Here is a 288,358-nt window from a genome sequence, read left to right as displayed (position 1 = left end):
GCGCGCGCGCGCCCTAGGGAGCGGGGCCGCGCGCGCCGGGACAGGACAGACGGAGAGCGAGTCAGGTACGGGAGCCGGGATGCGCATCGCGAGCGGGCGCTACCCGCATCGCGAATCGCATCCCGGCTGGAGACGGTATCGCAGCGCACCGGGTCAGTGGAGCTGCCCGGAGCGCTGCGGTAGCGAGAGAGAAGCGAGCGCTCCGGGGAGGAGCGGGGACCCGGAGCGCTCGGCGTAACACTTACCTTGTACCATCTCTACATTAAGCCAGTTCAGTACATTACATGATGTGTTACCAGCACTGACCTGGCCAATGTCAGCTCCTTCTTCCATAGTGTATACAGAACTAAAGAACCCATTCAGTAGCTCCGCCTTCTCTTGATCGCCTGTGACAACCTCCCCATTATCATTATTAAGGGGTCCTACATGCTCTGTCCTAGGTTTTTTTGCATTTATATATCTAAAAAAATATTTAGGATTAGTTTTGCTTTCTTTGGCCACCTGTCTCTCATTTTGAATTTTTGCTGTTTTTATTACATTTTTACAGATTTTATTAAGCTCCTTGTACTGTTTAAATGTTATAGCTGACCCATCAGATTTGTATTTTTTGAAGGCTATTTTTTTGTTGTTTATTGCTCTTTTAACATCATGTGTCAGCCATGTAGGATTTAGTTTTAATCGTTTATATTTGTTCCCCTTTGGTATATATTTAGATGTATAGTTATTTAGAGTTGATTTAAAGATGTCCCATTGACCTTCTGTATCAGTATTTGACAACACCTCCCCCCAGTATATGTCCTGTAGTGCAGCCCTCAGCCCAGGGAAGTTTGCCTTTTTAAAGTTATATGTTTTTGCCTTCCCCGACTGTCTTTGTTTTCTACATTTTAAGTCAAAAGTAACTATATTGTGGTCGCTATTACCAAGGTTTTCCCGCACAGTTACATTACCAACCAGCTCTGCGTTGTTGGAAATGATCAGATCCAACAAGGCATCACTTCTTGTTGGGTCCTCCACAAACTGGCCCATAAAATTATCCTGCAATAAATTTAGGAATTGTCGCCCCTTTGTAGTTTTAGCCAACCCCGGACCCCAATCTATATCTGGATAGTTAAAATATCCCATTATTACAACTGTACCTGCCCGGGCGGCCCTCTCTATTTGTTTATGAAGCCGAACTTCTATCTCTTCAGTGATATTAGGGGGTCTGTAGATTACCCCAAATATAATTTTTTCAGTATTTCCCTCCTTTTGTAATTCTACCCACAGTGATTCCACCTCCTCAAAATCATCACACACTATGGCATCGTTCACACTGACTTTCATACCACTTCTTACATACAGACAGACTCCACCACCATTTCTGTTCATTCTATCCTTGCAAAACAATGTAAACCCCTGCAGATTGACAGCCCAGTCATGCGAGGAGCCATGTCTCAGTGACCCCAACTATATCAATATGTTCCTCCAGTATCAAGGCCTCAAGCTCCCCCATTTTATTTGCTAGGCTTCTGGCATTTGTGAACATACATGTTACGCCGAGCGCTCCGGGTCCCCGCTCCTCCCCGGAGCGCTCGCTTCACTCTCTCCGCTGCAGCGCTCCGGTCACGTCCTCTGACCCGGGGCGCTGCGATCCCGCTGCCAGCCGGGATGCGATTCGCGATGCGGGTAGCGCCCGCTCGCGATGCGCACCCCGGCTCCCCTACCTGACTCGCTCCCCGTCTGTTCTGTCCCGGCGCGCGCGGCCCCGCTCCCTAGGGCGCGCGCGCGCCGGGTCTCTGCGATTTAAAGGGCCACTGCGCCGCTGATTGGCGCAGTGGTTCCAATTAGGGTAATCACCTGTGCACTTCCCTATATTACCTCACTTCCCTTGCACTCCCTTGCCGGATCTTGTTGCCTTAGTGCCAGTGAAAGCGTTCCTTGTGTGTTCCTTGCCTGTGTTTCCAGACCTTCTGCCGTTGCCCCTGACTACGATCCTTGCTGCCTGCCCCGACCTTCTGCTACGTCCGACCTTGCTTCTGCCTACTCCCTTGTACCGCGCCTATCTTCAGCAGCCAGAGAGGTGAGCCTTTGCTAGTGGATACGACCTGGTCACTACCGCCGCAGCAAGACCATCCCGCTTTGCGGCGGGCTCTGGTGAATACCAGTAGTGGCTTAGAACCGGTCCACTAGCACGGTCCACGCCAATCCCTCTCTGGCACAGAGGATCCACTACCTGCCAGCCGGCATCGTGACAGTAGATCCGGCCATGGATCCCGCTGAAGTTCCTCTGCCAGTTGTCGCTGACCTCACCACGGTGGTCGCCCAGCAGTCACAACAGATAGCGCAACAAGGCCAACAGCTGTCTCAACTGACCGTTATGCTACAACAGTTACTACCACAGCTTCAGCAGTCATCTCCTCCGCCAGCTCCTGCACCTCCTCCGCAGCGAGTGGCCGCTCCTGGGATACGCTTATCCTTGCCGGATAAATTTGATGGGGACTCTAAGTTTTGCCGTGGCTTTCTTTCCCAATGTTCCCTGCATCTGGAGATGATGTCGGACCTGTTTCCCACTGAAAGGTCTAAGGTGGCTTTCGTAGTCAGTCTTCTGTCCGGAAAAGCCCTGTCATGGGCCACACCGCTCTGGGACCGCAATGACCCCGTCACTGCCTCTGTACACTCCTTCTTCTCGGAAATCCGAAGTGTCTTTGAGGAACCTGCCCGAGCCTCTTCTGCTGAGACTGCCCTGTTGAACCTGGTCCAGGGTAATTCTTCCGTTGGCGAGTATGCCGTACAGTTCCGTACACTTGCTTCAGAATTGTCCTGGAATAATGAGGCCCTCTGCGCGACCTTCAAAAAAGGCCTATCCAGCAACATTAAAGATGTTCTGGCCGCACGAGAAATTCCTGCTAATCTACATGAACTTATTCACCTAGCCACTCGCATTGACATGCGTTTTTCTGAAAGGCGTCAGGAACTCCGCCAAGATATGGACTCTGTTCGCACGAGGCGTTTCGTCTCCTCGGCTCCTCTCTCCTCTGGTCCCCTGCAATCTGTTCCTGTGCCTCCCGCCGTGGAGGCTATGCAGGTCGACCGGTCTCGCCTGACACCTCAAGAGAGGACACGACGCCGTATGGAGAACCTCTGCCTGTACTGTGCTAGTACCGAACACTTCTGTTACGCCGAGCGCTCCGGGTCCCCGTTCCTCCCCGGAGCGCTCGCCTCATCTTCGTTGTTGCAGCGCCCCGGTCAGATCCACTGACCGGGTGCGCTGCGGTCCCGCCTTCAGCCGGGGTGCGATTCGCGATGCGGGTAGCGCCCGCTCGCGATGCGCACCCCGGTCCCCGTACCTGACTCGCTCTCCCTCGGTCCTGTCCCGGCGCGCGCGGCCCCGCTCCCTAGGGCGCGCGCGCGCCGGGTCTCTGCGATTTAAAGGGCCAGTGCACCAATGATGGTGCCTGGCCCAATCTTCCCAATTAGCTTAATTGGCTCCCTCCTGTGCACTTCCCTATATCTAGTCACTTCCCTTGCACTTCCTGGCCGGATCTTGTTGCACTTGTGCCTAGTGAAAGCGTTCCCTTGTCTGTTCCTAGTCCGTGTTCCTGACCTCCTGCCGTTGCCCCTGACTACGATCCTTGCCGCCTGCCCCCGACCTTCTGCTACGTCCGACCTTGCTTCTGCCTACTCCCTTGTACCGCGCCTATCTTCAGCATCTTCAGCAGCCAGAGAGGTGAGCCGTTGCTAGTGGATACGACCTGGTCACTACCGCCGCAGCAAGACCATCCCGCTTTGCGGCGGGCTCTGGTGAAAACCTGTAGTGGCTTAGAACCGGTCCACTAGCGCGGTCCTCGCCATCCCTCTCTGGCACAGAGGATCCACTACCTGCCAGCCGGCATCGTGACAGTAGATCCGGCCCTGGATCCCGCTGAAGTTCCTCTGTCAGTTGTCGCTGACCTCACCACGGTGGCCGCCCAGCAAGCCCGACTGATCGCCCTTCTAACCCGTCAGCTGTCGGAAATGTCCACCATTTCGCACCAACTTCAGTCGCAACTTCTCCAGCAATCTTCTCCTCCGCCAGCTCCTGCACCTCCTCCGCAGCGAGTGGCCACTCCTAGCCTCTGCCTGTCCTTGCCGGACAAATTTAATGGGGACTCTAAGTATTGCCGTGGCTTTCTTTCGCAATGTTCCCAGCACTTGGAGATGATGTCGGACCAGTTTCCTACTGAAAGGTCTAAGGTGGCTTTCGTAGTCAGCCTTCTGTCTGGAAAAGCCCTGTCATGGGCCGCACCGCTCTGGGACCGCAATGACCCCGTCACTGCCTCTGTACACTCCTTCTTCTCGGAAATTCGAAGTGTCTTTGAGGAACCTGCCCGAGCTTCTTCAGCCGAGATTGCCCTGCTGAACCTGGCCCAGGGTGTTTCTTCCGTTGGCGAGTACGCCATTCAGTTCCGTACTCTTGCTTACGAGTTGTCTTGGAATAGTGAGGTTCTCTGCGCGACCTTTAAAAAAGGCCTATCCAGCAACATTAAAGATGTTCTGGCCGCACGAGAGACTCCTGCTGACCTACATGAACTCATTCACCTTGCCACTCGCATTGACATGCGTTCTTCCGGATGGCGTCTGGAGCTCCGCCTGGATATGGACTTTGTTCGCACGAAGCGTTTTTTCTCTCCGGCTCCTCTCCCCTCTGGTCCTCTGCAATCTGTTCCTGTGCTTCCCGCCGCGGAGGCTATGCAAGTTGACCGGTCTTGCTTGACACCTCAAGAGAGGACACTACGCCGCATGGAGAATCTTTGCCTGTACTATGCCGGTACCGAACTCTTCCTGAAGGATTGTCCTATCCGTCCTCCCCGCCTGGAAAGACGTACGCTGACTCCGCACAAAGGTGACACAGTTCTTGATGTCAACTCTGCTTCTCCACGCCTTACTGTGCCTGTGCGGATATCTGCCTCTACCTTCTCCTTCTCTACTATGCTCTTCTTGGATTCCGGATCTGCAGGAAAATTTTTTTTGGCCTCTCTCATCAACAGGTTCTACGTTCCTGTGACCAGTCTCGCCAGACCCCTCTACATCTATTGTTTTTACAATAAAAGATTGGACTGTCTCGTACGTTTCCACACAGAACCCCTCCTAATTTGCATCGGACCTCATCACGAAAAAATTGAGTTTTTCTTTCTCAGGTTCTTTGGCCCCAAGAAGAGGGGGAGACCCAAGGGGGGGGGTACTGTTACGCCGAGCGCTCCGGGTCCCCGTTCCTCCCCGGAGCGCTCGCCTCATCTTCGTTGTTGCAGCGCCCCGGTCAGATCCACTGACCGGGTGCGCTGCGGTCCCGCCTTCAGCCGGGGTGCGATTCGCGATGCGGGTAGCGCCCGCTCGCGATGCGCACCCCGGTCCCCGTACCTGACTCGCTCTCCCTCGGTCCTGTCCCGGCGCGCGCGGCCCCGCTCCCTAGGGCGCGCGCGCGCCGGGTCTCTGCGATTTAAAGGGCCAGTGCACCAATGATGGTGCCTGGCCCAATCTTCCCAATTAGCTTAATTGGCTCCCTCCTGTGCACTTCCCTATATCTAGTCACTTCCCTTGCACTTCCTGGCCGGATCTTGTTGCACTTGTGCCTAGTGAAAGCGTTCCCTTGTCTGTTCCTAGTCCGTGTTCCTGACCTCCTGCCGTTGCCCCTGACTACGATCCTTGCCGCCTGCCCCCGACCTTCTGCTACGTCCGACCTTGCTTCTGCCTACTCCCTTGTACCGCGCCTATCTTCAGCATCTTCAGCAGCCAGAGAGGTGAGCCGTTGCTAGTGGATACGACCTGGTCACTACCGCCGCAGCAAGACCATCCCGCTTTGCGGCGGGCTCTGGTGAAAACCTGTAGTGGCTTAGAACCGGTCCACTAGCGCGGTCCTCGCCATCCCTCTCTGGCACAGAGGATCCACTACCTGCCAGCCGGCATCGTGACAACTTCCTGAGGGATTGTCCTATCCGTCCTCCCCGCCTGGAAAGACGTACGTTGACTCCGCACAAAGGTGAGACAGTCCTTGATGTCTACTCTGCTTCTCCACGTCTTACTGTGCCTGTGCGGATGTCTGCCTCTGCCTTCTCCTTCTCTACGGTGGCCTTCTTGGACTCTGGATCTGCAGGAAATTTTATTTTGGCCTCTCTCGTCTACAGGTTCAACATCCCGGTGACCAGTCTCGCCAGACCCCTCTACATCAATTGTGTAAATAATGAAAGATTGGACTGTACCATACGTTTCCGCACGGAGCCCCTTCTTATGAGCATCGGATCTCATCATGAGAGGATTGAACTTTTGGTCCTCCCCAATTGCACCTCAGAAATTCTCCTTGGACTTCCCTGGCTTCAACTTCATTCCCCAACCCTGGATTGGTCCACTGGGGAGATCAAGAGTTGGGGGTCCTCTTGTTCCAAGAACTGTCTAAAACCGGTTCCCAGTAACCCTTGCCGTAACTCTGTGGTTCCTCCAGTAACCGGTCTCCCTAAGGCCTATATGGACTTCGCGGATGTTTTCTGCAAAAAACAAGCTGAGACTCTACCTCCTCATAGGCCTTATGATTGCCCTATCGACCTCCTCCCGGGCACTACTCCACCCCGGGGCAGAATTTATCCTCTCTCTGCCCCAGAGACTCTTGCCATGTCCGAATACGTCCAGGAGAATCTAAAAAAGGGCTTTATCCGTAAATCCTCCTCTCCTGCCGGAGCCGGATTTTTCTTTGTGTCCAAAAAAGATGGCTCCCTACGTCCTTGCATTGACTACCGCGGTCTTAATAAAATCACGGTTAAGAACCGCTACCCCTTACCCCTCATCTCTGAACTCTTTGATCGCCTCCAAGGTGCCCACATCTTCACTAATTTGGACTTAAGAGGCGCCTATAACCTCATCCGCATCAGAGAGGGGGACGAGTGGAAAACGGCATTTAACACCAGAGATGGACACTTTGAGTATCTGGTCATGCCCTTTGGACTGTGCAATGCCCCTGCCGTCTTCCAAGACTTTGTCAATGAAATTTTTCGTGATCTGTTATACTCCTGTGTTGTTGTATATCTGGACGATATCCTAATTTTTTCTGCCAATCTAGAAGAACACCGCCAGCATGTCCGTATGGTTCTTCAGAGACTTCGTGACAACCAACTCTATGCCAAAATTGAGAAATGTCTGTTTGAATGCCAATCTCTTCCTTTTCTAGGATATTTGGTCTCTGGCCAGGGACTACAGATGGATCCAGACAAACTCTCTGCCGTCTTAGATTGGCCACGCCCCTCTGGACTCCGTGCTATCCAACGCTTTTTGGGGTTCGCCAATTATTACAGGCAATTTATTCCACATTTTTCTACCATTGTGGCTCCTATCGTGGCTTTAACCAAAAAAAATGCTGATCCCAAGTCCTGGCCTCCTCAAGCAGAAGACGCCTTTAAACGACTCAAGTCTGCCTTTTCTTCGGCTCCCGTGCTCTCCAGACCTGACCCTTCCAAACCCTTCCTATTGGAGGTTGATGCCTCCTCAGTGGGAGCTGGAGCTGTTCTTCTACAAAAAAATTCTTCCGGGCATGCTGTCACTTGTGGTTTTTTCTCTAGGACCTTCTCTCCAGCGGAGAGGAACTACTCCATCGGGGATCGAGAGCTTCTAGCCATTAAATTAGCACTTGAGGAATGGAGGCATCTGCTGGAGGGATCAAGATTTCCTGTTATTATCTACACCGACCACAAGAACCTCTCCTACCTCCAGTCTGCCCAACGGCTGAATCCTCGCCAGGCCCGGTGGTCTCTGTTCTTTGCCCGATTTAATTTTGAGATTCACTTTCGTCCTGCCGATAAGAACATTAGGGCCGATGCTCTCTCTCGTTCCTCGGATGCCTCAGAAGTTGATCTCCCTCCGCAACACATCATTCCACCTGACTGCCTGATCTCCACTTCTCCTGCCTCCATCAGGCAGACTCCTCCAGGAAAGACCTTTGTTTCTCCACGCCAACGCCTCGGAATCCTCAAATGGGGTCACTCCTCCCATCTCGCAGGTCATGCGGGCATCAAGAAATCTGTGCAACTCATCTCCCGCTTCTATTGGTGGCCGACTCTGGAGACGGATGTTGGGGACTTTGTGCGAGCCTGCACTATCTGTGCCCGGGATAAGACTCCTCGCCAGAAGCCCGCTGGTTTTCTTCATCCTCTGCCTGTCCCCGAACAGCCTTGGTCTCTGATTGGTATGGATTTTATTACTGATTTACCCCCTTCCCGTGGCAACACTGTTATTTGGGTGGTCGTTGATCGATTCTCCAAAATGGCACATTTCATCCCTCTTCCTGGTCTTCCTTCTGCGCCTCAGTTGGCGAAACAATTTTTTGTACACATTTTTCGTCTTCACGGGTTGCCTACGCAGATTGTCTCGGATAGAGGTGTCCAATTCGTGTCTAAATTCTGGAGGGCTCTCTGTAAACAACTAAAGATTAAATTAAATTTTTCCTCTGCATATCATCCCCAGTCCAATGGACAAGTAGAAAGAATTAACCAGATCTTGGGTGATTATTTGCGACATTTTGTTTCCTCCCGCCAGGATGACTGGGCAGATCTCCTTCCATGGGCCGAATTCTCGTATAACTTCAGGGTCTCTGAATCTTCCTCCAAATCCCCATTTTTCGTGGTGTACGGCCGTCACCCTCTTCCCCCCCTCCCTACCCCCTTGCCCTCTGGTCTGCCTGCTGTGGATGAAATTTCTCGTGACCTTTCCATTATATGGAGAGAGACCCAAAATTCTCTCTTACAGGCTTCTTCACGCATGAAGAGGTTCGCGGATAAGAAAAGAAGAGCTCCCCCCGTTTTTTCCCCTGGAGACAAGGTATGGCTCTCCGCTAAATATGTCCGCTTCCGTGTCCCTAGCTACAAGTTGGGACCACGCTATCTTGGTCCTTTCAAAATTTTGTGTCAAATTAATCCTGTCTCTTATAAACTTCTTCTTCCTCCTTCTCTTCGTATCCCTAATGCCTTTCACGTCTCTCTTCTCAAACCACTCATCCTCAACCGTTTTTCTCCCAAATCTGTTCCTCCCACTCCTGTTTCCGGCTCCTCGGACGTCTTCTCGGTCAAGGAAATTTTGGCTGCCAAAAAGGTCAGAGGGAAAAATTTTTTTTTAGTAGACTGGGAGGGTTGTGGTCCTGAAGAGAGATCCTGGGAACCTGAGGACAACATCCTTGACAAAAGTCTGCTCCTCAGGTTCTCAGGCTCCAAGAAGAGGGGGAGACCCAAGGGGGGGGTACTGTTACGCCGAGCGCTCCGGGTCCCCGCTCCTCCCCGGAGCGCTCGCTTCACTCTCTCCGCTGCAGCGCTCCGGTCACGTCCTCTGACCCGGGGCGCTGCGATCCCGCTGCCAGCCGGGATGCGATTCGCGATGCGGGTAGCGCCCGCTCGCGATGCGCACCCCGGCTCCCCTACCTGACTCGCTCCCCGTCTGTTCTGTCCCGGCGCGCGCGGCCCCGCTCCCTAGGGCGCGCGCGCGCCGGGTCTCTGCGATTTAAAGGGCCACTGCGCCGCTGATTGGCGCAGTGGTTCCAATTAGGGTAATCACCTGTGCACTTCCCTATATTACCTCACTTCCCTTGCACTCCCTTGCCGGATCTTGTTGCCTTAGTGCCAGTGAAAGCGTTCCTTGTGTGTTCCTTGCCTGTGTTTCCAGACCTTCTGCCGTTGCCCCTGACTACGATCCTTGCTGCCTGCCCCGACCTTCTGCTACGTCCGACCTTGCTTCTGCCTACTCCCTTGTACCGCGCCTATCTTCAGCAGCCAGAGAGGTGAGCCGTTGCTAGTGGATACGACCTGGTCACTACCGCCGCAGCAAGACCATCCCGCTTTGCGGCGGGCTCTGGTGAATACCAGTAGTGGCTTAGAACCGGTCCACTAGCACGGTCCACGCCAATCCCTCTCTGGCACAGAGGATCCACTACCTGCCAGCCGGCATCGTGACAATACACTTTACATTTCCATCCTTTATTTTATTGGGGTTAATGGGATTCAAGGGTGTAAGTTTTATTTTCCTATGAAGCCTATTCCTATTAACTATTCTAACCCCTCCCTCCGCTCCTCCCCCAGGTACATTTATAATTCCCACCTCTCTATCTACACTATCTTCCCCCTCTTTGCTGTAGGTTCCCTCCCCCCAAGTCCCTAGTTTAAACACTCCTCCACCCTTCTAGCTATCTTCTCCCCAAGCAAAGCTGCACCCTCCCCATTGAGGTGCAGCCCGTCCCTACGGTAGAGCCGGTAACCGACAGCGAAGTCAGCCCAGTTCTCCATGAACCCAAACCCTTCCTTCCTACACCAGCTTCTGAGCCACTTGTTTACCTCCCTGATCTCCCGCTGCCTCTCTGGTGTGGCTCGTGGTACTGGTAGTATTTCAGAAAATACTACCTTGGAGGTCCTTGCCTTAAGCTTGCGGCCTAAGTCCCTGAAATCATTTTTAAGGACACTCCACCTACCTCTTACTTTGTCATTGGTGCCAATATGCACCATGACTGCTGGGTCCTCTCCAGCCCCGCCCAGCAACCCGATCCGCGATATGCCGAACTCGTGCGCCAGGCAGACAACACACTGTTCGGCGATCCCGGTCTTTGTGACAGATTGCCCTGTCTGTCCCCCTAATAATTGAGTCCCCCACCACTAGTACCTGTCTGGCCTGCCCTGTACTCCTCCCTCCCTCCTTACTGGAGCAGACACCCCCCTGGCGGTCAGAGGCGGTATCCTGCTGCAGTTCTGCTAGCTCTGTAATGGCATCCCCCTCATCTGCCAAGCGGGCAAACTTGTTGGGGTGTGCCAGTTCAGGACTAGCCTCCCTGACACTTTTTCCCCTACCCCTCTTTCTAACTGTAACCCAGCTAACTGCCTGACTGTCCTGCAACTCCGTCCCACTGTCCTCCCCCACCTCTATTCCCGAGAGTGCCTGCTCAGTGAGCAGGAGACTCCTCTCCATGTTGTTAATGCTTCTCATTGTTGCCAGTCGCCCCTCTAGATGCAGGATCTGGGCTTCCAAACGGACAACTAGCACACATCTCGCACAACAATATGCACCCTCAAACTGTTGTTCAAGGATTGCATACATTGAACAGGATGTACATTGGACTGCATTTTCCAACATGGAGGCCATCTAGTTATGGGGATTTCACAAATGTATAGGCAAAAACAGACAGTCAAAATTACACTTAAAATTTTTTGTAGACCTTGTGGGTTCAGAAATGAACACTCACAGCGATCTCAACCTCCTGCTTTCAAACTCCTGTTTTTGAAACTCCTCTTTCACGCCCCCTGTTACACAGCAACACTCAGAAGAGCAAGCTCTCAATAAGAGTCCCAAGCTAAGATTTATACACCTGTGCCCAATCTACTCCTTCTCCCCCTAGAGGTGGAACAGAGAAAAAAAAAAATGAAAAAGGGTGTTTAAACTCTAACAGTTATCCCACTATGTGCAATAGAGAAAAACTTACCCAAAATATGAATGTGGGCTATAGGCAGTCGCACCCACTCCACAGATTCACTCCGCACAACAGATAATCACAGTTTTTGAAACTCCTCTTTCACGCCCCCTCTTACACAGCAACACTCAGAAGAGCAAGCTGTTAAAAGCAGGGGTTGAGTCAGCAGGCTCTGCTAGAGGTTACAGTAGGACTTAGCCCTATGCCTGTCCCCTGGTTTTGATATAAGTGTATCGTTATATTATTTGTGTAGTGTTTTTGGCAGTGCAACCTCTCATGGCGTTTGGGAGGTGCATGCTTGTAGCATTTTTGCTGTTCACATGCTTGTAGCTTTATTCTGTTCAAGATGCTCATTGCTATTGTTTATATGCTTGTAGCATTATTTTTCATTGCATTCATATCGTACATATGCTCTTAGTCTACTGGCAGGCAGTCTAGCATTTATAGTGTTTACACACTTGTAGGGTTTACCGTACATACGATCGTACCAGTTTTGAAGTACATACACTTGTAGCATAGTTTAACGGCCATACATAACATTTCACTGTACATGTAGGTTCTTCATACTGTTTATATGTAGCATTTCACTGTACATAGCTTTTATGCTGTACATGCACTCACAGCATATTGTACATGCATAGAATTCTTTACATTAACATTGTACATATGTTCAGCACTTATACTGTACATGCACTAGTTCACAGCATTGATCATGCATACGGTTGTAGTATTTTATTCCATGAATTCGTTCATTGCTTTACTCGGTGCATAGGTGCATAGCCTTCATGTATGTATATGTTCATCATGTGCATACATTTCCTAGCATTCACACGGTTAGGATGTTGTGCCTTCAATTGGCTGTATTCTGTGTTTACGGTTAGCATGTTTTATTCTGTGCATTTTATTGTGGGCATATGGTTAGCATGTTTTACTCTTTATATACAGTTACCTGGCTGTGCGTTACACATCTTGCAATACAAATATTATTATACATGATTACAGCATTTCATATTATGCGTACATTTCATAGCAGCTATATCGAGCGTAACTTTCTTATTCCTGCCACATCGGCAGAAGGGGTGCAGTACATTGTTGTTGACATTAGACATTAGAGCTTTAATATCTTGATGCATAGGTAGTTTGTGCCTGCTATGTCTGCAGGTGGATGCACCAAATAGGTTATTGTTACTGACACATCTTCAGAGCGATAACATCTCGATTAGCATGTTTTACATTTTGCATACTGTTAGCAAGGTTATTCTGTGCATGATTAGCAAGTTTATTCGGTACATACGGTTAGCATATTTTATACTGTGCATAAGGTTGGCTTATTCTGTGCTTACGGTTAGCATGTTTTATTTGTGCATACGGTTAGCAAGTGTTCGTGCATTCCGTTAGCGTGTTTATTCAGTACACACGTCTAGCATGTTTGGTTTGGTTAAGCAGGTTTTATTCTGTGCATATGGTTAGAATGTTTTATTATGTGCATATGGTTAGCGCGTTTCAATGTGGGCATACGGTTAATGTGTTTTTTATTTCGTGCATACATTTAGCATGTTTGTCATGTGGATATGTTTGTCCTGTGTGTACGGTTAGCATGTTTAGCCTGTTTACGGCTAGTATGTTTTATTCTGTGCATACGGTTAGCATGTTATGGAGTGCATCATTTATCAGTTTATTCGGTTATGTAGCAATCGTTTGGGTGTGATTTCCAGCCTCTTACTGTACATTCAGTTAATATTCGTTCACAGCATTCATACTGTGCATGTGTTCAAAGCAGCTATATAAAGCATATGTTTCTTATGACTGCCACGTCTGCAGGGGCATGTAGTACATAGGTTGTTGTTACTGACACGTTTTCAGAGTAATAACATCTGGATTCCTTGGTGGTTGTTACCCATTGAGCCTGCCACATCTGCAGGGGATGAACCACATAGGTTGTGGTTACTGATACATTTTCAGAGCAATAATGTCATGAGGGTAGGTGGTTGTATACCCGTTATGCCTGTCAGGTCTGCAGGGGGATGCACTACACAAGTTGTTGTTACTGACACACCTTCAGAGCAATAACATCTCGACTCATAGGATGTTGTTTACCCGTTGGTGCCTGCCACGTCTGCAGGGGATGCACAACATAAGTTATTTTAATGGGACATGTCTTCAGAGCAATAAGATCTTGTTTTATTTTGTGTATACTCTTAGCAGGTTTATTCTGTATATACGGTTAGCATGTTTCATGCTGTACATACAGTTGACTTATTCTGTGATTATGGTTAGCATGTTTATTAGCATGTGGTATTAGCATGTTTACTCAGTACATACGTTTTAGCCATACGGTTAGGGGGTATTTTATCCTGTGCTTACTATTAGTGGGTTTTGTTATATGTATATGGTTAGCATTTTTTATTCTGTCCATTCAGTGAGCATGTTTTTATTGTGTGTACATGGTTAGCGTGTTTTATTTTGTGTGTACGGTTAGCGGCTTATTCTGGGTATACAGTTAGTGGGTTAATTCTATGTATTGGTTAGGGGATTTTTTTATTTTTTTTTAGTCTGCGTATACGCTTAGCAGGCTTTATCATGTTTATAATGTATTACAGGTGGTATGTTTTATTCACGTCTACAGGCATGATGGTGTCAAGGATCGACCGATGAGAGGCATTAAAATGTGAGTGACGCTGCTGCATATGGCTGAGGGCTGGCGCAAGAGAATCACACCATTCTCTCAGCATACTCACTAAGGAGCTGCCCCAAGGAGCTCTGATTTAATCCAGAAAGTACAGTTGGTTTTTACATTGTACAAAGAAGGAGGTTTAGTTATGACATCAAAATTAGCATGTTACATTTTGATTAGTTGTTCGATTATTGTCTCACTCTAATACTGGAAAATTCTGGGTCTTTGCCCTTCTTATAGAATCTGCACATTCCTCAAACGTTTTGACTTCCAAAGTCTCATCTTGGGCCTTCTGGCGTTGTTCCAAGGTTACTTAGTCACAAGCAGATTGCAAACTCAGGAACATGGTGCATAGTTTAAGAGTGGGTAACAGATATCTTTTTTTCCGCATTAGAAATGACAAATAAATATATAAGTATTAATATATATATTGATCGGCAGTCAGAATCATTTTAATCAACTTGACAATTACCCCCTAAAAAGATATTTGTTAAGCGTACACAACATAAAGTAGTTAAAAAGGAAACCATTATGCAAAACAGAAATTGTGACTTAATAGTATATGTGAGAAAAAACAAAACACAGAAAAATAAGGAGTTTAGCTGCAGCTGTGTATGTGGGCTGCTATTCCCCAACCCCCCCCATCCCCCCCCCCCCCCCCCCCCACCGGTACATCTCCTTAAAAATAACACAATAACACAAGCCTTTTTTTATGTATTACTGCAAACTACCATGAAATTATATATATATATATATATATATATATATATATATACGAAAAAGAGTAGAAGCGGCACACCAAAATTCCAGTGAATGCTCTATTGTCGAGCCGAAACGTAGCTTTTCTGCACAGATGTGTGAATAAACCCACGCTTTCACTGGAATTCTGGTGTGCCGCTTCTACTTGGTTTTGTACATTATTTGGGAATTGGTCGGTTCCCGAAGCTTGGCACCCGGGTGGATCTAGAATCCTTGTGCACGGTGCTCCCCTTGATCTACTATTGCTACTAGATATATATATGTCACTTATTAAACCATGATTTATTTACAAAGGATAGAATCCATGGACATCAAGTGGTTAAATTTTGCTTCAACAGAATATAGGACAACTAACACCATATTGTTTATAGCTAATGTCTGACTATGAAGGGCATTGTAGCTAGGACAAGTGATATCCCAAACAAAGCTGATGTTACGCCTAGCGCTCCGGGTCCCCGCTCCTCCTCGGAGCGCTCACGGCGTCTCTCTCCCTGCAGCGCCCCGGTCAGTCCCGCTGACCGGGAGCGCTGCACTGTCATGGCCGTCGGGGATGCGATTCGCACAGCGGGACGCGCCCGCTCGCGAATCGCATCCCAGGTCACTTACCCATCCCGGTCCCCTGCTGTCATGTGCTGGCGCGCGCGGCTCCGCTCTCTAGGGCGCGCGCCAGCTCTCTGAGACTTAAAGGGCCAGTGCACCAATGATTGGTGCCTGGCCCAATTAGCTTAATTGGCTTCCACCTGCTCCCAGACTATATCTGCTCACTGCCCCTGCACTCCCTTGCCGGATCTTGTTGCCTTGTGCCAGTGAAAGCGTTTAGTGTGTCCAAAGCCTGTGTTACCTGAACTTCTGCTATCCACCTTGACTACGAACCTTGCCGCCTGCCCCGACCTTCTGCTACGTCTGACCTTGCCTCTGCCTAGTCCTTCTGTCCCACGCCTTCTCAGCAGTCAGCGAGGTTGAGCCGTTGCTAGTGGATACGACCTGGTTGCTACTGCCGCAGCAAGACCATCCCGCTTTGCGGCGGGCTCTGGTGAACACCAGTAGCCTCTTAGAACCGGTCCACTAGCACGGTCCACGCCAATCCCTCGCTGACACAGAGGATCCACTACCTGTAAGCCGAATCGTGATAGTAGATCCGGCCATGGATCCCGCTGAGGTGCCGCTGCCAAGTCTCGCTGACCTTCCCACGGTGGTCGCTCAGCAATCGCAGCAGATTGCCCAACAAGGACAGCAGCTGTCGCAGTTGACCGCCATGTTACAGCAACTTCTGCCTCTGCTACAGCAGCAACCATCTCCTCCGCCAGCTCCTGCACCTCCTCCGCAGCGAGTGGCCGCTCCTAGCCTCCGCTTGTCCCTGCCGGACAAATTTGATGGGGACTCTAGACTCTGCCGTGGATTTCTGTCTCAGTGTTCCCTGCATATGGAGATGTTGTCGGACTTGTTTCCTACAGAACGGTCTAAGGTGGCGTTCGTAGTGAGCCTTCTTTCAGGAAAGGCCTTGTCTTGGGCCACACCGCTCTGGGACCGCAATGATCCTGCCACAGCCACAGTCCAGTCCTTCTTCGCTGAAGTCCGGAGTGTCTTCGAGGAACCAGCCCGAGCTTCTTCTGCCGAGACTGCCCTGCTGAACCTGGTCCAGGGTAATTCTTCAGTGGGCGAGTACGCCATCCAATTTCGTACTCTTGCTTCTGAATTATCATGGAATAATGAGGCTCTCTGCGCGACCTTTAAAAAAGGCCTATCCAGTCGCATCAAGGATGTGCTGGCCGCACGAGAGATTCCTGCCAACCTGCAAGAACTTATCCATTTGGCCACCCGCATTGACATGCGCTTTTCTGAGAGACATCAAGAGCTCCGCCAGGAAAAAGACTTAGATCTCTGGGCACCTCTCCCACAGTCTCCGTTGCAACCTACGCCTGGGCCTCCCGCCGAGGAGGCCATGCAAGTGGATCGGTCTCGCCTGACCCAGGAAGAGAGGAATCGCCGTAGGGAAGAAAATCTTTGTCTGTACTGTGCCAGTACCGAGCATTTCCTGGTGGATTGCCCTATTCGTCCTCCACGTCTGGGAAACGCACGCACGCACCCAGCTCACGTGGGTGTGGCGTCTCTTGGTTCGAAGTCTGCTTCTCCACGTCTCACGGTGCCCGTGCGGATTTCTCCTTCAGCCAACTCCTCCCTCTCAGCCGTGGCCTGCTTGGACTCTGGTGCCTCTGGGAATTTTATTCTGGATTCTCTGGTGAATAAATTCCGCATCCCGGTGACCCGTCTCGTCAAGCCGCTCTACATTTCCGCGGTCAACGGAGTCAGATTGGATTGCACCGTGCGTTACCGCACAGAACCCCTCCTGATGTGTATTGGACCCCATCGCGAAGTGATTGAGCTCTTCGTCCTCCCCAACTGTACCTCTGAGGTCCTCCTCGGTCTGCCATGGCTCCGGCTTCATTCCCCCACCCTTGATTGGACCACCGGGGAGATCAAGAACTGGGACTCTGCCTGCCATAGGAAGTGCCTCTCCCCCCCTCCCAGTCCCGTCAGGCAAGCCTCAGTGCCTCCTCATGGCCCCCGTCCTGGTGACACACTGCCCCGTGCCAGGCTTCGCCCTCTGCCCTCCCTCCCCATTCCCACTCCTGCTGTACTGCCTGCCGTTGAGGAAACCCTCCATTCTTTCCCGGTGTCCTCATCTCAGGGGAGGCAGTTACCGGACAAAGAAAAGGGGAGATCTAAGGGGGGGGGTACTGTTACGCCTAGCGCTCCGGGTCCCCGCTCCTCCCCGGAGCGCTCACGGCGTCTCTCTCCCTGCAGCGCCCCGGTCAGTCCCGCTGACCGGGAGCGCTGCACTGTCATGGCCGTCGGGGATGCGATTCGCACAGCGGGACGCGCCCGCTCGCGAATCGCATCCCAGGTCACTTACCCGTCCCGGTCCTCTGCTGTCATGTGCTGGCGCGCGCGGCTCCGCTCTCTAGGGCGCGCGCGCGCCAGCTCTCTGAGACTTAAAGGGCCAGTGCACCAATGATTGGTGCCTGGCCCAATTAGCTTAATTGGCTTCCACCTGCACCCAGACTATATCTGCTCACTGCCCCTGCACTCCCTTGCCGGATCTTGTTGCCTTGTGCCAGTGAAAGCGTTTAGTGTGTCCAAAGCCTGTGTTACCTGAACTTCTGCTATCCACCTTGACTACGAACCTTGCCGCCTGCCCCGACCTTCTGCTACGTCTGACCTTGCCTCTGCCTAGTCCTTCTGTCCCACGCCTTCTCAGCAGTCAGCGAGGTTGAGCCGTTGCTAGTGGATACGACCTGGTTGCTACTGCCGCAGCAAGACCATCCCGCTTTGCGGCGGGCTCTGGTGAACACCAGTAGCCTCTTAGAACCGGTCCACTAGCACGGTCCACGCCAATCCCTCGCTGACACAGAGGATCCACTACCTGTAAGCCGAATCGTGACAGCTGATATGGTGCTTGAAAACATTATGTTGTTTTGAAAAAATGTCCATGAGAACAGAGGTTAGTATGTGCATCTTAAAAAAAGCTCTATAAAATGTTAAAATCACGTGTCATGGGTAATACAGTGTACAGCTTATATACAGAAGGTGAATATATATGGCTGTCAGGATCAAAATGGAGACTCATGTCTCCCCACTTCATTCTGATCCAATCAAAATACACAACATATTTAAAACACCCACCCTTCATTTCCGTGAGTCACCAGGAAATTGACTCACCCGAAATGAAGAGGTAAAGTGCTCTCCACTATCACATATTGGAGAACATACCTTTAATTTAAAATAAATGGACTACAAATTGTGTGTACTTTTACAATGTGCAAATATAACTATGCAACTTCACTTCCAGTGTATTAATGTGTCAATATAAGTTGTAAACCATTAGTGAATATGTGTACTAATGATAGCCACAATTATTTAGATGACTACGGTAGGAAAAAATGTCTCCATTATTGATTTAAGAAATTCAGCTGCTAGTCCAGCACTGTCTTAAAGGGGTTGTGCGCTGCCCTGGCTTTCGGAGCTCAGCAAGCAGTGCCCGGAAGTTCATTACTCCGAACGCTGTGTGCGGGCTTCCGTGTTCGCGGACGCCTGGCGTGACGTCACGCCCAGCCCCCTCGTGACGTCACGCCCGCCCCCTCAACGAAAGTCTATGGGAAGGGGGTGCAACCGCTGTCACGCCCCCTTCCCATAGACATTGGTAGAGGGGGCGAGCGTGACGTCACGAGGGGGCTGGGCGTGACGTCACGCCCGGCGTCCGCAAACACGGAAGCCCGCACACAGCGTTCGTAGTAACGAACTTCCGGACGCTCCGTGCGGAGCTCCGAAAGCCAGGGCAGCGCACAACCCCTTTAAGCTTCTAATTTTTCTTTAGTTACAGTTATTACTTAGAATTACATTCTGGCCTTGGATTGGTACAAACTGCTATGTGATATTGATAATAAACTTTCACAGTGAGCTGAAAAGGAAAATATTTACATAAGCCTGCAGATATGTGACAAGCAAGCTCTCCCCCTTGCTTTCTAGATTATAAAGGGTTTTTAAAGTGTTAAAGTATACAGCTCTGCTTCCTTTATCAGAAATTATTTAGGGAAAATATATATTAAAATGCACATCTATGTTTGCCTCACACTCTCATTTCCATTGTGTCCACGGTACAGTACAGTTTTAACAGTCTGCTGACCCCGGACAAAGGTCATCAGACCGAAACACGTGTAGGGTGGCGGCATCCTGGGACCTGTAGTACCTTCCATATATACTGTGGTCCGTATATGTTTATATGGCAATGCCATTTGGCTGTGGTTTAGACTTTATCCTGTACTTTAGATGTACTTGCACTTTAGATATATTCTCTAGACATACCACTATTAGTAGTTTGCTCTCATCTGCAGCTATGTGATTCAGCAGTTATATGTGTTAACTTAATGTGTGTTAGCATCCTTTGCACATTTATTGTTTAATGTCCCAGGTATGCCGCCTGTCTGTGCCGTATTCCTCCTTTTTAATTTGCACTGTGTGTTTTTAAATATTATGAAATAAAGATTATAAATATAACAATACACATATTACAATACAAAATATATATGAGGAGAATTCTACATCATGATGGCAGTACACAAATTATAAATATACAATATGCATGAACATTGAACATGCATGGCTAAAACCTAAATATGCACAATTAAATGCGAAAATCTGCATACCCTACATCAGTTACCTCAGTGAGTGACGAGGGATACATTCATAACTGACTAATCATGTCAAATTGTCCTTCAGCATGGCGGACATGTGTGGAATGCATGCATCCCAATAGCATCTAGAATACTAAAAAGCAATCTAACAAGGAAAATTAAAAAGTGAAGGTGTAGTCAACTGCAAGAATTAATGTATAAAGAGCTGCAGGGCTGAAAGAGAGAAAAACAACTGGTAGCATTGCATGGCTAAGTTAGACTGCACAATAGGCAGGACAGCTCGGGCATGTCTGGGTATATAGTGTTAGGTGCAATAATTGCCTAAAGTGAAGAATTATATATAAGAAAATATGGGTGAACAAAAAGTCACAGCAAAATCACACGTGCAAGTGCTCAGGTGACAAGTGAGAGGTGAGTTGATGTGCAAGTGAATAATTACATTACATGCAAACAAGGTTTCAAAAAGGAACTTTTGCTATATCCTAGCCAAAAATATTGGTTAGACAGGAACCGATCTCAGTGCTGTAAACAGATAAATCATGTAAACATACAATACAGATATTATATTGCCATCATGGTACAAAAAAAGGAAAGTTGCTCTCCTGGATGCCTCATACCCACCAACTTAGATATTAATGATGGATATTAAAGATATCTATATATATAAAACTCAACGTGTGTATGTTCCAGCATCACGTCCAAACGGCTAAAGATCTTAACTTGAAACTTGGCACACATGTTACTTATATAACAACAAACATAGGATAGGTGATTTAACCCTTACTCACCCCCATTTGCCATGTTTAAAGTCCCATACAAGTCAATGGGAAATATATGTTACTGCATAACTTCCAAACGGCTGGAGATATTTCGATAATACTTGACCACTGTTACGCCGAGCGCTCCGGGTCCCTGCTCCTCCCCGGAGCGCTCGCGGCGTTCTCCTCTCTGCAGCGCCCCGGTCAGACCCGCTGACCGGGAGCGCTGCACTGACATTCACGATTGGGATGCGATTCGCATAGCGGGACTCGCCCGCTCGCAAATCGCATCCCAAGCCACTTACCCGTCCCGGTCCCCGGCTGTCACGTTCTGGCGCGCTCGGCTCCGCTATATAGGGCGCGCGCGCGCAAGCTCTCTGAGATTTAAAGGGCCAGTGCACCAATGATTGGTGCCTGGCCCAATCTGTCTGATTAGCTTCCACCTGTGCACCTGTCCATATAACCTCACTTCCCCTTTCCTTCCTTGCCGGATCTTGTTGCCTTGTGCCAGAGAAAGCGTTTAGTGTTGTCCAAAGCCTGTGTTCCAGACCTTCTGCTATTGCTATTGACTACGACCCTTGCTGCCTGCCCTGACCTTCTGCTACGTCCGACCTTGCTCTTGCCTTGTCCTTCTGTCCCACGCCTTCTCAGCAGTCAGCGAGGTTGAGCCGTTGCCGGTGGATACGACCTGGTTGCTACCGCCGCAGCAAGACCATCCCGCTTTGCGGCGGGCTCTGGTGAAAACCAGTAGCAACCTAGAACCGGTCCACTGACACGGTCCACGCCAATCCCTCGCTGACACAGAGGATCCACATCCAGCTAGCCGAATCATAACAGTCACATGTTACTTATATGTCCACTTAAAATATATAGATAATTAATTTAACCCTTAACTACCCTCATTTGTGAGGGTCGAGGTTTTTGTTTAACCCCTTAAGGACCCAGCCATTTTACACCTTAGGACCCGGCCATTTGTTGCACATCTGACCACTGTCACTTTAAACATTAATAACTCTGGAATGCTTTTAGTTATCATTCTGATTCTGAGAATGTTTTTTGTGACATATTCTACTTTAACATAGTGGTAAAATTTTGTGGTAACTTGCATCATTTCTTGGTGAAAAAGCCCAAAATGTGATGAAAAATTTGAAAATTTTGCAATTTTCTAACTTTGAAGTTCTCTGCTTGTAAGGAAAATGGATATTCCCAATAAAAACATTTTTTATTCACATATACAATATGTCTACTTTATGTTTGCATCATAAAATTGATGAGTTTTTACTTTTGGAAGACACCAGAGGGCTTCAAAGTGGATTTGAAGGGTCTTCATCTTAGAAATACCCCACAAATGACCCCATTATAAAAACTGCACCCCCCAAAGTATTCAAAATGACATTCAGTCAGCATTTTAACCCTTTAGGTGTTTCACAGGAATAGCAGCAAAGTCAAGGAGAAAATTCACTATCTTCATTTTTTACACTTGCATGTTCTTGTAGACCCAATTTTTGAATTTTTACAAGGGGTAAAAGGAGAAAATGTATACTTATATTTGTAGCCCAATTTCTCTCGAGTAAGCACATACCTCATATGTCTATGTAAAGTGTTCGGCGGGCGCAGTAGAGGGCTCAGAAGGGAAGGAGCGACAAGGGGATTTTGGAGAGAAATGGTTTTTGGGGGGCATGTTGCATTTAGGAAGCCCCTATGGTGTCAGAACAGCAAAAAAAACACATGGCATACCATTTTGGAAACAAGACCCCTTGAGGAACGTAACAAGGAATTAAGTGAGCCTTAATACCCCACAGTTGTTTCACGACTTTTGCATATGTAAAAAAAAAAATGTGTGTTTCCCCCCAAATTTCATATTTTTGCAAGGGTTAATAGCAGAAAATGCCCCCCAAAATTTGTAACCTCATCTCTTCTGAGTATGGAGGTACCCCATAAGTGGACCTGAAGTGCACAACGGGCGAACTACAATGCTCAGAAGAGAAGGAGTCATATTTGGCTTTTTGAGAGCAAATTTTGCTCGGGGGCGTGTCGCATTTAGGAAGCCCCTATGGTGCCAGGACAGCAAAAAAAAAAACACATGGCATACCATTTTGGAAACTAGACCCCTTGAGGAACGTAACAAGGAATAAAGTGAGCCTTAATACCCCACAGGGGTTTCACGACTTTTGCATACGTAAAAAAAAACACAACAAAAAATAAAACACAACAAGGCCCAGAAGGGAGAGTGCACCATGTACATTTGAGGTGATTTGCACAGGGGTGGCTGATTGTTACAGCGGTTTTGACAAACGCAAAAAAAAAAATCCAGATGTGACCCCATTTCGGAAACTACACCCCTTGAGGAACGTAACAAGGGGTACAGTGAGCATTTATCCCCCACTGGTGTCTGTCAGATCTTTGGAACAGTGGGCTGTACAAAATTTTTAATTTGCACAGCCCACTGTTCCAAAGATCTGTCAGACACCAGTGGGGTGTAAATTTTCACTGCACCCCTCATTACATTCCGTGAGGGGTGTAGTTTCCGAAATGGGGTCACATCTGGATATTTTTTTTTGCGTTTGTCAAAACCGCTGTAACAATCAGCCACCCCTGTGCAAATCACCTCAAATGTACATGGTGCACTCTCCCTTCTGGGCCTTGTTGTGCGCCCCCAGAGCACTTTGCGCCCACATATGGGGTATCTCCATAGTCGGGAGAAATTGCATTTCAAATTTTGGGGGGCTTTTTTCCCTTTTACCTCCTGTCAAAATGAAAAGTATAGGGCAACACCAGCATGTTAGTGTAAAAAATTTATTTTTTTACACTAACATGCTGGTGTAGACCCCAATTTCACCTTTTCATAAGGGATGAAAGGAGAAAAAGCCCCCCAAAATTTGTTAGGCAATTTCTCCCGAGTAAGGCGATACCCCTTATGTGGCCCTAAACGGTTGCCTTGAAATCCGACAGGGCTCCAAAGAGAGAGAGCGCCATGAGCATTTGAGGCCTGAATTAGGGATTTGCATAGGGGTGGACATAGGGGTATTCTACCCAAGTGATTCCCAAACAGGGTGCCTCCAGCTGTTGTAGAACTCCCAGTATGCTTGAACAGTCAACGGCTGTCCGGCAATACTGGGAGTTGTTGTTTTGCAACAGCTGGAGGCTCCATTTTGGAAACAGTGGCGTACCAGACGTTTTTCATTTTTATTGGGGAGGGGGGCTATGTAGGGGTATGTGTATATGTAGTGTTTTTTACTTTTTATTTTATTTTATTTTGTGTTAGTGTAGTGTAGTGTTTTTAGGGTACAGTCACACGGGCGGGGGATTACAGCGAGTTTCCCGCTGCGAGTTTGAGCTGCTGCGCAAAATTTGCTGCATCGCAAACTTGCAGCCTGATACTCACTGTAAGACCCCTGCCCATGTGACTTCCAGCTGGGGGACTTCCAGCTGTTGCAAAACTACAACTCCCAGCATGCACGGTCTATCAGTGCATGCTGGTAGTTATAGTTTTGCAACAGCTGGAGGCACACGGGTTGGGAAACACTGAGTTAGGAAACAGACAATGTTTCCCAACCAGTGTGCCTCCAGTTGTTGCAAAACCACAACTCCCGGCATGCCCAGACAGCCGAAGGGCATATTGGGAGTAGTGGTTACGCAACAGCTGGAGGAGGATAGTTTGGGGACCACTGTGTAGTGGTGTGCTGTAGCCCTCCAGATGTTGCAAAACTACAACTCCCAGTATGCCAAAACTGTCCAGGCATGCTGGGAGTTGTAGTTCTGCAACATCTGAAGGGCCAGATGTTACAGAACTACAACTCCCAGCATGCCTGGACAGTAAGGTCATGCTGAGGATGTGTAGTTTTGCAACATCTGGAAGAGCATAGTGGTCTACAAACTGTGGACCTCCAGATGTTGCAAAACTGCAACTCCCAGCATGCCCAGACGCCAAGGGCTGTCTGGGCATGCTGGGAGTTGTAGTATACAGGGTCCCATTACAGCAATGCATGTCGCTTTACGGCGACGTGCATTGCTGTAAAGGGCCCGACCGCGGCTGAAGAGGAACTCACCTGTTGCCGCTGCCGTCTTCATCACTGGGATCCGGGTCCCCAGCACTCCCCCATCCCCCGCCGCGTCCTCCGGTCTTCCTCCCATCCTCTCCGGACATCCAGGGGCCGGGCAGGGCGGGAGGAAGTAACCGCCCCCCCCCCCCCCTGCGATTGGTCGGTTAGCTAACCGACGGATCGCAGGGGATAGGAGGAGGTGGCAGGCTTGCCACCACGCTCCTATACTTTAGCATGTTCCTGGCTGGCTGTGACAACCGGGATCATGCAAAATTACCGGGCGGTCGGGTCCCAGAGACCCGATCAGCCCGGTATCGCCGCAGATCGCAGGGGCGATTACCCTAGCGATTTGCGGCGATCGCCGTCATGGGGGGCCTCCATGGCCCCCCTCGGCGTTTGCCCTGTATGCCTGCTGAAGCATTTCAGCAGGCATCCGCTTCCGATCTCTGCCCGGAGCGCGGCAGAGACCGGAGAAACACCAGGACGTACTAGTACGTCCTGGGTCCTTAAAGCCCAGGGTGCCAGGACGTTCTAGTACGTCCTGGGTCCTTAAGGGGTTAAAGTCCCATGCAAATCAATGGGTAATGTATGTTCCCACATAACTTCCGTACAGCTGGAGATATTTCAATACCTGGTACACATATTACGGGTCGGGAAAGAAGGTCTGGATAGGAGGTCGGGATATGAGGACGGGATAGAATGATGGGATAGGAGGACTGGGATAGGAGGACCGGGATAGGAGGACCAGGATAGGAGAACCGGGATAGGAGGTTGGGATAGGAGGACGGGATAGGAGGTCGGGATAGGAGGTCGAGATAGGAGGCTGGGATATATGGACAGCATAGGAGGATGAGATAGGAGGTCGGGATAGGAGGTCGAGATAGGAGGACAGGATAGGAGGACGGGATAGGAGGTCGAGATAGGAGGACGGGATAGGAGGTCAGGATAGGAGGTCGAGATAAGAGGTCAAGATAGGAGGACGAGATCGAGATAGGAGGACGGGATTGGAGGTCGAGATAGAAGGAAGGTATAGGAGGTTGAGATAGGAGGACGGGATAGGAGGTCGGGATAGGAGGTCGGGACAGGAGGTCGAGATAGGAGGTCGAGATAGGAGGTCGAGATAGGAGGTTGAGATAGGAGGTCGGGATAGGAGGTCGGGATATGAGGATGGGATATTGGGTTGGGATATGACAACAATATATGAGAACAGGTTATGAAGTGAAAAGCTTCCTCCTTCGTTTATTTTCCTCCCCAACAAGGATCAGGAAGGAAAAAGCGGGCAACGCCGGGTACTCCGCTAGTATAGTGATAAAGATAAAAATAAAGGAGAGTTATAAAATTAGATAGGGACTGTAGTCCAACTGGAACCCACTCATCTGGGATCCTGCCATGTACAAGATGCTCCCCAGAAAGGAAAAAAGAGTTCCAGAGATGAGGGAGGAATGTACAGTGAAAAAATTTAATCCATCCGAAGTATGACCATCTGGGATCATCCAGATATCAAGATGTTACATAATTCCCTGAGGTAGACCAGAAGACAACTATATTCAAATGAAACCAGACCTATAAAGATAACAAGGTAAATAATAGGTGATTTAAGGAACATCTATCCAAAACTAATATTCATAATGTAATTAAAGGCTCCAATCAGGAGTAGTGGAATATCTGGATGGAGCAGAGCGATGGATACCACTTTACAGATAATTGATGAAACATAAGATGGAGTATACATATTAATTATTAAAATTTCAACTGTACAGACAGTACATAAAACACAAATATTTATTCCCTGATTGTCCACATACTTCCTCAAAAGTTGAAATGGAACTTTACTATGTACAAAGATATTTATGCCCCTTGAATAATTGGTGAAGGTGGCATGATATGTGGCCTTTATCCATGGTTTCTGGAAAGCATGACGATGGACAGTGGTTATATGGGTCACTTGGGTTCCAGTAACAATATGCAAAAAAAAGGAACCAGACAAAAGCCCAGCAATGCCGTTATTCCTAAAAATCCTAAATAGGGGTAATGGAGGTATGCTCACCTTGTGGTGTTGTCCCACTGTCAGTGGCAATTAGACCGGGGTGCTGCCTCCATCCATCCCGTCACTGGAATTCAATCCTGGAAGTTCTGTACAGCTGAATAGAGACCTGTCAACATAGGTGCAAAAAAGATGGTGTTGCGGCGCACACCCGTATATTGTATAGTATTGGACAGACCTAAGCGGACAGTGAAAGTAATAAACAAAGAGGTAGTTGTTACGCCTAGCGCTCCGGGTCCCCGCTCCTCCCCGGAGCGCTCACGGCGTCTTTCTCCCTGCAGCTCCCCGGTCAGTCCCGCTGACCGGGAGCGCTGCACTGTCATGGCCGTTGGGGACGCGATTCGCACAGCGGGACGCGCCCGCTCGCGAGTCGCATCCCAGGTCACTTACCCGTTCCCGTCCCCTGCTGTCATGTGCTGGCGCGCGCGGCTCCGCTCTCTAGGGCGCGCGCGCGCCAGCTCCCTGAGACTTAAAGGGCCAGTGCACCAATGATTGGTGCCTGGCCCAATTAGCTTAATTGGCTTCCACCTGGTCCCTGACTATATCTAACCTCCTCCCATGCACTCCCTTGCCGGATCTTGTTGCCCTTGTGCCTAGTGAAAGCGTATTGTGTGTCTAAAGCCTGTGTACCAGAACTTCTGCTATCCACCCTGACTACGAACCTTGCCGCCTGCCCCCGACCTTCTGCTACGTCCGACCTTGCTTCTGTCTACTCCCTTATACCTCGCCTATCATCAGCAGTCAGAGAGGTGACCCGTTGCTAGTGGATACGACCTGGTCACTACCGCCGCAGCAAGACCATCCCGCTTTGCGGCGGGCTCTGGTGAAAACCAGTAGTGACTTAGAACCGGTCCACTAGCGCGGTCCTCGCCAATCCCTCTCTGGCACAGAGGATCCACTACCTGCCAGCCGGCATCGTGACAGTAGTTTAATATAAAAATATATATTTGCTACAGGACTACGCGTTTCAAGTTGTGGGACCCCCTCATCCATGCATACCGCATACGTACATCCAAGTAGTGTACCATTTTGTACTAGTTAATCTGTCAAGGGCCTACATACTGTGAAAGTCCAAACAATAGTACTCACCGGCTGGTGTTTTACAAAAATACAGAGTTTATCTGCATATTATTGCACATTTTTCTGCCTCATCAGTGCATACCGCATACGTATATCCAAGTAGTGTACCATTTTGTACCTGTTGATCTGTCAAGGGCCTACATACTGTGAAAGTCCACATTATAGTACTCCCCGGCTGGTGTTTTACAAAAATTACAGAGTTTTTAGGCTCATTGTAGCGCTTTTTTCTGCCCTCATCAGTGCATACTGCATACGTATGTAACAACAACCTTTAGGGGTCGCCGCCCAAGGGGTTAACCCTAAACTAGAAACCCCCCTTAAAACTAAATTTTATTAAGTCATTTAAAATGTATGAGCTCCGGTGTTGTGATTAAAAACACAGCTAGTAGTTGCTTAAATAGTATGCTTGCATCCTATAACTTCTTTAGTAGTGATATTGTGCTCTAATGGCACTAATCTGCGGATGCCGCTGTACTAACAGAAAAGCACTGATAGCTGCTAGTTAAAATATGAATAGCCCTCCGCTTCACGACGTTTCGTTGGATAGACCAACTTTATCAAGGTACAGAGGCTAATGGCCGTTCGTTTGGTCCGCTCTCAATTTTATATCCTCTGTTAGTGATGTCAAAACCACTGCATCATTGTGCGCCGATTGTTCAGCCTATCTGAACTCAAATGACGTGACTGACCAATCCGGTCACACCACGTCACTGTGTGTTGATATCATCCCTACCAATCATCACACTTCATTCCCCGTTATTCTCACTACGTGTATATGGTGCGCGGCACATGTCTCCGCACTTAGCAATAATCAGTCACAGTTACGGACAGTTGCGCATGTCTGCTCCACGGCGATCTGACGTCTGTCGCGCATGTCAGTGGACTTAGATTCAATCTTAGATTCTGTCAGTGACTGCGCCTGCGTCCAACTCAAAGTGTTCCGATAGCAGACTCCGCGCATGTCTGCGGATTTAATTGTTTTGCACCAGTGATGGTGAGTATAAAATGCATTTAGTTGTTCTAAAAATGCTGTTGGTGACTTCCGCACATTTAATATATGCGGATTTAGTCCTTTCCACCAATATAGGTAGTGAGTTCCATAAGTACATCACATATTTGTAGGATTTGTTATTCTAATAAATATTGTGGTCGTTGCTACATGACTGAAATGCGTACAACCCTAATACTAACCTAACAACCAATTGTAACCAATAATCTATCAACCTCAACTAAGCAGTCTGAAGTGTGCCATAACTGCGGCGTAAAGAATATGCCTGGAAAAGAGGGCAAAACCCGGATTTAAACAAACATTTGTTTATTGCAGATTACAACACAAGAGACTGGAATGCGCTAGCCATTTCTTTGCGAGGGTTAGGGAAATACTGCACGTAGCATCCGCATTTCCAACATCCTAATTTCATGATTACGTGGGTTGGGACCCCGTGCTTAGAATTGGCTGTAGCTGCGCCAATACGGAAGGAGTGACCGGATAATGAAGTCGGGACTCCTCCCAGCGACCCGACCGAAATGCGTAAATGTTTGATGAATTGAGAAGTAGTTAGCGGGTTTGGACCTAAAATGGAGTAAAGGTTCGTCAGCTGATAGGTTACCACAGGCATTCAACAATTCACGGAGGACTGTGGCAGGACACCCTTTGTGCACGGTGGGGAAAACCGGACAATCACAGTTTGACCCGGAGACGAGGTCTTGGTCTGACTGAGGGACAGCTGGAAATGATCAGAGACATGTGACAGCTGACTGACCTTAGGAAAGGGCGCGATAACGGTCCGAGTAGTACACTCATCCGGTCTGAGAAACCCATAACAGGCAAGGTACATGGCCGCTTTTAATGTGAGGCTATCACGAATACCCAATGGTGTGGAGTCTAACAAGTCGGACAACTGCCTGAACATGTTGCCTGAGATTGGTTGTCTGACTGGGCTGTGAGGGACTTCCTTCTCAAGGATGCCCTTCAGAGCGGACTTCACCAAGCGAGAAGAGAGTAAAGAGTAACTACGGGTATTGGTCAAGGATAAATGGTGTTGGATACCGGCTAGATAACTCTTATTAGTATTGTGGGATAAATGCAGTGTGGTATGGCAAAACCCGACATATGCTAATAGGAAGGGAACTGAAATCTTGTCGCCCTCGGCGTGCTTGGATCTGGATTTGGAAAATGAGTTCCATGCCGTACCATAAATTTTTTTTTTTGCGTATTTGCGGACAAGGCATCTGCTGCAATATTCTGGACTCCTTCAACGTGAGCACATGTGAAAGTAAATGTATGTAGTAGGGACAGCCAAACTAACCGACTAGCCAAGCTCATTTATGTATAACATAGCTGACCGTCTAACACCAGGACAGAGAGAGAGTATCCGAAGACGTGACGGATGAGAATTGTATACGTGACTGGACCTGGACAAGTATGTGCCCGGTGACAAGTGCGAAACGTTATACAAGTACCTTAACAACCTAGAACACCCTGAAGAGCATCTTTAGGAACGAGACTACGCAGAGAAAGGAATGCACCGACAACGCAAGCAATCACAACCTGAAAACGTGTCAGGTTCATGAGGTGATTACTTGGACAACAATAAACAACTCTTTAAACCAGGACAGAGGGAAAGTATCCGAAGACGTGTTGGACGAGAATCGTATGCGTAACCGGGCCTAGACGAGTATGCGCCCGGAGACAAGTGCGAAACGTTATACGAGTATCATATCAACCTAGAACACCAAGAAGTACATTTTTTGGGACATGACTACACAGAGAAAGGAGCGCATCGACAACGTAAGCAATCACAACCTGAAAGCGTGTCAGGTTCATGAGGTGATTACTTGGAGAACAATGTACGACACTTTAAACCAGAACAGAGGGAAAGTATCCGAAGACGTGTCGGACGAGAATCGTATGCGTAACCGGGTCTAAACGAGTATGCGCCCGGTGACAAGTGCGAAACGTTATACGAGTACCATATCAACCTAGAACACCATGGAGTACATTTTTTGGGACATGACTACACAGAGAAAGGAGCGCATCGACAACGCAAGCAGTCACAACCTGAAAGCGTGTCAGGTTCATGAGGTGATTACTTGGACAACAATAAATAACTCTTTAAACCAGGAGAGAGGGAAAGTATCCGAAGACGTGTCTGACGAGAATTATATGCGTAACTGAGACTAGATAAGTGTGTGTCCAGTGGTAAGTGCGAAGGTTTATACGAGTACCATGACAACCCAAAACATCGTGAATTCCGTTTTTTGAGAACGTGACTATATCGTAAAAGAGGTGCACCGACGACACAAGTAAACACAACCTGAAGACGTGTCAGGTTCATGAGGTGATTACTTGGATAATAAAACAAATCTTATCACCTATGTGTGGCGTTATTGCTGTTCTGAAGGTGTGTCAGTAACAACCGTGCAACGTACTCCCTGCAGGCGTGGCAGGCATGATGGGTATACATCACCTATGTGTGGCGTGTCAGTCATAACAATTATGCGACATACCCTTTCTGCAACATGACAGGCCTAACAGGTAAATACCACCCATGCGTAGTGTCAGTGTCGTTCAGAAGGCATGTCAGTACCAACGATAATGAGACATACCCCGTCTGCAACGGTTTACTGGGTCTGCCCCGCCTGTGCGTCGTGTAATTGTCGTTGTGAATATGTGTCAGCAGCGACAACTGCTATATATCACCCCGCCTATATAAAGATGCGTGCAGAACGACTACGTGTGAAACTGTCGTGAACCGCTAAGCATGGCTATACCACCAACTTGATGAACCTATACTCGGGCCAACCATATACGCGTATAGACCACCAGTGAATGCCTGAAGCTAACCACGACCTGATGGCAGAGAATATGCCGGCAAGTAGTAACTATTATAACCACATACCTGCGTACAGGGCCACACCCCATGTGCTGTATGAGCATGTGCGCTGCACAAAACTGCGGGCGTACGAACTTCACAAATAGCGCAAGTGCATGTACAGAACACATGCCACGAGTGCACACGCAGCCTGATTGCCGCGTGCACCCGAGTAATATAACCCTACAAACACGCGTGATACAGGTCCTGCGAGTGGGTGTGCAGCACAAACCTTATGAGTGCATATTCAGTAGTAATCCTACGAGCGTGGGCCATGTAATACTATAAACGTGCGTACAGTGTGACTCGTATGAGCGTGTACAAAGTATGAATCCTATGAGTGTGTACAACATGACTCCTACAAGAGTGTGTGTAGTATGAACCCTGCAAGCGAGTACAAGCGTGTATACCACGTAACCTACGAGCAAGTGTACAGTATGGATGCTACATTGGTATGCACCGCATGAACTTTATGAATTATGCGAGCAAGTGAACCGTATAAATGCTACCGGCGAATGTGCTGGATAATCCTAACGCGTGTAAGTAAGAATCCAACAAGCGTGTGTACAGGATATCCTACCAGTGTGAACTGTGTACAGCATGAATGTTATAAGAGTGTACGCAGCATAATGCTACAAGTATGTACAAGCGTGTGTATAGAGTAAATGCTACAAGCATGCACCCCACAAATATGCGCAAGCGTGAGTGCAGTATGAATGCTACAAGCAAGCGTACAGCATGAATCCTAAGGGTGAATGTACGATACAATCCTACAAGCGAGTGTACAGTATGAAACCTGTAGGCAAGTAAACGGCATAAACTCTACAAGTGTGTACTGTATGAATCTTACAAGCGTGTGTGCAGTATAAACCTTACAAAGGGGGTGTACAGTATGACCCTAAAAGCGTGTGTACGGTATAAAACTACAAGCGCGTAGAGAACGAATGAACCCTAAAAGCGTGTGTGGCGTATAAATGTTACCGGCATGAATCCTACCAACGTGTATGGGTACCAGGATGTGTACAGCATGAACCCTACGGCATGATTCCTATAAGTGAGAATCGTAGCTCCACAACAGCTGGAGGCACACCGCCCAGAAACACAGAAGTATAAATATAAAATAAATGAAAAGAAAACTGTGAGGAAGATGGTTAAGAGACAAAGGTTGGAGGTGAGCGCAGCTGTTGGTGTAGCGTGCCTTAGACTGACCAGATTGGCAGCTGTGGGGGTGAAGCATAAGGCCACAGGGTGGGGCGGAGCGGTGAGTCCGAATGAGTGTAAAGGTGTGCGAGTCTCAGTATACCGGAGACACATATAGATCCTCCCCGCAGCACAGAACTACAAAATGTGATAATGATATATATGTGCAGGAGGCTGTTCACATAGAGCGGTAATGTTATACATGTGCAGGAGACTGATCACATAGTGCAGTAATGATATACATGCGCAGGAGACTGTTCACGTGGTGCGGAAATGATAAAATATGCAGGAGACTGTTCACATAGTGCGGTAATGATATACATGTGCAAGAAGCCTAACACATAGTGCGGTAATGATATGCATGTGCAGGAGACTGTTCACATAGTGCGGTAATGATATACATGAGCAAGAAGCCTATCACATAGTGCGGTAATGATATGCATGTGCAAGAAGCCTATCACGTAGTGCGGTAATGATATGCATGTGCAAGAAGCCTATCACGTAGTGCGGTAATGATATGCATGAGCGAGAAGCCTATCACATAGTGCGGTAATGATATACATGTGCAGGAGACTGTTCACATAGTGCGGTAATGATATACATGTGCAAGAAGCCTATCACATAGTGCGGTAATGATATGCCTGTGCAGGAGACTGTTCACACAATGCAGCAATCAAATACATGTGCAAGAGGCCTAACACATAATGCGGTAATGATATGCGTGCGCAGGAGACTGTTCACACAATGCAGTAATCATATACATGCGCAGCAAGCCGTTCACATGGTGCGGCAATGATATGCACGTGCAGGAGGCTGTTCACATAACAAAGTAATGGTATACATGCGCAGCAAGCCGTTCTCATAGTGCGGTAATGATATGCACGTGCTGGAGACTGTTCACATAGTGTGGTAATGATATGCACGTGCAGGAGACTGTTCACATAGTGCGGTAATGATATGCACGTGCAGGAGGCTGTTCACATAACGTAATGGTATACATGCGCAGCAAGCCTTTCACATAGTGCGGTAATGATATGCACGTGCAGGAGGCTGTTCACATAACAAAGTAAACATCACATAATAAAGCAAGCCATAAGTAAATACATACATGCGCAGCAAGCCGTTCACCTAGTGCGGTAATGATATGCTCGTGCAGGAGGCTGTTCGCATAACAAAGTAGCCATATACATGCGCAGCAAGCCGCAAGCAAACATATACAGCCGAAGACCGTATAAATGCTACCGGCGAATGCCGAATGCCAATATGTAATACAATAACCTGGGGCCGGGCTGACCAAGGGTTTCCCTGAACTCCGGCTCACCTCCGGAGTCCGGGAACTGCCAGCGTTACCCCCGGTCAGCCACGGCCACTTACCACCACCATGCCGGCTGAAGCGACCTTCCTGTCAGCTGACTCGTGCAGTCAGCTGACCGGTGGGAACGTGACTCCACCTCCTGCCGACATCACGTGACACCCTCAAGCGAAGAACCCACGGCGTCATTGAAGGGGGGGAGAGCCGTGGGTTTTATGGTCATCCCGCTCCTCCCACAATTACAGGCCAGCTGCGCAGGCCTTTCCATTTATTCTGTATGTGTGGACTTAGTTATGCCGGGGATCATAGTGATGAAAGTTATTAGTCCTGGATTTAAATATGTGAATATTGACAGTGGGTGTTGGTGTTGCTGGAGATTGACTATATACATCTATTGACAGTGGGTGTTGGTGATGTTGGAAACTAGCTATATACATCAAGTGAATGTTTTCTTATACTTTCATATGGAGGTGTGTTTGTTCCTACTAATGATGAATATTATTCATCCCATAACTCTAAACATTAGAGTATAGATGCCAATAGTGGATATTTAAAGAGATACTGTAGACTGATACTAAGATCTAGTCTTTTTAGGAGGACCATATACAAGGCACCCCGAATAGAAGCCAAACACCACCACAGACTTCAGCCACCACGTCTGATTCAACCCCCTCCCCCCCAGCACCAAAGACGGGCCCGATCAGGCAGACCACGACACGCATTTCACAAACAGGTAAGTATAGCTCTAGATGTATCTCAATGGATCTAACTGGTTTCTACACTTGAAATAAATGTGTCCTGGTACTTTGTGGTAGTTTTTTAAAAAGAGGGACAGTCTATCAGGTAATTCGAACAGGTGTTGGAAATCATAATAAAAAATGTTAATGGTTAATTCACTCTATCTGATTTCTTTCTAGTCTCCAAAGTGGGGCCCAATATACAAACCCAACATCAGCAGACCATCAACATAGCCAACAGATCCAGGTAGGTATATCTCGATGGGTACAAATAGATTCTTTAACCACTAATTGGGCACATCCTGGAACTGTATGATGGACCCTATCTCCATGATTGTATATGGTACTAAAAGGATCATTGTCAGTTAGTGGGTCATAGACCTCTATTCATGATGTACCCACCCGCCCCAACAGAAATGGACATGAGCTGTTCGGGGACACCACTCGACTTCCCCCATATCACTACAGGTGAATATCTATAAGATGTGTTCGTTTTCTTATTAGCTTTTTTAACTTTTAGTTCCTAAATCCAGAGTATGATTAAGGGATATGGGTCAAATTGTAATTTAGGTTAGAATCATCCAGTCGTTTTGATTAGTGACACAGAGTGTGAGGGAGAGAAATTATCTATCCAGTGCTCAATTCTATAAGTCTATTTTATTCTAAAGAGTAGTAAATCATAATATTCGCTAGTTCTCCATACGTACACCTGAAAAGTGTACCATATTGTACCTGTTAATCTGTAAAGGGCCTACATACTGTGAAAGTCCAAACAATAGTACTCACCGGCTGGTATTTTATAAAAATACAGAGTTTTTCTGCATATTATTGCATATTTTTCTGCCCATTTTTCGCTACCGTCCCAGAATGGGGGCCTTTTTTACACCCACTGAGAGGGAGGACAAACTGACCTACTACAGAGAGATTCTATGTAGTCAGTTGGCCGATTCCTATCAGCCACATGGGCCAGCCACTAGCAGGTCTGACTCGGGGGGCACTCTACACTCACCTTCCACTGCCATGGCTGATGGGGAGGGGAGGGGTGGCAGGAGCAGTACCAGCTCAATCAGCAGCAGCCTGAGTCTACAGTCGCTGATGAGTAGCTTTCTTCACCCGCATAGTGAAGCAACTCATCAGCAGCAGGTAGACATGGAGCAGGACCTGAACCAGCAGGTGGTGGTGGCATACCTTGACATGTGAAATGTGGAGAGACTGACGTTTGTCAAGATGAATCAGGGATGGATCAGCCAGAATTTCCAGCCACCAATGCCAGATGCCTCAGAGTAGATTGACCATGCTGCTACACCAACACTTCCCAATTATGGTTAGTTATGAAACCCTCTTGGGTTATCAATTAGGGTTATGAAAACCTCTTTGGTACTGCAATTGCCTGCTACTGGCTCATCCTGTGTCTTTCAGGAACCACTTGCCTCACTGATGCTTCTGGCCTTGGGCCTTTAATTTTTGGAAGTTTAGCAGTAGCTAAATACACGCTTAATGCAAATTTCAACATTGATCTTTAAATGTAAGGGGTTATGACACCCTCTTGGGTACTGCTCCTGACTGCTCCTGACTCATCCTGTGTCTTTCAGGAACTACTTGCCTCCCTGATGCCTTGGGCCTTTAATTTTTGGATGTTTAGCAGTAGCTAAATACATGCTTAACCCCTTCAGGACCAAGCCCATTTTGGCCTAAAGGACCGGAGCGTTTTTTGCACATCTGACCACTGTCACTTTAAACATTAATAACTCTGGGATGCTTTTAGTTATCATTCTGATTCCAAGATTGTTTTTTCGTGACATATTCTACTTTAACATAGTGGTAAATTTTTGTCGATACTTGCATCCTTTCTTGGTGAAAAATTTGTAAATTTGATGAAAAATTTGAAAATTTTGCATTTTTCTAACTTTGAAGCTTTCTGCTTGTAAGGAAAATGGATATTACAAATACATTTTTTTTGTTCACATATACAATATGTCTACTTTATGTTTTCATCATAAAATTGATGAGTTTTTACTTTTGGACGACACTAGAGGGCTTCAAAGTTCAGCAGCAATTTTCCGATTTTTCACAAAATTTTCAAACTAGATATTTTTCAGGGACCAGTTCAGGTTTGAAGTGGATTTGAAGGGTCTCCATATTAGAAATACCCCATAAATGACCCCATTATAAAAACTACACCCCCCAAAGTATTCAAAATGACATTCAGTCAGCGTTTTAACCCTTTAGGTGTTTTACACAAATAGCAGCAAAGTGAAGGAGAAAATTCACAATCTTCATTTTTTACACTCACATGTTCTTGTAGACCCAATTTTTGAATTTTTACAAGGGGTAAAAGGAGAACATTTTTACTTGTATTTGTAGCCCAATTTCTCTCGAGTAAGCACATACCTCATATGTCTATGTATAGTGTTCGGCGGGCGCAGTAGAGGGCTCAGAAGGGAAGGAGCGACAAGGGGATTTTGGAGAGTACGTTTTTCTGAAATGGTTTTTGGGGGGCATGTTGCATTTAGGAAGCCCTTATGGTGCCAGAACAGCTAAAACCCCCCACATGGCATACCATTTTGGAAACTAGACCCCTCGGGGAATGTAACATGGGATAAAGTGAGCTGTTACGCCGAGCGCTCCGCGTCCCCACTCCTCCCCGGAGCGCTCGCAGCGTTCTCCTGTTCGCAGCTCCCCGGTCAGACCCGCTGACCGGGTGCGCTGCCATAATGTCCCCAGCCGGGATGCGATTCGCGACGCGGGACGCGCCCGCTCGCGGTGCGCATCCCGACCCGCTTACCAGACTCGTTCCCCGTCTGTGCTGTCCCGGCGCGCGCGGCCCCGCTCCCTAGGGCGCGCGCGCCGGCTCTTTGCGATTTAAAGGGCCAGTGCGCCACTGATTGTCGCATGGTTTTAATTAGTGTGTTCACCTGTGCACTTCCTTATATTACCTCACTTCCCCTTCCCTTCCTTGCCAGATCTTGTTGCCATTGTGCCAGTGAAAGCGTTCCTTGTGTATCCCAAGCCAGTGTTCCAGACCTCTTGCCGTTGCCCCTGACTACGATCCTTGCTGCCTGCCCTGACCTTCTGCTACGTCCGACCTTGCTCTTGTCTAATCCCTTGTACCGCGCCTATCTCAGCAGTCAGAGAGGTTGAGCCGTTGCCGGTGGATACGACCTGGTTGCTACCGCCGCTGCAAGACCATCCCGCTTTGCGGCGGGCTCTGGTGAAAACCAGTAGCAACCCTAGAACCGGTCCACCGACACGGTCCACGCCAATCCCTCGCTGACACAGAGGATCCACATCCAGCTAGCCGAATCCAGACAGTAGATCCGGCCATGAATCCCGCTGAGGTCCCGCTGCCAGTTGTCGCTGACCTTACCACGGTGGTCGCCCAGCAGTCGCAACAGATAGCGCAACAAGGCCATCAGCTGTCTCAACTGACTGTTATGCTACAGCAGCTTCTACCACAGCTTCAGCAACCATCTCCTCCGCCAACTCCTGCACCTCCTCCGCAGCGAGTGGCCGCATCCAGCCTCCGTTTATCATTGCCGGACAAGTTTGATGGGGATTCTAAACTTTGCCGTGATTTTCTCTCGCAATGTTCCCTGCATTTGGAGATGATGTCGGACCAATTTCCAATTGAAAGGTCAAAGGTGGCTTTCGTGGTTAGTCTCCTGTCTGGGAGGGCCCTGTCATGGGCCACACCGCTCTGGGACCTCAATGATCCTGTCATTGCCTCTGTACACTCTTTCTTCACGGAGATTCGAAGTGTCTTCGAGGAACCAGCCCGAGCCTCTTCTGCCGAGACTGCCCTGCTGAACCTGGTCCAGGGTAATTCTTCAGTAGGCGAGTACGCCATCCAATTCCCTACTCTCGCCTCCGAATTATCCTGGAATAACGAGGCCCTCTGCGCGACCTTCAAAAAAGGCCTATCCAGTAACATCAAATATGTGTCGGCCGCACGAGAAATCCCTGCCAACCTGCATGAACTTATTCATTTGGCCACCCGCATTGACCGAGTTTTTCCGAAAGACGCCAGGAGATCCGCCAGGATATGGACTTTGTTCGCACTAGGCGGTTTCTCTCCCCGGCTCCTCTCTTCTCTGGTCCGCTGCAATCTGTTCCTGTGCCTTCCGCCGTGGAGGCTATGCAAGTAGACCGGTCTCGCCTGACACCTGAAGAGAGGACACGCCGCCGCAATGAGAACCTATGCCTGTATGTGCCATTACGAACACTTCTTGAAGGATTGTCCTATCCGACCTCCTCGGGTTGCTACCTCCGCTGCAAGACCATCCCGCTTTGAGGCGGGCTTTGGTGAAAACCAGTAGCAACCCTAGAACTGGTCCACCGACACGGTCCACGCCAATCCCTCGCTGACACAGAGGATACACATCCAGCTAGCCGAATCCTAACATGAGCCTTTATACCCCACAGGTGTTTCACGACTTTTGCAAATGTAAAAAAATAATAATAATTTTTACCTAAAATGCTTGTTTTCCCAAAAATTTTACATTTTTAAAAAGGGTAATAGCAGAAAATACCCCTAAAAATTTGAAGCACAATTTCTCCCGATTCAGAAAACACCCCATATGGAGGTAAAAAGTGCTCTGCTGGCGCACTACAGGTCTCAGAAGAGGAGTAGTCACATTTGGCTTTTTGAAAGCAAATTTTGCTCTGGGGGCATGCCGCATTTAGGAAGCCCCTATGGTGCCAGGACAGCAAAAAAAAACACATGGCATACCATTTTGGAAATTAGACCCCTTGGGGAACGTAACAAGGGGTTAAGTGAACCTTTATACCCCACAGGTGTTTCAAGACTTTTGCATATGTCACTCACCTCCAACAATCCTCGCCGCGCAGGTCAGTCCCTCGTCGTCGCCGCTGCTCCTGGGGCCCCGATCCCAACATTAACGCCAGGGATCGGGGTCCCCAGCACCCGGGGTGCACGTCCCGCACCCGCTCACGTCCTCCGGAAGAGGGGCGGAGCGGGTTGCGGGAGTGACACCCGCAGCAGGCGCCCTGATTGGTCGGCCAGTAATCCGGCCGACGAATCAGGGCGATCGTGAGGTGGCACCAGTGCCACCTCACCCCTGCTTGCTCTGGCTGTTCGGGGCCGTCAGAGACGGCCCCGATCAGCCAGTAATTCCGGGTCACTGGAGACCCGATTGACCCGGAATCGCCACAGATCGCTGGACTGAATTGTCCAGCGATCTGCGGCCATCGCCGACATGGGGGGGGGGGGCATAATGACCCCCCTGGGCGATATGCCGGGATGCCTGCTGAACGATTTCAGCAGGCATCCGGCTCCGGTCCCCAACCGGCTAACGGTGGGGACCGGAATTCCCATGGGCGTATGGATACGCCCTCGGTCCTTAAGGACTCGGAATGCAGGGCGTATCCATACGCCCTATGTCCTGAAGAGTTTAATGCAAATGTCAACATTGATCTTGGGTACAGAGAATGCCTGCTCCTGACTCATCCTGTGTCTTTCAGGAACTTCTTGCCTCACTGATGCTTCTGGCCTTGGTCCTTTAATTTTTGAAAGTTTAGCAGTAGCTAATATATGCTTAATGCAAATTTCAACAATGATCTTTAAACTCTTGGCGCTCTGCCAGGGCCTTCTCCTACCCCGCCAGGGCCAATCCGAGGACCTCACTAAACCATCAAATCGGTAGTAGAGACATGCGGTGTGTACAAAGGGCAGGGACTTAATGAACCCGAGCTTATGACCCGCACTTAGTTGGGATTCTTCTTTCCTGGCAAATAATTGCAATCCCTGATCCCTATCATGAATGGGGTTCAGCGGGTTACCCGCACCTGTCGGTGAAGGATAGACACACGCTGGTCCGTTCAGTGTAGCGCGCGTGCAGCCATCTGATGGCATCACACACCTGTTATTGCTCGATCTCACGATTGATCATGCAATGTAAGGGGTTATGAAAGCCTCTTGGGTACTGCTGATGCCTACTCCTGACTGCTCCTGTGTCTTTCAGGAACTACTTGACTTCATGATGCTTCTGGGCTTGGGCCTTTAATTTTAGGATTTTTGAAATACATACATACATGCTTAATTAAAATTTCAACATTTATGGTGCAATGTATGGGGTTATTAAACACTCTTGGGTAGTGTTTTTTTTCAAATTTTCTGATAATTTTCACAGTAATAAACTTGAATTTTCCAGAATAATAACCATCACACTATTGAACGCTTGTTGCGTGTGATTTTTTAATAAAAACATTTTTTTAAAATACGAAGAGGGATGAACTCTGCTTCTTTATTTCAAAAAAATTATTTTAGAGAAGAATGTCTTTCGGTGGTCCACCGTCCTGCATTATAGAGTCTTCTGGACACTTGGATATGCGCTTGTTCTTAAACAAAGGTACAAAAACAAAAATGGCCGGTCAGGGCTATGGAGACGTTTTGCCTACATCTTACGGCCACATGAGCCCTGTGGGTGCTTGTGAGATTAGGTCCTTTGTACCCACACGGCGGGGTCCGGGACACAAATTTTGATTTAAATTTCAAATAAAAAAATCAGACATTTCAATGGTCTCCAACTCCAGGCTGCGTCATTCAGGTAATATATAGAGAGCACCAGCTGTCCTAAACTTTTGTCAAAATTTTTCGTCAAAATGTTTTTTCTTTTTTATTAGGGATTGTGAAGCTTCCAACTCCAGGCTGTGTCATTCAGGCAATATATGGTTTACTGATGGTGCTGCTGGGCCTGGGTCTGGGAATTTCAAATTTTCTCATAGGTAGCACCCGCTATCCAAAAGTCTTCTTCATAAATTTCTACAATTGTTGTGTTTTTTGGGTGGGATTGTGAAGCCCTGGTGTGTACTCATGCATCAGCCAAATCCAGGCTGTGTCATTCAGGCAATATATGGTTTACTGATGCCGCTGCTGGGCCTGGGTCTGGGAATTTCAAATTTTCTCATAGGTAGCACCCGCTATCCAAAAGTCTTCTTCATAAATTTCTACAATTGTTGTGTTTTTTGGGTGGGATTGTGAAGCCCTGGTGTGTACTCATGCATCAGCCAAATCCAGGCTGTGTCATTCAGGCAATATATGGTTTACTGATGCCGCTGCTGGGCCTGGGTCTGGGAATTTCAAATTTTCTCATAGGTAGCACCCGCTATCCAAAAGTCTTCTTCATAAATTTCTACAATTGTTGTGCTTTTTTGGGGGGATTGTGAAGCCCTGCTGTGTACTCATGCATCAGCCAACTCCAAGCTGTGTCATTCAGGCAATATATAGGTAGCACCCGCTGTCCTAAATCTTCTTCAAAAATTTTTAAAATGGTTGTTTTTTCTTTGGGATTCTGAATCCCTGGATTGGTACTCAATGCTGCTTCCTGCTACACTCTGTCAGCCCGTTGGTCCTGTGACAGTGTGCTACTCCGCCTCTTGTAAAACGGCTAGTTTGGCTATAGATTTTCTCTGTGATTCCGCCCCTCAGCAGCTTAAGCTGGCCTCTAAGACTATGGCCCTCTCCTAAGCGGGGCGTCGCCCCTTATGTCTCAAACCCTGGAGGTCTGAAACCTCCTCTAAGCACACTTTGTGTGCCATGACCTATGAGCCTGGCATTCTTTTTGGGGCTTAACTCGACCGCATTATGGAAGGACTCTCTGATCGTAAAGGGAAATCTCTTCATCATGTTGGGGTATAAAGCAAAGAGCTTTATACACAAAATAAGGATCAAAGAAAAATTATAAATATGATTGATCCTACGAGCTGGACATAAAACACCTCAAAAAGTTCTAGGATAGGTAATTATGCTGTGCAATTAATAAAACAGGGTACAAACATCTATGCAAAATATATATAACTGGTTTAATATACAATAAATTAAAATACAATCAAACTAATCAATACAAAACCTAATAATACACAGTAGCATGCAATACACAAATTCAGCCACGAGATGGGTCTACCACAACAAAACTGTCTCTATAACCTTAAAACACAAGGGGGCAGCAGAGCCACGCTGAATACGGCAGGAAAAATATAATTAATATCATTGGCAATCAAATATACCCAAGGAAATAGTAATGATATTATACACACAACTCTTTGCTCTACTCAAACTATGACCAGTTTCAAATATCTGGTAATATAGTATGCCAAATTACTTGTCTTGATATTAACTCCCCAGAATATGGATTCCAGGGCAGAGATTTTCCTCTGAGTCAAATTAGATACAATTATTCGGTAATATGCATCTTTACCGAATAGCACTAAAATAATGACTTAGCACCTTAGCACTATACCACCGCAATAAGGCAGGGATGACTAAATATCAAGTCAGTTAATTATAACCATTACTACAGGTAATCAAACTTATACTTTACCGGATATCTGGGCCTAGTAGGTTCAGGAATGCAGGCAATATGCAGGGTCTCTTGGAAGGTAAGTTCATTGGATCAAGTTTGGTCCCTCTATTGTGGTGTCTGATTGATAGAGAGACCCGTGGGTATAAATAGATCATGGGAGAGATCTCTGTACTGTCCCCTGATATATTTATACATAGTTATTAGGTCTCCCTAAGCCTTCTTTTTTCTAAACTAAATAACCCTAATTCTGATAATTTTTCTGGGTACTGTAGTCCTCCCATTCCCGGTATTACTCTGGTTGCCCGTCTTTGAACCCTCTCCAGCTCCACTATATATTTCTTGTACACTGGTGCCCAGTTGTTACGCCTAGCGCTCCGGGTCCCCGCTCCTCCCCGGAGAGCTCACGGCGTCTTTCTCCCTGCAGCGCCCCGGTCAGTCCCGCTGACCGGGAGCGCTGCACTGTCATGGCCGTTGGGGATGCGATTCGCACAGCGGGACGCGCCCGCTCGCGAATCGCATCCCAGGTCACTTACCCGTCCCGGTCCCCTGCTGTCATGTGCTGGCGCGCGCGGCTCCGCTCTCTAGGGCGCGCGCGCGCCAGCTCTCTGAGACTTAAAGGGCCAGTGCACCAATGATTGGTGCCTGGCCCAATTAGCTTAATTGGCTTCCACCTGGTCCCTGACTATATCTGACCTCCTCTCATGCACTCCCTTGCCGGATCTTGTTGCCATTGTGCCAGTGAAAGCGTTTCCTTGTGTGTTCCTAGCCTGTGTTCCAGACCTCCTGCCGTTGCTCCCGACTACGATCCTTGCTGCCTGCCCCGACCTTCTGCTACGTCCGACCTTGCTTCTGTCTACTCCCTTGTACCGCGCCTATCTTCAGCAGTCAGAGAGGTTGTGAAAGCGTTTCCTTGTGTGTTCCTAGCCTGTGTTCCAGACCTCCTGCCGTTGCCCCCGACTACGATCCTTGCTGCCTGCCCCGACCTTCTGCTACGTCCGACCTTGCTTCTGTCTACTCCCTTGTACCGCGCCTATCTTCAGCAGTCAGAGAGGTTGAGCCGTTGCTAGTGGATACGACCTGGTCACTACCGCCGCAGCAAGACCATCCCGCTTTGCGGCGGGCTCTGGTGAAAACCCGTAGTGACTTAGAACCGATCCACTAGCACGGTCCACGCCAATCCCTCTCTGGCACAGAGGATCCACTACCTGCCAGCCGGCATCGTGACAGTAGATCCGGCCATGGATCCCGCTGAGGTGCCGCTACCAAGTCTCGCTGATCTTCCCACGGTGGTCGCTCAGCAATCGCAGCAGATTGCCCAACAAGGACAGCAGCTGTCGCAGTTGACCGCCATGTTACAGCAACTTCTGCCTCTGCTACAGCAGCAACCATCTCCTCCGCCAGCTCCTGCACCTCCTCCGCAGCGAGTGGCCGCTCCTAACCTCCGCTTGTCCCTGCCGGACAAATTTGATGGGGACTCTAAACTCTGCCGTGGATTTTTGTCTCAGTGTTCCCTGCATATGGAGATGTTGTCGGACTTGTTTCCTTCAGAACGGTCTAAGGTGGCGTTCGTAGTAAGCCTTCTTTCAGGAAAGGCCTTGTCGTGGGCCACACCGCTCTGGGACCGCAATGATCCTGCCACAGCCACAGTCCAGGCCTTCTTCGCTGAACTCCGGAGTGTCTTCGAGGAGCCAGCCCGAGCTTCTTCTGCCGAGACTGCCCTGTTGAACCTGGTCCAGGGTAATTCTTCAGTGGGCGAGTACGCCATCCAATTTCGTACTCTTGCTTCCGAGTTATCATGGAATAACGAGGCTCTCTGCGCGACCTTTAAAAAAGGCCTATCCAGTCGCATCAAGGATGTGCTGGCCGCACGAGAGATTCCTGCCAATCTGCAAGAACTCATCCATCTAGCTACCCGCATTGACATGCGTTTTTCTGAGCGACACCAAGAGCTCCGCCAGGAAAAAGACTTAGATCTCTGGGCACCTCTCCCACAGTATCCGTTGCAATCTACGCCTGGGCCTCCCGCCGAGGAGGCCATGCAAGTGGATAAGTCTCGCCTGACCCAGGAAGAGAGGAATCGCCGTAGGGAAGAAAATCTCTGTCTTTACTGTGCCAGTACCGAGCATTTCTTGGTGGATTGCCCTATCCGTCCTCCACGCCTGGGAAACGCACGCACGCACCCAGCTCACGTGGGTGTGGCGTCTCTTGGTTCCAAGTCTGCTTCTCCACGTCTCACGGTACCCGTGCGGATTTCTTCTTCAGCCAACTCCTCCCTCTCAGCCGTGGCCTGCTTGGACTCCGGTGCCTCTGGAAATTTTATTTTGGAGTCGTTTGTTAATAAATTCAGCATCCCGGTGACCCGTCTCGTCAAGCCGCTCTACATTTCCGCGGTCAACGGAGCCAGATTGGACTGCACCGTGCGTTACCGCACAGAGCCCCTCCTCATGTCTATTGGACCCCACCTTGAGAGGATTGAGTTCTTCATTCTCCCCAACTGTACCTCTGAGGTCCTCCTCGGTCTGCCTTGGCTCCGGCTTCATTCCCCCACCATTGATTGGACCACCGGGGAGATCAGGAACTGGGACTCTGCCTGCCACAGGAAGTGCCTCTCCCCCCCTCCCAGTCCCGTCAGGCAAGCCTCTGTGCCTCCCCATGGCCCCCGTCCTGGTGTCACACTGCCCCGTGCCAGGCCTCGCCCTCTGCCCTCCCTCCCCATTCCCACTCCTGCTGTACTGCCTGCCGTTGAGGAAACCCTCCATTCTTTCCCGGTGTCCTCATCCCAGGGGAGGCAGTTACCGGACAAAGAGAAGGGGAGACCTAAGGGGGGGGGTACTGTTACGCCTAGCGCTTCGGGTCCCCGCTCCTCCCCGGAGCGCTCACGGCGTCTTTCTCCCTGCAGCGCCCCGGTCAGTCCCGCTGACCGGGAGCGCTGCACTGTCATGGCCGTTGGGGATGCGATTCGCACAGCGGGACGCGCCCGCTCGCGAATCGCATCCCAGGTCACTTACCCGTCCCGGTCCCCTGCTGTCATGTGCTGGCGCGCGCGGCTCCGCTCTCTAGGGCGCGCGCGCGCCAGCTCTCTGACACTTAAAGGGCCAGTGCACCAATGATTGGTGCCTGGCCCAATTAGCTTAATTGGCTTCCACCTGGTCCCTGACTATATCTGACCTCCTCCCATGCACTCCCTTGCCGGATCTTGTTGCCATTGTGCCAGTGAAAGCGTTTCCTTGTGTGTTCCTAGCCTGTGTTCCAGACCTCCTGCCGTTGCCCCCGACTACGATCCTTGCTGCCTGCCCCGACCTTCTGCTACGTCCGACCTTGCTTCTGTCTACTCCCTTGTACCGCGCCTATCTTCAGCAGTCAGAGAGGTTGAGCCGTTGCTAGTGGATACGACCTGGTCACTACCGCCGCAGCAAGACCATCCCGCTTTGCGGCGGGCTCTGGTGAAAACCAGTAGTGACTTAGAACCGATCCACTAGCACGGTCCACGCCAATCCCTCTCTGGCACAGAGGATCCACTACCTGCCAGCCGGCATCGTGACACCAGTACTGTACACAGTATTCTATGTGTGGTCTGACTAGTGATTTGTACAGCGGTAGAATTATTTCCTTGTTGTGGGCATCTATGCCCCATTTATGCACCCCATGATTTTATTTGCCTTGGCAGCAGCTGCCCGACACTGGTCACTACAGCTAAATTTACTGTTAACTAAGACTCCTAAGTCCTTTTCCATGTCAGTTGTCTCAAGTGTGCTCCCATTTAATACATAATCCCAGCCCTGATTTTTCTTCCCCATGTGCATTAACTTACATTTATCAGTGTTGAACTTCATCTGCCACTTCCCAGCCCAAACCTCCAACCTATCCAGATCCATTTGTAACAGTTCACTGTCCTCTATAGTGTTTACCGCTTTACAGAGTTTAGTGTCATCTGCAAAGAATGCTACTTTACTATTCAACCCCTCTGCAAGGTCGTTAATGAATATATGAAATAGGACAGGACCCAAGACGGACCCCTGTGGTATCCCACTAGTAACAGTCACCCAATCAGAATAAGTACCATTAATAACCACCCTCTGTTTCCTATCATTGATATTTTGGAATATCTTGATAATAATAAATGTATGACCCCGTATCAGCATGGATTTATGAGGGATCGGTCCTGTCAAACTAACCTGATCAGTTTTTACAAGGAGGTGAGCTCTAGACTGGACCAGGGGCAATCGCTGGATGTCGCATATCTAGATTTTTCCAAAGCATTTGATACGGTTCCACATAAAAGGTTGGTGCACACATTCTCCCCCAGCCCAAACTTTCTAATTTTTTGCACCAACCTTTTATGTGGAACCGTATCAAATGCTTTGGAAAAATCTAGATATGCGACATCCAGCGATTGCCCCTGGTCCAGTCTGGAGCTCACCTCCTTGTAAAAGCTGATAAGGTTAGTTTGACAGGACCGATCCCTCATAAATCCATGCTGATACGGGGTCATACATTTATTATTATAAAGATATTCCAAAATAGCATCTCTTAGGAAACCCTCAAACAATTTACATACAACCAAGGTTAAGCTAACAGGTCTATAATTCCCGGGGTCACCTTTTGACCCCTTCTTAAATATTGGCACCACATTTTCCATGTGCCAGTCCTTGCAAACAGTGCCTGTCACTATAGATTTCCTGAATATTAAAAATAGGGGTCTGTCTATCACATTACTTAATTCCTTTAGAACACGGGGGTGAATGCCATCTGGACCTGGTGATTTGTCTATTTTGATTTTTTGCAGGCGGCACTGTACTTCTTCCTGGGTTAGACAGGTGACCTGTACAGTAGAGTTTACCTTATCACACTATATTTCACCTGGCATTTCATTTTCCTCAGTGAATACAGTGGAGAAGAATTTGTTTAATATATTTGCTTTTTCCTGATCCCCGTTTATAATTTCTTCCTCATCATTTTTTAAAGGGCCTACACTTTCATATTTGACCTTTTTGCTATTTATATAGTTAAAGAACATTTTGGGGTTAGTTTTACTTTCTTTGGCAATGAGTCGTTCTGTCTCTATTTTTGCGGCTTTTATCTGTTTTTTACATATTTTACATTTTTCCCTATAGCTTTTTAATACTTCCTCACTGCTGTCCTGTTTTAGTAATTTAAATGCTTTATTTTTGTCATTTATTGCCCCCTTAACATTTTTATTCATCCATATTGGTTTATTTTATTTCTGACCCTTATACCATAAGGTATACACATCTTACAGTGAAAATGTAAGATATTTTTAAGTCTCCAATTTAGTGTCAGTATTGCTTTTTTTGAGGACATTATCCCATTTTATATTGTTAAGGGCTTCTCTGAGTTGATCGAACTTTGCCTTCCTAAAGTTCATTGTTTTAGTGGCCCCTCGAGAAATTCCATTATTGAAGAACAAGTTATAATGTATTATATTATGATCACTATTTCCTAGGTGTCCATCTACTTGCACATTAATTACTTGTCAGGTACATTGGTTAATATTAAGTCTAGTAGGGCACCCCCTCTGGTAGGGCCCTGCACCATTTTGGACAGATAATTGTCTTTAGCTATAGTCAGAAACCTGTTTCCTTTATGAGATTCACAGGTCTCAGTCTCCCAGTTTATATCAGGATAGTTAAAGTCCCCCATTATTATCACAACATTTTGATTTGCTGCCTTGTTTATTTGCCTCAATAATTGTTCTTCTGCCTCTTCCATTATGTTTGGTGGCTTATAGCAAACCCCTATCAGAATTTTTTATTTTTATCTCCATATATTTCTACCCATAATGACTCAACATTATCGTTTACCCCCCAAATATCCTCCAGCAGTGCGGCCTTCAAATTGGACTTTACATAAAGACAGACTCCTTCCCCTTTCCGTTTTGTCAGATCCTTCCTAAATAGACTATAACCCTGTATGTTGACCGCCCAGTCACAGGTATCGTCCAACCAAGTCTCTGTTATACCTACTAAGTCATAATCCTCCTCAGAAATGTTGTACTCCAGTTCGTCAGTTTTATTGGACAGAATTCTGGCATCAGTCAACATGCACTTCAACATGGTGTATGTTTTTTTTTTCCTATGATGCCTATCCCTATTAACTATTCAACCCCTCCCCCCGCTCCACCCCCAGGTACATTATTAAGTCCCACCCCTCTATCTACACTATCTTCCCCCTCTATGTTGTAGGTTCCCTCCCCCCAGTCCCTAGTTTAAACACTCCATCTTCTCCCCAAGCACAGCTGCACCCTCCCCATTGAGGTGCAGCCTGTTCCTACGGTAGAGCTGGTAACAGACAGCGAAATCGGCCCAGTTCTCCATGAACCCAAACTCCTCCTTTCTACACCAGCTTCTGAGCCACTTGTTTTCCTCCCTAATCTCCCGCTGCCTCTCTGGTGTGGCTCGTGGTACAGGTAATATTTCAGAAAATACTACCTTGGAGGTCCTTGCCTTAAGCTTGCAGCCTGAAATCATTTTTAAGGACACTCCACCTACCTCTTACTTTGTCATTGGTGCCCATATGTACCATGACTGCTGGGTCTTCTCCAGCCCCACCCAACAACCTGTCAACCTGATCCGCGATGTGCCGAACTCGAGCGCCAGGAAGACAACACACTGTTAGGCGATCCCGGTCTTTGTGACAGATCACCCTGTCTGTCCCCCTAATAATTGAGTCCCCCACTACCAGTACCTGTCTGGCCTGCCCTCCTCCCTCCCTTCTTACTGGAGCAGACACCCCCCAGAGTCAGAGCTCTGTAAATCTATAAATTCTATAAGAAACTGCAATATTCTTGATTTATAATCATACACATTATTAATATGCCCGACAATCAGCAGTCCTTTCGCGGTCGAGGTAAAAGGTATGGAGCCAGGTCAGGCTCCCAAGCCAAATCTCAGAAAGATTGGGGGTCCCAAAAACAAAGGGGCGGTAGACGCTCCAGGGGCTCCAAGGTTGGAGGATCCTCGGCGCCCTGACTACGGGCCTCTTCGAGGCTCTTGGAGCCAGTGCTCCAACTCTGTCATAACTTCCCTATCATTCTCTTCCTGTAGGAGGTCATCTCCTCCATTTACTAGATTCCTGGAGGACCCATATCCAAGATCCCGGGGTCCTTGGGATCATTTCAGAAGGGTACAGAGTGGATTTGGAGGATACTCCTCCGGTCAAATTGGTAAGAACCAGACTTTTACCTTCCAGCAAACAAAAGATTTTGGAAGCCTATATTCTGGAATATCTCCAGAAGGGTGCCTTGGAGGAAGTTCCCTCTCAAGAGCAGTGGTTGGACATCTATTCTCCAGTGTTTCTGGTTCCCAAAGTCACAGGAGATTTGAGGATGATCATAGACCTAAGGTTCTTCAACCAGTCTATCAGACTGAATGGAAACAATTCAGTCAGTTATCAATATTCTTATGCCAGGGGATTTCCTGGCAACATTTCAAGGATGCTTATCTTCATATCCCCATCCATCCTGGGTCCAGAAGATTCTTAAGGATCGCTGTTCAAATTCAGGTAGTTCTAAGGCACTATCAGTTTGTCTCCCTCCTGTTCGGAATTTCTTCAGCCCCACATACTTTTACCAAGGGGGTAGTTTCCTTGGAGGCCGCTCTGAGACTTCAGGGACTGTGTATAGTCCCTTACCTAGACGATTGGCTTCTCAAAGCCAAGCGATCCTTTCCCAACATTTTTAGATTGCTGTGTCCATTCTTCAACTAGGCTGGATAATCAATTGGAACAAATCCAATCTTCAACCAGCCACGTCCGTGAAATTCCTAGGATTCATGATAGATTCCGTAGCGATGACTATTCATCTAACTCCTGAAAGAAAGTACAGGGCACAGCCCCGTCTCTCTTAGTTCCCAAGCGGGTAACTCTCCGCTATCTAATGAAGATGTTGGGACTGATGTCTGCCACCGCGGAAGTGGTAGCTTGGGCTTCATGGCACCGACGTTTGCTTCAGTCGTAAGTATTAGCCAAGTGGGATCACAGTCCGAAGGGACTAAATTCCGTGCACTCCCTGTCTCCTCAAGTCCGGTCCTCTCTGTATTGGTGGGCTCACCTTCAGGACATAAAATCTCTGATCCAACCTGTTTGGATCATACTTTCCACAGACGCATCCCTTGTAGGTTGGGGTGCGCATCTTTTGGAAAAAACAGTCCAAGGGACTTGGTCTCCCAGGAAAAGACATCCTCGAATCTCTTAGAGAGATTTGGGCCATCAGAATGACTCTTTTCCACTTTGCCCCTTGTATTCAGGGCAAAGCGGTGAGAGTTCAGACAGACAGCATGACAGCTGACCTATATATCAACAAACAGGGAGGGAAAAAGTCACAAAGTCTCCTGAGAGAGATAGGTGTGATTCTTGATTGGGCAGAATTGAACCTCACCCACTTATCGGCCGTTCATATCCGTGGTACTCACAATGTAAAGCAGATCGCCTGAGCAGAGGCCTTCCAACCGGAGAGTGGTCTCTCCATCCAGACATCTTTCATCAGATCACGCTCAGGTGGGGTAAGCCAGAGATCGATCTCATGGCAACGAGGTTCAACGCCAAGGTGGACAAATTCTGTTCCCTCTACAGAGAGGACAACCCCTTGGAGGTTCAGGCTGGCCTACATCTTCCCTCCTATTTCCTTGATTCTGAGGGTATTGATGAAAATCAGGCAGGACCAAGCCTCTGTGATAGACATCATTCCATATTGGCCCAAAAGAGCTTGGTTCACTCAACTCATTCAGATGAGTTAGGGTCAGTTTTGGAGGCTTTCCCTAGAGCAACGAATAGTGTCAGGGGACACTCACAGCTTCTCCAACATACAGATGTTCAAACTGACAGCCTGGAGGTTGATCGGTCCCTTCCAATGGTAAAACGGCTTTCAGGGTCGGTCTTGAGAACTTTGTCGCACTCCAGATCTGAAGCTACAACTAGATCCTACGGACAACCATGGAACACATTTTCATCTTTGTGTTGCTATGCCAACTGTCTCCAAAGAATCCTACCTGCAAGATGGATTGGACAAGGGGCTATCTCCTTCCACCCAGTGAGTGCAAGTATCAGCTATCGTGGCTTTACTTAAAAAGTATCTTTCTCATGACCCCCTAATTAGAAGGTTCCTGAAAGGAGCCTCTAGAATTGAACCTACAATCATTCGACCTATCCCTGCTTGGGATTTATCGGTCGTGCTGAGGGGGGTTATCATCTCCCCTCTTTGAGCCTTTAGAGGAGGTGGATTTAGGATTCCTTACACTCAAGGTTACCTTTCTGTTGGCCATCACTTCTGCAAAACAAGTCGGAGAACTACAGGCTTTTTTCTGCCTTTGAGCCTTCTATTCAGTTCCTTCTGGATAGGGTGGTTAAGTTTTTGCCTACTTTTATTCCCAAAGTGCCAACATTTACTAATATCAGCCAGGTTATTTTCTTCCTGTGTTAGCTCCGCTACCCTCCTCGGAAGATACAAGGAGCCTCGTCGGACTTGTCGAGATGTCTCAGGATCTACCTGGATCGATCCAAGGAATTCCGTAAGGATGAAAACCTTCTTATCCTTTTTTCTAGTGCCCGTAAGGGACACAGGGCTTCCAAACCAACTATTAGTCGCTGGATTAAGGAAGCCATTCATGAGTCTCATGTTTCTCAGGGTCTGGAGCCCCCTGAATTTGTTAAAGCTCACTCTACTAGAGCAGTAGCTACTTCTTCTGCAGAAAGAAGCTCAATTCCTCTAGAACTCATCTGTTAATAAGCTTCTTGGAGTTCTCACTCCACTTTCATTTCTTACTATAGAGTAGATCCTAGAATGGGGGGTTGAGAACAAAAAAAAAAGAAAGTGGATTCATATATAAGGGCTGGCTGGGGCCCCTATCCACATGGGGGTCCCCGCTACACCACTGGATGAAACATATACATACTACAAGCAGGGAGGAGGTGCGCATCGGCTCTGCATGACTGTCATGGAGTCACTAGGGTGGGTGCGCCTGTGCAAGAGCGTACAGAGGCGCCGCTGAACACATGATCACATGAGCACCTGACCCGTCTCCCCGGAAACAACCAACGCAACTATCGGTAGTGTCTGGGGAAACAGATTAGGGAAGTGCTGAGCCACATCCTAACACATGTAACAGAGCCTGACAGGCTGTGGGCGCACAAGCATATTATTCAAAAAGACAAGAGGCATAGATCATCTATCTCAAATATACACTATATATAACTTGTCAAACTTGTTTTAATCAGTTGATTACTTCTGAGGTTCCGGTCTTAGACCAGTCACTTCTGGCACAGATGCAGAATCTTATTAGCAAAGAGATCCAGGCATCTATTCAGAATCTAACAGCAGCTACTAATCCTGTAGCTGTTGATTCTGCTCCTCTTGCCACTGCTACAAACATTATTGCAACTTCAGTTGTTTTAACTCAGTCTGAGATAGAAGGTATTACTGTACCAGATGTGTCGCACTCAGGAGTCAGAGGAAGACTCTTCAGGAAAAGCATTATTTTCCTTTGAGGACACTGATTAGTAAATGAAGGCTGTACGTTCTGCTTTGAATATGAAAGAACCCAGGGAACTAAGGTCAATTCAAGACATTGGCCCTCATTTACTATTCTGAACCCGACTCCATTTGTCGGGGTTTTTTTTTAGTCGCATGATGACTGCGACATTATGCGACCATATTTCCCTAAGTAACCGAGTCAGCTTTTTGAAAATCCGAAAAAGGGGCGTTTCCTGACAAATTTGTGTAAATTCCACTTATTTACCAAAGAATCAGACAACATTTGTCGGGTTTAGGGTCTTTCATTTACCCACAGCTCTAAGCAGTTGCAAAAGCTTAGGGGAAATAAGAAATATGTGTAATTCTTCAAACAGATGTGTTTTGAAACTTAATTAGCATAAATATAATCAAGTAATGGAAAAAAAATGCATTACACCCAAAGCATTATAATTTTTCTTTGATAGCTTGGAGGTAAAAATTTTTTTTAATGGTTTAGTTAATTTTAATTGAAAAAATGTATTTCAATTTAAACATTCGCACATTTCATATATTAAAGGAGTACTCCGGTGCGCACTTTTTTCATTTTATCCAGTCCGGGCTGCAAAATAAAAGAAAACACACTTTATCTTACCTGCCAACGAGCCCCCGGAGCTCTGGTACAGGTGTTTGGTCCCCGGGCTGTATTCTTCTTACTTCCTGTTAGCCCGGCACGTCACACGGAGCTTCAGCCTATCACTGGCCAAGGCGGGACATCGCTGCCAGGCTGCTGCTTCCAAAGCTGGCAGGATATTGTCATGTATCAAAAGAGGCATGGACTCAAGGGACAGGGACATAATACTCCCCCTTTATAAAGCATTGGTACGGCCTCACCTGGAATATGCTGTTCAGTTTTGGTCGCCTGTTCATAGGAGGGACACTGCGGAGTTGGAAAGGGTGCAGAGACGCGCGACTAAACTAATATGGGGCATGGAACATCTTAGCTATGAGGAGCGATTAAAGGAGTTACAATTGTTTAGTCTTGAGAAGAGACGTTTAAGGGGGGATATGATAAACGTATATAAGTATATAAATGGCCCATACAAAAAATATGGAGAAAAACTGTTCCAGGTTAAACCCCCCAAAGGACGAGGGGGCACTCCCTCCGTCTGGAGAAGAAAAAGTTTAGTCTAAAGGGGCGACACGCCTTCTTTACCATGAGGACTGTGAATTCATGGAACGGTCTACCTCAGGAACTGGTCACAGCAGGAACAATTAACAGCTTTAAAACAGGGTTAGATACATTCCTGGAACAAAATAACATTAATGCTTATGCAGAATTATAAAACTACATCCCTTTCCCTTATCCCCTTACACCATTCCCTTCAATTCCCTGGTTGGACTCGATGGACGTATGTCTTTTTTCAACCATACTAACTATGTAACTATGTAACTTTATATTTGCAAAATTTTTAACAAACTAAGGTTTCCAAAACTTCTGCTTACAGATACAATCTATACCTATACCAAATATATTATGTATATTTTAATTTGTTTAACGATTTCCTAAAAAAAATTCAGTTAGCTGTAGCCTAATTGCCTGCCCAATATTATCGGCAGGTTGGTTTGCTTCCAAATTCCCTCGGATCTCCTCTCTTAAGTCCTCAGCAATAGGAGTTTTGAGATTATGGGAATTTGCTATGTTATGAAGCATAGCACATGCTATGATTATTTTGCAGACAGTTTTGGGGTCATATAGAGCTCCTCCAGTGACATCCAAGCATCTGAATCTGCTTTTCCAGATTCCAAATGTTCACTCCACAATGCATCTGTTTTTTTTGTGTGCATAATTCAATGTTCTGCTGAGGTTGATGGTGTAAGGTATGGTGTCATGAGCCATCTACTGAGCCTGTATCCATGGTCACCTGTTTTTAAATAATAGAAATATTAGTAAATATGTTACATTACTAACGTTCAAGGTAGATAGTAAATATGCCATTTCACTATTAAAAAAAAATTTTAGAATGCATTTATGGATCAAATTTCATTTTAAAATACACATTGGTTTGATTAGTTATCAATAATTCATTCAAATACTCAAATGTTCGAACACTTTTCCGTAATTATATACATTTTGTGATGAATTACATCTTCTCACTTAATATGAGGCCGTCTCCACGTTGAAATCTACGAAAAAGTTCAGTGCCCTAAAATATAAAAGAATCATGACACGATCCCGGAAAATTTGGTACAATTTCAAAGAATTGGAACTGATGACCTACAACCACCTGAACATTGATTGATCGGTACATTTTTCGATTGCGATATGTTCTGAGTCCGCAGGTGGCACAAGTGCAACATGTGTGCAGTCTATTGCTCCCTCACATTTGGAAATCCGGCTATGTTTAATAAATTTTCCTTTACCACTTGAATTTCTTCATTGGTGTTTGGAAATTTAATGTAATCTTTACTAACATGCATCATTGCTTTCAGCACATTTTTTTGTAAATGACAAAAGGTGGGTTGGCTGAATCCGAAACGCGCTGCTGCAACATGTTGGAAAAGTCCTGAAGCCATGAAATATAAAACCCTAAGGAGTTTGGTGAGTCCAAAAACTGCATTTGATCTTTTTGTTTTGCTGCGTAACTAAATTTCAATTTTATCATAAAGTTCAAGTATGGCGGATTTGTTTAACCTCTTAAGGACCCATGACGTATGCGTACGTCATGAGTCCCGGTCCTGCGATATAACGCGGGGTCACACGGTGGCCCTGCATCATATCGCGGCGGGCCCGGCGTCATAGTGAAGCCGGGACCCGCCTCTAATAGCGCTATTAACCCTTTAGCCGCGCGCTCAAAGCTGAGCCGCGCGGCTAAAAACGAAAGTAAAAGTGCCCGGCTAGCTCAGGGAGCTGTTCGGGATCGCCGCGGTATAATCGCGGCATCCCGAACAGTTGTAGCACAGGAGGAGGTCTTCTTACCTTCTCCTGTGCTGTCCGATCGCCGAATGAATGCTTCAAGCCTGAGATCCAGGCTTGAGCATTCAATGGCCGAAAACACTGATTGATCCATTCCTATTGAGATGGATCAATCAGTGTAAAAGATCAGTACATGCAATGTTATAGCCCGCTATAGGAGCTATAATATTGCATAAGAAAAGTGTAAAAAAATCATTAACCCTTTCAATTATCCCTTCCCCTAATAAAAGTTTGAATCACCCGGCATTTCCAAAAATAAAAAAAACATTATGTAAATAATAATAAAAATAAACATATGTGGTATCACCGCGTGCGGAAATGTCCGAATTATAAAAATATACCACTTTTTAAACCGCTCGTTCAATGGCGTATGCGCAAAAAAATTCCAAAGTCCAAAATAGCGCATTTTTGATCACTTTTTATACCACAAAAAAGTTTATAAAAAGTGATCAAAAACTCTGATCAGAACAAAAATGGTACTGCTAAAAACTTCAGATGACGGCGCAAGAAATGAGTCCTCAAAGCGCCCTGAACACAGAAAAATAAGAAAGTTATAGGGGTCAAAAGATTAACATTTTAAACGTATTAATTTTCCTGCATGTATTCATGATTTTTTTCGGAAGTGATACAAATTCAAACCTATACAAGTAGGGTATCATTTTAACCGTATGGACCTACAGAATAAAGAGAAGGTATCATTTTTGACAAAAAAAATGTACTGCGTAAAAACAGAAGCCCCCAAAACTTACAAAATAGTGTTTTTTCATCAATTTTGTCGCACATTGATTTTTTTTCCCCTTTCACCGTAGATTTTTGGGTAAAATGACTAATGTCATTACAAAGTAGAATTAGTGACGCAAAAATTAAGCCATTATATATAATTTTAGGTGAAAATTTTTAAGAGTTATGATTTTTTTAAAGTTAAGGAGGAAAAATTGAAAATGAAAAAACGGAAAAAGCCTGGGTCCTTAAGGGGTTAAGCGAAAATGCTGTTGTACTTCTTCCTCTAGCATATTACCCAATCCTAGACGAGCTCTAAAGATACGTGGTTTTCTCCTATGTCTTGGATTGCCCCTCTTTCTCTGCTGTCGTATTTGGACAACTGCATTGACTAGACTAGGAATAATGTCCAATGTTAAAATGTTATATTAATATAAAGTGTTACATTTTTAAAATTCACCATGCTTGTATACTATAATATTACTGCATGTATTCAAATTCGAAATGAGTGTCCACTTTTATTTTTTTGGTGTGTAACATTTTTGGAAAAATTTACTTTTATTACAGATATAGGTAATTTGTATTTGTTATTCAAAGTCAGATCACATCGGTTGTCACTCCTCATGTCACCCTCTTTAATACTCCTGTAGATACTATGGGACGCTTAAGTTCTGGCGGGTTCATATGCGCTATAACATCAGATGATGAGCATTAGGTATACATTTGTATAAATGTATATGCACAGCAATAAATGACTAAGTCTGCAGTGGGTATACATTATACACAGTGCAGCCTCACTTAACCCCTTGTTGCGCTGTGTGCTATGTTCCAGCCTACAAAGGAAAGAGTTAACGTACGCAACTGGACTATGGAGCTTAAACCTTTTTGTCACTACATTTAATGTTAGGATATCTTTACAAAACAGAATTTTGGATACAGTGCATAACTGTCTGGCAATTATGTCTGCAAGGCTATTGTAGCTCTCCCCCTTGAGATGACGTCATTATAGCCGGAGCACCAGACGGGAGTCACAGTGGTCAATAGGAGGCTTTCTTCTCATGCGTTTTCAAAAATGTGAACATACACTTCTGCCATTGACTTTCCAGACAGACTGATTCCAGCATGTGCCAAACTCAAACTTAAAGCAAGGCCAGGATCCAGAAGGATGTCTTGGCATGCTGGGAGTGGAAGTTTTTCACGTTTGTGTGTCTCCCAGTTTGTTAAAACAATGCATTAGGGGCGTTCTCAACAGTTGAGAATTTCTTTAGATTTAAAATATTGTTAAACTAATTTAGAATTCAGTATTCATAAATTTACGGGGGGGAAATGCATTGAGTATTGTTGAATGATAACATTTTATTGTTTTAAAAAAAAAAAAATTTTGTTTAAAAAAAAAAAATTTAACATGAATAATCTAATTAAAAAAAAGTCAAAATACATTTTAAAAAAATCCACACGCTTTTTAAATACGGGTGTCTGATCGGGCGTGGGGAAGGGAAAAGCTTGCGCTGTCTTACCCAAGCTGGACCTTGCCATCAAGTAATTTACTTTATTAAGCCGACCGCAGTCAAATGGGGACTCTGGTCGGCTCATTTTTTACCCATATCGGTTTATAATATCGGATCTTAAACCATAGTATTCAAAGCTTTATTCTACTTTTGTGAAACCATTTAAGGTTCCAAAATGAGTCAACCACAGGCAGCGTTTGACTATGGTCAAATCAGTGAAGTAAATTAATTTACGGCCCGGTCTGGTTGGCCAACGCTGAGCACACGTTCCTCTCCGCAACCCCCCCCCCCCCGCCCGCCTTTGCGATCTTTGCGATCTTTGCATATTTGTTATCTTATTGTTGTTGTTTTTTTCGCATTCGATATGCGAAAATGCGCGAAAATTGAGTCCTCCTTTCTTTAATGGTATCGGGAACAAATGGGCTTGTGAAGTCGTTGCAGACCTGCAGATGTTTCTAAACTACAACTTCCAGCATGGCCAGACAGCCATTGGCATTGCTGCTGGAAAAATATCTGTTCCCTTACCCTTTAACCCAGATACATCACAATGCTAAATGCAAAACATTTCATCTTATCGCTTTGCCTGTAGCTAAGACTGGAGCCTTGAGATGGAGACAATGGATACAAGACGTCTAAACATTGGACTTTGTGGAAAGATGCTGAAAGCTAAGAGGACTTACAAGATAATGATTTATGCTATGCCACGCTCAAATGACCAATCAGCATATAGAACGATGCATAATTTTACCTTTCACCCTCCCCTTTTCCTCAGTTTGTAAAAACCAAATTTACTTCCTGTAATAAACAGAACTCCCTGGGGTACCGAGGAGAGAACCCATACCAACCTGGCCTGGTGTAAATTTTCTTACGTCGGAAATTAGTACAGCGGTAGTCACTCACAGATTAAGGCTGCACATTAATCCATCCCTAACAGTTGGTGATAGCACAGGATGGCGGAACCATGCTAGATGGAAGATACGAATCCAGTGGAGCGACAATTTGGGCCGCCCGAGGCAACCCATTACTACCCAAACTAGGGGAGCGATCAACCCCACGGAAAGCACGGTAAGTCTGCTGATTTTATAAATCTGTAGTCTTGCTTGTGTTTTTTTTTTGGGGGGGGGGGGGGGGGGTGGTTTTAGGTGGTCTGGATGGCCCAGGTCGACCCTCTGCATTTAACTCTTAGCGACAGAGATTTTCCCGCTGTGTTGTTCTCTTGGTCTCTGTACTTTAGGCGCTTGTGAATGACTGCTGCGTAGGTTTTGATATTCTGTAATGATGAGGATGATGCCGTTAATGATGATATTAATGATGATGATTGTACTGCAGTAACGTATGGCTCGTAACTTGTATGATATTAGTTCTATGTACGAGTTCCATATCTGTATCAGAGAATATCTGGTAGCTTTCTTATTGATTATTGTACTGCAGTATAGTGTTGCTCGCGAACATTCACAATGCAAATTTTATTCGCGAATATCGCATATTCGTGAATTCGCGAATATTCGAGAATTTGCGAATATAGCACTATATATTCGCAATTACGAATATTCGTTTTTTTATATATATTTTTTTCACAGTACACATCACAGTGATCATCCCTCTCTGCTTCCAGCTTGTGTGGTGTAAAGAAGGCTCTAATACTACTGTGTGAGACTGGCTTGTGAATTTTCGCATATTCAAATTTTCGAATATGCTAGTTTTTGTATATAGGCAAATTTTCCCATATGCGATTTTTTGCATATGCAAATTTTCAGAAATGCAAATTTTCGCATATGCGAAAATATACCGCGAATATTATGAATATGCGAATTTAGCGAACATATGATGAATATTCATCCATATATTCGTGAAATATCACGAATTTGAATATGGCCTATGCCGCTCAACACTACTGCAGTAACGTATGGCCCGTAACCTTGTGTAATAAAATTGTATGATATCAGTTGTATGTACGAGTGCCATATCTGTATCAGAGCATATCTGATAGCTTTTTTTATTGCACCAGTCCTGTATATATATTTTTTTTTTCCGTATTTAAGAACCAGATTTAGATGAAAAATTTAGAACTGTATTTAAATGTGTCATGTGTTAATTGAGCTCTAATGTCTTATCTTCGAAGAAATGGGTGACTGAACTGTGTCAAGGAAAGGATGTATGGCTGTGTGAGAAGTGTGTCTGTGTTGTCAATTAGGTTGTTGAGTAGGATTAATTGCCTTAGTGTCCCCTAAAGAATGTTCCTTGGTGGTTTTGTTAAATGGTGGCTTGAGTGCAATGGCTGTGTGCATGTGTGTTGAGGAAATTGATGTTTTTGGTCCGGTGTGTGCAAGTGGTAGGAGCAGATTTTTGTAAATCGCTTGATAGGATTAGAGAGAGATTGTTGTGAGAAATAGAGATTCAACGTGTTGGTGGAAAAGCAGGTGATTTGTGAAGGGAAAAGCATGTGAAAATTAAGTTAGTTGAAAGTTTGGAATATACTGATGGTTAATGGTATGGATATACAGCAGTGTTATATACAATATTTGTATACAGTCATGTGCTGAAAAGCAAAGGGAAACTAAAAAGGTGACTTCTTCTGTTTAGGAGGATGATGCTGCTGAAGACGCAGACTAGAGGAGCCGGACTAGCAGAGCTGGAAGTGTTTGTGCAAGTGTTATCATGGTTGAGGAATGTAAAAAAGTCCAATAAATTTGTTGGAGTGATGAAACAGTGTTAATCCTTTAGTCCTTTGTTCAGGAAAGTACTAAAGGTGTTAGGGGGGAAACTTGGGGGACCCCTGGAGAAATGAGGGAGATGAGTGAATGGAATGCAGAAAATGTGTTAGGTCTCTGGGAAAGTTGGGTGCATGTAGTCACGCAATGACGTTCATAAAGGATTCTTGTGATAGAAAGTATGTTGTACATGTGTGATGTGTATTGATGAATCAGGAATGTATGGGAAATGACCAGTGAATGTTTCCACTATGAAGTTGTTTGTGTTGTAATGAATTTTGGTGTTGGAGGAGGAGGATATCTGCATGGTATTGATTGAACCGTTTGATTTCCTTGTCTTCACAGTTACACGGATGGATGGATACCATGCCAAAAAATGAAATGTATCAGAAAATGCGATTAATTGTCTGATTATATTACAGGAGTAACAAGGGAAGAAGTTTGGAGAAGAAAAATAAAATGAGACAAAAGGAGAAAAGTGATCACTATTCAATTGATAAATGTTTAAAATCAGCTATTTTTTCCTTCTTCCCCCAAAAGAGCTCTACATAATTTTTTCTTTTGCATTTTTTTGGTGTGAATGTAGGCCATGTGTGTTATGTGGGCCCTGTGTGTTCTGTATGTCGGTATTGTTTCATGTTACATGTGTCTTGTGTGTCTCTTGTTGTAAAGTAGCGCAGAAATCCAGTGACATTCAAAGGACACTCAAAGGTTTTTGAGAAATGAGCTAGTTTTAGGGAAAGCAGAGGGCCAGGCTCAAAGCGGTGGTGACTGGTGACATAGAGGTTTGGGAGGAGTAATGTGGGGTTTACAGGGAGGATGACAGCCTCCTCTTCTGAAAAACAAAAATCACACTTGAAGGAAATGTTTTTATATATATATATATATATATATATATATATATAAACTGAATATGTTTATAGGACCTGCATACACAATGTGATATACTTATACTTTCTACGTTGCATTTATTTGAATAATACCAATTTTGAATGGATAACCTTATAATCATGTATATATGAAAGTCAGTGTGAACGATGCCATAGTGTGTGATGATTCTGAGGATGTGGAATCACTGTGGGTAGAATTACAAAAGGAGGGAAATACTGAAAAAATAATACTTAATAATAATAATGTAATCTACAGACCCCCTAGTATCACTGAAGAGATAGAAGTTCGGCTGCATAAACAAATAGAGAGGGCCGCCCGGGCAGGTACAGTGGTAATAATGGGAGATTTTAACTATCCAGATATAGATTGGGGTCGGGGGCTGGCTAAAACTACAAAGGGGCGACAATTCCTACATTTATTGCAGGATAATTTTATGGGCCAGTTTGTGGAGGATCCAACAAGAAGTGATGCCTTGTTGGATCTGATCATTTCCAACAACGCAGAGCTGGTTGGTAATGTAACTGTGAGGGAAAACCTTGGTAATAGCGACCACAATATAGTTACTTTTTACTTAAAATGTAGAATTCAAAGACAGGCGGGGAAGGCAAAAACATATAACTTTAAAAAGGCAAACTTCCCTGGGCTGAGGGCTGCACTACAGGACATAGACTGGGGGGAGGTGTTGTCAAATACTGATACAGAAGGTAAATGGGACATCTTTAAATCAACTCTAAATAACTATACAGCTGAATATATACCAAAGGAGAACCAATAGAAACGATTAAAACTAAATCCTACATGGCTGACAAATAATGTTAAAAGAGCAATAAACAACAAAAAAATAGCTTTCAAAAAAAAAAATCTGATGGGTCAGCTATAACATTTAAACAGTACAAGGAGCTTAATAAAATCTGTAAACATGTAATAAAAACAGCAAAAATTCAAAATGAGAGACAGGTGGCCAAAGAAAGCAAAACTAATCCTAAATATTTTTTTAGATATATAAATGCAAAAAAAACAAGGACAGAGCATGTAGGACCCCTTAATAATGATAATGGGGAGGTTATCACAGGCGATAAAGAGAAAGCAGAGCTACTGAATGGGTTCTTTAGTTCTGTATATACTAAGGAAGAAGGAGCTGACATTGGTCAGGTCAGTGCTGGTAACACATCATGTAATGTACTAAACTGGCTTAATGTAGAGATGGTACAAGGTAAGTTAAGTAATTTAAATGTAAACAAATCTCCAGGGCCAGATGGACTACACCCAAGAGTTCTTAGAGAGGTAAGTTCAGTAATATCTGTACCCTTGTTCATGATATTTAGAGATTCACTGGTGTCTGGTGCCAAGGGACTGGCACAAGGCGAATGTGGTGCCAATCTTCAAAAAGGGCTCTTGGTCTTCCCCAGAAAACTATAGGCCGATAAGTTTAACGTGCATTGTGGGTAAATTGTTTGAAGGACTTATAAGGGATTACATACAGGAATACATAGGGGATAATAGTATTATAAGTGATAACCAGCATGGGTTTACTAAGGATAGAAGTTGTCAAACCAATCTAATTTTCTTTTATGAAGATGTGAGTAGAAGCCTTGACAGAGGAATGGCTGTGGATATAGTGTTTCTGGATTTTGCTAAAGCATTTGATACTGTCCCTCATAGATGTCTGACAGGTAAGTTAAGGTCTTTGGGTTTAGAAATTTTAGTTTGTAACTGGATTGAACACTGGCTCATGGATCGTACCCAGAGAGTGGTGGTCAATGATTCGTACTCTGATTGGTCCCCGGTTATTAGTGGTGTACCCCAAGGTTCTGTACTGGGCCCGCTGTTGTTTAATTTATTTATCAATGATATAGAGGATGGCATTAACAGCTCTGTTTCTATCTTTGCAGATGACACCAAGCTTTGTGGCACAGTACACTCTATAGAGGATGTGTATAGGTTACAAGATGACTTGGATAGACTAAGTGTCTGGGCATCCACTTGACAAATGAGGTTCAATGTGGATAAATGTAAAGTTATGCATCTGGGTACTAATAACATGCATGCATCGTATGTCTTAGGGGGTGTTAAACTTGCAGAGTCACGGGTAGAGAAGGATCTGGGTGTACTTGTAGATCACAGACTACAGAATAGCATGCAATGTCAGGCTGCTGCTTCCAAGGCCGGCAGGATATTGTCATGTATAAAAAGAGGCATGGACTCGAGGGACAGGGACATAATACTCCCCCTTTATAAAGCATTGGTACGGCCTCACCTGGAATATGCTGTTCAATTTTGGTCACTAGTCCATAAAAGGGACACTGTGGAACTGGAAAGGGTGCAGAGACGTGCAACTAAACTAATATGGAGCATGGAACATCTTAGCTATGAATAGCGATTAAAGGAGTTACAATTGTTTAGTCTTGAGAAGAGACGTTTAAGGGGGGATATGATAAATGTATATAAGTATATTAATGGTCCATACAAAAAATATGGAGAAAAGCTGTCCAGGTTAAACCCCCCCAAAGGACGAGGGGGCACTCCCTCCGTCTGGAGAAGAAAAAGTTTAGTCTCAAGTCTTCTTTACCATGAGAACTGTGAACTTATGGAACAGTCTACCTCAGGAACTGGTAATAGCAGGAAAAATTAACAGCTTTAAAACAGGATTAGATGCATTCCTGGAACAAAGTAACATTAATGCTTATGAAGAAATATAAAATCCCATCCCTTCCCCAATATCGCGCCACACCCCTACCCTTCAATTCCCTGGTTGAACTTGATGGACGTATGTCTTTTTTCAACCATACTAACTATGTAACTATGTATATATAATATGTTTTCCTCTCTTTCTCCTTCCCCTTTTGTCAGCTTTGCTACTCTCAGATTATGATTAAAATTGTTTTGAATTTATAAGGTTAAGAATTCAAGAGCTATGAAAAAGCTATGAAAAAAAGCTATGAAAAAAAAAATCAGGGAATCCATGGTTAATGCAAGTTTGTTCCAAGTAATGTAAAGATGTAATACATAAGACAGGATATATGGTGACCACACGCAGAATGAAGTTCTACTATAATAAACCACTCAATCTGAGCAGGGGTTCAGGAAGTAGAGTTGAAGATATTCACTGATATAGGTAAGATATTTGAAGGTGAGACAATGAGTATGGGTACACTTTTATTATCGCCCACAAGTATGGGCCTATTAAAGTTAGGGAAGTTTTTTTAATCCTGGGGCGAACCAATGTGTAGTTGGCGATTCAAGTGTTCAAATCCGAGAGTGGCCTGAGGAAGTGGCCATCGTAAAGATAAACCAACATGAAGAAAGTAGCCCCAAAAGCCAAGGGGACTGAATGGTAATGGAGGCTGCCATCTCCCCACAACTCCCCACAACTATGATACAAAGTGTACAGGTGGATGGGGAGTGTGGATTTTTCTAGTTAGGTCTCCTGCAGGAACCGAGAGAGACCAATGGAAGAAGAAGAGAGGTGGTACAGGACAAAGACGGCATCTGAAAAGTTGGTAAGAAACTGTGTATGCCAGCAGTCTCGTACGCCATGTCAACATACGTGGCCTCATATGCTAAACAGAAGGAATGTGTGTAGGCATGTCCATATATTGGGTCGCCTCAGGATTCAACAAGGCAAAAAGAGAGTTTATACAGACTTCATTATTTGCATTTGTTATGACTTAGGTAAAAATAACACACTCCAAAACATCTTGCCTGTCTCAGACAATATGAGTAGACTTCATCTGACTGCCTAAGGTGGGCCTCTATAAGTATATTCTTTGTCTGACTGTACTAAACTGTGCTGTCCCGTGGACAATGGAAATAAGTGTGTGAGGGAAAAATAGAGGTACATTGTAATATATATTTTCCCTAATTAATTTCTGATGAAGGAGCTGTGTACTTTAAAAAAAAAAAAAAAAGGGGGGAGAACTTGATTCTCATACATCTGCAGGCTTATGTAAATATTTTCTCATAGCAGTTTGTACCAATCCAAGTTCAAAATGTAATTCTAAGTAATAATAACTGAATTGTAACTAAAGTGAAAATTAGACATTACATCTGAGTGCTGGACTAGAGGTTACGGACTAGCAGCTGAATTTCTTAATTCAATAGTCGAGACATTTTTTCCTGCCGTGGTCATCTAAATAATTGTGACATATTCATTAATGGTTTACAACCAGTATTGACACATCAACACACTGGAAGTGAAATTGCATAATTATATTTGCACAATGTTTATGTGTCGTAAAAGTTCACACAATTTGTCTATTTATTTTAAATTAAAGGTATGTTCTCCAGAATGTGATAGTGGAGAGCACTTTACCTATTCTTCATTTTGGGTGAGTCAGTTTCCTGGTGACTCACGGAAATGAAGGGGTGGGGGGGGGGGGGGGGGTTTAAATATGTTGCATATTTTGATTGGATCAGAATGAAGTGGGGAGGCATGAGTCTCCATTTTGATCCTGGCAGCCATGTTTAAAGATAACCCTAAAATACCAAATGATTGAAATGAAATGCATTACACAAACATGTAGGAGGCTTTTTTGGCTGAATTGGCACCTACAGGCGGGGCCATGCAGGAGGCACCGCTATAAAACACCCCCGCAACTTACAATGCGGGGCGTACGTGGTTTTCAGAATGGAGCGGCGTTGCGGTAGGCCCGGGTCACCTCGGTATATTATACTCTATTTGTGCCGGCGATAGTCGGTCCCCCTTCCCCTGTTACCTGAGTCCTCCCGTGAGGCGCTCCGGGAGCCGCCCGGGTGAGGTCACTCACCCTTGCCGACAGGACATTCGGCCGAGCTCGCTCCCAACAGCAGCGCTCTAGGCTGAGCGCCAGCCCAGTTCCGTGCATCAGCATGCGGCACGAACTCTGCCAGCATCCCATGGCTCTTGCGGTGTGTCCTGCGCTTCTGTATGCCGGGATGCTGTCGCCGAGTCACTTGATGCGCACGGGGCAGAGCTCAGCCTGCTGGCAGAAGTTAAGCTGGTCAGACAGGCTGATATGTTGCCACCATAGTCGTAAGCCCAGGTTGGTGTGTTTCAGCTGGGGGTCCCTGATTGCCTGCCACCAGGGGTGCAATCGGAGACCAGTCCAGCACGACAACCCCCCCCCCCCCCGCACGTGCAGTACATGTTTCTTTCACCCTGGTCCTGACACACTGCAACAAGCTCCCCAGTTGTGGTCAGACCGTCTCTGAGGTGCATGCTCGGCCTACAGCTGTTTCTTACACACAGTACAAAGTTAAGCTTATTCGGTTTATTGTAATTCCACGTGTCCACTCAGAACATTCATGTTATATATCTTATTCATGACTTCATTATACAGTGACCCCTCGACTTATGATGGCCCCGACATATGATCATTTCAGCATATGATGGCCTCTCAGAGCCCATCGTATGTTGAAGGCAGCCTCGACATATGATGCTGCTGTGTGTCGGGGCCATCGTACAAACAGCTATCTGACAGCGCTGACAACTTCAGCAACTGACAGACAGTTGTTTAATGTCCCCGTGTGCCCAGTTCTGCCTCCTGTTACTCACATGCTGTCCTGCTAACTCACGCAGGCTTCCACTGTGAGCTCTGTGTAAGCCCCGCCCCCCAGTGCAGCCATAGCCATCTTGCTGCAGGCATCCAATGAGCTGCTGTCTGCCCTTCCCTTCCTTTCCTATAGAGCTGTAGTCGGCAGGATGGTAATGGAGGACATTCTGTCCCCCCTGAAGGTATTTAAAGAACTGTACAGTACTGTATGCGATGTCACACATCACATACAATACATATACACACAATACACCCCATACATCAATGTTTCCCTATCAGTGTGCCTCCAGCTGTTGCAAAACTATAACTCCCAGCATGCCCAGACAGTCAATGGCTGTACATGCATGCTGGGAGTTGTAGTTGGGCAACAGCTGGAGGCACCCTGGTTTGTTAAACACTCCCCATACACTCCACATACAATGGTCATCCCAGAACCAATTAGCAGTTTCCCATAGAGATATGTATTCAACATACAATGGTTCCGAGGCCCCAGAACCAATTACCATTTTTAAATAGACATATGTACTCGACATATGATGGTTTCAACATAAGATGGTTCTCCTGGAACCAATTAATATCATATGTTGAGGGACCACTGTAGTCCGTACAGTCACCAGTAGCATTTATACTGTGCAGTCGCTCGTAGCATTCATACCGTACAGTCACTCATAGCTTTTCCATGGAGTTATACTGTGCAGTCACTCATAACTTTCATACCGTGCAGTCACCCATAGTTTCATACCGTACAGTTACTCATAGCTTTGGTACTGTGCAGTCTCTCACAGCTTTCATACCGTACTGTCACTCATAGCTTCATACTGTGCAGTCGCTCATAGCATTTACACCGTGCAGTCGCTCATAGCATTCATACTGTGCAGTTACCCTTAGCACTCTCACAGTGCAGTTGCTCATAGCTTTCATACGTTGCAACCGCTCATAGCTTGCATACGGTACAGTCGCTCATAGCTTTCATATGGTGCAGTCGCTCATAGCATTTACACCGTGCAGTTGCTCATAGCATTTACACCGTGCAGTTGCTCATAGCATTCATACTGTGCAGTTACCCTTAGCTCTCTCACGGTGCAGTTGCTCATAGCATTCATACGGTGCAGTCGCTCATAGCTTGCATACTGTGCAGTCGCTCATAGCTTTCATATGGTGCAGTCGCTCATAGCATTTACAACGTGCAGTGGCTCATAGCATTTATACTGTGCAATCACGCTAGCTTTCTCACGGTGCAGTTGCTCATAGCCTTCATACTGTGCAGTCGCTCATAGCCTTCATACGGTGTAGTCACTCATAGCTTGCATATTGTGCAGTCACTCATAGCGTTCACACTGCGCAGTCACTCACAGCGTTTCATACTTACAGTCACTAGTAGCGTTTGTGCCGTACAGTCACGTTCAGAGGTGGACCGCTACTTGGAGGAATCCGGGTCTAAGATCAACTGGGATAAGTGTGAAAGTCTCTGGCTGGGAGGGGGGATCCCACATTTGATCTCCCGGACACCCTTCCAGGGCCCCAAGATCACATCGGCCAGGATGATTATCCCACCAAAAACTGGGATAGAAAGCTCCAGGATGCCGCTCAGAGGGTGAACCAGTGGAAGGGTTGGTCTTTGACCCTCAGGGAAAGGGTACACCTGATCAAATCGTACCTGCTCCCCTTGTTTATCTATCTGGGCAGTATATGTATCTTGCCAAAGGTTTACTACACTAGGATCTACAGCCTGTTTTTCCAACTGTCAAGAGGGAGGTTACGTACTGCACGAGGAGACTAGGGGGTTTATCATGGTAAATCCTGTGGTATTCTTAACGAACACCTTCTTGAAAGCTAACATCGCAAACCTCTGGAAACGAGGGCTCCTCTGTGGGTAATCTCCTGCAGGGAATGGTTTCGGCCTTCTTTCTTTCAGGAATGGGAGAGAGGAGGGCGAGTGAAGGAATGGATATCTTCCGGCTTATGCTACCCCGACTCTGAAGGCGAGTGTGGGGTCTGGGAGTGTGGATGATCAGGACCCAGTCAAGGCAGTTCCTTGACAAATGAGTTCTGTTGTTTTTTTTGGGTCTTGCTTGGGTCACTTTATGGACAATGACTGTTTCAGGTAAAACTGTGATCTATGAACTCCAACCCATTTCCGTGGGGTGGGGGGGGGGGGTTTGTTGATGGGACAGTTCATACTGTTTTTTTTTTTTTTTTTATATGTATTTCTTAGGTATAAATAGTTTTATGTATAAGCATTTTTGTATATTGTAGGGTAAAGGCAGCTGGACCAGTTTTTTAGCTGATATTATAGTGTTAAAAAAAAAATAGAAAAATTGATTATTTCTTTATGGTAATGTATCCATGTATGTGTGTGTTACTAAAGTTTATGTTAGAGTCCTAGCAAAGAAGAAGGGGGGGGGGGGGGGGGGGTTGGGAGGACAAAGAATATAAAAATGTATTTCTTCCAAGTTGGAATTATTTTTGGTTATGGCAGTTCACCAAAATTCTTTTTATTTTGCTTATGGCAGTAAGCCAAAATTCTTTTGTTTTTGGTTATTGCATTAGGCCAAAATGTTTTTTTTTTATCTTTTATTTATTTATTTTTAGAATTTAAATGGGTACTCCGCCCCTAGACATCTTATCCCCTATCCAAAGGATAGGGGATAAGATGTCAGATCGCCGGGATCCCGCTGCTGGGGACCCCGGGGATCGCCGCTGCAGCACCCCGCTATCATTACTGCGCAGAGCGAGATCGCTCTGCATGTAATGACGGGCAATACAGGGGCCGGAGCATCGTTACGTCACGGCTTCGCCCCTTGTGACATCACGGCCCGCCCCCGTCAATACAAGTCTATGGGAGGGGGCGTGGCGGTCGTCACGCCCCCTGCCATAGACTTGCATTAAGGGGACAGGCCGTGATGTCATGAGGGGCAGAGCCATGATGTCACGCTGCTCCGTCCCCTGTATTGCCCGTCATTACGCACAGAGCGTACTCGCTCTGTGCAGTAATGATGGCGGGGTGCCGCATAGGCGTTCCTCGGGGTCCCCAGCAGCGGGACCGCGGCTATCTGACATCTTATCCCCTATGGATAGGGGATAAGATGCCAGGGGCGGAGTACCCCTTTAACCCCTTAAGGACCAAAGGGCGTAGAGGTACGCCTTTGCTCCCTGGTACTTAAGGACATCAGACCCCCCCATGTCGGCAATCGGCGCAAATCGCAAGTGAATTCACACTTGCAATTTGCGCGATTCTGGGTCATTACGGGTCTATGGTGACACGGAATATAAGGGGGATCGCGGGTGTCTAAGACACCCAAAATCCCCCTGAAGAGATAGGAGTGAGGTGGCAGGGGTGCCACCCCTCCTATCCCTGCTATTGGTGGTCTAGACGCGACCTCCAATAGCAGATCGGGGGCGGGGGGGTTAACTTTCGTTTTCCCCGTCCTGCCCACCCACAATAGGCGGGGCAGAACGGGGAAACAACAGAGGGGGCGCCCCCTGACGAAGCCCATACGCGAAACGTGCGTTGGGGTGTTGGTGCTTGGTGCTCCTGGCCTTTGGGTATATGACAGGTAGTCTTTTTAGGTATTACCCATCTTGGGTTCCTATTTATGTTTGTTATATTGCATTGCTGCTCCCTATGTTACATCAATGTATGTTAGATATTATATCTATTGTTACGATATCATAAGTATGCAGCTATGTCAGTCTTATACTATGTATGCTCTTGACTGAATGCCTACATTACCCATACCAGGTCCACTGGCACTTGTTGTCTCCTGCGTAAGGTCATCCTCTGCCTTTTACTAATTTTTTAAAATTGTTTTTTATTGTCGAATAAAGATTGTTATACTTTTTGCAATAATATTAGTATTGTGGGTCTCTTTGTTTTTGGCTATATAAAACTACAACTCCCAGCATGCCCAGACCGCTGTTTGGGCATGCTGGGAGTTGTAGTATTGCAACAGCTGGAGGGCTACAGTTTGAGACCACTATATGGTAGTCTCTGAACTATAGCCCTCCAGATCTTGCAAAACTACAACGCCTAGCATGCCCACACAACTGTTTGCTGTCTGGGCATGCTGAGATTTGTAGTTTTGCAGCATCTGGAGGGCCACAGTTTGCAGTGGTCTCTATACTGTAGCTCTCCAGATGTTGCAAAACTGCAAATCCCAGCATGCTGGGAGTTGTAGTTGCGATCCCTCCAGCTGTTGCATAACTACATCTCCCAGCATGCCCTTCGGTGATCAGTACATGCTGGAAGTTGTAGTTTTGCAACAGCTGGAGGCACACTGGTTGGAAAATATTGAGTTAGATAACAGAACCTAACTGAAGGTTTTCCAACCAGTGTGCCTCCAGCTGTTGCAAAAGTACAACTCCCAGTATGCACGGTCTGTCAGTACATGCTGGGAGTTGTAGTTTGGAAACAGCTGGAGGTTTGCCCCCCCCCCCCCCCCCCCCATGTGAACGTACAGGGTACATTCACACGGGCAGGTTAAAGTAAGTTTTCTGCTTCAAGTATGAGCTGCGGCAAATTTTTCGCCGCAGCGCAAACTCCTAGCAGGGAACTCACTGTAAACCTCCGCCAGTGTGAATGTACCCTAAAAACACTACACTACACTACACTAACACATAATAAAGGGTAAAACACAACATATACACCCCCTTACACTGTCCCCCCCCCCCCCAATAAAAATTAAAAACATATTTTACAGCAGTGTTTCCAAAACGGAGCCTCCAGCTGTTACAAACAACAACTCCCAGCATTTCTGGACAGCCTCTGACTGTCCAGGCATGCTGGGAGATTAGCAACAGCTGGAGGCACCCTGTTTGGGAATCACTGGCGTAGAATACCCCTATGTCTTCCCCTATGCAATCCCTAATTTAGTCCTCAAATGTGCATGGCGTTCTCTCACGTCGGAGCCCTGTCGTATTTCAAGGAAACAGTTTAGGGCCACATATGGGGTATCTCCGTACTCGGGAGAAATTACACTACAAATTTGGGGGGCTTTTTCTCCTTTTAACCCTTATGAAAAGGAAAAGTTGGGGTCTACACCAGCCCGTTAGTGTAAAAAAAAAATTTTTTTTACACTAACATGCTGGTGTTGCCCTTTACTTTTTATTTTCACAAGAGGTAAAAGGAAAAAAAGACCCCCAAAATTTGTAACGCAATTTCTATTGAGTACGGAAATACCCCATATGTGGGCGTTAAATGCTCTGCGGATGCACAACAAGGCTCAGGAGTGAGAGCGCACTATGTACATTTGAAGCCTAAATTGGTGATTTTGCACAGGGGTGGCTGATTTTACAGCGGTTCTGACATAAACGCAAAAAAATTAATACCGACATGTGACCCCATTTTGGAAACTACACCTCTCACGGAATGTAACAAGAGGTAAAGTGAGCATTAACACCCCACAGGTGTTCGACAAATTTTTGTTAAAGTTGGATGGGAAAATGAAAAAAATTATATTTTTTCACTAAAATGCTAGTGTTACCCTAAATTTTTCATTTTCACAAGGGAAAATAGGAAAAAAGCCCCCCAAAATTTGTAACCACATTTCTGCTGAGTAAGAAAATACCCCAAATGTGGATGTTAAGTGCTCGGCATGTGAATTACAATGCTCAGAATAGAAGGAGCGCCATTGGGATTTTGAAGAGAAAATGTGTCCGGAATTGAAGGCCACGTGTGTTTACAAAGCCCCCATAGTGCCAGAACAATGGACCCCCCAACATGTGACCCCATTTTGGAAACTACACCCCTCATGTAATGTAGTTGAGCATTTACGCCCCACAGGTGTCTGACAGATTTTTGGAACAGTGGTCCATGAAAATGAAAAATTTTATTTTTCATTTGCTCAGCCCACTGTTGCAAAGATCTGTCAAATGCCAGTGGGGTGTAAATACTCACTGCACCCCTTATTAAATTCTGTGAGGGGTGTAGTTTGCAAAATGGGTCACATGTGGGGGGGTCCACGGGGGGCCTTGTAAACGCACATGGCCCCTGACTACCATCCCAAACAAATTTACTCTTCAAAAGCTCAATGGCGCTCCTCCTCTTCTGAGCATTGTAGTTCGACCGCAGGGCACTTGACGGCCACACATGGGGTATTTCCATACTCAGAAGAAATGGGGTTACACATTTTGGGGGGTATTTTCTGCTATTAACCCTTGCAAAAATGTGAAATTTTGGTGGAAACACACATTTTAGTGACATTTTTTTTCCTTTACATATGCAAAAGTCGTGAAACACCTGTGGGGTATTAAGGCTCACTTAACTCCTTGTTACGTTCCTCAAGGGGTCTAGTTTCCAAAATGGTATGCCATGTGGGGGCTTTTTGCTGTTCTGGCACCATTGGGGCTTCCTAAATGCAACATGCCCCCCATAAACCATTTCAGAAAAACGTACTCTCCAAAATCCCCTTGTCGCTCCTTCGCTTCTGAGCCCTCTACCGTGCCCGCCAAACAATTTACATAGACATATGAGGTATGTGCTTACTCGAGAGAAATTGGGCTACAAATACAAGTATACATTTTCTCCTTTTACCCCTTGTAAAAATTCAAAAATTAGGTCTACAAGAACATGCAAGTGTAAAATATGAAGATTGTGAATTTTCTCCTTCACTTTGCTGCTATTCCTGTGAAACACCTAAAGGTTTAAAACGCTGACTGAATGTCATTTTGAATACTTTGGGGGGTGCAGTTTTTATAATGGGGTCTTTTATGAGGTATTTCTAATATGAAGACCCTTCAAATCCACTTCAAACCTGAACTGGTCCCTGAAAAATAGTGAGTTTGAAAATGTTGTGAAAAATTGGAAAATTGCTGCTGAACTTTGAAGCCCTCTGATGTCTTCCAAAAGTAAAAGCTTGTCAATTTTATGATGCAAACATAAAGTAGACATATTGTACAGTGGTCCCTCAACATACGATGGTATTTCGTTCCAAACGACCCATCGTTTGTCGAATCCATCGTATGTTGAGGGATCCGTGCAATGTAAAGTATAGGAAGCTGTACTCACCTGTCCCCGTCGCTCCGGACCAGGTCCTCACCGCTCCCGATGCTGTCCCAGGGGTCCCGATGCTGTGCCGCTGCTACGGTGTCTTCTTTGCGATCCTCCGGCTTCTTCCGCATCTTCTGCAGGGTCCGGGCCTCGCTTTCTGGTGACGTTATTACGCTGCTGCGCCGGCGCGGCGTGCGTAGTGACGTAATAACGACGCCGGAAAGCGAGGCCCGGACCCTGGAGAAGATGCGCAAGACACGGAGGATCGCGAAGTGGACCCGGAGCAGCGGGAATAGGTAAGCGAACCTGCCCGGGATGCTTAAACTGCTATCCGACAGCAGCTTAAGCATTTTGCGCTGCCGGATAGCAGTTAATGCGATGGCCCCGACATATAAAAGCATCGTATGTCGATGCTGACATCGACATGCGATGGCCTCTGAGAGGCCATCGTATGTCGATTTTATCATATGTCGGGGCCATCGCATGTCGGGGGGTTACTGTATATGTGAATAAAAAATGTTTTATTTGGAATATCCATTTTCCTTACAAGCAGAGAGCTTCAGAGTTAGAAAAATGCAAAATTTTCTATTTTTTCATCAAATTTTGGGATTTTTCACCAAGAAAGGATGCAAGTTACCACAAAAATTTTCCACCATGTTAAAGTAGAATATGTCAAGAAAAAACAGTCTCGGAATCAGAATGATAACTAAAAGCATTTCAGAGTTATTAATGTTTAAAGTGACAGTGGTCAGATATTCAAAAAACAATCTGGTCCTAAGGTGTAAAATGGCCTGGTCCTTAAAGGACATCTGCAGCGTAATTAACACTTATCCCCTATCCACAGGATAGGGGATAAGTGTTTGATCGCGGGGGGTCCGACCACTGGGACCCCCTGTGATCTCCTGTACGGGGCCGCGGCTGTGCTGTGGCTCTCCCGTGCAGGGGGCATGCCAGCTGCAGCATGACGTTGCGGCCGGCACGCCTCCTCCATACATCTCTATTGAAGAGGCGGGGAGGCAGTGTTCCTGCCTCCCTGTCTCCCCCATAGAACTGTATTGGGACGGGGAGGAGATGGGGTGTCACCGTCGACCTCTAGGTCGATGCTACGCGCCTTAGCGCTCACTATGAGCGCTAATGGCGGAGCCCCGTTAGGGAGATCGAGGGGGTCCCAGCGGTCGGACCCCCCGTGATCAAACACTTATCCCCTATCTTGTAGATAGGGGATAAGTGTATATTGTGCTGCAGTTGTCCTTTAAGGGGTTAAATGTTGTTATGAAATAGCGTGCATTTTGAATATTGGTTTGTTGTATGTGTATAAGGTGCGGAAGTTAGGTAAGGGAAAAACTGATGGAATTTCCAAGATAGAATTATTTTATTTATTTATTTAGGTATTATTATTTTGTTATGGCAGTTAGCCAAATTTTTTTTTTGTTTAACCACTTAAGGACCTAGGGCGTATGGATACGCCTCTACGACCTGATACTTAAGGACCCAGGGCGTATCCATACGTCCGTGGGAATTTCGGTCCCCGCCGCACGCCGGGCGGGGACCGGACCGGGATGCCTGCTGATATAATTCAGCAGGCATCCCGCGCAAATGCCCAGCGGCGATCGCGGCAGATCGTTGGTGAATTCACACTAACGATCTGCCGCGATTCGGGTCATACGGGTCACGTGTGACCTGCTGACCCGAAGATACAAGGTGATCGGGGTTGTACAATACACCCCCTATCACCCACTGTATCTATGGGGAGGTGGCGACTTCGTCACCCCCCCCAGGAGCGCTGCTATTGGCTGGATCGTCCAGCCAATAGCAGCCGGCGGGGGAGGGGTTAACTGCATCTTCTTGCAGCTCTGCCCGTTAGCTGAGTTCAGTCAGCGGGCAAAGCTGCTCGAAGGTGCCAGGGACACCCCCCCTGTGAGGATTGGAGCCCCCTCAGGACCGACGATCCCCCATAGAGCAGGGACAGAAAAACCCCCAGGGAAAGGTAGGAAAAAATAGTGTAAAACAGTAAAGTAAAAGTAAAAAACAAAAATCCCCCCCCCCTGACCCCCTAATAGGTCCCCAAGGGTCTGCCTGAGATTTTTTAGCTTGACCCGGGCCCTATTAGGGGTTCAGGGCGCTGCATTTGGCCCCCCATTTTTTTTTGCCCGCAGCTTTTTATTTTTGTTCATATAACGGTGTGTGATTTGTAATCACACACCGTTATATATAGTATACACCAAGCACACACACTACATACATCCCCGCCACCCCCCACACACACACCCTCCCCCCCCCCGCCACCGCCCCCCCGCCACCGTAGAAAAAGGCGATGGCTCGCCGGGCATTTTCGGTAGCGGAGGCATACGCTTTTCTTGCCTCCGACTCCGAATCTGTCAGTGAGGACGATGAAGATCCAACATTCCTGTGTTCTTCATCGTCCTCCTCATCATCTAGTACTGATGATGAGCCCCCTGCACGGCGGCGGAGACGCCGCCAGGCGAGGCCACGTACCCCCCATGAAAGTGCCCCAGTGGCTGGCACTAGTGCGAGTGGTGATGCCGCTCGTACTAGGAGTTCGACCCCCCAGGCAATTTTACCGGAGCTCCCTTCCGGTGAACCTGTCTGGAGACCCCCAGAGGGTTATCAGCCACGGATTCCGGAGTTTGTTGGCGACTCCGGAATCCGGATTGACACGGCTGGGTTCACTGAATTTGACTTTTTCAGTTATTTTTTCAGTGACAGCCTGGTCAATCACATGGTGGAGCAGACGAATCTGTACACCAGGCAGTTCATCGCCCACCACCCTGATTCTTTTTTGGCCAGGTCCAATGAATGATACGTCGTCAGTGCAGCCGAAATGAGGACATTTTGGGGCCTCGTGCTGCACATGGGCCTGGTCAAAAAGCCAAGTGTCAGGCAGTACTGGAGCGGGGATGTCCTATACCAGACCCCGCTGTACAGTATGGCCATGGCACGGAAGCGGTTCGAGGCCATTCGGCCATTATGCAGATAATGCGGCATGTCCACCCCGAAGTGGTGGGGCCAAATTTTTGGAGGCCTATGTACTGCTTAGGGAGCTCTCTGTAGATGAGTCTCTCATCAGTTTTAAGGGGAGACTCATCTTCCGCCAGTATATTCCCTCGAAGCGGGCGCGATATGGCGTGAAGCTATATAAACTGTGTGAGAGTACCTCCGGGTACACTCTCAAGTTTAGGGTGTATGAGGGACGAGACTCCCGTATTGAACCCCAAGATTGTTCCCCCACTCTGGGTGTTAGCGGGAAAATCGTTTGGGACCTTATGTACCCATTGCTGGATAACGTGTACGTGGACAACTTTTATACCAGCATCCCTCTCTTCACATCCCTTGCCGCCAGATCGACGTCCGCTTGTGGGACCGTGCGGAAGAATCAGAGAGGCCTCCCTCTAAATTTTGTTCAGACACCTATGCCCAAGGGTGAGTCCCGTGCCCTTACCCATGAAAACCTGTTGCTGGTCAAGTATAAGGATAAGAGGGATGTCCTTATGCTGACCACTATTCATGGTAACGGCAGTTCACCTGTCCCTGTGCGAGGTACCACAACAACGGTCCTCAAGCCCGATTGTATTCTGGACTACAATCGGTATATGGGGGGAGTTGATCTTTCTGATCAAATCCTGAAGCCATATAACGCCATGCGGAAAACACGTGTATGGTACAAGAAAGTTGCGGTCTACTTGGTACAGGTTGCCATGTACAACTCTTTTGTACTGTACCAGAACGCTGGCAACACAGGGACATACCTTCAGTTGCAAGAAGAAGTCCTAAAGGTCCTGATCTTTGCTGACCGGGAAAGAGCAGGCCGGACTTCCCAAGGAACTGAAGTTATAGGTGCCAGGATCGTCCCAGGCCAACACTTTCCAGGTGAGGTCCCCCACACTGGAAAGAAGGGACGATCCCAGAAAAATGCAGAGTGTGTAACAGGAGGGGGATACGGAAGGACACCACCTATCAATGTGACACTTGCCCTGATCATCCGGGCCTCTGCATTAAAAACTGCTTCAGGGAGTATCACACTTCCATGCAGTACTAAATTTTCCCTTTTCATTTTAATTTTCCATAATTTGACCCCAATGTACCAAGTCCAGAGTACATTCCAAGTTTTAACCCCATAAAACCACTAAATTGCCCAAAAAACTCTCATAAAAAAAAAAAACTGATAAGACCTCTGCAGGTATTTTTTTCTCTGGGTCATGGGTCACTGAGTCACTATCATCGGGGACTTTTTATGTCGCCTCAAATGCGCAGCGCTCTCTCTCCACCTGAGCGGGGTGCGCATTTGAGGCAACAGGTTAGGGACGGCCACACACATCACATTCACAGAATGATGATTCAGAGCATAGGGTTTGGGGTGGACATATTTTTTAGTTTTGGCTATGCTCTGGGTCATCATTCTGGGAACATAACCTGTTTTATCCTTTTATGTCCCACTGTACCCCTTGTTAGTTATTAGTGTACCCCATATAATGCCCCTTGAGGCCCCTCCTGTTTTGGCTCCATAGGCAGAAGCTCAAGGCCCCTGACTGCCCTCCTGTTCTTCCGTGACCAGTGTGCACCCGGAGATCCGTTTTACGCCCAGATATGAGGTATGTCCTTTTCCCAAAGAAATGTATTTACAAATAAAATTTTTTTTTTTTTTTTTGCTTTTCTGGCAGTAAATGCGACATGCCCCCCCCCCCCCATTTCAGCAAAATTAGCAAATGTGACTCTTTCACTTCTGAGCATTGTAGCGCTCCTGCAGTGCATTTGACGTCCACTTATGGGGTACCTCCATACTCATAAGAGATGGGGTTACAAATTTTGTGGGGTATTTTCTGCTATTAACCCTTGCAAAAATGTGAAATTTGGGGGGAAACACACATTTTAGTGAAAAAATATATATTTTTTTTTTACATATGCAAAAGTCGTGAAACCCCTGTGAGGTATTAAGGCTCACTTTATTCCTTGTTACGTTCCTCTAGGGGTCTAGTTTCCAAAATGGTATGCCATGTGTTTTTTTTTTGCTGTTCTCGCACCATAGGAGCTTCCTAAATGCAACATGCCCCCCGAGCAAAATTTGCTCTCAAAAAGCCAAATATGACTCCTTCTCTTCTGAGCATTGTAGTTCGCCCGAAGTGCACTTCAGGTCAACTTATGGGGTACCTCCATACTCATAAGAGATGGGGTTACAAATTTTGGGGGGTATTTTCTGCTATTAACCCTTGCAAAAATGTGAAATTTGGGGGGAAACACACATTTTAGTGAAAAAAAATATATATTTTTTTTACATATGCAAAAGTCGTGAAACCCCTGTGGGGTATTAAGGCTCACTTTATTCCTTAGCAAAGAAAAAAAAAAAAAAACTGAAAATGTAGCCAGCACCTAAACCCAATACACGGGTGCACGCTGCTGTGGCAAGTACAAAACATGTAAAAAAAGAAAATGGCAGCAGCGCACTTGGTCAACAAAATGGAGGCTCTTAGCGCACTTTTTGATCAAAACGTGTCCCCCCATCCACCACGCGGAGGTGGCCTCTTATCGGATGGGTCCCTAAACACTCACCTACCTCAGGCTGGGTGACATGCTGGATCCACTAACGATCCAAACCACCTCCTGTGAAAATATGGGGGGGGGGGGGGGGATGCACGGCTACAGAGGGAGCCACTCCCCCCAAATTTGCACAGCAAAGAAAAGAAAAAAATGAAAATGTAGCCAGCACCTAAACCCAATACACGGGTGCACGCTGCTGTGGCAAGTACAAAACATGTAAAAAAAGAAAATGGCAGCAGCACACTTGGTCAACAAAATGGAGGCTCTTAGCGCACATTTTGATCAAAACGTGTCCCCCCATCCACCACGCGGAGGTGGCCTCTTATCGGATGGGTCCCTAAACACTCACCTACCTCAGGCTGGGTGACATGTTGGATCCACTAACGATCCAAACCACCTCCTGTGAAAATAGGGGAGGGGATGCACGGCTACAGAGGGAGCCACTCCCCCCAAATTTGCACAGCAAAGAAAAAAAAAAAAAAACTGAAAATGTAGCCAGCACCTAAACCCAATACACGGGTGCACGCTGCTGTGGCAAGTACAAAACATGTAAAAAAAGAAAATGGCAGCAGCACACTTGGTTAACAAAATGGAGGCTCTTAGCGCACTTTTGGATCAAAACGTGTCCCCCCATCCACCACGCGGAGGTGGCCTCTTATCGGGGGAGTGGCGCCCTCTGTAGCCGTGCATCCCCTCCCCTATTTTCACAGGAGGTGGTTTGGATCGTTAGTGGATCCAACATGTCACCCAGCCTGAGGTAGGTGAGTGTTTAGGGACCCATCCGATAAGAGGCCACCTCCGCGTGGTGGATGGGGGGACACGTTTTGATCAAAAAGTGCGCTAAGAGCCTCCATTTTGTTGACCAAGTGTGCTGCTGCCATTTTCTTTTTTTACATGTTTTGTACTTGCCACAGCAGCGTGCACCCGTGTATTGGGTTTAGGTGCTGGCTACATTTTCAGTTTTTTTTTTTTTTTTTTCTTTGCTGTGCAAATTTGGGGGGAGTGGCTCCCTCTGTAGCCGTGCATCCCCTCCCCTATTTTCACAGGAGGTGGTTTGGATCGTTAGTGGATCCAACATGTCACCCAGCCTGAGGTAGGTGAGTGTTTAGGGACCCATCTGATAAGAGGCCACCTCCGCGTGGTGGATGGGGGGACACGTTTTGATCAAAAAGTGCGCTAAGAGCCTCCATTTTGTTGACCAAGTGTGCTGCTGCCATTTTCTTTTTTTACATGTTTTGTACTTGCCACAGCAGCGTGCACCCGTGTATTGGGTTTAGGTGCTGGCTACATTTTCATTTTTTTTTTTCTTTGCTGTGCAAATTTGGGGGGAGTGGCTCCCTCTGTAGCCGTGCATCCCCTCCCCTATTTTCACAGGAGGTGGTTTGGATCGTTAGTGGATCCAACATGTCACCCAGCCTGAGGTAGGTGAGTGTTTAGGGACCCATCCGATAAGAGGCCACCTCCGCGTGGTGGATGGGGGGACACGTTTTGATCAAAAAGTGCGCTAAGAGCCTCCATTTTGTTGACCAAGTGTGCTGCTGCCATTTTCTTTTTTCACTTTATTCCTTGTTACGTTCCTCAAGGGGTCTAGTTTCCAAAATGGTATGCCATGTGTTTGGCACCATAGGGGCTTCCTAAATGTGACATGCCCCCCAAAAACCATTTCAGAAAAACTCACTCTCCAAAATGCCACTGTCGCTCCTTCCGTTATGAGCCCTCTACTGCGCCCGCCGAACACTTGACATACACATATGAGGTATTTCCTTACTCGAGAGAAATTGGGTTACACATTTTAAGAAAATTTCTCTCTTTTTACCCCTTGTAAAAATGCAAAAACTGGGTTTACAAGAACATGCGAGTGTAAAAAATGAATATTTTGAATTTTCTCCTTCAACTTGTGGCTATTCCTGTGAAACACCAAAAGGGTTAACAAACCTTTTGAATGTCATTTTGAATACTTTGAGGGGTGCCGTTTTTATAATGGTGTCATTTATGGGGTATTTCTAATAAGAAGGCCCCTCAAATCCACTTCTAAACAGAACTGGTCCCTGAAAAAATCTAATTTTGAAAATTTTGTGAAAAATTGGAAAATTGCTGCTGAACTTTGAAGTCCTCTGATGTCTTTCAAAAGTAAAAACTTGTCAACTTTATGATGCAAACATAAAGTAGACATATTGTATATGTGAATCAATATATAATTTATTTGGAATATAGATTTTCCTTATAAGCAGAGAGCTTCAAAGTTAAAAAAAATTCAAAATTTTCAATTTTTTCATCAAATTTTGGAATTTTTCACCAAGAAATGATACAAGTATCGACAAAATTTTACTGCTAACATAAAGTAGAATATGTCACGAAAAAACAATCTCGGAATCAGAATGAAAGGTAAAAGCATCACAGAGTTATTAATGCTTGAAGTGACAGTGGTCAGATGTTAAAAAAATGGCCGGGTCCTTAAGGTATATTTGGGCTGGGTCCTTAAGGGGTTAATGTGTGTTGTGTATGGTATGTGAGGTTTCCCATCCGGATGTTTTTCAGTCAAAACTTAGTTAAAGAAAACTATATTTATGTTATGGATGGTAATGAATGTGTATGTGTGTTTGGAAGGATAATAGGTTAGAATTAGTAGTAGTAGACATTATTTGTTAGTTGAGATAAGCTGGGCTGGCCGTTTAGGAAGGTCTTTTTATTCTGTAACAAAAAGTTTATATTTATGTTACTTTTTCATTGTTTATGTTTCAGCTGATTAAGAATTGTTTTCGTGTTTTGTAAAAGTTTTATATTTTTCTAATAAAAAGAGTTCCAGTTGTTGCTAAAATACTGGCTGAAAATAAAAATATGGGGAACCCTATGCATTTTTTAAAATGTATTTATTTGTTAAAAAAAAAACAAAAAAAACGCATAGAGTTCCCCGTCTTTTTATTCTCAGCCAGATACCACCTAAGCAGCAACAGCCTGACGTTACCAGGGTGGGCGAGGACAATTGTTACTGGTCCTCCCCAGCCTAAATAACGCCAGCCTGTTACCGCCAAGGCCCAGGAGCGCCATTTTTTTATGCTACGGACCTGATAATACTGGCTCTTCCTGGCACCCCTGTGGCGGTGGGTACCGGGATAATAATTGGGGGTTACCACTAGCTGTTTTTGGGGCTAACGCTAAGCCCTGGCTTAGTAATGGATTCCGTCAATAAGACAGTCTTCCACTTATAAGCCTGAAAATTCAATTAAAAAAAAAGATGACACATTGGAAAAATTATTTTATTTTAAAAAACACTCCCCCACAGCCCTTATTAACAATTTTATTAAAAGGAAAAAAAATCCAGTACATCCGCCATAATACATCGAATCCGCTGTAATCCTCTGGATACACGGATCTGAAACAAGAAGAAAAAAAACACTAAATATTGGTTTGTAAATTTTTGGCGCTGTTTGCTCGGGAGAGCACCCATATTGCAATGTCTTCTCAAACAGGGAGCCTCCAATTGTTGCAAAACTACAACTCCCAGCATGCCCAGACAGCCTTTGGCTGTCTGGGCATGCTGGGAGTTGTAGTTTAGCAAAAGCTGGAGTCTCCCTATCTGGGAAGACACTGCCAGAAGGGTCTGTTCACATTATACAAAACGTACAATGTGAACAGAGCCTCACACCCTTACTAGCCTGGCTCCCGTCTGTAGCTCTGCCCCCTAATTAAGTTATCACTAAGGGGCAGAGCTACATGGACCCAGCCGGGACTGGAAGTAAGTAAGCGGACTTTGTCTTCTGTATACATTATATACAGCTATCTATAGATAGCTGTATATAGTGTATATCGCCCAAAGGGTTACCCAACACTGTCCAGCAGTGTAAGTTAACTCTTTCCTTGCTGGGCTGGTGCAGCTCAGCAAGGGGTTAAGTGAGCCAGCAATGTGTATACTGTATACACATTGCAGGCTCACTGTAAGTTCTTGCTGGGCAGTAGATATAGGACGTATATCTACTGCTCAGCATCAGCTGTTCTCCCGACTGTAGCCGTGAGAACAGCTGAGTCCCAAAATTCACATCAGGACGATCGCAGCGGGTGTCAGGAGGAGTGACACCCGCTGTGATCTGTCCCTTAATGCAGGTACTACTGCTCCCAACATGGAGCACACTCTGTTCCATGCTGGGAGCTGTAGTACCTGTATTAATAGACAGATCGCAGCGAGTGTAACTCCTGATACCCGCTGCGATCCTCCTGTATAATGTACAGATGCGGCGGCCGCTCTTCTATGGTCCCCTGCGCTGATGTGTATATATACACCTATTCATATTTCCCACAGAGAGTTGTGATTGGCTGGAACCATCTGGCAATCACGGGAAATATGAATAGGTGTATTTATACGGCAGTGCAGGGGACCATTGAAGAGCAGCCGGCCGCATCTATAAATTATACAGAAGGATCACAACGAACCCGGGCAAATTTTCAATTAGTACATGTACTACTATTCCCATCATGGAACAGTGTGTTACATGCTGGGAGTAGTAGTACTACCTAAAAAATAAAAAAAACAAAAAGGGAAAAACACACACACTACATTTTTTATTATTTTTGGCTACATTTTTAGTGCCCTACCCGCCCACATAAATTGATCCTTGTTTAAAAATGTATACAAATTTTGTTATAGAAAAGATACATTTTGTTAAATACAATTTTTTCCATGACTACTGTATCTTTTTTATTATTTTTTTAATGGTACCCTATGAAATTTTTATAAAAAGGTATCTCCATCCCTTTTTTGGATCGCTAAAGCCCAAAAAAGAATAAGTTGGCATTTTTCTTGTCTTTTTTTTCACTCCCACAGACTTCTATGGGAGGAAAATGGCAAGATTTTCCTGAAAAAACGCCAAAGTCTCCACAAGAGGTCATTTTCTAACCCCTTAACCCCTTAAGGACCGGGTTTTTTTCCGTTTTTGCATTTTCGTTTTTTGCTCCTTGCCTTTAAAAAATCATAACTTTCAATTTTGCACCTAAAAATCCATATGATGGCTTATTTTTTGCACCACCAATTCTACTTTGTAATGACGTCAGTCATTTTGCCCAAAAATCTACGGTGAAATGGAAAAAAAAATCATTGTGCAACAAAATTGAAAAAAAAAAAACGCCTTTTTGTAACTTTTGGGGGCTTCCGTTTCTACGTAGTACATTTTTCGGTACAAATGACACCTTATCTTAATTCTGTAGGTCCATACGATTAAAATGATACCCTACTTATATAGGTTTGATTTTGTCGGACTTCTGGAAAAAATCATAACTACATGCAGGAAAATTAATACGTTTAAAATTGTCATCTTCTGACCCCTATAACAACTTTTTTATTTTTCCGTGTATGGGGCGGTATGAGGGCTCATTTTTTGCGCCGTGATCTGAAGTTTTTAACGGTACCATTTTTGCATTGATAGGACTTATTGATCGCTTTTTATTCATTTTTAAATTATATAAAAAGTGACCAAAAATGCACTATTTTGGACTTTGGAATTTTTTTGCGCGCACGCCATTGACCAAGCGGTTTAATTAATGATATATTTTTATAATTAAGACATTTCCGCACGCGGTGATACCATATATGTTTATTTTTATTTACACTGTGTTTTTTTTTTATTGGAAAAGGGGGGTGATTCAAACTTTTAATAGGGGAGGAGTTAAATGATCTTTATTCACTTTTTTTTTGCAGTGCTATAGGTCCCATAGGGACCTATAACACTGCACACACTGATCTTCATTCACTTTTTTTTTGCAGTGTTATAGGTCCCATACGGACCTATAACACTGCACACACTGATCTTCATCATTGTTCACTGGTTTCTCATAGGAAACCAGTGATCGACGATTCTGCTGCATGACTGCTCATGCCTGGATCTCAGGCACTAAGCAGTCATTCGGCGATCGGACAGCGAGGAGGCAGGTAGGGGCCCTGCCGCTGTCCTGTAAGCTGTTCGGGATGCCGCGATTTCGCCGCGGCTATCCCGAACAGCCCACTGAGCTAGCCGGCAACTTTCACTTTCAGCCGCACGGCTCAGCTCTGAGCGCGCGGCTAAAGGGTTAATAGCGTGCGGCGCCACGATCGGCGCTGCGCGTTATTAGAGGCGGGTCCCGGCTTCACTATGACGCCGGGCCCGCCGTGATATGATGCGGGGTTACTGTGTAACCCCGCGTTATATCAGTAGAGCAGGACCAAGGACGTACGGGTACGTCCTTGGTCCTTAAGGGGTTAAGGACCCGGGGTTTTTCCGTTTTTGCATTTTCGTTTTTTCCTCCTTACCTTTAAAAAAATCATAACTCTTTCAATTTTGCACCTAAAAATCCATATGATAGCTTCTTTTTTGCGCCACCAATTCTACTTTGTAATGACATCAGTCATTTTACCCAAAAATCTACAGCGAAACGGAAAAAAAAATCATTGTGAGACAAAATTGGGAAAAAAACGCCATTTTGTAAATTTTGGGGGCACCTGTTTCTACATAGTAAATTTTTCAGTAAAAATGACACCTTCTCTTTATTCTGTAGGTCCATACGATTAAAACGATACCCTACTTATGTAGGTTTGATTTTGTTGTACTTCTGGAAAAAATCATAACTACATGCAGGAAAATGCATACATTTAAAATTGTTATCTTCTGATCCCTATAACTTTTGAATTTTTCCGCATATGGGGCGGTATGAGGGCTAATTTTTTGCGCCTTGATCTGAAGTTTTTAGGGGTACTATTTTTGTATTGATCGGACTTTTTGATTGCTTATTATTCATTTTTTCATGATATAAAAAGTGACCCAAAATACACTATTTTGGAATGAATAATAATTAATTAATTATATATTTTTATAATTCAGACATTTCTGCACGTGGCGGTATCACATGCTTTTTTTTATTTACAGTTTTTTTTTTTTAAATGGGAAAAGGGGGGTGATTCAAACTTTTATTAGGGAAGGGGTAAAATGATCCTTATTCCCCATATGGGGCTATAACAGGTAGGGACCCTCCGACTGTCCTGTAAGCTTTTCAGGATGTCGCGATTTCATCGCGGCGATCCCGAACAGCTCCCTGAGCTAACCGGCATTAGTTTACTTTCATTTTAGACGCGACGTTCAACTTTGAATGCCGCGTCTAAAGGGTTAATAGCGCGCGGCACCGCAATTAGTGCCGCGCGCTATTAGCCACGGGTCCCTACTGTTTTTAGAGGCTGGGCCCAACCCGCTATGACCTGCGGGCCCCACATTATAGAACGTGAGCAGACCAAGGAGCCAAAAAGCGCCAAAAGGATTAAATAAAAACGCCAAGTGGATATGGCATTTTGTAGTTTACTATTGACTTGCAGCTAACATCTGGCCACAGCATTCCACCAAAAAAACGCCATGCGGCAGAATGGGCGTTTTTATTGGTGTTTTTGCCACAAAAAAAACCCTAGCCTTAGCCTAGGTTTCCACACAGGTTTTTTTCCTGACAATTTTTGGAAAACTGCCAAAGCAGTTTTTGAGCCAAAGCCAGAAGTGCATTCAAAAAGAATAGGACATATAAAGGAAGGACTTACACTTTTCCTGCACTTTAAACTGCAGTGAAACTTAGCCTTACTGAAAAGTGCACTGCGTAGAATCGAAGGCCCCCAAAAGTTACAAACAGTAGTTTTTTTTTACTTTTGCCCCCCCCAAAAAAAATAAAAAATAAACCTGCTTCCCTAAGGAATTAATAAAAGACCCCCTTAACGTTTATTTCATTAGTAACTATAAAGAAGATCTGTTCATTCCAGGTCTACCAAGAAGAAAAAACATTGCATTTCTTTAAAATTTTCCCTCATTAGTAATAATGTCTATCCTTGTTAGCATGCCCCATTTAAGTTGTACATTTTGCTTTCCAGGCATTTTAACCTGTGCTTGTCTTTGGTATTCTCTTTCATTTGCACTCTGTAAAACGAGACCCCGTTTAACAAAATAGGATTGAACGCTGGAAAATAGCTGCATGACAATATATCTAGCTAGGTAACGCTCGGTTATGACGTCATGGAGATCGCGAGAATGGTATTGTCACGTGACATCTAATAGCTTTTCCCGGAAACGGAAACTCGCTAATACCGTGAAGAAAATGCACGTCTTTCCTGTGGGTGGGCGTTCTTGTAAAGTCAATATGGAAGACTCGTGCTCAGTGTGTTCTGTGAAAACTGCTAAGTACCGCTGTCCTCGTTGCATGCTTCGTTAGTAAGTTCAGCTTCTAGGTGTAAAATTGTGCCGGGAAATGCTCGTACTGTTTGCTTCGCTCTTCTTTTTTTTTTTTTTTTTTTTTAAATCTCTGCAGTATATGCCGTTCCCCACTTATCATAATGAGTTTATGCTGCCTTATTTTCTTACAGCATCAGGTCCAGTTGTTCTAGACGTTGTATTCTGATTATGTGTAGTGCTATAGCCTGATAAACAATCTATTTACGTTACCTCATTCCCTTCTTTTTATCAGTTGCTCTCTTGGCTGCAGTAAGAAACATAAAGGTAATCCCTATTTTTATTTTATTATACCTATCACTACAAAACTAACTCGGAAGCAAAAAAACATTGAAATAAAAGTGAAAAAAAAAAGTTTGCTTCGGCTATGTTCTTGTAGAGTTCTGTTTAGAGGGACTACTTTCACATTGCCACTGGGCTTTGCCACAAACAACCCCCAGACAGCCAACAATAAAGGGGTTCTCCCGCCAATTATATGTAATTTTAGACTTGCTTACTGAGACAACATTACCAAACTTTTTTTTTTTCATTTGCAAGTTTTGCCCTGTGTATCTCATGTGCCTGCCTTGTTATTAATGTACAGTAGTTGTGTTTGAATACATCCCACAGCAATCCTAAAAAGCCTGAGTCACACGTGCTTAGTTTGTTTTCCTGTTGGGGCTCGTTCTGTCTGTCACCGTTCTTAAATGGTAACTCTCATTAAATTAATTTTTGCTATTGCACTCCTTATGGTAAGGAGTCTCATGCACAGACTTTGGCCTCGTGCTGGCCTGGCAGAAGTCCAAACACAGGAAGTGCAGCCTGGAGTGCTGAGAAGGATCATATCCAGGATCATCCAATCATAGTTCCTTTACACCTAAAGGACAACTGTAGGGGAAAACACTTACTGTATATACTCAAGTATAAGCCTACCCGAATATAAGCCGAGGCCCCTAATTTTACCCCAAAAACCCAGGAAAAGTTATTGACTCAACTATAAGCCTAGGGTGGGGGGGTGGAATCATCCAGACCCCTGTCATCATCCTCCCCTTCATCATCACCGCCTGTCAATCCCTTCATCAGTGGTCTTCAACCTGCGGACCTCCAGATGTGGCAAAACTACAACTCCCAGATGTTGCAAAACTACCAAATCCGGGCATGCTGGGTGTTGTAGTTTTGAAACCTCTGGAGGTCTGCAGGTTGAAGATCACTGCGGCCTTCGTCATTATCCAGCCCCCCCCCCCCCCCCTTTGTTTTGTACTCCCCTCGGCGGGAAGTTAGGGTGAGCTGGTCCGGGCCATCTATGCTGCAGGTGGGGAGGGTTAGTCGTTGCATGCTGTCCGTTTTCATCGGGGGCGGGGGGCTCTTCTTCGGGCCCTGCCCTGGACTAGTGACGGTGCCGTGAGACGAGGACGCACAGGAACGTTGCGCATGAACGTCCCTGTGCGTCGTCGTCAAGGCAACGTCACTAGTCCGGGCCCAAAGGGCGGAGAAGAGGTCCCCCCCCCGGTGAAAATGGACAACCTGCAGCATAGATGGCCCGGACTAGCTCACCCTAACTTCCCACCGAGGGTTGGAGAGTACAAAAAAAAGGGGGGGCTGGATGATGATGAAGGCCGCAGTGGTCTTCAACCTGCGGACCTCCAGAGGTTTTAAAACTACAACACCCAGCCGATGGCTGTCCAGGCATGCTGGGAGTTGGAGTTTTGAAACCTCTGGAGGTCATTACATAGTTACATAGTTAGTATGGTTGAAAAAAGACATACGTCCATCAAGTCCAACCAGGGGATTGAAGGGAAGGATGTAAGAGGATAAGGGAAAGGGATGTAGTTTTATAATTCTGCATAAGCATTAATGTTGTTTTGTTCCAGGAATGTATCTAACCCTGCTTTAAAGCTGTTAATTGTTCCTGCTGTGACCAGTTCCTGAGGTAGACCGTTCCATAAATTCACAGTCCGCAGGTTGACGACCACTGAGAAGGGATTAACAGGCGGAGAGTTCACTCGAGTATAAGCCGAGGGGGGCCTTTTCAGCACGAAAAATCGTGCTGAAAAACTCTGCTTATACTCTAGTATATACGGTATCCCCTATCCAAAGTTAATGTGATTCCTTTCTAAAAAGTTTAAATTACCCCCCTTTTCCCATTTAAAAAAAATGTAAATAAATATAAACATATATTGTATTGCCGCGTGTGTAAAGGTCCCAACTATAAACATTTATCATTAATTAAACCGCACGGTCAATGGCACACGTAAAATTCCAAAATGGCGTATTTTTGGTCACTTTTTTATACCATAAAAAAATGAATAAAAAGAGATCAAAGTCTGATCAAAACAAAAATGGTACCGATAAAAACTATGTATCAAACCTATTTAGGGTATCATTTTAATTGTATGGACCCACAGAATAAAGATAAGGTGTTATTTTTACCGACAAATGCATTGTAGATTTTTGATGGGACTTTTTTGATTGCTTTTTATAAAAAATGTTAGGGTATACAAAGTGACCAAAAATACGCAATTCTGCACTTTGGTATTTTTTTTTTTACGTAGAAACCATTAACCACTTGGTTCACAATTTTTATTTTAGTTTTTATAGTTCACACGGCGATACCCTTTTTATTTTATTTTTGTTTATGTAGCTACAGAAAAGAAATAAAAAAACAGAGCTTCCTATGGGGCAGTATGTACCGGGTGAATAGCAAGGTGAGTATATAATAGGGATGTACTGATACTAGTATCGGGGCCGATACTAGCCATTTGCATGGTATCGGGGACTCATTTAATGTCCCCGATACCATGCCCGATACCTGGTGTCGCTCCGCTGTCCCGTTCTCCAGTCTGCATCATAGTGTTCCATGGAAGAGCATGTGACACACACGTCACTCTTCTTCCGTTGCACCCAGCGTAATGCTACGGAGGAAGCAGAGTGACTTATATGTCATGCTCCTCCATAGGACGCCATGATGCGGACGGGAGAACGGGGCAGTGGAGCACCCAACAGAGGACAGCCACAGGTGAGCTGTCTGCAAGGACTACTGCTATCTAGAGAGGGGCTGCTGACTAAACCGGGGGGGGGGGGGGGGGGGGGGGGGGCCTGCTGCTGTTGCTGCTGTCGCTGCTGTCTGAAGGTGTTGTAGAAAATCTAGACTTGTAATAATTCCGTCTCAGTGGTGTCTGCCAGGATAACTAATTCGCTATAGTTGATTAAACACAGACAGACAGTGACCCAGCAACTGATTCCTCCTCCAGCATAGCAAGAATCTTCTGGAGAGGTCAGTGTTCAGTTTATTTATGTACACAACAAAGAGGGAGGGGTTACAGTAGCCACTCCCACATATTCAGTATCAGGTGTCACACCTACAGCCACTGTCTCAAAGGCACTCCCACAGTGGACACAGACACGTTACTATATGGTTACAACATTGTGCACTGAGGCCTGCATGTCACTGACCACCAACACATCTGCAGCTTAGCCAATAGCAACAAACCACACTGCACAACATTACACTCACCATGAAGGCAATGTGACAAACAAGAAAATATTTCCACGACAAAGGGGGGGGGGGGGCCATGCTGTTGCTGCTGTCTGAAGGGGGGGGGGGGGGCCCTGCTGTTGCTGCTGTCTGAAGGGGTGGGGGGGGACCCTGCTGTTGCTGCTGTCTGAAGGGGGGGGGACCCTGCTGTTGCTGCTGTCTGAAGGGGGGGGGACCCTGCTGTTGCTGCTGTCTGAAGGGGGGGGGACCCTGCTGTTGCTGCTGTCTGAAGGGGGGGGGGACCCTGCTGTTGCTGCTGTCTGAAGGGGAGGGGGACCCTGCTGTTGCTGCTGTCTGAAGGGGGGGGGACCCTGCTGTTGCTGCTGTCTGAAGGGGAGGGGGACCCTGCTGTTGCTGCTGTCTGAAGGGGGGGGGGACCCTGCTGTTGCTGCTGTCTGAAGGGGGGGACCCTGCTGTTGCTGCTGTCTGAAGGGGGGGGGGGGACCCTGCTGTTGCTGCTGTCTGAAGGGGGGACCCTGCTGTTGCTGCTGTCTGAAGGGGGGGACCCTGCTGTTGCCGCTGTCTGAAGGGGGGGGACCCTGCTGTTGCCGCTGTCTGAAGGGGGGGAACCCTGCTGTTGCCGCTGTCTGAAGGGGGGGGACCCTGCTGTTGCCGCTGTCTGAAGGGGGGGGCCCCTGCTGTTGCCGCTGTCTGAAGGGGGGGGGGGCCCCTGCTGTTGCCGCTGTCTGAAGGGGGGGGGGGCCCTGCTGTTGCCGCTGTCTGAAGGGGGCGGGGGGCCCTGCTGCTGCCGCTGTCTGAAGGGGGGGGGGGGCCCTGCTGTTGCTGCCGTCTGAAGGGGGGGCGGGAGGCCAGCTGCCGTCTGAAGGGGGGGCGGGAGGCCAGCTGCCGTCTGAAGGGGGGGCGGGAGGCCAGCTGCCGTCTGAAGGGGGGGCGGGAGGCCAGCTGCCGTCTGAAGGGGGGGCGGGAGGCCAGCTGCCGTCTGAAGGGGGGGCGGGAGGCCAGCTGCCGTCTGAAGGGGGGCGGGAGGCCAGCTGCCGTCTGAAGGGGGGGCGGGAGGCCAGCTGCCGTCTGAAGGGGGGGCGGGAGGCCAGCTGCCGTCTGAAGGGGGGGCGGGAGGCCAGCTGCCGTCTGAAGGGGGGGCGGGAGGCCAGCTGCCGTCTGAAGGGGGGGCGGGAGGCCAGCTGCCGTCTAAAGGGGGGGCGGGAGGCCAGCTGCCGTCTGAAGGGGGGCGGGAGGCCAGCTGCCCACATATTCAGTATCAGGTGTCACACCTACAGCCACTGTCTCAAAGGCACTCCCACAGTGGACACAGACACGTTACTATATGGTTACAACATTGTGCACTGAGGCCTGCACGTCACTGACCACCAACACATCTGCAGCTTAGCCAATAGCAACAAACCACACTGCACAACATTATACTCACCATGAAGGCAATGTGACAAACAAGAAAATATTTCCACGACAAAGGGGGAGGGGGGGGACCCTGCTGTTGCTGCTGTCTGAAGGGGGGGACCCTGCTGTTGCTGCTGTCTGAAGGGGGGGGGACCCTGCTGTTGCTGCTGTCTGAAGGGGGGGGGACCCTGCTGTTGCTGCTGTCTGAAGGGGGGGGACCCTGCTGTTGCTGCGGTCTGAAGGGGGGGGACCCTGCTGTTGCTGCTGTCTGAAGGGGGGGGGACCCTGCTGTTGCTGCTGTCTGAAGGGGGGGGACCCTGCTGTTGCTGCTGTCTGAAGGGGGGGGACCCTGCTGTTGCTGCTGTCTGAAGGGGGGACCCTGCTGTTGCTGCTGTCTGAAGGGGGGGGGGGACCCTGCTGTTGCTGCTGTCTGAAGGGGGGGGGACCCTGCTGTTGCTGCTGTCTGAAGGGGGGGGGGGGACCCTTTGCTGCTGTCTGAAGGGGGGGGGACCCTGCTGTTGCTTCTGTCTGAAGGGGGGGGACCCTGCTGTTGCTGCTGTCTGAAGGGGGGGGGACCCTGCTGTTGCTGCTGTCTGAAGGGGGGACCCTGCTGTTGCTGCTTTCTGAAGGGGGGGGGGACCCTGCTGTTGCTGCTTTCTGAAGGGGGGGGGGACCCTGCTGTTGCTGCTGTCTGAAGGGGGGGCGGACCCTGCTTTTGCTGCTGTCTGAAGGGGGGGCGGACCCTGCTTTTGCTGCTGTCTGAAGGGGGGGGGGGGACCCTGCTGTTGCTGCTGTCTGAAGGGGGGGGGGACCCTGCTGTTGCTGCTGTCTGAAGGGGGGGGGGGACCCTGCTGTTGCTGCTGTCTGAAGGGGGGGGGGGACCCTGCTGTTGCTGCTGTCTGAAGGGGGGGACCCTGCTGTTGCTGCTGTCTGAAGGGGTGGACCCTGCTGTTGCTGCTGTCTGAAGGGGGGGGGGGACCCTGCTGTTGCTGCTGTCTGAAGGGGGGGGGGGACCCTGCTGTTGCTGCTGTCTGAAGGGGGGGGGGGACCCTGCTGTTGCTGCTGTCTGAAGGGGGGGGGGGACCCTGCTGTTGCTGCTGTCTGAAGGGGGGGGGGACCCTGCTGTTGCTGCTGTCTGAAGGGGGGGGGGACCCTGCTGTTGCTGCTGTCTGAAGGGGGGGGGGACCCTGCTGTTGCTGCTGTCTGAAGGGGGGGGGGCCCTGCTGTTGCTGCTGTCTGAAGGGGGGGGGCCCTGCTGTTGCTGCTGTCTGAAGGGGGGGGGGCCCTGCTGTTGCTGCTGTCTGAAGGGGGGGGGGGACCCTGCTGTTGCTGCTGTCTGAAGGGGGGGGGAGGACCCTGCTGTTGCTGCTGTCTGAAGGGGGGGGGAGGACCCTGCTGTCTGAAGGGGGGGGGGAGGACCCTGCTGTTGCTGCTGTCTGAAGGGGGGGGGGAGGACCCTGCTGTTGCTGCTGTCTGAAGGGGGGGGGGAGGACCCTGCTGTTGCTGCTGTCTGAAGGGGGGGGGGAGGACCCTGCTGTTGCTGCAGTCTGAAGGGGGGGCCCTGCTGTTGCTGCAGTCTGAAGGGGGGGGGGGGAGGCCTGCTGCCGTCTGAAGGGGGGGGGGGCGGGAGGCCTGCTGCCGTCTGAAGGGGGGACTCTCTGCTGCTTCCACTCCTTCCCTCAGCTCTCTGAAGCTAAAGCTGGGGGGAGTGAAAGCAGAGGATGCAGCTCTGCACGGGGAGGAAGAACGCAAGTTTCCACAGCTGAGGGCTGCAGAGTATGGAGCGGGCAGGTGTCCGGAGCCCGCTCTATACAGACCGCTGATCGCTGCAGCGCTTGTCAGGTCCGGCCCTGCTTGCCTTAGCCCTTCTTGCCTTAGCCCTGCTGAAGCCGGGCTAAGGGCCGGAAAAATTCACCTGCCCGGCGCCCGGAGCTACACGTCTCGGGCATCGGGCGATAGGAATTCCACATCCATGCGCGTGTGTATGTATATGTGTATATACACACACACACACACACACACACACACACCACACACCACACACATATACAGGGACACTTTTGTTTAAAAAGAGGAATTTTAATTTTTTATTTTTTTTTAGTCCTGCTCACTGCCAGCACTGTGCTTCTGCCCCTCCCCATGCTTCTCACACAGAGATAAAGTGAAAGTAAATACAGGCAGGCAGAGTGAGGGGGCTGGGAGAGAGCTTGTACCTGCATGCAGCCCTGTCAATCGTGAAGTGGGTCCATGATGTAGGTGTTGACCAGTGAATACTGCAGGGCTGGTATGCATCTCAGTAGGCAGGTGGGCAATTTTTTTTGACTGGCTTTTTCAGTATGAAATACTGAATTTTTTTTAATAAAAGCAATTGCAAAACCTATTTGGTTTTGCATGCTTTACAACATATCAAAAGGTTTTTATATCTGACAGTGCCCATTTAAGTCAATGTTGATCGCAACATTTAGGGGTTAAATGACTGTTTCTCAAGCGCTTCATTGGGGGACACAGGACCATGGGTATATGCTGCTTGCCACTAGGAGGCTGACACTAGGCAAAAAACAAAAGAAGGCTGGCTCCTCCCGGCAGGATATATCCGCCCCCTGCTCTGAGCAACTCAGTTTTTAGCTTCGTGTCAGGGGAGGTAGACCCAGGTCTGGGGTCTCTCCAGGCCTCGTCTTTATTCTTTTTGTTTTTTTCCTAGCTTCAGCTGTCTAGCTAGATTTTCTCTCCCTTTTTTGTTTTCTCTAGCGTGGGGGACAGTAGCATGCAGCCAACTGATTCCCCCCCCCCCCCCCCCCACATTCAAGCTAGGGGCACGGTGCATGGAGCTGAGAATGGGCTGTTAACCCCTCTGCGCCAATTACCAGCGCCTGGTGGGTCCGGCTCCCCCATTCGCCCCTGTTCGCCATGCCGGCAAAAGGCAGGAGGCCCTAGCTGTTCGAAGACTACAGAATTGTGGGTGAGTATGAAGTCCTTCTGGGTAAGTATTCCCCCCCCACCTTCCCCTCCTTTCCCCTCTTTTAGGTGGGGCAGCTTGGTGGCTATTGGGGAGGTATTTGCACCTTGGGCCCCCCTCATCTGTTGCTTTGGGGGGGCTCTCTTCCTAGCTGTGCGGCACGTGTCTGTTTCCTCGGGCGGCGTGCATCAGCTCCCCGGCTCTTTATTGTCACTGGCTCTCCTTTGTGTTGCAGGGTCCTCCTGTGTCCCGGCGGTTCTGACCTCCTGCATGTCAGATATGGTTGAAAGTCTGGTGTCGGTAGTCAGGGACACCTTTCACCTGCAGGACCCAGGAACTTCCGGAGCTGCCCCTGAAGTCTCCTTTCACCGCTCTCGTCAGGCTCCCATGGTATTCAGCCCACATGCTGAATTTGACGACCTGTTGGATGCGGCCTGGAAGCAACCGGTTAGGCGCTTGCACAGGTTTAAGAAGCTCTAGGCTCTCTTTCCCTTTCCGCAGGAGTTAGTTACCAAGTGGTCCTCTCCTCCTACGGTGGACCCTCCTGTGTCTAGACTGTCCAAGTCTACTACCCTGCCGCTGGCTGATGCTTCTTTTAAGGATCCATCGGACAAACGTATTGAGCACCTGGTGAAATTTGCCTTTGAGGCGGCAGGGGCTGTCCGGTCCCCGACCTTTGCCTCTACTTGGGTATCCAAAGCCCTGTCGATCTGGGCTGGTCAACTGCCCCAAGGGATCTTGGCGGGCACCTCCTCTGCTGATCTGGTGGACTTGGTGCAACAAATCGCACATGCAGGGGACTACCTCTGCTGGGCTTCTTTGGAGTCCGGCCTTCGCCTTGGGCAACTTTGTGGCTATCAGATGCTCCATGTGGCTTAAGGCTTGGAATGCCGATGCTGCCTCTAAACTCTTTCACTGAGCTTCCTTTTCAGGTATCTGTTATTTGGTAAACGCCTTGACGAGATCATTTCTGAGGCCACAGGGGGCAAAAGTTCGCTCTTGCCCCAAAATTGACCACGCCGCTCGGATCCTTGGAGACGGACTTCTTCCTCTCGTCCCTTTAGTTTCTCGGGTCGCTCGGACAGAACCCCTGTTTCACAGCAAAAGAGGGCCCCGTCCTTGAAGACTCGCCCGTCCTGGAAATCAGGACCTCATACCACCCGCCCCTCTTCCAAATCTGGGACTCGCAAGCCCCCCACGCTATGAGGGTGTGCCCCCATCCGAAGCTTCCCTTCGGGTGGGTGGTCGCCTGTCCCCTTTTTCGGGATGTTTTGGCTGGCGCAGGTCCAGGTCTCAGGGTTATCGCATAGAGTTCGCTTCTAGGCCCCGGGATCATTTCTTCCAGTCCCACCCTCCTCGGTCTCCTTTCAGGTGGCCCTTTGCACTCTTCTCTCTCAGGGAGTGATTGTGCCAGTCCCTCCCTGGGAATGTTTTTCGGGGTTCTACTCGAACGTCTTCGTAGTTCCCAAAAAGGACGGTTCAGTTCGTCCGATTCTCGACCTGAAGCTCCTGAACCGTCATGTCTGCCTTCGGCATTTTCGGATGGAGTCTCTGCGATCGTTGTCGCTTCCATGGTTCAGGGAGAGTTCATCTCCTTCGTGGACATCCGGGATGCCTACTTACACATCCCTATCTTTACGGCTCACCAGCGTTTCCTCAGGTTCGCGGTGCCCGAGGGTCAGTTCCAATTTGTCACCCTGCCCTTCGGCTTGTTAACTGCCCCACGAGTTTTTACCAAGACGCTCACCGCTGTGGTTGCCCTCCTCCACTCTTGGGGCATCTCGGTGCTTCCCTACTTGGACTACCTTCTCGTCAAGGCACCCACTCTGGAACAGAATCGGGTCGGCCTCAGCATCACCCTTCAGACGCTTTCCAGATTCGGTTTGATCATCAACCGTGCAAAGTCCAATCTGTCCCCGTCTCGGTCCCTGATTTTTCTCGGGATCCGCTTCGACACTGCTGCTGCTCGTCCCCTCTACCGGAGGACCAGCTCCGGCAGCTTCTGTCGGGGATCCGCTCTCTTCGGGCGCGTTCTCCATTCGCACCTGCATGTCCATTCTGGGCAAGATGGTGGACTCCATAGAGGCGGTCCCTTTTGCTCAATTTCTGTGCCGTCCGCTCCAGTTGGCCATTCTATCTCAGTGGGACAAGTCTCCCCTGTCTCTTCACCACAGGATTCGGCTTCCTCCCCAAGTGCGCCATTCCCTCCTTTGGTGGCACCAGTCCCCCCTTCTCCAAGAGGGTGGCTCATTTCTTCCTCTCCATTGGCGCGTCCTGACCACGGGAGGGGTCTTCAGGGACCGGACTCCCTATTGCAGGCAATCTTCCTGTGCCTTCGGCACTGGGGCTGCCTGCTTGGGGGCCTCCCAGTCCGGGTTCAAACTGACGTCACGGCTGTGGCATACATCAATCGCCAAGGAGGCACCCGCAGCTCGGTGGCCATGAGAGGCCGTGAAGATCCTCCATTGGGCAGAGCTTCACGTTCTAGCCCTTTCGGCGGGGCACATTCCTGGGATCGACAACTGGGAGGAAGACTTCCTAAGTTACGCCACCACAGATTCTGCCACCTCAATTCTCTTTTTGCAGGGTGTGGCTCACACGAGGTCCCGCCTTTTTGGCCTTCCACCGCGCCTTGGGACCTTAACCTAGTGTTGGATGCCCTTCAGGGCGCTCAATTTGAGCCTCTCTCAGGTCTCTCTTCGTTTCCTCTCCTGGAAGGTGGCCTTTTTAGTCGCCATCACTTCCATTCGCTGGAACTCGGAACTGGCTGCCCTCTCCTGCCATGCACCCTTTCTGGTGGTTCACCAGGTCAAGGCGGTTCTTTGGCCAGTACCACCTTTTCAGCCCAAGGTCGTGTCTTCCTTGCACTTGAAAGAGGACCTAGTGTTACGTTCCGTCTGACCGTCCCCTTCTCACCCGCGCGAGCGCCTGCTTCATAAGCTGGATTTGGTCCGAGCAGTGTGGACCTATTTGTTGGTCACCTCCTCCTTTCGGCGGATTGACTCCCTATTTGTGCTCGCCGAAGGGCGGCTCAATAGGGCTCTCTGCCTCCAAGTCCGCAATCTCTCGGTGGATTCACTCTGCCGTTTCGGAGGTGTACCGCTGTAAGGGTCAGGTGCCTCCCTTCTGCCTGACGGCTCACTCCACCCGTACGGTGGGGGGCCTCCTGGGCGGTCAGTCATGGGGCCTCAGCCCTACAGGTCTGCAAGGTGGCGACTTGGTCGTCGCTGCATACCTTTTCCAAGTTTAACCGTGTGCATACTTTTGTATCCTCCGACGCAGGCCTGGGCCCCAAGGTTTTACAGGCGGCAGTTCAGGGGTCCACCTGAGCCTTTTTTCTGTCAGGGTTGGCATGCCCTCCCCAGGGACTGCTTTAGGACATTCCATGGTGCTGTCTTCCCCAATGAAGCGCTCGAGAAAAGTAGAATTTTGGACTTACGGTAAATTCTTTCTCAGAGCTTCTATTGGGGGTCACAGCACCCGCCCATTGTATTTGTTGCGGACAGTCGGTTTTCTGCCCTTCCGGGGTGGGGGCGTTCTCCCTTTTTTGTCAGTTTCCCTTTTTTCTGGGTGTTGTGTTCGGACTTTTTTTTTTATTTTGTTGGTTGGCTCTCCTTCTGCTTTGGGACTAAAACTGAGTTTCTCAGAGCAGGGGGTGGGTATATCCTGCCGGGAGGAGCCATCCTTTTGTTTTTTGCCTAGTGTTGGCCTCCTCTGGCAAGCAGCATATACCCATGGGGGGACATGTATCGTTATTTGTGTATGGTAGAAGCAGTTTACCCCTTTTCCCGAATTCTAAATTATGCGCAGAGGAGCTAAATAAATTGCGTGTAAATAAAGTAATCTCCTCAATCCACTCTTTGGAAAATAGAATCGATGATTTAGAGCATCTTGCTACGTTAAGCTCAAGATGGCTTATATTTGGGAAAAAAAAACAGCTCTTGCGGCAAAATTTATAGTGTAAAGAAAAAGTACGCAGTTAATAAATCCATGTGTACTATAGATGTCACTCCAAGGTACCCCGATTCAGCCACATCTGGAGGACATGCTCTACCAAAACGTGCGCAAAAAAAATGGCTTGCGCAAAAAAATACACACAAAACGGGTAAAATCTTTGACACATGTCCCCCATGGTCCTGTGTCCCCCAATAGAAGCTGCGAGAGAGAATTTTGGACTTGCCGTAAATTCTCTACTTTTTCATAGCAGTCATCACCTCCTGTATTCGAAGCAGGCAGATTTCATAGTTACTCATAATTGTCCCTCTAACAATTTTTTTTTTTTTTTTTTTTTTTTTTTTTCCTGTTAAAGAAGGGTGTGCACCAAAAGAAGCCATCAGGTCATCGCATTTGACAAGTTTACCAGAAGTGTTGCAAAGGAAAGGTACCAGTAATCATCTTTTTATTTTTATTCATTTCACATTTATTTTACAAAATGCAAAGGTCATAATTAATCTGAATTTGATTTGATACATTTCACATAAATATCAGGGTTTTCTTAATAGGTTTATTTGTGTTTTCATGAGACTGCAAATAATATATTTATGGGAAGTTTCTAGGGAACGTGTTTATCACTGTGTATTTAGAAAAAAGTACAAATAAAAAAAATAAAGAAAATGATCTTTAGGAATATAAAGTCTCAAGAGCTGCCATCTAAACCTCCAGGCTATGATTATACTCCACTCTGTTAAGAATATTAACAGGACCGCCATACAGTTCTTATATTGCTCCATCACAGTAGTAAGAAGACCTCGATAAAAAAATCACCTCCCAGTGGAGACAGAGGCATAGCCTCCATCACAAAGTTTTTCGCTCGGTGTTCCTTCAGTGTAGGTGGCAGTAGCCAGTTACGTCATAGGTGCTGCGCTTTTTATGACACATGGGGCCGTGCATAGCAGAGGGGGGGAAGGTAGAGCCTCACCACGCTCTCCCACTGAGATGGTCCAGTCTTGCTCCCCCACACCCAGATGGATGCATGACTCCCAGCAGGGGGAGGAGCATGAGGGAGGAGCAGCCCCAAGTGCGGGCCCCCGCTCGTGGTGCTGGTTGGCTGCAAGTTGATCCCGCAGACCAGCCCACATCTCCGGGGACCCAGACCCAGGGAGCCAAGAGCAGACCAGTACAAAGCTGCCTCCATGGCAAAGGATCCACGCAGGAGAGGTACCTCCGTTCAGGGGCTTTGATTTCGGCTTGCAGGAAGTGGCAGGAAAGGGGGCAAAGTGGCAGAGACGGAGGCGCGGCAACCTGTCATGCTGTCCCCAACACTTGTCGCCCCCCCCCCCACTGGCAATGGTCACTCACAATGACAATGACTTTAGATAATCTGCATTAAAAGCAGGGGCGTGGAAATAAAAAATAAAAAAACTTGTCCATGGACTAAATGACCAAACCAGGAGTGGTGAACTCTCCCTGAGTTAAATACTCATCCTGTTAAGTTGGTCTAAGGCCCCTCATCTCAGCCAAGCCAGGTCACCCTGCTCTGTACTGACGAGGGGCAAGAACCCCGAAACAGCTGTCTGCAGATGGGTACTCTTTCCTTCTGGAGAGAGATTTCTGGCTTGGCATTAATCCCGATTAGCTTTTTATATTCCGTAACTGGAGCTAAGCTGATACCAGGGAACATCGCCTGATAAGGTGATGTAATGAGAGAGAGATTTAACGCCATTCACCTTGTGGTCAAACTAAATTTGTATAGTTTCCGTTGGGCGGTATACCGCTTCATACCGAATACCGCTGTATGTATTTTTCCTATACCGCAATACTGGCCGCGCCCCTCCCTCTTCAATTATCAGCCACAGTGGCTCTTCCCACATCAGGGAACTCATCATCGTCCTCCTGTGAGCCGACGATGCTTTAAATAAATTAGTTGCATACCGCAGCACTGGAAATGATTAAAGGACATCTGTACTGATGAATTTTACATATTCCTGTGCCCGGGCTGCAAAAATAAAGAAAATAAACTTTGGCTCACCTTCCTACGTTCCCCCTTTGAGGCAGATACCGGAGCAATGGGGGAACGTAAGAAGGTGAGTCAAAGGTTATTTTGTTTTTGCAGCCCGGGCACAACAATATGTAAAATTAATCAGTACAGTCCTTAAACCTCTTATGGACTTAGGGCGTACCTGTACGCCCTAAGCCCGGTTCCGGTGTGAAAAACACGGTCATGCTGTGAACCCGCATCACACCGGGTCGGTCCTGGCTGCTAACAATAGTTGGGACCCTGGGCTAACAGCTGTTAACACTTCAGACGCGGCAGACTCGCGCTCCCTTTGGCTCGCTCTCGCGTTCCCTTTGGCTCGCTCTCGCGCTCCCTTTGGCTCGCTCTCGCGTTCCCTTTGGCTCGCTCTCGCGCTCCCTTTGGCTCGCTCTCGCGTTCCCTTTGGCTCGCTCTCGCGCTCCCTTTGGCTCGCTCTCGCGCTCCCTTTGGCTCGTTCTCGCGCTCCCTTTGGCTCGTTCTCGCGCTCCCTTTGGCTAGCTCTCGCGCTCCCTTTGGCTCGCTCTCGCGCTCCCTTTGGCTCGCTCTCGCGCTCCCTTTGGCTCGCTCTCGCGCTCCCTTTGGCTCGCTCTCGCGCTCCCTTTGGCTCGCTCTCGCGCTCCCTTTGGCTCGCTCTCGCGCTCCCTTTGGCTCGCTCTCGCGCTCCCTTTGGCTCGCTCTCGCGCTCCCTTTGGCTCGCTCTCGCGCTCCCTTTGGCTCGCTCTCGCGCTCCCTTTGGCTCGCTCTCGCGCTCCCTTTGGCTCGCTCTCGCGCTCCCTTTGGCTCGCTCTCGCGCTCCCTTTGGCTCGCTCTCGCGCTCCCTTTGGCTCGCTCTCGCGCTCCCTTTGGCTCGCTCTCGCGCTCCCTTTGGCTCGCTCTCGCGCTCCCTTTGGCTCGCTCTCGCGCTCCCTTTGGCTCGCTCTCGCGCTCCCTTTGGCTCGCTCTCGCGCTCCCTTTGGCTCGCTCTCGCGCTCCCTTTGGCTCGCTCTCGCGCTCCCTTTGGCTCGCTCTCGCGCTCCCTTTGGCTCGCTCTCGCGCTCCCTTTGGCTCGCTCTCGCGCTCCCTTTGGCTCGCGCTCCCTTTGGCTCGCTCTCTTGCGCTCCCTTTCGCTCGCGCTCCCTCTCGCCCGCGCTCCCTCTCGCCCGCGCTCCCTCTCGCTCGCGCTCCCTCTCGCTCGCGCTCCCTCTCGCTCGCGCTCCCTCTCGCCCGCGCTCCCTCTCGCCCGCGCTCCCTCTCGCCCGCGCTCCCTCTCGCCCGCGCTCCCTCTCGCCCGCGCTCCCTCTCGCCCGCGCTCCCTCTCGCCCGCGCTCCCTCTCGCCCGCGCTCCCTCTCGCCCGCGCTCCCTCTCGCCCGCGCTCCCTCTCGCCCGCGCTCCCTCTCGCCCGCGCTCCCTCTCGCCCGCGCTCCCTCTCGCCCGCGCTCCCTCTCGCCCGCGCTCCCTCTCGCCCGCGCTCCCTCTCGCCCGCGCTCCCTCTCGCCCGCGCTCCCTCTCGCCCGCGCTCCCTCTCGCCCGCGCTCCCTCTCGCCCGCGCTCCCTCTCGCTCCCTCGCGCTCCCTCGCGCTCCCTCGCGCTCCCTCGCGCTCCCTCGCGCTCCCTCGCGCTCCCTCGCGCTCCCTCGCGCTCCCTCGCGCTCCCTCGCGCTCCCTCGCGCTCCCTCGCGCTCCCTCGCGCTCCCTCGCGCTCCCTCGCGCTCCCTCGCGCTCCCTCGCGCTCCCTCGCGCTCCCTCGCGCTCCCTCGCGCTCCCTCGCGCTCCCTCGCGCTCCCTCGCGCTCCCTCGCGCTCCCTCGCGCTCCCTCGCGCTCCCTCGCGCTCCCTCGCGCTCCCTCGCGCTCCCTCGCGCTCCCTCGCGCTCGCGCTCCCTCTCGCTCGCGCTCCCGCTCGCTCGCGCTCCCGCTCGCTCGCGCTCCCGCTCGCTCGCGCTCCCGCTCGCTCGCGCTCCCGCTCGCTCTCGCTCGCGCTCCCTCTCGCTCGCGCTCCCTCTCCCTCGCGCTCGCGCTCCCTCTCGCTCGCGCTCCCTCTCGCTCGCGCTCCCTCTCGCTCGCGCTCCCTCTCGCTCTCGCTCCCTCTCGCTCTCGCGCTCTCTCTGTTCCTTAGCAGCACATTTCAGTTGACGCTTAGCAACTCAAAAATATTGCAATGTATTCTTTAACAGCTCAGATCCTCTCGCTCTCGCTCTCGCGCTCTCGCTCTCGCGCTCTCGCTCTCGCTCTCGCGCTCGCGCGCTCTCGCGCTCTCGCTCTCGCGCTCTCTCTGTTCCTTAGCAGCACATTTCAGTTGACGCTTAGCAACTCAAAAATATTGCAATGTATTCTTTAACAGCTCAGATCCTCTGCCACATATTCAAAAAAATATCTTAGCACAAGTCTCTTAGCGGCAGTTTAAAGGCTGAAAACAGCTGCAGGTGCCCCCTTCTTAACCACCTTTGTTCCAGCTGGAGCCCATGAGTCATTTACATACAGGCAAGTTTAATTCTAGTAATTGTGTAACTTGCATCTGGCTTTTATCGCTAGTTTTCCCCTGTACACACTACATCTTAAATATTACTTTTCCTGCAGTTAGAGGAGACTAGCCACTGGGGTAGAAGCAGTGGAAGTGTTTGTGTGTGTGTTTGAACGTCTTAAGGATGCAGGGCGTAAATGTATGCCCCAAGCCTACTTCTGTTTTTTTCCACTCAGGAGCTGAGCGCACGTCATAGTTAGACCCGCGGCTAATGCTGGACATAACTGTTCATGGTAATGTCCGGTGTAGCAAAGGAGTGCCGATAACCATGATCAATGCAGAATTGAAAACTGTAAGCAATCTAAATAGAACATGTAAAAGTCCCCTATGGTGACTAAAAAAATTGGAAAAAGCATTTAAAGTTAAATGTAAATTAACCCCTTCCCTAATAAATGTTTTAATCGCCCCCTTTACCTTTAAGTAAAATTAAATAAAAACAAATTAAACTACTCGATCAATGGCTTCCAGTGGGGGGAAAAAGTATTTAGTCAGCTACCAATTGTGCAAGTTCTCTCACTTAGATGAGAGGCCTGTCATTTTCATCATAGGTATACCTCAACTATGAGATATGAGAAAAAAAATCCATAAAATCTGTCAGATTTTTTAAAGAATTTGCAAATGAAGGTGGAAAAGAAGTATTTGGTCAATAACAAGTTCATCTCAATGCTTTGTCAACTTCCTCCAAAGGTTTTCTATGGGGTTGAGATGTGGAGACTGGCTAGGCCACTCCAGGACCTTGAAATGCTTCTTACGAAGCCACACCTTCGTTGCCCGGGCGGTGTGTTTGGGATAGTCATGCTGAAATACCCAGCCGCGTTTCATCTTCAATGCCCTTGCTGATGGAATTGTGTTTTTACTAAAAAGTTCTACTTGGGTTTTATCTGACATTCTCCCAATCCTCTTCTTGATCATCCAAATGCTCTCTAGCAATCTTGAGATGGGTCCACGGGTCCGGAGTTGTACTGACTTAAGCAGGGGGACACATTTGGCACTGCATGATTTGAGTCCCTGGTGGCGTATTGTGTTACTGATGGGAGCCTTTGTTTCTTTGGTCCCAGCTCTCTGCAGGTCATTCACTAGGTCCCCCCATGTGGTTCTGGTATTTTTTGCTCACTGTTCTTGTTATCATTTTGACACCACGGGGTAAGCTCTTGTGTGGAGTCCCAGATCGAGGGAGATTCAGTGGTCTTGTATGTCTTTTATTTTCTAATTGCTTCCACAGTTGATAGCTTGCCTATTGCAGATTGTCTTCCCAGCCTGGTGCAGGTCTAGAATTTTTTTCTGGTGTCCTTCGACCGCTCTTTGGGCTTGGCCATAGTGGAATTTGAAGTGTGACTGTGAGGTTGTGGACATGTCTTTTATACTGATAAAAAGCTCAAACTGATGCCATTAATACAGGTAACAAGTGGTGAAAAATTTGAAAATTTTATGAAAAATTTGAAAATTTTGCATTTTTCTAACTTTGAAGCTCTCTGTTTGTAAGGAAAATGGATATTCAAAATATTTTAATTTTTTTTCACATATACAATATGTCTACTTTATGTTTGCATCATAAAATTGACAAGTTTTTACTTTTGGAAGACACCAGAGGGCTTCAAAGTTCAGCAGCAATTTTCCAATTTTTCACAACATTTCCAAACTCACTATTTTTCAGGGACCAGTTCAGGTTTGAAGGGTCTTCATCTTAGAAATACCCCACAAATGACCCCATTATAAACTGCACCCCCCAAAGTATACAAAATGATATTCGGTCAGCCTTTTAACCCTTTAGGTGTTTCACAGGAATAGCAGGAAAGTGAAGGAGAAAATTCACAATCTTCATTTTTTACACTCGCATGTTCTTGTAGACCATATTTTTGAATTTTTACGAGGGGTAAAAGGAGAAAATGTATACTTATATTTGTAGCCCAATTTCTCTCGAGTAAGCACATACCTCATATGTCTATGTAAAGTGTTCGGTGGGCGCAGTAGAGGGCTCAGCACCGAAGGAGTGACAAGGGGATTTTGGAGAGAACATTTTTCTGAAATGGTTTTTGGGGGGCATGTTGCATTTAGGAAGCCCCTATGGTGCCAGAACAGCAAAATAAAACCACATGCCATACCATTTTGGAAACAAGACCCCTTGAGGAACGTAACAAGGAATTAAGTGAGCCTTAATACCCCACAGGTTTCACGACTTTTGCATATGTAAAAAAATAAAATAAAATTTCACTAAAATGTGTTTCCCCCCAAATTTCACATTTTTGCAAGGGTTAATAGCAGAAAATACCCCATAAGTTGACCTGAAGTGCACTACGGGCGAACTACAATGCTCAGAAGGGGAGTCATATTTGGCTTTTTGAGAGCAAATTTTGCTCGGGGGCATGTCCCATATAGGAAGCCCCTATGGTTGCAGGACAGCAAAGAATACCCATATGGCATACCATTTTGGAAACAAGACCCCTTGAGGAACGTAACAAGGAATAAAGTGAGCCTTAATACCCCACACGGGTTTCACGACTTTTGCATACGTAAAAAAAAAATTAATTAAAATGGGGGTTTCCCCCCCAAATTCCACATTTTTGCAAGGGTTAATAGCAAAAATACCCCCCAAAATTTGAAACCCCATCTCTTCTGAGTATGGAGGTACCCCATAAGTTGACCTGAAGTGCACTACGGGCGAACTACAATGCTCAGAAGAGGAGTCATATTTGGCTTTTTGAGAGCAAATTTTGCTCGGTGGGCATGTCGCATTTAGGAAGCCCCTATGGTGCCAGGACAGCAAAATAACCCCCACATGGCATACCATTTTGGAAACTAGACCCCTTGAGGAACGTAACAAGGGGTACAGTGAGCATTTACCCCCATTGGTGTCTGTCAGATCTTTGGAACAGTGGTCTGTACAACATTTTTAATTTGCACAGCCCACTGTTCCAAAGATCTGTCAGACACCTGTGGGGTGTAAATTCTCACTGCACCCCTCATTACATTCTGTGAGGGGTGTAGTTTCCGAAATGGGGTCACATCTGGATATTTTTTTTTTTGAGTTTGTCAAAACCGCTGTAACAATCAGCCACCCCTGTGCAAATCACCTCAAATGTACATGGTGCACTCTCCCTTCTGGGCCTTGTTGTGCGCCCCCAGAGCACTTTGTGCCCACATATGGGGTATCTCCGTAGTCGGGAGAAATTGCATTACAAATTTTGGTGGGCTTTTTTCCATTTTACCTCTTGTCAAAATGAAAAGTATAGGGCAACACCAGCATGTTAGTGTAAAAAATTTATTTTTTTACACTAACATGCTGGTGTAGACCCCAACTTCACATTTTCATAAGGGGTGAAAGGAGAAAAAGCCCCCCAAAATTTTAGGCAATTTCTACCGAGTACGGCGATACCCCATATGTGACCCTAAACTGTTGACTTGAAATACGACAGGGCTCCAAAGTGAGAGCGCCATGCGCATTTGAGGCCTAAATTAGGGATTTGCATAGGGGTGGACATAGGGGTATTCTATGCAAGTGATTACCAAACAGGGTGCCTCCAGCTGTTGCAAAACTCCCAGCATGCTTGGACAGTCAACGGCTGTCCAGCAATACTTGGAGTTGTTGTTTTGCAACAGCTGGAGGCTCCATTTTGGAAACAGTGGCGTACCAGATGTTTTTCATTTTTATTGGGGAGGGGGGCTTTGTAGGGGTATGTGTATATGTAGTGTTTTTTTACTTTTTATTTTTTGTGGTAGTGTTTTTAGGGTACGGTCACATGGGCGGTGGGTTACAGCGAGTTTGAGCTGCCGCATCGCAAACTTGCAGCCTGATACTCACTGTAAGCCCCTGCCCATGTGAATGTACCCTGTACATTCACAGGGGGGGGGGGACCTCCAGCTGTTGCAAAACTACAACTCCCAGCATGCAGTCTCAGTGCATGCTGGTAGTTATAGTTTTGCAACAGCTGGAGGCACACGGGTTGGAAAACACTGAGTAAGGTAACAGACAATGTTTCCCAACCAGTGTGCCTCCAGTTGTTGCAAAACCACAACTCTCAGCATTCTCAAGCATGCTGGGAGTAGTAGTTCGGCAACATCTTTAGAGCCAGATGTTGCCGAACTACAACTCCCAGCATGCTTGGAGTTGTAGTTTTGCAACATCTGGAGGACTACAGTTTGCAGACCACTTATACAGTGGTTCCCAATCTGTGCCCTTCCAGATGTTGCAAAACTACAACTTCCAGTATGCCAAAACTGTCCAGGCATGCTGGGAGTTGTAGTTCTGCAACATCTGAAGGGCCAGATGTTACAGAACTACAACTCCCAGCATGCCTGGACAGTAAGGGCATGCTGAGGATGTGTAGTTTTGCAACATCTGGAAGGGCACAGTGGTCTCCACTGTGGACCTCCAGATGTTGCAAAACTGTAACTCCCAGTATGCCCAGACGCCAAGGGCTGTCTGGGCATGCTGGGAGTTGTAGTTTACAGGGTCCCATTACAGCAATGCATGTCGCTTTACGGCAACGTGCATTGCTGTAAAGGACCCGACCGCGGCTGAAGATCAACTCACCTGTCGCCGCCGCCGTCTTCATCGCAGGGATCCGGGTCTTCAGGGACGAGGTAAGTACCGGGGCCGGGCCCCAGCACTCCCCCGTCCCCCGCCGCGTCCTCCGGTCTTCCTCCTGTCCTCTCCGGACTTTCAGGGGCCGGGCAGGGCGGGAGGAAGTAACCGCCCCCCCTCCTGCGATTGGTCGGTTAACTAACCCACAGATCGCAGGGGATCGGAGGAGGTGGCAGGCTTGCCACCTCGTTTCTATTCTTCAGCATGGTCCTGGCTGTCTGTGACAGCCGGGATCATGCGAAATTACCGGGCGGTCGGGTCCCAGAGCGATTTCTCTTGTGATTTGCGGCGATGGCCTACATGGCCCCCCTTGGCGTTTGCCCTGGATGCCTGCTGAAGGATTTCAGCAGGCATCCAGTTCCGATCTCTGCCCGGCGCCGGAAAACCGGAAAACGCCAGAGACCGGAAAACGCCAGGACCTTAAGGCCCAGGGTGTGAGGGCGTATCCATACGCCCTGGGTCCTTAAGAGGTTAATTTAACTCATCCTGACTTTTCTGCCAATTTCTTTCTCTATCGGCTCCATTGGGGGACACAGACCATGGGTGTGTGCTGCTGTCACTAGGAGGTTCGACACTATGGCAACAAGAGATCGGGTCCTCCCAGCAGGGTATACCCGCCCACAGGCAGCTGAGATAATCAGTTTTAGCTTAGTGTCTTAAGGTTGTGGACATGGTCTGGAGTTCTCTCCAGACCAGGTCTTATGTTTTATTATTTTCCTAGTTAGGGATGTGTTAGTTTTTTATTCCTATTTCTTTCATGTTTTCAGGTGGGGATTCAGGAACTGCGGCTCACTGTCTCCCCATTGCGATTGAGGGGGCACAGACATTGCGTATATGCGCTGTTAACCCCCTCTCGCCAAAGGTCAGCGCCTGGGGTTGTACCTCATGGGTCCGGGTGCCCCTATTTCCCTGCTCGCCTCACTCGCACATGGTAGCTCGGCGTGATGCGGGTGACAGAAAGCTGACTGAAGACTTCATAGGAAGACTTCATGAGGTAAGTTCTTCTGACTGAGGTGAGTATATTCCCTTTCTTCTAGGTACAGCCTTGCAACCTCTGGAGACCCTCACTTTTTGCCCACTTTTTCTCAGGGGCTGGCCTGGACAGGGTTTTTTCTATATTTATTGAAAAAACTGGGGTGAGCAGGAGCATTTTTGCATTGGGGCACAGCTTTATTCAGAGGGCACTATACTTTTCACTTTCCTGAACGATATGTTTGTGGGGTGTGTGTTTCTTTAAGCGTCTGACAGCCACGGCATTTTTACTATGCGGGCACATGAAGCGCCGGCTTACTTCCGCTTTCGGAAGCAGTCGGCTGCCGGCGGCGTCTCGCTCGCTTCCCCGCAAGCGCATGTGCGAATGACGTGTGCTCGGGGAGAGGAGCGGGCGTGGGCGCCATTACTGACCTTCTTGTCAGAAGCTGAGGCGCTATAGCTCCACCCCTTCTGTTGTCGGGGCTTCTGAGAGGCGCTAATCAGCCTCCATTCAGCGCTGTGCGCACGTTGAGAGGCAGGGGCCAATCAGCAGTGCCCCTGGCCCGCCCCTGTTATGCAATTGGCCGGCATTGCTCCCTTCTTTGTCTACACTAGAACTGAGTTCTCCTCACAGCAGCTGCCCTGGGGTCACAGACTTGGGCTGCACAGACAACTGGAGCGTTAGTTCATCATTTTGTCTGTAAAGGCTGTAATTCTAAAATGCCTGGTTCTGCTGAACACATTTGCTCCCTCTAAACAGTTAACTGGAGTGTTAGCTACTTATTACATCTGTAAAAGCTGTATCTCAAAAATGTCTGTTTCTGCTGAACCACTTGTTCTGCCTGCTCCACTGCTTCCCCAGCCCCCCCTGCTTTTCTACCCCGGTTGTCTACCAGACCCAGTTGGTTCGGCCGCCCCCTCCAGCCTGGGTTCTCTCCCTCCCCCAGTCTATATCCTACTTGGCTCAGGTCTCCTGTTATGAGGTGACTGCATTGGAGAGGCCCTCCTGGCTCCCACTCTCCTCCTATACTGATGCTCTCGCATCGTCATGGGGGTGTTTTTCATCTGACTCATCCTTCGAGTCTTCTGGCAGGCACGGGCGCTCCCCTCACAGGCATCGCTCCGTTACTCTGCCCTGTAGCAAGCGTCGCTCCCCTAGAGGACACTCCCATGTTTGTCGCTCTGGCTCCCCAGACCTGCTTACCTGGTCAGTCTCCCCCTATTCCAGGGCCACCTTACACGTTCCCATTCACCTGGAGAACATGTGGATGCAGTTTCTGATTCGGCCTCTGATTCAGAGGACCGCACGGATATTTCGGACATGATCCACTCATTGGTCTAGGCCACAAGAGACACCTTCCATCTAGAGGACCCAGGAACTTCCGACGTGACTCCTGAAGTTTCCTTTAATCGTGCCCAACCTCCAGGGCTGCCTCACCTCGTTCCCATTCTCCCGGAGAACTTGTGGGTGAGGTTTCTGATTCGCCCTCAGACTCTGAGGACCACACGGATTTGCCTAATGTGGTGTACTCATTGGTTTCGGCCATAAGAGACACCTTCCAGCTAAGAGAAAAACAGAAAAAAGACCGACAAGCGGCGCCTCGTGTATTACCCAGAGATAAAAGTGGGAGGTATGAGGAATGGGGGATGACCCTACGGGGCTTATAGATGGCCGCTCACCTCAAGATGGAAAATAACAGGCCTATTTAAAGGGGTACCAATGATGGTGCGTCGCTGCTCAGCCAGTGGGTGGCAGGATCAACCCAGGTCGTCCTGTAGATGCAGTGGAGAGGAATGGAAGAGAACCCTTGGATACCGGCGCTGCGACTAGAGCATACAGACAATAACGTCCAGAGTAGAGTAAAAGATCCTAAGCAGGACCATGATCCTCACCAGGATTACGCGTTTCGGGAGGAGCCCTCCCTTCCTCAGATCAAGCTTGATCTGAGGAAGGGAGGGCTCCTCCCGAAACGCGTAATTTGTTCTTGTTTAATAAATGGTCCTGCTGAGAATCTTTTACTCTACTCTGGACGTTATTGTCTGTATGCTCTAGTCGCAGCGCCGGTATCCAAGGGTTCTCTTCCATTCCTCTCCACCTTCCAGCTAAGGTCCCAGGAACTTTGGACGTGATCCAGAAGATTCCACTCAGCGTGCCCGACCTCTTCCAGGGCTGCCTCACCTCGTTTCCATCCACCTGAAGAACTTGCGTATGAGTTTTCTGATTCGGCCTCCGTCTTAAAGGAACGCACGGATGCCTGATGTGGTGTACTCATTGGTTTCGGCCATAAGATATACCTTCCATCTAAAGGACCCAGGAACTTCGGACGTAGCTCCAGAAGTCTCCTTTTCTTCGTGCCCGACCGGCACCCAAGACCTTCAGTTCTCACGCTGAATTTTACGCCCTGCTGGTATCCGCCTGGAGGCACCCTGACAAGAAGTTTCCGGAAACTTAGACTGTTCAAGCGTGGTATCCCTATCGCCAAGGACCTCTTTGCTCGGTGGACCTCCTCTCCAACTGTGGATCTGCCGGTCTCCCGCCTCTCTAAGGTGCCTATCCAGCCGACATGAAGGTGGAGACTTTGGCAAACTTTGCCTTGAGACAGCATGATCTTCCTGCTTTTGCTTTGGCCTGGGGGTCAAGGGCCCTTTCAGTGTGGTCTCCCAACTCCGCCAGGGTAGTCTTCAAGATCCCTCTGGAGGATTTATTTAATCTAGCCTGATGCTCCGCAGCTGGAAATTTTCTGTTCCATCAGCAGCCACTGTGCTGCCTTTGCCACAAGCTACCTGGTAGCCACCGTCCCTCCCAGGAAGGGAGGCGTCGGGCGGAAAAGAGTTCTTTATTACCTCTGGATACGGCTCACAGCACCGCTTTCCATCGCAAGTCCTCCTTCGGGTTCTGCGGACCTTTGGTGCCACACAGGGTACCAACAAGGGGTCCAGCCGGGCGCCTTCATGGGAAGAGGGCTTCCTCCTTCCGGACCTGTTCCTTCCAGAGGTCGGCTATCCGTTCAGGGCGTTTTGCGGCCCCATCGGGCACCCGTAGGCCTTCCTCGATCTGATGGGTCGCCCCCACCGTCCGACCTTTCTCGGGTGGTTGGTCGCCTCTTGCTCTTCCGGGATGCCTGGACTACGCACATTCATTGTCCCGGTTCCTTCAGGGGAACGTTTTCGAGGTTTATTCCAACATCTTTGTGGTCCCCAAGAAAGGAGTTTCTGTTCGCCCAATCTTGGTTCTCGAGTATCTCAGCCAGCATCATCTACTTCCCATCCCGAATTGAGTCTCTCTGTTCGGTGCTGGTGTCCCTGGTTCATGGGGAATTTTCGTTCCTCGGTGTACATCAAGGATGGCTGCCTCCACATCTCATTGTTCCGGTCATCAGCGGTACCTCCGCTTTGCAGTTCCGGAAGATCATTTTCTATTGTGGCTCTCCATTTCGGTCTTGCCACTTCAACGCAGACCTTTAACAAAGTCCCGGCGCCTGTGATAGCCCCTTTTACGGACAACAGTTGTTTCTGTGATTCCTTACTTGGACGACCTTCTGATCAGAGTTCCAGCTAGGGCCCAAATCCTGGAGAGTTTTGGTCTCAACCTCCAGACCTTGTCTCTCTTCGGTTGGATGGTCATTCGGGACAAGTATAACTGCTTTCCTGGGGCTCCAGTTCGACGCGGCCCGATTTCAACTCTGCCGACCAATCGGCAGACTCTCTTATCAAGAGTCCGATGACTTCGGCACCCTGCTCCAGTTTCCATTCGCTTTTGCATGGATGTCCTGGGTCGGTTAGCGGCGGCCGTGAAGGCCGTGCCATTTGCCCAGTTTAATCACCGACCTCTTCAATTGGTGATTCTCTTCCGGTGGGACAGGTCTCCATTGTCGCTCGACAGTCTTGTCGGTCCCTTCTATGGTGGCTTCGTTTCCCCCCTGCTTTTTTGGGGGCGCTCCTTCCTGCCCCTCCCTGCCAGTCTGTCAGGCTGGGGAGGTGTTTTCAAGGACTGTCCGGTCTGGGGCCTTGGTCACTTGAAGCCCTTTTCCCCTTCAACATGTTGGATCCTAGGGCAACCCTTTCTTTGCTTGCTTCTTGGGAAATTCCCTTCTGGGCGGAACTCATGTTTCCGGCCATCTCGGCGCTTTTCATTCTGGGCGTTTCTGGGATGTGGTCTTTCTCAGCCGGTCCTCAGCCGTCCAAGGCGAGTGGTCCCTACATCCGGAGGTGTTTGCAGTGACCTCTGCACGTCCCGCCACAACCAAGCGTTCCTCTCTCTTTGTCGGGCTTTGCCCTACCTTATCTGTTTCCTCCCCTTCCTCTCTTTTCGGGGTCCTGAGGAAACTCACAGCAGAGGGCGTTCCCGCCATTCTCATGGCCCAGACTGGCCCCGGCAGGCGTGGTACGTCGTCGTGGTCAGGCTTCTGTACTACTTACCTCTGCACCTTCCCTATCGTCCAGATCTCCTATATGAGGTCTCCTGTGCCACCCCTATTTACCGTCTCTGCTTTTGACGGCGTGGCGTTTGAGACAGCGGTTCTGAGGACCCGCGGTTTCTCTTCCCAAGTGGTTCACACCATGCTGAGGGCTCACAAGCCTTCCTCTGCAAAGGTTTACCACCATACCTGGCGGTCTTATTTCTGTTGGTGTGAAACTCAGCCTTTTTCTCCGGTCGTGGTTGGCTTTCTGCCATTTCCAATCTTTTTCAACGTTCTTTGGCGTTCAATTATCATGTCTGAACCTAGTTCAGGGAGTGGCACAAGCTGCCCCTCCTTATCAGTCCCTTTTTTTCGCTTGGGACTTACACTAGGTCTTAGGTGCTCTGCAGGACGCCCCTTTTGACCCTCTCAGGGACATTTCTTTTTGCTTCCTTCCCCGGAAGGTGGTGTTCCTTATTGCTCTTACCTCTGTTAGGACTGTGTCAGAGCTGGTAGCTCTCTCCTGCCATTTTCCCTTCCTGGTGGTATACGAGGACAAGTTGTTTTCCGTCCAGGTCCGTCCTTCTTACCGGAGATGTTTTTTTTTACTTTTTCATCTCAATGAGAACTTCGTCCTACCGTCCTCTTGTCTGGCCCCTTCTCATTCCTGGAAGAGTTTGTTCCACAACCTGGTTGTGGTGAGGGCTGTTCGGACTTATCTCTGTCACACTTTCCTTTCGGCAGCATGACCCCCTTTTTTGTTTTTCCGGAAGGTCGTTGTATATGACAACCTGCTTCTACGACCACCATTTTTCGGTGGATCCGGTCTGCTCTTTTTGGTAGCTTACCGCTGCAAGGGGAAGATCCCACCCTTCAGGGGTTTGGCTCAATCCACCTGTTTTTTCGGGGCCTCCTGGGCCCTCCGCTATGTGGCTTCAGCCTTGCAGTTCTGTAAGGCGTCCGCGTGGTCGTCTTTGTACACTTTATCAAGGTGCTACCAGTTTCATGCCTTCGCATCGGTTGATGCTACTCATGTTCTGTGTCCCCCAATGGAGCCGATAGAGAAAAGGAGATTTTTTATGCTTACCGTAAAATCTTTCTCGAAGCTCCCCCCCCCCCCTTTTTTTCTGGTGTTCCTATTTCTGTTATCTGTCCGAAGGTGTGTTCAGTTGCCTTTTCTTCTGATTGCTCGGACAGTTTGTGGATTTCTCTTGACCTGTCGTTCTTTTCCTATTGCTCTGGGACTAAAACTGATTACCTCAGGTGCCTGTGGGTCGGGTATATCCTGCTGGGAGGAGCCGACTGCTCTTGTTGCAATAGTGTCGAACCTCCTAGTGACAGCAGCATACACCCATGGTCTGTGTCCCCCAGTGGATCCTTAGAGAGAGATTTTACAGTAAGCATAAAAAAATCTTTTTTCCTTCAGTGGGTACAGTTTTCTGTTCCATTTCTCTACTTCAATTCCTCCTCCTTTTTTTTTTTTTTGAACTGTTTCTCCTTATGAATGATTGCACTAGTTATTTCCCCTCTCAGGAAGGCCTTACTCATTTCCCATACAGTCAAATCGTTTGCTGAGCCCTAATTTCTTCCAAAGAATTCTTCTAAACTCTTTTTAATCCTATCCGTATCTATAAGATTTAACCAATGTGGATTAATCCTGTTAATGCCCTGTCTCTCTTCTCCCTCAGTTTTAACTATAATTTCTATGGCTACGTGATAAGATAAGCATCTGGTAAATAATTTATTTTACTGACAATATCTAAACCAAGTGTATTTGTCAGGCACATGTCTATCCGTGACATGGTCTGGCATGTTTTATTCCAGCAGGAGAACACTTTATTTTTTTGGGGGCGTGGGGGGAGGGGGGGGTTCCGCATTCTCTGTATATCTTTAACCCCTTAAGGGCCAAGGATATCTATCAGCAGGCACCCCGCGCAAATGCCCAGGGGGGGGTCATTAGACCCCCCCCCATGTCGGCGATCGGCGCAAATCGCAAGTGAATTCACACTTGCGATTTGCGCCGATTCCGGGTCATACGGGCCTATGGTGACCCGGTGACCCGGAATAGAAGGGGGATCGCGGGTGTCCTAGACACCCACGATCCCCCTGTAGCGATAGGAGCGAGGTGGCAGGGTTGCCACCCCTCCTATCTCTGCTATTGGTGGTCTAGACGCGACCACCAATAGCAGATCGGAGGCGGAGGGGTTTACTTTCGGTTTCCCCGTCCTGCCCACCCACAATAGGCGGGGCAGGACGGGGAAACCGACAGGGACCGGCGCCGAAGATCCACTTACCCATCGGCGACGGCAGCGGCGACGATCAGCAGCGGCAGCGGGCGACGATCGGCGGAAGAAGAGGACCGCGACGCAGCTCCCTGGATCCAACGGAAGCCGGTGAGTTACTTAGCAACATCTGGAGGGCTACAGTCTGAGACCACTATAGTGGTCTCTAAACTGTAACCCTCCAGATGTTGCAAAACTACAACTCCCAGCATGCCCAGAGAGCTGTTTAGGCTTGCTGGGAGTTGCAGTTTTGCAACAGCTGGAGGTCTACAGATTGAGACCACTGCAAAGTGATCTCTATACTGTGCACCTCCAGATCTTGCAAAACTACAACTCCCAGCAAACTGCTGTCTGGGCATGCTGGGAGTTGTAGTTTTGCAACATCTGGAGGTCCACAGTTTGGAGACCACTATGCAGTGGTCTCTAAACTATAGCTCTACAGATGTTGCAAAACTGCAACTCCCAGCAAGCCTAAACAGCAAACAGCTGTCTCTGCATGCTGGGAGTTGTAGTTGCGATCCCTCCAGCTGTTGCATAACTAAATCTCCCAGCATGCCTTTCGGCGATCAGTACATGCTGGGAGAAGAAGTTTTGCAACAGCTGGAGGCACACTGGTTGGAAAATACTGAGTTAGGTAACAGAACCTAACTGAAGGTTTTCCAACCAGTGTGCCTCCAGCTGTTGCAAAAGTACAACTCCCAGCATGCACGGTCTGTCAGTACATGCTGGGAGTTGTAGTTTTGAAACAGCTGGAGGTTTGCCCCCCCATGTGAACGTACAGGGTACATTCACACTGGCGGGTTTACAGTAAGTTTTCTGCTTCAAGTTTGGGCTGTGGCAAATTTTTCACCGCAGCGCAAACTCCTAGCGGTAAATTCACTGTAAACCCGCCAGTGTGAATGTACCCTAAAAACACTACACTACACTTACACATAATAAAGAGTAAAACACAACATATACACCCCCTTACACTGTCCCCCTAATAAAAAATAAAAAACTTATTGTACGGCAGTGTTTCCAAAACAGAGCCTCCAGCTGTTGCAAAACAACAACTCCCAGCATTTCCGGACAGCCACTGACTGTCCAGGCATGCTGGGAGTTTAGCAACAGCTGGAGGCACCCTGTTTGGGAATCACTGGCGTAGAATACCCCTATGTCCACCCCTGTGCAATCCCTAATTTAGTCCTCAAATACGCATGGCGCTCTTTCACTTCGGAGCCCTGTCATATTTCAAGGAAACAGTTTAGTGCCACATATGGGGTATCTCCGTACTCGGGAGAAATTGCGTTACTAATTTTGGGGGCTTTTTTTCCTTTCACCCCTTATGGAAAAGAGAAGTTGGGGTCTACACCAGCCTGTTAGTGTAAAAAAAAATTTTTTTTTACACTAACATGCTGGTGTTGTCCTTTACTTTTTATTTTCACGGGAGGTAAAAGGAAAAAAAGACCCCCAAAATTTGTAACGCAATTTCTCCTGAGTACGGAGATACCCCATATGTGGGCGTAAAATGCTCTGCGGACGCACAAGAAGGCTCAGGAGTGAGAGCGCACCATGTACATTTGAGGCCTAAATTGGTGATTTGCACAGGGGTGGCTGATTTTACAGTGGTTCTGACATAAACACAAAACAATAAATGCAGACATGTGACCCCATTTTGGAAACGACACCCCTCACGGAACGTAACAAGGGGTATAGTGAGCCTGAACACCCCACAGGTGTTTGACAAATTTTCATTAAAGTTAGATGGGAAAATGAAAAAAAAATTAAACATTTTCACTAAAATGCTGGTGTCACCCTAAATCTTTCATTTTCACAAGGGAAAATAAAAAAAAGCCCCCCCAAAATTTGTAACCCAATTTCTTCTGAGTAAGAGCATACCCCATATGTGGATGTAAAGTGCTCTATGGGTGCACTACAATGCTCAGAAGAGAAGGAGCGCCATTGGGATTTTGAAGAGAAAATTTGTCCGGAATTGAAGGCCACTTGTGTTTACAAAGCCCCCATGGTACCAGAACAATGGACCCCCCCCCCCCATATGTGACCCCATTTTGGAAACTACACCCCTCATGTAATGTAATTTGGGGTGCAGTGAGCATTTACGCCCCACAGGTGTCTGACAGATTTTTGGAACAGTGATCCGTGAAAATGAAAAATGTAATTTTCCATTTGCACAGCCCACTGTCCCAAAGATCTGTCAAACGCCAGTGGGGTGTAAATGCTCACTGCACCACTTATTAAATTCTGTGAGGGGTGTAGTTTCCAAAATGGGGTCACATGTGGGGGGGGGGGTCCACTGTTCTGGCACCACGGGGGGCTTTGTAAATGCACATGGCCCCTGACTACCATTCCAAACGAATTCTCTTTCCAAAAGCTCAATGGTGCTCCTCCTCTTCTGAGCATTGTAGTTCGCCTGTAGTGCACTTCAGGTCCACTTATGGGGTACCTCCATACTCAGAAGAGATGGGGTTACAAATTTTGGGGGGTATTTTCTGCTATTAACCCTTGCAAAAATGTGAAATTTGGGGGGAAACACACATTTTATTGAAAAAAATATATATATTTTTTTACATATGCAAAAGTCGTGAAACCCGTGTGGGGTATTAAGGCTCACTTTATTCCTTGTTACGTTCCTCAAGGGGTCTAGTTTCCAAAATGGTATGCCATGTGTTTTTTTTTTTTTTGCTGTTCTGGCACCATAGGGGCTTCCTAAATGCGACATGCCCCCCGAGCAAAATTTGCTCTCAAAAAGTCAAATATCACTCCTTCTCTTCGGAGCATTGTAGTTCGCCCGTAATGCACTTCATGCCAACTTATGGGGTACCTCCATACTCAGAAGAGATGGGGTTACAAATTTTGGGGGGTATTTTCTGCTATTAACCCTTGCAAAAATGTGAAATTTGGGGGGAAACACATTTTAGTGAAATTTTTATTTTATTTTTTTTACATATGCAAAAGTCGTGAAACACCTGTGGGGTATTAAGGCTCACTTTATTCCTTGTTACATTCCCCAAGGGGTCTAGTTTCCAAAATGGTATGCCATGTGGGTTATTTTTGCTGTTCTGGCACCATAGGGGCTTCCTAAATGCAACATGCCCCCCAAAAACCATTTCTGAAAAACGTACTCTCCAAAATCCCCTTGTTGCTCCTTCGCTTCTGAGCCCTCTACTGCGCCTGCCGAACACTTTACATAGACATATGAGGTATGTGCTTACTCGAGAGAAATTGGGCTACAAATATAAGTATACATTTTCTCCTTTTACCCCTTGTAAAAATTCAAAAATTGAGTTTACAAGAACATGCGAGTGTAAAAAATAAAGATTGTGAATTTTCTCCTTCACTTTGCTGCTATTCCTGTGAAACACCTAAAGGGTTAATACACTTACTGATTGTCATTTTGAATACGTTGGGGGAGTAGTTTTTATAATGGGGTCATTTGTGGGGTATTTCTAATGGGAAGACCCTTCAAATCCACTTCAAACCTGAACTGGTCTCTGAAAAAAAGCGAGGATCAAAATTTTGTGAAAAATTGGAAAATTGCTGCTGAACTTTGAAGCCCTCTGGTGTCTTCCAAAAGTAAAAACACGTCAATTTTTTTGATGCAAACATAAAGTAGACATATTGGAAATGTGAATAAAATAAAAAAATATTTTGAATATCCATTTTCCTTACAAGCAGAGAGCTTCAAAGTTCGAAAAATGCAACATTTTCAAATTTTTCATCAAATTTTGGGATTTTTCACCAAGAAAGGATGCAAGTTACCACAAAATTTTACCACTATGTTAAAGTAGAATATGTCACGACAAAACTATCTCGGAATCAGATTGATAAAGCATTCCAAAGTTATTAATGTTTAAAGTGACAGTGGTCAGATGTGCAAAAAACGCTCTGGTCCTAAGGTGTAAAATGGCCTGGTCCTTAAGGGGTTAAATCCTAGCTCTCTGCATAATTTTGCCAACGGAGTTTGTGCCAGATTTCTATCATTTTCATTAAACCTTAATCTAACTCCTCCTTCATCATGCAATTCATGTCACCTTGGATCAGCACCGGACATGCATTTTTAGACAGAATTCAAATTATTTTTGGAGCGTCGGAGGAGTGCGGAGGGGGTATGTACACGAATGCTAGTATGCATATCAAATTATATAGCTTACCATATAAAAAAAAAAACAAATCTACCTTCCCGATACAATTTATCCTTTAATTCCCATCGTACATTTTTATGAATTAACACTGTAACCCCTCTTGTGCAAGAAGTGAAGAATGAATGATAGTAGTGTGCCCAACAATTTCTTTTAACCAAATGTGCCGTGTCCTTCGTTAGGTGGGTTTCCAATAACCCCACTATCCCTGGAGCGTGATTTTTCAAAACACCAATAATTGACATTCTTTTAACAGTATCCCTCATTATCCTAATGTTCCATACTATTACCTTAGTACTCATTCGATGCTATTTTCATCATATAAATAATACAAAAAAAACCAGAGAGCGCTCCATAGTGTAATAAACGATGGGTAGGATCCGCATATAATAATAAATTGCGCTTACCCAAGGAGTTGTGCTGACAAGCAGGCACAACTCTGGTGATCGTGTATAGAAATGTGTCCAAAGTGCAGCCGGTCCCTCTCCACCACCTCGTGGTGTTCAGTAATCCAATAAATCCTCCAAACCACTGAGGGTTAATTCAGGCGCAAGCAATGGAACTAGGTATATGCAGCAATGCTGGTGAATGGCTTATAGGAAAGTAGGGTCAATGTGAATAACCAAAGGTCATTTATTTCAGAACAACGCATTTCAACGCCAGAGTAGGCGTCTTCCTCAGGTTCATAACAACAAAACAATTACATGTAATTTATACAAAAAAGTACCGTATTCCTAAGGGCAGTTGACCCACGTCACGCCGCAAAACTGGGATCCAGGAGCGGGGCGCAAGCCGCGTACGCCACAAGAGCAGGGCGGAAGCAACGTCACACCACTAACCTGGACACCCAGGGGAAGGGCGGAAGTGGATCAAAAAGACCGAAGGAACAAAAACCAACAAAATAATGTAAGTAAAAACATACAAATATATATTAAAAAGCAATAATATAGTAATATAGGACAGGTATGTGAAAAAATTATTCAATGCAGCTATAATGTGTTTTCAATGGTCTCATTTAGTCCATCCGGGTGCAAGCATTTCAATTTATAAATCCAATAGGATTCTTTGTTAATTTTTGAAAACGATTGTGTGTCTACCGGTATTTTATCTATAATAAAACTAATTAAACTATTATAGATAAAATACCGGTAGACACACATAATCGTTCTCAAATATTAATAAACAAAGAATCCTATTGGATTTATAAATTGAAATGCTTGCACCAGGATGGACTAAATGAGACCATTGAAAACACATTATAGCTGCATTGAATTATTATTTTTTCACATACCTGTCCTATATTATTACTATATTATTGCTTTTTAATATATATTTGTATGTTTTTACCTACATTATTTTGTTGGTTTTGTTTTTGTTCCTTCGGTCTTTTTCATCCACTTCCGCCCTTCCCCTGGGTGTCCAGGTTAGTGGTGTGACGTGGCTTCCGCCCTGCTCTTGTGGCGTACGCGGCTTCCGCCCCGCTCCTGGATCCCAGTTTTGCGGCGTGACGTGGGTCAACTGCCCTTAGGAATACGGTACTTTTTTGTATAAATTACATGTAATTGTATTGTTGTTATGAACCTGAGGAAGACGCCTGCTCTGGCATTGAAACGCGTTGTTCTGAAATAAATGACCTTTGGTTATTCACATTGACCCTACTTTCCTATAAGCCATTCACCAGCATTGCTGCATATACCTAGTTCCATTGCTTGCGCCTGAATTAACCCTCAGTGGTTTGGAGGATTTATTGGACATCATATAAATAACACAGATAAAAAAATCCTACCCTCAGTGGAAGAGAGAAAAAAAAAACACCCCTGTCTGCTTGCTCTCGTCAGAACAAGCCTCTATCCTTGCATGACATAACCCCCTGGCTGGAAAAAACAAAGCACATTTAACCCCATTCTAATATCTTTTTATTTATTTTTTTACGTTCTTAAACCTAGCCCGCTTCTTTTGCGTTTCCATCACATAATCTGGGTGAATAGCTGCATTACTATTCCCAATCTACAGATCGTTCTTTTCCCGTCCTGCTCTCAGTACACTATCTCGGTCCTGTGTATTTACAAACTTTATAATCCTGGTTCTCAGGCTACTTCCAGGGTGAGGGGCTTCAAGGGGATCCTATGGGCTCTTTCTTTACTTCTATCATCCAGCACTCTGGAAGGAGTTAGCATTGTATTAACCCATTCCTGTACAAACTTTATGGTGTCCTTGCCCTCTGCTCCCTCTGGAATCACTGTAATTCTCACATTGTTCCTTCTGGAGCCATCCTCCAAATCAGTTACCTTTCTCTCCAGACCCTGATTTATATCCATCACCACCTTCATTTTCTCTTGAACTTCCACAATCTCATACTCTACAGTTGAAATTCTCCTTCTACTTCTGTACATCTTTCCCGTATCACCTTGAGATCCTCTCTAACAGTGAAATTTCGCCTCCTATTACTCATATCTGGGTTTTTAATGATTCTGTTGCTTTATTACATTTTCCCACCGCCTCTAGAATAATCTTTAATTCTGAGGGATCTATTCCTCCACTAGCTCCCTCTTCTGAGTGCTGTTCCACATTAACATTTTTCATCTGATTTCTCTTTCTCCCTGTACTGACCACCCACCCCTGGGGATGCCAGAAATGTATCCATCTTTCCTGTTTGTTTTGGGTCTTTTTCTTTTATTGGGCTCACTGATTCCCTCTTTTTGGGGGCCATGATTTTTTACTTACCTTTCTCACTTCTCCTTCTCTTCCAATCTTGCCTCCGATCTGTCAGGTCAACCCAGAGGGCCTACAATTATCTATATAGAAATTCAATCCTACCCCCTGAAACAGTATTACAGGAAGCAAAGAAAACCGTATCTGTAACTAACTGCATTCGGCAACAAGCTGGCCTAAAAAGGCCAATTGGAGTAGTGTTTTAACAGAATAATATGGCTTAAAAGCTTCCATTTAATAACAGTGTGAATAATAGCAGTATATAATGGGGGGTTGACAGTAGCAGTGGAGGATGACAAAAACAATAGGGGTAATCAATTACAGGCTAGATCACCATATACTTCAGCCTCCCCTAAGAACAAATGTCCCTTTGAACAATGCCAGGTATAAAAAAAAAATGAATAGTATTAATTAACCACATCCAAAGTAGCCATACTAAGTAGCAACGGCGTTAGTAGCAGTCAACTGGAATAATTATCAATAAATTATCAAGTCAGGCTCTGTTCACTTTAATTCAACCAGTCCCTGGCATGTCCTTCAATATTAAGTAGCCACCTCAATAGCAACTATGTTCCACTGCAAAGTCACAGGCAGCAATATTAAATACCAGATTTAATGTTAGAGATAGTTAAATCCAAACAGCAGCGTAAGATCTCCGATATTAGCAGCAGGGTTAAGAAACAGCAATAAATCAAGTTAGTTTATATATTCTTAGAATATACTCAGTCCCAAGCTTGTCCCTCAGTGTTAAGTAGCTGTGTTAATTGCCGCAGAATTCTACAGCAGGGTTGATAGCAGTAATATTAAGCAGCATCTTTACCAATACAAATTACCAATTCCCTGCAGAGGCCCAGGGTCTCTAATATTAGTAGCAGGGTTAAATGACAGTGGGTTTAACATGTGACCCTCAGTAGTAGATTGCCTAATCAATGGCGTCTGTATTCCACCGCAAGAACCACCAGCAGCAATTCTAGGAGGCATATTCAGCAGTAGAGATAATTAAATCCAAGCAGCGGCACAAAATCTCTAGTTAGCAGCAGGATTCATGAGACAGAAATAAATCAAATTAATTATTAATAGATTCTTGGGTCAAAAAATTTCTTCTTGTTAACATAACCAATCCCAGGCATGTCCCTCCATGTTAGGTAGCCATGTTAATATCGGCTGTGTTCTGCGGCGGGATTAATAGCAGCAATATTAAGCAGCAACTGTGGCAATAAAAAAAATCTATTTCATGCAGGGGCTCAGTATCTCCAGTGTTAGTAGCGGGGTTAAATATAAGCAGGGTTAACAGCGGTGAGCTTAGTTATATTAATAATTGCTCAAGTCACACTCTCCATTTTCAGTACTATCAGTTCCTGGCATAGTTAAGTTGCTATTGACAATGTGTATTCCCCTCTCAAGCCGTATTATAAGGTTAATTTAGTATCAACAATATCCAACAGCAGGGGTAACAGTAGCAAATGCCAAGCGGCAGAATCGGCCCCAGAGGTGGGCACGTTCCTCTGGGTCAATCCACTGGCACATCCACAAGACAGTCTCTGCATGAGGCTCATTAACATATGCGATGACATTCAGACAAGAACCCCAGCCTTACCCCTGCTGCCAAATTGCAGGATATGTAAAAAAGTGGAACAATCTCACCGGGCAGGATCCACAGCTGACAGGCTGCACCTTATCCTCCAGCTCCTCTCTGTCTGTTGTACTCAGGGCACTGTCCCCTGCCTGCTCGTGTTCCTCAGCTCACCGCTGCCTTCCCTGTCTCCTTTTTCTTCCACTCCGGACTCTGTTCTGCACTTCTCAAGGAGCCCTTCTGCCACCTGTCACTTTGAGTGCACGCCACCCTGCAGCCTCACTCCTCGGCTCCGTAAGTTCTCCTATCCCTGCTTCTTCTTCTTTCCCTGGGCTGGCACCGCCAGAGGCACTCTAGGCTTCCATCATAATTTGCAAATTCTTAACAATGCAGAGTTTTTCCGTTGTGTTTGTATTTAAAGGAGTAATTCGGTGCGCACTTTTTTCATTTTATCCCGTCCGGGCTGCAAAATAAAAGAAAACAAACTTTCTCTTGCCTGCCAACGAGCCCCCGGAGCTCCGGTACACTCCGGCACAAGTGTTCGGTCCCCGTGGTGGGACATCGCTGCGGCCGGTGATAGACTGAAGCTCCGTTAGCTCGGGCTAACAGGAAGTAAGAAGAATAAAACCCGGAGACCGAACACCTGTACCGGAGCATGCCCCCAGAGCAAAATTTGCTTTCAAAAAGCCAAATGTGACTCCTTCTCTTCTGAGACCTGTAGTGCGCCAGCAGAGCACTTTTCACCCCCATATGGGGTGTTTTCTGAATCGGGAGAAATTGGGCTTCAAATTTTGGGGGGGGTATTTTCTGCTATTACCCTTTTTAAAAATGTAAACATTTTGGGAAACCAAGCATTTTAGGTAAAAAAAAACTTTTTCTTACATATGCAGAAGTCGTGAAACACCTGTATGGTATTAAGGTTCACATTACCCCTTGTTACGTTCCCCGAGGGGTCTAGTTTACAAAATGGTATGCCATGTTTTTTTTTTTTTTTTTTTTTTTGCTGTCCTGGCACCATAGTGGCTTCCTAAAGGTGACATGCCCCCCAAAAACCATTTGTTGCTCCTTCCCTTCTGAGCCCTCTACTGCGCCCGCCGAACAATTAACATAGACATATGAGGTATGTGCTTACTCTAGAGAATTTGGGTTTCAAATACAAGTAAAAATTTTCTCTTTTTATCCCTTGCAAAAATTGGGTCTACAAGAACATGTAAAAAAAAAAATGAAGATGTTGAATTTTCTCCTTCACTTTGCTGCTATTCCTGGGAAACACCTAAAAGGGTTAATACACTTACTGAATGTCGTTTTGAATACTTTGGGGGGTGTAGTTTTTATAATGGGGTCTTTTATGGGGTATTTCTAATATGAAGGCCCTTCAAATCCACTTCAAAACTGAACTGGTCCCTGAAAATAGTGATTTTGAAAATTTTGTGAAAAATTTCAAAATTGCTGCTGAACTTTGAAGCCCTCTGGTGTCTTCCAAAAGTAAAAACTCATAAATTTAATGATGTAAACATAAAGTAGACATATTGTATATGTGAACCCCAAATTTTTTTATTTTGAATATCCATTTTCCTTTCAAGCAGAGAGCTTCAAAGTTAGAAAAATGCTAAATTTTCATTTTTTTCATCAAATTTGGGGATTTTTCACCTAGAAAGGATGCAAGTTACCATAAAATTTTACCACTATGTTAAAGTAGAATATGTCACGGAAAAACAATCTCGGAATCAGAATGATAACTAAAAGCATTCCAGAGTTATTAATGTTTAAAGTGACAGTGGTCAGATTTGCAAAAAACGCTCTGGTCCTTAAGGTGTAAAATGGCCTGGTCCTTAAGGGGTTAAATATTGGTACCACATTTGCTATGCGCCAGTACTGGGGGAACAGTCCCTGTTACTATAGAATCCCGGAATATTAAAATAAAAATAGGGGTCTGTCTATAACATTACTTAATTCCTTTAGAACACGGGGGTGAATTCCATCTGGACCTGGTGATTTGTCTGTTTTGTTTTTTTGGTAGGCGGCACTGTACTTCTTCCTAGGTTAGACAGGTGATGTGTACTGGGGAGTTTACCTTATCGTGCTGTATTTCACCTGGCATTTCATTTTCCTCGGTGAACACAGTGACGAATTTGTTCAATATATTTGCTTTTTCCTGATCCCCGTTTATAATTTCTTCATCATTTTTTAACCCCTTAAGGACTCGGGGTTTTTCAGTTTTTGCACTTTCTTTTTTTCCTCTTTACCTTTTAAAAATCATAACCCTTTCAATTTTCCACCTAAAATTCCATATTATGGCTTATTTTTTGCTTCACCAATTCTACTTTGCAGTGACATTAGTCATTTTACCCAAAAATTCACAGCAAACGGGAAAAAAAATAATTGTGCGAAAAAATCGAAGAAAAAACGCCATTTTTTACTTTTGGGTGCTTCCGTTTCTACCCAGTGCATATTTCGGTAAAAATTACACCTTATCATTATTCTGTAGGTCCATACGGTTAAAATGATACCCTACTTATATAGGTTTGATTTTGTAGTACTTCTGGAAAAAATCATAACTACATGCAGGAAAATTTATACGTTTAAAAATGTCATCTTCTGACCCCTATAACTTTTTTTTATTTTTCCACGTACAGGGTGGTATAAGGACTCATTTTTTGCGCCGTGATCTGAAGTTTTTATCGGTATGATTTTTTTGATCGGAATTTTTGATCACTTTTTATTCATTTTTTAATGGTATAAAAAGTGACCCAAATACGCTTTTTTGGACTTTGGAATCTTTTTGCGCGTACGCCATTGACCGTGCCTTTTAATTAATGATATATTTCTATAGTTCGGACATTTACGCACGTGGCAATACCACATATGTTTATTTTTTTATTTACACTTTTATATTTTTTTTATTTACACTTATTTTTTTATGGGAAAAAGGGGTGATTCAAACTTTTAGTAGGGAAGGGGTTAAATGACCTTTAACACTTTTTTTTTTTTTTACTTTTTTTTTTTTGCAGTGTTATAGGTTCCATAGGGACCTAGAACACTGCACACACTGATCTCTCATGCTGATCACTGGCGTGTATTAACATGCCTGTGATCAGTGTTATCGGCGCTTCACTGCTCCTGCCTGGATCTCAGTGCCATCTAAGTCAGTGCCATCTTTTCCTTTCTTGAAAGGTTGGGGCGTGAGCCTTTTTGCTTTCTATTTGCAAGCTGTTCCAATTGGGTCTGAACGAGTTCATGGAAAATATTGGTATGGTGACCTTGTGACTGAACAGGGTAAAACGTGGATTTTTTTTTTAGATTGGTGCTTAAAGGTAATTATCTCATTACCTTTTTCCTTTTCTGATATTCCAGAGGTGCTGGTATTCTCATCTTTTATGGTATCTTTACATTTTATAATGTTGAAGTGATGTTTTAGAGTAAGCTTCCTAATGTACTTATGTAGATCTAGGAATAATTGGAATGAATCCGGGGTGTAAGTTGGGCAGAAAGAGAGGCCCTTTTTCAGTAATGATATCTCATGGGGGTTCAATGTGTATGGGAGATGTAAAAAATTTTAATGGTTGATTCATTGTTGGGTGGATTTTTTCTTCGTTCTTTTTTCTGTTTGAGAAAAACTGGATAGTGAAGCTCAACCACCAAAAATGATCGAGGTTAACTAAAAACTCTCCCACCGAGAGGTGCTAAAAAAGTGAAGAACAAAGAAATATTAGTCCTCAGCTCAATATCAGGAATAGATTCAATGATAGATGTCTGGTACCAGAAAGACTGAAAAAACTGAGATGTGCAATCAAATGATTTCATTATTATAAAAGGTAAATACAAAATAAGAGAATTTTGCGTTTCCCGCAGGGCCCTATGGTAGCGCAATAGTTACAATAGATAAAAATGTCCACTACAGCTGTTATAAATGGATAGCACTTATTTTTGTACCATATATGCTAATTTTATATCAGCATACAACGATTTCATTCAGGTGATATACCATAAATATAATTAGAATGAGCTCTATATAGCGGCTATAAATGTTTCAACCTGTATACATGGGCAGGTTAGCCTGCAGAAACAATGGTAGAATCACCCTGCAGAAGCAATAATAAACACCTTGTTGAATATGAAGGTTTTATGACCTGAAATAGATAAGTCCTGTGCACCAAAAAAAAATAAATTGTGCTTGTGGATTAACGTCCTGAAACAGAAAGTCCTGTAAAAGAAGAAAGTGAACTGTGTGCTCCTTTCAAAGTAAGTAAATGCACCATAATTGGTAGTATGTGCTAGTTTATGACAAATCCATATAGTCCAAAATAGACACGTAGCACTGTTTGCCGGTTTAGAGAATTAAGGACAAGCCTGCAATGAAATTTAGCTGTTTCAGCTGAATTATCTCAGCCAAATCTGGACTCATGTATTTGAGCACTTTACCTGCAAGAACCATCTGCAACCCACGGCATTCAACATCCACCGGCACCTGAGGTCAGCTGACCGCTGACGTCAGACGCCGAGGAAGAGCTCTTCGGTCAGCGCGGCTGCACATAGTGCGACCATCACGCCGCCCCGACAGGAGCACATCGGATGTTATCTAACCTGGGCTGACGTTGGTGCGGTGAGTGGCATGGACGTGCCAAACAGCTAAATTTCATTACAGGCTTGTCCTTAAAGGGGTACTCCGGTGAAAGCCTTTTTTCTTTTAAATCAACTGGCTGCAGAAAGTTAAACAGATTTGTAAATTACTTCTATTAAAAAATCTTAATCCTTCCTGTACTTTTTAGCTGCTGAATACTACAGAGGAAATTGTTTTCTTTTTGGAATGCTCTCTGATGACATCACGTGCACAGTGCTCTTTGCTGACGTTATAATAATAATAATAAGTCTTTATTTATTGTTGTCCTTAGTGGGATTTGAACCCAAGGCAGCAGTGCTAACCACTAAGCCACCATGCTGCCCTTAGCATACATTTGCTATGCACGGTTGCTTAAATGGGCAGATGTCAGCAGAGAGCACTGTACTCGTGATGTCATCAGTGTTCCAAAAAGAAAGCTGCTAATAAGTTCTGGAAGGATTAAGATTTTTTAATAGAAGTAATTTACAACTATGTTTAACTTTCTGGCATCAGTTGATTTAAAAGAAAAAAGGTTTTCACCGGAGTACCTTTAACAATTATCTAAACCGGCAAACTGTGCTACGTGTCTATTTTTGACTATATGGATTTGTCATAAACTAGCACATACTACCAACTATGGTGCATTTACTTTGAAAGGAGCACACAGTTCACTTTCTTCTTTTGCAGGACTTTGTGTCAGGACGTTAATCCACAAGCACAATTTTTTTTTTTTTTTTTGGTGCACAGGACTTATCTATTTCAGGTCATAAAACCTTCATATTCAACAAGGTGTTTATTATTGCTTCTGCAGGGTGATTCTACCATTGTTTCTGCAGGGTGACCTGCCCATGTATACAGGTTGAAACATTTATAGCCGCTATATAGAGCTCATTCAAATTATATTTATGGTATATCACCTGAATGAAATTGTTGTATGCTGATATTTTTGTACCATATATGCTTTTTTTCAAGTGCTATCCATTTATAACAGCTGTAGTGGACATTTTAGAAATTTTTATCTATTGTAACTATTGCGCTACCGTAGGGCCCTGCGGGAAACGCTAAATTTTCTTATTTTGTATTTACCTTTTATAATAATTCATTTGATTGCACATCTCAGTTTTTTCAGTCTTTCTGGTACCAGACATCTATCATTGAATCTTTCTGATATTGAGCTGAGGACTAATAATTCTTTTCTCTTTTTATTTCCTCCTCGTTTTCTTCTATTTCTAGCTTCTGTTTCCCTCTCTGTGGATGAAAGATTGGTTATTGTGATGTGGCTTGTGCAGGTGTGCATGCCCCTAAAAAATAATCTCCATGATTACTTCCATCAAACTGTAGGCTGGGGGATCCCGGATCATTTTGTTGTTGTATCCGAAGAATATAGGAGGTGGGTTCTTGTTGTACTCCCTCGGTCCGTGTGTCTCCCTCTATGTCAAATTTCTTGATAGGTGTGTCCTAGATGGTCAGCATCAGTAGCTCGCAAATATCCCCATTGATATCAGTGGTGTCCCTTACATTTCCAATATGTTGGGGGGGGGGGGGGGGGGGGGGGCCTTTCTTGGGGTGGGGTGAATAGGATTGCATGCTTTGCTGTATTTGTTTTGCGTTCTTTTCAAATTTCTTCCTAACGCTTGTACTGGCCTGGAGAAATAGAGATGTGGGTTGTGTACGTTTCGGAGTTTCTTGTATGATGTTTAAATTCACTCGGGTTGAGTTACTTTCTTCCTTCTGTATTAATTCTTCTCTGGGATAAATCTGTTTTCCCTCTAACGCTTCTTTTGTTCCAAAATCTCTCTCTTTAGGTATGGCTCCAGTAGAGGGATTAGGTGGTCCCAGGGTCCTAATGGATGATGATATCTTATTTTGTGGGGAGGGTATCCGCTCACAATGTTGCAGATGTTTTTTTTTTTTTTTTTTTATGGTTTGATCCTGGTGTATGCAAATAGGTTCCAGGGTGATCCTTACTTGATCCATTTTGCTTTTTATATTGTGAATTTATGTATTGTTTACTGTGACTGTTATTTTGGTTCGTACTGTGCATAGCACTTGGACTTCTAAAAGAGGATTCATCACAGGGACCCAACGGTTTGGTCTGGTATCTCTGATTATATTGTGGGGTCCTCTTATATTCTTGTTTATTGGTGGTTTGTGTGTTGTACTTTTGTTTGGGTTATTTCCAGTCATTTCTTTATCATCTGGGACATCCGTTCCTTCCTGCTTTTCCTGGCTTGTGTTTTTAGGGATGTTTTTTCCATAGCCAGGGATCTTCTCTTTTATAATCCAATCTGTCCCTGTTGAGTTTAATAACCTTTTTCTCTATAAACTCAGTCTCCAATTTTAGTATCCTATTGGTAATATTTTGATCATTGCAAAATCAGGGTGCAAAGAAAATTTGCGCAGGTTGTCGATTACCTGACCAATATCACTGTTCACATTGTAACAGATTTTGCTGCGGGGATCAGTTTCACCATGACCTCCAGCAACCAAGCAATTGAATTTCTAGATCTTAACATCACACATGATACTAGGTTCATCACTTCTACTTTCCTAAAATCTGTTGACACAAATAGTTATTTGGATTATAGAAGCGGACATTATCGCAAGTGGATCAAAAACATCTCCTACAGCCAACTGAAAAAAATTAGGAAAAACTGCACAGAGTAGTCCACATTCGCGCAACAAGTGTCCAAAATCAAAAAGCGTTTTTATGCTAAAGGGTACCATAACAGCTTTGTCACACACATACCAAAGAGCAAAAAACCATACACAAGCCGAATGCTTGATTCCAAAAAAGAAGTCTCCAACAGAAAAATTCACAGATCAATGCAACTATCAGTGTACAATAAATCAGCAAGTAATATCAAAAGCATTTTGAGAATTAACTGGTACATCTTAAAAATGGATCCATATCTCAAAGACATTCTTCCAGCAGCACCCTTGGTGATGTTTAGAAGAGCCCCTACATTAAAAAACATATTAGCACTGAGCCAGCTAAAGCAGCATAAACAAAAAAGTATCACTGGATCAAGAAAAGGGAGCTTCAGATGTGGCAAGGTCCGCTGCCTGTGTTGCCATGAGATAGGTCATGGAGTTATGGCCATTACATCCCGAACCAATGGGAATACCTACTCTATCAAACGCCATCTAACCTGTGAGACATCATATGTTATCTACGTCTTGGACTTCTGCTGCGGAAAGCAATATGTGGGTAGAACTGTCCAAGCCCTCAGATGTAGGATCAACAAACATCGCCAGAATATTAGAAATCATTTCCAGCTACATGGATTTTCGAGGCATCCAGACACTAAACGATCCTTTTCAGTAACCCCAGTTGATTACATTCCAAGCACGGTTACTAATAGGTTTGAATTGCTCCAAAAAAGGGAGGTATATTTTACAAACTGGGAACATTGGGGGAGATATATCAAAACCTGTCCAGAGGAAAAGTTGCTGAGTTGCCAATAGCAACCAATCAGATCGCTCCTTTCATTTTTAAAAAGACCTCTGAAGAATGAAAGAAGCAACTTTCCACTGGACAGGTTTTGATAAATTTCCCCCATTGTCCCCAGAAGGCTTAAATGAGATCACAGAAACAATCATTTAATAATTCATTCTATATTCCGATATCATTTTGCATTTATGGCATTATTGCACACTACATTTGATATGCTTTTCCTTAACAGTAGAGCAAAGTACAACCCGTCAAGCAGAAATAAGGGTGGCTAACAAATGGTATATAATTCACACTTTAACTCTCTTTAATGCTGTAACATCCATTTGGAAGGTTCTTGGATCTTCAACCATGCACTTTAGGTAAACATGCATAAGTGCAATTGTATAATTGTGCATCCACACATGCATTATTCACATCCCTCTGCACTCTTACATATGTGCACAATTTATTCATATTGTCAATTTTCTCTTACTATAATTTTCCCTTTCTCTGTTTTTATACACATTATTCTCTAGTTTGGCATTTACAATAGCGGGACACTGCATATTGCTACCCCTATGTGAGAACAATTTAACCCACATATAATACTGGATTGCCCCCTTGTTGCTATTTTATATGGAATAAGGATAAAATACATCTGCACATATAAGTAATTACATCGCCACCTGGCTATATTACCTAAAGGTTATACTTTACCAACAGAAATAACCTTCATTATCTGATCAAAAAAATGTATACCTACCTAATATATCTATGGCTGCTACATCACCTAAACGCTACCTTTCACCCGATAACTCTAACCAACAGAATAAAATACGCACACATGATGTTAAGTACCGGACATTCAATGCAGAGAATGCAAACTAACTTATCATAAAGGATATTGATTCCTTTCATTTACAGCGGTAAATCCTAACCAGCCATCAATCTTGACAATACAATTGCACCAAACAGTCCAGTCAGAAGCAGCTCCTACTTACTATGAATTACATTGTGACAGGAAACAGATGTCAAAAGCTTCCTTCGTTCATTTCTGCTATGCGTACGCACTCGCCTGCAGGACTTAGGGCCACATTGTAAAATAGTATCACCACTAAAGGTTGATTGACAGACAATCCATTGGGAGATTTATCAAGACCTGTGCAAAGGAAAAGTTGCCCATAGCAACCAATCAGATCGCTTCTTTCATTTTGCAGGGGCATTGTTAAAAATGAAAGAAGCGATCTGATTGGTTGCTATGGGCAACTGGGCAACTTTTCCTCTGGACAGGTTTTGATAAATCTCACCCAATGTGCGCAGAGCAGCGCTCCCTGGAATTCTATTCCCTGCAACTTTATATATTATTTCTTTGAACTTTGTTATAATCATTGTTTTATTGTCATGCTAATCTCTACTTTTAATCTTCTGGGTGCAAAAGCATCTTTTACTTATGATGGATGTTAATTATATTGGAATGTTTTTAAATCTGTTACGTGACACAGGATGTCTTAAAACGGCCATTTTATAACACCTTATAGTGAAGCCAGGGTTTGGGTGTACCAGTTCCCGGGCAAATTCCCAGCCAGTGCAATTACTGGAGCTTCTATTTATATGTGTGTCCCTACTACTTTGAAATATGCACGTCTTGATAAAGAGCTCAGTCTGAGCTAGAAACGAATTGAAAATGTCTTTTAGTACAATCTTTTATGTCTACCTTGACGGAATAAAGAAAACTTTTATTGGGAGAAGTGCCTGACTTTGGAGATGCGTCTTCGTTTTTCACTACTAAATTTTACTTCCATTTAATTATAGTCTCTTTTCAGTGACTCCTCTGACTCCATACACATGATCCTTGCTCCCCGCCCAGTCTGACGTTCCGGCGGCGCTCCACTATGCAGTGCGTTAATGTTGTTTTACCACTTTACGGCTGCATGCGCTTCGATCCGGAAGTCAGCCGACTGGGTTGGTTTGTATATGCATGCCATTAGGTTGATCTGGTGAGGCACTTCACTGTCATTAATGACAGAGCTGTATGATTGGCCGTACTGTATATATAACCCCAGATCTGAAGGGATGCTGACACCCTTTGACAAAGGTCTGTTGACCAAAACACATGTAGGGTTGGTGGCATCCTGGGACTTGTGGTACTTTGTGCACGTTGTGGTTAGTGTCATCGACCTCTGGTCTGATTTTCATATTCTCTACTTGGAGGCTTATAATTTTATCAGTTGCACTTTATGCATAGCACCAGGCAGTCTGTGTGGTTATCAACTGTAGCAGCCAGTACCTTACTTAACTGTAGTAAGGTTCTCATTTACGTAGCATTTAGCACTTAAAAAAAAAAAAATAGACATTAGTATATTGCGTTCTTCCTATTTTCTTGCAGATTCCTTCCTTTTTAAAATGTTTTTAATGTGTATCACTTTGTTGTAATATAATAAAATGTATATATTTTCACCAAGATTTTGTTAGTAGCTCCATTTTATTTTGGGTGATCTTTAGGCTTCTCTATCAAGTATGTACAGTGGTCCCTCAACATACGATGGTAATTCGTTCCAAACGACCCATCGTTTGTCAAATCCATCGTATGTTGAGGGATTCGTGCAATATAAAGTATAGGAAGTTATACTCACTTTTCCCCACCACTCCGGACCGCGTCCTCACCGCTCCCGATGCTCTCCCGCTGCTCCGACGTCGTCTTCGGGATCCTCCGGTGTCTTTCGCTTCTTCTCCGGTGTCCGGGCCTCGCTTTCTGGTGACCTTATTACGTTGCGCCGGGACGGCGTGTGCAGTTACATAATAATGACGCCGGAGAAGATGCAGAAAACGCCGGAGGATCGCGAAGTGGACCCGGATCAGCGGGGAAAGGTAAGTGAACCTGTCCGGGATGCTTAAACTGCTATCTGACAGCAGCTTAAGCATTTTGCGCTGTCTGATAGCAGTTAATGCGATGGCCCGACATATAAAAGCATCATATGTCGCTGCTGACATCGACATGCGATGGCCTCTGAGAGGCCATCGTATGTTGATTTGATCATATGTCGGGGCATCGCATGTCGGGGGGGGGGGGGGGGGGGGGTTACGGTACAGCCATCTGTATACTGCCCAAAGAGTTACCCTATACTATAAAGGCGTGTAAGGCCCCGTTCACACTATGGAATTGCCGCGGAATTTTAACATTAGTGTGAATGGGTCTCCGAGACCCGTTCACACTGCAGAATTTCAGCGGCGGACATTTCCGCCGCTGAAAGTGTTCCGCGCAAAGAAAGAATATGTTCATTCTATGCGCGGATTCCGCGAACGGACAATAGCAGTCAATGGTGACGGCTCAGTGCCCCGCGGCCCTAGCGCCGAAGCATATGCCGCGAGAATTCCGTAGTGTGAACTAAGTTAATAGTGTACCTGTGATTAGCAAAAACCGTCTATATAATGTACCAAATGGCATGTATATTTGTAATATACATTGGTTAAAAGTGTGTATTTTTGTCCCTGCAGCAATTACCTGTGTGTCTCTGTGAGGAGGCCAAATACAGGAAGTGTGGATGGACAAGCAGAGCACTAAGGCCAAGCAGCCTTAGTGCATTGAGGCTATGTGACAAGCTCCCAGCTCACACAGCAGGATGGTTGACATGCCTGCACAGAACCCATGCCCAGTTTGTGTATTTTTATTTTTTTTTTGTTTTTTTTTGGTTAACTTATTTTTGTGTGGACAGGGCCATATGGGGGCACATTTTTTTGCGCTGTGATCTGTAGTTTTTATCACTATTTTTGTTTTGTCTGGACCTTTTGGATTTAACTTTATTTTTTTTCCTGATATATAAAGAGACCAAAATCATCAATTCATAAATTTTCCATTTAAGCCATTTACATTATGGTTTCATGAACATTATATTTCAGTAATGAAGATTAATGAAATTGTTCTCTCCAGCTCACCCTCTAGGTCCCCTGCGGTTCGGACACGTGCAGGCATCACGCTACATCAGAACAAATAATGAGGATGCCCAGCTAAGATTCGTGCAGATGTGCATAACTTTATTAGATAAAAGCCAGCTTCTGACACAAGATGTGACTTGTTTCAAGTGCAAGTATGCACTCTTAATCATAATGTACGATTAACAGTGCATACTTAAACTTGAAACGTGTCACATCTGAAGCTGGCTTTTAGCTAATAAAGTTATGCATGTCTGCATGAATCTGCGCTGGACATCCTTATTCTTATATTTCAGTAGTCTGGACATTTCTGCATGCAGTGATACCACATATGTTGGTACCTTTTGAAAAATTGAAAGGGTAAATTTAAACATTATTTTAGAGAAGGGTCTTATTCATATTTATTAGCATTTTAGTTTTTATATAAAATTACATTTTTTAGTCCTTTATAAGGAAACTGCTATTACCTGCAATCTTTTGATTGCGAACACTGAACAATGCTGTGTACATATTGATCATTGTTATCGGCACACTGTTTCTCTAGCCTGCAGATGAAGAAGCAAAAAGATTTGACAGCACAGAGGCAGGTAGGGAACGTTCTAAGGGTACGTTCACATGGGCGGATTTTACACTGCGGATTTGCGATGGTGGACCCCTACGTTGTGCCTCCAATGTAAGTCTCTGCTGAAATGCGCAGTATACTCGCACACATCGTGGCTGCTCAATGTGTGCGAGTTTACTGTGTACTAATAACATGCATGCGTCTTATGTCTTAGGGGGGATTAAACTGGCAGAGTCACTGGTAGAGAAGGATCTGGGTGTACTTGTAGATCACAGACTACAGAATAGCATGCAATGTCAGGCTGCTGCTTCCAAAGTCGGCAGAATATTGTCATGTATAAAAAGAGGCATGGACTTGAGGGACCGGGACATAATACTCCCCCTTTATAAAGCATTGGTACGGCCTCACCTGGAATATGCTGTTCAGTTTTGGTCGCCTGTACATAAAAGGGACACTGTGGAGCTGGAAAGGGTGCAGAGACTCGCGACTAAACTAATATGGGGCATGGAACATCTTAGCTATGAGGAGCGATTTAAAGGAGTTACAATTGTTTAGTCTTGAGAAGAGACTTAAGGGGGGATATGATAAACGTATATAAGTATATTAATGGCCCATACAAAAAATATGGAGAAAAACTGTTCCAGGTTAAACCCCCCCAAAGGACGAGGGGGCACTCCCTCAGTCTGGAGAAGAAAAAGTTAGTCTCAAGGGGCGACACGCCTTCTTTACCATGAGAACTGTGAACTTATGGAACAGTCTACCTCAGGAACTGGTCACAGCAGGAACAATTAACAGCTTTAAAACAGGATTAGATACATACAAAATAAGATTAATGCTTATGAAGAAATATAAAATCCCATCCCTTCCCCAATATCGCGCCACACCCCTACCTCTTAATTCCCTGGTTGAACTTGATGGACATATGTCTTTTTTCGACCGTACTAACTATGTAACTACATCGCATCGTGTCTGCCCGTAGCTTCAGTTTGCCGATATGAGCAGGCACAGATGGAGGTGCAATGTAGGGGTCCATTGTTTCCAGATCTGCTGCATCAAATACACTGCGGATCCATCCATGTGAACGTACCCTTAAAGGACATCTGCAGCGTGATTAACACTTATCCCCTATCCACAGGATAGGGGATAAGTGTTTGATCGTGGGGGGTCCGACCGCTGGGACCCCCCTGTGATCTCCTATACGGGGCCTTAGCTGTCCCGTGCAGGGGGCATGACGTTGCGGCCGGCACGCCTCCTCCATACATCTCTATGGGAGAGGCGGGGAGGCAGCGTTCGTGCCTCCCCCAATAGAACTGTATTGGGACGGGGAGGAGACGGGGTGTCACCGTCGACCTCTAGGTCGACGCTACGCCCCTTAGCGCTCACTGAGCGCTAATGGCCGCGCTCCGTTAGGGAGATCGCGGGGGGTCCCAGCGGTCGGACCCCCCCGCGATCAAACACTTATCCCCTATCTTGTAGATAGGGGATAAGTGTATATTGCACTGCAGTTGTCCTTTTAAGCAAAAACAAGGCAAGGTGGATGCCCTACTATGCGATGCACACCTCTAAAAATTTGACAATAGTACATAACAAAAAATAAACTTTATTAGGACGATGACCCTTCGGCCATCCTGCAGGTTGATTGGCATCCCGCAAACATGCTAAGGAGGTCCTAATCGCCTCCCCTCATATATTACACATCTGCTTTTGAACCACTTTAGGTACTGCAATCAACTTCAATTGCGCCATCTGGTTAACGCTGGATATCTGTAAGTTTACTGATGCCTGGAATTAGCGGTATGTCTGGATGCTCCGCTTTTGTACACCCTATGTTGTCTAAGGGTTAATAAATTTTTTCGGCAACACAGAAGGTATAAAAGTTTAGAAAAATTTTACAGAATATTTATTACTCTGAATTTGCAGTTTTTCTAAATATCGCATATGTAGCCCTAGTGCCTCAAAAATTAACGATCTGTGGATTTTGGTGCCTTCATTTTATTAGAGTGATAAACAAGCACCCCATTCAGTAAAGCTGCCAGTTTACTGAATGCCGCTGATGTCCACCATTAACCCCTCAGATGCCATGATCAATACAGATGCACGTGTTCCGATCATCTAAAATGGTGGCCAGAGGTCCCCTCACCTGCTTTCGGCCATCTCCAGCGGGGGTCTTCTCTAGTCTTAGATCGAGTAGACCAGAGCAGAAGATCGCTGATAACACTGATCAGTCATGGGGCTTGATTATACAGGCGCTGCATGTTATGCTGGGGGAGCAGTGGCACCTGAGGGGGCATATCTTATAAGGCACCTTACTTTATGGGGCATATAGTATGGGGCACTTTATTATCTGGTGTGTGTGTTGGTGCAACTACTACAGCGCCTTATTTGCGGCTGTCAGCCGCGGCGCTGCTCCGAGCCGAGTGCTCTCAGCGCCGGCTTACTTTCGTTATTCTTGCAGCGCCTTATCGCTTCATCGCCGGCTTACTTTCACCGGCAGCCTCTGCCGGCGTTTTGGCCGCCAGCTCTATTACCCGAGCGCATATACGGCTAGGCAGGAGCGCTCGGGACACGGAGCGGGCGCCATGACAGTTCTTCTTCGGCCGTCTGTAGCTCCGCCCACTGGACTGGGAGCTCTCAGAGGCACGAAGCAACGTCTGATAAGCGCCGTGGGCGCTATTTTCTATGTGAAGGGGTCGGTTACTGTGTGCCTTGCTTCAGGCACTCCCCTCCCTCCCTATTGGCTGGCCTGTTCAGTCTCTCTGGCTGCACGGAGCGAGTTCTCCTCACTGCAGCTGACAGGGGACACAGACCAGGGTGAGAAAATTCCTGTCTTCCTTTTTTTTCCTCACATTATGTCCGTACCCAGGGCTGTTCCTCCCTCCAAACAGAAACCTGGGAATTCAGTGACTTATTATATCTGTAAGCACTGTAATACCAAGATGTCTGGCTCTTCTGAGCCCTCTTGCCCTGCCTGCTCCACTGCTCCCCCAGACCCCCTGGTGCCCCTGGATGCCCCTTCGGTCCCAGTGGGTACAGCCGCTCCACCAGCCTGGGTTTCTTCCCTGACTCAGTATATGGCTGACTTGACCCAAGTCTCCCGTTCGGTGGCTGAGGCTTCCCGGGAAATGGTGTCCGCCTTGAAGGGGTCTTCCCTGCGCAGGACCTCTGAGAGGGCCCGCTCCTAGTCTCCCCGTACCTCACGCTCTCATAACCGTGCTAGGGGTGCCTCGTCTGACTCTTCCATTGAGTCTTCTGATAGACGTGAGAGTTCCCCTCGTGGGTCCCGCCCCCCCCCCCCCCTATCTTCTGGGCACAAACGTCGCTCCTCCAGAGGACATTCTCGGAATCACCGCTCTGCTACGCCAGAGCCACGTACCCGGTCTGGGTCACACCCCTCCAGGACTGCCTCTACTCATTCACATTCCCCTGGTGAACTGGTGGACGAGGTTTCCGAGCTGGCATCTGACTCAGAGGACCGCTCAGACTCAATTGCAACGGTGAACTTATTGGTGACAGCCATAAGAGACACCTTTCACTTGGAGGACCCAGGATCTTCGGATGTCAGTCCAGGAGTATCCTTTCATCGTGCTAAGCCAGCGTGAGATTCAGCTCTCACGCTGACTTTGACGACATTCTGCAATCCGCATGGAAACATCCAGACAAGAGGTTCCCAGGAATCAAGTCAATTCAAGAACGTTATCCATTTGACAAGGAGTTTGTCGCTAAGCTGGTTTCCCCTCCCTCAGTTGATCCACCAATCTCCCGGATCTCTAAGGCGACTACCCTGCCTCTGGCAGATGCCGCTGCCTTCAAGGATCCCGCGGACAAGAAGGTAGAATATTTAGCGAAGTTTGCTTCTGAAGCAGCTGTTTCTTCTCCTCTTCCCATCTTCGCCTCGACATGGGTGTCCAAGGCCCTGTCGGAGTGGTGCCAAAAGCTTCATCAGGATATCTCTGCGGGATCCCCCCAGAGGATCTATCTGCTCTGGCTCTCCAATGCGCTAAAGCTGGGGATTTTCTGTGCACAGCCTCCATGCAGTCAGCCCGTTGTTCTGCCTTTGCTGTGGGTCACCCAGTGGCTCTCCGCCGCTCTATGTGGCTTAAAGCTTGGAATGCGGATGCCGCTTCCAAAAGGTCTCGCACTCAGCCTCCCTTTACAGGTGGTCGTCTTTTTGGCAAACGCCTTGATGAGATTATCTCTGAGGCGACAGGAGGTATGAGTTTCTTGTTACCTCAAAATAAGGCTCGCCCTACTTCCCAGAGGAAGTCCTTTTCCTTTCGGTCCTCTGGCTCCAGTAAAGGGTCCGTGCAGGCGCCCTCGTGGGACAAGAAGGCTCCCTCGATCCGGGCTCGCCCGTCTTGGAAGACGGACTCCAACCGGTCCAGCCGTTTTGCGCCCAAATCAGGCAACCGCAAACCCATTTCTGCATGAAGTGAGGCCCCCACCTGCAGTTTCTTTTCGGGTGGTAGGTCGTCTCTTGTTTTTCTGGACTTCGCATATTCAGGACTCTTGGGTCAGGGATGTGGTGTCAAACGGTTACCGGAACGAATTCGCCTCCCTTCCGAGGGATTGCTTTTTTTGATCCCGGGCCCCCCAGTCTCCTTCTCTGGCGAAGCAATTTCGAGCAGCTCCCTAGTCTCTGCTTCTCCAGAGGGTTATCGTCCCCTTTCCTACAGGGGAACGGTTTCAGGGTTTCTATTCAAATCTTTTTGTGGTCCCCAAAATGGACGGTTCTGTGCGACCAATCCTAGACCTCAACCGTCACCTTCTCATCCGCCACTTCAGAATGGAATCCCTCCGTTCGGTGTTGGCGTCCCTGGAACAAGGGGAGTTTCTTTCATCAATGGACATCAAGGATGCCTACCTCCATGTGCCAATATTTCCGGGCCATCATCGGTACCTCGGTGATACCCTATCTGGATGACCTTCTCATGAAGGCTCCAACCAGAGCCGAGAATCTGGACGTCACTCTCCACACTGACTCGCTTCGGGTGGATGGTCAGCCGGGACAAGTCAGTCCTCTGTCCTACCCAGTCTCTAACCTTCCTGGGACTTCGATTCGACACGGCTTCTGCCCGAATTTGTCTTCCGCCGGAAAAATGTCTGGCGCTCCGGTCGGGAGTCCGCTCCCTTCGGACCCAGGTATTAATCTCCATCCGCACTTGTATGGAAGTCCTGGGTCGGATGGTGGCAACTATGGAGGCCGTACTCTTTGCCTAGTTTAATTACCGCCCCCTTCAACTGGCGATTCTTTCTCGATGAAACAGGTCTCCCTTGTCCCTCGATCGTCAGATTGTTCTCCCTCGCAGGGTCCGTCAGTCTCTGCTCTGGTGGCTCCGCTCCCCCCTTCTTCTCCAAGGGCGGTCCTTTCTTCCCCTTCACTGGCAGGTTGTTACAACGGATGCCAGCCTGTCAGGCTGGGGCGGTGTGTTCAGGGATTGGATGGTTCATGGACTCTGGTCTCCTCCGGAGACTCTTCTCCCGATAAACATATTGGAATTACAGGCGATTCTTCTTTGTCTTCATTGGGAGTCCCGTCTTCAGTCCCGTCTTGTCCGCGTTCAGTCGGACAACGCCATGGCGTACATAAATCGTCAGGGTGGCACTCGCAGCTCGGCAGCCATGGCCGAGGTGACCAAGATTCTCACCTGGGCGGAGTACAAAGTTCCGGCCATTCCGGGAATGCTTAACTGGGAAGCGGACTTCCTCAGTCGGTCCTCTCCCAACCCGGCGAGTGGTCTCTTCATCCGGAGGTCTTCGCGCAGCTCTGCGACCTCTGGGGCATTCCGGACGTGGACCTCTTCACGTCCTGGCACAATCGGAAGATTCTTCCGTTTGTGTCCAAGTCCCGGGACCCTCAGGCTCTGCCCGTGGACGCCCTAGTGATTCCTTGGGCGTGGTTCGCCCTACCTTATCTGTTCCCTCCTCTTCTGCTCCTTCCCAGGGTGCTCAGGAAGCTCAAGGCAGAGGACGTCCCCGCCATTCTGGTAGCTCCAGATTGGCCCCGTAGGTCGTGGAACGCTGACGTAGTCAGGCTCCTGGACGACGCTCCTCTGCTCCTTCCGCTCCGCCCGGACCTACTCTCTCAGGGTCCTCTTTGCCACCCCAATTTACAGTCGCTGCATTTGACGGCGTGGCGGTTGAGACCGCGGTTTTGAGGGCCCGCGGGTTCTCTTCCCATGTCATTCACACCATGCTCAAGGCTCGTAAGCCCTCCTCCGCAAGAATTTACCACCGTACTTGGCGGTCTTATCTTCGTTGGTGTGTGGCTCAGGACTTCTCCCCGGTGACCTTCTCGGTTCCCCGTCTTCTCTCTTTTTTGCAGTCGGGGCTGGAACTGGGGTTGTCTCTCAGTTCCCTTAAAGGTCAGGTTTCGGCCCTTACTGTTCTTTTCCAGCGACCTCTGGCTTCTAATTCTCATGTCCGGACCTTCCTGCAAGGAGTGGCGCACGCTGTTCCTCCTTATCGGTCCCCTTCTCCCCCTTGGGACTTGAATTTGGTTCTGAGTGCCCTCCAGGGTGCACCCTTTGAGCCCCTTAGAGAGGTGTCTCTCCTCCTCCTTTCTTGGAAGGTGGCGTTTCTTGTGGCTATCACCTGCATCCGGAGGGTGTCTGGACTGGCAGCTCTTTCCTGCCGTTCTTCGTTTCTGGTGATCCACCAGGGCAAGGTATTTTTCCGGCCAGATCCTTCCTTTTTACCTAAGGTGGTCTCGGCCTTTCATCTCAATGAGGACATTGTCCTCCTGTCCTTTTGTCCGCTTGCTACACAAGCTGGATGTAGTTCGGTCTTATCTCTCCATCACTTCTTCGTTTCGTCAGTGTGATTCCTTTTTCGTCCTTACGGAAGGTTGTCGCAAGGGACAACCTGCTTCCAAGGCCACCATTTCTCGGTGGATTCGGTCCGCCATTTCGGAAGCCTATCGCTGTAAGGGGAAGATTCCTCATTTCAGGGTTGTGGCTCATTCCACTCGTTCTGTTGGGGCATCCTGGGCTCTCCAGAATTGAGCCTCGGCCTCGCAGATTTGCAAGGCGGCTACCTGGTCATCTTTGCACACTTTCTCGAGGTTTTATAGAGTTCATTCGCATCGGCTGATGCTAGTCTGGGTCGTAAAGTGTTGCAAGCGGCAGTGGATTGGCCGTCTGCCTGAATACTTATCTGCCCACCCAAGGGACGGCTTTGGTATGTCCCACGGTCTATGTCCCCCAATGGAGCCGATGGAGAAAAGGAGATTTTTTAACACTTACCGTAAAATCTTTCTCGAAGGATTCATTGGGGGACACAGCTCCTGCCCTTTTTTTTTTTTTCCCTTTGGTTCTCTGTCCGAGGGTGTGTTCAGTTATGTTTTTTCTTCTGGTCCTCGGACAGTTTTAGGTTTCTCTTTGACCTATTGGTCTCCTCCTATTGCTCTGGAGCTTAAACTGACTAGCTCAGAGCCTGAAGGCGGGTATATCCTGCTGGGAGGAGCTGACTTTTTTTTATTAATATAGTGTCACACCTCCTTACAGACAGCAGCATACACCCACGATCTGTGTCCCCCAATGGATCCATCGAGAGAAATTTTACGGTAAGTGTTAAAAAGCTTTTTTTTTTTTTTTTTTGTCACATTTTATTCTCCAAAAAAAGTTAGTGATTTAAAAGTTTAGATCACGGCGCAAAACAGGAGTCCTCATACTGCCATGTATATGAAAAAATTTAGTTATAGGTATTCAGAATATGGCGATTTTTTTAACCCCTTAATGACCACGGTGACCGCATGTCACATCAGGTCGGTCCCAGCATTTTACTGAACCCGGGGCTAATAGCGCGCGGCAGCCATTGCGGTGCTGTGCGCTATTAACCCTTTAGACGCAGCGTTCAAAGTTGAACGCCGCGTCTAAAACGAAATTAAAAGCTTCCCGGGTGCTCAGTTGGGCTGATCGGGACCACTGCAGTGTCCCAATCAGCTAGGATGCAAGCTGAGGGTCACTTGCCTTCCTCCGGCGTGTCCGATCGTTGATTGATTGCTCAAAGCCTGAGATCAAACGCCCATAACACTGATCAATGCAAAGCTATGGCTTTGCAGTGAACAGTGCTGGCAATCAGTGTATGCAATGTTATAGCTCCCTAATGTTATAGCTATAACATTGCACAAAAAAAGTGTAAAAAAAAATAAATAAAATTTTGTAAATGTCATTTAACCCTTTCCCTAATAAAAGTCCAAATCGCCCCCTTTTTAACATAAAAAGGTAACTAAAAATATAAGCATATGTGGTATCGCCGTGTGCGTAAATGTCCGTACTAGAAAAAAAATATTAACCCCTTAAGGTCATTTTGGCCTTGAGGACCAGAGCATTTTTTGCAAATCTGGCGACTGTCACTTTAACCCCTTAAGGACCGAGGGTTTTTCCGTTTTTGCATTTTCGTTTTTTCCTCCTTGCCTTTAAAAAAAAATCATAACTCTTTTAATTTTGCACCTAAAAATCCATATGATGGCTTACTTTTTGCGCCACCAATTGTACTTTGTAATTACTTCAGTCATTTTGCCCAAAAATCTACGGCGAAATGGGAAAAAAAATCATTGTGAGACAAATTTTTTTTTTGAAACGCTGTTTTGTAACTTTTGGGGGCTTCCGTTTATACGTAGTACATTTTTCGGTAAAAATTAGACCTTATCTTTATTCTGTAGGTCCATACGATTAAAATGATACCCTACTTACCCTATTTATCGGGGTATACCACGCACCGGCCTATAACACGCACCCTCATTTTACCAAGGATATTTGGGTAAAAAATCTGCCTTTCCTGGGGTCTAGAGCCCTGCTGCCGGCCCTTCTCTCCCGCTGGCTATCTGCGCCGCTGCCCGTTCTCTCCCCCTGCTCCATTGCCGGCGCCGATAGCCAGGGGGAGAGAAGGGGCAGCGGCACCTATTGCCGGCGCCGCTGCCCTGTTGCCTCCCCCCATCCCCGGTTGCATAATTATCTGTTGCCGGGGTAGGGTCCGCGCTGCTTCAGGCCTCCTGTGTGCGTCCCCTGCGTCGTTGCTATGCACTGCATGGCGCACTGACGTCATGCAATGGGGCGCCGACACCGATAGTCGGGGAGAGAACGGGCAGCGGCGCCGATAGCCAGGGGGAGAGAAGGGCCGGCAGCAGGGCTCTAGACCCCCAGGGCAGGCAGGGGCAGAGAAGCCGGCAGCGCTGGCTGTCTCTGCACCTGCAAAGCCGCTGCAGTTCATTGATTTAAAGCGCCCGCTTTAAATCATTGAACTGCAGCGGCTTATCGGCGTATAACACGCACATAGACTTTAGGCTAAAAATTTTAGCCTAAAAAGTGCGTGTTATACGCCGATAAAAACGGTATATAGGTTTGATTTTGTCGTACTTCTGGAAAAAATCTACATGCAGGGAAATTAATATGTTTAAAATTGTCATCTTCTGACCCCTTTTTTATTTTTGCGCATATGGGGCAGTGTGAGGGCTAATTTTTTGCGCCGTTATCTGAAGTTTTTAGCGGTACCATTTTTCCATTGATAGGACTTAATGATCGCTTTTTATTCAATTTTTTTTCATGATATAAAAAGTTACCAAAAAATGCACTATTTTGTACTTTGGAATTTTTTTGCGCGTACGCCATTGACCGTGCGGTTTAATTAACGATATATGTTTATTATTCGGACACTTCCGCACGCGGCGATACCATGTTTGTTTTTATTTTTATTTACACTTTTTTTGTTTTTTTTATGGTAAAAGGGGGGTGATTCAGACTTTTAATAGGGAAGGGGTTAAATGATCTTTATTCACTTTTTTTTAATTTTTTTTTTTTTGCAGTGTTATAGCTCCCATAGGGACCTATAACAATGCACACACTGATCTTTTACATTGATCACTGGTTTCTCAAAGGAAACCAGTGATCGATGATTATGCCGCTTGACTGCTCATGCCTGGATCTCAGGCACTGAGCAGTCATTCGGCGATCGGACAGCGAGGAGGCAGGTAGGGACCCTCCTGCTGTCCTGTAAGCTGTTAGGGATGCAGCGATTTCGCCGCGGCTATCCCGAACAGCCCACTGAGCTAACCAGCATACTTTCACTTTAGGCGCGGTGTTCAAGTTTGAACGCTGCGTCTAAAGGGTTAATAGCGCGCGGCACCGCGATCAATTCCGCGCGCTATTAGCCACGGGTCCCGGCCACGGGTTGTTAGAGGCCGGGCCCGACCCGCTATGACGTGGGGCCACATGGCCCCGCGTTATAGATCGGGAGCGGACACATGACGTTCCAGTACGTCATGTGTCCTTAAGGAGTTAAGCATTAATAACTCTGGAATTCTTTTACTTATGAATTTGATTCCAATATTAGTTTTTTCCTGACATATTCTACTTTGTTAATGGTAAATTTTGTCACTACTGCATCATTTCTTGGTGAAAAATTTAATGAAAAATTTAGCATTTTTCTAACTTTGAAGCTCTCTGCTTGTGAGGAAAATAGACATACCAAATACATTATATATTGATTCACATTTACAAAATACCTATTTTATGTTTGCATCATAAAGTTGACATGTTTTTACTTCTGGAAGAGATCAGGGCTTCCTCCTTTGTTTGTTTTCCTCACCAACAAGGATTAGGAAGGAAAAACCGGGCAACGCCGGGTACTCAGCTGGTCTAAATAAATAAATAAATATATATATATATATATATATATATATATATATATATATATACACACATACATATATACACACATACATATATACACACATACATATATACACACATACATATATACACACATACATATATACACACATACATATATACATATAATATATATATATATATATATATATATATATATATATATACACATATATACACACACACACACACACATACACACATACATACAGGGATGTGGAAATCCTATCGCCCGACGCCCGGGACAAGTAGTTTTGGGCGCCGGGCAGGTGAATTATTTATAGATTTAGCCCTGTATCGGGCTAGCGAGGACAGACCGACTTCCCCCTTATTTTTCTATACTGCCGGTGTGAGGCGCAGGAGCGGATTCACGTCTGCACCTCACACCGGCACTCAGAGTGTATGGAGGGGGTGGCGGCGGCCCCCAGCTGACCGCAGAGCCCGAGGTCGCACGTTCGCACTACATAATTGAGCCACGCCCCCTTATCTAATCCTCCCGGAGGATGGAGGACGCAGCTACGCATAACACAAGAAGACTGGGAGAGAGAATATCCACAGCTCGGCACACAGCTCCTCCCCTCCCCCGCACACAGCTCTATCCATCTCCCCCTGCTCTTTCTTCACAGGACCTAATCCACCATGGGGAGGTTGCATGTTTGCACGGGGAAAACAGAGCAGGGGGAGGGGGGGGGTGGAGAGAGGACGTCCGGTGTGTGGGGAGATCTTCAAACCCATGCAACCTCACACCGGCCGGGACTACAGCTCTGATGTCCACTCATGGCCGGCTCAGGTGAGGAGACAGAGAATGCAGGCAGCGGCGACAGGAAGGGTGTTTGTATATGTAGGGTGTGAGTGTATGTGTGATGTGTGTGTATAATGTCTGTGTGTGATGTGTATGTAATGGATAATGTGTGTATGAGGTCTGTGTGTGATGTGTATGTAATGGATAATGTGTGTATGAGGTCTGTGTGATGTGTATGTAATGTATACTGTGTATAATGTCTGTCTGTGTGATGTTTATGTAATGTATGATGTGTGTGTGTGTGTGTGTATGTATGTATGTGTTGTATGATGTGTGTATGATGTCTGTCTATTTGTGATGTGTGTATGATGTGGGGTGGGCAGCGGTGTTTGTATGATGTATGTCTATGTGTGATGTGTATGTAATGGATAATGTGTGTATGATGTCTAAGTGTGAGGTTTATGTAATGTATGGTCCGTGTATGATGTCTGTCTGTGTGATGTGTGTATGTATGTGATGTATGATATGGGGTGGGCAGCGGTGTATGATGTGTGTGTATATGTATAGTGAGTGTATGTGTGATGTGTGTATGATGCCTGTGTGATGTGTGTATGTAATATATGATGTGGAGGGGGGGCCAGTGGCGGGTCTATGTATGATGTGTGCATTTGTATGGTGCATATGTATGGTGTGTGTATATGTGTATGATTTATCTGTGACGTGTATGTAATGTATGATGTGGGGGGGGGGGGGGGGGCACTGCCGCCGCCAGTTGTGCCATCTAATTTTATTTATTTTTAGTGGTTTCTGGCCACCCGCATTAAATTGCACCACCAGAATCCCGCCCCCTTCATACTCGCCCGCCGACCAAGAGCCCCACCGATGCACGCAAACACGCCCGAACCAAAACTACCACTTCCAGCATGTTGCACCATAACCTAAACTGTAGAACTATAAAGTGCAACATGCTGAGAGTTGTAGTTTTGGTTCGGGTCAGCTGCAGAGCCATAGGCATGCTGAGTGTTGTAGTTACTAACTGCACTTCCCAGTATTCCCTGACACAGCCTATGGCTCTGCAGCTGACACGTACCAAAACTACAACTCCCAGCATGTTACACAATAACCTTAACTGTACTACTATACAGTGCAACATGCTGCAAAACCCACACAACCATAGGCTGTATCAGGGCATGCTGGGAGTTGTAGTTATCTAGTAACTAAATGCAACTTCCAGCATTTTCTGACACAAAATGCAGCACATAAACTGGAGAAGCAGAACCCCCCCCCCCCAGTTACACATAAGTCCCTATGAAGACTGAAAAATAGTGATTAAAATATTTTAAAAAGTGCATATACATGTGAATAAGCCCCTTTCCTAATAAAAGTTTCCAATTTTCTTTAAATAAAAATAATGTACAAAAATAAACATAAATGGTATTGCTGCATGTGGAAATGTCCAGACTGTTAAAATAAAATATAATGTTAATTAAACCGTACGGGGAACGGTGTAAATGTAAAAAATAGTCCAGAATTGTTCATTTTTGGTCACTTCATATTAGAAATTTTTTATGGTGATAGACTTTTCTGGGCTTGCCTTGGGCGTAATAGGAGTTACAGCTCTCCCTCCGCTAATAGCCTGACATGCTGCGATCACTGTGGCCGCTATTAAACCATTAGATCACCACTGTCTAAGTTGACAGCAGTGTCTAAAGGGATCTTATATCATCCCTGGTGGTCTAGTGGGCGGGGGGGGGGGGGGGGGGGGGGGAATCGTACTATTTTGGTTGAAATTATTTTATCTACCAGGACAAGTGGATTTTCTTGAGGGACAAGTAGATTGTGTTCCACTTTAGTCCCTTGGACAAGTAGTCCACACACCTGATATATATAATATAAAACTCAGTGTGTGTGTGTGTGTGTGTGTGTATGTATGTGTGTATGTTCCAGCATCACATCCAAACTGCTAAAGATATGAACATGAAACTTGGCACACATGTTACTTATATGTCAACAACAAACATAGGATAGGTGATTTAACCCTTACTCACCCCCATTTTCCAGGGGCGGGGTTTATGTTTAAAGTCCCATACAAGTCAATGGGAAATAAATGTTACTGCATAACTTCCAAACGGCTGGAGATATTTCGATAATACTTGGTCACATGTTACTTATATGTCCACTTAAAATATAGGATAGTTAATTTAACCCTCAACTACCCCATTTGTGAGGGTCAGGGTTTTTGTTTAACCCCTTAAGGACAATGGACGTACTCCTACGCCCCCGTTTCCGAGTCCTTAAGGTCCGAGGACGTAGGAGTACGTCCTGTCCATTCCCAGCCCCCCGCCGCTAGCCGGAGGGGAGCCGGTGCCCGATGCCTGCTGAAATCGTTCAGCAGGCATCGCGGCATAACGCCCAGGGGGGTCATTATGCCCCCCCATGTCGGCGATCGCAGCGCATCGCTCGTCAATTCAGACGAGCGATGCGCTGCGATTCCGTTCCCCGCCGCTCGCCGGGCGGGGATCGGAGCCGGATGTCTGCTGATTTCTATCAGCAGACATCCCGGCAATGTGCCGGAGGAGGTCCGGAGGACCTCCTATACCTGCGATCGCTGCAGGATGCCGGTAACTACTTACCGGCGTTCTGCAGCGGTTCCGGGTCATCAGGGTCACGTGTGACCCTGTGACCCGGATATAGATGGTGACTGGTGGTGTAGTATACACCACCAATCACCATCCATGCTGTACTGGGGGCTGGCATTGTGGCCACCCCCCTCAGTACAGTTGTGATTGGGTGGCCAAAGTGGCCACACCAATCACATAGTAATGGGAGGGGATGGTGGGGGCTAGGAGCACGTTGCTCCGTTCTGCCCACCATTCCACAGAGATCTGGTGTGCAGGACGGAGCCCTGTGCTGCCCACCATCCCCTGAGTCCAAAAAAAGTGCCCCTTGGCCCCTTTCTGTGGCCCCTTGGCACAGAAATCGCCAGGGATGGCTTTAGATTAGGTAGGGACAGGCTAGGGTGTCCGTGGGTCCGTAGCACCTTTAGCTGCGTGACCCCGGCCCTGATGGGTCGCTGCGGTCTGCCGCCAGCCTTTTTTTTTTGGCGCAGATCTTTTTTTTTTTTTCACTAAGCGTGTGTGCGGACCCTCTTAGTTATAAAAGAGCGGTCCGCCACCGTTTGTTAAAGCCCACCCGCCGCTGATCAGTCCCGTAGTACTGATCAGCGTTTTTTTTTTTTTTGTGGTACCGGCGCTTTTTTCGGGTTTTCTAGCGTGTTTTTGCACCCATAGGCGGTCCGTGCCACCAGTAGCAGGCGTGTACTGTGTGGCCGGACCTTACCTGTGTGTGTGCGGCGTGCCTCACCGCTGTCGGTGATTTATCACTGATCAGCGTTTTTTTTTTTGTGGTACAGGCACTTTTTTCGGTTAATGCGGTTTATTTTTTGCACCCATAGGCGGTCCGTGCCACCAGTAGCAGGCGTGTACTGTGTGGACGGACCGTACCTGTGTGTGCAGCCTGTCCCACCGCTGTCTGTGATTTATCACTGATCAGCGTTTTTTTTTGGGGTTCAGGTGGGTGCATTTTTTTCGGGGTAAAGCGTTTTTTTATTTTATTTTTCGGACCCCCCACTGACTTCTGCGCCCCCTGCCGCCACAAGCGCTAATCAGTGCGCACACCACTGATTAGATAAACGCTTTTTTTTGGCGCAGGGCTTTTTTGCGCTAGAAGTCCCCCCTTTTTTTTTTTTTTTTTAAAAGGCTCCTTTTTATTTTATATTTTTTTGTGTTAGGGCGGGTTAGTTTAGTAAGGTTAGGTTAGGGAGGGTTAGGGCGGGTTAGGGAGGTAATATCGCACCACACCACACGCAGCACACACACCAATAAAGTTTCCCCCCCCCCCCCCCCCCCACACACACACACACACCCCCGTATCCACATTAGAGTAGGGAAATGGCCCACAGAGTGTTTTCGGCGGAGGAGGCATATGACCTAATTGCCTCCGACACCGAGAGCGGCTCAGAGGACGATGAAGACCCCACCTTCCTTATTTCATCGTCCTCCTCATCATCTAGTTCTGATGATGAGCCACCAAGGCGGCGGAGACGCCGCCGTGCGGTGCCGCAAACCTCCTCTGCCCTTGACCCTGTGCCCCATGCTAGTATGAGTCCCCCTGGCACTCATACTAGTGAAGCCCCCCTGCCAAGGTCACTGGTACATCGTACCGGAGAACTTGACTGGGCTGAGCCAGCGGACCACGAGCCCGTGATTCCTGAGTTTGTTGGCGACTCAGGAATCAAAATTAACATCGCCGGGTTCACTGTAAAGGACTTTTTCGGTCATTTTTTCAGTGACTACTTTGTTAATTTGATGGTTACACAGACGAATCTGTACGCCCAACAGTTCGTCGCCGCTAACCCGGGCTCACTTTTAGCTAGACCCGGCGGCTGGACTCCAGTCGATGCAGCCGAAATGAGGACCTTTTGGGGCCTCGCGCTGCATATGGGTATAGTTAAAAAAAAACAGTGTCAGGCAATATTGGATTGGGGACGTCTTTTACCAGACACCCCTCTACAGTATGGCCATGGCACGCTCCCGGTTCGAGGCCATTCGGAGATGTTTGCATTATGCTGATAATGCGGCATGTCCCCCCGAACTGATCACGCGTATGACCACCTGTATAAAATCAGGCCGGTCATCAATCACTTCGGGGCCAGATTTTGGGAGGCCTATGTCCCGGGGCGGGAGGTCTCTATTGATGAGTCTCTCATCAGCTTCAAGGGGAGACTCAGCTTCCGGCAATACATCCCGACCAAGCGGTCGCGGTATGGCGTGAAGATGTATAAACTTTGCGAGAGTACCTCCGGGTACACTTGCAAGTTTATAGTGTATGAGGGACGAGATTCCCGTTTTGAACCCCCAGAATGTCCCCCCACTCTGGGTGTTAGCGGGAAAATCGTTTCTGGCCTTTTGCACCCATTGCTAGATAAAGGTTACCACCTTTACGTGGATAACTTTTATACTAGTATCCCTCTCTTCACATCCCTCGCCGCCAGATCCACGGTCGCTTGTGGGACAGTCCGGAAGAATCAAAGAGGCCTTCCTTCCTATCCCCTGCAGACTCCTATCCCCCGGGGTGAGTCCCGTGCCTTTTCCCATGAGAACCTGTTGTTGGTCCGGTATAAGGACAAGAGGGATGTCCTTATGCTCACCACAATTCATGGGAATGGCAGCACCCCTGTCCCTGTGCGAGGTACCGCGGGACCGGTCCTCAAGCCCGATAGTATTCTGGACTACAATCGGTATATGGGGGGAGTTGATCTTTCTGATCAAGTCCTCAAGCCATATAACGCCATGCGGAAAACACGCGTATGGTTTAAAAAGGTTGCGGTCTACATGGTACAGGTTGCCATGTACAACTCTTTTATACTGTACCAGAACGCTGGCAACACAGGGACATACCTGGAGTTCCAAGAGGTAGTTCTAAAGGCCCTCATCTTTGGTGACCACCAAAGAGCGGGTCAGAGCACCTCTGGAACTTTAGGTCCCCGGATCGTCCCCGGCCAACACTTTCCAGGTGTGATCCCCAACACTGGAAGGACTGGACGAACCCAGAAGAAATGCAGTGTGTGTCACAAGAAGGGGAGACGGAGGGACACCACCACTCAATGTGACACTTGCCCCGATCATCCGGGCCTCTGCATAGGCTGCTTCAGGGAGTATCACACTTCCATGGAGTACTAAATTTTCCATCCTTTGCCCTAATTTTCTTTACCCAGAATTCGGCTCCAATGTACCAGTCCAGGGTACATTGACTTCCAAATTTTAAACCAAAACACACCCCCAAAAAACAAAACCTTTTTCCCAATAGCCCAATATCTTTTTTTTTTTTTTTTCTTCCCCCTAAAAAATGGGTCATGGGACACAGAGTCAACAGCATTGGAGGTTTGCAGTTGCCTCAAATGCGCAACGCTCTCTCTCCCCACCTGAGCGGGTTGCGCATTTGAGGTAACAGAATAGGGACGGCCCCACACATCCCCTTCCCAGAATGATGATTCAGAGTATAGGGTTTGGGGCGGGCATCATTTTTACTTTTGGCTGTACTCTGGGTCATCATTCTGGGAAAATAATTGGCATATCAGTACTAAAATTGCAATTTTCTTCCCCCCATAGTACACTTCATCCATTCCTGGAAAATAAATGAAGGGAACACCCGTCTGTTCCAAATCTCCACTTCACCCTATACACCTTCCCCAGGGGGTGTACTGTTTGTAGTATTCTCACATATGGATGTTCCTTTCTTGTATTTTCCTCTGAATGTATGTAACTGTTAGGTCCGTAACAAACATCCGCCTCAAATGCGAAGAGTTCTCGCTGAGCTCTGTCATATTTCCAGGCGACAATTCTGAGTCACATGTTAGTTGTTCCCAGAAAGATGAAGCAGAGCATAGGTTGAAAATTGCAATTTTCAAAAGCTACCCTTCATCCATTCCTGGAAAATAAATTTAGGAAACACCTGTGCATTAAAAATGTCCTCTTTACCCCTATACCCATTCCTCAGGGTGGGTACTTTCTGTAATGGTGTCACATGTGGGTGTTTCATTTTTGTATTTTCCTCGGAATGTATGTAACAGTCAGCTACTGATATGCCAAAGGCCACAAATACAAAGTGACCTCTATGACTTCTGAGCCTTGTTGTGCGCCCGCCCAGCACGTTACCCCATATGTGGATGTATTTTTATAGTCGGGGAAAAGCCCTCCAAAATTTGTAACCCAATTTCTCATATGTTATTGGGTAACCCCAGCATTTTACTGTAAAAAAATCAAATTTTTCAATTTATCACCCACTTTTCAAAAAAAACCTGTGAGGTGGTGTTTGCCGCTGTACCCCTTGTTACGTTCATTGAGGGGTGAAGTTTCTAAAATGGTGTCACATGTGTTTTTTTTTTTTTTTTCCTGTTGGGGGCTTTATAAATGCACATGACCCCCGACTTCAATTACAACAAAATTTTCACTCCTTCTATTCTGAGCATTGTAGTGCGTCCACAGAGCAATTTACATCCACATATGGGGTATTTTTTTTTCTCAGACAAAATTGTTCTACAAATTTTTGGGGCCTTTTGCCCTATTACCCAATGTGAAAATGAAACATTTGGGGTAACACTATCAGTATAGTGCAAAAAAATCTAATTTTTCACTTTTACGGCCCACTGTTCAAAAAACCTGTGAGGTGTAAGTACTCACTGTAACACTGTTACGTTCCCCAAGGGGTCTAGTTTCCAAAATGGTATGCCATATGTTTTTTTTTTTTTTTTTTACTGTCCTGGCACCATAGGGGCTTCCTAAATGTGGCATGCCCCCAGAGCAAAATTTGTAACTCCTTCTCTTCTGAGACCTGTAGTGCACCAGCAGAGCACTTTTCACCCCCATATGGGGTGTTTTCTGAATCAGGAGAAATTGGGCTTAAAATTTTGGGGGGGGGGGGGTATTTTCTGCTTTAACCCTTTGTAAAAATGTAAAATTTTGGGGAAACCAAGCATCTTAGATAATTTTTTTTTTTGCAAAAGTCGTGAAACCCCTGTGGGGTATTAAGGCTCACTTAATTCCTTGTTACGTTCCTCAAGGGGTCTAGTTTCCAAAATGGTATGGCATGTGTTTTTTTTTAGCTGTTCTGGCACCATAGGGGCTTCCTAAATGTTACATGCCCCCCAAAAACCATTTCAGAAAAACGTACTCTCTAAAATCCCCTTGTCGCTCCTTCGCTTCTGAGCCCTCTACTGCGCCCGCCGAACACTTTACATAGACATATGAGGTATGTGCTTACTCGAGAGGAATTGGGCTACAAACACAAGTAAAAAATTTCTCCTTTTACCCCTTGCAAACATTCAAAAATTGGGTCTACAAGAACACGCGAGAGAAAAAAATTAAGATTTTGAATTTTCTCCTTCACTTTGCTGCTATTCCTGTGAAACATCTAAAGGGTTAAAACGCTTACTGAATGTCATTTTGAATACTTTGAGGGGTGTAGTTTTTATAATGGGGTCATTTATGGGGTATTTCTAATATGAAGACTCTTCAAATCCACTCCAAACCTGAACTGGTCGTGCCTTATGTCTGCAATGATCAAAAAGAGAAGAGAGCGCACATTCATTCCACTAATCAAAACACAACAGGGCCATAAATTAACAGACACAGCGGATATAGCCAAGGCCTTCCAGGCCTATTATACATATCTATATAATATCCCGCATTCCATACGAGATGACGCATACAGGTTTAGAGCCATAGATCACTTTCTACACTCCTTGCAAGTCCCCTCGATCTCATCAGACGACAGGGAATCCCTTATGCAACCTTGCACTGTTGAAGAGATCAGTGAGGTGTTAGGCTCTTTTTCATTAGGAAAGAGCCCCGGTCCAGATGGACTCAGTATGGCTTACTATAAAACCTTCCAAATGGAATTGGTACCTAGATTGACCCAATGGAGCAACACATTGCTGCAATGCGACCCCCTCCCACCCAATCGCTTGAGGCATATATAACGATATTACTCAAAGAAGGCAAAGATCATGCACTTTGCCCCAGTTATAGGCCCATTTCTCTGCTTAACGTCGATGTGAAAAGGTAGAGAGGGGAAACACAACACACTCAGGGTGATGCATGCCATCCACTATGCTAAAACCTCCAACACTACACTTATCCTTCTCGGCACTGAAGCCGAGAAGGCCTTTTATAGGGTATCATGGGACTACCTTAGGCACACTCTCACCACACTGGGATTCCCAGAAGCCTCCATTAAAGGAGAGATGTCGCTCTACTCTGCACCTAGCGCACACATTAGAGTCAACGGCACACTATCTCCACACTTATATTCGAAATTGGACCAGATGGGGTGCCCCCTGTCCCCTACTTTATACATTGTCATGGAGACACTACTGCAGGCCATTCAACAACATCCACAAATAACGGGACTTACAGTAGGTGATCACTGTCACACTATGGCCGCATTTGCGGACGATCTCTTGATATTAATCACGAATCCAGAACAGGCTTTACCAGCAATACAGGACTTGAAGAGCTACAGCTCATTATCCAACTTCAAGGTTAACTATTCAAAATCGGAGGTTTTGAACATTTTTTTACCTCATCAAAGAGCAGTTATCCTCCAGAGGAATTCTCTGTATAACTGGCCGCCCAAATGTGTCAAATATTTGGGCATCGCCCTCCCCACCTCCCTATCCAATTTATTAAGACTGGACTACACTCCCCTACTACATAGAAGATGCGCACAACTAGAAGCCTATAAGTTACCGTACCTCTACTGGATGAGCAGAAGCAATCTACTGCAAACCTATATTATACCATCCATCCTCTATATCTTACGAATGATTCCCATTGCACTTCCACATCTTATCATCTTCAATGGAAAAAGCTGTTCACTACATTTCTATGGTCGGGCAAATAAATGCATCTCCCCCACAATCTACTCATCAAACGGAGAAATCAGGGCGGGTTTGGACTCCCTGATGTGGAACAGTGGTACAGGGTAGTACATTTGCAACGATGGGAAGAAATGATTTCCTCTACTAGCCTTTTGCAAGGTGCCGCTCTAGAGACCACACAGCTCTCACCGGACGGGGTTAGTCCCAAGAGGGCGCTCTGGTTGCCGGCTGGTCCCTTCCTAACTAAAATCTCAAACCCAATGGTACGCGGAACTCTGACTGTTAAGAAGGCCTATAACAGCAACACATGACACCTAAACCTTTACTATACCCCGCCCTTCCCAGCTCATTGATTCCTTATGTTTTATTCCCCGACGCAAAAGACATAGACGGGACGTGAACACTGCTACGACGCACGACTATCAAAGATTTATGCCCACATGAGCAACCCCCAACACAAACCACTCTTAACACACTGCTACCCAACCAGTCTTTGAATTTTTTCCAAGTCTATTTAATTCGGAGGGCGTGTTCCTCCTTACTAAGGGTGTATGGCATTGGCAGCGACCTCAGTTGGCTGGAGACCCTTGCTTTTGCTAGTGACCCTCCTGGAAACCGCCCTAAACTCGCGGTATACCGCGCTCGCTTCATGAGCATGAGCTCTGTCCTGCTCCTCCTCTCTTCCTGGGAGAGGGAGTTGGGCATCTCCCTTACAGCTGAAGAAAAGAAATGGGTGCTATCAAACTCCTATGGATTTTCAAGGTGTGTCAAATTGCAGGAGGGTCACTATAAGTTACTCACCAGATGGTATCGCACCCCGGAACTACTTCACCCCCCCCTGGGCCTGTCTCCCGATGCAACATGTTGGCGCTGCCACAACGAGGTGGGATCTTTGTCACACCTATGGTGGCACTACACTAGGATTACTCCTCTCTGGAGAGAGCTGACCAAGATGCTGAGCAAGATAATGGGATCACCTGTATTGTTGACCCCAGTGCAAATGTTTCTAGGTTTATCTGGCCAGTCCTGCATCCTCACAAGAAAGTCTTTGATGTTTCATCTCCTAGCAGCAGCAAAAGCTTTAATCCCCCTCCATTGGAGACAACCAGACCCACCCACGATGTCCGAATGGGATCTGTAAAGTTTCTCAATTATGTAGATCGAAGAAACTCTCCACTGGTCCACTCATACCCATGATCTCTTTCTCAAAACTTAGCGACCTTGGATGGCATTAATGTCCTCCCTTCAGGTACCTATTGGAGGGCCAACCCCTCCCAACTCGTAGCTCTTTTATACCACAAACCCGTTATAGCCCAGCTCTTATTTTATTCCCCGGCTCAAAACACACTACCCACCCATACCCTTATTTCCTACCCTCGTGGCCCTTCTGTGATCTCCCTATACTCTTTCTGCACCTAGTGAGTCTACTGTCTTGTCACCCCCTACTCTCCCCCCCCCCCCCCTTTCTTATACTCTATCCTGTCTTCGTCTTTTATTTCTTTCGGCTACTCCTCCTTTGTTCTTTTTCCCTCTTTTCTCTCTCTCTCCTCCCCATCAACATACTAACGTTGTGGGTGCACTGCTGTTTTTACCATTTTGATTATTTCACCTCTGTTCTTTAACCTTGCTGGCATGGTCCATAATGTATGACTATGGCTAATGAGCTCTTTCAGATGTGACCGTGCCACAATTGTTACTTTTACGGCAATGCTTGACCCAATCATTGTTCCAATGTTCAAATTTGTTTATTGTATTTGAAAACCTAAATAAAGAATTGATTTAACAAAAAGTTATTAAAAAATTGTATGCGAGATTGCTTCCCATTGGTGTAAGGTCTCACTAGGATTGCTCGCGATGAGGCAGCGTTATTGCAATGCAAAGGCTCGGTCAGTGCCGTGCCGTATTACAGACAGGAGATTAAAGTCAGTGGTTGCCGGCAGGTGCACTCAGCAGCGCTGTAGTCACCCTTATTTAGTCCCACTGTACCCTGATGGCAGAGGGCTGCGTGCAATGACTCTTGAATGGGATGGCGATCGGATGTAAGTGCCGGGCAGGTGCACTATTCAGCACTGGAGTCCCCCTATAGCTGTCCCACTTTTACCATGGTGGCACAGGGATATTGTGACAATAGTTCCAGGTAGGGTAGGAATTTGGCACCAGGTGCCTCTTACCAGTATTACTGCTATCAAGTAAGTCTCCTCAGGGTAAGCTTCTATGTTGGCTGGCCAGTGGAGTAGAAGAGGCATTGGCGATTGAAGTGGTGTATAGCCTCCTGATTATGCCAGAGATGGGATGCAACTATATATATATATATATATATATATATATAGAAGAAGATATAGAAGAAGATATAGCGAAGAGTAGCACACCTTATAAAAAATATGTCTGGTGCAGGCAGCCAAATGGACCCCGGTCCCTGGTCCCCAATGTAGAGAGAGCAAAAAGCTGTTGCAGCACACAAAATAGGTGAAAAAAAAATGGTAGCTTTAATCCATTATAAATACAGATGCATCAAGCATACAGAGTGACTGAACACAAGGTGTGTATATATATATATATATATATATATATATATATATATATATATGGTAGCCAATTACAATTAATACAAATCAGTGTCAAAAATTTATAAATATAAGCGTGATAAAAACAAGCAATATAAGGCATAGGGACAATACACATATTGTCAAGTTAATAGTGTTGCAAATAAGTGTTATTAAAAACAAGTGGTAAAAACCACAAATATAGCTTGATTACAAATATAAATACATTAATATCACCTGGAGGACAAGTAATAGCGGCGGGCGCTCACCTGTACATGCTGTAAACATGGCGATAGTACGCCAGAACGGCGTGTGTGTAGGATAGAGGCTGAGCAGCAGCCCTAACAGAGGAGACAAGAGTGCACCAATTAGGGGGAAGAACGAAGTCACATGAGTCGCATCGCAGTTGCTGAACGGCACGTGCGTACTACGACAGAACGAATCTCTGTTTGTCATATCTAAAAAGGGCAATTGGAAGACAACAGTGTGAATGTGAAAAGGGCAATTGAGAAACCGCAATGTGAATGCGTGATAGTTAGCATGTGTGTAGTGCATATGTGCAGGAAACAATAGAGCTGTTGCCCATGGTAACTATAGTTAAAAATCAATATTGATAAAAAACAAGAGTAAAGATGTGTGTGTGATGGTGAAGATGAGTGAAAAAATCTATACAAAAAATGAAAAAAGTTTAAACGAAAAAAGGAAAAGAATTTTTTTTTTTAAATATAAAATAAATAAAAATAAATATAAAATAATAAAACTCAATAGAATAATAAATATAAATGTTACTTTGTCAGCGTTTCTGGTTACCCACTGATAGACACTCGCAATAATTCAAACATACTGGGTGTATTGGTGGCCAATCGTTAGGTGACTGTTCAGACCAGTATCCAGCCATTCGCCGCACTGGTCCGAATAACTGATGTCTGGCTAGTCGCAATTTGCGACAAGTCAGGTAATCAGAAAGGCACCCAACTTGGAATGGCGCTTCATGTGATCACCCCATGCACACGAGACAAACAGTCAAGGGAACCAGAGTAACATATATAGAGAGTATAAGCTCTCTCCAAAGCAATTGATGTGAAAAATAACGAAAAAAATAAACAAAAAAAATAAAAAATTACATTAAAGAAATTTTTTGTAAAAAATTAAAGAAAATTTTTATAAAATAAAAAAAATAAAATAAAATAAAATGTGGTTAAAGTGATGTGTATCAATCAGTGTAATATATAAGAAGTGTTAGGTTTTATAAAGAAAATTTTATAAAAGAATTCATTGTATTTGTAATGTGAAAAAGGTGAAGAAACATAATAAATGGGGTAAAAAGGATATTGCAGTGAGGAAAAAAATATTTTTGTGCAGGAAAGATTTTTTCATAAAGCAAAAATCCTTCCTTAGAGTTTTTTTTATGTATATGATTCTTTATAATAAAAAATATCAATGTACAATAACCCTCTGAGTGGTGGACTCTCCTCAAAACAATGTAAATCATAACTTAATGTTGTACGGTGAGGTCCCGTCCAGCATGTCACTTGTCGTCCTAAGAAAAAGGGAAAATAAGAGGGAAAGGGGAGGAGAAAAAAAAACAAATTAATTTTCTCAGTCACAATGGTAATCTTATCCTAAACGGGAGAGAAGACACGGATAACATTCAGAATTCAGGCATTATAGATTTGAGGTGTCACTGTAAAATCAACATTAAGTCCCTTAGGTCGCAAGGACTGCAACTCAAAAATCCATTTAAGTTCCCTTCTTTTTAGGGCGCCTACCCTTTTTCAATAGCTGATGGTGTTAGTGGTATAGATAGGATGCCATGTCAGTTGAGTAACAGGTGAACTCCTGGCTGGATTGCCCAGGGATGTGTTACACCTGGCTATATTATTCAAACTGAGACTCAAAGTGGCTATTGGACAAGAAGAGAGGAGAAAAGAAAAAGGAAAACATAGAAAAACGTAACGGAAGAACTTGATACAAATATACTTGAGGCAAAATAAGATTACAATACATTGTGATATTATCAATAGGTAAATGACTACTATAATAGTAATTTGTATCTAAAGTGTTAAGTGTGTATATACACAGAGAACCGTATAGATGTATACAAAAATTGGTGAGACATATTACTACTATATTACTAAAATTGCGCTAATAAAGATGAAAGATGAAAAATAAAGAACAATAAAAATTAAAATCAAAATTAAAATAGTTATGGTATAGACCGTAATTTGGAATACTCATAAAAAAAATGCTTATTTTTATTTATATATTTTTTTCATCTTTTATTAGTGCTATTTTAGTAATATATTAATGTCTCAACAATTTTATGTATACATATATACACGGTTCTCCGTGTATATACACACTTAACACTATAGATATAAATTACTATTATAGTCGTTATTTACCCATTGATCTTGCGATGTATTGTAATCTTATTTTGCCTCAAGTATATTTGTATCAAGTTCTTCCATTACATTACGTTCTTACATTTTTCTATGTTTTCCTTTTCTTCCCTCTTCTTGTCCAATAGCCACTTTGATTCTCGGTTTGAATAATATAGCCAGGGGCTATCCCTGGGCATATCACCTGACATAAAAGCCTCTATAGAAACCACTATTGTAGCATCCCTCGCCCACATCCAGGGAGACATAATGTAACATGCCACCCTGCTCACTAAGCTGGAGGAGCGGCTTTCTCACAGAAGTTGAAATTGCATCCACATAACACAACAGCTCAAAGCATTAATATCTCAGAGTACCGGTCACCAGAGTTTTTGTTTTTTTTTTCTTCAAGGGCAGGAGGGGTGTTAGGAGTAGTTAGGGAATATAATCTGAGTTAGTTTAGAAAATATGGTTTGACAGGTACTCTTAAATCACTCCAGGACAAAACAGACAACTTGGGGAATAGATCACGCCACAGTAATCTGCGCATACTCTGTGCCAGAATCTATACCTCTGTGCAGCTATGTGCCATCTGTGCTTAAGAAATCCTGAAATCATTCCTGGTTGAAAGGGCACACAGACTGGGCACTCCAAAGGCTCTACCGCTGGGGACACAAATTCCCAGGACAACCAACCCCAGACAGGTCATCACCTCGTATGGAGTGGTCATAAGATCTTCTCAGCTAAGGTAACTAAGAAACACTAAAGGTTTCTCAGCTGTATGCTTGCATGAAGCTTAATTTTGCCCTACAATTTCCAGCCACCCTCCAAATCTTGTCCCAGTGGCATAGATTAGTAGGTCGCCAGGAGGATTTTTATTTTCTCTCCTATTCTTGTACCCCCGCCTCACCCTCTTCTCTCACCTAGCTCACTTACACTCTTGTTTCCTACCTACTATTGTTATCATTCCCTCTAGGTTTACATTCTCCCTTATACCATATACCATGACGTGCCTTTTACCTTACTATCTGCTCCAGTACTTAACTAAAAATCTTTTGATTTGAGCCACCAATTGTACTTTGTAAAGACATCAATTATTTCACCAAAAAATCATCGGTGAAACCAAAATAAAATCTTTGTAGGGCTTTATGAGGGCAAATTTTTTTGCACCGTCATCTGAATTTTTATCGGTACCATTTGTTTTGATGGGGCTTTTTTATTTTACCTTTTATTTTATTTTTTATTTTATTTTTTTTACCTTTTTTTTTTTTTTGGGGGGGGGGGGGAATACAAAGTGACCAAAACTACAAAAAAAAAAATTTTGTGTACACCATTGACTGTGCAGTTTACTTAACATTATATTTTTATAGTTCAGACATTTACACACGTGACTATACCATATGTTTGTTTATTTTTGTTTACATATATACAGTGGGGATCAAAAGTTTGGGCACCCCAGGTAAAAATTTGTATTAATGTGCATAAAGAAGCCAAGGAAAGATGGAAAATTCTCCAAAAGGCATCAAATTACAGATTAGACATTCTTATATGTCAACAAAAGTTAGATTTTATTTCCATCATTTACACTTTCAAAATAACAGAAAACAAAAAAATGGCTTCTGCAAAAGTTTGGACACCCTGCAGAGTTAATATCTTGTACTGCCCCCTTTGACAAGTATCACAGCTTGTAAACGCTTTTTGTAGCCAGCCAAGAGTCTTTCAATTCTTGTTTAAGTATCTTAGCCCAGAAATCTCAAAGAACTGGAAGACCTTTGTAAGGAAGAATGGGCTGTCTGTCATGCACTGTTCTTTTAAGGTCTATCCATACATTTTCAATTATGTTGAGGTCAGGAGATTGTGAAGGCCATGGCAAAACCTTCATTTTACACCTCTTGATGTAATCCCCTGTGGATTTCGAGGTGTGTTTAGGATCATTATCCATTTGTAGAAGCCATCCTCTCTTTAACTTCAGCTTTTTCACAGATGGCATCAAGTTAGGATCCAAAATTTGCTGAAATTTTATTGAATCCATTTTTCCTTCTACTCGTGAGAGGTTCCCTTTGCCACTGGCTGCAATACAACCCCAAAGCATGATTGATCCACCACCATGTTTAACAGTTGGACAGAGGTTCTTTTCATTAAATTCTGTTCCCCTTCTTCTCCAAATGTACCTTTGCTCATTCCTGCCAAAAAGTTCAATTTTAACCTCATCGGTTCACAGAACTGGTTTCCAAAATGCATCAGGCTTGTCTATATTAATACTGTATACAAAAAGAATCCAAAATGACACCTCACTGTACATCCTGCCATCATGGCTACATAGTGTCTACATATGATCCTAACATGATAACGGCGTACTCAAAGTACCAATCCACCACACAAAAAAAGAAAGAGTAAATGCCGCTTAATTAAATATAATATCTTTATTAGGTGAACAAAGTATAAAAGCATAAGACCAAAAAATGGAGCTGAAATAACTGAGGACCTCAAGAGCATAGGCTGAGCAACAGTACAGAGACACGGACAATAATATAATAATCTGGGAACAACTCTGTGTAAGTTGTATGCGATGCACCTACGCACTGAAAATGTGTCCTATGTAAACACTGGGAACCCCGGCTGGGTAAGTATTCCCTCCGGAAAAAAGGCTCCCAGTGTATTACTGACAACTAAATCCAAATATATTGGCTATTTGCCTTGAGAAAATATGAGTGCTTAAGGTGCTAATTAGGGCTTACCCATTCTAAAGTGCCGTGCTCCACTCCCCGCTGGATGGGCACTTTAGAATGGGTAAGCCCTAATTAGCACCTTAAGCACTCGTATTTTCTCAAGGCAAATAGCCAATATATTTGGATTTAGTTGTCAGTAATACAACTTCCACAGAGTTGTTCCCAGATTATTATATTATTGTCCGTGTCTCTGTACTGTTGCTCGGCCTATGCTCTTGAGGTCCTCAGTTATTTCAGCTCCATTTTTTGGTCTTATGCTTTTATACTTTGTTCACCTAATAAAGATATTATATTTAATTAAGCGGCATTTAGTTACTCTTTCTTTGTGTGGTGGATAGGCTTGTCTATATGTTCATTTGCAAAGTTCAAATGCTGATTTTTGTGGTGAGAACGTAAAAAAGGTTTGCTTCTGATGACTATTCCATGAAGACCATATTTGTACAAGTATCTATTTATAGTGGAATAGTGTACCACAACTCCAGTGTCTGCCAGATCTTTCTGGAGGGATTGTGCAGTGAAACGTGGGTTTTGAATAGATTTTCTCACAATCCTGCGAGCTGTTCTGTCTGATATTTTTCTTGGTCTTCGAGATCTTGCTTTAACTTCCACTGTTCCTTATGACTGCCATTTCTTAATTACATTCCGAACAGAGGATATTGACATCTGAAAATGTTTTGCTATCTTCTTATAGCCTTCTCCAGCTTTGTGAGCGTCAACTATTTTCAGTTTCAGATTTCTAGACAACTGCTTAGAAGAACCCATGGTGCTGATTGTTGGGGCAAGGTCAGATGAGTCTGGGCATTTAAAACCTTTGAGATTGACATCACCTGATCTTCCCAGATAATGATTGAGAACAATCCTTGACACTGGCAGGTCTCAGCTTTGCAAAGGGGCAGTGCATGCTATAAATTCTGCAGGGTGTCCAAACTTTTGCAGACACCATTTTTTTGTTTTCTGTTATTTTGAAAGTGTAATTGATGGAAATAAAATCTAACTTTTGTTGACATATTATAAGAATGTCTAATCTGTAATTTGATGCCTTTTAGAGTATTTTCCATCTTTGCTTGGCTTCTTTATGCACATTAATACAAATTTTTACCTGGGGTGCCCAAACTTTTGATCCCCACTGTGTGTGTGTGTGTGTGTGTGTGTGTGTGTGTATATATATATATATATATATATATATATATATATATATAATTATAATATATACACACACATGCGGAGTACCTGGTGTTGCCCGATTTTTCCTTCCTAATACTTGTTGGGGCAGAAAATCAACAAAGGAGGAAGCTTTTGACTTCATGTCCCGTCGTCATGTCAAAAAAGTGGACGCTGCTTTGTGGGACTGGGCGTGATTTGCAAGCCAGACCGATGCACAGAAAGGGTAGATAATAAGAGGGGTGTGTCTTTATAAGATGTGGTGTGGCTTGCAAGCCGGACTGACACATTCACCTGGAGATGCAGAGCGGAGCTTGTGGAGTAAGGTACGTCCCATATACTTGCATGGGACTTGAAACAAAAACCTATCTTTTATATAAGGGTGTAGGTAAGGGTTAATATAACTATCATATTTTTATTTGATATATAAGTAATATATGTACTATGTATTATTGAAATTTCCCCAGCCGTACGGAAGTTATGTGGGAACATACATTTCCCATAGATTTGCATGGGACTTTAAACAAAAACCCTGACCCTCACTAATGGGGGTAGTTAAGGGTTAAATTAACTATCCTATATTTTAATTGGACATATAAGTAACATGTGACCAAGTATTTATTGAAATATCTTAAGCTGTTTGGAAGTTATGCAGTAACCTATATTTCCCATAGACTTGTATGGGACTTAAGGACGCAGCCCTTTTCCGCAATTCTGACTACCGTCGCTTTACGAATTAATAACTCAAACGCTTTTACAGAATATTCTGATTCTGAGAGTTTTTTCGTGACATATTCTACTTTATTTTGGTGGTAAATTTTTGGCGTTACTTGCATCCTTTTTTGGTGAAAAATTCCAAAATTTCATGAAAATTCTTTCTAACTTTGATGCTCTCTACTTGTAAGGAAAATGGATATTCCAAATAAATTTTATTTTTATTCACAAATACAATATGTCCACTTTATGTTGGCATCATAAAATGGACATATTTTAGCTTTTTGAAAAAATTTGAGGGCTTCAAAGTAGAGCAGCAATTTTCAAAAATGTCATGAAAATTGCAAAATCTGAAGGGACAGATGTTACAGAACTACAACTCCCAGCATGCCTGGGCAGTCTAGGCATGCTGAGAGTTGTAGTTTGGCAACATCTGGAGGGCTACCATTTGGGCACCACTGTAACAGTGGCCTCCAAACTGTGACACTCCAGATCTTGCAAAATGGGAGTTGCAGTTTGGCCTTCATAGTGGTTGCCACAGTAAAGATCACTTTACTTTCCCTTTCAGTTCCCCCCCACACTGTAGTTTCACTACCTGAGCCAGGATCCAGCAATCTCCAGCGACGATCGGGTGTCCCCAGGCATCTTCTTCTCCAGGTACTGGCCTCCATCTTTTTCCCATGTTCCCCTCGACAGCCAGGGGTGGGCAGAACGGGGGGGTTGCCATGGCAACCCACTGTCCATCCCTGCCATTGGTCAGAATCAGTTCTGACCAATGGCAGGGGGGATAGGAGGAGATGGCAGCACTGCGACCTCGCTCCTAGCCCTCAGGATGATCAGGGCTGTCCCCGACATGCCGGGATGCCTGCTGAATGATTTCAGCAGGCATTCCAGTCCGGTCCCCAACCATATAAGTAACGTGCTAAGTTTCATGTTAAGATCTTTAGCCGTTTGGACGTGATGCTGGAACATACATACACACATTGGGGGAGATTTATTAAAATCTGTGCAAAGTAAAATTTGCCCAGTTGCCCATAGCAACCAATCAGCATGCGTCTTTCATTTTTAAGAAGGCCTGTGAAAAATGAAAAAAGCAATCTGATTGGTTGCTATGGGCAACTGGACAACTTTACCTCTGCACAGGCTTTAATAAATCTCCCCCATTGAGTTTGTGTGTGTGTGTGTGTGTGTGTGTATATATATATATATATATATGAGAGAGAGAGAGAGATGCAAATGAAAAAATGTTGCAGTATCTTGTAATACCTTTTTTATTGGACTAACAGAATTTAGTAGAGACAAGCTTTCGGGATTCCTCCCTTTGTCAAGTCTAAAGCAAATCTAAGCTCACAAGCAGAAGACACAGGTTACATCTCACAAATATGCAGGGGTTAAGACAATAGATGTGGAGAATTCACACTAAGGCTGGGTCCACACTACGTTTTGTCCCATACGGGAGCGCATGCGGCAGGAGGGAGCTAAAACCTCGCGCTCCCGTATGTCACCGTATGCGCTCCCGTATGCCATTCACTTCAATGAGCCGACCGGAGTGAAACGTTCGGTCCGGTCGGCTCATTTTTGCGCCGTATGCGCTTTTACAACCGGACCTAAAACTGTGGTCAACCACGGTTTTAGGTCCGGTTGTAAAAGCGCATACGGCGCAAAAATGAGCCGACCGGACCGAACGTTTCCCTCCGGTCGGCTCATTGAAGTGAATGGCATACCGGAGCGCATACGGTCACATACGGGAGCGCGAGCTTTTAGCTCGCCCCTGCCGTATGCGCTCCCGTATGGGACAAAACGTAGTGTGGACCCAGCCTAAGATGGGCCATAAATTGTCCTGCTATATTTATGGCCCATCTTACTGTGAATTCTCCACATCTATTGTCTTAACCCCTGCATATTTGTGAGATGTAACCTGTGTGTTCTGCTTGTGAGCTTAGATTTGCTTTAGACTTGACAAAGGGATGAATCCCGAAAGCTTGTCTCTACAAAATTATGTTAGTCCAATAAAAAAGGTATTACAAGATACTGCAACATTTTTTGATTTGCATCTGCATCACTGGACTAATTATATGTATGTATGTGTGTATATATATATAATATAACCCCTTAAGGACCAGGCCAATTTTCACTGTAGGACCACAGCGTTCTTTGCACATCTGACCACTTTCAGTCTGATTCCGAGATTTTTTTTTCGTGACATATTCTACTTGGTTAGTGGGGAAAAAAATTTCGATCCTTGCATCATTTCTGGGTGAAAAATTTAAAAATTTGATGAAAAAATTTAAAATTTTGCATTTTTTTTTTTTTTACTTTGAAGCTCTCTGCTTATAAGGAAAATGAATATTCAAAATTATATATTGATTCACATATACAATATGTCTACTTTATGTTTCCATCATAAAGTTGACATGTTTTTACTTTTGGAAGACATCAGAGGGCTTCAAAGTATAGCAGCAATTTTGTTATTTTTTCAGAAAATGTTTTAAATCGAAATTTTTCAGGGACCAGTTCTGTTTTGAAATGGATTTGAAGGGTCTTCATATTAGAAATACCCCATAAATGACCCTATTATAAAAACTGCACCCCTCAAAGTATTCAAAATGACATTCAAAAGAGGTTTGTTAACCCTTTAGGTGTTTCACAGGAATAGCAGCAATTTGAAGGAGAAAATTCTAAATCTAAAGGAGTAAAAGGGTAAAAGGAGAAAAATCGAACTAAAATGTGTAACCCGATTTCTCTTGAGTAAGAAAATACCTCATGTGTATGTCAAGTGTTCGGTGGGCGCAGTAGAGGGCTCAGAAGGGAAGGAGCGACAGTGGGATTTTGGAGAGTGAGTTTTTCTGAAATGGTTTTTGGGGGGCATGTCATGTCATATTTAGGAAGCCCCTATGGTGCCAGGACAGCAAAAAAAAAAAAAAAAAAAACACATAACAAGGGGTCCAGTGAGCCTTAACACCCCACAGGTGTTTGACGACTTTTGGTTAAAGTTGGATGTGTAAATCATTTTTTTATTTTTTTTTCACAAAAATGCTGGTTTTCCCTCAAATTTTAAATGTTTACAATGGATAATAGGACAAAATGTCTCCCAAAATTTGTAACCCCATCTCTTCGGAGTATGGAAATACGCCATGTGTGGACGTCAAGTGCTCTGCTGGCGCACTACAATGCTCAGAAGAGGAGTCACATTTTGGCTTTTGAAAAGCAAATTTTGCTGAAATGGTTTTTGGGGAGCATGTCCCATTTAAGAAGCCCCTATGGTGCCAGGACAGCAAAAAAAAAAACCTACATGGCATACTATTTTGGAAACTACACCCCTCAAGGCGCGTAACAAGGGGTACAGTGAGCCTTAACACACCACAGGTGTTTGACAACTTTGGATGTGTAAATGCTTTTTTTACACAAAAATGCTTGGGTTACCCCAAATTTTTCATTTTCACAAGTGGTAATAGGAGAAAAGGTTACTGTAAATTTGTAAATACAGTGATCCCTTACCTTACAATGGCCTCAACATACAATAGTTTCAACATACAATGGTCTTTTCTGGACCATTGTAACTTGAAACCAGACTCAACATACAATGCTATGAAATCTGCAAAACGTGTCAATGGCTGGAAGAACCGACCAATCAGAATGGACATGTCACTGCTAAAACCCCTGTATTCCTGAAGTGCATGCACTACCTGGAGTCTGGTAGCGCCCCCTACAGTACAGGGAGGTATTACATGTTCTGTACTCTTTACCTGTACCAGGGTTACCTGCTCTTTTTGGACACCTGCTAAGGGTGACTCCATTTAACCTTTTAAGGACATTGTGTACAGTACAGGACCCTGAAGAAGCTCCTGTCCTCTACATAGACCAGTGTTTCTCAACTTGGGTGCCTCCAGCTGTTGCAAAACTACAACTCCCAGCATGCCCGGACAACCTTTGGCTGTTGTAGTTTTGCAACAGCTGGAGCCACCCTGGTTGGGAAACACCGAAATAGACAGTGATTTACAGCTCCCATCAGATCTTTCTTACTTTTATATGTAACGATTTGGTTTATCTATATTAGTTATCTACTTGTTTTTCTTTAATCCTCACTTTTTTTTCTATTTTTGGATGGCATTTTGGTGGCTTCAGAACCAATTAGCAGGTTTCCATAGAGTTATGATCTCAACATACAATGGTTTCAAAATACAATGGTCGTCCTGGAACCAATTAATATTGTAACTTGAGGGACCAGTGTACATTTCTATTACGTAAGGACATACCTCATGTCTTGGCGTAAACAGCATGCCTGTGGAGCCAGAACAACTGGACCCCCCCTCAAGGGGCATTACATGGGGTAAATAACTTGGGTACACTAAGTAACTAAAGTGGGGTACAGTGGGACATAAAATTATAAATTATGTTCCCAGAATGATGACCCAGAGCATAGCCAAAACTAAAAAAATATGCTCTCCCCAAACCCTATGCTCTGAATCATCATTCTGGGAATGTGATGTGTGTGGCCGTCCCTAACCTGTTGCCTCAAATGCGCACCCCGCTCAGGTGGAGAGCGCTGCGCATTTGAGGCAACATAAAAAGTCCCCGATGATAGTGACTCAGTGTGACCCATTTTGGGATAAAATACCCCCAGATGTCTTAACAGTTTTTTTTTTATAAAAGAGTTTTTTGGGCAATTTAGTGGTTTTATGAGGTTGAAATTTGGAATGTACTCTGGACTTGGTACATTAGGGTAAAATTATGGGAAATTAAAATGAAGAGGGAAAATTTAGTACTGCATGGAAGTGTGATACTCCCTGAAGCAGTTTTTAATGCAGAGGCCCGGATGATCGGGGCAAGTGTCACATTGATAGGTGGTATCCTTCCGTATCCCCCTCTTGTGACACACTCTGCATTTTTTCTGGGTTCGTCCCTTCTTTCCAGTGTGGGGGATTTCAGCTAGAAAGTGTTGGCCTGGGACGATCCTCTCACCTATAACTTCAGTTCCTTGGGAAGTCCGGCCTGCTCTTTCCCGGTCAGCAAAGATCCGGACCTTTAGGACTTCTTCTTGGAATTGAAGGAATGTCCCTGTGTTGCCAGCGTACTTGGACAGTACAAAAGCGTTGTACATGGCAACCTGTACCAAGTGGACCGCAACTTTTTTGTACCATATCCGTGTTTTCCGCATGGCGTTATGTGGTTTGAGGACTTGATTAGAGAGGTCAACTCCCCCAATATACTGATTGTAGTCCAGAATAGAATCAAGCTTGAGGACAGTTGTTGTGGTACCTCGCACAGGGACAGGTGAGCTGCCATTAACATGAATTGTGGTCAGCATAAGGACACCCATACTATCCTTTATACCTGACCAGCAACAGGTTTTCATGGGTAAGGGCACGGGACTCACTTTTGGGCATAGGTGTCTTAACAAATTTAGAGGGAGGCCTCTCTGGTTCTTCTGCACGGTCCCACAAGCGGATGTGGATCTGGCGGCAAGGAATGTGAACAGAGGGATGCTGGTATAAAAGTTGTCTAAGGTAACCCTTATCCAGCAATGGGTGCACTAGGTCCCAAACGATTTTCCCGCTAACACCCAGAGTGGGGGGACATTCTGGGGGTTCAATACGGGAATCTCGTCCCTCATACTCTAAATGTATCCGGAGGTACTCTCACAAAGTTTGTAGAGCTTCACACCATACCGCGCCCGCTTCAAGGGAATATACTGGTAAACTGATGAGACATCTACCGAGAGCTCCCTGAGGGGTACGTAGGCGGGGTGGACATGCTGTATTATCAGTGTAATGGAGGCATTTCCGCATGGTCTCGAACAGCCTCCGTGCCATGACCATACTGTAAAGCGGGGTCTGGTATAGGATGTCCCCGCTCCAGTACTCTCTGACACTGGGCTTTTTGACCAGGCCCATATGCAGCACGAGGCCCCAAAATGTCCTCATTTCTGCTGCATCAATGGCGTACCATTCATTGGGCCTGGCCAAAAAAGAATCTGGGTGGTGTGCAATGAACTGCTGGGTGTACAGATTCGTCTGCTCCACCACGTGATTGACAAAGCGGTCGCTGAAAAAATTACTGAAATAGTTAATTTCAGTGAATCCAGAATTGTCAATCCGCATTCCTGAGTCGCCAACAAACTCAGGAATCTGTGACTGATAAGCCTCTGGGGTTCTCCAGACAGGTTCACCGGAAGGAGGCTCAGGTACACTTGTCTGGGGGTCGGACTCCTATTAAGAGCGGCATGGCCACTCGTACTAGTGCCGGCCACTGGGCCGCTATCATGGCGGGTGCGTGGCCTCGCCTGGCAGCGTCTCCACCGCCTTCTGGGGGGACTCATCAGTACTAGATGATGAGGAAGAACACAGAAATGTAGGATCTTCCTCGTCCTCACTGACTGACCGATTCGGAGTCTGAGGCTAGAAAATACTGTTGCAGACCCTTGGGAATCTATTAGGGGGTCGGGGGGGATTTTTATAAACTTTGTTTACACTAATTTTTTACTTTTAACCCTACCTGTCTCTGAATGAACTCAGTGCGCTAGCAGAGCAGCGAGAAGGGGCTGTTAACCCCTCCCCTGCCGGCTGCTATTGGCCCGCTAATAGCAGCCATCATGGGGGGGTGGGGGGGGGTGACTAAATCGCTACCTCCCCATAGATACAGGAGGTGATTGTAGGTGTATCCTACACCCTCGATCACCATGTATCTCCGGGTCAGCAGGTCACATGAATTGCCACAAATCGCAGGTGTGAATTCACCTGCGATTTGCGGCGATTGCCGACATTGGGGGGGGGGGGGGGGTCCCCCTTAGCATTTGCGAGGGGTGCCTGCTGATCGATATCAAGAGTCACTCCGGTCCCCGTGTGACATGGACCGAAATTCCCACTGGAATACGCACTTGGTCCTTAAATGAGAACTCCAGAATATAAAAATTGTCCCCCATACTGCCGGCAGTAAAAATATAAAGATGTACATACCTTCCTTCGCTCCCCTGGGGCCTCCGGTAACTGGCTCCGGTCTCCACCGTGATCCTCTTCCTGGTTGCCGGTTCTCGGAGAGTCTTACTGTGCTCAGCCAATCACCAGCCGCAGTGAACGCCCGACTCGGCCAGCGATAGGCTGAGTGGCAGTGTGACGTTTTCGGCCCCAGCAGCAGGTGACGGTGTAGTGAACAATTTTGTGTCCTGAAGCGTTGTCACACTGCCGCTCAGCCCATCGCAGGCCGAGTCGGACTTCGCTGCAGCTGGTGATTGGCTGAGCGCAGTATGATTCTCCGACCACCAGCAACCAGGAAGAGGATCGGGGCAGAGACCGGAGTCGGTTACCGGAGGAAGGTATGGACATCTTTATTTTTTTTACTGCCGGCAGTATGGGGGACAATTTTTATATTCTGGAGTTATCCTTTAAGTACCAAGGAGCGAAGGCATACCTATACGCCCGTGGTCCCTAAGTGGTTAAATAGTCATGTTAAGTAATCATTACTGACAAAGTGCATAATCATAATACATAAGTGCATCATAAGAGATACTGTAAGTATCAATAGTTGCCAATACAAGCAAGTATAAGTGCAAAGTGATGATACAGTCAGTAAAAACATGAGAATATAGATAATTATCACTGCTGACAATAATCAAAACATTGTTGCAAAGGGCAGGAAATAGTCGTGGCATCTTACCAGCCTGTGTTTGTAAATAAAGACTCGTGCACTGTCCTCCATGTGGCGCCATGAACGGCGCTTCCGTGTATGAACAGCAAGCCAATAGTGTTTCATCTCCTATGCGTCACGGGGGCCGCGGTCACATAATCGAGGCAGTAACATCATCAACCACGTGACCAGCAGTCACGTGACCGGATCGGCACATAATGTAATGCAGGGAGCGTTAGAAACCTCAAGTGTGCTGATTCGTAGCGCACTACTCGGGAAGCAGAAACTGCCATAACAGTTGTGGAAAAAGTAGTAGCAAGATAAGGGGAAAGGATTAAAAAATACGGAAACAAAGAAACAGGAAAATGAATGAATAAAATTGAAAATAAATGGATAATAATGAAAATAATAAAATATAAATGCACCAAAAATTATTGTTTTAAGTACTAAATAAAAATAATTACTAAAATAAATAAATAAATAAAAATTTATATTAGGCATATTCAAGCAAACTCTGGGGAAATAAAGTAAATCATAAAATGAATTAGCTAATATTAGATGAAAGTATTATATATGGAACCCACCAGTAAAACAGCATGAAACATGCCTGGCACTGTATGTCTTGACCCTCCCAAGGTATCCACCCCCTATACAAGGGATGTGGGGGAGAATCTGTCCAGACCACACAGTCACAGTAGGATCCGAGGGTGTAAGGGTCAACCCCGTTAGGGGATTACGGCGTGCCACCCATACATGCACACATCCATACTGTGGGAAACTTATCAGGATTATTATATCCCAGTTGGTTGTTGTATTCTTAACAAATAAACTGAAAATAAAAATGAACATAAATCCACATTTGAAAAAGATAAATAATATAAAAATCATGAAGCTAAAAGAGAGGAGAAATTAAGATGTGGAATTTATTAGGAGAAAATATATTTCTCTGACAACTGGCTAAAATAGTTAATAATCGATAACAATCAAAGTGTGCAAAAAAAAGACTTTCTGTCTTCCATTATTGAAAGAGCTTTATTGTTCGTTCAGTCATTACAAGTCATACGATAAATTACAATCACACAAAGCATAACAGTACAATACACAGCAAAGGTTCCCTAAGCTATACATCGCACATCTTGCTACTCTAACACTCTGCTCAATCCTGTAATAGAAAAGCAAAAGAAATCGAAAAACAGGACAATACAATCTGTGATCGGGGTAGGGGTGTGGGCTATAGAATGGGGCTGGGGGCGTGGGGGAGTGGGTGACTGTGTGGGGGTAGGGAGGGGCGCATCACAGGGCCAAACTACTGGGCTTTATCTTCAGGGGGACATGGGGGAAGGAGAGAAGTCTCTGAGCAGGCTCCTGATAAACCTGCGGCAGTCCCGGACGGTCATGTTCTCCCTGTTGATCACAAGGCTGTTCCTGGCAAGCCAAACTGCGTCCTTAAAACAGTTCATAAGGCGCCAGGCCTCCTGGATGGCCTCCACGTCGTGGGTCCCAGGGAACAGACTGCTGAAGTGAAAAAGGCAAATTTGTGTGAAAGAGAATATTTTTCAGGCTGCTCAGTCCCGCCACTAATCCTTCTGTTGCCCTGCAAGAAAAAGAGACACAGAATGTTAATATTTAGAACATGTTCAGATCACATTACATTAATCCTATACAGTCTGGAGTACAGACAGAATAACATCGGTCTAGGAGTTATATAATTGCGGGGTCGCAGTAAAGTCAACATTAAGGCCCTTAGGCCTTAAGGATTGTAAGTCGTAATTCCATTTCAATTCTCTTCGCTTGAGTATACTAGTGCGATCACCCCCACGTTTTAGGTGGGGAGGGGGGGGGATGTGATCAACAAGAGTATATCTCAAATCCTTCTCAGTATGCCTGCCCTACATCTGAAAAATGTTTAGCCACCGGTAAATCTGTGCGTTTTTATTTTTATTTTTTTTGGATACTGTATCTGTGTTGGTTCACCCTGGTCTTGAAATCCCATGTGGTTTCCCCCACAGAGGAGACCACATGAGCAAGTCTAGACATATATCACATGGTCAGATGTACACGTTGCATAGTGTTTCAAAGCGCAGCGTATCCCAGATTGTGGGTGTATGAACACAGGTCCCTTGTTCATACATACACAATTTATACCTTGGCAACATGGGTACGAGCCCCTACCCTTGACAGTGAGATATCTCTGTGAGGGAACCCTCAGAGAGACATCAGATTTAACAAGATTGTCTTTAAGATTGGGGGGACGTTTATAAGGTAGCAATGGACTCTCTTGAAACTCTGGAATATCTGGAAAGCAAGTTGTCAGAAGATTCCAGTGTTTATTAAGGGCACTCCCTATAGCTTTAGAATGCTCGTTAAATGTAGAGCCAAAAGGGATATGGGAATTTGATTCACGTTTCTTTGGAGGGTGTAAGAGCATCTGGCGATCCAGGGTCTATCACTCTAGCCTTTCCTAGTTGTGGTAGTTGTCTAGGAAAACCACGCTTTTGAAAAATTTCTAACCATTTTTGCAAGGGTAGATTCTAGTTTATCCATGCAGTCGACAACACGTCGTGTCCTAAGCATTTGACTGCCAGGGAAAGAACGTATTGTCGGCCGCGGATGAGAACTGTCAAAATGTAGTACCGAGGTACTATCTGTTTCCTTCACATAAAGTTCAGTGGTTAGGTGGTCATTCTCACGACCAATGTGTCAAGGAAAAGAATTGAGGTAGTAGAGGCGTTCAAAGTAAATTTACGGAATTCAAAGAAGTGTGTAAAGCATGAAGTTGGGTCATGTCTCCCCTCCAGACTAGAAACACATCATCGATATATTTTCACCACCCCAGCACCAAGCTGGAGTAGTGGGATATGTAGACATGTGTCTCTTCCAGCACCGCCATGAACACGTTAGCATACGTGGGCGCCACGTTCATGCCCATGGCGATGCCGGATGTCCGGCGGAAGAAGGTGTCATTGAAAAGAAAATAGTTGTTCCGTAAAACCAACTCCAGTAGTGTGATAATGAAGTTGGTTTTCTCCACTGATAAATCTGAGGCCAGGCTTGACCTCGCAGCCTGGACACCCCCATTGTGTGGGATGGAGGTGTATAGGCTGACGATGTCCAGCGTGGCAATGATGACTCCATGAGGTACTTTTAAAATCTGCAATCTTAGTAAGAAAATCAGTAGTGTCATGTAGGAAAGATCTGGCTTTCATAGCACATGGACGTAGAATTTGCTCCATAAAGCTCGGCAAATATAAGATAGGAATAATAGGTTATGGAACAAAAAAATAATCATACAAAATCTTATCAATCAGTGCTGTTTCTAAAGCACTATCTAGTACGGTCTTGATTCTCCCGACTAATGATTTGTGTAGGATCTCTACTCAACTGGAAATGTGTCGCGGAGTTGACGGTCAGCTTCACGGATATATTTTTAGGTATGGATCACACAACAAACGGCAACCAACCCATCGAGGAGGCCGCCGACAAAACCGGACCTACAAGAAATCGTGCACAGAAAAGTCTGAAAACCTCACAGCCCAAACTGAACTTCAAGAAGAAGAGATGAACCCTCCTCTTACGGTAAATATATCATCTACTCCTCTGACTAAATCTCAACTTGAACTGTTATCTAAAGGTCTTAGTTTTTGCCCCACAATAAGACAGACTGGTTCCAAATTGTATTAGATCTGATACAATTTTTTCGGAGACTTAAAGTTTGGTTTTCCCAGAACCCTGTGCCCCAAAAAACTTTTGTTCCATCTCCTATGTCGCCTTATGTAACACATTGGGACGGTTTTGTGTTCTCAGATTTCAAATTGAGCATTCCAAGTACAGCGTAGTACTGTTGACACTTACTGTAATCTTGTAAGACAGGAAATCGCTGAGGTTCAAAGATCTATGAACATACACAGGCGGTATAATCTGACTTTCCAACAACATGAAGCATTGAATTCCCTGATCCATGATCACAATTTGGTGGTGAAAATATATCCGTGAAGCTGAACGCCAACTCAGCAACACATCCACATACTTCCAATTGAGTAGAAATCCTACACAAATAATTAGTCAGAAAATCAAGACCATACTCGATGGTGCTTTAGAAACAGGACTGACTGTATTATTGCTTCCATATTTTTGTATTACTGTACAGACAGTTCTGTAATTCTGTTTCAGGATGTAGTGTCTAACAGATGGTCCAGTGTTCCGGAACACACATTTGTGCAGAACTGTTTGTTTTTTGATACTTTTAGCATAAGGTTTTGGCTTCACCCCTTATATCTGGGGAAAAAAGGGACATTTGGGCTGAGGGTTGCTCCCTCCTCTGTTTTAATTCATATAAAAATACTTGCTTCCTAAATAAAGCTAGAGCATTTTTGACTCTCGCCCTGGGTGTACGTGTGGTCATTCAGTGTAACCTTAGACCAGTCTTATTAGCTTGGAGCCACACCTGAGATTGATACCTGATATATTTCTGTCAATTGGTGCCGAAACCCGGGACTGGACCCGCAAAGAGTGCGGACCCTCAGACAAAAGGAGGGGACCCCCTGGACTGCTGCTGGAAGCAAATCTGAGTTAAACTGCAGTAAGTTGAACCCTTGAATTCAACCTCCCTTTGCAGCCAGGCCGGCATCCAAGGGACTCCCTCTAGGGCTGAGGTAAGCATAATATTTATATATTTCCAGTCCTATATTGTATAGTAAAGAACCAGGGATCTCAGTGTGGTGTTGTGCTATGTACTCTTTCTGCTACGGTTATCTCCTCTCCTTTTATTCTACCTTTAAGGATAATTTTAAAGACTCTTGAAATAGTTGTGGCGGTTTACACTATCTTTTTGATACTGCAATTTATTGGAATAATGTTGATAGAGAGAGAGTGTTGTAGCAAGAGGAGACGGCCCCAACCCGAGGAAGGAAGGTAATAAAACGTATATATGTGTGAAAAAAAGTTAGCCTGATGAGCTAACACATATACCAAGTAATACCATAATCTCACTATGGGGAATTTACTTGGTGATTTGCTTGATATTCACGATTTTGTAAGTTATCGGCATCTAACCTTGCCGATAATGCGTCCAGCGCGTGCACCCCCAATCTGTCTTTAAGTCTCGCTGCGGGGAACTAATCATATGTCACCCGTGGGCACTGTTCTGCATCTCCCCCCCCCCCCCCCCCCCCCCCGGTTTATCAGCTCAGCGCTGCGCTGTCCCCCACATTGGGGAACTAATCATATTTCACCTGCGAGAGCTGCTTCACCCCTCAAATAATTATCATCCGCTGCGCTGTACTGTACTATCCTGGGCCTGGGCTACAAAAATCATTCAGCGTGCTGCGGCTAATTATTCATTTATTTGAGGTAAGGGGGGGGGAAGGGGCAGGGGCCCAACCGGTATTGCACGGGATATCTGTATAAATTATCGGCTATCGGCCTGAGAGTTCACAGGTTATCGGTATCGGCTCTAAAAAATCATTATCCATTGATCCCTAGTATGGTTATATTTTTAAATGAGTATTGTATTTCTATGGTAATGGAAGACTTAAAGTCAAATTTCTCTTTCCTATCTCTCATGCGAGATATATCTGCTTAAACTTTGCTATATAGAAAAATAGTGCCATGTCTAAAAATGGCATTCAGGGACTAGCAAACGCCCAAGCATTCCAAAAGGAGGGGCTTGTATGTTACATAGACAAAGAAATGTGTAATTAACATAGCAGGAGAATCTGTAAATGGTTTAGTAAACTTTTGAATTATTTCATGAGATATTCAAATTTTGCAGTAAATGTAAAATTTGCCAGATTGGTGGAAATTCTGGAGTGTGCAACGTCTGGTTGAATAGTGGTAGCAGAATACAATCTCTCTCTAAATACAATTTCTCAGCAAATGTGTGTTTGTCAGTCCTGTTTTGAGATTTGTGTTTCTCCATGTTTTGGAGTCCAAGGTTTGTACACTGCTCAAAAAAATAAAGGGAACACTAAGATAACACATCCTAGATCCTGAATGAACGCAAATGTGTTGGTGTTCTCCAGCAAATGCCAAATGTCCTGCACGGTGTTGGGCTGTAAGCACAACCCCCACCTGTGGACGTCGGGCCCTCATATCACCATCATGGAGTCTGTTTCTGACCATCTGGGTGGACACATGCACATTTGTGGCCTGCTGGAGGTAATTTTGCAGGACTCTGGTAGTGCTTCTCCTTGCACAAAGGCGAAGTTAGCAGTCCTGCTGGGTTGTTTCCCTCCTACGGCCTCCTCCACGTCTCCTGATATATGGACTGTATCCTGGTAGCGCCTCCATGCTCTGGACACTATGCTGACACACAGCAAACCTTCTTGCCACCGCTCGTATTGATGTGCCATCCTGGATGAGCTGCACTACTTGAGCCAATTGTTTGGGTTGTAGACTCTGTCTCATGCTACCACTAGAGTGAAAGCACCACCAGCATTCAAAAGTGACCAAAACATCAGCCAGGAATCATAGGAACTGGGAAGTCTTTTTTTATCACCAACCACTCTCCAGGCTCTCTATCATGAGCATTACCATTTGAATCATCATCTGGAATGAAATCAAACACTTGTTTATGCACTTGTTGCAACCTGGTATGCAAGGTTTGCTCATAATCAGTCAATTTAGAATGCTGCTTTACCACCTGCTTAGGAAACCATAATCCAGTATTGGAAATAATCCTAAAAAGTACAGGGCATAGTGAAAGTATTCGGCCCCCCTTGAACTTTTCGACCTTTTGCCACATTTCAGGCTTTAAACGTAAAGATATAAAACTGTAATTTTTTTGTGAAGAATCAACAAGTGGGACACAATCATGAAGTGGAACGAAATTTATAGGATATTTCAAACTTTTTTAACAAATAAAAAACTGAAACATTGGGCGTGCAAAATTATTTAGCCCCCTTAAGTTTGTAGCGCCACCTTTTGCTGCGATGACAGCTGTAAGTAACTTGAGGTAGGTCTCAGTTTTGCACATCAAGAGACTGAAGTTTTTGCCCATTCCTCCTTGCAAAACAGCTCGAGCTCAGTGAGGTTGGATGGAGAGCGTTTGTGAACAGCAGTTTTCAGTTCTTTCCACAGATTCTCGATTGGATTCAGGTCTGGACTTTGACTTGGCCATTCTAACACCTGGATATGTTTATTTGTGAACCATTCCATTGTAGATTTTGCTTTGTTTTGGATCATTGTCTTGTTGAAAGACAAATCTCAGTCCCAGTCTCAGGTCTTTTGCAGAATCCATCAGGTTTTCTTCCAGAATGGTCCTGTATTTGGCTCCATCAATCTTCCCATCAATTTTAACCATCTTCCCTGTCCCTGCTGAAGAAAAGCAGGCCCAAACCATGATGCTGCCATCACCATGTTTGACAGTGGGGTTGGTGTGTTCAGGGTGATTAGCTGTGTTGCTTTTACGCCAAACATAACGTTTTGCATTGTTGCCAAAAAGATCAATTTTTGGTTTCATCTGACCAGAGCACCTTCTTCCACATGTTTGGTGTGTGTCCCAGGTGGCTTGTGGCAAACTTTAAACAACACTTTTTTATGGATATCTTTAAGAAATGGCTTTCTTCTAGCCATTCTTCAATAAATGCCAGATTTGTGCAGAATACGACTGATTGTTGTCCTATGGACAGTGTCTCCCACCTCAGCTGTAGCACTCTGCTGTTCATCCAGAGTGATCATGGGCCTCTTGGCTGCATCTCTGATCAGTCTTCTCCTTGTATGAGCTGAAAGTTTAGAGGGACGGCCAGGTCTTCGTAGATTTGCAGTGGTCTGATACTCCTTCCATTTCAATATTAATGCTTGCACAGTGCTCCTTGGGATGTTTAAAGCTTGGGAAATCTTTTTTGTATCCAAAATCCGGCTTTAAACTTCTCCACAATAGTATCTCGGACCTGCCTGGTGTGTTCATGATGCTCTCTGCGCTTTAAATGGACCTCTGAGACTATCACAGTGCAAGTGCATTTATACGGAGACTTGATTACACACACATGGATTTTATTTATCATCATTAGTCATTTAGGTCAACATTGGATCATTCAGAGATCCTCACTGAACTGCTGGAGAGAGTTGGCTGCACTGAAAGTACAGGGGTTAAATAATTTTGCACGCCCAATTTTTCAGTTTTTTATTTAACAAAGTTTGAAATATCCAATAAATTTTGTTCCACTTCATGATTGTGTCCCACAAATTACAGTTTTATATCTTTGTTTGAAGCCTGAAATGTTGCAAAAGGTCAAAGTTCAAGTGGGCCAAATACTTTCACTATGCACTGTACTTCATAAAGTGACAACCCAGTGGCCCGCCTAGAAGTGCTTCTTACAGAAAATAAGGCCAGGGAAAGACACTACCCATGGTTTCACAGTTTCTGCCATTGCCTATTGGATCGTATCTATTTTAAAAGGGTACCATTTAGTCTTTCCACCTTCCCGTTAGCTTGTGGGTTGTAGTGTGTGGAAAGCCATCTGTATCCCTAGGGCCCCCCAAAATATGTATCATGATCTCACCTGTAAAATGGGTTTCCTCTATCCCTCTCAATTACCCCTGGAACTCCATATCTACAGACCAGTTCCCGGAGCAGTTTCCTTGCTGTAGTACATCCTCCTCACAGGTAGGCTCAGGTCAGCCTGAAAAGAGATCAACACACACCAAGACATACACATAGCTTGAACAAGGGGTTAAGCTTATGTAATCTACTTTGACTCTCTGAAACGGGTAGAGTGACTTTAGGTTATGTTTTCAGGGGACTGGCACAGTCCTCCCTGGGTTATGTAGAGCACAGGTCATACAAGCCTATGTGAACTTAGTAGCTACAGTAGAAAATCCTGGAGCTATCCAGTGTCGCTCCTTTAGTGCTATCATAGCCATTTTTTGCATTGTGTGTAACACCATGTGTTATCTGAGCCATCTTTGGGTACAGAGCTTTAGGTAAGCAAACCTTGTTAATCTGGTAGAGGCCTGTATCATCTGGGATGGCACCCATTTTTGACCACAGTTCAGCCATGTCACTGCCTGCCTCTTCTTATCAATTTCCTTTTGTTTGACCTTTAGATTTTTACAATTCCCACCTCCTCTGACTGCATTACCTCCCATGAGTACTCTGATTATCTCTGCATTTTTTATTTGTTTGCCGGAAGAGGTGAGAAAAGCCTACCAGATAAGTCTGTGTAAATATTAGCATTTTTTTACCCTCAGCCAGTCTGCAGGCCTGTCAGTGCAGCCAACTCTGCGTTTTGCCCTGGGCAATAAGGTATGAGTGGTTCAGCTTTGACTACTTGGTGTAATGTATTTACTGAATACCCAGTGAAGAATCTGCAATCCTCTAGACATCTGCTCCCACCATCTACAAGGAACTTGAAGTGTGGGTTTTGTAATGGTGTCTCTTACATGTGAGAACCGAGCTGTCTCATGTGGCATTAGTTCTAGACATTCATGTTGATTGGTGTCAGTCATGTATTTAACAAGAGATTGTGACCACATGCAACTATATATTTATATGTGTGTGTAAGCTGCAGCTTTATTGATTCCAGAGAGGAACATTTTTGAATATTAAGAATTGGCACAAAGACCAAGATGGTGGCCAGGTCATGTGACCTACCTTTTATATTACATAAGGTTATGCACACAGACATATAGTGCAAATTATGCATACAAGAGTACATAGAGTATATACTTAACCATACATTGTTGTAAACAGGCACAGGATACCGGAGTGACACCACCCCACTATACAAAGTCTCATGAGCATTGGAGTAACAGTGCAGCACATAAGTATTTGAAATTTTGGGTGAATAAAAATAATAAAAATAAATAAACAGGTGGCCGAACTGCACAGCCAGGTTATTGCACACGATTGCTGTGACCACTGATAGTGGATAATTTTGATCATGGACGTGTGCTAATTGTCACATTGTTCTTACAGTAATTTAAGAGAAAACTAAGTTTAAGGAGTGTTGCGCAATCCAATATGGCGGCCAAACCATCTGATCCACGGTGGTACAGAAAGATCACGAACGTGTGCAAATTTTCGCCCCCGTTCTCTTACCATTAATTTTAAAGAAAATTATGTTTGCAGAATATTGTGCAATCCAATATGGCCGCCAAGTATGGTAAGCAATTGTGGTACAGTAAGTGATGACTAACGTGTGCTAATTTTCACACTATTCTGACAAGTAATTTTAGAGAAAACGATATTTGAAGAATATTGTACAATCCAGTATGGCTGCCAAATCTGGTGATCAACTGTGGTAACAGGAAGAGATCAAAAACATGTCTGCTAATTTTCACATTGATCTAAGCAGTAATTTTAGAGAAAACTGTTTACAGAATATTGTGCAATTCAATATGGCCGCCAAATCTGGTAATTGTGGTACAGAAATTGAGTAATCTTCTATTGTGCAAAGAAATATAACTATTTAGATTAACAATGTAAAGTCATGGCCGTAAAAGTTGGCAACCCTGACATTTTTCAAGAAAATGAAGTATTTCTCACAGAAAAGGATTGCAGGAACACATGTTTTGCTTTACACATGTTTATTCCCTTTGTGTTCAGCAACTTCATCACTCCATAGGGATTCTATTCAGGCGCAAATAACATCAGAGATAGGAGATATATATTTTCTTGGACATGGTTTATTCTGAACAAGGAATGAACCTGAAGAAGACGCCAGTCCTGGCATTGAAACTCTTTGTTCAGAATAAACAGTGTCCAAGAAAATATATATCTTCTATTTTTGTTCTTTTGCACCTGAATAGAATGCCTATGGAGTGATGAAGTTGCTGAAGTCTTTGTTACACCTGTACAGTGGAGGGATCGGCTGCATTTGGATATTCACATGCCCACACCAGCGTTGTGCCTGTTTGTTTGCACAACTTCCCTTATAAGGAATCTAGCGAGGGGCCACAAAAACAATGAACTTTAGGAAGGCAAAGTTTGATCAACTCAGAGAAGCCCTTAACAATATAAAATGGGATAATGTCCTCAAAAACAATACTGACACTAAATGGGAGACTTTTAAAAATATCTTAAAGAGGCACTGTCATTGTTGAAAACTTTTTATATGTTACAGAACTAATCATATGAGGACTTTTTGCAATATAAAATTATTTTAAAAAATGTCAATTTTCCCCAGAAATTAAATCTAAAAATAGCCACCACTAGGGGTCGTCTGTCTTTAGCCAGACAGACTAGTGTTGATTTTGCAGTGTACCAGATACCGGCCGTAAAGCAGGCCGGTATCCAGTATAGGAGAATTCAGCTGTATGCATACAGCCTATGCGCGGGCCTATGCCTGTAAACGTGCTCAGGGAGCGCGCACACACTGGCAGTGCGGGATGCAGACAGATCCCCCCCCCATCCCCAGGTTCTCAGCTGCGCCCGATCCTGTGTCCCACTGCCCCTAGGTACCACCCCCCCCCTTCTCAGCTGCGATAGTCCGGAACCCCCCCCCCCACCCCGTTCTCAGCTGCGATTGTCCGGCATCCCACCCCGTTCTCAGCTGCGATTGTCCGGCATCCCACCCCGTTCTCAGCTCCGATCGTCCGACACAATCCCCCCCCCGTTCTCAGCTCCGATAGTCCGGCCCCCCCGTTCTCCCCTTTGATCGTCCGGCAAAAAAATAAAAGCTGCAAAAATAGACACTCATTGCCCAAGAGAGTAAAACTAACCTGAAAATGTTCTTTAGCTATATAAATGGCAAAAAGGTCAGAAATGAAAGTATAGGCCCCTTAAAAAATGACGAGGAAGAAGTTATAAGCGGGGATCAGTTAAAAGCAAATATTAAACAAATTCTTCTGCACTGTATTCACAGAGGAAAATGAGATGCCAGGTGAAATACAGCGAGATAAGGTAAACCCCTCAGTACAGGTCACCTGTCTAACACAGGAAGTATTACAGTGCCGTCTACAAAAAAATCAAAATAGACCAGTCACCAGGTCCAGATGGCATTCACCCCCATGTTCTAAAAGAATTAAGTAATGTAATAGACAGACCCCTATTTTTAATATTCATGGACTCCATAGTAACAGGGGCTGTTCCCCAGGACTGGCGCATGGCAAATGTGGTGCCAATATTTAAAAAGGAGACAAAAGGTGACCCCGGGAATTATAGGCCTGTTAGGTTAACCTCTGTTTTATGTAAAATGTTTGTGGGTTTAAGAGATTCTATTTTGGAATATCTTGATAAAAATAAATGTGTGACTCCATATCAGCATGGCTTTATGAGGGATGAGTCCTGTCAAACTAACCTAATCAGCTTTGGGATGTAGATGAAGGCCTTCATCTACGTCCCACCCCCCTTTTCGCCCGAAGTTCTGATTAAACTCTTTGAGTTTTGCGCTAACAGGGAGAATTGTCCACTCTTCATACAAGGGGACATGAATGGGGTGTTCTCAGAGGAGCTGGATAGATTTCGCTCACTGGGTGGTGGTGGGGGGGGATGTGGGGTCTCCCCTTTGGCTAAAATCTGCACAGAGTTCGGCTGGACGGACATATGGAGGATGCAGAATCCGGGGGTACGGAGGTACTCCTGCTGGAGTCGTTCCGGCCGAGTTCTGTCCAGAATAGATGTCAGTATAGGAAATGCTCTTGGTTGTGATAGGGTAAAAAGTGTGCACTCTCTCACCCGTTGCTTGTCTGATCATGCAGCGATTGAAGTAATGGTAGATACTGGGGGGGTGAGATGGGAGGGGATGCCCAAAATGAATGCTCATTGGCTTTGCCTAATTGAAAATGAAAGAATACTTAATAACTTGGAGGAATATTTTGTAAATTAATTGGGGCACAGCGGATGACCATATTGTTTTGGAAGCAGGGAATGCTTTTCTTAGAGGTGAAATAATAAGAGCTATCAGAGGGAAGAAGCGAGAGTTCAGAAGCAGGGAAGAGGAATTAAGATCAGCATGCTCTGGGGCAGAAAATAAACTAATGGTAGACCCCTCAGAAGAACATAGGCTGGAGTGGGAAAAAGGCCAGGAAGCTTTGGACGCATATTTGTTGGAAAAAAGTAAGAATAGATGCTTATTCCTCGGCCAACAGAGACTCCTGGAAGCAGGGCAACCCAGAAGGTTCCTGATGTCCCTGGTCAGGAATCAGAAAGGACCCCCAAAAATAACAAGGATTAGGGGAATGGATGGGAGGGTATACGAGAGGGCAAAGGAGGTAGTAAGGGAATTTCGGGAGTATTATAATAGATTATATGAGTCTGAGTGGAGGGGAGGGAGGGAGGAAATGGGGAAGTATCTGGACGGGTTTGAGTTCCCACAAGTGAAGGGCCCCAATAGAGAAGAGATGGAGAGGCCAGTGACATCAGGGGAATTAAGTTTGACCCTGAATAAAATAAGGGGTAATACTGCACCCGGAGGTGATGGCCTTCCTTTTGAGGTGTATAGGAGGTATGGAAGATGCTTGGTGCCCGCGCTGGCAAGGGTTCTCTCTACTAGTTGGGAGAGAATGCAGTTACTGGATACCATGAGAGAATCAACGATAATTCTCCTCCCTAAGGAGGGTAAGGATGGTGAAGAGATGGGCTCTTACAGGCCCATCTCCTTGCTAAATACTGATGTTAAGATTTATGCTAAGGTGCTGGCACTGAGATTACAGAGTGTGATAGGGGACTTAGTGCACAAAGACCAATGCGGCTTTATGCCGAATAGAATGGCCTGTCATAACATCTTTAGAGTAATGGCCAATATAGAATTGGGGGGCCTTGGGGGGGAGGGCTCCCGGGGGGGAGGGCTCCCACTCCATCCTTTCTTTGGACGCATCTAGTGCGTTCGACAGGATGGAGTGGGAGTTCTTGTGTCAGACTCTGGGGCGCTTTGGTTTTGGGGTTAGGCTGGTGGAGATGATTCGCCTATTGTACTCTGAGCCGGTAGCCAGGATCTCGGTGGGAGGAATTTTGTCGGAGCAATTTGGTCTGTCATGGGGAACAAGGCAGGGTTGTCCTCACTCTCCCTTGCTCTTCGCCTTAAGCATAGAGCCATTAGCAATTAAAATAAGAGCGGAGGAGGGTATAGAGGGGTTCGGAGCGAGGGGGAGAGAGGACAAACTGTCGCTATACGCCGATGATATCTTGATTTTCTTGAGAAGGGAGAGGGATTTAAGTGGTGTGATGAGTATAATTAAGAGTTTTGGGGTGTACGCAGGACTGGAGATAAATTGGGGAAAATCAGTCCTTCTTCCATTGGGGGAGGAGGGAAACTGGTCATGTACAGACCTAAAAGTGTTAGGAAGAGGAGAACATTTTAAATACCTAGGAATTAAGATCTCGGGAAGCCTAGAGGACCACCATGCTCTGAACTTGACACCTGTAGTGAAAAACATTGAAAAAAAGACACGGGCATGGAGTGGGTTTAATATCTCAAGAGTAGAGAGAATAACATTAATAAAAACTGTCCTCTTGCCAAAGCTGTTGTATGTGTTCACCTCATCCCCCATATGGTGTGATGAAGTATCCTTTAGAAAAATAATAGCTGCCTTTAATGGCTTGATATGGGGTCGTCGGAGAACCCGGATCAAAATAGAGTTTTTTTTGCCAACCAAAAGATAGGGGGGGGGGTTCGCCTTCCCAGACATAAGGAATTACTTCCTTGCCTCACAGATATATTTTATAAATATTTGGGATAAATTAGATTTTTTTCAGTTGATTATACAAACAAATGAAGGGGAGGTGAAAGATATCTACCAGTTTTTGGAATCAGGGAATAGGGTGGGACACTTGGAACACACAATACTTTTTAAGAAAATAAGGAAGTCCTGGATAGCATTTAAGAAAAAATTAAAAATAAGAGGCATGTTAGATATAGCACCAATTTGGGAGAATAAGAATATCAGTGAGAAACTGAAGGATAAGGAGTTCACTATAATAAGACAATTAGGTATTAACACGGTGAAAGATATATGGAAAGATGGGAAATTGATAACTTGGGAAGTAATGAGGGAGGGAATAGGAAGGGATAGGGGAGCCTGGTTCGAATATATGAGAATTAGGAGTATTTTTATGCAGGCAGTAAATGAAGGGTTAGTGATTGAACCCACTGGACCCTTTATCAAAAGAATGATAAAAGGGGATTTGTCGAAAGGATTGCTATCTAGGGTTTATAAGGAAATTGGTCACTACACAAGTAATGATTTAAGTCACATTAGTAAGGAGAAATGGCAGAGAGATTTAGGTAGTATCACAGATGTGCAATGGGCACGTATATATAAAAGGATTGGTAGTATCCCTTTAAATCGTAATCAGAGAATGATACAGTTTAATATAGTGTATAGATTATATTACACACCACATTTTATGAGGAAAATTGGTTGGCATAGGTTTATCGCATGCCCAAAGTGAGGAGAGGAGAAGGCGGATATGCTGCACATGCTTTGGACATGCAAGAAGATTAGGAATTTTTGGTTAGAGGTTAAGGAGAAATTGGATGAAGAATGGATGGTGACCTTGGCTCTTACAGCACAGATGGCGATTTTAGGTGAAGATCTTGACATCCAGGTGGACAAGCGAATATCCAGAGTAATTATGTTGGGATTGTTTTATGCAAGGATGACTATTGTAAGGAATTGGATCTCCGCTAATCGAATTAGTAGGCAGGAGTGGTGGAGAGCTTTTCAGAAGGAGATGTAATGGGTGGAGGGAGAGGAGGTGTGGAGAGGAGTAGGGAGAGGGACTTCATAAGGAGGGGTCGGTGAAAGGAAAGGAAAACTTTAATACATTTTTTTTTCTCTTTCTCAGGATTATAGGACGGGATGGGAGGTGGGTGGTAACGGGGGGGGGGGGGGTTGAACAGCTGTTTTGATCTTAAGAGGGGAAGCACAAAGTTTGTATTGGAATTTACTGTTTATAATATTTATTAATTAATGTATGGCTTGTTTACTTAAATAAAAAATAAATAAAAAAACCTAATCAGCTTTAATAAGGAAGTGAGCTCCAGACTGGACCAGGGGGAAATCGCTGGAGGTGGTATATCTGGATTTTTCCAAAGCGTTTGATACGGTTCCACATAAAAGATTGGTGCATAAAATGAGAAGGGATTGGGCTGGGGGAGAATGTGTGCAAGTGGGTTAGTAACTGGCTCAGTGATAGGAAACAGAGGGTGGTTATTAATGGTACTTATTCTGATTGAGTGACTGTTACTAGTGGGGTACCACAGGGGTCCATTTTTGGTCCTGTTCTATTTAATATAGTTATTAATGACCTTGTAGAGGGGTTGAATAGTAAAGTAGCAATCTCTGCAGATGATACTAAACTCTGTAAAGCGGTAAACACTATAGAGGACAGTGCACTGTTACAAATGGATCTGGATAGGTTGGAGGTTTGGGCTGAGAAGTGTCAGATGAGGTTCAACGCTGATAAATGTAAGGTAATGCTCATGGGGAAGAAAAATCCGGGCTGGGATTATGTATTAAATGGGAGCACACTTGGGACAACTGACGTGGAAAAGGACTTTGGAGTCTTGGTTAACAGTAAATTTAGCTGTAGTGACCAGTGTCTGGCAGCTGCGGCCAAGGAAAATAAAATCGTGGGGTGCATCAATAGGGGCATAGATGCCCACGACAAGGAAATAATTCTACCACTGTACAAATCACTAGTCAGGCCACACATAGAATACTGTGTACAGTACGGAGCACCAGTGTACAAGAAAGATATAGTGGAGCTGGAGAGGGTTCAAAGACGGGCAACCAGAGTAATATGGGGAATGGGAGGACTACAGTACCCAGAAAGATTCTCAGAATTAGGGTTATTTATTTTAAAAAAAAGGCTTAGGGGGCGACCAAATAAGTATGTATAAATATATCAGGGGAATGTACAGAGATCTCTCCCATGATCTATTTATACCCAGGACTGTATCTATAACAATGGGGCATCCTCTACGTTTAGAATTCTCTGCCAGAGGAGGTCATGGTGAACTCTAGAGATGAGCAAACTTACAGTAAATTTGATTTGTCACTAACTTCTCGGCTCGGCAGTTGATGACTTATCCTGCATAAATTAGTTCAGCTTTCAGGTGCTGCGGTGGGCTGGAAAAGGTGGATACAGTCCTAGAATACTCTTTCCTAGAACTGTATCCACCTTTTCCAGCCCACCGGAGCATCTGCAAGCTGAACTCATTTATGCAGGATAAGTCATCAACTGCCGAGCCGAGAAGTTCGTGACGAATCGAATTTACTGTAAGTTCGCTCACCTCTAGTGAACTCTGTAAAAGAGTTCAAAAGAGGTCTGGATGCTTTTTTGGAGGATAAAAACAGGGACATAACGTTGATCCAGGAATTTATTCTGAAGGAAGTCTGGTCTCTGGTCTTTTTTTCAACCCTATGAACTATTTATCAACCTATGAACCCTATTTATTCTGAAGGAAGTCTGGACTCTGGTCTTTTTTCAACCCTATGAACTATGTTACTATGTAACTTAGCGGGTAAGCAGGTTCTCTGGAAGGAGTGGTCACGTGACGGCATGACGTAACGCCGTCAGCTCCGGGCCTCCGGACCGGCCCCTCACCCGCCGAACGCTGCTAGGAAAAACTCCTGCTACTCTGCCCTGGCTTCCCCCCTCCTCCCCCTCCTATCAATGAAGATGTGCCGCTGATCGAGCTCCCTCATCGGAGGACAGGATCCGGACACGATCGGGCGATGTTACGCTCAGGCACAGCGGAGCCAGCTCAGGCTCCTGGAGAGGGGCCTGACAGTTTCATGGTCAGTGGCTGGATGGGGCCATGTGACCCAGCATACATGTGACTCAGTGTTCCAGGAAGATGCCGAGGCAGGACGAGAGGCACAGGAGCCTGCTCCAAGGGCTGGAGGAGTGTGTGGAGACAGATTGAGCCAGTGAAAGACTGTAAGTGGAGCTAAGTTACTCAATATGCTGCTGCACTGACGGTGGGGTTCCGCTGCGCTATGTGAATGCTAGCTCTCCTTGGGATAATCGAGCTCTCTAGGCTATATTATGATTAGTTGCTCAGCCAGTACTATGGAAAATGCTATGGAAAATGTTTGCCAGGGGAATACCAGGGTATGTCCCTCTTACTACTATAAGGAGGTGTCATGGAGGGATGCACGGAAAAATAGTGAGGCATCCCTGGTATCCTTTATGGGGACGCTGGACCTTGTTGTTCTGACAGCCTCGGCACGAACCAAGCTAGAGGAGGCTGGATGTGATGGCATACCTACCTCATTTGGAGCTCTGATGATCTCTACCAGTACATTTACTTATTCGCCTGTTTTTACTTCTTTTCCCCCAGCAAGTGAGAGGTGGTGGATTGTACGTATTTTTGGTCTGGGAACTGAATATACTGCAGAACTGTGAGTCTCGTTTGTTTTTTCCTCTTTTTTTCTTTATTCTATCTGCTCCACCTCAGGCTATTAAAAGAGGAGCATGGTAAGACCTAAGAACTCTCTCCAAATACATCTTTATTAAAGCACCTTCCCGTACTATGCTTATTTATAGACTTTTGGCTCCAGGTGGTGACATGCCTCCCAAAGTCAATGCCAGAAAATCTATTGGGGGGGGGGGGGGGAAGCGATGCCCCACATAATACAAGAATGGATAAATTCCTGAAGTCCCCACTCGATAATATCAAAACTAGGAACCAAAAACAAGTGGGACAAGAACATCATAATACTATGAGTGGATCAAGATTTACTATATTACAGTCAGGAGATGACTTGCCAGAGGTGGAAGGGGGAATCTAGACTCACAGGTTCTGAAATCCATTATGAACGGGGTTGAAAAATGTAATAAGTCACTGGAGGACCTAACATCACAAATGGGCGCTTTAAGTGCGGAGGTCTCCTTTATAAGAGAAGACACACCAACAAGATTAAAGATAGAGTTAAGCAGATAGAAAAAGCAGTTCCACGTATGGAAAAAGATCTGGGCGAGATGTGAAAGGAGCGGGAAGTTCTGAAAGAGGATAACAAATATTTTAGAGAAAAGCTGGCAGACTTAGAGGACAGATCAAGACGTAGAAATGTACGAATTGTGGGGATCCCGGAGGGTGAAGAAGGGGAAAACCCAACATCCTACATTGAAAAATGGTTGAAGGAGGTTGCTGGGGAATCCCTACTCACAAATTTATTTCATGTAGAGAGGGCCCACAGGATCCCCATGAAAAAGCCTGCTCCGGGTCTCGCGCCAAGAACGCTCTTGGTCAAACTATTATGCTCTCAAGATAGACTGCCTTCTGAGATTGTCAAGAGAAAAGGGAGCAATCCCAGTCGGCAACTCTAGGGTGTTCATGTACCCGGACTTTTCAAGAGATACCCAGCGTAGAAGAATGGCCTTTAACCCTGTTAAAAAGAGACTGCATGTGGCCGGCATTAAATTCTCTCTTTTGTTCCCCGCCAGACTGAGGATAACATTTGAGGAAAGGGTGTATTTCTTCACTAGTGACGATGAGACCAGTAAATGGCTGGAGGAGAGGGGATTGTAGGAGTGGTAGGGGAAGCAGAAATTATGTAGAAGGTAGTGGAGGGGGGGTCCGGAGGGATGGGGCATAGTGCAGTTTAGAGATTCGTGGGTATCACGAGTCAACAGAGGGGGGGGGGGTTGGGGGAGGATGGGAGGTTGGGGAGGGTTGAGGCACTACCAGCTGGGATGCACCCCATAGCGAGAAGTGGAGCCTGTCGGTTCCGGAAAAAAGAACAGAAAAATGTTTATGACTACGAAAAACAGTAATAAAATATTAATATGGAACGTGAGAGGGTTAAAAAACAGGAGTAAACGAGTAGCAATATTCGATAGAATAAACAAGCATCTCCCAGCAATTGTATGTCTCCTAGAGACCCATCTGACTAAGGATTCGCTGAAGATCTTAAGTAAGGATTGGGTAAAGGAAGCTTTCCATTTTACCTTTTCAGAATATTCCTCAGGGGTCTCAGTCTTAATCCATAAGGCTGTAAACATGCAAGTGTTAAACTCTCTAATCGATCATAGAGGTAGATTTGTATTTCTCTATGTTAAATGGGAGGGTAGGTTATCTATCTTAGCGTTTACATATATCCCCCCTCCCTTTTCAACAGAAGTATTTCAAGTCTTAATGGATTTTCAAATGGATAAAGAGTTTACTGACCTTTGGATAATGGGTGATATGAATGGCATCATGAATAAGGATCTTGACTGGCAGGGTAGAAATTTGGGAAATAATAATAGTCTGCTTTATAGCTGGTGTCAGGAGGTGGGATGGGAGGATGCTTGGCGAAAGTTATACCCGTATAAGAAGAAATTCTCTTGTTATAATGCCACTCACAAAACAGCCTCCAGAACTGATCATGTCCTTGAAAAAAAGAATTTATTCAGACAGCACCTAAGAAGTCCTATAAATATAATTTTATTACAGATTATAATTGTGGAGCAGGTGATATTCGCCGAATATTAAGAAAAAATTGGTCTATCCTATTGGATGACTCTATTTTAAAAAAATGTTTGCCATCCCAACCAGGTATTACGTTTCGTCGGTCCCCGAACCTGAGAAATTTGGTGGCTCCTAGTAGGTTCAAATCTGAATCTCTTCAACAAAACCATTCTGTTGGCTCCAAAGCCCCGGGCACTTTTCCTTGTGGGCGACCAAGGTGCCTTTGTTGTGCTATGATTGGCACTCCCTCTGTTTCATTTAACTCCACAGTATCTAAAAAAAGTTTCCAAATAAAAAATCATTATTCCTGTGATAGTTCGTTTGCTATCTATCTACTTACTTGCTCGTGTGGGCTTCAATACGTTGGCCGCACCGTACAGACGGTGCGGTCACGTATGAACAAACATAGATCTAACATTAAAAATGGTTTTGTTCTACATAGTGTCTCATGCCACTTACTTCTTAAACATGATAGATGCATTGATGTTTTAAAGCTGACTATACTAGAAACTATTCCAGTTTTTAGTCATAATCGTATACAGCGATTAAATAATAGGGAATCCTTCTGGATTTTTTCTTTGGTTACTTTATTTCCAGATGGTCTTAATGAGACACTGGAAAATGCCCGTTAAAACATCGAAGAGAAAAAAGAGGAAAAAATAAATAAATAAATAAAGGAGAAAAAAATGGGAACAATGGAGGAAGGGGAAAAAAAAATACTTTTTTTTTTGTTTATATATATATAGTACTATAATATTTTTAATATTTTTTTGTTAAAATTTTATTTGTTTTTAATTGTATTGTATTGGTTTTATTGGGTACTTTGTTGTGATGTTATTATGTGCTTCTATCTTGTTGTGAAGGGCTTAAAGGGCTTGACCCCTCAAGGGGTTAATTTAATTTTCCTCCTTGAAGGGGTTAACCCCTTTTCCCTATATATACCTTGTAATCTGCTAAACCCAACATGCCTGAGGAAGCGGGTGACCGTGAAACGCGTTGCATTATGGGAAATAAATCCTTTTAACTTCTTATCTGGTCTCAGCGCTTCCATTGATCCCGCTCTGCTACCTGGAGATTGCTTGTTTTTATCGTGATTCTATATCAGCGGGACGAAGCTGCAGAGACCCTTTGATACACCCTGTTCCATTGTTGTACTTGGTTGGAGTACAACTTCATGTGGTAAGCGCAATTCACACTTAGCGTTACCAACTCACCTTTGGTGTTACACTACGGAGCGCATCCGTTTGTGCTTTTTTTTATTTCTCTTATTGGAAGGGCACCTTTTCCCAACAGCAATTTTTAGTGTTAAGGTGTTCAATGGGATTTAGATCTGGACTCATTGCTAGCCACTTCAGAATTTGCCATTTGGCGCTTTGTTGCTATCCATTTCTGGGTGCTTTTTGACATATATTTGGGGTCATTGTCGTGCTGGAAGACCCAAGATCTGACGCAAACCCAGCTTTCTGACACTGGGCTGTGCAGTGCAAACCCAGCTTTCTGACACTGGGCTGTACAGTGCAAACTCAAAATCCATTGGTAATATTCAGATTTCATAATGCCATGCACACATTCAATGCACCCAGTGCCAGAGGCAGTAAGACTACCCCAAAACGTCATTGAACCTAGTCATTCACGAAGTATTGTGTTCTTTTCTTTGTAGGCCTCATTCCGTTTTCTGTACACAGTAGAATGATGTGCTTTACCAAAAGTCTCATCTGTCCACAAGACATTTTCCCAGAAGGATTTTGGCTTACTCAAGTTCATTTTGGCAAAATGTAGTCTTGCTTTTTTGTGTCACTGTGTCAGCAGTGAGGTCCTCCTGGGTCTCCTGCCATAGCGTTTCATTTAATTTAAATGTCACCTTTTCATCAATTTTTCTCTTCCGTCAACTCCCAGGGTGATTAGCTACAGTGCCATGGGTTGCAAACTTCTTGATAATGTTGCGCACCGTGGACAAAGGCAAATCTAGATCTCTGGAGATGGACTTGTAACCTTGAGATTGTTGATATTTTTCCACAATCTTGGTTCTCAAGTCCTCAGATTCTCTTCTCCTCTTTCTGTTGTCCATGCTTAGTGTGGCACACAGAGTGCAAATACTAAGTGAACTTCTCTCCTTTTTATCTGCTTTTAGGTGCGATTTTTATATTGCCCACACCTGTTACTTACCCCCAGGTGAGTTTAAAGGAGCATCACATGCTTGAAACAATCTTATTTTTCCACGATTTTGAAAGGGTGCCAATTTTGTCCAGGCCATTTTTGGAGTTTGGTGTGACATAATGTCCAATTTGCTTTTTTTCCTCCATTTTTTTTTTTTTTTGTTTAGTTCCAACACACACAAAGGAATAAACATGTGTATAGCAAAACATGTGTTACTGCAATCCTTTACTGTGAGAAATACTTCATTTTCTTGAAAAATTTCGGGGGTGCCAACATTTATGGCCATGACTGTATATTACACACATTGAACAAATTTGAATATCATTATGAATGCTATCTAAATGTTGTTGGTGTGTGTGTGTGTGGGGGGGGGGGCATATTGAATATGCAAATGAACCAGTTTTAACAACCTTGGTATAGGAGGTAACCATGAACATGTGTGCCAAACAAAGTTATTCTAACAAATGATTTCAGAGAAGATGTTTATAGAATATTGTCATAATAGTGATCACAATGTAACCAAATAGAACTATTTTTAAATCTGTATATTTAGCAATTGGGGAAATGCAGAGGTTTGAATATTGTGCAATAACTGTGCCACACAAACAAATATGGCTGCCTGACCATGTGACCTTTGTTACGACAGATTATGCATAGTACTGGGCTCTACCTTTTGGATAAAATTTTATGTTTTGAAGTAACGTTGAGGCAATTACAGGTATATTACAAAAAGCCCCATATAAAAAAATAGGAATAATTTTTGATAATTACATTAATAAATATGGCCACCAAACTATAGTGTTGTTTGACGTCAAACAAACATGTATGAGTCTAGGTCACAGTGTAACCATACACGGCTATTTGTACATCTGTATCTTTAATGGTTTCAACTTCAATGCAACTTCGTTGCTTGGCCAACTAATAATCTGAGCACCATTGCTTGGCCACCTAAAAAAAAAAAAATCCATCTGGTAAGGTAGTAAAGATTTTCCACACCCCGGCTGTTCTAGAAGGTTTTTTCTCAAGCCTGCAGATCCAGCAGCAGCTTTGCCATTACCTGCTCCTAATCTGCTCATACTAACAGGCCTGCTCACATTGTAAAAGATTGTAAAAGGACAAAAAGACCCTCAAAATTTGTAATGCAAAATGTGGGCGTAAAGTGCTCTACAGGCGTTAAACAGGGCTCAGGAGTGAGAGCGCACCATGTACATTTGAGATCTAAATAGGTGATTTGCACAGGGGTGGCTGCAGCAGTTCTGACAAAATAAAAACCCACCAACATGTGACCCCATTTTAGAAACTGACCCCTCAAGGAATATAAGGGCATTTACATCCCACAGGTGACAAAGTTTTATTAAAGTTGGAAGTGTGGGCACACTACAATCCTCAGAAGAGGAGCAAAATTAGTTTTTTTGGAGAAAGAATTTGGCTGGAATTGAAGACCATGTGCGTTTACAAAGCCCCCACGCTGCCAGGACAGTGGACCCCCACTTGGAAAACTACACTCTTCGGAATGTAAAAAGGGGTGCAGTGAGCACTGAGTAAATGCAGTGAGTAAATGCTCATTGCACCCCTTATTACATTCCGTGAAGGGTGTAGTTTACGAAATGGCGTCCTAAAACCATTTCGGCAAAATTTTCTCTAAAATCCAGAAGTTGCTTCTTGCCTCCTGAGCATTGTTGTGCGCCCGCAAGGCACTTTATATCCACATATGGGGTATTTATATACTCAGAAGAAATGGTTACAAATGTTGGGGGTCATTTTCTCCTATAAACCCTTGTGAAAATGAAAAATTGGGGTAACACCAGCATTTTAGTGAAAAAAAGTTTTTATTTTCACATCCCACTTTAACGAAAGTTTGTCAAAGTGGGCTCTTAAAGCTCACTGTGCCCCTTTTTTTTACGTTCCTTGAGGGGTGTAGTTTCCCAAATAGTGTGCCATGTGTTTTTTTATGCTGTTCTTGCACCATGGGGGTTTCCTAAATGCCCCCCAAAAAACATTTTAGCTACATTTGCTCTCCAAAAGGCCAATGTTGCTCCTTCCCTTCTGAGCCCTCTACTGCACCTAAAGAGCACTTTACATCCACGTATGAGGTATTTCCTTACTCAAGAGAAATTGTTACAAAATTTTTTTTCTCCTTTTACCCCTTGTTAAAAAAATGTAACAAAATAAAAAAATGGGGCTACAAGAACGCTAGTGTAAAAAATGAAGATTTTGAATTTTCTCCTTCACTTTGCTGCTATTCCTGTGAAACACCTAAAGGGTTAATAAACTTTCTGAATGTCATTTTGAATACTTTGAGGTGTGCAGTATTTATAATGGTGTCCATTATGGTTTTTTGTTTTTTTTAAAGAAATTGCTCTATTTTCACCAACTATAACTTTCTCATTTTTCCGTATACAGGGGGGGTATTAGGGCTAATTTTTTGCTGTTTGATCGGTAGTTTTTATTGGTACCACTTTTGCTTTAATTGTACTTTAAAAAAAAAAAAAAATGTGACAAAAATGTAGCAATTTTTTTCTACGTTTTACACCGTACGGGATAATTAACAATATATTTTGATCACACTTTTATGCACGCGCCGATACAAATGTTTGTTTGTTTTTTTACGCTTTTTTTCAGGGTAAAATGGGAAAAACGGATGATTGACGTTTTTATTGGGGGAGGGGATTTTTCTAATTTTTTTACTTTTTTATTTTTTATTTTTTTACACTTTAATAGTCCCCATAGGGAAATATTTATAGCAATCATTTGATTGCTAATACTGTTCAGTGCTATGCATAGAGCATAGCACTTATCAGTATTATCAGCGATCCTCTGCTCAATCTCAGAGCAGAGAAGAATACGCCGGGAGACAGACTGAGGCAGGTGAGGGGACCTCCGTCCGCCAATATGGATGATCGGATCCCCGTGGCATTGATCACAGCATCTGAGGCGTTAATGGCGGACATCCGCACGATCACGGATGTCGGCCATTACCGTCTGGTCCCTGGCTGCTATAATCCCTGCCGCACATGACACGAACACTGGTCCGTTGCTCGCGGTCATGGTGCGTTAAGTACCACGGCACCATGACGTAAATTTACCTCCATTATCGTTAAGGGGAAACTCCAGTGGAATATATATATATAGATAGAGATATATAGATAGAGATATATAAATATATATATAATTTTTTTTAATCAACTGGTGCCCGAAAGGTAAATTTTTAAATTACTTCTATTAACCCCTTAAGGACCCAGCCTATTTTAACCTTAAGGACCCGGCCATTTTTTGCACATCTGACCTCTGTCACTTTAAGCATTAATAACTCTGGGATGCTTTTACTTTTCATTCTGATTCTGAGATTGTTTTTTTTTTCGTGACATATTCTATTTCCTGTTAGTGGTAAATTTTTGTCGATACTTGCATCATTTCTTTTTTTAACTTTGAAGCTTTGAAGATTTTTCATTTTTCTAACTTTGAAGCTCTCTGTTTGTAAAGAAAACATACATTCCAAATAAATTATTATATATTGATTCACAAATACAATATGTCTACTTTATATTTTCATCATAAAGTTGACATGTTTTTTACTTTTGGAAGACATCAGAGGGCTTCAAAGTTCAGCAGCAATTTTCCAATTTTTCACAACATTTTCTAAATCGGAATTTTTCAGGGACCAGTTCAGTTTTGAAGTGGATTTGAAGGGCCTTAATATTAGAAATACCCCACAAATGACCCCATTATAAAAACTGCACCCTTCAAAGTATCCAAAATGACATTCAGTAAGTGTTAACCCTTACATAGGTGTTTCACCGGAATAGCAGCAAAGTGAAGGAGAAAATTCAAAATCTTCATTTTTTTACACTCGCATGTTCTTGTAGACCCAGTTTTTTAATTTTTACAAGGGGTAATAGGAGAAAAAGCCCCCCAAAATTTGTAACCCAATTTCTCTCGAGTAAGGAAATACCTCATGTGTATGTCAAGTGTTCGGCGGGCGCAGTAGAGGGCTCAGAAGGGAAGGAGCAACAATGGGATTTTGGAGAGTGAATTTTGCTGAAATGTTTCTTTCCCCTTAAATTTACTATTTTTACAAAGAGTAATGGGAGAAAATGCCCCCCACCATTTGTAACCCCATCTCTTCTGAGTATGGAAATACCCCGTGTTAGGACGTAAAATGCTCTGCGGTCGCACTACAATGCTCAGAAGAGAGAGAGTCACATTTGGCTGAAAGGGTAAAGTGAGCCTTAACACCCCACAGGTCTTTGACAAATTTTCATTAAAGTTGGACATGGAAAAAAAAATGTTTTCCCTGAAATGCTGGTTTTAACCAAATTTTCATTTTCACAATGGGTAATAGGAAAAAAATCCCCCCAAAATTTGTAACCTTATTTCTTCTGATTATATAAATACCCTGTATATGAATGTAAAGTGCTCTGCAGGCGAACTACAATGCTCAGAAGAGAAGGGGCGCCATTGAGCATTTTGAGAGAGAATTAGGCTGGAATTGAAGGCTGTGGGTTAACAAAACGCCCATGGTGCCAGAACAGTGGACCCCCTCCACGTGACCCCATTTTGGAAACTACACCCCTCACGGAATGTAACAAGGGGTGCAGTGAGCATTTACGCCCCACAGGTGTCTGACAGATTTTTTGAACAGTCGTCCGTAAAAATGAAAAATATAATTGCTCATTTGCACAGCCCACTGTTCCAAAGATCTGTCAAATGCCATTGAGGTGTAAATGCTCACTGCACCCTTTATTAAATTCTGTGAGGGGTATAGTTTCCAAAATAGTATGCCATGTTTTTTTTTTTTTTTACTGTTCTGGCATCATCGGGGCTTCCTAAATGCGACATGCCCCCAAAAACCATTTCAGCAAAATTCTCTCTCCAAAAGCCCAATGTCGCTCCTTCCCTTTTGAGCCCTCTAGTGCACCCGCAGATCACTTTACATCCACATATGAGGTATTTCCTTACTCGAGAAAAATGGGGTTAAAAATTTTATTGGGCATTTTCTCCCATTTCTCCTTGTGAAAATGAAAAGTTTGGGGTAACACCAGCATTTTAGTGTTAAAAATAAAATTTTTCATTTTCACGTCCCACTTTAACAAAAGTTCGTCAATCACCTGACGGGTGTTAAGGCTCATTGGACCCCTTGTTACGTGCCTTGAGGGGTGTAGTTTCCAAAATAGTATGCCATGTGTGTTTTAGTTTTTTTTTTTGCTGTTCTGGCACCATAGGGGCTTCCTAAATGCGACATGCCCCCCCCCAAAAAACCATTTCAGCAAAATTTGCTTTTTAAAAGCCAAATGTGACTCCTTCTCTTCTGAGCATTGTTGTTCGCCTGCAGAGCATTTTACGTCCTAACATGGGGTATTTCCATATTCAGAAGAGATGGGGTTACAAATTTTCTCCCATTATACTTTGTAAAAATGGTAAATTTTAGGGGAAATCGGTACTTTAGTGAAAAAAAGGATTTTTTCATTTACACATCTGACTTTAACGAAAAGTCGTCAAACACCTGTGGGGTGTTGAGGCTCACTGGACCACTTGTTACGTGCCTTGAGGGGTGTAGTTTCCAAAATAGTATGCCATTTTTTTTTTTGTTTTGTTTACTGTTCTGGCACCATAGGGGCTTCCTAAATGTGACATGCCCCTCAAAAACCATTTCAGAAAAATTCACTCTCCAAAATCCCATTGTTGCTCCTACCCTTATGAGGTATTTCCATACTCGAGAGAAATTGGGTTACAATTTTTGGGGGGCTTTTTCTCCTATTACCCCTTGTAAAAATTCAAAAACTGGGTCTACATAAACATTCGTGTGTAAAAAAGGAAAATTTAGACTTTTCTCCTTCACTTTGCTGCTATTCCTGTGAAACACCTAAATGGTTAACACACTTACTGAATGTCATTTTGGATACTTTGAGGGGTGCAGTTTTTATAATGTGGTCATTTATGGGGTATTTCTTATATGAAGGCAGGTCAAATCCACTTCAAAACTGAACTGGTCCCTGAAAAATTCAGATTTTGAAAATTTTGTGAAAAATTGGAAAATTGCTGCTGAACTTTGAAGAAAAAAAATTCAAACAGAAAAGAACTTTCTCTGTAGCTGATAGCAGCTGTTAAGTACTGGAAGGATTAGGATTTATAAATAGAAGCAATTTATAGATCTGTTTAACTTGGCTTAATTTTTTCCCCCCTCTGGAGTACCCCTTTAATGCATAAAGCGACGGTGGCAAGATTTGAAGAAAAAAAAATGCTCTGGTTCTTAACCCCTTCCTGCTATGCATACGTCCCAGCACTTAACACGTTCGTGCGCTGGGACGTATGCATACGTCCTAGCGATCTCTGGCACTGCCACGGGCAGCGCAGAAGACTAGCGGCGGGATCTGGCTGTCAATTACAGCCAGAGTCCCGCCAGAGCCGCAATCGTGCCGGTTCTGGCTGCATTAACCCCATAGATGCTGTGATCAGGATTGAGGATCTGTGGTGTTGACAGGGGGAGAGCGCTCCCCCTGTTCACCAATGGTGGTGCCGCGATATGATAGCGGGTCGCTATTGGTTTCTATGGCAGCATGAGGTCAGCCTGCTACAGATGCCTGTGAGATCCAGCCACAGGCTGGATCGCACAGGCTGTACAGTGTGCAGCTGATCGGGTCATACTGTGCTGCAGTAAAAAACTAAAATAAGTTCTTCAATAAAAGTGGTGTAATAAAATAAATAAAAAAATGCCCCTTTCCCAATAAAAGCCCTGTATTATCACCAAAATAGATCAAAAACACATCATATAATAGGTATGGCCACGTCCGTAATGACGTGTACTATAAAACTACAATGTATGTTATCCCGCATGGTGAACGCAGTAAAAAAAAAATCGCTAAATTCACCAATTTTGGTTCAAATGGCAGAATAAAAATGATCAAAAGGTAGCACGTATCGCTAAAATTATACCAATAAAAAGTACAGCTTATCTCGCAAAAAATAAGCCCTTTACTCAATGTTGTCGTTCGAAAAATAAAGTTACAGCTGTTGGAAAATGGATGGCAGAAAAAGAATTTTGCTCATAAAAAGAACATAGAAAGCTATATAAAATGGGTATCGCCATAATCGTACTGACCCACAGAATAAATATAACATTTACCACACAATTTACACCATTAAAAATAAATTCCAGAAATGTTCTAGTTTTTCACAATATTTTTGAGTTTTTCACCTAAAATGCACCACTTATTTAAAGTACAATATGTCACGAAATAAACAATGTTAGAATCGCTCTGCTCAGAAAAAGCTTTCTAAAGTTATTACCATTTAAAGAGATACTTGTCAAATAAAAAAAAATAAAAAATCCTGGTCATTAAGGTAAAAAATTAGTATGTCCTTAACCCCTTAAGGACACATGACGTTCTCATACGTCTCCATTTCCGAGTCCTTAAGGACACATGACGTATGAGAACGTCATGTGTTTTACCGGCCCCCCGCAACCATCTGGAGCGGAGCCGGTCCCCGATGCCTGCTGAAATCGTTCAGCAGGCATCGGGGCATAACGCCCAGGGGGGTCATTATGACCCCCCATGTCGGCGATGGCCGCAGATCGCTGGACAATTCAGTCCAGCGATCTGCGGCGGATTCCGGGTCAATCGGGTCTCCAGTGACCCGGTGACCCGAAATTATTGGCTGATCGGGGCCGTCAGAGACGGCCCCGATCAGCCAGAGCCAGCAGGGGTGAGGTGGCACTGGTGCCACCTCACGATCGCCCTGATTCGTCGGCTGGATTACCAGCCGACCAATCAGGGCGCCTGCTGCGGGTGTCACTCCCGTAACCCGCTCCGCCCCTCTTCCGGAGGACGTGAGCGGGTGCGGGATGTGCACCCCGGGTGCTGGGGACCCCGATCCCCGGCGCCCCTGTTGGGATCGGGGCCCCAGGAGCAGCGGCGGCGGCGGAGACGACGAGGGACTGACCTGTGCGGCGAGGATCGTTGGAGGTGAGTGACAACCTCCTGCTGTTGCTTAGCAACAGCTCCCAGCATGCAAAAAGGGCATGCTGGGAGCTGTAGTTATGCAACAGCAGGAGGCAGACCACCACAACTCCCAGCATGTCCTTATGGGCATGCTGGGACTTGTAGTTTTGCAACAGCTGGAGGCACATTCTTTCTATGGAAAAGTGTACCTTCAGCTGTTGTGTAACTACAACTCCCAGCTTGCACAATCAGCTAAAGTGCATGCTGGGAGTTGTAGTGGTGCATCTGGTGGTTGCATAACTACAACTCCCAGCATGCCCGTTGGCTGTCGGTGACTGCTGAGAGTTGTAGTTTTGCAACAGCTGAAGGCACACTGAGTTAAGTAGCAAACCAGTGTGTCTCCAGCTGTTGCATAACTACAATCCCCAGCATCCCCAGCCAAAGTAGTATGCCTCCAGCTGTTGCATAACTACAACACCCAGCATGCCCTTCCGCTGTCTGTACATGCTGGGGGTTGTAGCTTTTTGCAACAGCTGAAGGCACACTGGTTGCAAAACACTGAGTTTGTTACCAAACTCGGTGTTTCACAACCAGTGTGCCTCCAGCTGTTGCAAAACTACAACTCCCAGCATGCACTGATAGACCGTACATGCTGGGAGTTGTAGTTTTGCAACATCTGGATGTTCCCCCCCCCCCCCCCCCCCCCCAATGTGAACGTACAGGGTACACTCACATGGGCGGAGGATTACAGTAAGTATCCGGCTGCAAGTTTGAGCTGCGTCAAATTTTCTGCCGTAGCTCAAACTGCCAGCGAGAAACTACTGTGAACCCCCGCCCGTGTGACTGTACCCTAAAAACACTACACTACACTAACACAAAATAAAATAAAAAGTAAAAAACACTACATATACACATACCCCTATACAACCCCCCTCCCCAATAAAAATGAAAAACGTCTGGTACGCCACTGTTTCCAAAACGGAGCCTCCAGCTGTTGCAAAACAACTACTCCCAGTATTGTCAGATAGCCGTTGACTGTCCAGGCATGCTGGGAGTTTTACAACAGCTGGAGGCACCCTGTTTGGGAATCACTGGCGTAGAATACCCCTATGTCCACCCCTATGCAAGTCCCTAATTTAGGCCTCAAATGCGCATGGCGCTCTCACTTTGGAGCCCTGTCGTATTTCAAGGCAACAGTTTAGGGCCACATATGGGGTATCGCCGTACTCGGGAGAAATTGGGCTTCAAATTTTGGGGGGTATTTTCTGCTATTACCCTTTTAAAAAATGTAAAATTTTTGGGAAAACAAGCATTTTAGGTAAAAAAAATATATATTTTTTTACATATGCAAAAGTCGTGAAACACCTGTAGAGTATTAAGGTTCAAATTACCCCTTGTTACGTTCCCCGAGGGGTCTAGTTTCCAAAATGGTATGCCATGTGTTTTTTTTTTTTGCTGTCCTGGCACCATAGGGGCTTCCTAAATGCGGCATGCCCCCAGAGCAAAATTCGCTTTCAAAAAGCCAAATGTGACTCCTTCTCTTCTGAGACCTGTAGTGCGCCAGCAGAGCACTTTTCACACCCATATGGGGTGTTTTCTGAATCGGGAGAAATTGGGCTTCAAATTTTTGGGGGTATTTTCTGCTATTACCCTTTTTAAAATTGTAAAAATTTTGGGAAACCAAGCATTTTAGGTAAAAAAAATACATATTTTTTTTACATATGCAAAAGTCGTGAATCACCTGTAGGGTATTAAGGTTCACTTTACCCCTTGTTACGTTCCCTGAGGGGTCTAGTTTCCAAAATGGTATGCCATGTGTTTTTTTTTGCTGTCCTGGCACCATAGGGGCTTCCTAAATGCGGCATGCCCCCCAAAAACCATTTGTCGCTCCTTCCCTTCTGAGCCCTCTACTGCGCCCGCCGAACAATTAACATAGACATATGAGGTATGTGCTTACTCGAGAGAAATTGGGTTTCAAATACAAGTAAAAATTTTCTCCTTTTTATCCCTTGCAAAAATTCAAAAATTGGGTCTACAAGAACATGCGAGTGTAAAAAATGAAGATTTTGAATTTTCTCCTTCACTTTGCTGCTATTCCTGTGAAACACCTAAAGGGTTAATACTCTTACTGAATGTTTTTTTGAATACTTTAGGGGGTGTAGTTTTTATAATGGGGTCTTTTATGGGGTATTTCTAATATGAAGACCCTTCAAATCCACTTCAAAACTGAACTGGTCCCTGAAAAATAGTGAGTTTGAAAATTTTGTGAAAAATTTCAAAATTGCTACTGAACTTTGAAGCCCTATGGTGTCTTCCAAAAGTAAAAACTCATAAATTTTATGATGCAAACATAAAGTAGACATATTGTATATGTGAACCCAAAAAAATATATTTTGAATATCCATTTTCCTTACAAGCAGAGAGCTTCAAAGTTAGAAAAATGCTAAATTTTCATTTTTTTCATCAAATTTTGGGATTTTTCACCAAGAAAGGATGCAAGTTACCATAAAATTTTACCACTAAGTTAAAGTAGAATATGTCACGAAAAAACAATCTCGGAATCAGAATGATAACTAAAAGTATTCCAGAGTTATTAATGTTTAAAGTGACAGTGGTCAGAATTGCAAAAAACGCTCCGGTCCTTAAGGTATAAAATGGCCTGGTCCTTAAGGGGTTAAGGAGTTAACGATGCAGGACGTAAATGTTTGTCCTGGTGTGGTGGTACTTAATGGCGGACTGAGTGAACCCACTTATGTCCTCTATTAACCACTCAGATGCTGTGATCAATACATAACATAGTTCATAAGGTTGAAAAAAGACCAAAGTCCATCAAGTTCAACCTATATCCCTAATGAGTCCCTATTGAGTTGATCCAGAGGACTGCAAAAAAAAAACTCAAACTAGAGTTAAAAATTCCTTCCCCACTCCAATATGGCAGTCAGAAAAAAATCCCTGGATCAACGTTCTATCCCTATAAATCTAAAATCCATAACCTGTAATGTTATTACTCTCCAAAAATGCATCCAGACCCCTTTTGAACTCTTTCACAGAGCTCCCCATGACCTCCTCCTCAGGCTGAGAATTCCACAATCTCACTGCTCTTACAGTAAAGAACCCCCGTCTGTGCTGTTATAGAAACCTTCTTTCCTCTAAACGTAGAGGATGCCCCCTTGTTATAGATACAGTACTGGGTATAAATAGATTGTGGGAGAGATGTCTGCATGGTCCCATGATATATTTATACATAGTTAGTAGGTCTCCCCTAAGCCTTCTTTTTTCTAAACTAAATAACCCTAATTCTGATCTTTCTGGGTACTGTAGTCCTCCCATTCCCCGCATTACCTTGGTTGCCCGTCTTTGAAACCTCTCCAGCTCCACTATATCTTTCTTGTACACTGGTGCCCAGTACTGTACACAGTATTCTATGTGTTGTCTGACTAGTGATTTGTACAGCGGTAGAATTATTTCCTTGTTGTGGGCATCTAGGCCCCTATTGATGCACCCCATGATTTTATTTGCCTTGGCAGCAGCTGCCCGACACTGGTCACTACAGCTAAATTTACTATTAACTAAGACTCCTAAATCCTTTTCCATGTCAGACGTCCCAAGTGTGCTCCCATTTAATACATAATCCCGGATTTTTCTTCCCCATGAGCATTACCTTACATTTATCAGTGCTGAACCTCATCCGCCACTTCTCAGCCCAAACCTCCAACCTATCCAGATCCATTTGTAACAGTGCACTGTCCTCTATAGTGTTTACCGCTTTACAGAGTTTAGTATCATCTGCAAAGATTGCTTCTTTACTATTCAACCCCTCTACAAGGTCATTAATGAATATATTAAATGGAACAGGACCCAAGAATGACCCCTGTAGTACCCCCTAGTATCAGTCACCCAATCAGAATAAGTACCATTAATAACCACCCTCTGTTTCCTATCACTGAGCCAGTTACTTACCCACTTACACACATTCTCCCCCAGTTCACCAATGGTGGTGCCGCGATATGATAGCGGGTCGCTATTGGTTTCTATGGCAGGTCAAATCTATGAGGTCAAATCATGACGTCAGCCTGCTACAGAAGCCTGTGAGATCCAGCCACAGGCTGGATTGCACAGGCTGTACAGTGTGCAGCTGATCGGGTCATACTGTGCTGCAGTGCAAATGTATGTAAAAAACTAAAAGAAGTTCTTCAATAAAAGTGGTGTAAAAAAATAAAAAAAATGCCCCTTTCCCAATAAAAGCCCTGTATTATAACCAAAATAGATCAAAAACACATCATATAATAGGTATGGCCACGTCCGTAATGACGTGTGCTATAAAACTACAATGTATGTTACGCACATTCTCCCCCAGCCCCATCCTTCTCATTTAATGCACCAACCTTTTATGTGGCACCATATCAAATGCTTAGGAAAAATCCAGATATAAGACATCCAGTGATTCACCCTTGTCCAGTCTGAAGCTCACCTCCTCATAAAAGCTGATGAGGTTAGTCTGACAGGACCGATCCCTCATAAAGCCATGCTGATATGGGGTCATGCATTTATTTTTATTAAGATACTCCAGAATTGCATCCCTTAGATAACCCTAACATGTCTATAATTCCCAGGGTCACCTTTTGATCCCTTTGTTCTGTCCTCGCTACACGTTACCCTGTGGTGTGTCTAGTCTGACATGCAGATAAACCGCCCTATTCTTCAATAGACAAGACTGTATGGTGAAGTCTGTAGATTTATTGAGTCATAGGTAATAAGCACGCGGTGAAACTAGAAAACAATAGAGCAGAAAACATGAATAAACACATGTTCATATACAACTAACATATCAGCATTACAAGATAGCTGAAACCTAGCATGTAATAACATGGATGACATGTGGAGAGCTGGTCTGCTAATTACAACTTAAGACAGTGCAGCTGCTGCTCTGAAACATAAGAGTCGGTGTAGCTGGAAGAAGCTGTGGCTGAGAAATACTGTAGGGCAAGTCCATAAGCTTACCAGCGATGCTGCCACATGGGACAATGGAGGATGCAGTCTATCTCTTCTTAGCACAGTCTGTAATGGAGTTCTTCCTCCCAAGATGCTTCACTTCACTGAGGGATGGAAGGAGCAGAGGGACAAAAAAACACTGAAAGGCAAAGTCAGCCACTAGATGGAGCGCCTGTGTAATCAGGCTCACTTTACAGTACATAAAGATGCTGGAGGCATGACACCCTTTTTAAATATTGGTACCACATTTGCCATGCGCCAGTCCTGGGGAACAGTCCCTGTTACTATGAGTCCCTGAATATTAAAAATAGTGGTCTGTCTATCACATTACTTAATTCCTTTAGAACACCATGCCACCTGGACCTGGTGATTTGTCTATTTTGATTTTTTGTAGGCGGCACTGTACTTCTTCCTGGGTTAGACAGGTGATCTGTACTGGGGAGTTTACCTTATCTTGCTGTATTTCACCTGCCATTTCATTTTCCTCGGTGAACACAGTGGAGAAGAATTTGCTTAACCCCTTAAGGACCAAGCCCATTTTGGCCTTAAGGACCAGAGCGTTTTTTGCACATCTGACCACTGTCACTTTAAACATTAATAACTCTGGAATGCTTTGTTATCATTCTGATTCCGAGATTGTTTTTTCATGACATATTCTACTTTAACATAGTGGTACATTTTTGTGGTAACTTGCATCCTTTCCTTGTGAAAAATCCTAAAATTTGATGAAAAATTAGAAAATTTGGCATTTTTATAACTTTGAAGCTCTCTGCTTGTAAGTAAAATGTATATTACAAATAAAAAAAAATTTGATTCACATATACAATATGTCTACTTTATGTTTGCATCATAAAATTTGAGTTTTTACTTTTGGAAGACACCAGAGGGCTTCAAAGTTCAGCAGCAATTTTCCAATTTTTCACAATTTTCAAACTCACTATTTTTCAGGGACCAGTTCAGGTTTGAAGTGGATTTGAAGGGCCTTCATATTAGAAATACCCCATAAATGACCCCATTCTATAAACTGCACCCCCCAAAGTATTCAAAATGACATTCAGTCAGTGTTTTAACCCTTTAGGTGTTTCACAGGAATAGAAGCAAAGTGAAGGAGAAAATTCACAATCTTCATTTTTTACACTCGCATGTTCTTGTAGACCCAATTTTTGAATTTTTACAAGAGGTAAAAGGAGAAAATGTATACTTATATTTGTTGCCCAATTTCTCTCGAGTAAGCACATACCTCATATGTCTATGTAAAGTGTTCGGCGGTCGCAGTAGAGTGCTCAGAAGGGAAGGAGCGACGAGGGGATTTTGGAGAGTACGTTTTTCTGAAATGGTTTTTGGGAGGCATTTCACATTTTTCCAAGGGTTAATAGCAGGAAATACCCCCCAAAATTTGTAAATCCTTCTCTTCTGAGTATGGAGGTACCCCATAAGTTGACCTGAAGTACACTACGGGCGAACTACAATGCTCAGAAGAGAAGGAGTCATATTTGGCTTTTTGAGAGCAAATTTTGCTCGGGGGCATGTCGCATTTAGGAAGCCCCTATGGTGCCAGAACAGCAAAAAAAAAACACATGGCATACCATTTTGGAAACTAGACCCCTTGAGGAACGTAATAAGGAATAAAGTGAGCCTTAATACCCAACAGGTGTTTCACGACTTTTGCATATGTAAAAAAAAAAAAAAAATTCACTAAAATGTGTTTTCCCCCCAGAGCTGAGCAGAGCTGATGAGGACCACCACGGTAAATCTGCAGTGCCCCTATCAGCTGAGAGGATGGCAGGAGGGCCCTTACCTGCCTCCTCATTGTCCGATCGGTGCTCTGATGTTCCAGGAGGCCTCAGCAGCCTGGAGCAATTGAACACAGATAACACTGATCAATGCTTTGCTATGGCATAGCATTGAACAGTGTATGCAATCCAAAGATTGCATGTAATAGACTAAGAAATGCAACAAGTAATGCCGCTCACGCCGGTCCCGCCCTTGGCTTTGTACAGCAGTAGAAAGAAGAATTGTCCAGTGCTGTGATTGCAGGTAAAAGCTTGCTTTTATTTAGAAAATCAGACAGAAAACACTTAACAGAGGACAATGTCTGACGCCTTTCACACGTAAGTGCTTAATTGTAGACTGACATGTAATACGAATCTTACAAGTTACAGTACACAAATGCTGGGTCACATGACCCAGTACGTCATTAGTTACTTAGCAAATACAAGAAACGAGACAAATGGAAAATTCGCAATGGAAGTGATCACTGCGTCCAAGATAGGTGGAGTGGACTACGCACCTGAGAAATTCAAATGCCACTATGTCCTAAAAATAATTTAAGTTTGGGAAGAACACAACATTCATTCAAAAAATATATTCCCTGCATAAATACATAGGAAATCCTTTGTATGTCAATTAAATATGTGCTACATAAACATACTGTTAAAGAGATGCAATATATGCACCTTTTCTCTAGCATCATGATAGTTTTTGACTTATTCTTGCTTGATTTTTCAATTGTTATGTTTTTCTCTCCAACTTCGTTGCCACGGGTTACCACCTCCTGGACACAGTGTTCATGTTCTGCAATAAATTAATTCTTAATGATCTATGGAAACACAAACAGATTTAGATATATATGTACATAGTATAGATTATGATTACATATCCTGTTCCGAAAAATTTGTTATGTTGTACCACAAAGATTATTACAAAACGGATACCTATAGAATCATAATTTGATCGCAACATTTTATGTTTATTGTTATTACTAATGTTGTTGTGGTTATAATCCTTGGGATACAAATACATGTTCCTATTCTTTATGTACATGTCATGATCATATCTAGTCTTCTATTCATACCTCTCGGGTACCTAGTATCCAGAACAAAAATCCAGCATGTCTCCAGATTTGTATAGCTTCCTTTTCAGGTCACCTCCCCTGGGTCCTAACTTAACCCTTTCCACACCACATAGTCTAAGGGATTTAGTATCTCACGAAAATGTTTAGACAGCATTGATATATTGACCCCGCTGTTACCTGCATCGGAAACATGTTTTCTAAACCGAGTTTTTAATGTATTACCTGTGCAGCCGACATACTGAAGATTGCACAGGGTGCAAGTGGCTACGTACACCACATTTCTTGAGTTACAGTTAATGTAATCTGAAATAATGTGAGTATTACCTGAATAGCAGGATGTAATATATTTGGTGATATCATGTAATTACAAGTTAAACATTTATTATGGCCACATTTTTAGTTCCCAGTAGATTTAAGCCATGTTTGTTGTTGGTTTTTTGTTTTATCAACTGTGCTAGAGAAAAGGCTTGGTGATAGTGTAGAACCTAATGAAGGTCCTCTTCTAGATATCACTGTTATTCCATTCTGAGACTACTTCTTTAAGGATGGGGTCTGTTTCTTACACTGGGGTCTATTTTTTAATAATTTGTTTGATTTTACCAAATTGTGTGCTATAGGGGGTAACAAAAAAAAGGTTTCCTTTTGCTTTTGTTTGTATTTTTATTTTTGTTTTCGTTGTCTGGGTTTGTTAGTGCACCGTGGGAGCCTTCTCCTCTATTACCCTTATTCCTTCTAGAATATTTCAACAGCTCTGTCCTATCTATTTTGTCTACTCTGTTTCGAGCTTTATCAAGGCCTGGAGCTGTATATCCCCGACTTTTAAATCTGTTGGTTAATTCCTCATTAGCTATTTTAAACTTTGCGTTATTAGAACAATTTCTTTTTAACCGACACATTTCTCCGAAAGGAATATTTTGTAATACGTGCTTTGGGTGGCAAGAAGATGCCAATAAAACAGAGTTGGTTGCCGTCTCTTTCCTGAAGGGTGTAATTTCAACCTGCGATTCCACCCCACTGACTGTAATGTCCAAAAAATCCACCATATTTCTGCCAAAGTGGTATGTGAGTGGCAGGTTGATATTATTGAAGCTGATATATTGAATGAATTCCTTAAACCTACTTTCCAAACTTTTCCATATCAATAACAAATCATCGATAAATCTACCTACCAAATGGATTTCGTTAAAAAATTGGTTATCAGAATTAAATAGAAAGATTTGTTCCCAGTGAAACATGAAAATATTTGCAAAAGAGGGGGAGTACTTAGCCCCCATCGAAGCTCCCCTGGTCTGAAGGAAAAAAACTACCATCAAACATAAAATAATTGTGTTTTAACAAAAATTCTGTAGCCATAATTAAAAATTCCTTCAGACCAGGGGAGTAGGTGCTATATCTGTCTAGATGTAAGGAAAGGGCTTCCAGACCTCTATCCCAAGGGATCGAATGGTAGAGTCCCACTACATCACATGTCACCCAAGAATAATTTGGTTGCCATTCAATGTCACTTAAGGTGTTAATAACATGCTTAGTGTCCTGAATGAAAGTAGGGGTTAGAGTTTTAAAGGTTGTAAATAATGGTCCACCCACTCCCCAAGTCTCTCCACAAGTGACCCGATGCCCGCCACTATGGGCCTAAACCGGGTTGGAAAAATTCCCTTGTGGAGCTTGGGGAGTGAGTGAAACACTGGTCTGATCGGGTTAGTTACAAAAAGGTATTCTTCCAGTTTCGTATCTATAGCCCCCAATGCCACTCCTTCCCTAAGTAATTTTTTGAGACCCTCCTTGAAGGCCCCTGTCGGGTCACTTTTAAGTTTGCGGTATGTGCTAGAAAGGGTGTTAAAAAAAAAAAAAATTCATAAATGTAAATTAACCCTTCCCTAATAAGTTTGAATCACCCCCCTTTTCCCATTAAAAAAAAAGTGAACAAAAATAAACATATGCGGTGTTGCTGTGTGTGTAAATGTCCGAACTAAAAAAATATAATGTTAATTAAACCGCACAGTCATTGGTATATACGTTGAAAAAAAAAGTCCAAAATTGCGTAGTTTTGGTAATTTTGTATGCCCTAAAAATAATAAATGTATAAGTGATTCAAAAGCTCCATTAAAACACAAATGGTACCGATAAACTACAGATCAAAGGACCCTCACACCATCCCTGTTTACATATTAGCATAGTTTATATGGTTGATAAAAAGACCAGAGTCCATCAAGATCAACCTATGTCCCTACTGAGTTTCTGCTGAGTTTATCCAGAGGACACTTTTTGTGGTTTGATCCAGAGGAAGTCAAAAATTCTTTCCCTACTCCAAATATGGCAATCGGAATAAATCCCTGGATCAACATTTGGTATCTATAAATCTAGTATACATAACCCGTAATGTTATTACTCTCTAGAAATGCATTCAGGCCCCTTTTGAACTCTTACTGAGTTCACCATGACCACCTCTTCTGGAAGAAAATTCCAAAGTCTCCCCACTGTCTGTGCTGGTGTATAAACCTTTTCTCTGCAGGAAATGTAGAGGATGCCCCCTTGTTATAGATACAGTTCTGCGTAAAAATAGGTCATGGGAGATATCTCTGTACTGCTCCCTGAAATATTTATACATAGTTATGTCACCCCAAAGCCGCCTTTTTTCTAAACTACATAACCCTAATTCTGATAATCTTTCTGGGTACTGTAGTTCTCCCATTCCCCTTATTACTCCGGTTGCCAGTCTTTAAACCCTCTCCATCTCCACTATATATTTCTTGTACACTGGTCCCCAGGGATTTATTCTGACTGCCATATTTGGAGTCTGGAAGGAATTTTGACCTAGTATGAGGGTATTTTTTTTGCCTTCCTCCTGGATCAACTCAGTAGGGACTCATTAGGGATATAGGTTGAACTTGGTGGACTCTGGTCTTTTTTTCAACCTTATGAACTATGTTACATGTTACACATTATTCCATGTGTGGCTGACTAGTGATTTGTACAGTTGTAGAATTATTTCTTTGTCGTGGGCATCTACTGTATACCCCTATTAATGCACCCCATGATTTTATTTGTCTTGGCAGCAGCTGCCCGACACTGGTCGCTACAGCTAAAGTTACGGTTAACTAAGACTCCTATCCCAAGTTTTATATATATATATATATAATTTCTCATTCAGCTCCATTGGGGGACACAGGAACCATGGGTATATCTTGCTGCCACTAGGAGGCTGACACTAGGCATAACAAAAAAAAAGGTTGGCTCCTCCCAGCAGGATATATCCCATCTACTGACTAGAGACACTCAGTTTTAGCTTAGTGTCCTCGGAGGCAACACAGGTCTGGGTTTCTCCAGACCTAGTCTATTTTTTTTTTCTAGTGTTAGAGTTTAGATTTTTTTTTCTCCTTTTTTGTTTTTTCTAGGTAGGGGCGACAGGAGCATGATGGCGCTGCCTGATTTCCCCACATGCGACTGAAGGGCACAGTTCCATAGAGTATGGTCCGTTAACCCTTCCTCGCCAACGGCCAGCACCAGGTTGTACCTTGGGTCCGGGTCACCTATTGCCTCTGCTTGCCCGCTTATTGAAGCCTGGCATGATGCAGTTGGCCTAGACTGGTGAAGACTTCTGGGGAGAAGACTTCTAAGAAGGTAAGTATACCTCCATAATTAGGTAAGTATGCTCCTTCTCACCCGGCACCCCCACCCCACCCCACCTCCACCCTGGGGCCCCTTGGGTTAATTATAGGGGGGTGTTCTCGGACTACCCTTTATTAAAACTTGTTGGAGGGGCCTTTTTTTGTGGGGCATTTTTTTCTTCTGTCACTGGGTAGCTGTGCTTTGGCAATGTCCGCCCCCAGCTTTGAACCTTCTTTCAGACAGGTGGCCCCTGCTCCGATCAATTACTATGCTTGTACAGGGTGTAAAGTTAAATTTTCGGGGGGTTCGGCTGAACCCACTTGTTCTGCCTGCTCTTCCTCACGCCCTACTCCCCCTACCCAGGATAGCCCCTCGGAGCATGTGGCCCCTGACCCTGCCCCGGTTTGGGTGTCTTCCCTTTCCCAAACGATCTCAGACCTGGCGCAGGTTTCCAAGGAGGTGGCTACGGCCTTAAAGCAGTCCTTACGTCTCCTTGGGAGACAAGTTTGGCATCTTTGGACCATCAACGCTCCTACAGACGTCCCAGGGTCATTTATCCTGACTACTCTCCTGAACACAGGCGCCGCTCGTGCTCCAGGTCTCCCGCTCCTAGGCAGCATCCTCGGTCATGTGGCCGCTCTCCTAGGGGCCGTTCTCATTCCTCGACCTGCCTTACCAGATCCAGGTCACCTAGATCGGGAGCCTCCACTAACCGTTCCCAGTCTCCGAGTGAACTTGCAGACTCAGACTCGGCTCCACATTCGGATTCTGAAGAGCTGTCATCCATGTCTGACACCTTCCATCTACAGGACCCTGGAACTTAGGACCCTGCTCCTGAAGTTTCCTTTACACGTACTCATCGCTCTCCCAAAGTCTTCCATGCTCATAAGGAGTTTGATGATCTTCAGGAGACCGCCTGGAAGCTTCCGGAGAGGCGCTTCCAAGGCACTAAACGGTTGAAGACTCTGTGTCTGTTTTCTCAGGATCTTATATCTAAATGGACCGTTCCACTATATGTGGACCCCCCAGTCTCCCGTTTATCCAAATCCACCACCCTGCCGTTGGCGGATGTCGCTTCCTTCAAGGATCCCGCGGACAAGTGGGTTGAGAATTTGGCCAAGTATGCATTTGAAGCAGTGGGGTCCTCTCTGATCCCATCCTTCTCTTCAACCTGGGTCGCAAAGGCCTTATCGGTGTGGGCTTCACAGCTCCGCCAAGGGCTTTTGTCCAGGGCCTCCCCTGATGATCTGGCTGAGATTGCTCTCCAGATTTCAAATGCAGGTGAATATTTATGCCAGGTTTCCTTGGAGTCAGCTCGCTGTGCGGCCGTCGCGGCCGGCAATCTAGTCGCCATTCATCACTCTATGTGGCTGAAAGTTTGGAACGCCGACTCTGCTTCCAAAAACTCCCTGACGGAAATGGCTTTTCCTGGCGGCCGCCTTTTTGGGAAATGGCTGGATGACATAATCTCTGAGGCTACAGGCGGTAAGAGTTCTTTGCTTCCCCAGAACAAAGCGCGCCGCCCTGCAGCTCGTTTTTTTTCCCGCAAGGCAGGGCCCGTCCTTTAAACCTCTCCCCTCCTGGAAGCAGAATAGCCGTTCCAACTGGTTTCCTGCAAAATCAGGAACTCGCAAGCCTTCCTCGGCCTGAAGGGGCGCCCCCACCCGGGACTTCCTCTCGGGTGGGCGGTCGCTTACTCCTCTTTCGGGACGTCTGGTTGGCACAAGTCCAGGATTCCTGGGTTCGGGACGTCGTCTCAGACGGTTACCGAATGGAGTTCGCTTCTCTTCCCCGGGATCCTTTTTTTTTCAGTCCCGGCCTCCTCGTTCACCCGCCCTGGCTGCAGGTTTTCACTCTGCCATTCGCACTCTGCTGCAACAGGGTGTCATTGTGCCTGTTCCATCTCGGGACCGTTTCAAGAGTTTCTATTCAAACCTCTTCGTTGTTCCCAAAAAGGAGGGTTCAGTCCGTCCGATTTTGGACCTGAAACTCCTCAATCAACATCTTCGACTTCGCCACTTCTGAATGGAGTCGCTACGGTCGATCGTTGCATCCATGGATCAGGGCGAATTTCTGTCTTCAGTGGACATTCGGGATGCGTATCTCCACATCCCGATTATTCCTCCAACATTTTCTGTGATTTGCCGTCACTTTCAGTTCGTGGCTCGGCCTGGCCACAGCCCCCAGGGTCTTTTCCAAGGTCCTGGCGGCTGTCATGGCCATTCTCAGGTCCTGGGGGGTCTCTGTCCTCCCTTACTTGGACGACCTGCTTATCACGGCCCCGCCCCGGGTCCAGAACGAGGAGAGTCTCCACATCACCCTGCTTACTCTAACCAGCCTCGGGTGGCTGATCGACGAGGAGAAATCCAATCTTTATCCCTCCTGGTCTCTAGTTTTTCTGGGCCTCCAGTTCAATACCGAGAGCGCCCGGGTTTTCCTCCCTCCGGACAAGCGGAGCGCTCTGCTGTCCGGTGTTCATCACTTGAGACGCCATTATCCAGTGTCCATTCATTCCTGCATGGCAGTACTGGGCAGAATGGTGGCGGCCGTGGCGACGGTTCCATTTGCACAGTTCCGTTGCTGCCCACTTCAGTGGGCCATTCTGTCCATCCCCCCTGTCCTTGGATCACCGGATCCGTCTGCCCACCTCGGCTCGCCAGTCACTTCTTTGGTGGCTCCGCTCTCCTCTCCTTCTGAGCGGCCGCTCGTTTCTAGCGTTGCACTGGCTGGTACTGACGACGGACGTGAGCCTCCTTGGTTGGGGGGGGTGTTCTCCTGGACCGGACGGTCCAGGGCCGGTGGTCCCCTCAGGAAGCCAGGCTTCCTATCAATGTCCTAGAAAACCGGGCAATCTTCCTTTGTCTCTGGCACTGGGAGTCCCTTCTCCGGGGGCGCCCAGTTCGCATTGTCGGACAACGCCACGGCCGTGGCGTATGTAAGCCGCCAAGGGGGCACTCGCAGCAGCGCGGCCATGACAGAGGTGTCAAAGATCTTGATCTGGGCAGAGCGCATGGTTCCCTCTATATCGGCGATCCACATCCCGAGGGTGGACAACTGGGAGGCGGACTTTCTAAGTCGCTCCTCTCCCAGATCCCGGGGAGTGGTCCCTTCACCCGGAAGTGTTCAAGGCAATTTGCCGTCGCTGGGGGATTCCGGACGTGGACTTTTTTTGCGTCCCGCTTAAACCGGCACTTTCCAACCTTCGTGGGTGGCAAAGTCCAGAAATCCTCTGGCTCTGGCCGTGGACGCCCTCGTCATTCCCTGGTCTTGGTTCACTCTCCCATACCTGTTTCCGCCTCTTCCTCTCCTCCCCCGGGTGCTCAGGAAACTCAAGGCGGAAGGCGTCTCGGCCATCCTGGTGGCTCCGGATTGGCCCCGCCGCTCTTGGCACGCCGACGTGGTTCGGCTCGTGGCGGACGTTCCCTTTCGGCTGCCAGATCGCCTCGATCTTCTTTCTCAGTGTCCTCTTTGCCACCCCAATTCACAGCCGCTGCGTTTGACGGCGTGGCGGTTAAAACCGCGGTGTTGCAGGCTCGCGGTTTCTCATCTGGGGTTATTCGCACTTTGTCCAGGGCGCGTAAGCCGTTTTAGGCTAGGATTTACCATAGGACTTGGCGGTCCTATTTTCAGTGATGTGAGGCCCGCTCTCTTTCTCCGGTTTGTTTTTCTCTGCCGAACCTTCTGGCGTTTCTGCAGTCGGGTCTTGAGATGCGTTTGGCTCTTAGTTCTCTTAAGGATCAAGTATCGGCGCTGTCTATTCTTTTCCAGCGGCTTCTAGCTTCAGACTTGACGGTTCACCTTCCTCCAGGGAGTAGCTCATGAGATTCCTCCCTACAGGTTTCCTACTCCCCCTTGGGACTTGAATTTGGTCCTGAGCGCCTTGCAGTCTGTTCCGTTCTAGCCTCTCCGCGACATTTCTCTTTGTTTCCTTTCTTGGAAGGTCGCCTTTTTGGTAGCTGTGACCTCAATCCGACAGTTGTCGGAATTGGCAGCTCTCTCATGTCAACCTCCTTCCCTGATTCTTCATCAAGACAAGGCGGTACTTCGGCCAGTTCCTTCTTTTCAACCGAAGGTGGTCTCGTCCTTTCATCTCAACGAGGATATCGTTCTTCATTCCTTCTGCCCTGCTCCGTCTCATTCCTGGGAGCGTTCTCTCCACAATCTGGATGTGGTCCGGGCCTTGTGAGTTTACCTTTCAGCCACCTCTTCCTTCCGACGGTCGGATGTCGCTGTTTGTCCTTCCGGAGGGCCGACGCAAGGGTTTGCCGCCTTCTAAGGCCACAATCTCCAGGTGGATCCGATCCGCCATTTCTGAAGCCATCGTTCCAAGGGGAAGGCTCCTCCCTTCCGGGTTACGGCTCACTCCACTCGCTCTGTGGGGGCCTCTTGGGTGGTCTTTAACAGGGCTTCGGCCCTACAGGTGTGTAAGGCGGCCACTTTGTCTTCGGTGCACGCGTTCACCAAGTTCTCCCAAGTGCACACTTCTGCATCCGCCGACGCCTGTTTGGGGCGTAAGGTTTTGCAGGAAGCGGTGGCTCCGCTTGATTCCGGGTTGCATTGTTTTTCCCGCCCCGGGGACTTCTTTGGTACGTCCCATGGTTCATGTGTCCCCCAATGGAGCTGAATGAGAAAAGGAGATTTTTTACACTTACTGTAAAATCTTTTTCTCAGAAGCTCCATTGGGGGGCACAGCTCCCACCCAGTGTTTTTTTAGTTGTGGTCTGGGAGTCGGTCGCCTGTCAGTCTGTTGGTTCATTTGTTTTAACTGGGCTCCCTCCGGACTCTGTACTTTTTGGTTCCTCCTATGGCTTTGGGACTAAAACTGAGTGTCTCTAGTCAGTAGGTGGGATATATCCTGCTGGGAGGAGCCGACATTTTTTTTTTTTTTTGTTATGCCTAGTGTCAGCAAGGTATACCCATGGTTCCTGTGTCCCCCAATGGAGCTTCTGAGAAAAAGATTTTACGGTAGGTGTAAAAAATCTCATTATAAAAAAAAAATTTTTTGTTGCGCCTTAAATTTTGTGGTAAAATGACTAATGTTAAATCACAGAGAGAGTATAGTAAGTCCACAATAATCAGAATCACAGAAAAAGGACCTTAAAATAAATTTGTATTCCTTGCCCCTAAAAAGAAACTTACCAGGTTTCTGTAATGTTCCTAGAGCCACAAAATAAAAAACAAAAAACACAGCAAATACACACAGTGATAGAGCAACAAGCTCAAAAAGTAGTATGCCTGATAAAGCATATAACACAGTACGTGCTGAAGATATAGAAAAACCACAAATAGCCGGTTGTCAGATATTATTATACAAAAAAGATGACAAAATTCAATATTAAAGTATTAAGCCATAACCCCCATGACTCAGCTAGTGGCTTGGGGCGAGATAACAACAGGGTGGGAGGGGGGGGTCGGTACCTAACACTCCCTACCACTAGAACTGCTCTAGGACCTATGCCTAGGCGAAATAGTTGTCCTAAAAAGGACTGTCCTGCACAGGAACCTAATCTACACTGCCCCTACATGAACTAACTCTCTTGCTACTGATAATGATCTGACTTGCTATCTGGGCATATTCCTAGTACATGATTCAGTGAAAGATAATAGGTATGAGATCCTGGGTTTGTATAATGTAAGTCAATGTGAGAGATATTCAGTCATGGAGAGAGCCATATTTTCCACATATGGGATAGTGGATTCATAATGCATCAAAACCATAGGTATATGATAATACACACCGTTCGTTTCTTACTGGCATTCCTCATATGCCCATAGTAACTCATGGAAAAAATTCCACCTTCATATAGGAACCATAGTAGATACACATCCCTAATCCCATACGTCCTCTCATAAAGGTATATACAGTGAACATATGCATATATTACCAACAATGTGTCAATGAATTCGGCACCCAACCATGTTGCCAGATAGGTACAGCATTAACAAGCCTCTTAAAATAGGTGTATGCAACAGACATTGGTATATCACTTTCACCGCATATATGGTGGGGAATTAGCATACAACCATATTTCAGACTGATGGCATAGGCAGGCATAAAACCAAAACCCCTGTTAAATTATTGTTATTGCAAAGGTCCCCTTACCACCAATGAGGCAATGTTCACTTTATATCAGGCATATCAAACATAAAGGTATCAGAGAGTAGCAGTATAGGGCAAATTAGATAAATTTGGACACTCAATTGAATTGATGCTTATGGATAATCATCCTCTCGACGCGTTTCTCCCTGTTATTAGGGTGCTTTCTCACTACATTTGTAGTGTACGGTTGCTGGATCCGGTTGGGAGGGGCAAAAACCGACCGCTCCCATATCCCAGCCGCATCCTGCCCAAACCCCATTCATATCAATGAGCTGACCAGAGTCAAACGCTGACTCCGGTTGTCTCATTATTGCCCTGTATACAGTTTTCTGACCGGACCTAAAACCGTGGTATAGGGTGCATTCACACCACGTTTTGTACATACTGGTGCCGGATCCGTTGGGGGGGAGGGGCAAACCGAGTGCTCCTGTACCCCGGCCGGATCAGCCCTTGACTCCATTTACTTTTATGATCCGACCGGAGTCAAACGGTGACTCCGGTCGGCTCAGTTTTGACCCGTATGCGGTTTTGGACCGGACCTAAAACCGTAGTATACGGGCTGATCCGGCTGTGGTATGGGAATGCCCGGTTTGCCCCTCCCCCTCCGGAACCCGTATGTACAAAACGTGGTGTGAATTCACCCATACCACAGTTCTAGGTCCGGTCAGAAAACCGTATACTGGGAAAAATGAGACAACCGGAGTCATCGTTTGACTCCGGTCAGCTCATTGAAATGAATGGGGTTCGGGCAGGATCCGGCTGGGATACGGGAGCGGCCGGTTTTCGCCCCTCCCAATCGGATCCAGAAACCGTACACTGCAAACGTAGTGTGAAAGCACCCTTACGGGTCATCAGGAGAGAGATATAACAGAGTGGACTCGATCCACCAGAGCTTTTATCATGTCAGTCCAGCTGGAGGTGGCAGCGGTTTTGTTTTATCTGGTGTTCCTTATGTACACACCAGAATGCCTGTGCGCCAGTCCGAGGACCCACCCCCTCGTTCCCATCGGTCCTTGCTGGAATGCATGATATGCATCTTCCCCGTGCGCGTGTCATGTACCGGAAGTGGTGTGTTACGTCACTTTCGGTTAACGCCGATACTATCTCACACTAGTATATTTGAAACCCAGGTAAGCTGACAGCATGATGGACATATATCACAGCCAATCACGAACAGGTGCATCGTCCTATAGTAAATCGTTTGCACTAAAGGATGGTTCGTGCAGCTAAACAAACGGCAGTTACTACTGCCAATCATAAGTTGGTGGGGGAGTTGTATATTAGATATTCCTCCTCTAGATAATATTGCAGGGAAATAACGGCAATTTATTTAAACTAGATAATGTTTATATATACACGGGGAATAAATGAGATTTGGGGACAGATATATTAAATAGTTGATAAATATGGTCGGCCCACGATAAAAAAGGGTAAGGCTACCATATAAGTTACACAGTATGGCCACTTGCGGATAACGCAGGACCGGATCATACGGTTGGACTGAAGATTCTCTGAAATCAACATATGAAACCTATACCAGAAAGAATAAAAATAGTATTAAATAATATTAAATATTATTAAGAATCACAAAAAGCAATTGAAGGCTAGTGCCTCATTTAACCCATGCGGGGGCGAATGGTTTCATCCAAAAATTGGTGGTAAGGGGACCTTTGCATTGGTTTAACAGGGGTTTTGATTTTATGCCTGCCTATGCCATCAGTCTGAAATATGGTTGTATGCTAATTCACCACCATATATGCAGTGAAAGTGATATACCAATGTCTGTTGCATACACCTATTTTAAGAGGCTTGTTAATGCTGTACCTATCTGGCAACATGGTTGGGTGCCGGATTCATTGACTCATTGTTGGTAATATTATATGCATATGTTCACTGTATATACCTTTTTATGAGAGGACGTATGGGATTAGGGATGTGTATCTACTATGGTAACTATATGAAGGTGGAATTTTTTTCCATGAGTTACATAGTTACATAGTTAGTACGGTCGAAAAAAGACATATATGTCCATCAAGTTCAACCAGGGAATTAAGGGGTAGGGGTGTGGCGCGATATTGGGGAAGGGATGGGATTTTATATTTCTTCATAAGCATTAATGTTATTTTGTTCCAGGAATGTATCTAATCCTGTTTTAAAGCTGTTAATTGTTCCTGCTGTGACCAATCCCTGAGGTAGACTGTTCCATAAGTTCACAGTCCTCACGGTAAAGAAGGCGTTCTGCCCCTTGAGACTAAACTTTTTCTTCTCCAGACGGAGGGAGTGCCCCCTCGTCCTTTGGGGGGGTTTAACCTGGAACAGTTTTTCTCCATATTTTTTGTATGGGCCATTTATATACTTATATACGTTTATCATATCCCCCCTTAAACGTCTCTTCTCAAGACTAAACAATTGTAACTCCTTTAATCGCTCCTCATAGCGAAGATGTTCCATGCCCCATATTAGTTTAGTCGCGCGTCTCTGCACCCTTTCCAGCTCCACAGTTTCCCTTTTATGTACAGGCGACCAAAACTGAACAGCATATTCCAGGTGAGGCCGTACCAATGTTTTATAAAGGGGGAGTATTATGTCCCGGTCCCTCGAGTCCATGCCTCTTTTTATACATGACAATATCCTGCCGGCTTTGGGAGCAGCAGCCTGACATTGCATGCTATTCTGTAGTCTGTGATCTACAAGTACACCCAGATCCTTCTCTACCAGTTTAATCCCCCCTAAGACATACGACGCATGCAGGTTATTAGTACCCAGATGCATAACTTTACATTTATCCACATTGAACCTCATTTGCCAAGTGGATGCCCAGACACTTAGTCTATCCAAGTCATCTTGTAACCTATACACATCCTCTATAGACTGTACCGTGCTACAAAGCTTGGTGTCATCTGCAAAGATAGAAACAGAGCTGTTAATGCCATCCTCTATATCATTGATAAATAAATTAAACAGCGGGCCCAGTACTGAACCTTGGGGTACACCACTAATTACTGGGGACCAATCAGAGTACGAATCATTGACCACCACTCTCTGGGTACGATCCATGAGCCAGTGTTCAATCCAGTTACAAACTAAAATTTCCAAACCCAAAGACCTTAACTTACCTGTCAGACGTCTATGAGGGACAGTATCAAACGCTTTAGCAAAATCCAGAAACACTATATCCACAGCCATTCTACTCACCTGTTCATAAAAGCAAATTAGATTGGTTTGACAACTTCTATCCTTAGTAAACCCATGCTGGCTATCACTTATAATACTATTATCCCCTATGTATTCCCGTATGTAATCCCTTATAAGTCCTTCAAACAATTTACCCACAATGCACGTTAAACTTACCGGTCTATAGTTTCCTGGAGAAGACCTAGAGCCCTTTTTGAAGATTGGCACCACATTCGCCTTGCGCCAGTCCCTTGGCACAATACCAGACACCAGAGAATCTCTAAATATCATGAACAGGGGTACAGATATTACTGAACTTACCTCTCTAAGAACTCTTGGGTGCAATCCATCTGGCCCTGGAGATTTGCTTACATTTATATTACTTAACTTACCTTGTACCATCTCTACATTAAGCCAGTTCAGTACATTACATGATGTGTTACCAGCACTGACCTGGCCAATGTCAGCTCCTTTTTCCATAGTGTATACAGAACTAAAGAACCCATTCAGTAGCTCCGCCTTCTCTTGATCGCCCGTGACAACGGGCATGTGCGGAATGCCAGTAAGAAACTAACGGTGTGCATTATGATATACCTAATGGTTTTCATGTATTATGAATCCACTATCCCATATGTGAAATTCATGATTGAATATCTCTCATGTTGACTTACATTATACATACCTCTCATACCTATTATCTTTCAGTGGACCATGTACTAGGGATATGCCCGGATAGTATGTCAGCTCATTATCAGTAGCAAGTGAGTTAGTTTATGTAGGGGCAGAGTAGCATTGTAGATTAGGTTACTGTGCCCCACCGTCCTTTTTAGGATGACTATTCCACCTAGGCATAGGTCCTAGAGCAGTTCTAGTGGTAGGGAGAGTTTAGGTACTGACCCTTCTCCCACCCTGTTGTCCCGCCCTGAGCCACTGTCTGAGCCATGAGGGTTAGGGCTTAATACTTTACTATTAATTTTGTCATCTTTTTTGTATTATAATATCTGACAACCGGCTATTTGTGGTTTTTCCATATCTTCAGCACGTACTGTGTGTTATGCTTTATCAGGCGTACTACTTTTTGAGCTTGTTGCTCTATCACTGTGTGTATTTGCTGTGTTTTTTGTTGTTTTTTGTTTTATGGCTCTAGGAGCATTACAGAAACCTGTTTGGTTTCTTCTTAGGGGCAAGGAATAAAAATAGATTTTAGGTCCGTTTTCTGTGATTCCAAAATGACTGATGTCATTACAAAGTAAAATTGGTAGTGTATAAAACAAGTCCTCATATAAGTCTGTAACGAAAAACTGAAAGTTTTATGATTTTTGGATGGTCTCTGTTTGTGTCAGGAACTGTCAAGAGCAGCATAGGTTTGCTATGGTGATTTTCTCCTGCTCTGGACAGTTCCTGATACGGGCATCAGGTTTCAGCATAGAGCACTGTGGACAAGACAAAAAATAAATTCAAAAAGAAAAGAATTTCCTCTGAAGCATACAGCCACTAATAAGTACTGGAAGGATTAAGATTTTTCAATAGAAGTAATTTACAAATCTGTTTAACTTTCTGGCACCAGTTGATTAAAAAAAAATATATGATTTCCACCGGAGTATCCCTTTAACTCCGTAAGGACTGAGGGCGTACCTGTATGCCCGGAGTCTGCTCCCGTTCTATATAGGGGTCGGGCCCGGCCATTGTTGTCTAACAACAGCCGAGACCTGTGGCTAATATCGCGCGGCACTGATTGCGGTGCCACTCGCTATTAACCCTTTAAACATGGCGTTCAAAGTCGATCGCCGTGTCTAAAGTGAAATTAAAACTTTGCCAGTTAGCTCAGGGTGCTGTTCGGGTTTGCCGTGGCAAAATCACTGCATCCCGAACAGCTGTAGGACACCAGGAGGGTCCCCTTACCTGCCTCCTGGTGTCCGATTGCCGAATGACTGCTCAGTGCCGGAGATTCAGGCATGAGCAGTCAAGCGGCAGAATCATCAATCAATGGTTTCCTTATGAGAAACCATTCATCAATGTAAAAAATCTGTGTGTGCAGTGTTATAGCCCTCTATGGGGGCTATAACATTGCAAAAAAAAAAAAGTGAATAAAGATAATTTAAAGAGTACAGTCCAGTACCAAGAGTATTACACACGGCACTGCAACACCGCAAAAGAAATTCACTTCGCTAGGCTGTTTCGGCTAAACTGACCTTCCCGGTGCTCACATATAGAAAAGTCCACGATGTACTACAACATAGAGGTAAGTAGAAATGGAGCACTCGCCAAAATAACTTTGCTCGCTCTCTGCCGGTTTCATATACAGGCAGAGAGCGAGCTGAGGACAAGCATTTTGGACCACGCTGCCTGGCCAGCAGTGGTCCGAACATGCTCAACGTGAGGGGGGCGCGTTAATGATTCCTGGACCACATAGGGTGAAACCTAGTGGCCAGGTTTTCAAAAGTATAATAAACAGTGAAAACTAGATATTTGTTTTTAATTAACATATATTGCAAAGATATTTATTTAGGCATAAACTATTTAATTAAGAAACGTAATTTTAATGAAAGTACCCATTTAACCCCTTCCCTAATAAAAGTTTGAACCACCCCCCCTTTTTCCATAAAAAAAAAGTGTAAATAAAAATAAACATGTGGTATCGCCGCATGCAGAAATGCCCAATTTATAAAAATACATGGTCAATGGCGTACGCGCCAAAAATTCCAAAGTCCAAAACAGCATATTTTTGGCCACTTTTTATAAAATAAAAAAATGAATAAAAAGCGATCAAAAAGTCTAATCAATACAAAAATGGTACTGCAAAAAATGAGCCCTCATACCACCCGTACACAGAAAAATTATAGGGGTCAGAAGATGACAATTTTTAAATGTACAGTATATGTTTTCTTGCATGTAGTTATGATTTTTTCCAGAAGTACGACAAAATCAAACCTATATAAGTAGGGTATCATTTTAATCATATGGACCTACAGAATAAAGAGGTGTCATTTTTACCGAAAAATATATTGCATAGAAACGGAAGCCCCCAAAAGTTACAAAATGGTGTTTTTTTTTACAATTTTGTCACACAATGATTTTTTTTTTTCCGCTAAGCTGTAGATTTTTGGATAAAATGACTGGTGTCATTACAAAGTAGAATTGGTGGCGCAAAAATAAGCAGTCATATGGATTTTTAGGAGCAAAATTGAAAGGGTTATGCTTTTTAACCCCTTAAGGACCCAGCCAATTTTAACTGTAATAAACAGACAAGGAGAGCGCTCCTAGTGTGATAGCGTAATGTAAAAGCAAAGATAATAGACAAGAAAACTTGCTCACCAAGTCTAGTTGTACTGCGACCAAGTACAACTATGGTGAAGGCGTGAAGTGACCCTGCAACGGGCGAAGAGCGGCAGCTGCTCCTGGACACACAGGCAAAGAAAATTAAGCGGATCCCTCCAGGGAACAAACCAGGATAGAGGCAGCGCACAGGACTTCAAAGGTAAAATGGTTTATTTACCCGGCATGCAACGCGTTTCGCTGGATAACCAGCTTCATCAGGCATGTTGAGGGTGGAGATACATAGGGTAATTATACACAACAGTTGACCCGCACATTGCTGGAATAAAAGCAATAGGCGGGAGCCCATAAAACACACATATAAAAAATAGTAAAATACAAAAAAATATATAAAAATAAAAAAATAACAAAATTATATATATCCACATACCCAACTAAAAAAATTTGGATATGTAAATACATAAGATATAAAATATAAAATATGTCAATAAATTTGTAATATATTTATAATATGTTATGATAATAGAAGGCAAGTCAAGTCACACAGCGTTCTCAATCATCTCATTTAAACCACCAGGGAAAAGGGAACCAAGTGAAAAAATCCAGTATGATTCTCTATTAATTAGCCTTTGGAAACAATTTTTTATAATAGATGGTATAACTTCAATGATTTTTAATTTAAGACAGTCAAAATTCCCGGAGTGTATTTGACATATGTGTCGTGAGACACTGTGTAGCATGAATTGTCTTCCCACATTGGAACGATGTTTATTCATGCGGGACCGCACTGTCTGAACAGTGCGGCCCACATACTGCAAACCGCAAATACAAGATAAAAGGTAAACCGCATAGCTGCTTTCGCAATCATGCGTTCCCTTAATCCGAAATACATTTTTCGAAATATTACAAACGAAATTATCACCTTTTTCTATCATGATGCAGCATTTACATCTCATTTTACCACAGGGAATAGTGCCATTATCCTGTCCTACACGATTAGATACAACAAAACGATTATTCTTAAGACCGTCACTGGGGGCCACCAAATTACGCAGATTTTGTGATCTGCGGAATGTGACACCTGGGTGGTCGGGTAATATATCTTTTAAGTATCGGATCACCTTTTAATATATACCAATATTTATTGAATATTGTTTTTATCTTGGGTGCTGCGCAATTAAAATTGGTAACGAAATTGTGACTATAATTCTTCTTGGATTTTTTATTATTTTTACAATCAATTTGACATTTATCGATTGTGAGATTTATAATTTCTTTCTTAATATCATTCGCATTAGTTTTATCAATTATCAAATCCTCTTGTCGTTGTCCCTTAGCCTGATTAAAAGCTTTATTTAGAATCGATTTTGGATAGTTTTTCTCTCTAAAGCGATTCTGTAAAATACGTGATTGTTCCAAAAAGTCAGAATTAGATGTACAATTTTTTCTGATACGCAAATATTGCCCATAGGGCACATTACGGATCCACTGGGGATAATGGGAACTATTGAAATCCAATAGACTATTTATGTCCACTGGTTTAAAAAATGTTTTTGTTTTTATACGGCCATCCGAATCCTTTCTGAGTTGAAGATCAAGAAAGTCAATAGAGGAAGAAGAGCAGTGAATGGTAAATTTTAGACCCCAGGTGTTAGAATTAAGAGTGTCAACAAAATCATGTGCTTGAGAGGAAGAGCCTGTCCAAATAATGAACAGGTCATCAATATATCGCCTATAAAAGGCGACATACCGATTAAAAACAGGGGACTGTGTGATATGTGAGGACTCGAGTGCCCTATGGGCAATATTTGCGTATCAGAAAAAATTGTACATCTAATTCTGACTTTTTGGAACAATCACGTATTTTACAGAATCGCTTTAGAGAGAAAAACTATCCAAAATCGATTCTAAATAAAGCTTTTAATCAGGCTAAGGGACAACGACAAGAGGATTTGATAATTGATAAAACTAATGCGAATGATATTAAGAAAGAAATTATAAATCTCACAATTGATAAATGTCAAATTGATTGTAAAAATAATAAAAATTATAGTCACAATTTCGTTACCAATTTTAATTGCGCAGCACCCAAGATAAAAACAATATTCAATAAATATTGGTATATATTAAAAGGTGATCCGATACTTAGATATATTACCCGACCACCCAGGTGTCACATTCCGCAGATCACAAAATCTGCGTAATTTGGTGGCCCCCAGTGACGGTCTTAAGAATAATCGTTTTGTTGTATCTAATAGTGTAGGACAGGATAATGGCACTATTCCCTGTGGTAAAATGAGATGTAAATGCTGCATCATGATAGAAAAAGGTGAAAATTTCGTTTGTAATATTTCGAAAAATGTATTTCGGATTAAGGGAACGCATGATTGCGAAAGCAGCTATGCGGTTTACCTTTTATCTTGTATTTGCGGTTTGCAGTATGTGGGCCGCACTGTTCAGACAGTGCGGTCCCGCATGAATAAACATCGTTCCAATGTGGGAAGACAATTCACGCTACACAGTGTCTCACGACACATATGTCAAATACACTCCGGGAATTTTGACTGTCTTAAATTAAAAATCATTGAAGTTATACCATCTATTATAAAAAATCGTTTCCAAAGGCTAATTAATAGAGAATCATACTGGATTTTTTCACTTGGTTCCCTTTTCCCTGGTGGTTTAAATGAGATGATTGAGAACGCTGTGTGACTTGACTTTCCTTCTATTATCATAACATATTATAAATATATTACAAATTTATTGACATATTTTATATTTTATATCTTATGTATTTACATATCCAAATTTTTTTAGTTGGGTATGTGGATATATATAATTTTGTTATTTTGTTATTTATTTATTTTTATATATTTTTTTGTATTTTACTATTTTTTATATGTGTGTTTTATGGGCTCCCGCCTATTGCTTTTATTCCAGCAATGTGCGGGTCAACTGTTGTGTATAATTACCCTATGTATCTCCACCCTCAACATGCCTGATGAAGCTGGTTATCCAGCGAAACGCGTTGCATGCCGGGTAAATAAACCATTTTACCTTTGAAGTCCTGTGCGCTGCCTCTATCCTGGTTTGTTCCCTGGAGGGATCCGCTTAATTTTAACTGTAGGACCCGGCCATTTTTTGCACATCTGACCACTGTCACTTTAAGCATTAATAACTCTGGAATGCTTTTACCTTTCATTCTGATTCCGAGATTGTTTTTTCGTGACATATTCTACTTTACGTTAGTGGTAAAATTTTGTCGATACTTGCACCGTTTCTTGGTGAAAAACTAAAAAAAATTGATGAAAAAATTGAAAATTTTGCATTTTTTTTTTTACTTTGAAGCTCTCTGCTTATAAGAAAAATGAATATTCCAAATAAATTATATATTGATTCACATATACAACATGTCTACTCTATGATTGCATCATAACGTTGACATGTTTTTACTTTTGGAAGAGAGCAGAGGGCTTCAAAGTTCAGCAGCAATTTTCCAATTTTTCACAAAATGTTCAAAAATTTTCAGGGACCAGTTCTGTTTTGAAGTGGATTTGAAGGGCTTTCATATTATAAATACCCCACAAATGACCCCATTAGAAAAAACTGCACCCCCAAAGTATTCAAAATGACATTCAAAAGGTTTGTTAACCCTTTAGTTGTTTCACAGGAATAGCAGCAAATTGAAGGAGAAAATTCAAAATCTTCATTTTTTTTAAACTGGCATGTTCTTGTAGACCCAGTTTTTGAATTTTTACAAGGGGTAAAAGGAAAGAAATCTTCCTATAATGTGTAGCCCAATTTATCTCAAGTGAGGAAATACCTCATGTGTATGTCAAGTGTACGGCGGGCGCAGTAGAGGGCTCAGAAGGGAAGGAGCGACAATGGGATTTTGGAGAGTGAGTTTTTCTGAAATGGTTTTTGTGGTGCATGTCGCATTTAGGAAGCCCCTATGGCGCCAGAATAGCAAAAAAAAAAAAAAAAAAAAAACACATGGCATACTATTTTGGAGCCTTAACACCCCACAGGTGCTTCACGACTTTTTGTTAAAGTTGGATTAGTAAATGATTTATTTATTTATTTCCACTAAAATGCTAGTTTTCCCCAAAATTTTACATTTTTACAAGGGATAATAGGACAAAATGCCCCCCTAAATTTTTAACCCCATCTCTTCTGAGTATGGAAATACCCCAAGTGTGGACGTCAAGTGCTCTGCTGGCGCACTACAATGCTCAGAAGAGAAGGAGTCACATTTGGCTTTTGAAAAGCGAATTTTGCTGAAATGGTTTTGGGAGGGCATGTCACATTTAGGAAGCCCCTATGGTGCCAGAACAGCAAAAAAAAAACATGGCATACTATTTTAGAAACTGCACCCCTCAAGGAACACAACAAGGGGTACAGTGATCCTTAAAACCTCACAGGTGTTTGACGACTTTTTGCTAAAGTCGGATGTGTAAATGAAAAAAAAATGTTTTCACTAAAATGCTGGTTTTCCCCCACATTTTATATTTTTACAAGGGGTAATAGGAGAAAATGACCCGCAAAATGTGTAACCCCATTTCTTCTGAATATGGAAATACCCAATGTGTGGACATCAAGTGATCTGCTGGCGCACTACAATGCTCAGAGGAGAAGGAGCACCATTGAGCTTTTGAAGACAGAATTTGGTTGGAATAGAAGTCGGGGGCCATGTGCGTTTACAAAGCCCCCCCGTGGTGCCAGAACAGTGGACCCACCCACGTGACCCCATTTTGGAAACTACACCCCCAACAGAATTTAATAAGGGGTGCAGTGAGTATTTACACCCCACTAGCGTTTGACAGATCTTTGGAACAGTGGGCTGTGCAAATGAAAAATTACATTTTTCATTTTCACGGACCAATGTTCCAAAAATCTGTCAGACACCTGTGGGGCGTAAATGCTCACTGTACCCCTTATTACATTATGTGAGGGGTGTAGTTTCCAAAATTGGGTCATATGTGGGGGGGGGGGTCCATTGTTCTGGCTCTATGGGGGCTTTGTAAACATACGTAGCCTTCAATTCAGGACAAATTTGATCTTCAAAATCCCAATGGTGCTCCTTCTCTTCTGAGCATTGCAGTTCACCCGCCGAGCACTTTACATCCACATATGGGGTATTTTCTCAGAAAAAATGGGGTTACAAATTTATTTATTTTTTTCTCCCTATGTTTCCTTGTGAAAATGAAAAAGTTTGGGTAACACCAGCATTTTTGTGGTGTTTTTTTTTTGTTTTTTTTTTTCATTTTTCCATCCAACTTTAATGAAAATTTGTCAAACACCTGTGGGGTGTAAAGGATCACTATACCCCTTGTTACTGTCCGTGAGGGGAGTAGTTTCCAAAATGTGGGTATTTATTTTTTGCGTTTATGTCAGAACCGCTGTAAAATCAGCCACCCCTGTGCAAATCACCAATTTATGCCTCAAATGTACATAGTGCGCTCTCACTCTTGAGCCTTGTTATGCGCCCGCAGAGCATTTTACGCTTACATATGGGGTATTTCTGTACTCGGGAGAAATTGCGTTACAAATTTTGGGGGTCTTTTTATCCTTTTAACACTTGTGAAAATAAAAAGTAAAGGACAACACCAGCATGTTAGTGTAAAATTTTACATTTTACACTGACAGGCTGGTGTATCCCCCAACTTTTCCTTTTCATAAGGGGGCGAAAAATTTGCCGCAGCTCATACTTGAAGCAGGAAACTTACTGTAAACCTGTCCGTGTGAATGTACCCTGTACGTTCACATGGGGGGGGCAAACCTCCAGCTGTTTCAAAACTACAACTCCCAGCATGTACTGACAGACCGTGCATGCTGGGAGTTGTAGTTTTGCAACAGCTGTAGGCACACTGGTTGGAAAACCTTCAGTTAGGTTTTGTTACTTAACTCAGTATTTTCCAACCAGTGTGCCTATAGCTGTTGCAAAACTACAACTCCCAGCATGTACTGATCGCCGAAGGGCATGCTGGGAGATCTAGTTGTGCAACAGCTGGAGCGATCGCAACTACAACTCCCAGCATGCCAGACAGCTGTTTCGGCATGCTGGGATTTGCAGTTTTGCAACATCTGGAGGGCAACAGATAGAGACCACTGCACTGTGATCTCCAAACTGTGGACCTCCAGATGTTGCAAAACTCAGAATCCCAGCATGCACAGACAGCAAACAGCTATGTGGGCATGCTAGGAGTTGTAGTTTTGCAAGACTAGAGTGCTACAGTATAGAGATCACTGTGCAGTGGTCTCTAAACTGTAGACCTCCAGCTGTTGCAAAACCGCAAATCCCAGCATGCCCAGCAGCTGTCTGGGCATGCTGGGAGTTGTAGTTTTGCAACATCTGGAGGGCTACAGTCTCAGACTGTAGCCCTCTAGATGTTGCTAGGCAACTTACCGGCTTCCGTTGGATCCAGGGAGCCGTCCTCTTCTGCCGCACGACATCGCCACCCGCACCGACCACCGCCGCCTATCACGTCCCGCAGCTTCCATCGATGGGTAAGTGGATCTTCGGCGTTCGGTCCCTGTCATTTCCCCGTTCTGCCCTGCCTATTGTGGGTGGGCAGAACGGAGAAAACTAAAGTAAACCCCCCGCCCCTGGTCTGCTATTGGTGGTCGCGTCTAGACCACCAATAGCAGAGATAGGAGGGATGGCACCTCTGCCACCTCACTCCTATCGCTACAGGGGGATCGTGGCTGTCTTAGACAACCGCGATCCCCCTTATATTCCGGGTCACCATAGACCCGTTTGACCCGGAATCGGCGCAAATCGCAAGTGTGAATTTACTTGCGATTTGTGCCGATCGCCAACATGGGGGGGTCGGATAAGCCCCCTGGGCATTTGCACGGGGTGCCTGCTGATCGATATCAGCAGTCACCCCAGTCCGGTCCCCACCCGGCGCGCGGCAGGGACCGAAATTCCCATGGTCGTACAGGTACGCCTTGGGTCCTTAAGACCCAGGTACAGAAGGCGTATCCATACGCCCTAGGTCCTGTACGGGTTAAGGGTAATGATTAGAGATGAGCGAACTTACAGTAAATTCGATTCGTCACGAACTTCTCCGCTCGGCGGTTGATGACTTTTCCTGCATAAATTAGTTCAGCTTTCCGGTGCTCCGGTGGGCTGGAAAAGGTGGATACAGTCCTAGGAAAGAGTCTCCTAGGATTTTATCCACCTTTTCCAGCCCACGGGAGCGCCTGAAAGCTGAACTAATTTATGCAGGAAAAGACATCAACTGCTGAGCCGAGAAGTTCGTGACGAATCGAATTTACTGTAAGTTCACTCATCTCTAGTTATGATTGCAACGAAAGTGCAAAAACGCTCAGTCCTTAAAGGAGATATCCAGTGGTGAAAAACTTATCCCCCATGCTAAGGATAGGGGATAAGTTTTTCACCACTGGACTACCACTTTAAGGGGTTAATGTTGTTAGCTCCTTAAGAGTAATATCATGACATTTTACTACAGATTACCACTTTTTTGTCTTAAAATTGCCAGTTTTTGTCTTAAAATAGTTTGGTTGAGTTAAGATTTTGACCTTTTTTTTTTTTTTTTTTTTTCTAGATGATGATCTTGAGGAAAATGATGAATTGGATGCTGTTCCAATGCAAAATCTAGTGGTGATGGGTAATTTCTGCAATTTTGTTTCCTTGATGTTTGCATCCATCAAATAACTTTTTATAAACTTTTTATTTCTCAAGCCTTCTATGACCAATTTAAATTTTTTTTTTTTTGTTGTTTTCTGAACTCTTTAGATTTTCCATCTATGGGTCCATATAAGAGCTTGTTTTTTATGCAAGACCAATTGATCTTTGTAATGAAAACTCATTTTACAACAAAATCTATGGCAAAACAAAATAAAAAAAAAATATTTTTGGGGTTAAATTGCTAAAAAAAAAATGCAACTTTGAAAATATTGAGGGTTTTGGTTTCTCCACATTTTACAGCAAAAATTGTTTATTCTGTAGGCAAATACAGATACACAAACACCCAATTTATACAGGCTTTGTTTTATTTTAAATCTATTTAAAAAAAATTAAGAAAATAAGTATGCTTTAATGGGCTTAAATTTTCGCAACATCCGTTGACTTTAATGGGAGTTGCGCTAACCGCATAGCCCCGCTCTTTACGTAACTCCAGAGTTACATAAAAAGATTACCTCACCACGATATGGTGTTTTTGCAACTCCTATTAAATTCAGTTGGAGTTGCGCATATTGCTTAACTTCACTGCTTCGGCTGCTTTTTTTTTTTTTTTTTTTTTTCTTTAGCTCTGACATATCCACATATACCACATATATAATATATGTGTTAGTGATATATCGAAATTAAAACTTTAGGGCGAAACCAAAAATGTTGTATGTGCTTGGCCAAAAAACAAAACTGAAAATTACTTACCCCGTCCACTTTTATAGGTTTGATTTTTTTGTATCTTATTTAGTCCTGCACCAAAATGAAATTTTTAGGCCAAAACTGAGAGTTTAGGAAGTGTTTTGGCCAAAGACTGAAACTGACCCAAAACTTCAACTCCCAGTTGCTGGGAGTTGTACTGCTTCACCTACTACAGAATTCTATAGAGCAGTGATCTGCAACCTGTGGCTCTGTAGTTGCAAAATACTGGTGGCCCTTCTTGCTTTTCCTCTGCTGAGCATGAGTGAGTCCGTCCATCTGGCCCCACCCCAGCTGCAAGCCCTGCCCCTTATATTATCGGCACATTTTTTCATTTCGGCACAAAGCCAAAAACCCTAACTTTCGGCCTATAACTTTCAGCAGTCAAAATTTTGGTGCATTTAACATTATTTTTATTTGTAAAATGGAAAAATGGGATGGTGAGATAGATAGATAGATATAGATATTTTCTAAAAACCTTTTTTAAATTTTTTATTATTGTAACTATACAGGTTTGAACATATATACATCCTATAAAATAACGGACAAAGAAAAAGTACCTTGTAATGTAGCTCTTAGATGGCCCATATACCGTATATACTCGAGTTTAAGCCGACCCGAATATAAGCCGAGGCCCCTAATTTTACCCCAAAAACCCAGGAAAAGTTATTGACTCGACTATAAGCCTAGGGTGGGAAATACATCATCCCCCCCTGTCATCATCCAGAGCCCCCGTCATTAACACCTTCATCATCACCACCCTGTCATCATCCCCTCCTTCATTATCACCCTGTCATCATCCCACACCTTCATCATTACCCTATCATCATCTCCCTGTCATCATCCCACACCCCCCCTTCATCACCGCCTGTCATCATCCCCTTGTCATCATCCCACCCCCCCCTTCATCATCACCACCTGTCATCAGCCCACCCCCCCTTCATCATCACCGCTTGTCAATGTCTGATTACAGTGGTCTTCAACCTGCGGACCTCCAGATGTTCCAAAACTACAACTCCCAGCATGCCCGGCATCATCCAGTTCCCCCCCCCCCCCCACCCCCTTTAGTTTTGTACTCTCCTCCGCTCGGCGGGACGTTAGGGGGAGCTGGTCCGGGCCATCTGTGCTGCAGGGACCGTCCGGTGGGGAGGGATAGTCGTTCTGGGCTGTCCATCTTCACCGGGGGGGCCTCTTCTCCGCACTTCGGGCCCAGAATAGAGACTATGCCTTGACGATGACGCACAGGGATGTTGCTCATAACGTCCCTGTGCGTCGTCGTCAAGGCAACGTAACTATTCCGGCCGGGCCCAAAGCGTGGAGAAGAGGCCCCCCTGGTGAAGATGGACCGCCCAGAATGACTATCCCTCCCCACCGGACGGTCCCTGCAGCACAGATGGCCCGGACCAGCTCACTCGAACGTCCCGCCGAGCGTAGGTGAGTACAAAACTAAAGGGGGGGGGGGGTCTGGATGATGACGAAGGCTGCAGTGGTCTTCAACCTGCGGACCTCCAGAGGTTTCAAAACTACAACTCCCAGCATGCCTGGACAGCAGATGGCTGTCCGGGCTTGCTGGCAGTTGTAGTTTTTAAGACCACTGAGGGCGGAGAGTTCACTCGAGTATAAGTCGAGGGGGGTGTTTTCAGTGCTGAAATACTCGGCTTATACTCGAGTATATACGGTAGCTATGCGGGAAACCAGCCAGAGAACAATCAGAAACTGGTGGTGCTAGGACAATGAAAACGTAGTGAATACAATGCAGTTAATGAGAAAAACCAGTGTCCTGCACACTGTATGCGTGAAACCGCCGGCAGTCGACTCTGAGCGCCCCACGCCACTTTGTCTCCGATGCCGGATTAGTAGCCCGAGATGGGAGCTGAAGATCCAGAGTCTATACGGTGAGTGCAGGACACTGTTTTTTCTCATTAACTGCATATGTATACATCCTACGTTATGATCCTAGTACCAGAATTAACATTTGGATTTAAAGGGGTACTGCAGCCCTAAGACATCTTTTCTCCTATCCAAAGGATAGGGGATAAGATGTCTTATCCCGGGGGTCCCACCGCTGTGGAACCCCGCAATCTCTCATGCAGCACTCCTATCATCAGCCTCACTGTGCGAAGATCGCTCCTTGTCTGATGACTCACGGGGCCGGAGTATCGTGATATCACGGCTCCGCGCCCTTGTGACATCACGCCCAGCCCCCTCAATGCAAGGCTGTGGGAAAGGGCATCACATCCCATAGACTTGCATTGAGGGGGTGGGGAGTGATGTCATAAGGGGACAGAGCCATGACATCACTATACTCCGGCCCCGTGCTCGTGAGTCATCAGACAAGGAGCGATCTTCGCGAGGCTGCTGATAGGGGTGCTGCATGAGAGATTGCGGGGGTCCCCAGCGGCGGAACCTCCTCCGTCAGACAGCTTATCCCTTATCCTTTGGATAGGGGATAAGTCTTGGGGCCAGAGTACCCCTTTAAGTAAGGCATTCAGTTCAGTAAGGCGGCAGATTGCGTTCACTAAACAGCATATACATTGCATTTTATTATGATATTAACTTTCTGAATCTGTAGCAAGGGCCCTGCTCAGATTCTAGTCTTATATGCTTATTTTATAAGTCTATTCAATTATTTCTAATAATTCCTAATTTTTTCTTCTAAAATTGTAAAAAAAAAAAAAAAAAAAACTATTAGAAAAAATTCAAAATTTTTTTTTTTTTAAACCCTGTTCTCAGAACAATTTAATTCCTTTCCACACCTAGAAGGCGAATTCCAGTTATTTTTGAGCACTTCTATTTCCTTTGCACCTTTTGGGTAGGGTGTAACTCAGTACCTCAGTGTAAACAGCGTTCATTCTTATAGTGTATAGTCAGCCAATTCCTATTCATTTTAATGACGGTCGGATAGGCGTGGTGCGAGGTATCATATCCAAGGAGCAGACATATAAAGAATCAAAGGGGTAGACTGTATTCCAGAATCATAGACCCCTAGAAGTACAAGTACACAGTAAGACCACACTACAGACATAACCATTCACACACACACATCACCCTAGGAGCTCCCCAGTTATCCACTTAACGTCCAACAGCCACGGTACCGAGACCTTATCAAATTTTTTCAGGCATTTCCGACTTGCATACAAGGCATGATATAAGGGAACATATTTGTTCACTAAGGCTATCCAACGGGACGGGGGATTGAGGGGGCCATCTTTCCAGGCCTTCACTATAACCTTGCGTGCACAAAACAAGAGGAAACATATCAGTATGCGCCTAAAAGAGCCCGTCACTAACCCATTAATAACTCCCAATAAACACACCTCCGGCGTCAAAACAAAGAGGAATTCCAGATGATCACCTCTCTCCAAAAGGGCACAAGAGCATGTCCAAACCACATCCAGAAAGGTGCCTCTCTCCCGCCCACACCTAAAACAGATATCCGACCCCGAGACCCCCATGCGATGTAATCTAACAGGACTATAATACAGACAGAGGACAAACCTGGATTGAATAAGCATTTCTCGGGCACTAACTTTCGTAGGGTAATATGTCTTAACTACTTCCTTCTACATGTCTACAGAAAGACTAGGAATATCCTCAACCCACTTCAGCTGTGCCTCAGCAAATGGGTCTGGACCCACCTACCCACATATTGCAATAAAACAACTCTGAGTAAGAGGCTTAGCCAGGTCAGTGGTCCCCAGGAGCAGCTCCAATACATTAAACACAGGGGTAACCTCCAGTGAACCAAACTGCGTAGAGACCGCATGTCGCAACTGAAGATACCGGAGTTGGGCATCCTGAGAGACATGGAAATGTTCTCTAACATCAGCAAATGAAGGAAAGACGCAGTCTTCTCCAAACAATTGCATGGTGAATTTGAGTCCCTGGGAGCTCCAAAATCCAGCCGCCTCCAACTCCCGTAGCTGCTCCACATGAGGATTACCCCACAGCGGTGCTCTAGGAGATACCACTGGCTGAGGGAAGAGCCCAGAAACCACCGACCAGACCGCTGCCACCGTCTTAATAGGAGCTGGCAAGGATGAAGAGGGAACATACCTGTATAATGCATTAGTAAACGTCTCATAGGAACCCATGAGAGCCCCGCCAAAGCCGTGCAGGCATTGGAAAGGTCCAGGTCAATCCACCACCAGCTGTAAGACTAAAAAGTAGTTATGCCTTTTAGGAGCGGCTAGTCCCCCCTGTTGCTTTGGCGCCTTGAGCAGTGCCTGTTCCAATCTCTGAGGTTTATTCTGCCAATAGAAGGATCCCAGAGCCCTGCTAAGTTTAAAAAAAAAACCCTGGAGGGAATAATAGGTGACAAATGAAAAAGGTAAAGGAACTTGTGGAGGAAGATCATTTTGAAAATGTTAACCCTACCTGATAAGGGTAAGGAATCCCACGCCTGTAAACGCGTAAGCGTATTACCGAGAAGAGGGTCTAAATTAAGTGCCGTAAACTCAGAATTATTAGATTTGCTGAAGTCTTTTGACATTTATATTGGTCGCCCTCCCTGGCATAAACCCAGTCTGATCACGGTGAACCACAGAGGAAAAGACCCCCTTGAGCCTGTTCGCCAGAACCTTTGCCAAAATTTTAATATCAACATTGAGGAAGGAAATGGGACAATAAGAGTCAAGCAAAGTCGTATCTTTCCCTGGCTTAGGAAGTACTACAATTAGGGCTTCTCTCATAGTCAGGCAGGGCCCCAGACTCCAAGGCCATGGTATACAGATTAAGCAAGATAGATATCAATTTCTCTTCATTCACCCTTTACCAGTCCCCCACCAACCCATCCAGCCCCGGAGTCCTCCCAGAGGGCAAATTTTTTATAACCTTTGAAACCTCTTCAACCATCAATGGGGCCTCAAAACCAGAAGACTGAAGCGAGGTCAATGGGGTAAGGGGAAGCTCACTCAGGATCGATAGTATGGCCTCAGGGGCCACCCCGAAGGGGGAAGAATATATGGAACTATAGAAGGAGAGAAATACCCCTTCTATGACCGTCGGGTCAGAGCTAAGGGTCCCGTCCTAAGTACATATACAGGGTATGGAGGCCACAGGACGGCTCTCCTTAGACAGGTAAGCCAACAGTTTACCATTTTTGTCTCCAAATTCAAATATGACCGCCTCCCTTGCCGCCATCTTCAAATGTACCCTATCCTTCTGTATAATCAAGAGCCCTCTGTGCCTTAGCCCACTCCCTTTCCACCTCCGGAGTAGGATCCCTTACCACTGTTGCCTCAAGGACTCCTATTTCTGATTGTAGCGCCCGTTCCCGGGCTCCTAATATCGCCTTCCTACCCACAACCACCATTATAAATGCTCCCCGGGCAGAAGAAATTTTCTCCGCCTGAAGCCACCCAGGATGCATTCTCCACAAGCGAAGAGGGACGAGGACCTAGAGATAACGTAACTATTAAGGCAGAATAATCTGAGATCCCCCTACTAGTACTAGTACCCCACTTCACTCACTGCTGGTAATAGGTCAGCTGAAGCAAAGGCAAAGTTGCACCGATGAGTAAAAGAAGACAGAGTTAACCGGATACTTTCACCTCCAGAGGTCAGTAAGGCCCAGTACCAGACGCCAAGAAGCTAATGCAGATGAGCCAGGGTCCGCAGCACTGGTGCAATCAAGCCGGGGGTCAGGCACAACATTAAAGTCTCCTATAAAAAGAACAGGGTCAGTAGGGAAGGAAGACAGCTTATCCGTAAGCGGATCCAAGAAGGATACATGAAAGGGAGGAGGCACATACAAAGAGACTAGAGTGAAGCAGAAGGAAGACAACGCACAATGTAAAATAACATACCTACCAAAGTGGCCACAGGAAACCTGGGAGACTATCAAGGGCAGGGATTTAGACAATAGGACTGAGACCCCTCTAGCTAGGGACGACCCACGCCCTCTAAAGGGCCAATACCTTTTGACAAACGAGGTGAGTTTCCTGCAAACAAATAATATGCGGGGAATGTCTAATAACAAAATCCAGGCACAACGCTCTCTTAAAGGGGTACTCCGGTGAAAATCGTTTCTCCTTTTAAATCAACTGGTGGCAGAAAGTTAAACATATTTGTAAATTACTTCTATTAAAAAATCTTAATCCTTCCAGTACTTATTAGCTGCTGAATGCTACAGAGGAAATTCCTTTCTTTTTGGAACACTGATGAGGTCACGAGCACAGTGCTCTCTGCTGACATCTCTGTCCATTTTAGCAACCATACATAGCAGATGTCTGCTAAGGGCAGCATGGTGGCTCAGTGGTTAACACTGTTGCCTTGCAGTGCTGGGGACTTGGGTTCAAATCCCACTAAGGACAACAATAAATAAAGCATTATTATTATAATAACGTCAGCAGAGAGAACTGTGCTCGTGATGTCATCAGAGAGCATTCCAAAAAGAAAAGAATTTCCTGTGTAGTATTCAGCAGCTAATAAGTACAGGAAGGATTAAGATTTTTTAATAGAAGTAATTTACAAATATGTTTAACTTTCTGCCACCAGTTGATTTAACCTGTTCAGGACCCATGACGTATGCATACGTCTTCACACCCTGGGTCTTAAGGACCCATGACGTATGCATACGTCATGGCGTTTTCCGGTCTCTGCCGCTCGCCGGGCAGAGATCGGAACTGGATGCCTGCTGAAATCCTTCAGCAGGCATCCAGGGCAAACGCCGAGGGGGGCCATGTAGGCCCCCTATGTCGGCGATCGCCGCAAATCGCAAGGGAAATCGCCCTTGCGATCTGCGGCGATACCGGGCTGATCGGGTCTCTGGGACCCGACCGCCCGGTAATTTCGCATGATCCCGGCTGTCGCAGACAGCCAGGACCATGCTGGAGTATCGGAGCGAGGTGGCAAGCCGGCCACCTCCTCCGATCCCCTGCGATCTGTCGGTTAGTTAACCGACCAATTGCAGGAGGGGGGGCGGTTACTTCCTCCCGTCCTGCCCGGCCCCTGAAAGTCCGGAGAGGACGGGAGGAAGACCGGAGGACGCGGCGGGGGAGTGCTGGGGACCGGCCCCGGTAATTACCTCGTCCCTGAAGACCCGGATCCAGACGATGAAGACGGCGGCGGCGGCGACAGGTGAGTAGATCTTCAGCCGCGGTCGGGCCCTTTACAGCAATGCACGTCGCCGTAAAGCGACATGCATTGCTGTAATAGGACCCTGTAAACTACAACTCCCAGCATGCCAAGACAGCCCTTGGCGTCTGGGCATGCTGGGAGTTGCAGTTTTGCAACATCTGGAGGTACACAGTTTGGAGACCACTGTGCCCTTCCAGATGTTGCAAAACTACACATCCTCAGCATGCCCTTACTGTCCAGGCATGCTGGGAGTTGTAGTTCTGTAACATCTGGCCCTTCAGATGTTGCAGAACTACAACTCCCAGCATGCCTGGACAGTTTTGGCATACTGGGAGTTGTAGTTTTGCAACATCTGGAAGGGCACAGATTGGGAACCACTGTATTAGTGGTCTGCAAACTGTAGTCCTCCAGATGTTGCAAAACTACAACTCCAAGCATGCTGGGAGTTGTAGTTCGGCAACATCTGGCTCTAAAGATGTTGCCGAACTACTACTCCCAGCATGCCTGAGAATGTTTGGGAGTTGTGGTTTTGCAACAGCTGGAGGCACACTGGTTGGGAAACATTGTTTCCTAACTCAGTGTTTCCCAACCCGTGTGCCTCCAGCTGTTGCAAAACCACAACTCCCAAACATTCTCAGGCATGCTGGGAGTTGTAGTTTTGCAACAGCTGGAGGTCCCCCCCCCCTGTGAATGTACAGGGTACATTCACATGGGCAGGGGGCTTACAGTGAGTATCGGGCTGCAAGTTTGCGATGCAGCAAATTTTGCGCGGCAGCTCAAACTCGCTGTAATCCCCCCGCCCGTGTGACTGTACCCTAAAAACACTACACTACACTAACACAAAATAAAATAAAAAGTAAAAAACACTACATATACACATACCCCTACACAGCCCCCCTCCCTCCCCAATAAAAATGAAAAACGTCTGGTACGCCACTCTTTCCAAAATGGAGCCTCCAGCTGTTGCAAAACAACAACTCCCAGTATTGCCAGACAGCCGTTGACTGTCCAGGCATGCTGGGAGTTTTACAACAGCTGGAGGCACCCTGTTTGGGAATCACTGGCGTAGAATACCCCTATGTCCACCCCTATGCAAATCCCTAATTCAGGCCTCAAATGCACATGGCGCTCTCACTTTGGAGCCCTGTCGTATTTCAGGGCAACAGTTTAGGGCCACATATGGGGTATCGCCGTACTCGGGAGAAATTGCCTTACAAATCTTGGGGGTCTTTTTCTCCTTTCACCCCTTATGAAAAGGTGAAGTTGGGGTCTACACCAGCATGTTAGTGTAAAAAAAATAAACTTTTTACACTAACATGCTGGTGTTGCCCTATACTTTTCATTTTGACAAGAGGTAAAGGGGAAAAAAGCCCCACAAAATTTGTAACACAATTTCTCCCGACTACGGAGATACCCCATATGTGGGCACAAAGTGCTCTGGGGGCGCACAACAAGGCCCAGAAGGGAGAGTGCACCAAGTACATTTGAGGTGATTTGCACAGGGGTGGCTGATTGTTACAGCGGTTTTGACAAACGCAAAAAAAACAAAACCCCACATGTGACCCTATTTCGGAAACTAGACCCCTCACGGAATGTAATGAGGGGTGCAGTGAGAATTTACACCACACTGGTGTCTGACAGATCTTTGGAACAGTGGGCTGTGCAAATTAAAAATGTTGTACAGCCCACTGTTCCAAAGATTTGACAGACACCAGTGGGGGGTAAATGCTCATTTTATGCCTTGTTACGTTCCTCAAGGGGTCTAGTTTCCAAAATGGTATGCCATGTGGGGGTTATTTTGCTGTCCTGGCACCATATGGGCTTCCTAAATGCGACATGCCCCCCGAGCAAAATTTGCTCTCAAAAAGCCAAATATGACTCCTTCTCTTCTGAGCATTGTAGTTCGCCCGTAGTGCACTTCAGGTCAACTTATGGGGTACCTCCATACTCAGAAGAGATGTGGTTACAAATTTTGGGGGGTATTTTCTGCTATTAACCCTTGTAAAAATGTGAAATTTGGGGGGAAACACACATTTTAGTTATTTTTTTTATTTTTTTTTTACGTATGCAAAAGTCGTGAAATCCCTGTGGGGTATTAAGGCTCACTTTATTTCTTGTTACGTTCCACAAGGGGTCTAGTTTCCAAAATGGTATGCCATGTGTTTTTTTTTTGCTGTCCTGGCACCATAGGGGCTTCCTAAATGCGACATGCCCCCGAGCAAAATTTGCTCTCAAAAAGCCAAATATGACTCCTTCTCTTCTGAGCATTGTAGTTCACTCATAGTACACCTCAGGTCAACTTATGGGATACCTCCATACTCAGAAGAGATGGGGTTACAATGTTTGGGGGGTATTTTCTGCTATTAACCCTTGCAAAAATGTGAAATTTGGGGGGAAACACACATTTTAGTGAAATTTTATTTTTATTTTTTTACATATGCAAAAGTCGTGAAACCCCTGTGGGGTATTAAGGCTCACTTTATTCCTTGTTACGTACCTCAAGGGGTCTAGTTTCCAAAATGGTATGCCATGTGGGGGATTTTTGCTGTTCTGGCACCATAGGGGCTTCCTAAATGCAACATGCCTCCCAAAAACCATTTCAAAAAAACGTACTCTCCAAAATCCCCTTGTCGCTCCTTCGCTTCTGAGCCCTCTACTGCGCCCGCCGAACACTTTACATAGACATATGAGGTATGTGCTTACTCGAGAGAAATTGGGCTACAAATATAAGTATACATTTTCTCCTTTTTCTCCTTGTAAAAATTCAAAAATTGGGTCTACAAGAACATGCGAGTGTAAAAAATGGAGATTGTGAATTTTCTCCTTCACTTTGCTGTTATTCCTGTGAAACACCTAAAGGGTTAAAACGCGGACTGAATGTCATTTTGAATACTCTGGGGGGTGCAGTTTTTATAATGGGGTAATTTGTGGGGTATTTCTAATATGAAGACCCTTCAAATCCACTTCAAACCTGAACTGGTCCATGAAAAATTGTGAGTTTGGAAATTTTGTGAAAAATTGGAAAATTGCTGCTGAACTTTGAAGCCCTCTGGTGACTTCCAAAAGTAAAAACACGTACATTTTATGATGCAAACATAAAATAGACATATTGTATATGTGAATAAAAAAAAAAATATTTGGAATATCCATTTTCCTTACAAGCAGAGAGCTTCAAAGTTAAAAAAATGCAAAATTTTCAAATTTTTCATAAAATGTTGGGATTTTTCACCAAGAAAGGATGCAAGTTACCACAAAATTTTACCACTATGTTAAAGTAGAATATGTCACGAAAAAACAATCTCGGAATCAGAATGATAACTAAAAGCATTCCAGAGTTATTAATGTTTAAAGTGACAGTGGTCAGAATTGCAAAAAATGGCCGGGTCCTGAGGTGTAAAATGGCTGGGTCCTTAAGGGGTTAAAAGAAAAAAGGTTTTCACCGGAGTACCCCTTTAACCCCTTAAGGACTGAGCCCTTATTCACCATAACCCTTTAAGGACCCAGCCAATTTTCACTGTAGGACCCAGCCATTTTTTGCACATCTGACCACTGTCACTTTAAGCATTAATAACTCTGGGATGCTTTTACCTTTCATTCTGATTCTGAGATTGTTTTTTTTGCGACATATTCTACTTTGTTAGTGGTATTCTACTTTGTTAGCAGCAAATTGAAGGAGAAAATTCGAAATCTTCATTTTTTACACTCGCATGTTCTTGTAGACCCATTTTTTGAAATTTTACAAGGGGTAAAAGGAGAAAAATCCCCCCAAAATTTGTAACCCAATTTCTCTCGAGTAAGGAAATACCTCATAGGTGGATCAAGTGCTCTGTGGGTACACTACAAGGCTCAGAAGGGAAGGAGCAACAATGGGATTTTGGAGAGTAAGTTTTTCTGAAATGGTTTTTGGGGGGCATGTCACATTTAGGAAGCCCCTATGGTGCCAGAACAGCAAAAAAAAAAAAAAAACATGGCATACTATTTTGGAAACTACACACCTCAAGGAGCGTAACAAGGGGTCCAGTGAGCCTTAACAGGTGTTTGACGCCTTTTCGTTAAAGTCGAATGTGTAAATGATTTTTTTTTTTTTCACTAAAATTCTGGTTTTCCCCCAAATTTTACATTTTTGCAAGGGGTTATAGGAGAAAATGCCACCCAAAATTTTTAACCCCATCTCTTCTGAGTATGGAAATACCCCATGTGTGGGTGTCAATTGCACTGCTGGTGCACTACAATGCTCAGAAGAGAACTACTACACCCCTCAAGGAACGTAACAAGGGGTACAATTACCGCTAAAGTTGGAGAGGAAAATGAAAAATTTCATTTTTTTCACTAAAATGCTGATGTTACCCCAAATTTTTCATTTTCATAAGGAGTAATTGGAGAAAAAGCCTCCCAAAATGTGTCAATTGTGTAAAAAGTATGGAAATACCCCATATGTGGATGTAAATTGCTCTGCGGGCGAACTACAATGCTCAGAAGAGAAGGAGCTCCATTGAGCGTTTGGTGAGAGAATTTGGAATAGAAGTCGGGGGCTATGTGCGTTTACAAAGCCCCCCCTTGGTGCCAGAACAGTGGACCCCCCACCCACATGTGGCCCCCGTTATGGAAACTACACCACTCACGGAATTTCATAAGGGGTCCAGTGAACATTTACACCCCACAGGTGTCTGACAGATCTTTGGAACAGTGGGCTGTGCAAATGAAAAACTAAATTTTTCATTTTCACGGACCACTGTTCCAAAAAATCTGTCAGACACCTGTGGGGTGGGGTGTAAGTGCTCACTGTACCACTAATTACATTATGTGAGGGGTGTAGTTTCCAAAATGGGGTCACATTTGGGAGGGGTCCACTGTTCTGGCACTATGGGGGCTTTGTAAACTCACATGGCCTTCAATTTCGGACACATTCTCTCTCCAAAATCCCTCCTTTTCTGAGCATTGTAGTGCGCCAGCAGAGCAATTTACATCCACATATGGGTAATGTTCTTATTCAGAAGAAATGGGGTTACGAATTTTGGGGGGCTTTTTTCCTATTCTCCCTTGTGAAAATGAAAAACGTAGGGTAACACCAGCATTTTAGTGAAAAAAATGTTTTTTTTTCATTTTCACATCCAACTTTAACGAAAATTTGTCAAACACCTGTGGAGCTCACTATACCCCTTGTTACGTTCCGTGAGGGGTGTAGTTTCCAAAATGTGGTCACATCTGGGTATTTATTGTTTTGTGTTTGTCAGAACCACTGTAAAATCAGCCACCCCTGTGCAAATCACCACTTTAGACCTCAAATGTGGCCCTAAACTGTTTCCTTGAAAGCGAGAGCGCCATGCGCATTTGAGGCCTAAATTGGGGAGTTGAAACCGCCACAAAAATACCCCACAATAGTCTTTCCCAAACAGGGTGTCTCCAGCTGTTGCAAAACTCCCAGTATGCCTGGACAGTCGGTGGCTGTCCGGCAATACTGGGAGGAGTGGTTTTTAAACAGCTGAAGGCTCTGTTTTGGAAACAAGACGTGTTTTTATTTTTTATTGGGGTAGGACTGTGTAGGGGTATGTGTATATGTAGTGTTTGACTTTTTATTTTTTGTAGTGTTTTTAGGATACATTCACACGGTTGGGTTTACAGTGAGTTTGAGCTGTGGCAGAAAATTTGCCTCATCTCAAACTTGCAGCAGACAACTTGCTGTAAACCCACCCGTGTGAATGTACCCTGTAAATTCACATGGGGGGGGGGAGGCAAACCTCCAGCTGTTGCAAAACTACTACTCCCAGCATGCACTGACAGACATGATGGGAGTTGTAGTAATGCAACAGCTGGAGGCACATTGGTTGCGAAACACTGAGCGTTTGTTACTTAACTCAGTGTTTCGCAACCAGTGTGCCTCCAGCTGTTGCCTGTTGCAAAACTACAACTCCCAGCATGTACAGTCTCTCAGTGCATGCAGGGAGTTGTATTTTTGCAACAGCTGGAGGCACACTGGTTGCGAAACACTGAGTTAGGTAACAAACTCAGTTTCACAACCTATGTGTCTCCAGCTGTTGCAAAACTGCAACAATCAGCATGCATTGACAGTCGAAGGGCATGCTGAGAGTTGTAGTTTTGCAACAGCTGGATGCACACTGCTACAACTCCCAGCATGCCCTTTGGTAGTCTGTGCATGCTGGGAGTTGTAGTTATGCAACAGCTGAATGCACACTTTTTCATAGAAAAATAACTGCATAACTACAACCCCCAGCATGCACAGACTACCAAAGGGCATGCTGGGAGTTGTAGTTGGAACTCCAGCTGTTGCAAAACTACAACTCCCAGCATGCCCTTTGGCTTTGCATGCTGCGAGTTGTTACTAAGCAACAGTAGGAGGTGAACAGGCCTCACCACCTGCTGTACCCTGCCGCCGTGACCGCTGCCGCTGTATCCTGCCGCCGGGACCGATCCTGCTGCTCCTGTCGCTGCCACCGCACACGAGGGGACCCCCACCAGACCAGGGCAAGGTAAGAGACCCCCCCCCGCCGGCCCCGATTGCCTCCCAGCAGGGTCGTGATTGGTCGGTCATTCCCACTGATCAATCACGTGATCGTGAGGCGACACCCGTGCCACCTCACTCCTGCTGGGTAAGGGTGAATGGGGCTGTCTCGGATAGCCCCATTCACCCTTTTTTCCCTGGTCACCGGGTCACCTGAGACCCGATTGACCTGGAATAGCGGCAAATCGTCGGTCTAAATTGACCGGTGATTTGCGATCGCCGACATGGGGGGGGTCTCAGGACCCCCTTGGGTGATATGCCGGGATGGCTGCTGATCAGCAGTCATCCCATTCCGATCACCGTGTCCAGAGATGCGGTGATCCAGGAATGCTGCGCCGTAAATGTACGCCGCTGTGCGCTAAGTACTTCTTAGCAGTGCCGTAGATTTACGGAGCTCGTCCTTAAGGGGTTAAACTTGGAATTAAGGCCACGGACATTCTAACTAAATACCTTAAGGGACTCCATCATGAAGCTGGTGAGAAGCACAAACAGGGCCTAACACGCCATACCAGAACCAATACACTAAAGGAGCTCCCATACACACCACAAACAGCCAAACAACATGGACAGACAAGAAAGACACCACAGAACAGCAAAAACAGATAACGGTAAAACATTACCAGAACAAATCCCTGTCTAACACTAACTAAACCAGTGCAGACCTGTACCGCAAACAAGATAACCAGATCAGGCGAGCACAGAAATTACTCATAATCCACCAACCACCGCTACCCGCCCACCCAGAGAACTATGATCAATACCCCCTTGACCCTCTAACCAGTGAAACCCTAGGGGGAACTCGAACCTCGGACAGCTAACACTCCAAGCCTACCCACTAACTAACTAAGAAGGGAGTAGGCAGTACAGCATGGATATCAGTCCGGCAGCTGAGCCTCTGCCCACTGCATCGGTTCAGCAGGTGAAGAATTTGGTAGTGCTCAGATGAGCCGGGTACAGCATGGCCTATATCCTTTTTGGAGCGAAGTTTGGCTCGGACATCCGTAAACTTGGTGCGCTGTTTTCTTAATTCCATGGAGAAGTCTGGGTAGAAGGAAACTCTGCTGTCACCAAAGAGCACCTCTCCTCTAATCCTCACTGCTCTCAGGATAGCGTCTCTGTCTTTAAAGTAAAGAATCCTGGCCAGCAACGGTCTTGGAGGCCCTCCAGGAACAGGAGGTCTGGCAGGGACCCGATGGGCTCGCTCGACCGAGAAGAAGGGAGAGAAAGTATCCGCAGGCAACAGCTCCTTCGGCCAGGATTCTAGGAATGCCACAGGATCGGCACCCTCCGCCTTTTCAGGAAGGCCCACCAGCCTAACATTGTTGCGCCGAAGGCGATTTTCAAAATCATCAACTCTGTGAACTATGCCCCGAAACTGCCGCTGGAGATCAAAAATTTGCTGAGGGATAGGAGGGAGAGTATCTTCTTCCATTAGAAACTCTGTTTTCCACCTCCGTGGTACGTTCTCTCAGCTTTTGAGTCTCATGACGCAGGATGACAAACTGCTGTCTAAGCTCGTCCACTTTAGAGATCATAGTGTGACAAGAGGTTATAGTAGACAATATTTCAGTGAAGCTAAGGTCCATGAGGGGCTAATCATAATGTTTCCGATCAGGAGAAGAGAGGGGTGATGGATCAGAAGGACTGACAGCTAAGGACCCAGACTGATTAGTCAAAACGCTGCCCGACGGATCTTCAGACATGGAAAACTGACTCAACGTTTTAGCAGCGTTGGCCGTCACTTTAGTAGAGAGAGGCGTCTGGGCCACAGGGTCTCTCTAGAAGCGACCGCTAGTCTGAATGTCCATCATCTGAAGAAACCTAATCATCGGAAGAATGAGTCACGCCAACTCCTGACTTATTACGCTTTGATTTGCCCATCGTGCCTCCCATGATATCACACAGACACTTATCCAGGTAAGTATGAGCAAAGTAAGGCACCAGAAGCTTGACGCACCCCTTGTATCCCTCAGGGTGAGCCTCTCCAGTTCAGATAGCATAAAGTTCCGCAGTAAAAAGGCTTCAGCAACAGGTGAACCTCAGAGGTTATCAGAGCACTTCACAGGCACTGCAATCCCCACAAGTCCCAGCACTCCCAGCCAGAGGTAATATCAGAACAGTCCAGCACAAGGGGGTTAAAGGAGCTTCAGCAGAGGAGACCTCAGATAGGGATCCAGAACTTCGCCCACTATAAGTCCCAGCAAGCCCTGATGGAGCAGGAAATTCTCAGTCCCAATGAACAGATGATGAACAGGGCAAGTAAAATTATACTCCATCAAATGCAGGGGGAAGGTGCCACTCTTTTGACAGCTGTCTGCAGTAGATGCGTCCTCAGTCCTGCAGCAAGTCCATCCCAGCAGCACAGGGACAGCAGGAGTTGCCTTGGAGACCGAGCCAAAGCCGAGGCCCCGCCCACGAAGGCCAGCAATGGTGGGCCCCCAGCACAGAACACTGAAACCTTCTGGGACTCCGATCTGCGTGGGACACCCCAGGGGACTTCCTTTCCACAGTGCAGCTCCCCCGGACATATATATATATTTGCATAGATAGATAGATATACACATATATAGTTTATGGTGTATGAGGGACAAGATTCCCGTATTGAACCCCCAGAATGTCCCTGCACTCTGGGTGTTAGCGGGATAATCGTTTGGGGCCTTTTGCACCCATTGCTAGATAAAGGTTACCAGCTTTTACGTGGATAACATTTATGCTAGTATCTCCCTCTTCACATCCCTCGCCGCCAGATCCACGGTCGCTTGTGGGACAGTCCGGAAGAATCAATAAGGCCATCACCTACACGCTTCTATCACCCAGGGTGAGTCCCATGCCTTTTCCCATGAAAACCTGTTGCTGGTCCAGTATAAGGACAAGAGGGATGTCCTTATGCTGTCCACAATTCATGGGAACGTCAGCACCCCTGTCCCTGTGCGAAGCACCGTGGGACCGGTCCTCAAGCCCGATTGTATTCTGGACTACAATTGGAATATGGGGGAGTTGATCTTTATGATAAAGTCCTCAAGCCATATGATGCCATGCGGAAAACATGGACATGGTATGAAAAAGTTGTGATCTACATGGTACAGGTTGCTATTTATAACACTTTTTTTTATTTTTTTTACTTTCCCAATACGCTGGCAACACGGGGGCATTCCTGGAGTTCCAAGAGGAAGTTCTTAAGGCTCTCAACTTTGGTGACCGCCAAAGAGCGGGTGAGAGCACCTCTGAAACTTCAGTTCCCCGGATCATCCCCGGCCATCACTTTTCAGTGTCCAGGTCCCCCACACTAGAAAGAAGGGGGAAAATGCAGTGTGTGTCACAGGAAAGGGATTCCACCACTCAACTGCTTCAGGGAGTATCACACTTCCATGGAGCACTACATTTTTAGTCATTTTCCCTCATTTTAATTCCCCAGAATTATACTCCAGTATACTAGTCCAGAGTACATTGTCTTCCAAATTTTAAAACCAGACACCCCCACCCCCCAAAACCTCTTTTCCAATACCCCTGATATCTTTTATTTTATTTTATTTTTCAAAAAAATGGGTCATGGGACACAGTCAACAGCATTAGGGGATTGCAAGTTTCCTGAGATGAGCAGCGCTCTCTCCCCACCTGAGCTGGGTGCGCATTTGAGGTATCAGATTAGGGACAGCCACACACATCACATTCCCAGAATGATGATTCAAAACATAGGGTTTGTGGCGGGCATCAATTTCACTTTCGGCTAAACTCTGGGTCATTCTGGGAAAATAATTGGCATATCAGTATTGAAATTGCAATACTTCATCCATTCACTTCATCCATTCCTGGAAAATAAATTTAGGGAACACCCGTCTGTTTCCAAATCTCCACTCCACCTATACACCTTCCCGAGGGGGTGTACTGTTTGTAATAGGCTCACATGTGGGTGTTCCTTTTTTGTATTTTCCTCTGAATGTATGTAACTGTTAGGTCCGTAAGACACATCGGCCTCAAATGCGAAGAGTTCCCGCTCATGAGCTCTGTCGTATTTACAGGCGACAATTAGGAGTCACATGTTAGTTGTTCACAGAATGATGAAGCAGAGCATAGGTTGAAAATTGCAATTTTCAAAAGCTACCCTTCATCCATTCCTGGAAAATAAATTTAGGAAACACCCGTGCGTTCAAAATGTCCTCTTTAGCCATATACCCATTCCTCAGGGTAGGTACTTTCTGTAATGGTATCACATGTGGGTGTTTCATTCTTTTATTTTCCTCTGAATGTATGTAACCTTCAGCTACTGATATGCCATAGGCCACAAATGCAAACAGACCTCTATGACTTCTGAGCCTTGTTGTGCGCCCGCCTAGCACGTTACCCCATATGTGGATGTATTTCCATAGTTAGGAGAAAAAGCCCTCCAAAATTTGCAACCCAATTTCTCCCATTACCCCTTGTGAAAATGGAAAAAATTGGGTAACCCTAGCACTTTAGTGTAAAAGAAATCAAATTTTTCAAAAAACCTGTGAAATGTAAGTACTCACTGTTCCTTGAAGAGTGTAGTTAAAAAATTGTGGTCACTTGCCGGGTTTTTTTAATTTTTTTTTTTAGATTTTATGTCAGAAGCTCAACCATTGCAGTGCAAAGCACCACTTTAGGCCTCAAATCTCATCGGTGCTGTCTCACTCCTAAGCCCTCTTTTTCACCTGCATAGTGCTTTTCCGCATTATATGGGGTAAATTCTGGAGAAATTGGGCTACAAATTTTGTGGAGATGTTTTTTTCTCTTCTCTTTAAAAATCAATTCTTTCACTTTTACAGCCCACTGTTCCAAAAAAAAAAAAATGTGAGCTGTAAGTACTCACTATTATCCTTGTTACGTTCCTTGAGGGGTGTCGTTTTCAAAATGGTGTCAGTTGTGTGGGGTTACTGCTGTTCTTGTACAATGGGGGCTTTGTAAACACACATGGCCCCCCCACTTCAATTCCAACAAACTTTTCACTCGAAAAAGCCCAATGGCACTCCTTCTATGCTGAGCATATACGGGGTATTTTCTTTCTCAGGCGAAATTGCACTACAAATTTTGGGGGCCTTTTGCCCTATTACCCCATGTGAAAATGAAACATTTGGGGTGACACTATCAATATAGTGTGAAAAATCAAATTTTTCACACTTACGGCCCACTGTTCAAAAAACCTGTGAGGTGTAAGTACTCACTGTAACCCTTGTTACAGTGAGGGTTACAGTGAGTACTGGCGTTTGACAGATCTTTGGAACAGTGGGCTGTGCAAATGAAAAATTTTATTTTTCATTTTCTCAGTCCACTGTTCAAAAAAATCTGTAAGACACCAGTGTGGTGTAAATGCTCACTGCACCCCTTGTTACAATCCTTGAGGGGCATATTCTCCAAAATGGGGTCACATGTGTGGGTGGGCGTCCATTGTTCGGGTTGTGCGCCAGAAATTCCGTCTGCGCCAGAATTGGAAAAAACCCCAACTAACACTCCATTTTGCTAAGAAAACCCCAAAAGGGGCGTGGCCGCTGGGAAAAGGGGTTTGGTCTCCGAAAAGGGGCATGTTCCCAACATTTTCACAAAAACCTACACATTTACTAAGGTTTCCACATAAAATGTGGTGGATTTGAGCTGAGGAAAACCAGACAAATCAGAGCATGTGTATAAAATAAAATAAAAAAGCAAAGTGGGGAAACCTTTAGTAAATACCATGGAAAATAAATTGTAGGGAATTAAAACCCACAAAGAAACCTACACTCCACTCTTAGTAAATAAGGGCCATGGTCTTCAATTCCAGACACATTCTCTCTTCAAAAGCCCAATGGCGCTCCTTCTCTCCTGACGAAGTGCGCCATAGACTACTTTACAACCAATATGTGGCCCTAAACTGTTGCCTTGAAACATGACTGGGCTATGAAATGAGAGTGCGCCATGCGCATTTGAGGCCTAAATTAGGGATTTGCATAGGGACAGACACAGATGCAAGAATTAGACCTCTACCAAAATTACCCGACGGCAGTGTTTCCCAAACAGGGTGCCTCCAGCTGTTGCAAAACTCCCAACATGCCTGGACAGTCAATGGCTGTCCGGCAATACTGGGATTTGTTGTTTTGCAACAGCTGGAGTCTCCGTTTTGTAAACTGAGCTGTACCAGATGTTTTAAATTTTTAATGGGTGGGGGGGAGCTGTGTAGGGTTATATGTAGTGTTTTACCCTTTATTTTGTGTGGGTGTGGTGTAGTGTGTTTTTAGGGTACATTCACAAGGGTGGGGATTTACAGTGAGTTTCCCCGCTGGGAGTTTGAGCTGCATGGGAAAATTTGCTGCCTCTCAAACTTGCAGCGAGAAACTCACTGTAAACCCCCGCCCATGTGAATGTACCCTGTACATTCACTTGGGAGGGGGGCAACCTCCAGCTGTTGCAAAACTACAACTTCCAGCATGCTTTTTGGCTGTCCATGCATGCTGGGGGTTGTAGTTATGCAAATAGCTGGAGGCACACTGGTTGAAAAACACAGTTTGTTACTTAACTTAGTGTTTTGCAACCAGTGTGCCTTCAGCTGTTGCATAACTACCAGCATGCATGGACAGCCAAAGGCCATGCTGGGACTTGTAGTTATGCAACAGCTGGAGGCACACTGGTTTCAAAACACTGAGAGCTTGTTACTTAACTCAGTGTTTCGCAACCATTGTGCCTCCAGCTGTTGCAAAACAACTCCTAGCATGTATGGTCCATCAGAGTTGTAGTTTGCAACAGCTGGAGGCACACTGGTTGCCAAATACTGTAACAAACTCTGTTTCGCAACCAGTGTACCTTCAGCTGTTGCAAAACAACAACTCTCAGCATGCACTACCAGCATGCCTTTTGGTAATTTGTGCATGCTGGGGGTTGTGGTTATGCAATTGCTGGAGGCACACTTTTTCATCGAAAAAACTACCAAGGGGCATGCTGGGAGTTGTAGTTGTGCCTTCTGCTGTTGCATAGCAACAACTCCCAGCATGCCCTTTTGTCCATTCTGGGAATTGTTGCTAAGCAACAGCAGGAGGCCAGCCTTACCTCCTGCTGCTGCACGTGCCAGATCCTGCCTGCTGCCGCAGCTGTCTCCACTCTGGGGGCCCCAATCCCGCCGCCAATCCAGGGGAGCGGGGGCCCCCACTTCAGGTACATGCTCTCGCCCTCTGGAGTAGGGGCGGGAGTGTGTGCCATTAGGGACACCCCCACAGCAGGCATCCTGATTAACGGACAACGAATCAGGATGATCATGAGATGGCACCAGTGCCACCTCACTCCTGCTGCTAACGGGTGATAGGTGCTGTCCGACACTGCACCTGTCACCCTTTTTTTCCGGGTCACCGGGGACCCGATTGCTAAATGATTTCAGCAGGCATCCTGGTCCGGTCCCCGCCCGGCACGCAGCCGGGACTGGAATTCCTTGGGCGTACAGGTACGTCCTGGGTTTTTAACGGGTTAAGGCAAACGTTTATTGAAAGAGCTTGGGTGAACATTCAGTCATAACAAATCATACAATAAATTACATCCCTGCTTCCATCTTCTCTGCTCCAATATGCCTGCCCACCTCGCACTGACATGGATGAAAGGGATCTATGAATATTCTGAAAGTAGGGTGGCATAAGGGAGCAAAGGGAACGGAGGCAGGGATGCTGGATATGCAAGCTAACGCCTCAATTGCACAAAGCAGTGCATTAACATATCACTAGCAGGGGCTGATTCTGTATCTCTAAAACAATTGGCAGTCGGACCCCTAAACTGTGCATGTGACTGTACAAGTGCCTTACATTTGTTTTCCTGCAACTCCCCTTGCCTTCTTTCTATGTGTCAGAGAAGACTGTGGACTTTTATTGCTGTTTTCTCCTGTCTTCTTTAATAGGCAATGCAGACAGTGAGCTACTGTCACTTGGTCCGAGGGGGGTTGGGGGTGTTGATGAAATCCTCCAGTATAACAACAGGGGTCCTGTGTTTGAATCAGTTTATCAGTGTAGGGTATGAAAATGTGTGTGCCTATAGAGGCTAGGAATAACAGCAGAAGCAAGAGACAAAGCTGTCTGACACACTCTGTAGCCTCTGTAGCCTTCTTTGTTGTCTGGGCTAGATGAAAAATTAAAATGGATTTATAGAGGACCTGTTAGGTCTCATGACCGTCTGTTATAGGAATTACTTTACTTAGCACTTTACAGCCCCTATAGTTACTCTGCTGCCAGAGGTAGCAGTCACACTTGGAACCTGATGCCTAAGGGGTCCCAAAGGGGCAGTTGATTTCCGAATTAACTCTTTTAAAGAAGAGTCACACCAGCATTTCTAAGCTTGATGCTCCTCTCAATCTGCTTTATTCCAATGGTGCTCTAGCCATAGAAAATAAATCTTTCTCATCAATATTGTAGAATAGATTAGTTGGCACTCACATATCTTGCATAATGTACTTTATTCCAAAACAACAAGGATTAAGGAGTAAGGATTTCAGAATGAGTAAGCATCAGAACAGAGGGATTTATAAGCCAAATATAGAAGCTAGACACAAAAAGACATGTAAAGCATTTGCATGCCCTAGTGAGTACCCTAAATGGGCAATATTTTTTTCTGTGACTTGACAGGTATGCTTTAGGAATTCACTTCCTACTTGCTGCCTTCCTTTCACATGTGCCATTGATATTGTTATTCACTTTAGTAGTTAGTGTGTATGTTGTGTGTCTATCCCCAAGTTTGGCGTCTCCCCCTATATTATATGCTAACCTGACAAGGACCCTATGTGACTATCTCAGGCCATCATTTGTGCCAATAGTATAGATTTATGATGCACTGAAGCCGCTACTCCCCTGATCACAGCTTGAATTGTTTGGTTATTTAGAATTTGGTGTTTTTCTCTTTCAGGACTGAGTGGAGTGTTAGGCTATGTTCACACGTCAGAATTTGCGCATAAGAATGCGGAAATTCCGCATAAATTCTCAGTGTACAGAAAATGGGGATTTTCTTTCATTACTTGCGGAGTCCAAACTAAATCTGTGACAATTTTTTATTTGGATGGGGAAAAAAAAGAGCCCCACTAAGTTCAATGGTATTCCGTATTCCGCACAAATTGAGGGTAGAGCCTGCAGAAAGCAGAGTTCCTGCAGCGGAAAGACCAATGCGGAATTTCTACTGTGTGATTGGGACAGCGGAATCCCATTGAAGTGTATTGGCTCTAAATTTATGCGGCAATCAAATGCAGAAATGCAGAATAAGATGTGGAAATCCATACGGAATTTCCATCGTGTCTGCTATGTTCACACAACGGAATGACCGTACAGAGAATCTCCGTGCGGAAATGTGGAGCACCGGCATAATCTTCCGCCACTCGGACCGCACAGGAATGTGCTGTCTCATAGACTGCTATGTATTCTGTGCAGTCTCCGCACAAAGAATTCCATTCAAAATGGAATTTCTGTTCCTTAGACATCTGGCATGGAAATTCCACAGTGTTCACAGCAGAATCCCATTGAATTCAACAGGACTCTGCTGCAGCGGAATCTCCATGCCCGATTCCAATGCGGAATCAGTCAAGGAAATTGCGACGTGTGAACGTGGCCTGAACATAGCCTTACAGTAGCATGCTGTGCAATGTATGGATTAGGGAACCTGTGCTATGTATTGTACTGTCATGCTTTGTGGGATTGTAATTTATTGTATGACTTGTAATGACCAAACAATTCATAAAGCTCTTTCAATAACTTAACAAAGTGAACTAAAAAGAAAAGAAAAACTAAACAGCGGACACACCTCCCTATTCACACTTTGCTCCAAGGCACGTCACGCATCAAAGTGTTCACACTTACTTCACCGAGGGGAGTCTTTTCCTGGTCGGAACTCCCCTCGTGCTGGCAAGCTTATCGTCCCACTCCGAGGCTCAAGCAGTTTCAAACAGGTAAGTTTCTTGGTATATCCTCCGTCCACAGGCTGTGTTATCTTTACTGCTACAGTGTAACAGATTAAGAAGACTGCAATCTCTCAATAGTTGCATACAAGAGATTACATTTATTGTAACAAGACATTGAAAAGATAAAAAGGTTCCGACGCGTTGCGGAGGGACTCCTCCTTCCTCAGGGAATACTAAACACATGAGCTCCTCTTCCTATTAACCCCTTCAAACCCGGAAATTACATCAAGTTACAAAGCCTACCCTCCATACATACTAAATTTACACATAAGTATATAAAAACACAGATGATAACTTATACCCTCTCTATCATTTCATTAAATGTGTTTTTATATACTTATTTATGTGTAAATTTAGTATGTATGGAAGGTGGGCTTTGTAACTTGATGTAATTTCCGGGTTTGAAGGGGTTAATAGGAAGAGGAGCTCATGTGTTTAATATTCCCTGAGGAAGGAGGAGTCCCTCCGCAACGCGTCGGAACCTTTTTATGTTTTAAATGTCCTGTTACAATAAATGTAATCTCTTGTATGTAACTATTGAGAGATTGCAGTCTTCTTAATCTGTTACACTGTAGCAGTAAAGATAACACAGCCTGTGGATGGAAGATATACCAAGAAACTTACCTGTTTGAAACTGCTGGAGCCTCGGAGGGGGACGATAAGCTTGCCGGCACGAGGGGAGTTCTGACCAGGAAAAGACTCCCCTCGGTGAAGTAAGTGTGAACACTTTGATGCGTGAAGTGCTTTGGAGCAAAGTGTGAATAGGGAGGTGTGTCCGCTGATTGGTTTTTCTTTTCTTTTTTAGTTCACATTGTCATCTGGAGGATTCTTTGGATTCCCCAGGAGAGAGATAGCTGATACATATAAACCTCCAGAGAGAGATGCCTGATTTTCATAGTGAGTGGTCAGTGATGTTTGGCCACTCACAAAGTGTAAGTGTTTTCACTTGAAAACGTGTAGAAAATATGAACATGTCTGTTTTGGATTAGAAACCGCTCCCAAAGTTTTTTTTCTTTCTTGTCAATAACTTAAAGAAATATAGAATGTGTTGGCCGATAAGAACCAGTTGGCCTATCTAGTCTGCCCAATAATCTGAATCCTATCAATAGTCCCTGGCCCTATTTTATATGAAGGATAGCCTTATGCAGGAAGGCTATTCCATGCATCCACTACTCTCTCAGTAAAGTAATACTTCCTGATATTACTTTTAAACCTTTACACCTCTAATGTAAAGGGGTACTCCAGTGGAAACCTTTTTTTTTTTTTTTTTTTTTTTAAATTAACTGGTGCCAGATAGTTAAACAGATTAGTAAATTGCTTCCATTAAAAAACTTTAATCCTTCTAGAAATTATTAGCTGCTGAATACTACAGAGGAAATTCTTTCCTTTTTGGAACACAGAGCTCTCTTCTGACATCACGAGCACAGTGCTCTCTGCTGACCTTTCTGCTTAACTGTCCAGAATAGGAGAAAATCCCCATAGCAAACCTATTCTGCTCTGGACAGTTCATAAAATAGACAGAGATGTCAGTAGAGAGCACTGTGTTCTAAATAGAAAATCATTTCCTCTGTAGTATTCAGCAGCTAATAAGTACTGGAAGGATTAAGATTTTTTAATAGAAGTAATTTACAAATCTGTTTAACTTTCTGGCACCAGTTGATAAAAAAAAAAAGTTTTCCACCAGAGTACCGTTTAAAACTATGTCCTCTTATGGTAGTTTTTCTTCTTTTAAATATGCTCTCCTCCTTTACAGTGTTGATTGCCTTTATGTATTTAAAAGTCTCTATCATATCCCCTCTGTCTATTCTTTCTTCCAAGCTATACATGTTAAGGTCCTTTTAACCTTTCCTGGTAAGTTTTATCCTGCAATCCATGTACTAGTTTAGTAGCTCTTCTCTGAACTCTCTAGAGTATCTATATCCTTTTGGAGATATAGCCTCCAGTACTCCAAGTGAGGTCTCACCAGTGTTCTGTACAGCGGCATGAGCACTTCTGTCTTTCTACTGCTTATACCTCTCCCTATACATCCAAGCATTCTGCTAGCGTTTCCTGCTGCTCTATTACATTGTCTTCCTACCTTTAAGTCTTCTGAAATAATTACTCCTAAATCCCTTTCCTCAGATACTGAGGTCAGGACTGTGTCAAATATTCTATATTCTGCCCGAGGGTTTTTCCGCCCCAAGTGCATTATTTTGCACTTATCCACATTAAATTTCAGTTGCCAGAGTTTTGACCATTCTTAGTTTTCCGAAATCCTTTTCCATTTGGCGTATACCTCCAGTAACATCAACCCTGTTACATGTCTTTGTGTCATCAGCAAAAAGATATACCTTACCATCAAGACCTTTTGCAATATAACTATTGAAGATATTAAACCCAGTACAGATCCCTGAGGTACCCCACTGGTAACAAGACCTTGCTCTGAATATACTACATAGACTACAACCCTCTGTTGTCTGTCACCTAATCCACTCAACAATATGGGAGTCCAAGCTTAATGACTGCAGTTTATTGATAATTCTTCTATGTGGGACGGTGTCAAAAGCCTTACTAAAATCTAGATATGCGATATCTACTGCCCCTCCGCCATGTATTTTTAGTTACCCAGTCAAAAAAAATCAATAAAATTTGTTTGACATGATCTCCCTTAAGTAAACCCATGTTGTTTTTCATCTTGCAATCCATGAGATTTTTGATGTTCCACAATCCTATCCTTTAGTAGGGTTTCCATTAATTTCCCCACTATTTATGTCAGACTTACTGGCCTATAGTTGCTGGACTCCTCTCTACTGCCTTTCTTGTGAATGGGCACGACTTTTGATAATTTCCAATCTTCCGGGATGACTCCTGTTACCAGTGTTTGGTTAAATAAATCTGTTTAACGGTTTTGCTATCTCACCACTAAGCTCTTTACTAAGCTCTTTTAATAATCTCACCTGTAAAACCGTAACGCAGGTTTCCTAAGGAGAGTTCAGGGAGGACAGAAACCTCCCATGCAGCAGAAGGCCCCGGTGACTTATTTGTCTTCACTTTAGACAGCAAACGTGGAACCTCTTCCTCTGTAAAAACACATGCATCAAACGATTCATTAGTCTTCCTCCCTAATTGAGGTCCTTTTTCTTCTGTAAAAACTGAACAAAAGTATTCATTAAAGGGATTAGCCACCATAAGGTGATTTTAGTATTTACCTGGCAGACAGTAATGTATATGCTTAGGAAGGGTCTGCACTTGTCTTGGGGCTAAATGGCTATGTTTTGAGATAACCATAACACTGTAGCTAGCTTTTTGTGAACTGGTATTTCTTGTTTGACTTTTCTTTTTTTTGACTACAAATCCCACAATTCCATTTTCCTCCCTCCCACAAATCAGCCACCCCACCCATTGAAACATGAATGAGCTGCATCCATTCAAAAGGAGGAGACTTTGGCGATTGAAAGGATAGGGGAACATGACCCAGAGCTAGTTTTTCTTGCACTTTAGAAGTTCTTATAACTTGCTTGGCCTCTTTCTGCCTAGTCTTGTAGATTTCACTATCTTCATTGCTCTGGGTTTGTTTTATAATTACTAAATGCTAACTGTAACTGTTGAAAATCCTGAACATGCTTCAGTGCATTATAAACAATGTAATGTACATTTTTTTCAGGCAAATCGGAAGAGCTGAAGGATTTATTACTGAATACACATTTGCGACAGCTGATTGTGACACTTGACCAGACAGAGCATAAAGATGAAGCACTAAAAAAGTATATGCAAGAGCCATTGTTTGTAGAATTTGCTGATAAGTGTCTGTCACTTGTAGAAGCAGAGGGAAAAAAAGGAACTTTAACCTAAAGTAATACATTTATCTTAATCTATTAGTTGTATTTTATATACATGTGTTTTTTCTAGTCCTGTAAAGACTTATCTTTTAATAAAAACTGAGTTACAAATATTTAAAAGCTATTCTGCAATTTGGAGCAAACATTTGCATGGCCTAATTTACGAATACTGGCATTTTTTCACAAGTCTTACATTTTACTTCTTAAACATTTCATGTCATTTGCCCAGATTTCATTCTATTTCAAACAAAAATTGTCTGATCTTCCCTATAGCAACCGTTCACAGCTCAGCTTTCATTTTAACAAGAGCTTGTTAAGCTATGAAATCTGGGATTTGATTGGTTGCTATGGGCAAAACCAAATGGTTTTTGTTTCAGGCAGCTTAACCCCTTTATGCAAAAAGTGTGTGATGGAAGCAGCCTCCCTGCTGCAACACCATGTACACATGTATGTGGATGTAATGAACGGTCGCCTCTTTTCCGGGCGCAAAGACCGTTCTGTGATCCAGTGCCATGATCTAATCTCAGCATTCCCAAGCGATCGCTAGGAGCTCACCACGGCCTACGGTTAACCCTAAAGATGCCCCAGAATGGTACCAATGAAAGCATCCACTCGTCTCCCAAAAATATTTTTGCTCCCCAACTTGATATGATGCTAACAAAATATCCTAACCTTATGATGTCTCAAGATCCTTGCTTATTCATGCTTCTTCATGCCTGAGGCCCATGTGTCATGTAGTGCCTCATATGTAATTGTTACGCCGAGCACTCCGGGTCCCTGCTCCTCCCCGGAGCGCTCGCGGCGTTCTCCTCTCTGCAGCGCCCCGGTCAGACCCACTGACCGGGAGCGCTGCACTGACATTCACGATGGGGATGCGATTCGCATAGCGGGACGTGCCCGCTCGCGAATCGCATCCCAAGCCACTTACCAGTCCCGGTCCCCGGCTGTCATGTTCTGGCGCGCGCGGCTCCGCTCTCCAGTGATTGGTGCCTGGCCCAATCAGTCTAATTAGCTTCCACCTGCTCCCTGTCCATATACCTCACTTCCCCTTTCCTTCCTTGCCGGATCTTGTTGCCTTGTGCCAGAGAAAGAGTTTAATGTTGTCCAAAGCCTGTGTTTCCAGACCTTCTGCTATTGCTATTGACTACGAACCTTGCCGCCTTCCCCGACCTTCTGCTACGTCTGACCTTGCCTCTGCCTAGTCCTTCTGTCCCACGCCTTCTCAGCAGTCAGCGAGGTTGAGCCGTTGCCGGTGGATACGACCTTTTTGCTACCGCCGCAGCAAGACCATCCCGCTTTGCGGCGGGCTCTGGTGAAAACCAGTAGCAACCTAGAACCGGTCCACCGACACGGTCCACGCCCATCCCTCGCTGACACAGAGGATCCACATCCAGCTAGCAGAATCCTAACAGTAATATCTCATAATACATCAGAATTGGAAAAATGCAACTCGGCATTCATTCTGTGTTACAGAAAGAAATGAAATTTGTAAGTTTCACCTCTACTTTGCTTTAATTTCTGTGAAACACCTAATGGGTTAATAAACTTGTTAAATGTAATTCTGAATACTTTGATAGGTGTAGTTTTTAAAATTGGTTGACTTATGAGGGTAGCTAACATACAGTCCCCTCAAATTTACTTCAGAACTAAACTGGTGCCTGAAAAATCAGATTTAAAAATTTTCCGAAAAATTGCTAAAAACATGTTAGGAATTAACATTGTATGTGTAAAACAATGTAAAAGAGATGTAAAGGCATATTGTAGATGTAAAGCTACAATAAATAATTTACCATATACACTTGAGTATTAGCCGTTCCGAATATAAGCCGAGGCTCCTAATTTCACCCCAAAAACCCAGGAAAACATATTGACTCGAGTATAAGCCTAGGGTGGGAAATACATCATCCCCCCCTGTCATCATCCCCCCCCCTGTCATCATCCCCCCTACCCCATCATCATCATCCATCATCCTCCCAGCCCTGTAATCATCCAGACCCCCCCTGTCCATATGACCCCCTGTCACCCTGCAGTGAAGATGGACGGCCCGGCCAAACCCCCACCGGTATGCCTAAAGTGATTTTTTTTTCCACTCAAGTATAAGCCGAGGGGGGTGTTTTCAGCATGAAAAATCGTGCTGAAAACCTCTGCTTATACTAGAGTACTATTTCTTGTATGAGAAGAATAAATGTGGAAAATCGAGGACAATATGTAGAAAGCATGGCGTTTTGACGCCCAGAGGAAGCGAGAGGACCAGGTGGTGGCTGTGGCATCACGTCAGATGACCAGCACATAACATGATAATCCCAAGTTAGCTTATACCAGGTTATCTGTTACTTATTTCTGTCCTGCTCTCTCCATTCAGACTGGCTGCAGGGAACAGTGAGTGAGCCCATATGGGTAAAACTGCTCTTTATCTGGCTGTCTTCTAATGGCCTATGAGCTGATTGACACATAAAACCAGAAAATCCTATTATCATATGATAAGGTAGTCTGATGAAACACCTATATGGCCGCTGTCACTGCAGCTCTGCTTGTGGAGTCTATTGCGGGCCCCGTTGCGGTATGCTGCACAAAGATTAATAAATCTACATTGAGCACAGAATGTGGTGAGTGCCTCCAATTTTTCATACTTACCTCTGCATGGTGTACTGTTATTGTTTGTGGATGGAACACCCCATTTGTGCCATCAAGCCTCCGAATTGGATCCCTGGTATTTATAGTACTTGCAACTGCTGGAGGTTTTACTCGAGCTGTGCCGATTATTGTGACTAACTGCTGAGAACAGCGGAATTAGTGATGTAATGTTGCTGATATTTGTTTTACATCAAACTCTTAAGGTGATGATTGAAGGAGGGCTGGAGGAGAGTTCCCATCTGGCTGGCAGCAGTACAGATGTTCTCCTTGAGGAGGAGGACTTGAATGAGGAAGAAGAGAAAGTAGGACCTGTGGAGGAGTAAAATGTGTTGATTGAAAGGATAGGCGACACTGAATTTAGAGCCAACCTCTCAGAAAAGGATGGAGGACCATGGTAGTATGGTATGGAGGCGAAACAAGCCGGGCCCTCAAAAAAGCTGGCACGGATGGCTAACTGCATGCTTTCTTTAATGCAAAGTAACAGGCATATTGCCAGCTTATGGGAAAGAAGTGACTACTGCATAGCAACACTCTTAGACCCTCGGTATAAAGCCAAAATTGGGGAATTTTTTCTCGCCTTCTAAGAAAGCTAAATTGGAGTTCTATAAAGAGAAGCTACACAGCCAGTTTGCCACGGCTTTCCAGCACCAAATACCTGCCAAACAGGGGTCCAGTCAACACTCCACTCCCTCTGCTAGCACTACCCCTACAAGAGAAAGACGCTGGAGCACATGATGACAAAGTTTCTGTATCTGGCATTCGCCCCAGACATCAATTTTCACCACAGGGATGTGAACCACCACTTAAACAACCAGGGAAAGGCCTAACTTAGCAGTGCCCTTTCTCTGACAAGACTTCATGAGCCCATGGACTCCTGGGTCACCAGATTAAACCATTGGTCAGAACTTGCCCAGTTAGGCCTGGGTGTTCTGTCTTGTTCACCCTCCAGTGTCTCTTCAGAGCGAGTGTTCAGTGCAGTAGGTGGCATCATTACACCAAAGTGAACAAGATTGTCAGTCAGAAACATGGAAAAACCGACATTCACCAAAATGAATCAGGTATGGATCAGTGGAGACTTTAAACCTCCTGTGCCAGATGTCACTGATCAATACACTACTACCACCACCCCTGCTGTATGCTGGCTAATGTCAGGAACACCAGTCCACCTCCTCCTGCTGTCCCCTAATGATGCCAGTAACACCAGTTCGTCACCTTGTGCTGGCAGATGCCAGTAACACCAGTCCAGCAACTCCTGCTGTACAGTGGCTAATTACAGTCCACCAAATCTATAGTTACTTCCAAAAAGGGATAATTTTTTGAATGTCTGGAGAAATCAGTGTCATCATCTTCGCTTGGAAGACTAAAAAGCTCTTGCTACTCCCAAGAAGGTAGTTAATTTTTGGAATGCCTTGAAAAAGGCATTGCATCTTCCGATTCACCTCGTGCATTTTAACACTGGCAGGCTTCTAACATCAATTTTAGTGTGAATAAGGCAAAAAAAATTAGCAAGTACATTAATGAAGCTGTTATGGAGGGGACGGGCTGCACTTCAATGGGGAGGGTGCAGCTGTGCTTGGGGAGAAGATGGCTAGAAGGGTGGAGGAGTGTTTAAACTAGGGACTGGAGGGGAGGGAACCTACAACATAGAGGGGGAAGATAGTGTTGATAGAGAGGGGGGACTTATAAATGTACCTTGGGGTGGAGCTGAGGGAGGGGTTAGAATTAAAGATGAGCGAACTTACAGTAAATTCGATTCGTCACGAACTTCTCGGCTTGGCAGTTGATGACTTATCCTGCATAAATTAGTTCAGATGCTCTGGTGGTCTGGAAAAGGTGGATACAGTCCTAGGAAAGAGTCTCCTAGGACTGTATCCACCTTTTCCAGCCCACGGGAGCACCTGAAAGCTGAACTAATTTATGCAGGATAAGTTATCAACGGCCGAGCAGAGTTCGTGACGAATCGAATTTACTGCAAGTTCGCTTATCTCTAGTTAGAATAGTTAATAGGGATTAGAATAGTTCATAGGAAGAAAAAACATACACCATTGAAATGCATGTTGACCAATGCCAGAAGTCTGACCAATAAAACTGATGAACTGGAGTGGTTGATGTCTGAAGAAAATTATGACAGTGGGTATAACAGAAACTTGGTTTGATGACAGCTGTGACTGGACAGTCAGCATACAGGGTAATAGTCTATTCAGGAAGGATCGGACAAAAGGGGGAGGAGTTTGTCTGTATGTGAAATCGAGTATGAAGGCCGCACTGCGGAAGGATATATGGGAGGGAAACGATAATGTGGAGTCATTATGGGTAGAAATATATGGAGATAAAAAATTTTAAAAAATCCTGATAGGGGTTTGTTATAAGCCACCAAACACATATTGGAAGAGACAGAAGATCAATTACTGAGTCAAATAAACAAGGCAGCAAGTCAAAATGACGTGATAATAATGGGGGACTTTAACCCCTTCCCGCTCGTCACGATCACACCCTATCGGTCCAGCTAAGACGCTAGAGAGAGTGTGATGGTGCAAGGGTTAAAGCCGCCAGCCCTCTGGGTATCCACTGCTAGTCACTACTAGTCTCTCTGCCGCCTCTCTCTCTCTCTCTCTCTCTCTGCAGCCCATATCTGTGCCTCTCTCTCTCTCTCTCTGCAGCTCGTATCTGTGCCTCGCTCTCTGCGGCTCGTGCCTCTCTCTCTGCAGTTTGGTACTGGAGAAGCAGTTGGAGTTTCATATTGGCATCCACATTCCCAATGTGTTGTAAGGCAGTCCGCATATAAGAGTCCAAGGCCTCATGTGGAGTACTGTCCTGATGGGGAGTAATGTTGTATTCCCCAGGAGATATCAGTCCTTGGATGGCAGTTCCAGCTGTAGGACTTTGTCTCATGTCACTCAGCTCTTCTGCACGGGCATCATACTCCACAAGATCAGCAATAAGTTGTTCCTTGTTCTTTCCTGCAGTAGGGATGTCCTTTTCTTTGCACATTAGCTCCAGTGCAGGCTTGGACTGCTTGTGATATGCCTCCATATTTCCAAGATGAGACAGAGGAGGTAAAACAGGAGATGGGGAGGACAGAACTGTCTTGCACTCTTTTTGTATGTCTTTTAAACCAGCACTGAGCTCTGTCTTTGGAATTTACACACAAGAATATGTATGCAATTTCTTTTTACAGGGATGGCCTCAGAGACCCCCCACCTCCCATAAACCTTTGCCTGTACCCCAATCCAGGTACACACGGGCCATGGGTACAGCAGGCCGCACACCTCCAATTCCTTTTAAAGCCATTTTCTACCTGGAATGATGTCCTCTTTATCCACCACTTCAGGCCGCACCGAGGTAAAGGAGGCTCCAGAATCTCGCAAACCCACTGTCACCCGGTCACCCACAGTTACACTCTGCAGGTTATCCGCTCTTTTCTCCACCGCTCCGGACACCAGAAGAACAGCTGTGTGTCCTCCAGATACTGGTGGAGAATTATTTTTGTTGGGGCAAGTGGCACTCAGGTGCCCAATATTGTTGCATCTGTAACATCGGCGGGTGTCCCCCTGACCCAATATGGCTCCTGTTGCTTTTGGGAATTATGGCAAGAATTTCCCGGCTGATGTGGTGGTGCTTTGTGGTTGTGTGGCTCCCCTCCAGGTACTTGCTCCAGCTTGTGCAGATCCACGCTTTGCTGCTGGCGCCCGGTTGTTGGCAAAGTCATCTCCTAGTTCTGCTTCCGTGGCTGTCTTGGGCTTGCGGTCCAAAATCCACTCTCTGGCTTCAAAGCTCCATGTTTGGAGAAACTGATCCAGGACCATCAAGTCCTCCAGGGCCTCATAGGTAGTGACTTGTAGGCCCCCAGTCCATTGCCTGAATGCAGTCCTTAGCTGACCTGCATGTTCAGTGCAGCTTTCTGTGGCGCTTTGTTGCAAAGTCCTAAATCTTTTCCGATAAGCCTCTGGAGTCAGATTAAAACTTTTTAGCAGGGCAGATTTTATTGCCTCATAGTCCTGGTCACTTTCAGAGGGAAGCGAAGCAAACACATCCAGAGCTTTCCCTCGCAGCCGTGGGGTTAGATATCGTCCCCACTGTTCCTTAGGTAGATGGAACATTTCCCCATGTTGGAGAAAGATGGTGATCTGGATGTGTTCCTGAGGGGATTTGAAAAGGTTTGCCGGCAGTTCCAAGCGGGGTTTGTGGTCTCCTTGATCCTGCACATCACTTCGTGCGGATGAAGCATCCCCTCTCAGCCTCAGAACCTCAAGTTCATGGCTCCGCTGGGCCTCTCTCTCTGCCGCCTCTCTCTCTCTGCAGCCCGTATCTGTGCCTCTCTCTCTCTGCAGCCCGTATCTCTGCCTCTCTCTCTGCAGCTCGTATCTGTGCCTCTCTTTCTGCAGTTTGGTACTGGAGAAGCAGTTGGAGTTTCATATTGGCATCCACATTCCCAATGTGTTGTAAGGCAGTCCTCATATAAGAGTCCAAGGCCTCATGTGGAGTACTGTCCTGATGGGGAGTAATGTTATATTCCCCAGGAGATATCAGTCCTTGGATGGCAGTTCCAGCTGTAGGACTTTGTCTCATGTCACTCAGCTCTTCTGCACGGGCATCATACTCCACAAGATCAGCAATAAGTTGTTCCTTGTTCTTTCCTGCAGTAGGGATGTTCTTTTCTTTGCACATTAGCTCCAGTGCAGGCTTGGACTGCTTGTGACATGCCTCCATATTTCCGAGATGAGACAGAGGAGGTAAAACAGGAGATGGGGAGGACAGAACTGTCTTGCACTCTTTTTGTATGTCTTTTAAACCAGCACTGAGCTCTGTCTTTGGAATTTACACACAAGAATATGTATGTAATTTCTTTAATGCTAAGATTTCCTAACAGGTAAAATTCAGCAAGCACTAAAAATCTCTAAATATATCCCAACGCTGCCACCAGTTGTCACGATCACACCCTATCGGTCCAGCTAAGACGCTAGAGAGCGTGTGATGGTGCAAGGGTTAAAGCCGCCAGACCTCTGGGTATCCACTACTAGTCGCAGCAAGTCACCAAATTAACCCTTAGATAAACGTGTTTCCTCCAGAGCTGCCTTCAGAAAGGTGAGCTCATATATTTAGAGATCAAAGACCAGAGCTGATTAATTAAACATTTAATCTGATAAAAGGTATCACAGTGCTATGCATAAAAATAAACAAATGACATACAGTTACAAAAATCTGAAAGAGTTTAGCAAGGCAAGTTCAGAAAACAAAAGATGAAGTTCTTACAGCATGATGGTATAGCAGTCCTTCATTGAGTGTCCAGCACTTGTCAGCTTTTTGCACAGCATTGAATACCAGTTGAGTCCAGCATTTGAAGTCTTATCTGCCTCTTTGGAGGGAAACTCCATTCCCCCCCCCCTCCCCTCCCCTCTGCTCCCACCAGGTGGGGCATCTCTCTTCCTGACCCCTTATCTCTTTGATTATATGATGAGACCAGAGTGCATGACTTCAAAGGAGATACAAACAAACAGCCAGACCCACAATAAAATGCAATAAACAAAACGGATACACCGTCTGAATGACCCCTCACCCATGTCTTGGATAATACATAAATTTATAAAACACATGTATGTTTCCATAATCAGGCCTGGGACCTGACACCGCTATGTATACGTCTGCATACGTCACAGCTGCTGACAGGTTCGCGCAACTGGACGTATACGTACGTCATGTATTAAAAGTTTCACTGTGCGGTTCTGCACAGTGAAGCCGCAGCAATCTCCGCTGCTTTCGCCAGCAGGGGATCGCTGTGACAGGCAGAGGGACCAATCACAGCGGTCCCGCCCCGCGATCACTCTGATTGGCTGTCCTCTGACAGTCTGACCAATCACAGTGCAGATCATGTGACCGGACTGTTGTGGCTCAGTCTGTCAGAGGAGAGCAGGAGCTGAAGACGTGCTGCGGTCTGATCTGCCGTTTTCACGGCAGATCAGCAGTAAAAAGTCAAACAGCTATAAACCACAGTATTGTCCCCCTCATCACCCCCCCCCCCTGCCATCACCCCCCCCCCACCCATCCTTTGATCACCCTCCATTGATCACCCCCCTCATCACCCCTTGTCCCCCTGTGACAGCTATCCCCTCCGTGATCGTTGCCCCTTGTCCCCAAAGTCTGTCACCCCCCTGTCACCTGTGATCGTGGCCCCTGTGTCACCAGAGACTGTTGCCCGAGTCCCCTGTAGTAGCTGTGACGTGCTGATTGGTATTTTTTAATATACATCAGCCGTCCGCTATCACCGTCCGTCACCCCTGTGTCACCTGAGTTTGCCGTCTGCTGTCAACTGAGACAGTCGCCCCTGGGTTACCTGTGATCGTCGCCCCTTGTCACCTGTGATCGTCGCCCTGTGTCGCTGTTCCTGTTGTTCTTGTTATAAAAAGTAAAAAAAATAAAATAAAAAAAGAGCTTGAAACCCCCCTATTATCCCCCTCATCTCCCCCTGAAATCATCGCCCCTTGTCCCACTGTGATAGCTATGGCGTGCTGATTAGTATTTTTTAATATAAATCAGCCGTCCGTTATCACCAGAGTCAGTGATCTGCGCCCTTTGTCCCCAAAGTCTGACACCCCTGTGATCGTCGCCCCCTGTCACCTGTGATCGTCGCCCCTGTGTCACCAGAGACCGTCGCCCGTGTCCCCTGTGGTAGCTGTGGTGTGCTGATTGGTATTTTTTAATATAAATCAGCCATCCGTTATCACCGTCCGTCACCCCTGTGTCACCTGAGTTTGCCGTCTACTGTCAACTGAGACAGTTGCCCCTGTGTCACCTGTGATCGTCGCCCCTTGTCACCGTTCCTGTTGTTGTCATCCCCTTGTTATAAAAAGTAAAGTAAAAAAAAAGTTAACCCTTTCCCGTCACCCCATTACAAAAAAAAAAAAATCACCCCTTTCACCCCCAGTTTTTTTTGTGTTGTGTATATATACAGTATAAGCACAACATGTCCGTCACATCATAGGGGATGTATTCGCTGGAGGAGGCCTATGACATTTTGGCCTCAGAGACGGAGTCTGTGAGTGATGATGAGGACCGCACATTCCTGCTCACATCCTCAGCCGACTCGGACGTGCCAACCTCAAGGAGGCGACGCAGGCAGGCCACTGCAGCGGCCACTGCGTCATCTGGGCTTTCTGAGCCTGGCCCCTCTGGGCTTTCTGTGCCCTCAGAGCCCTCTGACCCCACATGGGTAGACCCAGAGGATTTTACACCCCAAATCCCTGGGTTTACAGGGAATGCAGGGATGCATAGTTAGTACGGTCGAAAAAAGACATATGTCCATCAAGTTCAACCAGGGAATTAAGGGGTAGGGGTGTGGCGCGATATTGGGGAAGGGATGAGATTTTATATTTCTTCATAAGCATTAATGTTATTTTGTTCCAGGAATGTATCTAATCCTGTTTTAAAGCTGTTAATTGTTCCTGCTGTGACCAGTTCCTGAGGTAGACCGTTCCATAAATTCACAGTCCTCACGGTAAAGAAGGCGTGTCGCCCCTTGAGACTAAACTTTTTCTTCTCCAGACGGAGGGAGTGCCCCCTCGTCCTTCGGGGGGGTTTAACCTGGAACAGTTTTTCTCCATATTTTTTGTATGGGCCATTTATATACTTATATACATAGTTACATAGTTACATAGTTAGTACGGTCGAAAAAAGACATATGTCCATCAAGTTCAACCAGGGAATTAAGGGGTAGGGGTGTGGCGCGATATTGGGGAAGGGATGGGATTTTATATTTCTTCATAAGCATTAATGTTATTTTGTTCCATAAATGTATCTAATCCTGTTTTAAAGCTGTTAATTGTTCCTACTGTGACCAGTTCCTGAGGTAGACCGTTCCATAAATTCACAGTCCTCACGGTAAAGAAGGCGTGTCGCCCCTTGAGACTAAACTTTTTCTTCTCCAGACGGAGGGAGTGTCCCCTCGTCCTTTGGGGGGGTTTAACCTGGAACAGTTTTTCTCCATATTTTTTGTATGGGCCATTAATATACTTATATACGTTTATCATATCCCCCCTTAAACGTCTCTTCTCAAGACTAAACAATTGTAACTCCTTTAATCGCTCCTCATAGCTAAGATGTTCCATGCCCCATATTAGTTTAGTCGCGCGTCTCTGCACCCTTTCCAACTCTGCAGTGTCCCTTTTATGGACAGGTGCCCAAAACTGAACAACATATTCCAGGTAAGGCCGTACCAATGATTTATAAAGGGGGAGTATTATGTCCCTGTCCCTTGAGTCCATGCCTCTTTTGATACATGACAATATCCTGCCGGCCTTGCATGCTATTCTGTAGTCTGTGATCTACAAGTACACCCAGATCCTTCTCTACCAGTGACTCTGCCAGTTTAATCCCCCCTAAGACATACGATGCATGCAGGTTATTAGTACCCAGATGCATAACTTTACATTTATCCACATTGAACCTCATTTGCCAAGTGGATGCCCAGACACTTAGTCTATCCAAGTCATCTTGTAACTTATGCACATCCTCTATAGACTGTACTGTGCTACAAAGCTTGGTGTCATCTGCAAAGATAGAAACAGAGCTGTTAATACCATCCTCTATATCATTGATAAATAAATTAAACAACAGCGGTCCCAGTACTGAACCTTGGGGTACACCACTAATAACCGGGGACCAATCAGAGTACGAATCATTGACCACCACTCTCTGGGTACGATCCATGAGCCAGTGTTCAATCCAGTTACAAACTAAAATTTCCAAACCCAAAGACCTTAACTTACCTGTCAGACGTCTATGAGGGACAGTATCAAACGCTTTAGCAAAATCCAGAAACACTATATCCACAGCCATTCCTCTGTCAAGGCTTCTACTCACCTCTTCATAAAAGCAAATTAGATTGGTTTGACAACTTCTATCCTTAGTAAACCCATGCTGGCTATCACTTATAAGGGATTACATACAGGAATACATAGGGGATAATTGTATTATAAGTCCTTCAAACAATTTACCCACAATGCATGTTAAACTTATCGGTCTATAGTTTCCTGGGGAAGACCTAGAGCCCTTTTTGAAGATTGGCACCACATTCGCCTTGCGCCAGTCCCTTGGCACAATACCAGACACCAGAGAATCTCTAAATATCATGAACAGGGGTACAGATATTACTGAACTTACCTCTCTAAGAACTCTTGGGTGTAGTCCATCCGGTCCTGGGGATTTGCTTACATTTATATCACTTAACTTACCTTGTACCATCTCTACATTAAGCCAGTTCAGTATATTACATGATGTGTTACCAGCACTGACCTGGCCAATGTCAGCTCCTTCTTCCATAGTGTATACAGAACTAAAGAACCCATTCAGTAGCTCCGCCTTCTCTTGATCGCCCGTGACAACCTCCCCATTATCATTATTAAGGGGTCCTACATGCTCTGTCCTTGTTTTTTTTTGCATTTATATATCTAAAAAAATATTTAGGATTAGTTTTGCTTTCTTTGGCCAGCTGTCTCTCATTTAGAATTTTTGCTGTTTTTATTACATTTTTACAGATTTTATTAAGCTCCTTGTACTGTTTAAATGTTATAGCTGACCCATCAGATTTGTATTTTTTGAAGGCTATTTTTTTGTTGTTTATTGCTCTTTTAACATCATGTGTCAGCCATGTAGGATTTAGTTTTAATCGTTTATATTTGTTCCCCTTTGGTATATATTTAGCTGTATAGTTATTTAGAGTTGATTTAAAGATGTCCCATTTACCTTCTGTATCAGTATTTGAGAACACCTCCCCCCAGTCTATGTCCTGTAGTGCAGCCCTCAGCCCAGGGAAATTTGCCTTTTTAAAGTTATATGTTTTTGCCTTCCCTGCCTGTTTTTGTTTTCTACATTTTAAGTCAAAAGTAACTATATTGTGGTCGCTATTACCAAGGTTTTCCCGCACAGTTACATTACCAACCAGCTCTGCGTTGTTGGAAATGATCAGATCCAACAAGGCATCACTTCTTGTTGGGTCCTCCACAAACTGGCCCATAAAATTATCCTGCAATAAATTTAGGAATTGTCGCCCCTTTGTAGTTTTAGCCAACCCCGGACCCCAATCTATATCTGGATAGTTAAAATCTCCCATTATTACCACTGTACCTGCCCGGGCGGCCCTCTCTATTTGTTTATGAAGCCGAACTTCTATCTCTTCAGTGATATTAGGGGTCTGTAGATTACACCAAATACTATTTTTTCAGTATTTCCCTCCTTTTGTAATTCTACCCACAATGATTCCACATCCTCAGAATCATCACACACTATGGCATCGTTCACACTGACTTTCATACTACTTCTTACATACAGACAGACTCCACCACCTTTTCTGTTCATTCTATCCTTGCGAAACAATGTAAACCCCTGCAGATTGACAGCCCAGTCATGCGAGGAGTCCAGCCATGTCTCAGTGACCCCAACTATATCAATATGTTCCTCCAGTATCAGGGCCTCAAGCTCCCCCATTTTATTTGCTAGGCTTCTGGCATTTGTGAACATACACTTTACATTTCCATCCTTTATGTTATTGGGGTTAATGGGATTCAAGGGTGTAAGTTTTATTTTCCTATGAAGCTTATTCCTATTAACTATTCTAACCCCTCCCTCCGCTCCACCCCCAGGTACATTTATAATTCCCACCTCTCTATCTACACTATCTTCCCCCTCTTTGCTGTAGGTTCCCTCCCCCCAAGTCCCTAGTTTAAACACTCCTCCACCCTTCTAGCCATCTTCTCCCCAAGCAAAGCTGCACCCTCCCCATTGAGGTGCAGCCCGTCCCTACGGTAGAGCCGGTAACCGACAGCGAAGTCAGCCCAGTTCTCCATGAACCCAAACCCTTCCTTCCTACACCAGCTTCTGAGCCACTTGTTTACCTCCCTGATCTCCCGCTGCCTCTCTGGTGCGGCTCGTGGTACTGGTAGTATTTCAGAAAAGACTACCTTGGAGGTCCTTGCCTTAAGCTTGCGGCCTAAGTCCCTGAAATCATTTTTAAGGACACTCCACCTACCTCTTACTTTGTCATTTGTGCCAATATGTACCATGACTGCTGGGTCCTCTCCAGCCCCGCCCAACAACCTGTCAACCCGATCCGCGATGTGCCGAACTCGTGCGCCAGGCAGACAACACACTGTTCGGCGATCCCGGTCTTTGTGACAGATTGCCCTGTCTGTCCCCCTAATAATTGAGTCCCCCACCACTAGTACCTGTCTGGCCTGCACTGTACTCCTCCCTCCCTCCTTACTGGAGCAGACACCCCCCTGGCGGTCAGAGGCGGTATCCTGCTGCAGTTCTGCTAGCTCTGTAATGGCATCCCCCTCATCTGCCAAGCGGGCAAACTTGTTGGGGTGTGCCAGTTCAGGACTAGCCTCCCTGACACTTTTTCCCCTACCCCTCTTTCTAACTGTAACCCAGCTAACTGCCTGACTGTCCTGCAACTCCGTCCCACTGTCCTCCCCCACCTCTATTCCCGAGAGTGCCTGCTCAGTGAGCAGGAGACTCCTCTCCATGTTGTTAATGCTTCTCATTGTTGCCAGTCGCCCCTCTAGATGCAGGATCTGGGCTTCCAAACGGACAACTAGCACACATCTCGCACAACAATATGCACCCTCAAACTGTTGTTCAAGGATTGCATACATTGAACAGGATGTACATTGGACTGCATTTTCCAACATGGAGGCCATCTAGTTATGGGGATTTCACAAATGTATAGGAAAAAAACAGACAGTCAAAATTACACTTAAAATTTTTTGTAGACCTTGTGGGTTCAAAAATTAAAACTCACAGCGATTCCCATATGCTGGGTTGGAGGAAAAGGACTTTAAGTTCTTTTTCACTGATGAGTTGATAGAGTATTTGGTGGTGCAGACCAACATCTATGCCCACCAATATATTACTGAACACCCCACCTCTAGTTATGCTCATCCAAATAGGTGGACCCCTGTGACCCCATCAGAGATGGAAACATTTTGGGGTATAATGCTTAGCATGGGGCTGCTGAAGAAACCCAGTATCCGTGCATATTGGAGCACCGACCTGCTCTATGACACCCCCATGTACCGCATGGTGATGAGCAGGACACGGTTTGAGATGATACTGTTATCTATATAAAATTAGGTCCCTTATAGACCATGTAAATACAGTGTTCTAGGCGGCATATGTCCCAGACAGGGAAATATCAATTGATGAGTCCCTGGTTCACTTCAAGGGCAGACTACAATTCTGCTAGTACCTGCCCAGCAAAAGGGCAAGGTATGGCGTGAAGATGTACAAGCTCTGCAAAAGTGCATCAGGATACACGTACAGGTTCCGTGTATACGAGGGGAAAGACTCATCAATTGAACCCCCCAGAGGGACCCCCTGTCCTGGGAATCACTGGCAAGATAGTATGGGAATTAGTGCACCCCATACTAGACCAGGGATACCACCTCTACCTGGACAATTTCTACATGAGTGTCCCCCTAGTCAAATGCCTCGCTGCACGTGGTACAGTTGCATGCGGCACTGTACGTAAAAACCAGAGAGGCCTCCCCAGGGCACTGTGCAGCGATGGCATATTGTGTGTCAGGTACAAGGACAAGAGAGACGTCCTTGTACTGACCACAATACATGGCCACACCACCACCCCAGTTTCTGTACTTGGGGCCCATACAGAAATCCATAAGCCAGACTGCATCCTGGCTTATAATAGGTTCATGGGAGGGGTGGACTTGTCTGACAAGGTGCTGAAGCCATACAGCGCCATGAGGAAGACATGGGTGTGGTATAAGAAACTGGCTGTGCACATGGTACAGATGGCCTTATATAATGCCTTTGTCCTGTACAGGCATGCCGGCCAGAGGGGGACGTTCTTGGAGTTCCAGGAGGTGATCATAAGGAACCTGTTATTTGGTGACCAGGAAGGTGCAGGCCCAAGCACTTCCAACGAGTCCTCACGGATTGTGCCAGGGCAGCATTTCCCCAGTGAAATCCCCCACACTGGGAAGAAGGGGAGGACCCAAAAGAGATGCAAGGTCTGCTATAAGAGAGGGATCCGCAGGGACACTACGTACCAGTGCGAGACCTGTCCCACTCAGCCTGGACTGTGCATCCCATGTTTAAAAATGTATCACACATCCCTGCAATACTAATTTGATCCCTCTTAACCCCCTTGTACCACATCACATACCACTTTTTGTTCTTCATTTCCCCCCCCCCCCCAAATTTATTAAAATATGTGGCCCAGTGTGCCACCTATTATTTTTCTTTTTACCCCAAAAACATTCCAGCAAAATATGTGGTACAGTGTGTCACAAATTATTTTCATTGTACCCCAAAACCATTCCAGCAAAAACAGTGAGAATAATACAGACATTAAGTAGATAGGTGTAACCCAGTCTAAGGAAAGTAATGAAAAAGAGAAAAAAAATCTCTAAAAATAGTAACACCTATGAATGATAATTGCTAATGAGCTCCCATAACCAAATGATAAAAATGGAGTCGTTAGGGTAAATATAAAAATTATACTTTATTAGAAAAAATAGACAAATACATAAAAGCAGAGGACTCACACCCAAAAGGTGGGGGAAAAAGAACAGCAAGGGTGACCCCCCAGGATGCAAAAGGAGCTAATGAAACAAACTATACACAAGCATGGTAGCAGAAACAATTACTCATGAGGATAGTGTCCAAAAGGACTACTAAGCCTACAAGTAAACAAATCAGCACATACTTATACAGAGCTCCACAAGAACCTGAGGGGACACCACCCTAACGCTGCGTTTCGGGACTGAAGCCTTTCTCAAGGGGTGGTGTCCTAGAAACAGGATGTAGTATATATATATATATATATATATATATATATACACACACATTATGGACCAATAGACAAGCAGCAGTGTTTAAAAGTATAAATGCATTCACCTGATGCCTCTCTCGGCGCATGGGTTCGGCGCTGTAACGTCACTACCACTTCCTGGTAACGCGTGACGTCCGATCAGCTGACTGGAGTAATGTGAAGCGCTCCACGAAGGGAGGACGCCGGCCCGGCACATGCGCTCCGACTCATAAAAGGGACTTAGACATCGTAGAGATGAAAGTGCACAGTGCATATTGAAAACCCCGGAGACGGCCCCTATATAACATTCTATGACATGGACGAGAAGCAGCAAAATGGTACACAAATTCATATATAATACAATATAAGAGTGGAGGGGAAGGAAATGGGGGGGAGAAAAAGGGGCAGGGGGAAGAGGAAAAAAGGGGGAATGGACAATACAAAAAATGGCAAAGAGCATATAAGTGTATATAAAAATCACATACACGTACATGTGAATACCTAGCTGCAGAATATAAGTCATAATTAGAAAGTCCAAATCACAAGAAGAAGTATGCCGACGGAGTATTCAAAAACATGTCTGCATGATAAAAGGCCAGAATGTGTTATATATGTAGATCTTCTCCAGAATCCTGCACACTTTGTCGCAGGGGGTCCTGCACACTTTGTCGCATCCTGGGGGGTCACCCTTGCTGTTCTTTTCCCCCACCTTTTTGGGTGTGAGTCCTCTGCTTTTATGTATTTGTGTATTTTCTCTAATAAAGTATAATTTTTACATTATTTACCCTAACTGCTCAATTTTTTTCTTGCACTTTATCATTTGGTTATGGGAGCTCATTAGCAATTATCATTCATAGGTGTTACTATTTTTAGATAATTTTTTTCTCTTTTTCATTACTTTCCTTAGACTGGGTTACACCTATCTACTTAATGTCTGTATTATTCTAATTGTCTTTGTTCTCTGTATAATTTACAGGGTGTCAGACATTTTTTGTGCAATGGATTCAGGACCAGGGATCAAACCTGGCAATTGCAACTGAACCTGGTGTTCAGGGAGGACTCTAACCCGATGAAGCAAGTGGTCAAAGAAATATCCTTCCTTTGCAGAATAATCTCAGTAATGTATTACATCGCAGACTCCGCACATGGTGAAATAAAGCCTTCCTTGAAAATTATGTCCAAAGGGGATTAGTACCACGCGGACTCCGTATCCAGGTATTTCCGTCATTTCCTATTAAGGATGAAACTTTTATTGGTAGATGGGAGGAGGTCTGCACTTCATCATCGTTGAAGTTTAGGGAACTACTTATTGGTTTACACAAACTTTCCCTGGAGGAATTTGAAATAGAGATAGAGGATTTACAGAGCAAACTGAAAAGTGAATCCACCTCTGCGGAATTGGAAGATTTCAATAAACGCATGGAGAAGAATTTCTCCACTTGGGAGAAGGAAATCTCAGAAATGAAGGGTAAAAAACTATTTAGAGACCAGAATGATGTACTGCAGAAAAGGATGTACAAGTGGCAGCAAAATACACAGTTTTCTCGCACTAACAATTACACTTCAAGATCAATGTCTGTTTCATCTATGTCCTCATCCAGCGAGTATGGGGGCACTAACACCAGAACTTACCGAGGTTTCGACAAACAGAAAAGGAAGATGGATACACAGCAGCAATATAACAAATGAAGATGGGGACAACAGGGATCAGCAACACCCTCGGAGGACGCCATGAAGGTAATAAATCTGTCACAACATGTCTTGTCTGATGATGACATATCTGTGCCATCAAAGGGCTTAACTTTCTCACCTACAGCGCCTTTCCAGAATTTTTCAGCCATAAAAGACCTGCATCTCTTCGCTCGTTCCTTGATTCTCAAGAGATGGCATCACAAGGAGGAAATAGGGGAAATCTTTACTACCCCAATGGAACGAGCAGCTTTACGTACTTTGGAGGACTTACTTCTAGAACAGGATACCTCACCAGGATACCTCACCAGATATGGTGATTAGAACCAGGTCATCAAAATTCCCTCCCTTGTCGGTATGTCCGGCAGTAGACATGTTTGTCCGCCTGGTTAGCGAGGACTTCAAGCGTATTAACAAAGGGGTTGTAGATGATAACCTTACACCTGGGCAGAGCGAGAGCTTGGAGAGATTGAAAGGCCTGTTGTATATAAGCCGGCAGACAAGGGGGGCAATATTGTGGTCTGGCCCTGTAAGATGTATGAGGCAGAAGCATACAAGCAACTACGCAACCCCACATGCTTTAAGAAAATGACATACAATCCTCTCTCTTCCTTTAGACAGAGTCTTTTTGAAATCTTACAGCATGCCAAAACTTCAGGGATTATTTCATCGGATCTATTAAAAGCATTGAAAGTTGATCATCCAAGGATTCCCACGATGTACCTACTCCTGAAAATGCATAAAAACCAGATGAAACCTCCGGGATGCCCCATAATTGCAGTTAATGGGAGTTTAACTGAGAACATTAGGAAATTTATCGATGCCAAATTAAAACCTATGGTTCAATGTCTACCATCTTTTGTACGGGACACCAATGACATGTTGAAACACATTGATGGCATACATTTGGATGACAATACCTTACTTGTAGCTTGTGACATTGAGTCACTTTATACAAACATTCGGCATACAGACAGCTTACAAGCAACTAGATTCTTTTTGGAGACAAGTAATGTGGGACAGGAGTTGTCTGGATTATTGTTGCAACTCCTAGAATTTACACTTACACATAACGTTTTATGTTGTCCCTCTACCTGCAGCTCCAGGGCACGGCTATGGGGGTGGCTTGTGCGCCCTCATATGCTAATTTGTTCCTGGGGCTGTGGGAGAGGGACATCTTCCTGTCAGATCGTGGGGACCTCGTGGTGAACCGTGCCCTAATTTGGGCACGGTACATCGATGACGTCCTCATGATCTGGCAGGGAGATGAGGCTGAATTGGCCCAATTCATTAACCAACTTAATAATAACAACAAGAATATCCATGTTACATATACATACAGCCGCGACCGTGTCAACTATCTGGACATCTCACTCATTCGTGACAAGTCAGGAAACATCCAAGCAAATATGTTCGGAAAGCCAACTTCAACCAATTCGTATTTACATGCTACTTCTTCCCACCCACAGCATGTAATCAATGCCATCCCAATTGGACAATATCTGCGTGCACGCAAAATTTGCTCTTCAGAAATATTTTTTCAAGATCAAGCGAAGGACCTCAAACAGAGATTTACAGACAGAGGATACAGTCAGCGGAGTCTTAAGAGAGCTTACAAAAGAGCAGTAGGTACCCCTAGGCAAGATCTACTTCAACCTGCGACAAAGTGTGCAGGTGAGCAACCAGTGAAATTTGTCACTAATTTCCACTCACAGTGGGGCAGTATGAGGAGATGTCTGAAGAGACATTGGGCTTTGTTGACAACGGATCCCATCCTCAGGAATTACGTCACACCTAAGGCTACAGTGACAGCGAGACAGTCATGTAGCCTTAGAGACATACTGGTAAAAAGTGAGTACAGACAAGCCACTCCTCCGTACATATTTGGGTCCAGGGTCCTAAAAGAGGATGTAGACCATGTGGACATTGTGTCGCATGCCCAAATATAGAAAGATCTAACTCCTTTTCTAATTCCTCAGGCTCCAATATTTATGACATTTGTTTGAACATCACGTCCCAAACCAAACCATGACCACCCGTTCCCTTAAGGTTCATGTTAGGGAACATGTGCGAGACATTAGACTGGCTGCACCTGGGGAGGGAATGGAGCACATGAAACCCATTCCTCTACATTTTTTTTTATTCCATAAAAGGGACCCCTCCCTTCTAAAAATTAAAGGCATCAATAGTGTAGATCTGGGGATACGTGGAGGGGATATAGCCAAGGTGCTGTCCCGAAAAGAAAGCAAATGGATATGAACCTTAAATACACTGTACCCCCATGGTCTCAACGACGTACTACCTTTTGCCCCTTTTCTTTGAATGTTACCATTTCTTTGACCACTTAGTCCTTTAGCAGGTTGTTCTTAATATTAATTTTAAACTTGTTTTTTTATTTAAATTTACCTTTTTTTTCCCCACTTTTTCAGGATTCTGGAGAAGATCTACATATATAACACATTCTGGCCTTTTATCATGCAGACATGTTTTTGAATACTCCGTCGGCATACTTCTTCTTGTGATTGGACTTTCTAATTATGACTTATATTCTGCAGCTAGGTACTCACATGTATGTGTATGTGATTTTTATATACACTTATATGCTCTTTGCCATTTTTTGTATTGTCCATTCCCCCTTTTTCTTTTCCCCCTCCCCTTTTTCTAATAAAGTATAATTTTTACATTATTTACCCTAATGGCTCAATTTTTTCATGCACTTCAGCAAAAACAGTGCCAAGTGCAAGATTAGAAGAACGTAGCACTCACCCAGGATAATGCAGTTAAAACGTCTTGTCTTTATTCAAGCGTACATCAGGTACCGGAGCGATACGGGAGAGCAGACAGGTGCTGTAGCTTGGGGGGGTAGGGCCACCCCCCACGCTACAGCACCTGTCCGCTCTCCCGTATCGCTCCGGTACCTGATGTTAGCTTGAATAAAGACAAGACGTTTTAACTGCATTATCCTGGGTTAGTGCTCCGTTCTTCTAATCTTGCACTTGGAATTGATTATCCTACTTTACACGTGAGCACCGCCAACATGCAGGACACTACACATCAGTAGTACATACTACCGCACGCTATAAACAGTGGGACACCAACTTAGAGACTACAGCAGTGCCAAGGATTTGCTTTTCTTCTATTGCATTCAGCAAAAACAGTGGTACAGTGTGCCTCAAATTATTTTCAGTGTACCCCAAAACCATTCCAGCAAAAACAGTGGTACAGTGTGCCTCAAATTATTTTCATTGTACCCCAAAACCATTCCAGCAAAAAGATTTGGTAGAGTAGGCCCTGGATAATCCTTCCCCTCTCAGCCATGCCATGTGCCCAGGCCGCATATACCATGCCACACATTGGGTATTGCCGTACCCAGGAGAACACATATAACAATTAGTGGGGTGTATGTCTCCGGTGGCACAACCTGGGCACAACATATTAGGTGCTGAAATGGCAGATAGGTGTAGCAATCACAATTTTCACTATGCACAATCCCCAAGAGCATCATCTTTTGGAAAACCTCTTTTCGTTCAAAATGCTCTATACATAGTTACATAGTTACATAGTTA

The 288,358-nt window shown here is 45.1% G+C and overlaps 1 protein-coding gene and 1 long non-coding RNA gene across 6 annotated transcripts; one reads left to right on the top strand and one right to left on the bottom strand.

The window, feature by feature from the left end:
* The first annotated feature begins 88,846 nt into the window (after positions 1–88,846).
* On the top strand, positions 88,847–270,776 carry ZNHIT3 (zinc finger HIT-type containing 3). 5 transcript variants are annotated; one of them, XR_008888852.1, is made up of 6 exons: positions 88,847–88,980; positions 89,234–89,265; positions 101,134–101,205; positions 238,499–238,561; positions 263,632–263,758; positions 266,470–266,609. XR_008888852.1 is itself a non-coding variant. In XM_056557687.1 (5 exons), the coding sequence occupies exons 1-5, from the start codon at positions 88,868–88,870 to the stop codon at positions 266,655–266,657; spliced, it is 465 nt and encodes a 154-aa protein (XP_056413662.1). In that variant the 5' UTR covers positions 88,847–88,867; the 3' UTR covers positions 266,658–270,772. The 5 variants fall into 5 exon arrangements, 4 of the variants coding, with proteins under 4 accessions (XP_056413662.1, XP_056413661.1, XP_056413663.1 ...); XM_056557687.1 differs by lacking the exon at positions 263,632–263,758 and having other exon boundaries at positions 101,137–101,205; positions 266,470–270,772; XM_056557686.1 differs by lacking the exon at positions 263,632–263,758 and having other exon boundaries at positions 266,470–268,499.
* Positions 177,497–212,002, bottom strand: LOC130356334 (uncharacterized). The gene is made up of 3 exons (XR_008888853.1): positions 211,924–212,002; positions 184,985–185,104; positions 177,497–178,077 (listed from the first exon to the last, which is right to left on the bottom strand). It is a non-coding gene; the product is annotated as an uncharacterized LOC130356334 (long non-coding RNA).
* Positions 270,777–288,358: the final 17,582 nt, after the last annotated feature.

Source organism: Hyla sarda, chromosome 2, assembly GCF_029499605.1.
Source record: "Hyla sarda isolate aHylSar1 chromosome 2, aHylSar1.hap1, whole genome shotgun sequence".
In the NCBI taxonomy this organism is placed as follows: Eukaryota; Metazoa; Chordata; class Amphibia; order Anura; family Hylidae; genus Hyla; species Hyla sarda.
This window is presented reverse-complemented; position numbering and strand designations above follow the sequence as displayed.

What these genes read in the sequence shown, in the direction of transcription:
- ZNHIT3 (XM_056557686.1), top strand. Translation starts at nt 88,868, where the DNA reads ATGCACGTCTTTCCTGTGGGTGGGCGTTCTTGTAAAGTCAATATGGAA. An exon ending in CCTCGTTGCATGCTTCGTTA is followed by an intron (nt 88,981 to 89,233) that starts GTAAGTTCAGCT and finishes TCTTTTTATCAG; the next exon opens with TTGCTCTCTTGGCTGCAGTA. An exon ending in CTGCAGTAAGAAACATAAAG is followed by an intron (nt 89,266 to 101,133) that starts GTAATCCCTATT and finishes TTCCTGTTAAAG; the next exon opens with AAGGGTGTGCACCAAAAGAA.